The sequence below is a fragment of the Salvelinus alpinus genome, chromosome 28, assembly GCF_045679555.1.
Source record: "Salvelinus alpinus chromosome 28, SLU_Salpinus.1, whole genome shotgun sequence".
Taxonomy (NCBI): domain Eukaryota; kingdom Metazoa; phylum Chordata; class Actinopteri; order Salmoniformes; family Salmonidae; genus Salvelinus; species Salvelinus alpinus.
The window spans coordinates 27,083,820-27,371,280 of NC_092113.1; the positions used below are offsets into that span (position 1 = coordinate 27,083,820).

Genomic DNA, 287,461 nt, shown 5'->3' on the forward strand with positions numbered 1-287,461 from the left:
CGACGAATATGAAGCGAGGGCCAGCCAACGAGAGCATACAGGTCGCAGTGGTGGGTAGTATATGGGGCTTTGGTGACAAAACTGATGGCACTGTGATAGACTACATCCAATTTGCTGAGTAGAGTGTTGGAGGCTATTTTGTAAATGCCGAAGTCAAGGATCGGTAGGATAGTCAGTTTTACGAGGGTATGTTTAACAGCATAAGTGAAGGAGGCTTTGTTGCGAAATAGGAAGCTGATTCTAGTTTTCATTTTGGATTGGAGATGCTTAATGTGAGTCTGGAAGGAGAGTCTAACCAGACACCTAGGTATTTGTAGTTGTCCACATATTCTAAGTCAGAACCGTCCAGAGTAGTGATGCTAGGCGGGTGGGTGCGGGCAGCGATCGGTTGAAGAGCATGCATTTAGTTTTTCTTGCATTTAAGAGCAGTTGGAGGCCACGGAAGGAGTGTTTATGGCATTGAAGCTCGTCTGGAGGTTTGTTAACAGTGTCCAAAGAAGGGCCAGAAGTATACAGAATGGTGTCGTCTGCGTAGAGGTGGATCAGAGAATCCCCAGCAGCAAGAGCGACATCCATTGATATATACAGAGAAAAGAGTCGGCCCGAGAATTTAACCCTGTGGCACCCCCATAGAGACTGCCAGAGGTCCAGACAACAACAAAAAAGCAGGTAGCCTTGTGGTCAAGAGCGTTGAAACAGTAACCGAAAGGTTGCTGGTTCAAGTCCCCGAGCCAACTAGGTGAAAAATATGCTGATGTGCACTTGAGCAAGTCACTTCATCCTACTTGCTCCTGTAAGTCGCTCTGGATAAGAGTGTCTGCTAAATGACTATAATGTGAAAATGCTTAACACCTAATAAAGATTTTGTACTTTAAAAAAAATACCTGTTACCTCATATCCCAGCAATAATGCCTTGCATTATGCCTGGGAAGAAAACACTTCAATTTGCTCAACTTGCTATTAACTCAACTTACCCCAAGGCAAATATTTTGACTATTAGCCCACCCACACAGCTACAATGATGCATTTTCATGCTAGGTTAAGGACCTTATGTTGAAGCTTATAGAGACCCCAACTGATGTATAGAACAATCTTAGAAGTATCTAATTTGGTTTAGATACACCCATCATGAAACCTCTAACACAATACATTTATTTACTTTTTTGGACTTAACTTGCTTACCACTTTTTCTGTGTAGTTTCTTCCTTAGACTCCATGAAATTATGACCTTTTCCTAAATATTTGGTCAAATTATGAATTTTGTGTATGGTTTGCTTGAATTAAGAGTGACTCAACTTAACCCTTTGGCTCAACTTACCCCACTCTCCCCTTGGCCTAACTAATAAAGAAACATATCAAATAGTTACCTATTCATTATATAATAACCACACCACATTGCACAATGTCAAATCGGTTTATTGAAATATCTATAGCATCATTTCCAATATTTTCAACATTCTCAGTATTTAAGTGAAATGATATGGCTAACCTTCAATTAGAGATACCGAATAAGAGAAAACTGAGACCTTACATTGAGAGGAGGAAGTAAACAATTTGTTTTCGATTCCAAACATTCACTCAATATATTAAAACTACTGAATTAAACTACTGCTATTAAAAAAATTAAATTACGTTTGGCCACAGGACATAGGAGCAAAGAGTTTCCTGCTGACAAGAGTGCATAATAATTTCATATAAATCTGCACTGATGTGGGTATATTACCACAAGCATTATGCACTGAGCTTTTAAACATTTCATAACTTAATAAATCCTAGACTTTCAATGACCAAATTTGATACAGTACCAGTCAAAAGTTTGGACAAACCTACTCATTTCAGGGTTTTCTTTATATTCTACATTATAGAATAATAGTGAAGACATCAACACTATGAAATAACACATGGAATCATGTAGTAACCAAAAAAGTGTTAAACAAATCAAAATATATTTTATATTTGATATTCTTCAAAGTAGCTACCCTTTGCCTTGATGACAGCTTTTCACATTCTTGGCATTCTCTCAACCAGCTTCATGAGGTAGTCACCTGGAATGCATTATAATTAACAGGAGTAAAAATAAAGAAAAACCATTGAATGAGTAGGTGTGTCCAAAACTTTGACTGGTACTGTATACATTTAAATTATCCTACAAAAATGTAATAACAATAAGGAAAATGCAGTTAAAATAATCTTGTTGAATAAACATTTAACTCAAACTTTTCAAGCGGATACCAATATCTTAGACTGTGCAACCCAGCAGTCTTTGTCCCCTTGATAACGCATAAGGTGAATTTGGCAAAAATGATGGCAAAGGGACATAAAACCCACTAAAAGCTCTTAACTTGTTGTCCAGAGTCATATATCAGGCTATCATACAGCTGTAGTTGGCAATGTTTTCATAATACCGTCTTGTATTGAGGCAGAACAAACAAAATAATGTGTTGAACTTTCTTAAAATGTTGGTCAACCTATTTCTCTAAAATATGCATATACCAACTGGTTTCACAAAGCAAGCTGCTTCAGTCATTTCACAAATGTAAAATAATAAGCAAGTGCATATAGACCATGTTACTGCGTGTGTAGCCAGGGAGCAGGCTACTACTTTGAGCTGAAGAAGCTGGACCGGCTCTGGGGACCCATCAGCATATTGGCCTGGTTCTTGTGTGTGATGTGAATCTGAAGGGGGAATATGAGTGAAAGGTTGTGTTACTCAAATGACCATGTTATTACCATGTCTACGTACTTGTTACCAACATGTTACCATGTTATATTAACAACATGTTATTAGCATCAATCTCCATGGTGTCTAGCAATAGAACTTGCTTTAAAAACTCTTACAACGCTCTGTTACACTGAACTCAATCTGGGTTCCTAGCACTCACCGTACAGGGTGGCTGCATCCAGGGCTCTCCGTCTATCTGCATCGGTAAAGGTTTCTTAGTCCTGAGAGATGGACAGAGACATAAGGGAGATAATTCTGTGTTCACAACATCTCAGAATTTTGTAAATGCCAGAATACAACTGGGAAAAATACACTTGAACGCCCCTCCAACTGGTAATTACTAGTGGGAAACTCATCTATCATCCCCATGCTCCGAGTTTCCCACTTGCACCTCTCTGACGTCATTTGTCAACAAAAAAAGACAGCAAGCATGGTGGCACCTTCAGCAGTTGTACAAATGATTGATACTAAATTGATTCTGTTTATCTTCCTTCTGATTTAAAAAGTGAAAGCAGCTCTGGATATAGGGCAGGCAGACTAGTGGTGGCAGGTAGCCTAGTGGTTAGAGTGTTGGGCCAGTAACTGAAAGGTTGCTGGATCGAATCCCAGAGCTGATAAGGTAAAAATCTGTCATTCTGCCTCTGAACAAGGCAGTTAGCCCACTGTAGGCTGTCATTGTAAATAAGAATTTGTTCTTAACTGACTTGCCTAGTTAAATAAAGGGTAAAACATAAAAAATTAAAAAAGATATATATATATACTACTGTTCAAAAGTTTGGGGTCACTTAGAAATTTCCTTGTTTTTGAAAGAAAAACAACTTTTTTGTCCATTTAAAATAACATCAAATTGATCAGAAATACAGTGTAGACATTGTGAATGTTGTAAATGACTAGCTGGAAACGGCTGATTTCTTTTAATGGAATATCTACATAAGCGTACAGAGGCCGATTATCAGCAACCATCATTCCTGTGTTCCAATGGCACGTTGTGTTAGCTAATCCAAGTTTATAATTTTAAAAGGCTAATTGATCATTAGATAACCCTTTTGCAATTATGTTAGCACCGCTGACAACTGTGGTTCTGATTAAAGAAGCAATAAAAGTGGCCTTCTTTAGACTAGTTGAGTATCTGGAGCATCAGCGTTTGTGGGTTCGATTACAGGCTCAAAATGGCCAGAAACAAAATACTTTCTTCTGAAACTCGTCAGTCTATTTTTGCTCTGAGAAATGAAGGCTATTCCATGCAAGAAATTGCCAAGAAACTGAAGATCTCATACAACGCTGTGTACTACTCCCTTCACAGAACAGCGCAAACAGGCTCTAACCAGAATAGAAAGAGGAGAGGGAGGCCCCGGTGCACAACTGAGCAAGAGGACAAGTACATTAGAGCGTCTAGTTTGAGAAACCGACGCCTCACAAGTCCTCAACTGGCAGCTTCATTAAATAGTACCCGCAAAACACCAGTCTCAACATCAACAGTGAAGAGGCGACTCCAGGATGCTGGCGTTGTAGGCAGAGTTGCAAAGAAAAAGCCATCTCTCAGACTGGCCAATAAAAAGAAAAGATTAAGATGGGCAAAAGAACACAGACACTGGACAGAGGAAGTCTGCCTAGAAGGCCAGCATCCCAGAGTCGCTTCTTCACTGTTGACGTTGAGACTGGTGTTTTGCGGGTACTATTTAATGAAGCTGCCAGTTGAGGACTTGTGAGGCGTCTGTTTCTCTGACGAGTTTCAGAAGAAAGTAATTTGTTTCTGGCCATTTTGAGCCTGTAATCGAACCCACAAATGCTGATGCTCCAGATACTCAACTAGTCTAAAGGCGGCCACTTTTATTGCTTCTTTAATGAGAACCACAGTTTTCAGCTGTGCTAACATAATTGTAAACGGGTTTTCTAATGATCAATTAGCCTTTTAAAATGATAAACTTGGATTAGCTAACAATGTGCCATTGGAACACAGGAGTGATGGTTGCTGATAATGGGCCTCTGTACCCTTATGTAGATATTCCATTAAAAAAACTGCCATTTCCAGCTACAATAGTAATTTACAACATTAACAATGTCTACACAGTATTTCTGATCAATTTGATGTTATTCTAAATGGACAAAAAATTAGCTTTTCTTTCAAAAACAAGGACATTTCTAAGTGACCCCAAACTGTTGAACAGTAGTATACAGTGGGGAGAACAAGTATTTGATACACTGCCGATTTTGAAGGTTTTCCTACTTACAAAGCATGTAGAGGTCTGTAATTTTTATCATAGGTACACTTCAACTGTGAGAGACGGAATCTAAAACAAAAATCCAAAAAATCACATTGTATGATTTTTAAGTAATTAATTTGCATTTTATTGCATGACATAAGTATTTGATCACCTACCAACCAGTAAGAATTCCGGCTCTCACAGACCTGTTAGTTTTTCTTTAAGAAGCCCTCCTGTTCTCCACTCATTACCTGTATTAACTGCACCTGTTTGAACTTGTTACCTGTATAAAAGACACCTGTACACACACTCAATCAAACAGACTCCAATCTCTCCACAATGGCCAAGACCAGAGAGCTGTGTAAGGACATCAGGGATAAAATTGTAGACCTGCACAAGGCTGGGATGGGCTACAGGACAATAGGCAAGCAGCTTGGTGAGAAGGCAACAACTGTTGGCGCAATTATTAGAAAATGGAAGAAGTTGAAGATGACGGTCAACCACCCTCGGTCTGGGGCTCCATGCAAGATCTCACCTCGTGGGGCATCAATGATCATGAGAAAGGTGAGGGATCAGCCCATAACTACACGGCAGGACCTGGTCAATGACCTGAAGAGAGCTGGGACCACAGTCTCAAAGAAAACCATTAGTAACACACTACACCGTCATGGATTGAAATCCTGCAGCGCATGCAAGGTCCCCCTGCTCAAGCCAGCGCATTTCCAGGCCCGTCTGAAGTTTGCCAATGACCATCTGGATGATCCAGAGGAGGAATGGGAGAAGGTCATGTGGTCTGATGAGACAAAAATAGAGCTTTTTGGTCTAAACTCCACTCGCCGTGTTTGGAGGAAGAAGAAGGTTGAGTACAACCCCAAGAACACCCTCCCAACCGTGAAGCATGGAGGTGGAAACATCATTCTTTGGGGATGCTTTTCTGCAAAGGGGACAGGACGACTGCACCATATTGAGGGGAGGATGGATGGGGCCATGTATCGCGAGATCTTGGCCAAAAACCTCCTTCCCTCAGTAAGAGCATTGAAGATGGGTCGTGGCTGGATCTTCCAGCATGACAACGACCCGAAACACACAGCCAGGGCAACTAAGGAGTGGCTCCGTAAGAAGCATCTCAAGGTCCTGGAGTGGCCTAGCCAGTCTCCAGACCTGAACCCAATAGAAAATCTTTGGAGGGAGCTGAAAGTCCGTATTGCCCAGCGACAGCCCCGAAACCTGAAGGATCTGGAGAAGGTCTGTATGGAGGAGTGGGCCAAAATCCCTGCTGCAGTGTGTGCAAACCTGGTCAATAACTACAGGAAACGTATGATCTTTGTAATTGCAAACAAAGGTTTCTGTACCAAATATTAAGTTCTGCTTTTCTGATGTATCAAATACTTATGTCATGCAATAAAATGCAAATTAATTACTTAAAAATCATACAATGTGATTTTCTGGATTTTTGTTTTAGATTCCGTCTCTCACAGTTGAAGTGTACCTATGATAAAAATTACAGACCTCTACATGCTTTGTAAGTTGGAAAACCTGCAAAATCGGCAGTGTATCAAATACTTGTTCTCCCCACTGTATATATATATATATATCTACTTCTTATGGGCAAAAAAAGAGCAAAATAATCAAAACCTTCTCTTGACCTACACATGATGGAATTTCTCAGTTTAAAACGTGAATACCCCCATCTTGTATTTAAGACTTTACAATGGGTAAGTACCACCTTCCCACTTGGTTTTGAAGACAGCATTAGTAGTGAGGATGGAATAATTTTTTTAAAGGTGCAAGGTGTAAAAATAATCATCCCACATCATACTGTGATATCTCAGCTAGTCTGTACATGTCTCAACATGTCACAAACACTCACCTGATTGTAATCTGTGAGGTTTTTGCTAGTCTTATAGCACTCTTAAGTCCAGTATATATCTGCCCCATCTCCATGGCCCCTTCTAGACCAACCACTTCCAAACGCCGGTCACTGAGGTCTGTCATGGAAGATGGAAACACTGAACATGCAATTCACACAGAGACAGTACAGTTTTTAGTCTGAGACTAGCTGTTCAAACCTACTTCACAACCCATCCAGGGTCAAGTGCATCTTCCAATAAAAATAACAAACTTTCTCTTTTAACAGCTGTGACATGAGAACAGACCTCTTGAAATGGATACTCTAAAACATCTCACATGATATTCTAACAATATTCTATACCAGACATGGGCACAACTTTTAACATTTTGAAACCTTGAGCCCTTGGATCAAGCCAAGGGATTTCACTGTACCTTGTCCACTGACTTTCAGGATTTCAGGGTCGACAATAACCTCAGGCATTTCCTGAGGATTCATCAAGCACTTGGATTCACTCTTCTTGGCTTCTCCCCACAGGTTGGATCCACCGTGCATGCTGGGAATGTTGAGGACTGCGATCCCCTCCATAGAAAGGCCACTCAGGTCCAATGGGGTGCCGCAGCACTGAGGGACATACAACATCAGGCAGACAGTGCAACTTAATGCGATGCCATAATGAGCTAAACATACCACATAACTATCAGGTCAGCTGTGTTAACCACAATCCTTGTGTAATAAAATAATATATGCTTGCTTGCTGACTATCGACGCACTAGTGGAGTGGAACTCACCTTTCATGGAGTAGCATTATTTTCCATTGATAGGTTTGGATTTCTGAACTTTAAATGTTATTCATCATTAGTTGTAATAGATACCTGAGGGGTGCCATAGGCGAGGGGCTACACCAGAGGTTAATGGCTATCTGTAGGAGGAAAGTATATAGTGGGTGCAATTAAGCTTGAAATGTACTGAGTGTAGGGAATGCAATCACATGTGGCAGGCATTGATAAGTGGAGACAGCCATGGATTAGTGATGAAGGGGGTCGAGGTCAGGTCACGTTAAGGGAGAAAGAAAAGTTTATGGCCCCTATCATTTAGTTTCCTGCCTAGCAATAAAGATACAATGTTTGTTCAGGTGTGTAGGAGGAGACTCAGCATAGGAGAAAGGTTTAAATATCAGTGCTTGTGTGAATATGTCCTTGTCTAGTGCAGCTGTATTGACCCTCTATGTAGAATAAAATTGGTTTGAGCTTTCATATTGTCTGTTGAGTTTTTACTCTGAAAATTAGAACCTAACAGTTGGCGTCACGAAAGGGATTCACAACGATTTGCAGTTGAACTAGAGATTTCCAAATCAGAGAAACAGGAGCCGGCACCAGAAATAAGGTAGGCACAGTTCCTACACCTGTTATCACTAATTATGACACCTTGGGGAGATGAGAATCGTAGGCTGAACAATTATAGGATACGGACCTAGAAAACCTGGGTTTATTCAGTAGGTCCATTGTGTAATGACCGGTCGTAAATATCTGGTGTAGGCTAGGTTCCATTAGGATAGGTCCCGAGTGGAGGTTTTCCTCTGCGAGATCCAGGTAAAAATAAGGTGTAGGGAAGGTTCCATTAGGATAGGTCCCGAGTGGAAGTTTTCCTCTGCGAGATCCATGAGGGACAATACAGTGTAGGGTAGGTTCCATATAGGATAGGTCCCTAATGGGGATATTCCCCTGTGAGATCTGTCAAAGGGATGAAAGTCCCAGCTGCAGTGACAGTGAATGTGGATAATGATAAGGTTGCCTATAAATTCTGAAGGTAAGCCACATGCATGGTTAAAAGAAAAGCAATAAGATATTCAAACACTGTTTGAGTTACGTGTATTAGCAGTAGCAATAAGGAGAGAGGTTGGTTTATGCCCTATGGGGAGGGGGAACCATGAAAGATTACGTGGAAATAGGAAAACAAGTCTGAATAGTTTTGGTAATGTGTGTTATCAACAACAGTGATATGAGGCGCAACACTGGAATAAGACATTAGGTCATCCGTATTCTCCAGTCATACATTTGCAGACGCTATAGTATAGGTTCTAATACAAGGTATTAAGTGCTGCGACCAATTAATAGGCACAAATACCATAACTATTATCTGGGGAAGTGGGTAGCTCTACCTTGGAAAATAGTTAATAGAAGGTGTGTATTATAGACGGGAGTGAAGAAATCTAAACAGCCTGCACACTGTCGGGAGAGGTTTCGGAATAATAACTATTGATATGGCAACAGACGGCCCTGATTTTCCCGGTAAAGCGGAGCTAGAGGATTTTAATAAAGCCATGGAGGCACTAAAAGAAGCGCACAAGCAGTCTACCAATTCTGCTCGAATATGGGAAAAAGTTAGCAAACTGGATATGATTGGTAAGCATTTCCCGGCTGATGAAAAATTCCAATCTGATAGAAAATTCAGGGAGGCAACTATGACTTGGCACAATGACAAAACCATAATCAAAGCTCAATATACCAGCGTTTTGATGTCAGCATTATCTCAACAAAAAATACCAACCGATAAACCCGGAATTAGTAGATGTACTCAGCTACAGAAAGACTGGGTAAGGGAGTACATTGATAGAATTTGTACTTTGGCTTTGATATCAGGTTTGAAACCTGTGTTCAAAACAGCAATTGCGGGGGTTGTGGATGAAATAGAGCAAGATGCTTTGAGAGTGGAATTTAACTCCGCTCACTTCGCAGACGTGCGAGGAGTTAATACAGCCACAGGGAAAGTCACTAACTATAGTTTCAATGGCCAAGGTAAGACAAAGAAACGTAGCGGAAAAACATCAAAGCGTAGGGAGAAAGAGTTCTGTTTTAGATGTGGGGCTGTTGGTCATTGGAAAAAGGAGTGTGAAGTGGGAATGGAGCCTGCTGCAATCGGAGGAAATGCTGCCATTTGCATCTTTTTTAAAAGAGCAACAACAAATCCTCCGAAAAGTAGCAGGGTGGGAACTTTCACATAGCGGTGTATGGCATCGGTACGATCGATAGTAGTTCATAGAGATTACAGTTCTATGTGAAGGAAGACATATGAGATCACGTCTTACACAACTATTTAATAGATGCCAGGGAACAAATATCGCTGATTCCTTATGATGAGAAATTGGCTAAATTTGCCACAAGAAAAAGTATTTTGGGTTGAAGAATCTAGGTGAAATGCCAGGGGGATGGATTCTAAAGAGGTAACAAATTAAAATGATCTGGCCAAACACTCGCTTTTTATCTTATGAGACATTTTATGTCGTCTTGTTCTGAAATAGATTTCTAGAATGGACGAAAGGGTGGAGGGGTCACGAGGAATTAGCATAGGAGTTACCAAACCTAAAATTAACTTAATATTTTTTTTGTTCATGAACATTGTGGTGCGGTGGTTATGGAGAATCATGGGGAAAAGAGACCTGTGAATTGTTGGACTCGGTGGCGAGATAAAGTCGCTGTGTCTAAGGGTAGTACATGCTAAATAAAAGATACATAAACGTTGAGGTGGATTAAAACAAATGTTTAATGATTGGAGTAAGGATAGAGGATTTACCATTATCATGTTTGATTTAGAATTAATACTTTTGGATTGCTGATGAAGATGTAGCATAGTGAATGCTAAGGAAATGTACACTTTCTTTTCCAGAAGAGGGGGTATCATTATCTCTCGTTGGAATGTTCCCGGAGACTGTGGTCTTGGGGAGAGCAGTTTTATATTCGGCAGTTTTAAGTATAAAAGTATCTGGAGTAGGCCATAAACGGAGTTCCCAGATAAGTAAGGCCTGTTATTTAGTGGGGTCCTTTCAATTAGGTTTTAAATTGGGTATGCAGAATGGTGGAAAGGTTTAAAATGTTTTTAAATGGTTTCGGAAGGACAGGGAAAGAAAAGGGAGAGGAAATATTTAATGGTGTTGAATGCCCTGTATCCTGACTTTCTGGTGAGGCCTGATCAATCTCACTAGAAATTATTGAAACAGGTGGGATTTAATTATAAAATGAATGAGAAACACCAGTCTCTATTCTATTTTACCATTACTTTATGGGATAATGGTTGACAGTTACTCCAAATGGATTGTGATATGTGTATGGCTGATTTCATTTTTGTCTTTGTTTCGATACACATTTATTGCCGTTTTGAATTGTATTTATCAGACATTTTTCATTGTTTATATGGACATTTCATAAGAACACTTGGAAATATAATTTAGGCCTATGGATCTTCGTTTATTGTCATAATATGTAGGCCTATAAATTTCTCCTCTTTCACGCATTTCTGGAACTTTGGCTACCAGCTCTGTGCCTTTGTGCACAATCTCCAGATGCTATTTCAGGTTTGATGTGTTGTTTCTAGACAAATATATTAATGCTTGCTGCCTGTGCATAGTTTGCATTTGACGAAAATGTTTTTCTCTTTCTCTTTGATTAACACAAAAAAGGGAGTATTTCCACAAGGAAAAGGTTAAGCAGGGGACAACACAGCTGCCATCTTTCTTTGATTTTCAGTTTCACGATAGCCTAGGAAACGAATTAGCCTAGCTACTGATGAATTCCAGGAAACAAGGCTTAAAAAATATACAACACGCCGAGAGATTCTGAAAGTAATGGAAAAAATAATAATATAAAACAATTTTGAAGACAGTAACTTGTTATGTTACTCCGTTACTCATAAAAGTAACAGTACTGTAATGTGTTACTTTTACTCGCAACACTGGTTGGGTATATGTTTTTTTATAAAGTTACTATATGGTTCTATGTGTTGATGCAAAGCTGTGTGTTTGCTATCCTCACCTCAATTGTAAGACATTCATTCAGTTTCTTGCATGAAGCAGAGATGGTCTCAGAGGTGGCAAACTCAAAATACCACAACTTGTTCTTCATTCTAGAATATTGAACAACATTCTTACATTAACGTAGGGTCATTTACACCATGCACAAAGTGATTACACCTAAAAGGCTAGTCCCCTCTGAATAACCAGACTCCAGCCTGGTTATTCAAGTTTTCTTACCTGCTATTAAATTTCTGGGGGTGTTTCTCTCTCAGTGTATGAAACCGGTGGGCAATAGAGGCATCCTGTCAACACAGAACAAGTTATAAAAAAGTTGACAAAGCATTCTGGTGTGTGCCATAAGGAAGTAGCCTGGACACATCGGTTTTTGCTGTCCTGCCAACTCCTATGGTCATTGCCATGTTGGCGTGACAATGACCATAGGAGTTGGCAAGACAGCACAAACAGATCTGGGACCATGATAGAAGTTAGATCCTAACTACTTTCCATTCACTCACCACTCCGATGGAGAAGTAGTTGTTGATGATCTCATAAGGCACAGGGTCACCCATCTCCTGGGGGTCCTCTAGGATCACCTCTACATTCCAGCGGTCCATCAGCACCGGGGTGCTGCCCTCAATCTCCTTCAGGATCCGACACAGATCCGTCCCATCATAACCTATAGGGGAGAGTGGCTCAACTATATTCAGCATCACTCCGTCAAGGGAAATATAGTATTCTTTCTCACAAAGATATCTACATATATTTCAGGATGTTCTGTATCCCTGGAAATAATCAGAATTCATATTAACATGATAGTTTTGAAAATATACTTGTAAAAAAAAAAGAAAAGTGGTCTCTTTGCACAACTTACCCCAGGTTTGGGATAAGTTAAGCCGTCTACAAATTTCTGTACTGAATGAAATATTACCAGAGACCTAAAAAACATGCCTTACAAAAACGTTGTACTTTTTAAAACACTTTTAACACAGGCCAAGCCCTATTGTTACCTCATTTCCAGCGATAATGCGTTGCATTACACCTGGGAAGAAAACACTTCAATTTGCTCAACTTAACAAACATTTTGACTATATTAGCCCACACAGCTACAGTTGAAGTCGGAAGTTTACATACACCTTAGCCAAATACATATAAACTTAGTTTTTCACAATTCCTGACATTTATTCCTAGTAAAAGTTAGGATCACCACTTTTTTTTAAGAATGTGAAATGTCAGAATAATAGTAGAGAGAATTATTTATTTCAGCTTTTATTTTTCTTTCATCACATTCCCAGTGGGTCAGAAGTTTACATACACTCAATTAGTATTTGGTATCATTGCCTTTAAATTGTTTAACTTGGGTCAAACGTTTCAGGCAGCCTTCCACAAGCTTCCCACAATAAGTTCTGAATTTTGGCCCATTCCTCCTGACAGAGCTGGTGTAACTGAGTCAGCTTTGTAGGCCTCCTTGCACGCACCCGCTTTTTCAGTTCCGCCCACAGATTTTCTATAGGATTGAGGTCAGGGTTTTGTGATGGCCACTCCAATCCCTTGACTTCGTTGTCCTTAAGCCATTTTGCCACAACTTTGGAAGTATGCTTGGGGTCATTGTCCATTTGGAAGACCCATTTGCGACCAAGCTTTAACTTCCTGACTGATGTCTTGAGATGTTGCTTCAATATATCCACATAATTTCCCATACTCATGATGCCATCTATTTTGTGAAGTGAACCAGGCCCTCCTGCAGCAAAGCACCCCCACAACATGATGCTGCCACTCCCGTGCTTCACGGTTGGGGTGGTCTTCTTCGGCTTGCAAGCCTCCTCCTTTTCCCTCCAAACATCAAGATGGTCATTATGGCCAAACAGTTCTATTTTTGTTTCATCAGACCAGAGGACATTTCTCCAAAAAGTACGATATTTTTCCCCATGTGCAGTTGCAAATCATAGTCTGGCTTATGTTGATATAGGACTAGTTTTACTAGGGATATAGATACTTTTGTACCATTTCCTCCAGCATCTTCACAAGGTCCTTTGCTGTTGTTATGGGATTAATTTGCACTTTTTGCACCAAAGTACATTCATCTCTAGGAGACAGAACGCATCTTCTTCCTGAGCGGTATATGACTGTGCGTGGTCCCATGGTGTTAATACTTGCGTACTATTGTTTGTACAGATGAACGTGGTACCTTCAGGCGTTTGGAAATTGCTCCCAAGGATGAACCAGACTTGTGGAGGTCTACACATTTTTTTCCTGAGGTCTTGGCTGATTTCTTTTGATTTTCCCATAATGTCAAGCAAAGAGGCACTGAGTTTGAAGGTAGGCCTTGAAATACATCCACAGGTACACCTACAATTGACTCAAATTATGTCTATTAGCCTATCAGATGCTTCTAAAGCCATGACATAATTTTCTGGAATTTTCCAAGCTGTTTAAAGGCACAGTCAACTTAGTGTATGTAAACTTCTGACCCACTGGAATTGTGATAGTGAATTATAAGTGAAATAATCCATCTGTAAACAATTGTTGGAAAATATTACTTGTGTCATGCACAAAGTAGATGTCCTAACCTACTTGCCAAAACTATAGTTTGTTAACAAGAAATTTGTGGAGTGGTTGAAAAACTAGTTTTAATGACTCCAACCTAAATGTATGAAACTTCTGACTTCAACCTTACATGGATGCACTTTCATGCTAGGTTTAGGACCTCATATTGAAGCTTATATAGACCCAAACTGATGTATAGAACAATCTTAAAATAATCTTCTTTGGTTTAGATACGAGCATCATGAAACCTCTTACAATAAATGTAAAACTTTTTGTTTCACCTAACTTGCGTACCACTTTTTCCATGTGGTTTCTTCCTTCACAATGATGACCGCTTCCTAAATGTTTAGTGAAATTATACATTTTGTGTATGGATTCCTATAAACAAGGGTGGCTCAACTTACCCCTTTGGCTAAACTTACCCCGTGATACAGGAAATATGATACGTGAACACACAACAGAATGAAAAAAGACCAAAGACAACCCTTCTCACCTCCTCCCCATCTAAGACAACGTGCAAGGTCATTTCCTGTGCCCAGGGGTAACACAGCCACAGGTGGCCGCACTTGAAGATGGGCTTTTTCTGATTGCACCAGAAGGGGAGAAAGAGAGATCGTCAGCATTACTCATGTCTAGGTTACTACATGGAATCCATTTCTGGAACATGTTTGGTAAGAAAATTCATAGTTTTTACTCATACACTAAAGTTGACTTGTCTATTGGCATGTACACTCAGTGGCTAGTTTATGGTACACCCATCTAGTCCTGGGTCGGATCCAACTTTGCTTCCAGAACAGCCTGATTTCTTCGGGGCATGACCACTTTCCCCACACCGTTACACTACTGCCAACAGTCTGTATTGTTGACACCAGGCAGGATGGGGCCATGGACTCGTGCTGCTTACACTAAATCCTGACTGCCATCAGCATGACGAAACAGGAACTGGATTCGTCGGACCAGGCAATGTTTTTCCACTACTCAATTGTCCAGTGTTGGTGAGATACTAGAACCGGCACGCCTGGCATCAACAATCATACCACGTTCAAAGTCACTTAGGTCACTCGTTTTGTCCATTCTAATGTTCAATCGAACAGTAACTGTATGCCTCGAGGCCTGTCTGCCTGCTTTATTTTGCAAGCCACGGCCACATGACTTACTGTAGGAGCGAACCATTTTCCTGAACGGGGTGTTGTACCTAATAAACTGTCCACTGAGTGTATAGTACATGGTCTACCAATATTGTGTACTGGACCCCACCTATGGCATCAAGTATCCAGCCCACAGTTCCGTCCCCTCCGCAAACCAAGATCCTGTAATCCTTCAGATTCCTGAAGAAGCACAGCCTGAAACACAGATTTTGTATTATGTTGGGGGTGCAGTACAAGATCTAACAGTGACGTTCACTGATGGTTATGACATCTCAGAGAGAAATAAGCCGTTCAAATTTACTTGAAGTATGAGTGCACAAAGTGGTCAGTCAACAGTGTAAAAAAAAAAGAAGGCGTTATATATATTTTTTATTTCTAAACATAATTTTTAAACCAAAATATAGATTTTCCTATCAGATATAAAAATGCTGAACAAAGTCTTCCAAACATGGAGATCAACTATGATTAACATCAAGGTTGTGATAAGTTTATAACAAAAAAGTTCAACATAAAAAGATTAGTGAAGAGGGAATCTGAAAAACCATGATCAGTCAATGGGAAATATCACTAACTCTTGGGGAAAGTATTTATTTTTAGGCCAATATCGGTATAAATTTTATAATTTTACAACTGCGACCTGGCCAAGATAAAGCAAAGCAGTGCGACAAAAACAACAACACAGAGTTACACATAAACATACAGTCAATAACACAATAGAAAAATATATGTACAGTGTGTGCAAATGTAGAAGAGTAGGGAGGTAAAGGCAATAAATAGGCCATAGAGGCGAAATAATTACAATTTAGCATTAACACTGGAGTGATAGATGTGCAGATGATGATGTGCAAGTAGAGATACTGGGGTGCAAAAGAGCAAGAGGATAAATAACAATATGGGGATGAGGTAGTTGGGTGTGCTATTTACAGATTGGCTGTGTATAGGTACAGTGATCGGTAAGCTGCTCTGACAGCTGATGCTTAGAGAGGGAGATATAAGACTCCAGCTTCAGTGATTTTTGCAATTTGTTCCAGTCATTGGGAGCAGAGAACTGGAAGGAAAGGCGGCCAAAGTAAGTGTTGGCTTTGGGGATGACCAGTGAAATATACCTGCTGGAGCACATGCTACAGGTGGGTGTTGCTATGGTGACCAGTGAGCTGAGATAAGGCGGGGCTTTACCTAGCAAAGACTTATAGATGACCTGGAGCCAGTGGGTTTGGCGATGAATATGTAGTGATGGCCAGCTAACGAGAGCATACAGGTCGCAGTGGTGGGTAGTATATGGGGCTTTGGTGACAAAACTGATGGCATTGTGATAGACTACATCTAGTTTGCTGAGTAGAGTGTTGGAGGCTATTTTGTAAATGACATCGCCGAAGTCAAGGATCGGTAGGATAGTCAGTTTTACGAGGGTATGTTTGGCATCATGCATGAAGGAGGCTTTGTTGCGAAATAGGAAGCCGATTCTAGATTTAATATTGGTTGGAGATGCTTAATATGAGTAACAGTCAAGGCCATGTCAGTCAAGGCCATGCCTTGATTTTCAGGAGACTGACATAGTTTCACTTCTGTTGGGAAGGAGGGAGACCAGCATTTCTCATCTCCACAGTTGTGGCTATTCTCTCCTGGACACATCATCATATTCTGACTGTGTTCAACCTGCCGCTGCATCATGTCATTAACAGTCAAGGCCATGTCACTGACTGCACTGAGCAGGCTGGAGCTGTTGGGCAGCCCTTGGCACATTGACTGTAGTGTTGTCAGCTTCCCATAAGGTGGGAGTGGATGATGATACTTTGTGTGTTCTTTGTGTGAGGTGGGTTTCTGATAGGGGTCATTTTCCAAAAATGAGGGCAAACGTTGCACTAATGCCGGGGCCCAACGGTGGTGAAACTGATGCAGCGTCAGGTAGTGTCAGTGGGACTGGAGTCACCACATCAGGAGTAACCGAAGACCCTCCAAGAGATGGAGGAGATGAAGTGATACAATTAATGCAATGCAAAATCCCATATCTAATGTAATAAAACTTAAAGTCATGTTTTTAACACAACTCACCCTCAGATTTCACAACAGGGACTGATGTTTCTGTCACAAAGGGGCATTCCTCTTGCCTGACAACTCACCCTGAAATGAATTCTGCTGCTCTATCGTTACATACATTCAGTCTAAAACTGCCATTCTAGAAGTCCTTTGACTTCAAAATGAGGGGCATTGTACAAAACATATTCATCAGCGATTGGATCGTAAAATTTAACCAGAGTATCAAAGTTGATAATGCCATCATGTAGGCCGGCTCTGGCCTAACCCATCGTTTTTTTGGACCAATCAGAACGGTCAGAATGTGTTTGCATTCTAGAAATCGTCAGGTAGCGAGGCAAATCCAGACTCATCACGGAGAAGAAACGTCAGTTGGCTGGAGCGGTGTGGATGGGTAGCCAGGCAACCATTCCTCTTCTGTCTTCACAATGATTGGCTGTTGCTGCTCAGCCTCAATCTGTGATTCTCTGTGTAATGTCAAAAATTTGCTGCCTTACTTTCACCACTCCCTGTATTTACCATGTGCAACATATTTTTGTGGCGCATGACCTCCCTGTTCATCACTTTCCCTTTCGCTGAAATTATTTTTCTGTCTGTGTTTGTCTGCTTTCTTTTGAACACACAGAGCTGCATTGCCTCGCATTTTTGACAGCCTGCGACTGAGCGTAATTTGACCAGAATCCATCAAATTTATTGGGGAATTTATTTGTGAAACTTTAACGCGAGATACTGTAGTAAAACTCTTACAACTATTAACTTTTTTCACTAACTGCCACCAGTTTGGCGGAAAAACATAAACATTAACATAGTAAAATGTTTTACAGCTTCGTCACTCTATTTTAAAATTTAAAATCATCTTATTTGATTATTTTATATATATTACATGTGATAAGGCCACAGACGGCCAGAGGTAATTACAGATACCTGTGATAATCTAATGTACCAAAACAAAAACACTAGATGTCATCTGATAAAATCCCCATTAAAAAAGTCAACGTTTTCTGGTAGTTTACTGGTAAACTTTGAACGTTTCCAGTAATATACCCTCCCTTTGTGTCACGCCCTGACCTTAGAGATCCTTATTATTCTCTATGTTTGGTTAGGTCAGGGTGTGACTCAGGTGGGAAAATCTACAAACGAGTCCACAAACTCCTCCCATGTCCACAAACGAGAGCCGTAACAGAAGATCCCACCAAAAACGGACCAAGCAGCGTGGCCAGGATGAGTGGACATGGGAGGAGATCATGAATGGAGAAGGACCCTGGACGCGGGTAGGAGAGTATCGCCGTTCAAGGGAGCAGATGGAGGCAGCGAAAGCAGAACGGCGACGATACGAGGAATTAGAGCAACGGAGCAAGCACGAGTGGCAGCCCCCCCCAAAAGTTTTTGGGGGCACACGGGGAGATTGGCGGAGTCAGGTTTTAGACCTGAGCCAACTCCCCGTGCTTACCGTGGGGAGAGTGTGACTGGTCAGGCACTGTGTTATGCGGTGATGCGCACTGTGTCTCCAGTGCGCATTCATAGCCTGGTGCGCTCTTTGCCAGCTCCTCGCAGTTGCCGTGCTAGAGTGGGCATCCAGCCAGGACGGATTGTGCCGGCTCAGTGGTCCTGGTCTCCAGTGCGTCTCCTCGGTCCAGGATATCCTGCGCCAGCTCTACGCACGGTATCCCCAGTCCGCCAGCGCCACCCAGTGCGGCCTGTGCCAACTCCCCGCACTTGCCGTGCTACAGGGGGTATTCAGCCAGGACGCGTTGTGCCAGCTCTGCGCTCCAGACCTCCGGTGCGCCTCCACGGTCCAGTGTGTCTTGCGCCGGCTCAACGCACTATGCCTCCAGTGCACCTTCATAGCCCAGTGCGTCCTGTGCCAGCTCTCCACACTCACCGAGCTAAAGATGGATGCGTTGTGGTAGCTCCACTCACTAGGCTGCCAGTACGTCTCCTCAGTCCGGTGAGACCTGTTCCGGCTCCACGTACGAAGCCTCCTGTGATGATCCATGGCCCGAAGCCTCCAGTGATAATCCATGGCCCGAAGCCTCCAGTGATAATCCATGGCCCGAAGCCTCCAGTAACGATCCAGGGAAAGGAGCCTGCAGTGACGATCCAGGGAAAGGAGCCTCCAGCGACGGTCCCCAGTCCGGAGCCTCCGGCGACGGTCCCCAGTCCGGAGCCTCCGGCGACGGTCCCCAGTCCGGAGCCTCCGGCGACGGTCCCCAGTCCGGAGCCTCCGGCGACGGTCCCCAGTCCGGAGCCTCCGGCGACGGTCCCCAGTCCGGAGGTCCCGGCGACGATCTACGGTCCGGAGGTCCCGGCGACGATTCCTGTACCAGAGGCGTCACCGAAGTGGGGGGAGCCTCAAGCAGAGCGGGGTCGGCGTCCCGCACCGGAGCCTCCACCGAGAGTAGATGCCCACCCGGACCCTCCCCTAGTCAGGTTTGCGGCCGGGGTCCGCACCTTTTGGGGGGGGGGGGGGGGGGGTACTGTCACGCCCTGACATTAGAGATCCTTATTATTCTCTATGTTTGGTTAGGTCAGGGTGTGACTCGGGTGGGAAAATCTATGTTTTCTATTTATTTGTGTTTTTGGCTGAGTATGGTTCCCAATCAGAGGCAGCGGTCTATCGTTGTCTCTGATTGGGGATCATATATAAGTTGTCATTTTCCTTTTTGGTTTTGTGGGATCTTGTTTTCTGTTTAGTGTTTTTTTTGCCTGACAGAACTGTTTGCTTTCATTTTTTGACTTTCGTTATTTTGTTTGAGTGTTTTTGAATAAAAAAATCATGAACACTTTCCACGCTGCGTCTTGGTCCACTCTTCCTACCACAAACGAGAGCCGTAACACTTTGCAACCATTTTATTGGCTTTGATGTTCCAACTATCCCAATACCATTGCATATTCAAGCAGTAAATAAGAGAACTGGTAATGAATTTATATTAAATCCCAGATACACACACAATAACAAATCTCAGACTCCTCAAAATGTAAAATGTCTTAAATGTAATTTTCGAGATTTAAAGCTGCTAAATACACCCCAGTTGTCCAATTAGTGATGCAGGTAAAACAGAGTGTAGTTTATAATTTTATACTAATAGTGGTCTATACTTAGATACATCATATGCAGTTATCCATATGGGAAACCTTACCCTGGTCCGGGTCCACCATTGGATAGGTTATACACCTGCCGTGGATTCAGCAAATACTGAAATTTACGCAGAACTCTGAAATGAATAAAATAGGACTTAAAATTGTAAAATAGAAACATTGACATTGTTTATTATTCAACCATAAATGCCCATTTGTGTAGGAGTGTTCACTTGTAGCATCACCTTTCTCCCTGCTTGCCTCCACTTTTAGGGTTCACAAACACTAAAAGAGGATGAGTGTCTGGGACCGGATCAATCTGTTCAGAGATAAATAGTTCAAAGATTACAGCAGTTTCACAAATGGATACAATGATGTCTATATTGTCAGTATATTCAGATGACATATATTCTGAATGGAATATGGCTGTGAGGCACTTCCTAGTGACAGTTCTCTAGACTCTAAACAAGGTAAAATAGACACTGTTGCTTATTTACTCACACCAATTACTATCCAGCAGTTCTGTAATAGGGAAAGGCCTAGACAGGGTACTAGTATGTACCTGAAGCACCTTTCCGTCAGGAGTGGTGTTGTGGTCACTGTCGCCGGCTGAGCTCGAGGAGCCGTTCTTCATGCTGTTTGGCTTCTCCTGATGGGGTCAAGAGAGAGATGAACAGTCAACTTAGCAAATCCAGAGATAATATAAAACAACAAGCAATAACCGTATAATAGTCAAATACAGATGTATTGTTTCTCAAACTAGACATTTTAGCTATCCTACTATTACCATTGCATGTGAGTGAATGTTGTTTTTAAGAGAATAAAAAAGGTTTTCACTAAGTTGAGGTTCCTTAAAATATATCTTTATGTGAGCTTTACAGTATTAGACACCTGTCATAGGGCAGTAGGTTATCCTGTACCTTCATAACAGGGTAGATGGCCCAAGGGGGGAGGATATGGTCTCTGAGAGTTCCACAGTTACAGTCGGAGGGCTCCTGGGAGGCACAGTCATCATGGCGCTGGAACACAGTAACAGCCAGTGATATCTATTATCAAATGATTCATTTATAAAGCTAATCACATTTAATTTATAAACAATTTTTATATCAAAGTAGTCACAAAGTACTGTATTGTTCACAGACATACAGTACCAGTAAAAAACGTTTGGACACACCTACTCATTCAAGGGTTTTTCTTTATATCGACTATTTTCTACATTGTAGAATAATAATGAATCAAATCAAATTTTATTAGTCACATGCGTCGAATACAACAGTGAAATGCTTACTTACGAGCCCCTAACCGACAGTGCAGTTTAAACAAATACGGATAAGAATAAGAGATAAAAGAAACAAGTAATTAAAGAGGAGCAGTAAAAAATAACAATATATACAGGGGGGTGCCGGTACAGAGTCAATGTGCGGAGGCACCGGTTAGTTGAGGTAGTATGTACAGTTGAAGTCGGAAGTTTACATACACCTTAGCCAAATACATTTAAACTCAGTTTTTCGTAATTCCTGACATTTAATCCTAGTAAAAATTCCCTGTCTTAGGTCAGTTAGGATCACCACTTTATTTTAAGAATGTAAAATGTCAGAATAATAGTAGAGAGAATGATTTATTGATTCATCACATTCCTAGTGTGTCAGAAGTTTAGTTTACATACACTCAATTCGTTTTTGGTAGCATTGCCTTAAAGTGTTTATCTTGGGTCAAACGTTTCGGGTAGCCTTCCACAAGCTGTGGTGAATATTGTGAATTTTGGCCCATTCCTCCTGACAGAGCTGGTGTAACTGAGTCAGGTTTGTAGGCCTCCTTGCACACACACGCTTTTTCAGTTCTGCCCACAAATTTTCTATAGGATTGAGGTCAGGGCTTTGTGATGGCCACTAATACCTTTACTTTGTTGCCCTTAAGCCATTTTGCCACAACTTTAGAAGTATGCTTGGGGTCATTGTCCATTTGGAAGCCCCATTTGCGACCAAGCTTTAACTTCCTGACTGATGTCTTGAGATGTTGCTTCAATATATCCACATAATTTCCCTCCTGCAGCAAAGCACCCCCACAACATGATGCTGCCACCCCCGTGCTTCACGGTTGGTGTAGTGTTCTTCGGCTTGCAAGCCTACCCCTTTGTCCTCCAAACATAACGATGGTCATTATGGCCAAACAGTTCTATTTTTGTTTCATCAGACCAGAGGACATTTATCCAAAAAATGCAGTTGCAAACCGTAGTCTGGCTTTTTTATGGCGGTTTTGAGCAGTGGCTTTTGCCTTGCTGAGCGGCCTGTCAGGTTATGTCGATATAGGACTCGTTCTACTGTGTATATAGATACTTTTGTACCTGTTTCCTCCAGCATCTTCACAAGGTTCTTTGCTGTTGTTCTGGGATTGATTTGGACTTTTTGCACCAAAGTACATTCATCTCTAGGAGACAGAACGGGTCTTCTTCCTGACAGCTGCACGGTCCCATGGTGTTTATACTTGTATACTATTGTTTGTACAGATGAACGTGTTACCTTCAGGCGTTTGGAAACATGCAGAGATCATCCGTTCACCTTCTCTGCGTCTCACAAAGACACAGCGGTTGGAACCAAAAATCTCCAATTTGGACTCATCAGACCAAAGGACAGATTTCCACCAGTCTAATGTCCATTGCTCGTGTTTCTTGGCCCAAGCAAGTCTCTTCTTCTTATTGGTGTCCTTTAGTAGTGGTTTCTTTGCAGCAATTCAACCATGAAGGCCTGATTCACGCAGTTTCCTCTGAACAGTTGATGTTGAGATGTGTCTGTTACTTGAACTCTGTGAAGAATTTATTTGGGCTGCAATTTCTGCGGCTGGTAACTCTAATGAACTTATCCTCTGCATCAGACGTAACTCTGGGTCTTCCTTTCCTGTGGCGGTCCTCATGAGAGCCAGTTTCATCATAGCGCTTGATGGTTTTTGCGAGAGCACTTGAAGAAACTTTCAAAGTTCTTGAAATTTTCCAGATAGACTGACCTTCATGTCTTAAAATAATGATGGACGTTTCTCTTTGCTTCTTTGAGCTGTTCTTGCCATAATATGGACTTATGGTATTTTACAAAATAGGGCTATCTTGTGTATACCAACCCTACCTTTTCACAACACTGATTAGCTCAAATGCATTAAGGAAAGAAATTCCACAAATTAACTTTTAACAAGGCACACCTGTTAATTGAAATGCATTCCAGGTGACTACCTCATGAAGCTGGTTGAGAGAATGCCAAGAGTGTGCAAAGCTGTCATCAAGGAAAAGGGTGGCTACTTTGAAGAATCTCTAATATAAAATATATTTAGATTTGTTTAACACTTTTTTGGTTACTACATGATTCCACATATCCAATGTTATTTTATAGTTTTGATGTCTTCACTATTATTCTACAATGTAGAAAACAGTAAAAATAAAGAGAACCCTTGAATGAGTAGGTGTGTCCAAACTTTTGTCTGGTACTGTAGATCCAGACGTAGTTCCAGACATAGCTCTTGCAAGACCACTCCATGAACAGATTGAACAACAGATTGTAATATATAAATATTCTGCGTGGAAGAAAAGACTGGCCTAATAACTTAAACGGGCCTAACTCTCCCCACCACAGGGCTACTCAGGAGCCCTCCCTCATCACCATGGAGTGGCACCAGACACAGTGTTTGCCCGTCAGCCCGTGATAACTCTTGATCTTCTTCTGACACTTGTCACACTTCCCAGAGTCACAGTTCCCACTGACCCAGTCATGGGTTGGAACCTGAGGCAGGAGACACAGGCAGAGTCAGATGCAAGACTGACATACATACACCGGGACAAGAGAATGGCTTAGAAATTCACATTACAACATACACTAAGAATGAAGAGGCATTGGGAATATTAATATAACTGCAAATGCCATTGTAAAATGTTGTTTGAAAAAAAACTCATACTCTCGTGTCTTTCTTAGACTTGACATAGGTCCTGGTACAGGGAGCTGGGTTTCTGTTGGCACAGCGTCCATGGACCGTGTATTTACAACCTTGAAAACAAAGACAAGTAAACAATGCGTTACGTGTCTCCATTGTGTTTTCAACTATTATTGTTATTCTCTCGTTTAATGAATCATGTTAATCAAGACAAGATATACAAGGCTGACAATTAAGTAAACAATAAACAACACCACTACAGTTTTTCCTATGGAAATATGTGGGGATGTCATAGGTCATTATGGTTATCTAATTGTACATGTTGACATCATCTGATTATGAGAATGAGATTCCACTAACTTGCTTATAATTGTAAGTTCAGGATAGGTGTCTTCCTGGTAATTTTTTGTTGTTGCTTTGAGTGGATTGAGGAAGTTAAGTTGTATTTCCCTCTAGTGGTGAGACCAGACAATGACACTCACAGGTGCAGCAAAGCCCCTGTTTCCTCAGTCCTAGGAGCATGCTCTGACACACGTTGCAGTAGACAGGCTTGTTGTAATTTTTCATCCTCCATAGGTGCTGCCCATCCTTCTGAGTCATCTGGGGGTAGATGGTGGGGGAGAAAATACATATTATGGTATAATAAACAAAATATAAAAACGTTGTGCTTTTTTATCTTTTATGTCAAAAACTATTTTGACAATTTTTGCACACTCCTAAAACAAACACTGAATCTAAGGGTAAATGTCGGATCTCATATTTGGAAAACATTATGTAAGCAATGTAACATTGATACACATTTCATTCTAATATTGTCTCATGGTTGGAGATTGGGGCTCTTAGTGATGCTGTTAGCAACAAACATAAACCGCCTCTGAGATGACTCTCCTGGAATGACAGTTCAGTGTTGGCTTTTACAGTTGGCTTTTGAATGGCCTTTGCATGCCATGATTCCATCTATCAAAATATCAGAATTATGCTGAAAGGAAACTATGCTGTATAATTAAATGAGGAATGGAATGTACATTTCTACCATATTTCCATGGAATCTCCTTGGGTAAATATAAGCCCTTTCTATGCAATTGTAACAGTTTAACTTTAGGGCGTCCCCTCGCGAACCAGGGACCCTCTGCACACATCAACAACAGTCACCCACGAAGCATCGTTACCCATCGCGCCACAAAGGCCGCGGCCCTTGCAGAGCAAGGGGAACCCCTACTTCAAGGTTTCAGAGCAAGTGACGTAACCGATTGAAAGGCTATTAGCGCGCACCACCGCTAACTAGCTAGCCATTTCATATCCGTTACACAATACTACATCAGCAACACCAATGCTTGTGGCACAAGATTATACAGTAACAAGGTCACAGATTGTCTATAATCTGGAAAAGAGCATATACACAAATACACAGTAAAAAAGTATTTTACAAATATTGGTTTAAATGACTCATGGTGCCTCAGCTCAGAGCCAGACTTTCAGTCAGTGTATGTGTATGAAGCATAGCCCCTAAAATCAGCACACAGCAATGTGAGAGTGCTGGATGAAGGCCTCCATGGTATTCTCATTGGTGGCCAGAAATAGCCTGAGGGGAAGTACCTGGCATTGGTGTAGGGGCACGAGAAAGACCAGTTTACAGCTCAGATCTTTTTAAGGCAGTCAGATAACAGACCCAAAAGTAAACTACATGTTTAATAAGTAAGCATACCCCCTGTACCAAGATATTTTCTCAGATGCTAGTATTTCCAGATCTCAGCACTTTGGAGACTAGTGACAGTGGTCCCATGTGGCTCAGTTGATAGAGTATGGCACTTGCAACGTCAGGACTGTGGGTTCGATTCCCACGGGGGACCAGTACAAATTAAAACAGATCCACTCACTACTGTAAGTCGCTCTGGATAAGCACGTCTGCTAAATGACTCAAAAGCAAATGGCACCCCCACTTAGTTTCATTGTTCTAAAAATAATAACTTTCTCTTTATGCTGTAACAATGAATGTTGATGTACTTCCTTTCCATTGCAGTTGCTACTAATTGATGCAGTGGATGAGAATAATAGATAGAGGAAGTGGGAAAAAGCCTCTCTCACTCTGGTGGTGCAGAGATAGATGTGTATGTGAAACAGGTGACATTAGCACACCTGCAGCACTGAGTCAACAGAAGGGTGGTGCACAGAGGTAAGAGCAGAAGGAGAGCAACATACAGAGTGACAGAAAGAGAGAGAGCATGTACTGTATGTGTGTGAGGAAGACAAAAGGAGGAACTGCAGACACCTGCTGAGCATATTTCTAAAGGTACAGTAGTACATTATCATTACAAAGACACATTAGGAAATGTACTGCATGATCAAAACATTAAGAACTCCCCCCTCAATATCTTTGGGGCATGGAGTCTACAAGGTGTCGAAAGCGTTCCACAGGGATGCTGGCCCATGTTGACCTTCATGGATGTCCTTGGGGTGGTGGACCAATCTTGATACACACAGGAAACTGTTGAGCGTGAAACACCCAGCAGCATTGCAGTTCTTGACACAAACCGGTGCACCTGGTACCTACAACCATACCCCGTTCAAAGACACTTAAATGTTTTGTCTTGCCCATTAACCCTCTGAATGGTACACATACACAATCCATGTCTCAACTGTCTCGAGGCTTAAAACTCCTTCTTTAACTCATCTCCTCCCCTTCATCTACACTGATTGAAGTGGATTTAATAAGTGACATCAATAAAGGATCAGAGCTTTCACCTGGATTCACCTGGTCAGTCTATACCATAAAAAGAGCAGGTGTCCTTAATGTTTTGTACACTCAGCGTATAACACAAAGAGGATGCATCATGTGTACTCCTCCCGGCCTGCACAGGAAACCTTTGTTGACGCAATAAAAAGGGGAAGGAATGATGTATGGTCCCTTTTCCACCTTCAGCCACAGTGACATTAGGGTCTTATTCATTTGGGGCGAAATGTATCAAACCATTTTTGCAACAGCAACCAGCATTTCTTATTGGAAATCCAAGTAGTCCCTCCCTGTTTCTTCCATTTTGTCCCTAATGAACACAACCCAGAAGGGGAACATGGTTCACCCACCTTCAGCCCAAGTAATACCAGCAGAGGGACGTTGTTCATTCCGCCTTCCACCCACTCATCCAGAGAGACCGTGTTACTGCTGTCTGCGTCGATGGCTGTCATCATGTCTTTCAGCACCTGAACAAACCAAAGTGCATTCTAGCTTAGCATCTAAATTAGTATTCTTGGGAGGTTTTGTTCAGCAGATATTTGCAGAAGGCTTCAATAAAATATGTATTTTCTCCTCTGATAATCAATAATTGTAAGGGACATTTGGCCACACTTACTGGTCTCAGCTCAGACACATCCCAGTCCAGGTAATCTGCAGCGTGCATCATCTGAGCAATGATCCGGTCCACCTCCTATAGGAAGAAGAGTATCAGTTATTCTTATCAGAAGACCTGATATACATTACCAGTCAAAAGATTGGACACAGCTACTCATTCAAGGGTTTTTCTTTATTTGTACTATTTTCTACATTGTAGAATAATAGTGAATACATCAAAACTATGAAATAGCACACATGGAATCATGTAGTAACCAAAAAAGTGTTAAACAAATCAAAATATATTTTAGATTTGAGATTCTTCAAAGTAGCCACCTTTTGCCTTGATGACAGCTTTGCACACTCTTGGCACTCTCAACCAGCTTCATGAGGTAGTCACCTGGAATGCATTTCAATTAACAGGTGTGCCTCGTTAAAAGTTAATTTGTGGAATTTCTTTCCTTCTTAATGCATTTGAGACAATCAGTTGTGTTGTAGGGGTGGTATACAGAAGATAGCCCTATTTGGTAAAATACCAAGTCCATATTATGGCAAGAACAGCTCAAATAAGCAAAGAGAAACGACAGTCCATCATTACTTTAAGACATGAAGGTCAGTCAATCTGGAAAGTTTCAAGAACTTTGAAAGTTTCTTCAAGTGCTCTCGCAAAAACCATCAAGCGCTATGATGAAACTGGCTCTCATGAGGACCGCCACAGGAAAGGAAGACCCAGAGTTACGTCTGATGCAGAGGATAAGTTCATTAGAGTTACCAGCCTCAGAAATTGCAGCCCAAATAAATTCTTCACAGAGTTCAAGTAACAGACACATCTCAACATCAACTGTTCAGAGGAAACTGCGTGAATCAGGCCTTCATGGTCGAATTGCTGCAAAGAAACCACTACTAAAGGACACCAATAATAAGAAGAGACTTGCTTTTGCCAAGAAACACGAGCAATGGACATTAGACCATTGGAAATCTGTCCTTGAGGCCAAATTTGAGATTTTTCGTTCCAACCACTGTGTCTTTGTGAGACGCAGAGTAGGTGAACGGATGATTTCCGCATGTATGGTTCCCACCGTGAAGCATGGAGGAGGAGGTGTGATGGTGTGTGGGTGCTTTGCTGGTGACACTGTCTGTGATTTATTTAGAATTCAAGGCACACTTAACCAGCATGGCTACCACAGCATTCTGCAGCGATATGCCATCCCATCTGGTTTGCGCTTAGTGGGACTATAATTTATTTTTCAACAAGACAATGACCCAACACACCTCCAGGCTGTGTAAGGGCTATTTGACCAAGAAGGAGAGTGATGGAGTGCTGCATCAGATGACCTGGCCTCTACAATCACCCAACCTCAACCCAATTGAGATGGTTTGGGATGAGTTGGACCGCAAAGTGAAGGAAAAGCAGCCAACAAGTGCTCAGCATATATGGGAACTCCTTCAAGACTGTTGGAAAAGAGTTCCAGGTGAAGCTGGTTGAGAGAATGCCAAGCATGTGCAAAGCTGTCATTAAGGGAAAAGGTGGCTACTTTGAAGAATCTCAAATATATTTTGTTTTTCTGTTACTACATGATTCCATATGTGTTATTTCATAGCTTTGATGTCGTCACTATTATTCTACAATGTAGAAAATAGTAAAAGTACATAAAAAACCCTTGAATGAGTAGGTGTGTCAACTTTTGACTGGTACTGTAAAAATGAAAGGGTATAAGGTGATGTCTCCTGCAACAACAGCCAGTCATTACATGTTATTACATTGTTATTATATTGAAATGGGTAATGGGGAAACTGGGATATTACCTAGGGGGGTGTAGTTTATTCTTTGTAGATCATAAAAAAATATAACAAATTGACTTACAGAGCTGTCAAGGACTCCATTGCCATCTCTGTCATACAGTTTGAAAGCAACTGAGGGAAAAATTTGCATATAAAAATCTTGAAAAGGCACTCAAACAAATATCTATAAAAATAGACTGCAACAAGAAGCTGCTACGCAGTGGAGAATATATGATAAAGACTCACACTCCAGCTTGTCTCTGGGCTGGCCATCCTCCAACAGAGAGAAGTAACACGAAACATCCTTCAGAAAGACCTCTTCTAAAGGAGAGGAGGAGGACAAGGAGGGGGAGGAGGATGGTGAAGTGGATACACACAGTATAGCTACATATTCAGGTTCAGTCTGTGGACTTTGATTTTTTTTTAAACACATAGCAATAGTGAAACTGATGACTAAACTATAGACAACAAAATAAGCCAACACATGGTATTCCAGAGGTATTCTACACATGGGCAAATAAACATACTGGCGTTGTCCTGCCCGTCCAGTACGGTTCCGCTCTGGAAGGATCGGAACAGGCGCTGGCAGAGATCCTTAGGGAAGTCCTCAACCTCCAAATAGGTCTTCAGGAAGAGACGGAAGCCTTCCTCATTGATACACTGGAACAGAAGATGGGATATCAATCAATCAGTAAATTGATGGGAGATGGATGGGAGATGGATGGTTTCTAAAATAGTCATCAAAACAGTCTGATTCAGAGCAGAGTGATTTAGGTGAGAAGACTAATTCCTAGAGCAGGGATCATCAACTACATATTTTCTTGAGCGGATGGTCAGTGGGCCCGGAACATAATTACAAATACAGTGCATTCGGAAAGTATTCAGACCCCTTGACTTTTTCCACATTTTGTTACTTTACAGCCTTATTCTAAAACTGATTAAATAAATGTTTTCCATCAATCTACACACAATAGCCCACAATGACAAGGCAAAAACAGGTTTAGACATTTTTGCACATTTATTACAAATAAAAAACAGAAATACCTTATTTACATAAGTATTCAGACCCTTTGCTATGAGACTTGAAAGCTCAGGTGCATCATGTTTCCATTGATCTTCCTTGAGATGTTTCTACAACTTGATTGTAGTCCACCTGTGGTAAATTCAGTTGATTGGACATTCATTTTATAAGGCAGACACCTGTCTATATAAGGTCCCACAGTTGACAGCGCAAGTCAGAGCAAAAACCAAGCCATGAGGTTGAAGGAATTGTCCGTAGAGCTCCGAGACAGGATTGTGTCGAGGCACAGATCTGGGGAAGGGTCCAAAAAAATTCTGCAGCATTGAAGGTCCCCAAGAACACAGTGGCCTCAATCATTCTTAAATGGAAGAAGTTTGGAACCACCAATACTCTTCCTAGAGCTGGCCGCCCGGCCAAACTGAACAATCGAGGGAGAAGGGCCTTGGTCAGGGAGGTGACCAAGAACCTGATGGTCACGCTTACATAGCTCCAGAGTCCCTCTTCCTCTGTGGAGATGGGAGAACCTTCCAGAAGGTTAACCATCTCTGCAGCATTCCACCAAATCAGGCCTTCATGGTAGAGTGGCCAGACGGAAGCCATTCCTCAGTAAAAGGCACATGACAGCCCGCTTGGAGTTTGCCAAAAGGCACCTAAAGGACTCAGACCATGAGAAACAAGATTATCTGGTCTGATTAAACCAAGATCGAACTCTTTGGACTGAATGCCAAGCGTCACGTCTGAAGGAAACCTGGCACCATCCCTACGGTGAAGCATGGTGGTGGCAGCATCATGCTGTGGGGATGTCTTTCAGCAGCAGGGACTGGGAGACTGGTCAGGATCGAGGGAAAGATGAACAGAGCAAAGTACAGAGAGATCCTTGATGAAAACCTGCTCCAGAGCGATCAGGACCTCAGACTGGGGCGAAGGTTCACCTTCCAACAGGACAACAACCCTAAGCACACAGCCAAGACAACACAGGAGTGGCTTCGGGACAAGTTTCTGAATGTCCATGAGTGGCCCAGCCAGAGCGCGGACCAGATCGAACATCTCTGGAGAGACCTGAAAATAGCTGTGCAGCGATGCTCCCCATCCAACCTGACAGAGCTTGAGAGGGTCTGCAGAGAAGAATGGGATAAACTCCCCAAATACAGGCGTGCCAAGCTTGTAGCGTCATACTCAAGAAGAGTCAAGGCTGTAATCGCTGCCAAAGCTGCTTCAAAGTACTGAGTAAAGGGTCTTAATACGTATGTAAAAGTGATATTTTTAAAATATTTTTTATACATTTGCGAAAATGTCTACAAACCGGTTTTTGCTTCGTCATTATGGGGTATTGTGTGTAGATGAATGATAATACATGTTCAAACATTTTTTTGGGGGAAAAAGGCTGTAACGTAACAAAATGTGGAAAAAGGGGTCTGAATACTTTCCAAAGGCACTGTAATTTGTAGACTGCTAATGCATCGCAAGATGCCCAAACAGATATAATATTTGACAAAAACAATAATTTAATTGCTTAAAAATTTGTACTCGATCACATATACAGTGCCTTCAGAAAGTATTCACACCCCTTGACTTTTTCAAAATGTTGCTGTGTTACAGCCTGAATTTAAAATGAATATAATTGAGATTGTGTCACTGGCCTACACACACACACACACACACACACACACACAATACCCCATAATGTCAAAGTGTAATTATGTTTTTAGAAATGTTTACAAATTAATAAAAAATGAAAAGCTGAAATGTCTTGAGTCAATAAGTATTCAACCCCTTTGTTATGGCAAGCCTAAATAAGTTCAGGGGTAAAAATGTGCTTAACAAGTCACATAATAAGTTGCATGGACTCACTCTGTGTGCAATAATAGTGTTTAACATGATTTTTGATTTACTACCTCCTCTCTGTACCCCACACGTACAATTTTCTGTAAGGTCCCTCAGTCAAGCAGTGAATTTCAAACACAGATTCAACCACAAAGACCAGAGAGAAGAATGGCACTTATTGGTAGATGGGTAAAAATAAAAATCACATCACTGAGTAGAGCCAAGCAGACACAATCCTAGAGGAAAACCTGGTTCAGTCTGCTTTCCAAAAGACACTGGGAAATTCTCCTTTCAGCAGGACAATAACCTAAAAGACAAGGCCAAATATACTGTACACTGGAGTTGCTTACCAAGACGACATTGAATGTTCTTGAGTGGCAGTTTTTACTTAAATCGGATTGAAAATCTATGGCAAGACTTGAAAATGGATGTCTAGCAATGATCAACAACCAACTTAACAGAGCTTGAAGAATTTAAAAAATAATAATGTGCAAATATTGTACAATCCAGGTGTGCAAAGCTCTTAGAGACTTCCCCAGAAAGACTCACAGCTGTAATCGCTGCCAAAGGTGATTCTAAAATATATTGACTCAGGGGTGTGAATACTTATGTAAATAAGATATTTCTGTATTTCATTTTCAATATATTTGCAAAAAATATATGTTTTTACTTTTTCATTATGGGGTATGGTGTGTAGATGGTTAAGAACAAAATCAATTTAATCAATTTGAATTCAGGCCGTAAAAACTAAATGTGGCCTAAGTCAAGTGGTATGAATACTTTCTGAAGGCACTGTATCTCTATTATACGTGGGAATACTTTGGAACAGATTACCTAAATTAAAATCACTTGGAGTTAATTTGCTGGTGGTTTTACAGTCTTTCATATCCAACCATAAGAAATACACTGCTCAAAAAAATAAAGGGAACACTTAAACAACACAATGTAACTCCAAGTCAATCACACTTCTGTGAAATCAAACTGTCCACTTAGGAAGCAACACTGATTGACAATAAATTTCACATGCTGTTGTGCAAATGGAATAGACAAAAGGTGGAAATTATAGGCAATTAGCAAGACACCCCCAATAAAGGAGTGGTTCTGCAGGTGGTGACCACAGACCACTTCTCAGTTCCTATGCTTCCTGGCTGATGTTTTGGTCACTTTTGAATGCTGGCGGTGCTTTCACTCTAGTGGTAGCATGAGACGGAGTCTACAACCCACACAAGTGGCTCAGGTAGTGCAGCTCATCCAGGATGGCACATCAATGTGAGCTGTGGCAAGAAGGTTTGCTGTGTCTGTCAGCGTAGTGTCCAGAGGATGGAGGCGCTACCAGGAGACAGGCCAGTACATCAGGAGACGTGGAGGAGGCCGTAGGAGGGCAACAACCCAGCAGCAGGACCGCTACCTCCGCCTTTGTGCAAGGAGGAGCACTGCCAGAGCCCTGCAAAATGACCTCCTGCAGGCCACAAATGTGCATGTGTCAGCATATGGTCTCACAAGGGGTCTGATGATCTCATCTCGGTACCTAATGGCAGTCAGGCTACCTCTGGCGAGCACATGGAGGGCTGTGCGGCCCCACAAAGAAATGCCACCCCACACCATGACTGACCCACCGCCAAACCGGTCATGCTGGAGGATGTTGCAGGCAGCAGAACGTTCTCCACGGCGTCTCCAGACTCTGTCACGTCTGTCACGTGCTCATGTGCTCAGTGTGAACCTGCTTTCATCTGTGAAGAGCACAGGGCGCCAGTGGCGAATTTGCCAATCTTGGTGTTCTCTGGCAAATGCCAAACGTCCTGCACGGTGTTGGGCTGTAAGCACAACCCCCACCTGTGGACGTCGGGCCCTCATACCACCCTCATGGAGTCTGTTTCTGACCGTTTGAGCAGACACATGCACATTTGTGGCCTGCTGGAGGTCATTTTGCAGGGCTCTGGCAGTGCTCCTCCTTGCACAAAGGCGGAGGTAGCGGTCCTGCTGCTGGGTTGTTGCCCTCCTACGGCCTCCTCCACATCTCCTGATGTACTGGCCTGTCTCCTGGTAGCGCCTCCATGCTCTGGACACTACGCTGACAGACACAGCAAACCTTCTTGCCACAGCTCGCATTGATGTGCCATCCTGGATGAGCTGCACTACCTGAGCCACTTGTGTGGGTTGTAGACTCCGTCTCATGCTACCACTAGAGTGAAAGCACCGCCAGCATTCAAAAGTGACCAAAACATCAGCCAGGAAGCATAGGAACTGAGAAGTGGTCTGTGGTCACCACCTGCAGAACCACTCCTTTATTGGGGGTGTCTTGCTAATTGCCTATAATTTCCACCTTTTGTCTATTCCATTTGCACAACAGCATGTGAAATTTATTGTCAATCAGTGTTGCTTCCTAAGTGGACAGTTTGATTTCACAAAGTGTGATTGACTTGGAGTTACATTGTGTTGTTTAAGTGTTCCCTTTATTTTTTTGAGCAGTGTATATACAGTGCCTTCAGAAAGTATTCATACCCCTTGACTTATTCCACATTTTTGTTGTGTTACAACCTGAATTCTAAATTGATTAAATTAATTGTTCCCCCTGACCCATCTACACACAATACCCCATAATGACAAAGTGAAAACATGTTTTGAACATTTTTGGAAAAGTATTCACACCCCTGAGTCAATACATGTTGTTACAGGTTTTGGTTTTTCCATTTATGTTTTGAGGTTGGACTTTTAGCACGTATAGCATTATAGCACATAGGGCGCACAGATTGGTGTCACCTCGTCAGTGTGTGACACCTGTGCTGGTTTCCATATCGTTAGTGGGAAGGTGTTTCACCTGTGTTGGCCCAGGTGCTATTTAGGAGTGGCTGGCCCAGTGCTCTAGTTGAGCTTGAGAGATGTTGGGAGAGCTAAACTTGACGGCAGCTGATGTGTGAGGCCAAGCTCAACCTATATAAGTTTGAAAGAAGCCTATTTTTGGTTTCCCCTGTTTGTTTTGCTCCATATTCTTTTTACTTCCCGTCCTAAGTTTTTGTGGGTTTTCCTTTGTCTTTTTGGATGCAAACCTAGTGGGAATCCATGGTGGGTGTCTTTCAGAACCCCTTATGAGTGGCTTTGGCAACTTTCAGTGGGCACCCACATGTGTGTTTCATAACCCCTTTTTGTTTGGTTGTCAGTGATTTTCTTTGTTCCCTTTGAGTGACATTTTGAGTTTGTCATGTTCCCACAAGACAGTGATAGAATCCCCTTTGGCAGTGACTACGGCTGATGATTTCTGGGTAAGTTTAAGAGTTTTGCACACCTGGATTGTACAACATTTGTCAATTTTCAAAATTCTTCAAGCTCTGTCAAATTGGATGATCATAAGTCGTGTCATAGATTTTCATAGATTTTCAAACAGATTTAAGTCAAAACTAACACTGCCACTCAGGAACATTCACTTTCTTCTTGGTATGCAACTCGTGTAGATGTAGCCTTGTGTTTTAGGCTATTGTCCTGCTGAAAGGTTAATCTCCCAGTGTCTGGTGGAAAGCAAACTGAACCAGGTTTTCCTCTAGGATTTTGCCTGTGTTTAGCAAAAAAAATGTATCCAGGAAAAACTCCCCAGTCCTTGATTATAAGCATACCCATAACATGATGCAGCCACCACTATGCTTGAAAAAATGTTGAGGTACACTGTAATGTTATGTTTGGGGCAAATCAATACTTTGTATTCAGGACATAAAGTTAATTGCTTTGCCCCTTTATTTTGCAATATTACTTAGTGCTGTGTTGCAAACAGGATGCATGTTTTGGAATATTTTTATTCTATAGCCTTGTTCTCACTGTCAATAGGTTAGTATTGTGGAGTAACTACAATGTTGATCCATCTTCAGTTTTCTATCACAGCCATTAAACTCTGTTTTAAAGTCCCCATTGGCCTCATGCTGAAATCCCTGAGCGGTGTCCTTTCCCTCCAGTATTGATTTAGGAAGGACGCCTGTATCTTTGTAGCTACTGGGTGTATTAATGCACCATCCAGTGTAAATGGCGTTCATTTTTTTTTTTACCCATCTACCAATAGGTGCCCTTTGCGAGGCATTGGAAAACCTTCCTGGTCTTTGTTGTTGAACCCGTTTGAAAGTCACTGCTCGATTGAGGGACCTTACAGATAATGTGAGGGGTACAGATAAGGTAGTCATTGTAAAATCATGTTGAACACTTGTTGCACACTGAGTCCAGTCTACATGTGACTTGTTAATCTACATTTTACTCCTGAACTTATTCAGGTTTGCCATGAAAGGGGGTGAATAGTTATTGACTCAAGACATTTCAAATTTTTAAAAATGAATTTGTAAAAATGAATTGTTTTTCAACCACTGACATTATGGGGTATTGTGTGTAGGCCGGTGACAAAAAAAGTTGGATCCATTTTTTAAATTAAGGCTGTAACAATGTGGAAAATTCGAGGGGTGTGAATAGTTTCTGAAGGCACTGTATAAGTATTTATAATGTGGTGACAAATAAAATATAGCCAAAGGCTGCCAGTTGGCAAACCCTGTTCTAGATTGTACAATAAGGGGTTTGGTGCATAACTTCCTGAAGTTGTTAGAATACAACAAGTTAGCAGATACCCATAAAGACCCCATTTCAATAATTTCTGCCACCTGATTTATTTATTTATTTTTCTGGAAAAATGAAGGGGGAGTAATTTGCTTCAGGGCTTCAAATCAGAATTCCCTCTGGAATACTGAACCACAAACCCATTTCTGGTTGCAGTTGCTTTTCCCTGGGTGATACACTACATAACTGCCACAGTAATAAAGTATGACACCACTATTCAGCCCAACCTCAATGTTAAGGAGACTGGTGTAGAGAAAACAAGGGGAATAGATAACCGCACCAAAAATGTTCTGTGCCGTTTGTCAGATTTTCCACTTCCTTGATAATTACAGTACTTTGAGAGGGTGTGGCTTTGTCATTATCCTTGTTGCAAAATGTCTTTCTTTCTGAAACCCATGGTTGCCCTTAAATTACTGCTAGTCTACCACTGTTTGTATTCCTCTTAGAAGACGGCAATTACCCTAATCCAACTGCCGATATTAGAAAAACTGTCCAGTTAAAATCCCCTAATGGCTTACTCTGCATGAGGCCAGCACATCACTCACAGACCATACAGAATTGGCACAACTGAAAAGGTAATTTCTTTTAGCAACTTCAGCTGCTTGTAAATTCATCAATCCCTGAAGACATGTCTCTCCTAATTGATTGGATTTATATAGTTCTCTCGTAGTGTTGTCACATTTAACACGATAAATGTTTTAATTAGAGTGGATTTACTATTAGTAAACCAATTATTTGTTTTTGAGGGGGTATCACATGAGCACAAACTGTAATATGTACCCCAAACATTTCTCAAGATGGACTGAAGCGGACATGAGTTGTGATGGGTTTAGTATCAACCTGGCCATTGTTTCCTCTCACCTCTCCATGTCTGTGCTGGGCCAGCCTGCCATCTGCATCAAATTCCCTCAGCACATCTTTAACCCTCAGCCTGCAGTCTGGGAGAAGAAACACACTACAAACATCACACTGTCGAAGTAATGATTAACAGAATGCATAATCACAAATCAAACTACAGATGGAAAACTGCATATATTCTACATAGCAACATTCATACATGGCCGGTGTACTACGGCATTGAAATTCCATTCTTTAAATGTTCCTTAACATTGATGTTCACAAAATGTCTAAATCCAGAGATCTACCAAGAAAGATAATGTGGGCGCAATGGTGTAACGTTTTGCAGTTACTTAGAAATATACAGATATGACAGCGTGTGGGTGTAAATGGAAAGGGGTGCAAGGAAACTGCCTGCCTGTTTGTACTCACAGTCAATGTACTGCTGTAGCTGGATGAAGTCAACTGGGTTCAGCTCCTTCAACTCTGTGACTGTGGGGGTGGACATGCTGCCTGCTTCTGCACAAACCGCCGGAGGGCGAGAGGAGGAGGAACACAAGTTATCAGTCTTCTGTGTGAATGTGAAATGGAGGCGGCTCAGACATCAACCAGAATTGTAAGCTGAACAGTCCTAGGTAGTAACTCGCGAGGCTTTGTTAGAAATAAAGTCACAAGACGCTTCAGATCATAACCCCATGCAAACCAGTTAGAAACAGCCTGTTTATACCCACAAGATTTACATCTGCAAATTGGCATGAACCACAGTTCAACGCCAGATCAGGTTTGCAAATACCCCTCAATGCCCTTTAGTCATCTCCAGTCATGATGTTAATAGGGTTGTGAGAAAATGTTTGTCAGAATCCCCTCTTCCCATTCCATAATTACAACAATGAGCAAAACGATGTAGCCTCGTAACAACGTCTATGCATAAACGGCTTCAAGCAACACTTCACACCTCTGACCACTGTACTTCAAAGCAAGCTCTAAATAAGCAGTATCAGGCCACAGACACACCAGAGACATTATACAACTCAAGAGTGTCTCCCCAAAGCTTTGTTCTTTGTGTTCTTTAAATGTCTGACCCAGTTTTCCAAATTATACAATTATTTTATTAACCATAATCTCCATTTAAAAATGGGTTACTGTTCCAGTCCCTAATACCACCACAGGAGTATAGGTCAACCAGAGTCAGTATATATCTACAGCAGTCAGAAGGCAACAGTCACTCATGGAGTAGTACTGAAACATAATTAAACTCCTAAACGCCCACTCCTTTACATGTGACGCGGAACCACTGTCTCTCTCTGTCCCAACTCAATTCTCCTCAAAAGGTTAGCAGCGTTGCCTAGCAATTTTGTTCAGGCAGCCAATCAGCTGAGGGAGTAGAGACTTGACAGGAAAGTGCCACTTGTTGAGCAGGTTATTGTTTTTTGTCATGAATCTGGGAGGAAGCTCTGCATAGGTCACTAGCTAGCACAGCCACAAAGTCATAAAATCAGATTTGAAACCTAACCCTAAACACACTGCTAACCCTAATCTTAAATTAAGACCAAAAAGCACATTTGTTTTCATTACATTTTTACAATATAGACAATTTTGACTTTGCAGCTGGCCTATCTAAGGGGAAATCACTCAGTTCTGTCTCCAGGACAAAACTCATGACAAATGTCAACCTGCACTTGTTGATGGAAAAAGTGGAATATGGCAGGCAAGTGCCTTTAAATAAGAATCTTGATAACTACCAACTCCAATGACTAGTTTTATACTGCACATAATGCAACATTTTGGGATTGCTGTTAGAGCCTTAACCATACAGTTCAAATAAGTAATCAAATCTGCTCATTTCTGCTAACGTGAACATAAAAAAATACATCTCTAAGAGCATCATAAAGAAGTGCTTCTAAACATGTAAAATCTAGTTTTAGGCTACTTCTAGATGTGTTCCCTTGCCTGTAGCAATATGGCAGATGGCTATTCTTCATGCCCTTCAAAGCAACACGCTGACATATGCATGTCTCCATTCCCTCATGTCGGACAGACGGTATACCATCCTTGTCTGCCATGATTTAAGACGGAGCAACCTGTGTAAAATCTGATTCTCGACTTCCTGATCAGATATGATATTTGCATGCAGGATTTTTACATGCAGACTGGAAATCACTACCAGACAGAACAATGTGTACTATATATAAAAAAGCACGTGAAGTCGAAAAAGGGCACCAAACTGGCCCCCCTCATGACCCCCCCCACCCACCCACCCACCCATATCCCCCATCCCAACCTCACACACACACACGTACGTCAGGATTATGCCGATTGTGATAAACCGGTGAGTATATTGGTAGAGCTGAAAGGGGGAGATCCAGGCAACGATCCATCCAGGCATATCAGAAACCTCAGCAGGTTCTTATCTGCCTGTGGAATGCCTCTGTGTTCTTAATACTCCCTTGTATACTGGGTGGCAGGTAGCCTAGCGACCATTGGGCCAGAAACTGAAAGGAAGCTAGTTTGAATCCCAGAGCTGAGGTGGTGAAAAAAATCTGCGGACGTGCCCTTGATCAAGACACTTAACCCTAATTGCTCCAGCGTCGCTGTTGATATTGGCAGACCCTGGCCGTGACCATGTGTGACCCCACTCTCCGAGGGTGTCTCGGGAGTTGGGATATGCAAAAAAAACATTTCCAATTCACACATGGTTATGATACACACTTGTGCATGTGTTAAATAGGACAAATATAAGCACCCACCTAAATTACATCAGGTAGGTTAGCAGACAGAAGGAAGGACATGCTTGGTTGCTATAGAAAGTGTTTCCCTACATCAGCTATGCTCCATCAGAGCCTTGCCACGAGTGACTAACGGGAGGGAGGGCAGGGGGAGCCCTCAGCCAAGCCAGCCAGCCGCTATGAGTGTTCCCCCGGCGCTACCACCATCTCTCCTCCCACGCCACTGTGACTCATCCTGTGAACGGGGGAATACTCCTAAATCAGGGGTGTTAAACATACGGGGTCTAATCAGGCCCACAGGTGGTTTAAGAAAAAAAAATGACTAAAGGGGCAAAATGACTAAAACCAAATAAATTGTAGAAATGATAATGGACCTACAAACATACTGTGTCCAGCTGGGTAATAATCACTCTAATGAAGGCTAGACAGGGAGCATTGAACATCCCAAAATCTATGGTTAGAGGACTATTTTTTTGCACATTTTGGCGGCGAGGAAATATAACCAATTTTCAGTGCGGCCCTCCAGACCTCATTGAAGACCGAATGCGCCCCCTGGGGCTAAATGAGTTCGATATCCTTGCTCTAAAATGGACCCTTTGCTCAGAAGGTCACTTCTCAGGGTTCATCCAAAATAAAACAAAGCCTATGACATGAGTTTTGCGAAATCTTTTTTTTTTTTTTACTGAGTGTTGACCACAGAGCTGGAGTGCAACTCCTTGATAACAGTTTGGATCACTGGAAGTTCACCCATTACTTGGTTAATGACATTTGAGACGTAAACAACAAATGCCAGATGTCAGGCAGGGTTTGTCTGAGTGGAAAGACTTTGGCTCCTATGCATGAATCACACATTTCTGGCAAATGTGGGCGAGGCACAGCTTGTTGCCTTTAAAAACAATGAGTGTATGACGACAGAAAAATACACTGCTCAAAAAAATAAAGGGAACACTAAAATAACACATCCTAGATCTGAATGAATGAAATATTCTTATTAAATACTTTTTTCTTTACATAGTTGAATGTGCTGACAACAAAATCACACAAAAATTATCAATGGAAATCAAATTTATCAACCCATGGAGGTCTGGATTTGGAGTCACACTCAAAATTAAAGTGGAAAACCACACTACAGGCTGATCCAACTTTGATGTAATGTCCTTAAAACAAGTCAAAATGAGGCTCAGTAGTGTGTGTGGCCTCCACGTGCCTGTATGACCTCCCTACAACGCCTGGGCATGCTCCTGATGAGGTGGCGGATGGTCTCCTGAGGGATCTCCTCCCAGACCTGGACTAAAGCATCCGCCAACTCCTGGACAGTCTGTGGTGCAACGTGGCGTTGGTGGATGGAGCGAGACATGATGTCCCAGATGTGCTCAATTGGATTAAGGTCTGGGGAACGGGCGGGCCAGTCCATAGCATCAATGCCTTCCTCTTGCAGGAACTGCTGACACACTCCAGCCACGTGAGGTCTAGCATTGTCTTGCATTAGGAGGAACCCAGGGCCAACCGCACCAGCATATGGTCTCACAAGGGGTCTGAGGATCTCATCTCGGTACCTAATGGCAGTCAGGCTACCTCTGGCGAGCACATGGAGGGCTGTGCGGCCCCCAAAGAAATGCCACCCAACACCATGACTGACCTACCGCCAAATCGGTCATGCTGGAGGATGTTGCAGGCAGCAGAACGTTCTCCACGGCGTCTCCAGACTCTGTCACGTCTGTCACGTGCTCAGTGTGAACCTGCTTTCATCTGTGAAGAGCACAGGGCGCCAGTGGCGAATTTGCCAATCTTGGTGTTCTCTGGCAAATGCCAAACGTCCTGCACGGTGTTGGGCTGTAAGCACAACCCCCACCTGTGGACGTCGGGCCCTCATACCACCCTCATGGAGTCTGTTTCTGACCGTTTGAGCAGACACATGCACATTTGTGGCCTGCTGGAGGTCATTTTGCAGGGCTCTGGCAGTGCTCCTCCTTGCACAAAGGCGGAGGTAGCGGTCCTGCTGCTGGGTTGTTGCCCTCCTACGGCCTCCTCCACATCTCCTGATGTACTGGCCTGTCTCCTGGTAGCGCCTCCATGCTCTGGACACTACGCTGACAGACACAGCAAACTTTCTTGCCACAGCTCGCATTGATGTGCCATCCTGGATGAGCTGCACTACCTGAGCCACTTGTGTAGGTTGTAGACTCCGTCTCATGCTACCACTAGAGTGAAAGCACCGCCAGCATTCAAAAGTGACCAAAACATCAGCCAGGAAGCATAGGAACTGAGAAGTGGTCTGTGGTCACCACCTGCAGAACCACTCCTTTATTGGGGGTGTCTTGCTAATTGCCTATAATTTCCACCTTTTGTCTATTCCATTTGCACAACAGCATGTGAAATTTATTGTCAATCAGTGTTGCTTCCTAAGTGGACAGTTTGATTTCACAGAAGTGTGATTGACTTGGAGTTACATTGTGTTGTTTAAGTGTTCCCTTTATTTTTTTGAGCAGTGTAGTATTCAGCAGTCCCGTGGAACACTGTGGTGCGTACAATACAGAAAAAAACACAAACCCGCCTGGACTTGTGAGGGTGCACCCTTCCCTCCAGTAACCACGCCACTTTCACACTGAGCGTTGGCACATGTTTGGAGGAACTGGAAAGTGTCAAGTGTACTCTTACTGTACTGCCATTATAAAACCATTGAAATGTACAATCTGTGTATAGGGCAAAGAGAGTAAATTATCAAATGTTTAGATTGTGTGATTGCATGATCGTAAACACACACATAATCCCTCTCTGGCAGCTCTATAGATCCCTATTAGATTAATTTAATTGCATTTAATTTCTCTGCAGCAACAGTGTGACCCGCTTCCTGATCCGTCTGTAGAGAGAGTCTGTTTCCTTACCAACAGGTTGACCTGACCAGGAATGCCTCTCTCTGTGTTTCCCTGTGATTACTTAGCTGTGCAGGTTAAGGACTTTTTCATTAAGAGACGGTCTTTCCCAGAACGAGGATAACGTTTCTGTTTTTTGGCAACCAATTTTCCAGTGGGGAGGGAAACCAGGAAATGGTATAGACTTAAAAAGGAACTGATGACCTCACCTGACTTGAATGGAAATGCAAAAACTACACTAGCAAGGAAAAATTACCATGTCGTTTCAAATTTTTATTTGATTTATTTCACCTTTATTTAAATCCCTAAAATGTTCTGGGTAATCTGTTGTTCAAATAATAGACCTATTCATGGAATAGTTATTTGCAGGGCCATCAAGGCACCCTTTAGGCCACATCATGCTGGCAATATGTCCAGCCAGAAATACACACTCAAAAGACAAAATAAAAAGTTTCAGAACCATCCCTGTGACTGTTTGTGGTTTCATGACCCAGAAAAATGTAAAATGTTAAAGGAAACCTGATGAAAGCCCAAAATGTAGTTCAACTCTATGACTGCTACTTGCCAACATGTTCTAAATGCATGGCCAGAAGACCTAGTTTACCCATAGGTAACTTAATTAAGGAGACACATACCAAGGGAAATAAGCACACAGTGAAGTAAATATATCAGAAGGGACAAACATCATGTCTTAAATGGTGCAACTATGGTTATTGTGTGTTGAGCAATGTGTTGCTTTGTCAGTTGTTTTAATCATTTAGATGGCAAGTAACTGTATTATTAGAAGTCAAAAGTTATTTGCAAGGATGTCACATTGCTAATGAAAATCATATAAACCAAAATTGCCATTTCCATCCAGACAGAGCTCCTTGCAACAAGAGTCCACCATAGTTCCAACATTGTCTGCAGGCAGTTATAAAACTTGTCTCCAACCTGTCTGGTCTACAATATTGAGCCATAAGGGTGACAGTTTAACACTGTGTAAACCTTAAACAGTATATTCAACTTATATTCTTAGTAGCTTATCTATCCTACTAGGCTATAAAACATGCCCTATGTTAACTAAAGTCTAAAGAGGAGCATGTCTAAAGGTTAGGCTATAGGTTCAATGGGGAGAAACATGGGAACAGAAGCTGCAGATGTATCCAATGTATGTATCAGTAGGCTACCACTCAAAAGTGGCCTGTTTTGCCCAACCAGGGAACCAACTGAGATCAGTTGGGCGAGGCGAGGGATACCGTCTCTCCCATTAAATATGTATCTTACCCAAACTTGGCAGCGGCGCAACGAAATTCACAGGCAATATCTGTATGCAAAGTTGTAAACAGGAATACACGATTCATTGAACTTCAGCCAGTAGTACTAAATGAGGCTGTTTTGAGCATCAATTAGCCTACCTATATTTCGCGATGATGAGCGTTGTCTGTCTGTCGTCCTTAAGCGGATTGTCGTGCCGTTCGTCCGGTAAGATAATTCCTCGGCGAGGATCGAGGCACAATTCAACGTTTTTACACCCAGCAAATCGACGGAAATTGTCTGTGGACGTTACAAGAAAGGTAGTCTAGCTGTCAGCTTTCATTTACCCAGAGATAATAAGAAAGATTGGCTGACTGCCACGCCCGACTCAGCGATTTCCCCCTCCCTAGCTATTAAAAAAAAGAAGCAACGCACCGCCTCGAACTGTCATCTGCGGGCACTTTGACTAAGGCGGGGATGTAGTCTACATTGGGCTTGCCCCATTTATCCCAGTCTACTCTAGTATATGGATGTGCGTTCTTCTCTTATCATTTATGTGCCCTAGGCTATAATAGAGCAGCGATGAACACATCCAGTTGCAATCGATAGGACATTTTTCCTACATTTGATTTTCAATGCACTGTGAGCCTATAGCGAACTACATCTTCCGCCAAGAAGTCTGGACCAGTTTCGCCTCGTTCACACGGATAGGATTATTGCATTTTGGTACACCAGATGTACATTCATTTTCAATGGAACGCTGCGTTTGCCTTACAGCATTGAGTTGCAGAGGCAGTTGCAGTGCGCTCTATGAAGTGCAAACGTTGGATTTATCAAACTGTATGCGCAGACATATCACACCTACAGTGTCACGCGCAAAATGGTACGCAGCATCATCTGGATAGTGTGCAACAAAAGTTCAACATTCACCTTCTGCTACCATTTCTGTCAAGCCATCTACGCATACAGTGTAACGAATAACGCCTCGATCACACAGACAACTTCATTGCATTTTGGTGCACCAAAAGTACATTAATTTCCAATGGAACACTGCATTTCCTTGCAACATTGCTTGCAGAGGCAGTTGCAGTGTGTTCTGTGTGGTACTTACATTTGATTTATCGAAAGTATGCATCAAACTGTTTCCATAGACCGCTTGACAGAAATGGTAGTAGAAGGGGAATGTTGAACTTTTGTTGCACACTTATCCAGGTGCTGCTGCTTACCATTTTGCTCAATAACACTGTCGGTGTGATCAAGGCGTAAGTTTGAGAAATCCAATGTATGGATCACACAGAACGCACTGTAACAGCCGCTGCAATCAAACGTAGCTGGTGTAATAAAATGCAATGACACTGTCAGTGTGCTTTGTTACATTAGTAGCCTATATCATGGAACATCTATAGATAATCGAATGTGACAGCAGTCCCATAACAGGGTGTGTTGAGGCAATGATGGATTGACAGTAGCCTAATTATTGATTCTGACCCTTTGATGGTGTGAATTTCTGTGGTTGAAGCACTGAACAAACAGTTGTGCATTGTAAAATCCAGTCCAACAGTACAATTATTGCCATACAAGTAAAAAGGTGTCTCAATCCATTAGATCATTTAATACCAGATGATGAACCAGAGGATTTTCAGGCACAATAACAAAAGCATGCCCTTTGGCAAATCACATGATATTCCAACCATTCACAACAAAGGGAAAGATTTAAAAGGAAAGTCCTCAATAGAGTATGGGCTGCTGGCAAGAGCTCACTAGACACTGCTGCTGTAGACAAGCACAATGTCTGACCATGTGGGTGTTTGTGTGGGTGGACGGAGAGAGCATTGCCAGTTAGGCTGCTGCTTAGAGTGCTAATCATCAGAAATCATGATGTATAGAGGCCCTGCATGTAGGAATGACTCAATGGCATAAGAAAAAAGCCATGCAGTACTGTACCATGATGACAATCAAGATCACAATAAAAAATGTTCCTTCATCTTTACCCCACAGCACAAAAGATAAAAGGACACAAAATGACAAAAAAAACTAAATCCAAATTGATCTCATTATGGTGACACTAACGAAGTAGCATTGAAGTTAGATTTCCACATGGTTGTTTTCGACTGCATGTCTTTAGATCAAGTCCCTTGTCGTTTGTCACTATCATTCAGTAATTCAAAGCTTTTAGATAAAATAGTTTGGTAAAAATAAGAAATTGTCAATTAATATCAACACAAACAATCATCAACCATTTATAAAATAAAACGGGTAAAGCTACACAATGTTACATTCCAATGGTTTAACGTCAATTGGACCCAACTTCATGTTCACTAACTACAACAGAAGCAAAGAACAATGAGCTTCAATTTTCTAAAATGACAAATGTATTTTCATAACACAAAAAACATCTTCAAGCATACTGCGTCTGGCGTGGAGATCCCGCCCCAGCACGTCTTCAAAATCTATAAATAAAATGCATGGCACAACAAAAAAGTAATAAACGAGAAGCAAAACATCATGGCGTACAACTGTCATGACATGATTAGCAAAAAACAATGCTGAAGTGAGCAAAATGTCCAGAGCAGCATCCTGAAACACATGGATGCCAACTGACAAAATTCACATAGTCTAATTACTGTATAACAAGAATAGCTAGAGAATGTGTATTTTTTTCAATATAATATTTGTATTTACATTATTTTTTTATATGAATTCATTTACATAGTACAAGGTGTAGGATGGGGGGAACCAGAGAAGCCTAGGAGATCAGGCATAGCTTTTTATTATGCGACTCAAACATTCCATCTTAGAATATCCTGGGTATTATCAGTTAAGTTCTTTTTCCAGGTGTATTTTTGGAAATGTCCTTTTAAGGCAAAGATATTAAATAAGCTCATATGTAAGTAATACTCTTCTGTTCATTTTAGGAGCCATTGAGATCTTTTCATTTCCCCTACACCCACTTATCTTTAGAGACAAAAACTGACATATCTACTGTCATTAAGAAATAGACCCATAATTACCATTCAATTGAGAAGGGGAGTATTTTTTTTATATTTTTTTTTAGAGAGGAGTAACTAACTCGCGAATCAAAATGTCTGGTTTGCCCTCCTCTCTGCCATGCTAGACCCCCCTGCTCCTAGTGTTTGTTTATTATAAGATCTACTTATAAGATCTCCTCCACTCCATGGGCAAAGATCATGACCAGGCCAGGCTCTAGGATCATGTCCTCTCCCATGTGTTGGTTCTCACAGGCCATCACCACCACCGCCTGTTTCCCAGGGATCCGCTTGGCCACGTAGTTTTCATAGTAGCGCCGGTTCATCTGCCGCGTCTCCAGCGTGGCCAGGCCCTGCGGCCAGTTCCTTTCGTGGGCATTCTCAATCAGGTCGTTAATGATGGACAGAGGACAGCCGCTGTCGATGAGTGAACGCTTGATGACCGCCTGGAGAACTGCGTCTGGCGTGGAGATCATCCCTCCCCAGCGCGTCACCCGCACAGGTTGGAGGGAGTTGACCCATCTGTTGGGCAGGTCAGGAACAGGTGAGATGTGGAATAGGATCTTTAGCTCTAAAGCACTGTGACAACACTGCTGATGTAAAAAGGGCTTATTAAATTTGATTTTTAAAGTGAGTTTGAATGATTGTAGCAGTCAAACAATATCCAACATAATAGACTTGAGGCTGAAATCAAGTGCTGAAACTCCTGAAAATATTCTAGAGGAGAGGGCCAAGGGGACAGGAGAGTAAACTCACTCCAGGATCTCGTTGTATTCAATGCTCTCCTCCAGGTTCTGCATGTTAGGGTTTGCACTGCGTATTGCTCTCATGTTTGCTTTTAGCAGCTGGATGTCCCGTTTCTGACAGTGGAAGAAACAGACACACACCAGATCCCTGACCATTGAGGAACAGAGCACTAATGGATTTGCATACAGGTATATCACAGGAGGTTGGTGGAGCCTTAATTGGGGAGGACGGGTTCGTGATAATGGTTGGAGCGGAATGGTATCAAACGCATGGTTTCCATGTGTTTGATGCCAATCCATTCGTGCCGTTCCAGCCATTTATGAGCCGTTCTCCCCTCCGCAGCCTCCACTGAGGTATATGTATGCAACGTGAGTGTGTGCTTACTTGTTCCCCCAGCTGGTGTTTGTGCTCTGCAGCATTCTTCTCTAGTTCAGAGATCTTGGTCTGCTGATGCTGTACCACGCCACGTAAGTGCTTGATGCAGTTGTGGTTGCACATCTCATCTTTCGGCATCTCCAGCCTGTGGCGAAATTGTGACATTATGAAATTAAAGCCACTAGGTCACTCTAGAGACCACTACAATACTAAATAATAAATACAAGACTAGGTAATATCACATTCTGCAGTGGTGGTGCAGCATGCCCAGCAACTCAAAAGTCACAGCCATGTTTTCCCATTCTGTCTGGTCTACTCTGCTGTGTAATGTGCTCTAATGTCACTTACCCACATCCCTCCTCACAGTTGACAGGTCTTTTTGGGTTGTGCTCGCAGTCCTTCAGGTGAGACTGCAGTTGATCTAGCCGCAGTGTGGCTGTGCAGCCGAAGCCAGCGTTGTCACAAGCGATTTGGAGTTTGGAGAGCATGTTGCGCATGATGCGGGGCACGGGCCGGAGGTGAGCCAGTGTCACCACGCTGCGGTCCACAGGACAGATCTGCTGCTGGTTGAACCACTGGGTGATGCAGGCGTTGCAGAAGGCATGCTCACAGTGTGGGGCCTAGACATAGGAGAAAAAGGAGCGGAGATGGGAAGATGGGAAAATAAGTATATTGTTTGAAATCGGTGAAAGGTCTATATTAAGAACTCAGTGATAACTTGTCTAAATAAATAAAATAAGTCCTTGTAATAGATCTGGTCCAGAGGTATAGTAGGGCATTAACCTGCACTGGCTCCTCCAGTACCATGCTGCAGATGGGACACAGCAGGTCTTCATCCACCTCCCCATGGAACCTGGTGACGTCGTACCCCATGGCACATCACTGATACACACCAATTTCTGCAGAATACAAGGCTAGGTGAGTCAATGCCTGGAGAAAATCCATCTCACCAATGCAAACCTGTCCAGGAGTGTTTATGGGATATCTGCAGAAGCAATGCAGCAAAATGAACATACCCACTTTATCCTGTGCAATTAACATAACTTCAAGGTCAAGCCTTGTTACCATATTAAACAACTTCAGCTATATCATCATACTAAACCATTTGGAGTGGCTCAAGCCAGTAGCTTGAGAGAATTAGTGAGTGAACAAAAGAAAAGCAGTAGTGGTACCTCACTCACAAATGGTCCTCATTTCTCCTATTCAGCAGGACTGTTAAAGGTCACATGGAGTGGTTTGGATGGCACACTGTATGGAGAGACACTCAATCAGACACATAGCTAAGTCTAACTGGGAAGCACATTTCCAGGCATTTACTAGAAATAGTACTGGACCTTACTTACTGACTTTATTGTCCCCATGGGGAAATTTTGTTGCAGTGTCATGTACACGTTTAAATACAAAACAAAATTGGCAATACAACTTTCATAAGTTACAGTACATACCAATAAAACATTTTATTTTAAAGACTAGCCTGCTGGCCTTACTGAGTTGATAGGAACATTAGCCCGAGCTATTTAGGAGGGATATCACACCTGGCACAAATGATTGTCTAGTTCTGTTTTTCCTGCTGAGGGGTGCCCTATACCTGCGCCCAGAGGGGAGTAGTTCAAAGTCCGGGTACAGGGGGTGGCTTGGGTCTTATGACAATTACACAGTAATTAGGCCTACACAATATCCTTGGGATTAATCACGACATGCATCTTCATCTTCGCAACAATGCCTCCTTCACCCACGCCACCAAACTTACCCTAGTAAAACTGACTATCCTACCGATCCTCGACTTCGGCGATGTCATCTACAAAATAGCTTCCAATACTCTACTCAGCAAACTGGATGCAGTCTAACAGTGCCATCCGTTTTGTTACCAAAGCCCCTTATACTACCCACCACTGCGACCTGTATGCGCTAGTCGGCTGGCCCTCGCTACATATTCGTCGCCAGACCCACTGGCTCCAGGTCATCTATAAGTCTATGCTAGGTAAAGCTCCGCCTTATCTCAGCTCCCTGGTAACGATAACAACACCCACCCGTAGCATGCGCTCCAACAGGTATATCTCACTGGTCATCCCCAAAGCCAACACCTCCTTTGGCCGCCTTTCCTTCCAGTTCTCTGCTGCCAGTGACTGGAACGAATTGCAAAAATCGCTGAAGCTGGAGACTTATATTTCCCTCACTAACTTTAAACATCAGATATCTGAGCAGCTAACCGATCGCTGCAGCTGTACATAGTCCATCTGTAAATAGCCCACCTAATCTACCTACCTCATCCCCATATTGTTTTTATTTACTTTTCTGCTCTTTTGCACACCCGTATCTCTACTTGCACACCATCTGCTCATTTATCACTCCAGTGTTAATCTGCTAAATTGTAATTATTTCGCTACTATGACCTATTTATTGCCTACCTCACGCCATTTGCACACACTGTTCTTTTTTTCTATTGTGTTATTGACTGTACGCTTGTTTATTCCATGTGTAACTCTGTGTTGTTTGTGTCGCACAGCTTTGCTTTATCTTCGCCAGGTCGCAGTTGTAAAAGAGAACTTGTTCTCAACTAGCTTACCTGGTTAAATAAAGGTAAAAAATAATAATATTATGCTTCTCAGCCCAGGCACAGTGCAAGTACACACATCTGTAATAATGTCACCTGGGCCTCCCGGGTGGCGCAGTGGTCTAGAGCACTGCATCGCAGTGCTATGCTGCGCCACCAGAGTCTGGGTTCGCGCCCAGGCTCTGTCGCAGCCGGCCGCGACCGGGAGGTCCGTGGGGCGACGCACAATTGGCTTAGCGTCGTCCGGGTTAGGGAGGGTTTGGCCGGTAGGGATATCCTTGTCTCATCGCGCTCCAGCGACTCCTGTGGCGGGCCGGGCGCAGTGCGCGCTAACTGAGGGGGGCGGGTGCACGGTGTTTCCTCCGACACATTGGTGCGGCTGGCTTCCGGGTTGGAGGCGCGCTGTGTTAAGAAGCAGTGCGGCTTGGTTGGGTTGTGCTTCGGAGGACGCATGACTTTCGACCTTCGTCTCTCCCGAGCCCGTACGGGAGTTGTAGCGATGAGACAAGATAGTAATTACTAGCGATTGGATACCACGAAAAAAAATTGGGGAGAAAAGGGGATAAAATAAAAAATAAAAAAAATAATAATAATAATAATAATGTCACCTGAAGTGCATGACAATGAAAAAAATGATTGGTAGATCAGCTATAAAATAACTGCGGCACCGCGATAACATCTAGCTAGTATCTAAATTTATGGTCTTTCTGGCATACTGAAGATGATGAAACAGGGCATCAGCGTAGTTTGATCTGACTATGGTTTATTTTCTCAAGTGGTGGTTGAGAGTTAAAAGTATGTGGACACCCCTTCAAATTTGTGGATTCGGCTATTTTAGCCACACCTGTTCCTGACAGGTGTATAAAATCGAGCACACAGCCATGCAATCTCAATAGACAAACATTGGCAGTAGAATAGTATTACTGAAGAGCTCAGTGACTTTCAACGTGGCACCGTTATAGGATGCCACCTTTACAACAAGTCAGTTCGCCAAATTTCTGCCCTGCTAGAGCTGCCCCGGTCAACTGTAAGTGTTGTTATTGTGAAGTGGAAACGTCTAGGAGCAACAACGGCTCAGCCTTGAAGTGGTAGGCCACACAAGCTCACAGAACGGGGCCGAGTGCTGAAGTGCGTAAAAATTGTCTGTCCTCAGTTGCAACACTCATTACCGAGTTCCAAACTGCCTCTGGAAGTAACATAAGCACAATAACTGTTCGTCGGGACCTTCATGAAATGGGTTTCTATGGCCGAACAGCCGTACACAAGCCTAAGATCACCATGCCAAGCATCGCAATGCCAAGCATCAGCTGGAGTGGTGTAAAGCTCACCGCCAATGGATTTTGGAGCAGTGGAAACCTGTTCTCTGGTTTGATGAATCATGCTTCACCATCTGGTAGTCTGACAGACAAATCTTGCCCAAATGCATAGCGCCAACTGTAAAGTTTTGTGGAGGAGGAATAATGGTCTGGGGCTGTTTTATGGTTTGGGCTAGGCCCCTTACTTCCAGTGAAGGGAAATCTTAACGCTACTGCGTTATTTTCAGTAATGTTATGTACAATGACATCCTAGACAATTCTTTACTTCCAACTTTGTGGCAACAGTTTAGGGAAGGCCCTTTCCTGTTTCAGCATGACAATGCCCCCGTGCACAAAGCGAGGTCCATACAGAAATGGTTTGTCGATCTGTGTGGAAGAACTTGACTGGCCTGCACAGAGCCCTGACCGTAACCCCATTGAATACTTTTGTGATGAATTGGTACGCTGACTGCGAGCCAGGCCTAATCGCCCAACATCAGTGCCCAACCTCACTAATGCTCTTGTGGCTGAATGGAAGCAAGTCCCCACAGCAATGTTCTAACATCTAGTGGAAATCCTTCCCAGAAGAGTGGAGGCTGTTACAGCAGCAAAGGGGGGGACCAACTCTATATTAATGACCATGATTTTGGAATGAGATGTTCAACGAACATACTTTTGGTAATGTAGTGTAGCTACTATAGATGATAGACTGTAGTTTAAACTATAATATTGGATTGAAAAACAATTTCCTAATGGTAGAATAAAAGGACAATATTTCTGAAATTGAGAATCTGTTTTACACCTTTGTCTAATCTTTATGCCAACTGTCTAGCCTCCTATTATATGAGTGGAAGCTCGTGTTAAAGCTGACCAGTGACCTATTTTCAGTAACGTTATGGCCGGGGGGTGTGGTTGAGGAATGGTTAAATAAGAGATCCTTTTCGCATATCTGATATTACAAGGCATTTTACAGACTGATAGCCAGCTCAATCTAGCTAGCTAATGTTAGTTGGTTAGCAATCTAACGTTAGCCACTACTAGATATACAGCTACTAGCTACGAATGCACTGCAGCTTAAATATATTTCTGTTTTACTAGCTAGCTGCTAGTTAGTTAGCAAGTTGCCACCGAAGAGTCAACATTCGTTTTTTTGTTTAGAATATAGCTAAACCCAACTAGCTAGTTAATGCTGGCTACCTAGCTAGCACTGCAGCTGACTAGCTAACATTAGCTAGCCAACTGTTGTTGACTTGCTATCTATATCAAGACTGTAACCATGTTTCAAAAAAATTATAATAATCTGTCATCGGAATGAAAACTTACGTGTTTGAGGCACAAGCAAAATTGCTGCGACAATTTCAGACCTCTGCTAACTAGGTATAGTAGCTGGTTTAGCAAGCAAGCCACTCCTACACCTCCTCGCGGTGCTATGCAACCAGAGCTTGGGGGTGTCTGAAATTATTGAAATCAAATGATATTAAAACATTTAGGATAAAATTATTTTCTTTCGTTTTTCTGTTGACATACTTGGGGGGGGAAAATCACAATCTAATTTGTAATTCAGCTTTGGATACGGGCTCTCAAGTTTGGGGCCATTCGGGGGGGCTCCATTTTCCTGTGCAAGTGGCAGACTCCTAGAGTCCTCTGGGAGATTACACACAGGGGGACCACTCACTGTCCTATTTTCTTCAGGGTGTCACTGCCTGTTGTGGGGTCAAGACAACCATCATCTTTTGGCTCTCAAAGGCCATAGATGAACCAGCCAGGAGAGGGTGTCTTCTCGAATGAGGTTTAACGGAGGTTGGCATCCAATAAATGTTGCATTACCGCCACCTACTAGACTGGAGTAAAACTCAATTATACTTTGCTTGAAAAAAAAACAAAAAAAAACAAATACCCTACCATCGAACACTACATTACTAAAAAATAAATACACATAAAAATAAAAGAAATGTATGCCATACTCCACTATTTAAATCGATTTAGTCCTACTTCAGGCCAACAACCTGAAAGGATGGGACACCACCACTTAAAACACCCTGTAACTCTTCTGACATCAAATCTCGCACACCTCAATACCTCTCTGCAGCTGCCACCAAAACGTTCCATCCCTGCAGTACAGTTGATAACCATTGCTATAAATGCCAAAAATCCAATCTTACTGAAACATATATTACTTGTTGTTTATTCCTCTGTACTCGTTCATATCTACTACTCACACCACTCCTCTCAGGATCCATCCCCCTTTACCCATCTTCCTCTACTTTCTTCACTGCCTCAGCATGTGACAACTTCTGCACTACTCTAACCCTGGAAACCTCAACCTGCCTCTCTCGCACAGGACATTTTTGATCACCAGCCCCATGGGCACTCCTACAATTAACACATACCACTAATTTCCGCAATGCTACACATTCCTTTGTCCTTCTGCACACTTCTCACACCTAGGAACCTCCCTTCTACAGACTGCCGCCACATGCCCATGAGCTTGACACCTGTAACAACGTAATGTATTCGGCACAAAAGAGTGTACAGGATAACATATTTCCTAACATCACTCTTTCGGGCAAAGACTCAACATCAAAATGCAAAAGAACAGACAATGAATGTTCTGTTTCACCAGTCACGCCACCCTGTCTGCGTCACATCAAATGACGAGCATCACAAACACAGAGAATCTTCCCCTTCACTTGGTCAGCTTTCAGTTGGTACCCCTCTCTCTCTTAGACCTCCTCTGCCTCTTTTTCCTTCCATTCCTCCTACGAATTCCAAGTATTAGTCTCCTTATGATAATACTGCACTTCCCCCGACGTACATATTGTTCTTACCTTCTCAAGGGACGCCACGGCTGTCACAATCTCTGTACAATCAGCACAAACCCCTCGGAATGTAGCACTCAACAGTGCATCCCACTTATAAAGCCCAGGAGAGGGTGTGGTGGCTCTGGGGTTCAAGAGTTCTCCTCTTTGAACTTCTGACTGTTAAAAGCAGACTCATAATCTATTGTCCCATTAGGCCTACTCATCCCTCTCTTTCATGAATGATTGTGAGATATTACTACTTACCTGTAATGTATTCTTCAACATTTAAAGGGGCAATCTGTGGTTGAAACAATAAGAAAAGGGCCACCCCACCTCTGTTTTGGTAAAAAGCTGAGGGGCGGGCCTAGAGACATGTAACCACTCTCAAATTCATAGACGGAGCAATGGATGCAAGGACTGCCCAGCCAATAAATCAAGGTTATAGTTCCAAGTATGTTTTAAGCCTGTGCAGTGTTTGTTTGCATGTACAATGTTTACAAACATTGGAGTAACAAGTGTAGCAACTGCAGCTTGCCCCTTTAAAGTGATAACAATTTGCATAGGGTAGGCCTATCACAAAGGTTGAGAATTCAGCTAATTATTATTTTTTGTGGATATTCAATTCAACCCTTGTTAGATCCTCCACCTATTATTATACTGTAGGCCTATCACAAAGGTTGAGAATTCAGCTAATTATTATTTTTTGTGGATATTCAATTCAACCCTTGTTAGATCCTCCACCTATTATTATACTGGTTGAAGATGTTGCAGTAGCCCAGTTATTGCAACAACTCTGTTCCAGGACATGGATATTAAGAACACTTCTCACGTGCCTTGAGCAGGGCAAACCATCCTGCTGTATGGGAAACGGTAGGTCAATTGCCGTGAGCAATGCTTTGCGGCCTCCCTTATCTGTTTCATGACTCAGTTAACGAGTCGTTATAATATTAACACAGAAAAACAAAAGACAATAACCCCAGGCTCTTCAACCCTCAGATCAGCAGGGCAAGAGAAGATGTATTTCAGGACTGGGAAAAACAACCCGTGTGAGTAGCCTATAGGCATAATAAAATCTGTACGACTTTGTTGGTTCGCGGACTATAAATTCTGGCCATTTTGTAGCGTTTCGCTGCTTGTTACAATTTGCCAGACTAAATGATAAACAAACTGGAAGCATTAAGAAGTTATTGAGACTGTTCACGGTACGTGACTTGTGAATAAACTTGCCTCCATATTGCTTTCTGCAGTTAATTTCTAGGATGTCACCTCTACTGACGCTCGCAGTATTTGTCTGTCTGCCTCTGCTGGAGTTCGGGACAAGGGCTCGACCATCTCTCAGTGGCACAGTGGAAACGCCATCGAATACGACAGACAGGATATCAAATGGAAGCCGACAAGAGGTATCAACAGCCGAACATTTAGACGAGGCTTTTGAGGAGCAGGTGAGAATATTGTGGAAGACCTTCTATGCCATTACATTTTCTAACTTGATCATTCAGAATATTTCGAGAGTGCTCTTCTCGACGATTTGATGGCCTGATAAATCCTACCCCCTCTAACCTATGAACTTTCCTCCACATCTAAATGTGATGAGTTTACGGCATATTTCAGAGACAAGATAACCAACATTAGGCTTAGTATCAGACTTGATTATAAGTTTGATTTGTGCCCTAGCCTGCCAGGTAAAGGCACTATGGATTTATTTTTCCTGGTTGACACAGACATGCTCAGGAAAATGATTTCACAATTTCACTCTTATACTTGCCTTCTCGATCCAAGCCCCCCCTTTTTCAAAACAGTTTTTAATTGCATATCTGAAGAAGTGAAAGCTATTGTTAATCACTCCCTGTTCACAGGCACTTTCCCCACTGCACAAAACTTATATGGTGAAATGCCTTCTGAAGAAAAGTATTCTAGATTCTTCAGCTTTTAGAAATTTTCAGCCAATCTCCAACCTTCCATTCGTCAGCAAAATTCGTGATACATTGATTTTCAAACAGTTAAGTGATTTATTATTTTTTAAATGCCAACTATTAAAAAAAATCCAATCTGGTTTTCGTGCCCACCACAGCACAGAAACAGTGGTAAATGATCTTAGAGCCAACACAGATGCCAAACAGCTCTCTGTCCTTGTACTCTTGGATTTAAATGCTGCCTTCAACACTGTTGAACATGATGCCCTTCTGGAGAGGTGGGTTAGCCAATTTCTAATTTGGTTTAGGACCTATTTAACTGGTCGAGAGTTTGTCACCCTTCGTGAACATAACTCAGAGAAAATACATATCACGTTCCACAATGTTCGATTTTTGGTCCGGTGCTGTTCAGTTTATATGTTACCCCTTGACAGCGTTATTAGAAAGCACAACATAGATTTTCACTGCTACGCAGATGATACACAACTTTACATTTCTGCATCACCAGAGGATTTTAGCTCAATAATTTAGACTGTGTTAGTGATTTAAATACTTGGATGGCTCACCATTTCCTCCAGCTAAATCAAGACAAGACAGAGGTACTTACTGTTGGAGCCAAAGCACAGAGAGATAATCTGGCCTCACATTTTAATTCAAGGCGATAAAGATAAAACACCAAGTAAAAAAACCTAGGTGTTGTTTTAGATTCTGAACTAAACTTCGAATCACACATTAGGAATGTGACCAAAATAGCTTTTTACCATCTGAGGAACATTGTCAAGTGGCGGCTGTTTCTTTCTCAGGCTGTTACAGAGACTCAATGCTATTATTACAAGCAGGCTTGACTACTGTAATGCTCTCTTGTCTGGTCTACCCAAGAAAGTCATTGGTCAACTGCAAAACATACAGAATGCTGCAGCACGGGTACTGACCAAGACCAGACAGAGAGCACACATTACACCGGTTTTAAGGTCTCTGCACTGGCTGCCTGTGAGTTTTTGAGATGATTCTATTGGTTTTAAATCAATCCACGTTTGTGCACCCCAATACATGTCAGACATGCTTTTAAGTTATGTACCCAGTAGGTCCCTCAGGTCCTCTGGCACTGGCCTTTTAACTATCCCAAAGCCTAGGACCAAGAGGCATGGAGAGGCAGCCTTTAGTTATTACGCCCCCAGCCTCTGGAATAGCTTGCCAGGGAACCTGAGGGGGGCCGAAACTGTGGACATATTTGAGAGTGGGTGCTTTTTAGTCGTTCAGGTTGTCACTTTTGTTTTTTTATCTTATGTTTGTTGTTTAGTAAATATTTTAGCTTTTATTTTAGCTTTTATTTTCATAACTTTTTTCCTGTGAAGCACATGGCATTCCATGTCAAATGTGCTGTATAAATAAAGCTTGATTTTTATATTCTCCAGGCATCTCAAATATATCTGAATTTGGCCTCAATATATCAGTGATACAACTTAATTTCACAGCGACATTATGGAAGTCATAGTTGATAAGGTTACAACTTAAACTTTCAGGAGAGACACTGATGTCAACAAGACACTAAACCTAAATTGCATCGGTAAAAAGGGGTTCCACTAAATTGCATCAGATGAAAATTAGCCGGCTGGCTAAAACTGTCACTTTTACAGTAATATTCATTCATGTGCGCTATCCCTGTAAAACAAAATTGAATAAAGTAAAAATATAAAGTTGCCTAGCTATTATAAGTCTCATAATGGCAGTGTTTTAACACTAATGATTATCCTTCTTGCTGACAATTTCAGCTGACAATTTACTCTTGTCAATACCTTTTTTCCAGGTCTACTACTTGCACCGTCTGTTCCATCAGTATGGAGACAACGGGACCTTGTCCTATAAGGGCCTTCAGATGTTACTGGGCAGCCTGGGACTAGGGCAGGTCAGTGTGTTGGAGATCAGCCACCAAGGGTTGAGGCACAACCATAACACTCTGACACCCCCTCACCCACAATCTCATGACCATGAAGATCAGGAAACGGACACCCCCAGTCCTAGTAGGCCTATTCAACCACCCCCCTCTGTAAAAGCATCCAGGTGAGATACAGATATTGAAACTGATTTGATTCCATGATTGTTAGAGATGTGCGATATACAGTGCCTTCAGAAAGTATTCACACCCCTTGACTTTTTCCACATTTAAAATTGATTACATTTGATAATTTTTTTTGTCAATGGCCTACATACTGTACAATACCCCATAATGTCAAAGTGGATTTTTTTTAATATTTTTTTTTACTAATTAATAAAAAATGAAAGCTGAAATGTCTTGAGTCAATAAGTATTCAACCCCTGTGTTGTGGCAAGCCTAAATAAGTTCAGGAGTAAAACATTTGCTGAACGAGACACTTAAGTTGCATGGACTCGGTTGTGCAAAAATATTATTTCACATGATTTTTGTACCCCACACACACAATTATCTGTAAGGTCCCTCAGTCGAGCAGTGAAATGAGAACTTGTTCTCAACTAGCCTACCTGGTGAAATAAACATTTCAACACAGATTCAAACACAAAGACCAGGGTGGTTTTCCAATGCCTCACAAAGAAGGGCACCTATTGCTAGATGGGTAAAAAAACTGACTTTGAATATCCCTTTGAGCATGGTTAAGTTATTAATTACACTTCGGATGGTGTGACAATACACCCAGTCTCTATAAGATACAGGTGTCCTTCCTAACTCAGTTTCCGGAGAGGAAGGAAATCGCTCAGGGATTTCACCATATGGTGACTTTAAAACGGTTACAGAGTTTAATCCATCCTCAGGAGAAAACTGAGGATGGATCAAGGGGTGTGAATACTTTCTGAAGGCACTGTATGTAGCCACTTTAAGTACTGAGGTTTTGGCATTCTAGTGTTCATTAAGCTATGAATAGTTACACAATGACACCTGAATAAACTGTACAGCCTCTTCCCAACCCCCTCTGAAAGAACCCCACAGCCTGGGATATCAGGGCCTGCTGGATCTGGGTCTGAAGAGGGCAGCGCATTATCCTCTGATCATGTGATTAAGGAAGAAATTCTTCTATGGTCATCCCCTATAGCACACTCTATTCCTGTCCAAGGAATGTTTGACTCCCTTGTGTCAAATCACCCCACTACGAGACATCTTCATGGGAACGTGAGTAGTCAATAAAAAAAACGTTGATCTGGCTAATGTTTTGTGCCAAATGCACAAAGTTAACTGAATTCTGCTTACTGTTCTTGGCTAAATGTCATCCTCTCAGGTGATGTTTTTTATTCAAAATTGTTAAGATAAGGAGGAAGTTAAAGGAAAAGGGTGTTCTGTTGTACATGCCTGGCCAATGAATGTTTTGGGTCCCTTTTGTCAAAAGAAACCCCTCTTAGAGTTAATGAGAAAATCCACTATCAAAACATTCTCCATACATAAACAGTTTCTGTGGACAGTGATGCCTTTTAACCCTTTCCTTTTCACAGTGTCTGAACGTTACTCAGCTGTTGTGGAATTTCGGTCTGGAAAAGGCATCCCACATCACTCCTGCCCACTTCACCCTCCTGTGCCCAGCTCTGCTGTACCAGATTGAGAGTGGCGTGTGTCTACGCCACCCAGAAACTCATGGTGCGGAGTCAGAAAGGAGTGTGACTTTCCTCAAAGGTGCATTTAATGAAACTACCAGCTGTGACAGGAAATGATTGATCGATATAGTATGTTTTAAAACTCAATGCATCCCTTTAAGTTGGAGCAAAGGGGCATAACTTTACATTAATGACACACCTAGACTTAACATAACACTGGAAACTACAATACCCTATTGACCAAGCAGAATGAATACAACATCTAAATTAATACAATACAATATATTGTTTGTTTTGCAGCTCTGGGATGGAGCTCCTTGGCACTGGTTGTGATCAGCCTGCCGTCTCTGCTGGCTCTGAGCCTGGTACCCCTCCTGCCACCCGCCCGCCTCCATTCCTTCCTCTGCCCAATGACAGCCCTGGCTGTGGGTACGCTGTGTGGAGATGCCTTGCTGCATCTCCTGCCTCACGTAAGTACCCATCCAAACTGTCAAACACTAAATAAATACCAGTGCTGCTGTCTCTGTTTAGTCATGGAGGGTGAAGTTGTAAAATCTATTGGTAAATGTTGTAAGGTAAAAACCTGTTGTTGATAGTGAAAACTGTGTCTTGTTGTATCTGTGTCCTGCAGGCCAAGACTGGGCCACACTCAAACCACTCTGAAGAACAGGACTCTATTCTGAAGGGCCTTTGCGTGCTGGGAGGTTGCTACGTCCTTTTCATCTTTGAGAGCCTTCTAGGACTGAGGACCCATTACAAGGTTAGCTGGATTAAGATGATAAAGGGGCGAGTTTAATGCTGTTGTCACTGTTTTATAATACACTGTGCAAAAATATAAATGCAACAATTTGAAAGATTTTGCTGAGTTAGTCAATTGAAATAAATTCATTAGGCCCTAATCTATGGATGGGTGGGCCTGGGAGGGCGTAGGACCACCCACTTTGGAGCCAGGCTGACCCACTGAGGAGCTAGGCCCAGCTGGTGCCTAGCCAAACTCGGCTAAGTGAACCGAACGAATGTGCTCGCATATCCCCTTTAAAAGACATTAGCTAGAAAAACGAGAAAAGCGGCAATAGTATTGTTTGTCCATCTTGAGATGCCGTAGCCAGTATACACTTCCTCATAAATCAGAATTAATCTAAGATGAGAAATCTGTCATTCATTTTTACGTTTTTGCAGAGATCTTAGTTGCGCAATTTTTTTATCTAGCCAAGATGTGTTGTGCAGTATTTTTGCAGTGTTTTTGCACTGTTGTGCAGTAAAAAAAACTTGCATTAAAACTTGCCGTCTGTTGTTGAACGACAACAAACACTTAAATGAAGAATCCCTACTGTTGACCAATCACTGACGAAGGGGTGTAGACTTCGGCTTCTGAACTTCGGCTTGCCTCAAAGAATGTTTTTGTGAGCCCCCAAAAAACCTGCCGAAGACCAAAACAAACAAACACGTCACAAAATGTCATAATATATTCCCAAATGTTTCGGATGGGAAGCATGAGGACGCCTTTAGGGCCTATTCTCACTATGAGATATGAAGACATCTGAGGAGCAGGGGTGGCAAAAGAGAATTCTACTTTTTAATTCACATGACATCCTTGCCTAACATTTTGTTGTAGCTGGCCATATTACATCCTTGCCTAACATTTTGTTGTAGCTGGCCACATGACATTCTTGTCTAACATTTTGTTGTAGCTGGCCATATTACATCCTTGCCTAACATTTTATTGTAGCTGGCCACATGACATCCTTGCCTAACATTTTGTTGTAGCTGGCCACATGACATCCTTGCCTAACATTGTTGTAGCTGGCCATATTACATCCTTGCCTAACATTTTGTTGTAGCTGGCCACATGACATTCTTGGTCCGCAGCTCAAATTGACCTTAAATATTACAGTAGCCAGTAAGCACAAACTATTCAACAATGATAGAAACGTTTCTTCTAAAACACAATACATTATTGAATAATGCAACCAAACCATATTATACTCTTGAATAATGCAACAATTTACAAGCATGTATCTGCAGACAATTTGTGTTTATTTTCTCGTCTGTAGGCTTCACTCATTAAATGTTACCTTCAAGACAAAAGCACAGAGTTGCTATAACAGCACGTTTCATTAAGTGACATTAGCCTATCGGGGGAAAAAAATTAACGATTAAACCTCTAATACAAATATAAAGGTACATTAGGCCTACCTTACAACAAAGCAGGCTTCATCATGCAAATCATTACATGTGGTAAAAGCAAATTGCGACAAAGTGGGTATAAGTGAATTCACTGCGAGGAGCTGTTTTATATGGAAGCCCATAAACGCCATAAAATAAAATGCCTCGTGATTTGTCAACGTGCACAATTAGTCTGATCAGCAGTAGCCTACTGATAACAACCACAGCTTCAGGTAGCCTAGAGAAGCCTATGCGATCTGATCCCATTTGGGCTTGGCCAGGAGAAAAATAATCATGTTTTTTATAGCCTTAGCTATGTATTTATAGCCTAAAATAGGTCAATTTTATTTGTATTCTGAGAAAATGTGAATTTGATCAAATTTGGGTTATGTTCACACTTCGGGTGGCTAGGCTACTTAAGCCTTTTTAATAAAAAATTACTGACTGGAATTAATCAATCAACACAATAGTGATGACATACTTTGAGTATCTTTTTCATTACAGATGCAACCAGCCATACAGCGAGCTCGGCACTGTTCTTTTTTTTGTCCAATCGTAGTTGTCTCTGTGTAAAGGGTTTTAAAGTTTTCATTCTCCCTAGGGCCAGAAGTTATATTTTTTTAAACCATATGACGTGATTAGAAAATGATCTGGTCCCATTTATAGCCCATGTGAAACTGCTTTTTTTACAGCTGATTTATTACCATGTCATACACTACAACTAGGGTCCAGAGTCGGTTAGGTTAGCCTACTACCAGATCAGGAAAAACTCTGGGCCCCAGGAAAACAATCCCCCCCACCCACTCTAGGACCTGTGGTGCTTACTTGTTTTTGATCCCCATTAGCTTTTGCAGAAGCAGCAGCTACTCTTCCTGGGGTCCACACAACATGACAAGTAACAAAACACTGATACACTGAGAGAAGGAAAGTCACACAAACTAAACATTCAATAAAATACAACAAAGTGTCTGTGTGCGCCACCTCTGAAATCAGCACACGATGCTACAAATGAAAAAACATATCCTATTTGTACGATCTACATTTCTGATCTTCCATAGTTTTATGTAGCTCAGTGCAACCAGCAGCTACTGCAAACATTTCAGAATATAACAGGCTGTTACTGCAATTTCAGGTAAAAATCAATAAAAAGTCTCAAATATTAGGAAAATGTCTACATTTCAGCTGTTTCAAAAACATTGCTCTGCTGTTTACATTTATACTGTATGAGTGTTGGTTCAACGAGACAATTGTTTACACTTCCCTGCTTCAAGGGGGCAACTGTCAGGCGAGTGTTGTGCACTACGTCGACACGTAGCAAGTTCACATTTTAATGTGTAGCCGACGGTATTTTTACAAAAAGTGTTGTAAGTGTGAAGAGGTTCTATATTGTCTTTGTTAGGAAAGCAGGGTGGATTGTTTGGTCTGGTAGTTTAGTTTATTAATTCGACCATTTAAAAAAACAAGCACACAAAACTTAAAAGCCATACATGCACATTAATAAAATCATTGATAACACACAAAGTCTGGGACTTATTTCCATTGTGGTCCTCTTGAGACGAGATCCAACACAGTATGGCAGTGAAATAATAAAACAAAAACATAGAAGAACATCTCATCGCAGTTACATCATAGGGGTTATTCATATGGGCACAGAAGACATCAAACATATTTTTACTTTATTTTTAAAGCTGCCCAGAGAGGATGTTGTTTTTATGGGCAGAGGCAACTCATTCCATTCTGAGGCTCCAGTATACAAGAAAGTACCTTTCCCAGCATTACTCCTGAACCTGTATAAGCACACATCAGCAACACCTGATCTGGTGCTGTGATTGTGTGCATCCCTAACACGAGGAAAGTAATCACTTCAATATCTGGGCGCAGGACCATAAATACTCCTGTAAACCAAACCTAGTCTAATCTGGGATACCCTAGCCTCAACAGGCAGCCAGTTTCTGAAAGCAGCTCCTCCCTATGTGAGTACGTGGACTCACCTTTAATACTACCCTGATCAGCTTATTCTGGGCAATCTGGAGCTTCCCCTTCATAAATTTAGATAAGCCCCCAAACCAGGAAGTACTAGCGTAGTCAAAATGGCATTGAATGAGGGCAGTAGCTAGCACTTTCATGGAGTCCTTATCAAGCAGCTTGGACTTTCTAGCCAAAAACTTAGTCCTGGCATTAACCTTCCCTAGCACTTTATTGGCCATGCTCACACCTCCCAAGCTTCCATCAAGGATACATCCCAAGTAGCTAACAGAGGTTTTAGTAGTCAGCACCTCACCCCCTAACTCCACTCTGATTTCAGACGACCTGCACAATTTAGGTCTGGATTCAAAAAGAATTGCTTCTGTTTTCCCTAAGTGCAGAGATGTCTTATCTCCAAGCCATTTGCTAATGTTAGTAAGCTCTGTGCTAAGCATAATCCAACGTAGTTTTACTTTTGTGAGACACCAGAAGTGTAGAGTCATCCGCATAAAGAAAAAGACGGCAAGAACAAGCATCTTTCATATCATTAATATACAATAAAAACAGCAGAGGCCCAAGCATGCTCCCCTGCAGAACGCCACAAATCATTGGTTTTGCCTGAGACAGTGAACCATTAACCTATACTACTTGCTCCCTTCCTGATAAATATGACTTTATCCAGCCTAGAGGGATACTGCTTAACCCCAGTGCCTCCAGTTTGGAGATTAGGAAGCAGTGGTTAACTGTATCAAAGGCCTTCTGTAGGTCAAGCAGTACCATTCCACACAGATTTCCCTCATCAGTCTCTTTCCTGATGAAGTCAGTCAAGTAAAGTAGACATGAATCAGTGGAGTATATTTTTCAAAAACCCGACTGAAAATCATACATTAGACCCATTTTAGTATTCAGTTGTGAATGTTTCACTCATATGGATTTTTTTTTTTAAAAAGCTCTTTCTTTTGTCATCAGAAGGCTAAGAGGAAGGAGCAGAACACCAGTATAGAGCTGTATCCAGAGAGGGAGCTTACTGCTCTGCAGAGTGAGACACAATCCTCTGAGCACGGTCATGGTCACGGCCATTCACATGGCCCATCTTCCAAGGAGGAAGCTGGGATAGGAAGCTTGGTGTGGATGGTGGTTATGGGAGACGGGATCCACAACCTTACTGACGGTCTGGCAATTGGTGCAGCTTTTTCTCAGAGTCTGGCTGGAGGTCTCAGCACCACGATAGCGGTGTTCTGTCATGAACTTCCTCACGAACTAGGTATACAAGAGAACCTTCCCTTTCAACTGAGTGTACAAAACATTAAAAACAGCTTCTCTCTCCATGACAGACTGACCTGGTGAATCCAGGTTAAAGATATGATCACGTTAAATCCACTTCAATCAGTGTAGATGAAGGGGAGGAGACATGTTAAAGAAGGATTTTTAAGCCTTGAGACAATTGAGACATAGATTGTGTTTGTGTGCCATTTGAGGGTGAATGGGCAAGACAAAAGATTGAAATGCCTTTGAACAAGTTATGGTAGTAGGTGCCAGGCGGACCAGTTTGCGTGTGTCAAGAACTGCAACACTGCTGGGTTTTTCACTCAACAGTTTCCCGTGTGTATCAAGAATGTTCCACCACCCAAAGGACATCTAGTCAACTTGACCACTGTGGGAAGCATTGGAGTCAACATGGGCCAGAATCCCTGTGGAACGCTTTTGACAGATAACCTTGTAGATTCCATGCGCCGCTGATCTGGCTGTTCTGAGGATGAAAAGAGGAAGATGCAACTCAATATTAGGTTTGGTGTTCTTAATGTTTTGTACACTCAGTGTATGTACTGTAGGCTACAGACAAAGGTACAACGCATCATAAAATCCATGTTAAAATGTTCAGGTATACCTCTGCTCTAATGTTCCATGGAGTATACGGTTCATTCAATGTGTTGACTGTCTGTGTAGGTGACCTGGCAGTGCTGCTAGGAGCAGGGTGGCCTGTTCGCAGACTAGTTCTCTTCAGTGCTGTTTCAGCCTTGCTGGGCTTCGTGGGACTGCTGACTGGCTCTGTCCTGGGCCACCAGTCTGCTCAGATCTCCCCCTGGATCCTCACCCTCACCGCTGGGGTCTTCCTCTACGTGGCCCTTGCTGACATGGTGAGCCACGAGAGTGGATCGATTTCCACACGTACATTTTCACACTAAATACTTTGACAACTGCTGATGTAAATAGGGCTTTATAAGTACCATTAATTTAATGATACTGCCAACCATAACCATATTGTGCTGGCTGATATCATCTTTTCACATTACACATCCACCATGCTGGAAAGGACAAACAGGCCAGGGCCTGGTTTCCTTATAGTGATGAAACTTAGGCTTATGAGTGTTTTAACAATGCATCTTTCCTACAATGGCCGACGATGTAACATATTTCCTAAAACGCCACGCAGAGAGAACGTTCGCTAAATGCGGCATTTTGTTGATCGAAAGAAAGGCAGTGCTGCTCTCGGATCAGCTTTCTCCATTCAAATCTTACCTTAATTAGAATTATTCCACAATACTATCAATGTATCAACTCCTACAGCGATATTATCACCTATGGCTTCAAATATTGAGGCGGCTTATTCTAATGCTTACCCGACAACAGGGGTGTCAAATTCATTCCATGGAGTCCTAGTGTATGCTGGTTTTTCCTTTCAATTAAGAGCTAGACAACCAGGTGAGGGGAGTTTCTTACTAATTAGTGACCTTAATTCATCAATCAAGTACAAGGGAGGAGCGAGAACCCGCAGACACTCGGCCCTCTTTGAAATGAGTTTGACACGTGCCCTATAATAATGCACAAAATCAAGATTTGGCATTTTTTTTTGACAGTAGCCAAATGGCAAAATAGAACTACATTGAATGAACATGTATTTAAATAAATGTCAGTATATAGGCCATTTCCTTTATTTATCAGTTTTCACTTGAAACACATTTTTATCCTTTGTTGAATTTATCAGCGGTTAGAGACCGAGAATTAAGATGTTTATATGTTTAGTGGAGATCTGTGTATGTGACAGTTGGGAAAAAACACACCTGTTCTATGAGTGGTCAGTAAATAACAAGAGTTTAAGTGCAACTTTAGTAACAATGGTTTTGGTTAACAGCTTGGAGATTTAACCTCCTATGAAAGGTTCTAATGATGAACTTAGCCTTAAGATGCTTTTGGGGAACCGGGCCCAGCTCAGTACAACTCAGCTGTGCTCCGTGGTGTGAAAATGTCACATTCTCTCATCAATAGTTACCTGAGATGCTTCATGGTGATCCTGGCCCGATGGGACCCTGGACTCGCTTCCTGCTACAGAACCTGGGCCTGTTGGCAGGGGGAGCCATCATGTTGTGTATCGCTTTGTTTGAGGACCATATCGCCTTCAACCTGGGTGACGTCTGACTCAATGGGAAAGATATGAGTGGATCAAATTCTAAACCACCTGAGGTTCAGATGGTGATTCTAACCCACTGGATTGGCTACTCTTAATTCAAGTTCAAAACGGCCAATATCAAGACCTCAAAGTAGACTTACTTTACTACTAAAGGCCTGAAAAACGTGATTTGAGATGACCTCAATTAAGGACCAGCTTCACTTTTAGAGCACTCTGAGGCACGAGATTCCATATTTACATTTTTAGTAATTTAGCAGACATTCTTATCCAGAGCGATTTACAGGAGCAAGTGCCTTGCTCGATGGATCAAAAACATTATTATTTTTTCTCATCTAGTTGGCTTGAGGATTCGAACCATCACCCTTTCGGTTACTGGCCCAACCGCTAGGCTACCTGCTGCCCTACTTACACAATTTGATGGTTAATGTAAACAACCCGTGAGTCACTCGTCCTGCTGGGCATCACATGGCCAAGAGAATGGCACTGTACTGCACACAATTTTGCTTTCTTATTACCATGTTCTATGAAACTACATTCTCTTTTAATGTAGTGTGCAACTTGTTTTTTCCTATATCATGAATGTAAAAAATCGAGTCAATTATTTCAGAATTGTTTGCATGGGTTGAACCACGCTGGCAGGAAGTGCAAAACATATGTAGACTTTCAATATCCAACATGTCCTTTGTTTAAAAAAATTAAATCTTGAATACTGAATAACCATGTCAAATTCACAAATAAAGGTGTCCCTTTTATATCTGACCATGACTCCAGAGCACTTCTCACTAGTTGTACATCTAGGAATCAAATCATAACACATGATGCAGTGAATATTTATCAATAGCACTTTATTTAAAACACAACCAACCCTAAGCCACAATAATGAATGACAAGACCAATTGGCTGCAGCAAACATTGTACAAAATAGATTTAGATTCAATGTTTAAATCATTTTAACGTCAAAGATTGATGCGCAGATTAGTCCGAAATTGTGAATGAATGATCTTACACATATCCGTAACATTTTGAAACAAATTACATAGTTCACACAATGGAAAAACAAGGCAAAGTGCTTTTGGGATCAATTGCATTGTTGTCAAATAAAGAAATGGCTTGAGGTTTTGGAGGGACAGTGGATGGGGAGTGAGGGGGTGTTCCTCTCCTTGTGTGGGAATGAGGGGCAGGGTGAGTGTCTGACAGAAACCAGACCTCACACCCTGTCCTCTATTGCCATGGAATTAAAGCTAGAATCTTTAGTTCCTACATTCATTTTTGTACTTAAATTAATGTTATATGGCCATTTTCTTACACTGTATAGCCTCAACATGGTTAACTATGTTTTATATCATGGGTGGTCAGTCCTTGCATCCATAGCTCTGTCCATGAATTTGAGTGGTTACATTTCTCCAGGCCCAGCCGTCAGCTTTTTACCAAAACAGAGGTGGGGTATCCGCTTTTGTTTCAATTAAGGATTCTAGCTTTAAAGCTGATGCACAATGACAGTGGGAAGGCAAACACCTAGCAAGTTGCGTGGATTAGTGTTTCTGAAGGCATACGGCTTGAGGGGAACAAAATTCAACCTCGTACAGAATATAATAATGCATATAACCGGTCTCCACTGTTAAAAATATGATAGTACCAAAACCAGCTGTACGTACATATGCAATAACTAACCCAACCAAAATTCACATTCCAGGAAGCTGTAAACTTTAAGAGACTAGAGCATAACATGAAAGCAGAAATGAGGTTTTAAAAAGACATCAATCAGCATCAGTCTGGCATCACATCCCAGTGGTATTTTGTTGTAGAAATGCGGATCATAAATCTCATGAACACACACAATTATACATACAATCAAGCACACTTAAAGTTGAATTATTATTCATGGTAAAGTTCCCATAGGCTAATGTGTATATATTTGTTTGTCAAAACAGGTGCAGATTAACTCAAGCTGCAATTTATGGGAGGTAGGAAAAATGCTACTATTGAAAAAGACAAATGCAAACAAGTTTATTTACATGGATAATACCATTATATGCATCAGCCTTATAGAATTTGAAGAAAGTGAGAGGCGTTGACTATTCATGTTTTAACTCACTAATGTTGAAATCGCGCTACGTCATTGGTCCTGTTGCCATTGTCATCACAGGTCTAGAGCACATGCTGGTGATGGCATTTTCTACTCACAGAATAGTATTTGCAGGTTTGTAAATGAGGTAAGAGTTAAATAGGGAATCTTTCCTTTCTCTGACACACCGCATGTAGACTAGGCCCTATGCCAGATGTCAAAGTTACTACTATTCAACAGCAAAGCAGTTTAGACTGTTCTGTTACCCAACAGCAAAGCAGTTTAGACTGTTCTGTTACCCAACAGCAAAGCAGTTTAGACTGTTCTGTTACCCAAAAGCAAAGCTTGGAAAACTTTTGGAATGTTTAGCTGACAAACCAAATTATTTTTAAAAGGTACATTGAAAAACCATTTCATTGTAACTATTCATGTGCCCTGATTTAGACTCCTCCTTTCCTGGTATGGGGTCCATAGTATTTACAATACATAAGCCACGGAGTGAAACGGGCAACTAACCCATAGTCGGTCTTCATCAGTTCACGTGCTGCAGAATAAACTAAGAAATCCGCAAAGGGACCTACAAGTCACAGGATATGCCAATGAATGCATCCATATTGCTCAGGGAGCACATTACCAGTGTACCTCCAACAGATGGTATCAAAATGACTGCGATGTGAATCACCATTGTGGTCCCTTACGGAGTCCAATGATAATATCTGGCCCAGACTTGATGCGTGGTCACCCACAATGGAGGCAATTCCCAATAGGAGGCTAATAATTGGCATTGATCCTGTGCTTATTCTAAGAGTACGTCTGTGCTTTTACAGCAAATTACTGCCAATAATGGCAAACAATGTTTTTGAACATTTCCTTCCCCTGCTGGTTAAGGGGAATGTTATTCTACAACTAATATCACAGGGCTTCCAACAATGGCCATTTTGACATGTACTCCAACATGTCAAAAGGGTGTACAGTAGGTATACACATTATGCCCTAAGCACTGAGCTGTTCTCATGCTACACCTTTCATTTCCATTGTCATCGATATGTCTGATTTAGACAGGCTTGGTTACTTGCCCAAAGTAACAAAAACATACATGTGCAACACTATAAAAGTGTTTCTTTTAAGTAGTTGCTTGTAATGTGTAATAATTCTTACAGTTTTCTTAATGTAATCCATGGGTCACCATTTCAACACGCCTCCATTATTGATACTAATAAAACATACATGAACAGTGAAGATCAGAACAGCTTCAGAAAGCTTAACTTCGATGCACACCTTAAGTTTAGTGAGGGGGAATGAATGGGAGGTCTCCCTTAATGTTTCTTCTGAAAACAAGGCATTTCATAATTCCTTTAGATACGGAGGAAGATGCATACATACACACCTAGACATGCAATCAAAATATTCCATCCAAAAATGCCTCTAACACAATACACACAGTTAATGTATCAGTCAAATGATCTTGTGCATGGTCTGGTCCCCCTTATGAGAAAGCAGCTTTGATACTTTGATATCAATCACAGTTCCAAGAATGCTGTTCTTCACATCCTAGTGCCACTTCTCTTGATGCGAAGCAGCAAGGAGAGGTTACAATCCCACTGCATTAACCAGCTACAGAAAGTTTTTTTACATGAGGAAGCAAATGATAAATAAGAAGTTTATTGCACTCGTCTTTTTCATCCACTTCAAAAGGGAGGTCAGCTTAAAAAGCGAGGATGATTCATCACACCCTAATGCTACTAGAATATGACGCATGTTATATTAGACCACTTCAACAGAATGATCACATGCTTAACACTGCACACCGCTACTGAGGAACCACTACTTTTAATAATGCAAAAACACCACACGGTTACGACCAAAACATTATCCTTATTACTTTTATGTACCCTAATATGACTTCAACCTGAACTATTCTGTACAGTTAGCACATCTAAGTATAAATACATCTAAATTGATATGCTCAGACTACAGTTACTGGTAATGACTATCCAATCCATTGCTTTCCTTCTCTTTGTGACCCCCTCGTTCTAACTCTTCTTGGCTCTAACCGCCACAGCATTGCGAGACACATCTTTGCTTGGAGGTATCGTCAAAGAATATGGTTCCATGTTTGGATTTGTGCTTTAAAAAAAATACTCCAATATTGGTGTTCAACATTAGGTATGATAGTACACTCGGATTCACCATATGATGGGACTCACGCGCAGAGATCCATAGCATGCACATGGAATAGGCCAAGAACATAAACAAGAGTTGCTTATTTTAGCAAACATCACAAAGGTTAAGAATGTTCTTTTCAGAGAGATGTGCTCTTATTTTACATGGAATTCATAAGGCTTCCGGAAGGTATAAATGGAAGACCATGCCGTAGCTACAACATTCATTTAGAAACACATGAAAAGGCACCATGCCACCTCTGTGCTGGTTATCACACAGGTCCAACTGATGGAGAACAAAATACCAAGCAAGGATGAAGGAAAAAAATGAGACCACAAGCAGGGGGAAAGCTAGAAAAATCCTCCCATATTCACTAACCCACATTCACCAACTTGAGGGGGTAAATAATTACTGCATAGTACCCCCCCCCCCCAAAATATAGATTGTATTTTCACACAACTTTTCCTCATGATCTTCATTGAATTACACATTTCTGCCCTTCGCGTACCAGAACTTAAATCTTTAGAATCAAATTGACAACTGTTTGCATTTATAACAAGGTAGACTTCTATTTTTGTCCTTTCTCTTCTCTCCAACTGGTACTGAGGTACTTAAATTAATAGCGTTATTTGGTTTTGGAGATTACAGTCAAACTGAACTAGACCGGTTTTTCACTCAATGTAGCAAATATGGCAAAATCCCAAAACAATCTCAGGGAAACCTTGAGTTGTTTGCCATCAACATTGGGTGTGTGCATCCAAAATGGCACCCTATTCTCTAAATAGTGCACTGCTTTTGACCAAGGACCATAGGGCTTTGGTCAAAAGTTGTACACCATGTAGAGAATACGGTACCATTTGGGATGCACACCATAATAGCAAAATCAGCAGAGATTTGATCAGTTCCACTGAGAAATGTAACTCCAGAGGGGTCACGTGTTATAACTTAGGTACTGCAAGATACTGGTTCCTTTGCTTTAAAGGTAAGGCTTGGCTGTGAATGAAAATTTTACATTTGCCTTCTATGAAAGATACTTCAAGTAAGAATAGGGGCATCCATCGAGGTAAATCTATTCCCTGTTAACCACACATCTGCCAACATTAAAAACTGTTCCTATTATAATTACAAAACCAGCTCTTACAAAGAAATAAACATACATTTTGATCATTGCCGACTTATTACATTATATTTGTCTTTACAAAGTCTGTCCAATTATAAATAGTTAAACAAATCTTGCATCCATTATTTTTTCCCAGACTACCATGTCTGTTCTGATTGCTTTCCTCTTCCTAGTTTCCACCCTACGATCAGTACTAAGTAGTGATGCAAACCATTAGTCACCACTGACATAAGGACCTGTATCTTTGACAGCAATGCTTCAAATCAGAGCTTAATACTATTTTTATTTTACTTTCTAACCATGGCTATCTGGGTAAATGAGTCCCAACAAAGAAATTAGTTACTGACCAAATATGACTTATGCTTGAAGGCAAATAAAGGTTTCTATGGCACTAAATGGATGTAGCTGGGTGTATTTTCCTTTTTAAAAAACAGGCTATCAATTAATGCAAAAAAATTAAAGCAACTACAGCGTAGTCTAATTTCCTGTTCAAAATATATTGTAAGGCTATCTCAATGATATTAACAGAGATGAATGTTCAAACCCTCCAACCTGCTGTTTACATTGTCAATGCATGACAAACACATAGGGACCTATAGGTATAGCTCGATCACATTCAAGAGACAAGACCCATAACAGGAAGACTAAACTTACATGACAACTATTTCATGCTGCTACTTGTATAATTTCATGAATGCCAGAGCAGCAGTTCAAAAGGTCAGGAGAAAATAATTGTTCCAATTTGACCCCATATTCACATTTGCCAGTGAAGTCATGGCTCATATATTTGGAGTCAGTGTGTACATTCCATGTTCTCAGAATTAGATTTTTTATACAATGTACTTTGCCAAATAAGGCCTTAACTGTGACCTAAGATTTGCACAATAAGTCATGCAAATCGCATGTCAATTGTAAGTCGCTCTGGATAAGAGCATCTGATAAATTACTAAAATGCTTTGTTGGATTAGCTTAAATACAGCAGAAGGCAGTGCAATATTTGTGCTGCACACATCGTTCACACGCTCTTTATTGCTACAAATAAATGTCCCACTTAATTGTTTCTTTAAAGTCAGAAGTATGATCTCAAGCTCCTTTATAATGAGTTCTCTGTCTAGCAATGGAACACACATGGATAGAGGTCCAGATGGGATATATGCTGGAGAACTGGTGCCATCTGCTGGACAAGGGCATTGCAAGAAGAAAACCATTTCTGATCTGCTAGCCAGACACACTTGCTGTTGGATTATTGATGTAATCAGTGTCTGTTATACAACATACAGATGTTGATCAATGTGGAGTCATGGGAGGAGGATGCAAGCATGGTGAAAGCAAGCCTAACTAAATCACTGGACTAACCAGATGGACTAGTAACATACCCTGGACTGGCATCGATCAAACCACATTGTGATAGCTGGATTTTGGACCATGTTGTGTGGACTGACCATTTTAGACCCTGAGAGTTTTTAAGTTAAATCTCTGTCAATGAAGCAACAGTATACATACCTTGCAATCTTTGCCATGGCCTGTTTTGCACCTCTTCTCTCCCACAAAGCAGACTTCATGTAGCTACAACACATATGCATGTAAATATACATACGTATGCACGTATTCAGAGTGACAATGCACACAAAGACACTGAACGTGTTAAAGTGCATAACTACCTCAATAAGTGCCTTGGATCAGGGTTGAATGAATAACTATAGAACTGTATGCATACCACATAAAATGTCAATATGACTTGCATGTTCTCAATCCATGTGATTGGCTCCACACAGCCTGAGACTATTAACCGTTTACACATGACACCAAAGACTATACACTCCCTTTGTTCCTCCTCTACCCCAGACAACACAGAGAACACCGACTGTTGGGCACCACATGACTTGTTAGTCCATTATATTAGGTCCTCATCTTTATCATCCAGAAAGAACTAAGGCATGTCATTTAGCCATCATCAAGAGATGTTATGGTGAAGCATTAAATAAATGTAAATTAGTCCGGAAACTGAAATGTAGCTGTCCACTGATGATGCAATCGAAATGGTAGTGTAAAAAATATTTAAATTAAGTTGAGCTCCAGTGGTCTGATACAATCTACAATGTAGTACCACCAGACAAGATACACGCGTAACAAAAAGCAAAAAGGAATTACACTTTTTGGCTTTACTAAAACACAAGTACTACTACTGCCCATATGAGTGTAACATTAGTTTTTTCAGTTCATTCCTACAGTAACCCTGCCTACCTACCGGGCTTTCAATCATCTCTAGTAAGTCATGACTTCTGTCCGGAGACATGAACAATCAAGCCCAACCAAGGAATCCTCTTCTTACCAGATTTACAGGTCTGACTAAGTGGGTGAGATCCTAGGGTTCGTCTTATTTTGCCATCCTGCATTCATACTACCAAGATGTCATATGGTTCTAAATGAGATACCATGGTGGCAATCAATTGAAATGTTTTCTTGGCACAGAAAAATGCCTTGACACAGCGACTACAGCCTTTAGTCTAGAACAGATCATGTCCATGTAGCTAGGCCTAGTGTCAGAACTCAAATAAAGTGAACATCAAACAAGATTACCAAGGAAACAAAAGCCCTTGAGGCTATGATTGTCTTTTCAATAACGTTCAAATGCCAGAAAGTAAATATTGCTTATATTATACAAAAACAAAAGAGCATTTCAATCTCATACCAGGACTGACCATTGTACTAGTCAAGATACAAGCGTTGAGAGGAACAGTGGTATTGCTCCATCTCTTAATTTCTGAAGAACACTGAACAAAAATATTAACGCAACATGTAAAGTGTTGGTCCCATGTTTCATGAGCAGAAAAATGAGATCCCCAAAATGTTCCAATCGCACAAAAAAGTATTCCTCAAATTTTGGGCACAAATTCGTTTACATCCCTGTTTGTGAGCATTTATCATTTGCCAACATAATGCATCCAACTGACCGGTGTGGCATATCAAGAAGCTGATTAAACAGCATGATCATTACACATGTGCACCTTGTGCTGGGGACAATAAAAGGCCATGAAAATGTGCAGTTGTGTCACACAACAATGCCACAGATGTTTTTTCAGGGACTGTGCAATTGGCATGCTGACTGCAGGAATGTCCAGCCAGAGCTGTTGCCAGAGAATTTAATGTTAACTTCTCTACCATAAGCCACCAACATCGTTTTAGAGAATTTGGCAATATGTCCAACCGGCCTCACAACTACGGACCACGTGTAACCATCTCAGCCCAGCACCTCCACATTTGGGTTCTTTACCTGTGGTATCGTCTGAGACCACACGTTGATGTCAACGTTGTGAACAGAGTGCCCCATGGCGGCGGTGGGGTTATGGTATGGCAGGCATAAGCTACGGACAACGAACACGATTGCATTTTATCGATGGCAATTTGAATACACAGAGACACTGTGACGAGATCCTGAGGCCCATTGGGGTGCCATATCTTAAGAATCTGTACACAATTCCTGGAAGCTGCAAATGTCCCAGTTCTTCCATGACCTGCATACTCACCAGACATGTCTCCCATTGAACATGTTTGGGATGCTCTGGATCGACGTGTACGACAGCGTGTTCCAGTTCCCGCCAATATCCAGCCACTGAAGTGGAGTGGGACAACATTCCACAGGCAACAATGAACACCCTGTCCAATTCTATGTGAAGGAGATGTCGCACTGCATGAGGGAAATGGTGGTCACACCAGATACTGACTGGTTTTCTGATCCACGCCCCTACGTTTTTGAAAAAAGTTGTGTGACAAACAGATGCATATCTGTATTCCCAGTCATGAAATCCACAGATCAGGGCCTAATGAATTGATTTCCTTATATGAACTCAGCTATCTTTGAAATTGTTGCATTTATATTTTTGTTCAGTATAAATTCAATTTCAGATTGACCAAGGCCAAATTTGGGGAAATAATCCCATTCAATGTACCAAAGTCTTTTGAGAATTATAAGATTTTTTTTGAGAAATCAATTGAAATGGTTTAAGATTGACTGAGCAGAATCTCAGAATACAAGAGAAAGTGCTCACAATACAAGAGGCTTCACTGAGGTGCAATGGGGCGAGCCCGCTCCCAAAGGCAAACTAAATAACCAAGGCCTCATTGCTACTACTCTCCCTGTCTAATCGTTCAGCAGCTGCAAAATTATTTATCGAGGTATCTCAAGATCGATCTATCGTCTTTCTCTATACAGTACATCTCAAATAAATATTTTTGTTTTGCCATAGTAGTGATGATCACCTTTGGTCATAACTGATATGCTTTGAACCACATTCTAGCTTAGTAAACACAAAACTGTGTTGTAGACAATACTTCAGCATTGAGAATAAATTGATGCTAAAATCCCAACCTGAGCACTGTACTCCTTTGCAAGGAGACATGCTTACATATACATTTTTCAAACTTTAGCAGCTCTATGAAATTCTCCTCTATGAAAATGACAAACTATTTTAGGCTAAAAGTTTAAATATAGGCTACTACACAAGGTACATATTATAATCATTTAAAAAAAAGTCAGAATAGTTATATTTTAGCATTGCACTCTTGGGCAGGACTTTCTTCTGTATGGTTCCTTCATCAAGTCCTCTACCCTACTTTAACCCGTTTGAATATTCTCCTTTGGGGAAGGCTGTGCATTCCTATTCAAGGCCACCACTACTAGTCCTAGTTTCTGATATATTAAATACTGAATGATAATGAGAAGTGACTAAACAAGAGACTACAAACAAACACAAAAAGGAGAATAAACAGTACTTTAAGCTGTCAGTCATTTTTCTGTGCTGACAAGTACCTATTTGCGGGACATTTTTTTAAAGGGATTGATTATTTAGATTATTTTTGTGGTTGGTTATTAGCAACCATTTTAGGGACAAACAGCAGTATTCCAGTGACATTACAGAAAGAGAGATCAGTCTCTCTGTGTTAAGCACTAACTACTACAGAGCTGAGATAGATGCTGTGGGCTCTATTTGCATATAGGTTTGACTGCCCTTCAGGTGAAGACCACACATACGCGCACACATTCGCACAGGCGTGTAGGTGGGTGTACTCAAGGGAGTCACCCTGTGGTGGTGGTAGTTGTGGTGTCGGATTGTAGGTGTAGGATGACCTTACTCAGAAAGGCACCCGTCCAGGCCGATGGCGGCGCCATGGTGGTCTTTGACTTAGCCGTGGTGATGGTGAAGGCCTCCGTTGGGCAGGGGTGTGCAGGCTGCGGTGATTCCGCAGTGCTTCAGTAGGTTGAGACCAGGGGAGATGGAGGAGACAGAGATGGAGGAGACAGAGATGGAGGTGCAGGGGCAGGAGGAAGAGGAGCAGGAGCATGAGGAAGGGTCCAGAGGTGGGAAAGGTTTCATGGTAGAGAGGATCAGAGCCAGGCAGTCAGCCACGTCCTTGTTGGGGGCGCAGGCCAGGGCTGGAGTGTGGCCTGGTCAACAACAAAAACACCATCAGACCAGATAGACAACAGCTTTCTAGTGTATGGCCTATGCTCGAGGAGGAGAAAAAGGCCTAAGTAATTAACAATCAGAAATCAATTAGAAAGCCCATAGCATTAGGCTACATGGTGTAGGACTAAGATGTTAAAATGAAGACGACGTTTTGAGAAAGGTGGAATAGTGTCTCTCCTTACCCTCCTCATCCACTGCCAGCACTGTGGCTCCTCGACTCAGCAGTGCCTGGACCACGGTGGCCATACCGTTGCGTGCTGCTAGATGCAGGGGCATTTGCAGTGCAGCGTTGGTTGCATTGACGAGGGTAGCGTTATGGATCTCCCCCAGAATCAGCAGGGCACACATCTCATGAGCCTGCAAGACAAATACAGAAACATGCTTACATCAACCATTATCAATACATGCACTTCATTAATCTCCGTTCATCAGAGAGGTGCTGAAAGCTTGAATGCTATGTTATTATGCTCCATTTCTTTCTGAGCTCTGATGATATTGTGAGGGCTGCTTACCTTGCTGCAGGCCAGATGCAGGGCAGTGTTTCCACTGTCGTCCAGCAGTGTCAGGTCAGCCTTGGCCCGTTGCAGGAGGATGGCTGGGAACACCAGGGGAGAATCAAGACATAAATGACACAGGATTCCTCTTTACAGATCTACCCAACACATAATGAATTCACTCCAATCAAGTGGTAGTTCATTCTTCTTCAGAGACTGATGAAAGAGAATCTGCTAAACTCTATCCTTTTGCAAAACATCAACGAAAACGTGTTCCGTAGACTTACCCACGGTGCCACTCTGTCCGTTGTCAGCAGCAACCATGAGAGCAGAGCGTCCGGTGTGGTCCACGGCGTTGATCTCAGCTCCGTGGCGTAGGACCAGCTGAAGCCCCGACACGTCCTCGGCACACGCTGCGGCATGAAGCGGGGTCCTACAGGCAAAGAGAGGCAGCCCGACCTTGGTGAGCTCAGTCTCGCATGACAATGAAACAGGAGATAAAATCTGGAGTCCACACTGAGTGCAGAGGTACAGCTCAGAAGACATACCAATGAAACAGGAGATACCCAAGTAAACATCTAGTAAGGTAATGACACCTTGCCCTCAACTGACTTACCTTCCTTTAGTATCCCTGGTGTTAACCATCTGTAGACCAGCAGATTCCAACAGCATCTCTGCAGCTCCACTACGGCCATTCATTCTGCAGCATCACACATCAAAAGATCACCACAGACAGGTTGGCTGATAACTTCACAAAAAAGATGCGCGCGTCGATGTGGCCGGAAGGCATGCTGTTATGATTCTGAAAGGTCAGATAGCTAGCAACAATGACAAGAAGCTGCCATGTGGGGAATCATTGGTGGCTCGTTTCATCATTATTGATACCATGTCTTGTTTTGAGGTGTTTTGACTGATGTTTATGCTAATATGGCTAAAATTAGCTAGCTAGCTAACAATTGTAACGATGAATGAGACAAGTGCTCATTGTGCAAATGTATTTATGTTTTCAATAAACATTTGGAGACTAAATATAGTTCACGTTGTCAACAGTCTAAGCCAACCCTGTAGTTGAGCAACCGTCAGTTTTGTTGCTAAACAACCAACCTGTTTATAGAACCCATTATTACTGATCCTTTCCCAAACACATTGTCCTAATAATGTATGCTCATGTTTAAAACATTGATTAGAGAATACTCACAGAGCACAGTGCAATGGGGTAAAGCGGTTTCCCTCCTGGCTACTACATGTTTTGTGTTCAAGTAAAACCTCCAAACAGCCTTCATGCCCTGATAAGAGGAGGAAGAAATGTGTTCATTTGAATTACAAAGACACTACAAAACAAACTGTCCCCCCCCCACATTTCATTTATACATGTAATATACACCCTTCTTGAAAGAGGGTGTTTTGGGATGTAACCAATAACCACGCAGACCTTGGTAGGCGGCCCAGTGTGACGGCGTGTACTCTTCGTGGTCCAATAGGGAGTCCAGAGGATCGGAGCGCATGGCGGCACGCAGCAGACTGGCCAGGATGTCAGTGTAGCGGTGGGAGGCAGCGTAGTGCAGGGGGGTACGACCCTGGCCGTCCCGACACAGGGCAGATGCCTCGTGATCCAGCAGGGCTGTCACACAGTCCTCACGGCCCACCACCGCCTATGGGACAGGTTCCAAAGAGTTACACAGATATATTTCTAACTTTTACAGTGCTAATTAATAATTATTTCAAACTAATGTTGCAGCGTTCCTCTGTACCACACAACAACCAGACAGGCTAGGTGTAGCTGAAAAAGATGACCTTTTTCTCAGTTGAGTAGTGTGAAAAGCCTATAGGCGTGTAGCTCACCCCTCTGTGCAAGGCAGTGCTGCCCCCCTTGTCCTTGGCGTCAGGCCAGGCCCCCTTCTCCAACAGCAGGTGGACACAGTCTGTATGGCCACCTAGCACGGCCAGCATCAGAGGAGTCCTGAGGAGGAAGACAGGGAAGACCACACACACACAGTCATTTATATTACAACGTCAACAACAATGCTTTCTAGCAGACAGGATGTGTGATTCTGTAAATCTTCAGTGAACAGCCTAAACTGTACTGCTATCTATATGGAGTTACTAAAAGTAAATAACACAATACATTTACATTACAAAAACAAAGTTTCCTGCCAGGTAGCAAGAAAGAGAGACCACTCACTGTCCCTGTGTGTCTGTGACGTTGGTAAGGTCTGCCTCCTCCCCGCTTTCCACCAGCATGTGCAAACATTCCGTGTGGCCGTTGGCAGCTGATATGAAACAAACATTTAATCACACATTCAACCCTGACTGCTTTGTTTCTAAGCTATTCCATACTTGCTAATATCGAACAATATACAGGGAGACATGCTTGCATGTATTCATTACACATGGCAAATAAACTTTAACTAATTTCAACCCACATCTAGTTCTGAGGGGGGGACCGTACCTGCGACGTGTAGAGGGGTCCACATGTGTCTGTTCTCGTTGAGGAGGCAGGAGGCCCCCTGGGCTAGCAGGACCTCTACACAGCGGGCGTAACCTCTCTGGGAAGCCAAGTAGAGCACAGAGCGGCCCGAGGCATCTTGCACATCTACGTAGGCAGCAGTCTCTGTCAGCACACTCAGCGCCTGCCAGTGGCCATTATCAGCCTGAGGGGGAGAGGAGATGGGATACGACAGGAAGCTGTCATGTTTTTGGCTGCTCTATATGAACATGGCATCTTCTCCATACGAAACACACACTCAGTCTCAAGCTACAAAGTAACATAGAGGATTTTAGGAATGAAAAGCACACTTACAGCTAAATGCAATGGACTCACTGGAATACTGCTCTCAATGTCTCCCAGGGCATTAAAGGACATTTCCAGGAGCTAAAGGGACAAGAGTCATGATGTATTACTATCCACAGATACAGCAAAGTCATGATGAAAAACAATTGACCTAAATGGCTGGAGCTATGCAAGTTACTGAACACAAACAGAAAGACTTACCAGTTCCAGGTTCTGCTTGTTGCCGTGGGAAGCAGCATAATGAACAGCACTGTAACCTTTAGAGTTGACCAGGGATGGGTCTGCACCGTTGTCCAACAGATGCTCCAAGCAACTAGTAACAAAAACAGACAAAAGCCAGTCAAGTAGGGGTCATGAAATAAACAACATATTTTGAGTTCTTTAAGCGGATCTTTAAATCAGTATAATTTTTTTATTTAAAAAAATAGATACAAAATAATGGCTGCAGACAGTAAACTAACAAATAGGACTCCTTATCTCCATCTTCCTCGCTCTGAAGAGTCCCGGGGAAATGTCGGTCCATTCTGGAAGTGCAGAATGAACACATTTATTCACAAATTCAACACAGCTATGTTTCCTGAACGCGTCTTGGTGTATTTGTCGATGGAGTGCGAGTTCCTACCTGCAGAAGGCCTGGGAGGCAGCAGAGTAGTGCAGGGGAGTGCAGCCTGTACGGTCTGGCTCATTAACCTCAGCGCCAGCACTCACTAGGGTCACAGTGCATTGGTACCTCCCATTAGCAGCTGCATAGTGCAACGGAGTCCTGAGAGACCAAGAGAAGGCCCAACTAATAATCAGTGCATCAATCAAATGTATTCATAAAGCACTTTTTACATTAGCTGGTCACAAAGAGCTTTTACAGTACCCATCTCAAATTAATGACTATTCCATATAACATTACAATCTCGTACTCACACACCAGCATGAGTACAAACACAGACAAAGAAAATAATCAGTGGCAAAAACTCACCTTCCCGATCGGTCCCTCTGATTCAAGTCAGTACCACTGCTTAAGAGCAAGTTGAGACATTCAACGTTTCTGTCAGCAGCGGAGAAGTGAGTAATAACATGATGAGAATGACAGACTCATTTGGGTATATTATCCAATAGTTCAGAATAGGTCCAGTTTTGGAGTGTGATTCTGTGTCTTACCCTCCAGAAGCAGCAGCGTGTAGACAGGTCCTTCCAAAGTTGTCTGGAGTGTTTATGTCAAACCCGGCTGATAGAACGTGCTCCTTACTCATAGATGAAACAATACTGTACAGCTGACCTGAGGGGAGAGGAAGAGGCTACCAGGAGTGATCAATCAAATACAGATATAATGTACACTACCAATCAAAAGTTTGGGGTCACTTAGAAATGTCCTTGTTTTTGAAAGAAAAACACATTTTTTGCCCATTTAAAATAACATCAAATTGATCAGAAATACAGTGTAGACATTGTTCATGTTGTAAACGACTATTGTAGCTGGAAACGGCAGTTTTTTTTTATGGAATATCGACATAAGGGTACAGAGGCCCATTATCAGCAACCATCACTCCTGTGTTCCAATGGCACGTTGTGTTAGCTAATCCAAGTTTATCATTTTAAAAGGCTAATTGATCATTAGAAAACCCTTTTGCAATTGTTAGCACAGCTGAAAAATTTTGTTCTGAATAAAGAAGCAATAAAACTGGCATTCCTTAGACTAGTTGAGTATCTGGAGCATCAGCATTTGTGGGTTCGATTACAGGCTCAAAATGGCCAGAAACAAAGACTTTCTTCTGAAACTCGTTAGTCTATTCTTGTTCTGAGAAATGAAGGCTATTCCATGCGAATAGCCAGAATCCCGGAGTCGCCTCTTCACTGTTGATGTGGAGACTGGTGTTTCGCGGTACTATTAATGAACTTGCCGACTTGTTTCTGTTTGTCAAACTAGACACTAATGTACTTGTCCTCTTTTTCAGTTGTTCACAGCGGCCTCCCACTCCTCTTTCTATTCTGGTTAGAGCCAGTTTGCGCTGTTCTGTGAAGGGAGTAGTACAAAGCGTTGTATGAGATCTTCAGTTTCTTGCATGGAATAGCCTTCATTTCTCAGAACAAGAATAGACTGACGAGTTTCAGAAGAAAGGTCTTTGTTTCTGCCCATTTTGAGCCTGCAATCGAACCCACAAATGCTGATGCTCCAGATACTCAACTAGTCTAAAGGCCAGTTTTATTGATTCTTTGATCAGACAACATTTTTCAGCTGTGCTAACAATTGCAAAAGGGTTTTCAAATGATCAATTAACCCTTTAAAATGATAAACTTGGATTAGCTAACACAACGTGCCATTGGAACACAGGAGTGATGGTTGCTGAAAATTGGTCTCTGTACGCCTATGTAGATATTCTTAAATCAGCCGTTACCAGCTACAATAGTCATTTACAACATTAACAATGTCTACACTGTATTTCTGATCAATTTGATGTTATTTTAAATGGACAAAAAAATGTGTTTTTCTTTCAAAAACAAGGACATTTCTCAGTGACCCCAAACTTTTGAACGGTAGTGTATGTATGTAAGTACCAACCTGAGGAGAGTAGCTTGCGACAACAGTCTGAAAAACCATAGAGCACAGCCAGGTGCAGCGGGAACATCCCATGAATCCCTTGTCTGGCTGTATCTGCACCGTTGGTCATCAGAGTACTGATCAGTAGTTCATGGCCGTACTTAGCAGCAACATGGAGGGGGGTATTGCCATATTTATCCACACTGTCAATCTCTCCACCTAACAACAAACAAGAAACAGAATCAGAGAACCAGTGGGACAGGACTTGTATAAAGCATCCTAACAGTCAGAGGGGTTGTCATGGTTACCGTTTTGGATGAGGATCTGAGAGCGTGTGAAGCGTCCATGAATGGCTGCCATGTGCAGGGGGCTCTTCCCTGCATTACTCTAGAGAAGGGAGAAGAGAAATATGGCAAACTAGTCTGGCAGAGAACAGATAAATCCTCCCATTGCCACCCATTAAACAACATCTAAGGCTACTGATTGCATTAGTCTCAGAGTAGAGCTGCTGATACAGTGGGGAGAACAAGTATTTGATACACTGCCGATTTTGCAGGTTTTCCTACTTACAAAGCATGTAGAGGTCTGTAATTTTTATCATAGGTACACTTCAACTATGAGAGACGGAATCTAAAACAAAAATCCAGAAAATCACATTGTATGATTTTTAAGTAATTAATTTGCATTTTATTGCATGACATAAGTATTTGATACATCAGAAAAGCAGAACTTAATATTTGGTACAGAAACCTTTGTTTGCAATTACAGAGATCATACGTTTCCTGTAGTTCTTGACTAGGTTTGCACACACTGCAGCAGGGATTTTGGCCCACTCCTCCCTACAGATCTTCTCCAGATCCTTCAGGTTTCGGGGCTGTCGCTGGGCAATACGGAGTTTCAGCTCCCTCCAAAGATTTTCTATTGGGTTCAGGTCTGGAGACTGGCTAGGCCACTCCAGGACCTTGAGATGCTTCTTACGGAGCCACTCCTTAGTTGCCATGGCTGTGTGCTTCGTGTCGTTGTCATGCTGGAAGACCCAGCCACGACCCATCTTCAATGCTCTTACTGAGGGAAGGAGGTTGTTGGCCAAGATCTCGCGATACATGGCCCCATCCATCCTCCCCTCAATACGGTGCAGTCGTCCTGTCCCCTTTGCAGAAAAGCATCCCCAAAGAATGATGTTTCCACCTCCATGCTTCACGGTTGGGATGGTGTTCTTGGGGTTGTACTCATACTTCTTCTTCCTCCAAACACGGCGAGTGGAGTTAGACCAAAAAGCTATATTTTTGTCTCATCAGACCACATGACCTTCTCCCATTCCTCCTCTGGATCATCCAGATGGTCATTGGCAAACTTCAGACGGGCCTGGACATGCACTGGCTTCAGCAGGGGGACCTTGCGTGCGCTGCAGGATTTTAATCCATGACGGCGTAGTGTGTTACTAATGGTTTTCTTTGAGACTGTGGTCCCAGCTCTCTTCAGGTCATTGACCAGGTCCTGCCGTGTAGTTCTGGGCTGATCCCTCACCTTCCTCATGATTATTGATGCCCCACGAGGTGAAATCTTGCATGGAGCCCCAGACCGAGGGTGATTGACCGTCATCTTGAACTTCTTCCATTTTCTAATAATTGCGCCAACAGTTGTTTCCTTCTCACCAAGCTGCTTGCCTATTGTCCTGTAGCCCATCCCAGCCTTGTGCAGGTCTACAATTTTATCCCTGATGTCCTTACACAGCTCTCTGGTCTTGGCCATTGTGGAGAGGTTGGAATCTGTTTTATTGAGTGTGTGGACAGGTGTCTTTTATACAGGTAACGAGTTCAAACAGGTGCAGTTAATACAGGTAATGAGTGGAGAACAGGAGGGCTTCTTAAAGAAAAACTAACAGGTCTGTGAGAGCCGGAATTCTTACTGGTTGGTAGGTGATCAAATACTTATGTCATGCAATAAAATGCAAATTAATTATTTAAAAATCATACAATGTGATTTTCTGGATTTTTGTTTTAGATTCCGTCTCTCACAGTTGAAGTGTACCTATGATAAAAATTACAGACCTCTACATGCTTTGTAAGTAGGAAAACCTGCAAAATCGGCAGTGTATCAAATACTTGTTCTCCCCACTGTATAGGATCAGTTTTGCATTTTAGATCATAATGAATAAGATTACATGGACAGGCGGGGACATAATCCGAGATCAGTATTCCTACTCATTGACGCTTTATGAATACGGGCCCAGACCTGCTGGTTGACGTCAGCCCCATTGTTGACCAGCAGCTCCAGGCAGAGGGCCCCGTTGGTGGACACAGCGGCCAGGTGCAGTGGGGTATAGCCACTTCTGTTGGGCTGGTTGACGTTAGCTCCTTGGTTCACCAGCTCATTGGCCACAGCCTCTTGGCCTGTGTAGCAGGCCACATGCAGAGCAGTGTTCCCAAAGGCATTGGGCTCATCCAGCTGAAAGAGTACAGGATCACACAAGACATGAGGAGCTAGCTAAGCAACAAACAAACACACACACGCGAAGGCGGAAGTTTACATACACTTAGGTTGGAGTCATTAAAACCCGTTTTTTAACCACTCCACAAATGCCTTGTTAACAAACTATAGTTTTGACAAGTCGGTTAGGACATCTACTTTGTGCATGACACAAGTAATTTTTCCAACAATTGTTTAGACAGATTATTTCACTTATTATTATTATTTCACTGTATCACAATTCCAGTGGGTCAGAAGTTGACTGTACCTTTAAATAGCTTGGAAAATTCCAGAAAATTATGTCATGTCGTTCATCATTTGAGTCAATTGGAGGTGTACCCGTGGATGTATTTCAAGGCCTACCTTCAAACTCAGTTGCTCTTTGCTTGACGTCATGGGAAAATCAAAAGAAATCAGCCAAGACCTCAGGAAAAAAAATGTAGACCTTCACAAGTCTGGTTCATCCTTGGGAGCAATTTCCAAATGCCTGAAGGTACCACGTTCATTTATACAAACAATAGTACGCAATTATAAACACCATGGCAGGACGTAGCCGCCATACCGTTCAGGAAGGAGACGCATTCTGTCTTCTAGAGATTAAAGTACTTTGATGCAAAAAGTGCAAATCAATCCCAGAACAGCAGCAAAGGACCTTGTGAAGATGCTGGAGGAAACAGGTACAAAAGTATCTATATCCACAGTAAAACGATTCCTATATCGACATAACCTGAAAGGCCGCTCAACAAGGAAGAAGCCACTGCCATAAAAAAGCCAGACTACGGTTTGCAACTGCACATGGGGACAAATATTGTACTTTTTGGAGAAATGTCCTCTGGTCTGATGAAACAAAAATAGAACTGTTTGGCCATAAAGACCCTCGTTATGTTTGGAGGAAAAAGGGGGAGGCTTGCATGCCGAAGAACACCATCCCAACTGTGAAGCACGGGGGTGGCAGCATCATGTTGTGGGGGTGCTTTGCTGCAGGAGGGACTGGTGCACTTCACAAAATAGATGGCATCATGAGGCAGGAAAATTATGTGGATATATTGAACGCAACATCAAGACATCAGTCAGGAAGTTAAAGCTTGGTCGCAAATGGGTCTTCCAAATGGACAATGACCCCCAAGCATACTTCCAAAGTTGCGGCAAAATGGCTTAAGGACAACAAAGTCAAGGTACTGGAGTGGCCATCACAAAGCCCTGACCTCAATCCTTTTGAAAATTTGTGGGCAGAACTGAAAAAGTGTGTGCGAGCAAGGGGGCCTACAAACCTGACTCAGTTACACCAGCTATGTCAGGAGGAATGGGCCAAAATTCACCCAACTTATTGTGGGAAGCTTGTGGAAGGCTACCCGAAACGTTTGACCCACGTTAAACAATTTAAAGGCAATGCTACCAAATTCAAATTGAGTGCATGTAAACTTCTGACCCACTGAGAGAAATAAAAGCTGAAATAAATAATTTGCTCTACTATTATTCTGACATTTCACATTCTTAAAATAAAGTGGTGACCCTAACTGACCTAAGACAGTTAATTTTTACTAGGATTAAATGTCAGGAATTGTGAAAATCTGAGTTAATGTATTTGGCTAAGGTATGTAAACTTCCAACTTCAACTGTGTGTGTGTGTATATATATATATATATATATATATATATATATATATATAGAGAGAGAGAAAACAAAATTGAATTGTAATCAAAGATAATCCTCTGTCTCTTCTGGTAATGGTCAAACTAAAACTCAATTAATATTACTTCCTATAGCTATCTTGAGCATCCATTTACCCATAAGGCCATATTGAGACAGCTCCCATTTTACCTATGTACGTGCATTGTCCAGCTGACTAATGACAAATATCGCCTACGCTCACAGATCTGTATCTCGTTGACAGTGCCTAAGGCCCGTACAGAGCTAGGTAAAAAAGCATTCCAGTACCCTGCCTCCTCTACTTGGAATGAGCTACAAAAGGACTTGAAACTACAGGAGCCCATCTCCTTGAATAATTTTAAAGCCAGGGTAAAATCTTTGGTGGAAAATGAATTGGGCGGCAGTCAATGGTTTGACCCCTAGTTGAACCGCTCCTCCCAAAACCAATGTGCCTATTCAAATGTGTCAGATGTTTTTTTTTATGTAGTGCTTTGTGTTGTAAATGTTTGAAACTTTGTGTACTGCTATATTAGCCAGGTTTCTCTTGCAAAAAATATGTTTAATCTCAATGAGACTAACCTGGTAAAATAAATACAATTTAACCTCAACACTCACCTCAGCCCCGAGCCTCAGTAGGTACTTGACTATGTCAATGTGTCCGCTGGCAGCGGCAGCATGGAGAGGGGTGTAGCCCTGCTTGTCCTTGCAGCCCTTGTCTGCACTTCGAGACACTAGCAGCTTCAACACCTCCAGATGCCCTATAAGTCACATAGGAGAGGCAGGAGAGGCAGTGTGAGTACTGTTTTAATGTCACCCTCTAGTGAGGAGTACATCCATAATGTTCACCCAACTTAAAATTGGGAAACACTGAATATTTATCACCTGCCATTCACGTCAGTTTTATGAAATTCAGATTTTTCGGTACTCTAAGAAAATCAAGTTAAGAGTTTTCCCAGTGCAGAGCCCAACTTACCTAAGTACGCTGCCCAGTGGATAGGCAGTCTCTCTCTCTTATCATTGGTACTCAAGTTGGCCCCTTTATTCAGCAGCAACTTCACCATCTGAGGACAGACAAGAGGAAAATTACATATAAAAATTGTTTCATTATTCACTAAAGCATCTCAGAGTAGGCATGCTGATCTATAACCAGTTTTTCCTTAAAAATGATAATGAACAAGATGGGAGAACTGATCCTAGAGTTGGATGGTGGTTGGAAGAGCACGCTTACTTGAAATGGAAAAGCGTTGCGGTAGCTTTTGACAAAGAATAACATGAAGATGAAGCAGCTGCTTTATAAGTGGAATGCAGTGTTGAGCGCTACATTCCGAGGGGTTCGTGCTGATTGTACACAACCTAGTCAGTTGTACAACTGAATGCCTTCAACTGAAACGTGTCTTCTGCATTTAACCCAACCCCTCTGAAGTAGTGGTATGTGTTAATTGTAGGGGTGCCCATGGGGCTGGGGATCAGAAATGTCCTGTGTGAGAGAGAGGCAGGTTGATGTTTCCAGGGTTAGAGTAGCGCAGAAGTTGTCATATGCTGAGCCAGTGAAGAAAGTAGAGGAAGATGGGTAAAGGGGGAGGGATCCTGAGAGGAGTGGTGTGAGTAGTGGGGCGGCAGGTAGCCTAGTGGTTAGAGCGTTGGGCCAGTAACCGTAAGGTTGCTAGATCGAATCTCTGAGCTGACAAGGTAAAGATCTGTCGTTCTGCCCCTGAACAAGACAGTTAACCCACTGTTCCTAGGCCATCATTGTAAATAAGAATTTGTTCTTAACTGACTTGCCTAATAAAGGTTTATAATAATATAAATAATTGTAGATATGAACCAGTACAGAAGGATAAAACATATGATGTTTCAGTAAGATTGGATTTTTGCCATTTATAGCAATGTTATCAACTGTACTGTAAGTCGCAGAAAATAGAGGTTTTGGTGGCAGCTGCAGAGAGGTATTTGGGTGTGCAAGACTTGACACCAGAAGAGTTACAGGGTGTAAATTTTTTCAAGCAAAGTATAAGGGAGTTTTACTCCAGTCTAATAGGTGGCGGTAATGCAACATATTGGATGCCAACTGCCTTTAAACCTCATCAAAGAACTGATCTTAGATCAACAGTTCCACTCTGAAATGGTTTGTAAAAACAGCCCTGTTCCAAGTGCACACAGTATTTCCAGCCCTCACCTCCATGTATCCGCTCTGAACAGCGTGGTGCAAGGCGGTTCTGCCAGTGCGGTCTGCCATATTCAGATTGCTCAGCTGGGGGAGCAGGGCCTCTGCACAGCGCGTGGCTCTATTGGCAGCTGCAACATGCAGTGGAGTCTGCCAGAACTTATCTCGTGCATTGGCCTCTGCTCCCTGCCGCAGAAGTAGCCCCACTGCCCTCTGGAGAGAAGGAATCAAACTGGGCTTGAGAAAACACTTCTTGTCAACACCCAAACAGTACCAAACATTGATACAGTGCTTTATAATCTTCACATTAGAGAGATGATCAACACTGCTTACTTCATTCCGGGAGGCAGCAGCTCTGTGCAATGGAGTTAGCCACACATGGTCCTTAGCATTTACATTTGCACCTATGAGAGAGCACAAAACAAGGAGCAATATTAGCGGGCCATGACAAGTACAGTTGAGTCATTTCTTTCAAGTTTCAGTCAGACTAATGAACAGACACTACACACTGTTACTACAACTGTGCATAGACCAAAACCAACTTTTCATTCCAAATATAGCAGGTCAGACGTGGGCAGTTCTGTTTAGTTAACATAGCTACTAGTGGTTGGTCAATTTTGGTCACAATCACCTGCATTGATGAGGAGGTCCATTATATGAACATCCCCCAAACAGGCAGCAGCATGTAGTGCTGTACGGCGCTCTTGGTCCTGTGGGAAAAGTTAAGACAAATTAACCATATATATTAAGATACAAAATCCATCTCCCTCTTACACTGGCAGCCACAAATAAGTATATTGATGAGATACTGGGGCGGCAGGTAGCCTAGTGGTTAGAGCGTTAGACTAGTAACCTAAAGGTTGCCAGATCGAATCCCCGAGCTGACTCTGTCGTTCTGCCTGAAAGGTAGTAGGCCGTCATTGAAAATAATAATTTGTTCTTAACTGGCTTGCCTAAAAAAATAAAAATAAACATTTAGGCCTTCTGTTGACATTCTACTGTTTGTAGATATATAAATGAGGTTTTAGGGAAATAGAAAGTAATAACCTAATCACTTGAATTGGGAAAAGGATCCTCCTGGCACCCCTCTACTTGCAATAAATGGAGAAATGTTGAAATACAGTAGCTAGCTAACGTTACAATATCAACACGTAATAAACCAGAGCCAGTGCTGTGGCACCACAAACATACCAGTGCATTGACGTCCTCTTTCTGCAATAGCAGTTGAATTTCATCGGCATTTCGATTAAAAACTGCTTGGACCAGTGGAAGCTGGAGATAAGCACAGGAGAACGTCAGACTGTGTGGTTAGCAAGGAATCGCAGCTAGTTAACGTTAGCTAAGTAAAGTGAACCGTTGGCAGACAGCACCAATCAGCATCAGGCCGCGCCGAGGTTTAGCTAACAATCATACGACACAATGCTTGCAGATACTTGCATCAGTAACGTTATGGAACTGGTCAACTTTCAGGAAAATGGAATCAAAACATTTGATTAGCTAACTAGCCAGCCAAATAGCCAGGCTTTTCATCTAACGTTAGCTAGTTAGCATGCTAACTACTTGCTAGCTCACCTGGTCTGTAATATTGTGTACTCCCATCTCCCAAAGTCAGCCAGGACGGAGCTCCTTCATTAGAGTGGAACTACAAGGTATATTAAACGATAGTTAACCCATGTAGATAGTTAGCTATTAATAAGAAAGTTCGTGATCTGTGTTTGCTGTCCGTCTCTGCTTGATGTTTGTTTGTTAGTTAGTTCTGCTATCACGCACATGCGCAGTTCCACGTCCCCCGTTTTGCCCTCCCAGACAATGTGAAAGCCTCGCAATGTTTGAGGGGAATTACAATTATATACTAAATGCATTTCAAAATAATCTCACCTTTTTAAAATGGTACTCGTTTATTATATAAGAAATCATTGCTTACTCCCAGTAATGTTATTTGGGAGCAAGCCGGCTGGGATTGTAATACCTCCGACACAGTTGGTGGCAGCAATGCACTGATAGGACAGTTGCTCTGTTTTAGAACAGTGTGTCCCTGGCCATGAGCCTGACCGATACCGGTGTTTACTTTACTAAACAGATACGGTCGAGATAAAGAGTTGTCGCCGTATGGGGAAAAACGTGAACGCGCATTTTATGCACCTTCAGCGTCCCAGGACATCGAGCTTGGAATAAATAAACGACTTATATAAACGCGGCCTTTTTGGTTGCGTCTACTTGGATAAGTGAACTGAAGCTTATCTACACGGTGTCTGGCGTTGATGGATGCGGTGAAATAGGACTGGGAAAGGCTTCAAATAGCCAATCCGAAGTTGGCTAAAGTAGGTGTTTAACAGAAACCTACAGATCCGGTTTCCGTGAACCGTTATTCTACTTGAGGTTCTGATAAAGTAACCCAAAATACAATGGCAGCAACTGCCCGGCGAATGCCGATGGGTGTGCGGACATTCAGTGAGTTTTTGGAGATTGCTGTAGGCTCTGGGCGCTCACCATGCCACACAGCGGGGTCAAGAGAACATATGAGACAGACTATCAGGTGAGATTAATAAATTGATAACTTCATGTGACACAATTAACCAATCAGTACTGTGCATGCGCATTGTGCATATCTTTGAATCTCCTTTGGTGCAGGTTTTTGTTCCATGCAAGCACTTACACATCTGGTTCAAATAGGTCCACACTGAAGAATATAAACAATTAGTAACTGTTGTGTTCTTCCTATTAATCATCAAATTTGCATTAAGGCTTAAAAAGTTCCCTTTTCAATCCTATCAATGTCACCGTTGTTGTATATGCATATTGTGGCTTTCTTCATATTGGTTTCACTTTGTCAGTAGTGCTCTCTGTAGTTTTGTCTGACTGTAATTAAACTTTTTATGACTGTCACACAGTTATTTGTAGTGAGCACATTTAGACCCCAATAGCAAAACATGCCAGCTCTGCAAGCCACCTGACTGAGTGGGTCGCATTACATATAGTTCCATTCATGTGTTTACTCAGAATATAGTAGCTTGTCCTAGACATTGAAGGTTAGGACACTACTGGCAACCTTTTCCCCCTGCTGGCAATATATTATTTCTACCCTGACTCTAAAGGCAGGAAGCCCGTCTGGAAAAGTATGTTTGTTAGAGATGTTACTCTCCAGTATTTTTAACATGATCCTTTCTCTCCCTTCCCCATCAGACACTTGTCATCATGTGGTATTGTAATGACTAGGACTCCCAGAGTGCTTTGCCACCAGCAGAATTGGGACACAATGACATCAGTTCCCCACAGCAGAACCTTCATGGGGTTCACAAATAAGAGAAAGGAGTACTCCGAGCGGAGGATACTGGGGTAAGATGCTACCATACATGAAATAGAATATATTGTAGGACTTGCTATTTCTGTATGTAGTTACAAGCATGAACGAGAGCTTGAATGCATAGATAGATTTCATATTAAAGGAAAAAATAGGGCTTAGCCTATTTGAAACACGAAGTGGAAGGGATGTAATGTTGTTGTTTTCAAACTCCTTTTGCTATGCTGCTTCAGGTACTCTATGCTGGAGATGTATGATGTGGTAGCCAACGTGGATGACTACAAACTCTTTGTCCCCTGGTGTAAGAAGTCCCAGACCATCATGAAGAGGGCAGGCCACTCCAAAGCTCAGCTAGAGGTGGGATTCCCACCCATCGTAGAGCGATACACATCCATGATAAGCGTGGTGCGACCCCACATGGTCAAAGTAAGTCTCTCCTGTTTAATTAGGGTTTAAAAATTCCAGTAACTTCCAGATTTCCTGCTTATTCCCTTCTGGTTTCAGGAGTCTTCCAACCAGGAATTCTGGAAAACCTGGGATTCTTGAGAAAGTTACCAGATTTTTGCAATCCCATTTAGTCCCGCTTAATTGAGGATCCATGAATTATGATGAGATATGTGATGAACATTGTTGGTTTGGTGATAGATTACTCTAAGTAAACCTTTCTTATTGGATTACATTTTTTAGGCGGTATGCACAGATGGAACACTTTTTAACCACCTGGAGACGATATGGCGCTTCAGTCCTGGAATCCCTGGTTATCCCCGCACCTGCACTGTGGACGTTTCGGTGAATATGACAGCCCCAGCTTGCAGCCCTTTTATTTCTCATGCTGCCAACCTCTCAGTTTCTTCTAATCTTGCTCTCTATTTGTGCGTAGACCTTGTGCATGTGAATAGTCTGACTAAGTTATATCCTTTAACAGCGCTTATCCTTTGCTTATCCTCTTTCTCTTTTGTATGTCTTCTCTGACTGACATTCTGCCCTCTCCTTCCTTCCTGCCACACAGATCTCGTTTGAGTTCCGCTCCTTGCTCCACTCCCAGTTAGCAACTGTGTTTTTTGACGAGGTGGTAAAGAAAAATGTGTCTGCCTTCGAGCGCCGGGCCGGCACGCTCTACGGCCCACAGACTCGCGTCCCACGGGAGTTAATGTTCCATGAGGTACACCAAACGTGAGGTCCATCTGCCATTGTGTGCCCTTGTCCCAAACCAGCCTGCACCTTCACCCTGGCTATCACCTAGCTGGACCTGCATGTCACTACACCACCCAGCCTCCACCAACCACCTCCATTGCCACCCAGGTGCCATTAGCCTGGTACCAGAACTGTTTGTGCTGTCTTGCCAACTCCTATGGTCACACTGGCGTGAGAGACAGCACTTCTGAGATCTTGGACCATCTGGGACCGGGCTAAGATGCCACTTAGTGCATCCTCACATCATAGAGTAAGGACCAAGCAATCAGTGTGGGCATCAGCCCGGCTAAACACCCTTCACAACTACAACTAGTTGAAAGTCCCATATCTTAGCCTGGATCATGTCTTGTAAAAATCTGCCGTCTACCTCCTCACAAGGGTTACTCTTCAGCGCAGGCCCCTTGTTGCATTGGTGCTTGTGCACAATTTAAATAGAAGAATCCTTCTTCCAAATCTAGTTGTAAAACAAAAAAGCCACTACACATATTGGAATAGATTTAATATATTGCTCTGTAATCGTGAGTGAACAGGACACAATATTGAGTCAACCAATGACATGGGCCATTTTGAGTCTGTCATACTGTCTGTCATGTCTGTCTGTTGATGCTTCAGATTGTTGAGGAATGGATGCAGGTGCACTCCACTTACCTGCCACATTAATGTCGTCCATTCATGTCAAATTAATTTATCTTAGAAATATATTTTAAATGTACAGTATTGCTTATACCAAGAAGTGCTTCTTTTAAAATGTATTTGTTTTGAAGTTATTGATTATAAATATACACTGAGTATACAAAACATTAAGAACACCTACTCTTTCCATGAGAAAGACTGACCAGGTGAATCCAGGTGAAAACTATGATCCCTTATTGATGGAACCTGTTAAATTCACTTCAATCAGTGTAGATGAAGGGGAGGAGACAGGTTAAAGAAGGATTTTTATGCCTTGAGACATGGATTGTGTATGTGTGTCATTCAGAGGGTGAATGGGCAAGACAAAAAAGTGAAGTGCCTTTGAACGGGGTATGGTAGTAGGTACACCAGTTGGTGTCAAGAACTGCAACACTGCTGGGTTTTTCACACTCAAGTTTCCCGTGTGTATCAGGAATGGTCCACCACCCCAAGGACATCCAGCCAACTTGACACAACTGTGGGAAGCATCGGAGTCAACATTGGCCAGCATCCCTGTGGAACGCTTTTGACATCTTGTGGAGTCCATGCCCTGACAAATTGAGGCTGTTCTGAGGGCAAAGGGGGGGTTGGGAGGGTGCAACTCAATATTAGGAAGGTGTTCCTAATATTTGATATACTTGTGTGTGTACAGTCGTGGCCAAAAGTTTTAAGAATGACACAAATATTAATTTTCAAAGTCTGCTGCCTCAGTTTGTATGATGGCAATTTGCATATACTCCAGAATGTTATGAAGAGTGATCAGATGAATTGCAAATGAACTGAAACCCCCAAAAAACATTTCCTCTGCATTTCAGCCCTACCACAAAAGGACCAGCTGACATCATGTCAGTGATTCTCTCGTTAACACAGGTGTGAGTGTTGACGAGGACAAGGCTGGAGATCACTCTGTCATGCTGATTGAGTTCGAATAACAGACTGGAAGCTTCAAAAGGAGGGTGGTGCTTGGAATCATTGTTCTTCCTCTGTCAACCATGGTTACCTGCAAGGAAACACGTGCCGTCATCATTGCTTTGCAAAAAAAGGGCTTCACAGGCAAGGATATTGCTGCCAGTAAGATTGCACCCTAATCAACCATTTATCAGATCATCAAGAACTTCAAGGAGAGCGGTTCAATTGTTGTGAAGAAGGCTTCAGGGCGCCCAATAAAGTCCAGCAAGCGCCATGACCGTCTCCTATAGTTGATTCAGCTGCGGGATCGTGGCACCACCACGAGTAGAGCTTGCTCAGGAACGGCAGCAGGCAGGTGTGAGTGCATCTGCACGCACAGTGAGGCGAAGACTTTTGGAGGATGGCCTGGTGTCAAGAAGGGCAGCAAAGAAGCCACTTCTCTACAGGGAAAACATCAGGGACAGACTGATATTCTGCAAAAGGTACAGAGATTGGACTGCTGAGGACTGGATTAAAGTCATTTTCGCTGATGAATCCCCTTTCCGATTGTTTGGGGCATCCGGGAAAAAAGCAAGGCCGGAGAAAGCAAGGTGAGCGCTACCATCAGTCCTGTGTCATGTCAACAGTAAAGCATCCTGAGACCATTCATGTGTGGGGTTGCTTCTCAGCCAAGGGAGTGGGCTCACTCACAATTTTGCCTAAGAACACAGCCATGAATAAAGAATGGTACCAACACATCCTCCGAGAGCAACTTCTCCCAACCATCCAGGAACAGTTTGGTGATGAACAATGCCTTTTCCAGCATGATGGAGCACCTTGCCATAAGGCAAAAGTGATTACTAAGTGGCTCAGGGAACAAAACATCGATATTTTGGGTCCATGGCCAGGAAACTCCCCAGACCTTAATCCCATTGACAACTTGTGGTCAATCCTCAAGAGGCGGGTGGACAAACAAACCCCCACAAATTCTGACAAACTCCCAGCATTGATTATGCAAGAATGGGCTGCCATCAGTCAGGATGTGGCCCAGAAGTTAATTGACAGCATGCCAGGGCGGATTGCAGAGGTCTTGAAAAAGAAGGGTCAACACTGCAAATATTGACTCTTTGCATCAACTTCATGTAATTATCAATAAAAGCCTTTGACACTTATGAAATGCTTGTAAGTATAATTCAGTATTCCATAGTAACATCTGACAAAAATATCTAAAGACACTGAAGCAGCAAACTTTGTGGAAATTAATATTTGTGTCATTCTCAAAACTTTTGGCCACGACTGTATGTGGTCACATAGAAATGTCCTTGCTTTTAAAAGAAAAGCTTTCCTTCACTTTTGTGTGTGTGCAGAGAGAATGTTGTTCAAGTGCTTTATTTTTCTTGGAGGAAAGGTTTTTAAATGTAGTCTGCGCCTTTGTCTGTTAAATGTTGTGCTTGTATGTAAATATGGAGAAAAGGAGCTTTGTCGATATGCTGTGAAAATTCTATAAAGTGTGTCAAGATGGCTGTGTGTGTCAAGACAGGCTGCTTAGCGCGTTCATAAATTAAACAAGACAAAGTTATTTTATAGTATTTATGCATGAAAGATATGGCTACTTGTGTAGGATGTTTTCTTTTGAATTGTATTTCTGTTGGGTTTGCCTACGTTTTAATGGGAAGACATGCACATATTTTAGTTATTAATGTGTAATAAAGGACTCAGCAATGTCAAACAAATGTGTAATATACTGGTATGTATTTGCCATTTTGCTATGATGGTGGAATTTACTCTAGGAGGTCATGAAAGGTTAACATAGGAAGCTATTTTAAGTGTGTCTTTTAGATTCAAGACTATTCATTTGTTCTTAAGCAAGACTTCCAAGACTCATAACCACTGTCTCAATACTTCAAAGCAACTTCCTTTTTGTATTTTTTTAATGTTCAAAAGCAACCAATAAGTTGCTAGTGGTCATCCAGTTTGATGTAACAGTATTGCACCTCTAGCCTTCCTAAGAACCGCTGTATTCATTGCTTTTCATTTTCCCTGTCGGGTGTTGATATAGGGCAATTGTATTTGTGTGCATGATGTGTGTATTGTAAATAAAGATGGAGGTGGAATTGTGAATCATGTTACTGTATTCCTAATTAGGCCTACCTTTTACTTATTCTGCCAATTAGATCTAAGTGAGAAATAATGCACAGACGGGTGTTGAGACCCAGTGTATGAGCATATGTTTGAGTTTGGCGTGCTGATCAAATTGGTTTTACTTAAGTTGTTAAGTTGTTTTTAGTGTGTTCATTTACACTTCTGTAACCATGGTATCAGTTGGAGAACAAACACTATATTTGTGCTCTACTTTTTTTTTTCAATTAGAATTTCAGCAAAATGTCACATTCTGGTTTTGACCATGAGCAGCTGGTCACTGCTCACTACAAAATCACACTTATCAATGCAATGGAATATTGGGAATGTGCATCCATACAATGTAGTCTAAATACATATTGCCATAACTCCTTATCGAGTTGTTTCCTTCGCAGTGTCAAGCACAGAAGCTGAAGAGGAAAAAAATCAAATCACATTTTGTCACATGCGCCGAATGCAACAGGTGAAGAAGTGTGAATCAGTGTGTGAGTGGTGGTGGTGGTGGGGTTCCGCTATGTGTGGATGGGATGCTGCCTTTTCAAAGGGAAACCAGAGCAGGGTGGTGGTATCTGGGCCAGTTATTAATAACAGCACAGAGAGATGGTTCCTTTAACCATCTGCCAATTATTATTACACATATCTTCCATACACCACCATACCTATACAAATTAAATCAACGGAAGATAGACTACCATGTTGGGTAATACCGTACTTAAACAGAACATAAATTGATTGTAGGACATTAACTAAAGTTCACTAAACAAAACCCCACTTCCTTGTGATTCAGCTGTCTAGCCCTGTATACAGAAACAGACATGGCCTGGTACAGAGACTTATGAATGCAGTGGGGGCTCATGCAACAGCGGCTGAGTGGTTGTTTCAGTGTGTAACATTATCCTCGGACTGGTCTTATGACTGCAGTTCTCCAGAGCCAGAAAAAAAAGAGAGCCAGAGGTGAGACATGGACTGCTGGGCATATTTGACATAAGGTAAGCTGGCTGGTTGTGTATTATTTTTGTACATGCACAAGGGTATTCTCATTCCTTAATGCCAGTCCAAATCTGATTATGTACAGTTCATCCAGGACATTGAGACAGGAGGACAATCTGCCAGGACTAGATTACCAGCGACTTTGCAATTATCCATTTGTTATTGAAATAACCTTGTCAGTTTTCAACCTCTTCACACCATGAGTAAAGATGAACATGACACCAAGTGTTAATAAAAACATTTATTGGTTTTCCATTTGTTCTAAGCGCCTTTCACCTATTTGACCCATCCCGTTATAGCTTTCTCCAACTGAATCCCACCTAAATAGATCTTCCCCTGGTTCCACACGGTCTTTAGACCCTATGATCAGAAATAACCACACTCCACAAGACAAACCAAGAAGAATGAACACAGAAAAACATGAAGCCAAGAGAGAATAGCAAGGCATAGAAATCTGAGGGGGCTGACGTCAGTGAAGTCTGACAGACATTGAATGAGTTGTTCCAGAAAGCAGTGTGAGAAGTGCTACAGCTGCTATATAGTATGTTGTGTTGATAAACATAAGCACAGGTAAAGCTGCTATGTGCCTGCAACTAATATCTGCTGCCTGAGAGCAAGCTTGAAAACAGTCAAAGCAAACACCCCCTAAACAGCAGAAAAAGCCCATATAAAACGGGCAATATATTTATTTACAAGAGTAACTTTCAAAACGACACGTAAAACAGAAAGACGTAATGAGCGAGGTTGGAATCACACAGCTGTATGACTGAGCAATACTTTTTGAAAATAGCTCATTCATTCAAGCTATACATAACTATATACAAAGTATAAATAAAACCACAAATTATTATCTTTATACATTAGCGGTTTATCATTCAACACCCAAAAAAGGACAAATCTAACAGGGGTTTTAATATTGCTAAGAATTAAGGATTCTAAACCAACAAGTGCTCATTTTGAAGTAGCAGCTCGATCACTGAAGCGCTTTTCTGGGGCATTAGTAACATACCCTCTCAGGCCTTATTGCTTAAGTATAGTGTATGCTATATGACCACTATACTAGAGCTAAGGGCTGTTCTTAGGCGCAACACAATGCCTATACAACAAACCCCCAAGGTGCCTTATTACTATTAAAACTGGATACCAACGTAATAATAGCAGTAAAAACAAATGTTTTGTCATACGCGTGATATACCACGGCTGTCAGCCGATCAGCATTCAGAGCTCGAACCACCCAGTTTATAAACAAAATTAAGACAGGACCTCAACAGACAAATAGCCCCCGACTGCACACTTATGTCCAAGCTTGCATTCATGTACATACTAAAATCAGAAGACCTTGTCCTCCCAATCCTTCAAAGATGACAAGTCTATGCTATTATTAAATCAGGCCTTTGGGTACTCCAGGCTTCAATTCAGAGCTCTATCATATACATCCTACCCACACAAATCCCACATTACAAAAGATGCCCAGACAGAAATTGAAAGGAAAGAATGTAAGACACGATTGAATGACAAAAAACAAAAGGTTATTTTGATCATTGAGGTGTGGTCAAGGTTAAATCCATTGAAGTCAGGGAATCAAGCCAGATGAGAATATATATATATTAATTTTTAAAAAGGGGGCAGTACCCTTTTTTTCCTGATTTGCATCCTCCTTCGGCAAAATTGAACATCTTCTGTGGAAGTTAGATACTTTTACAGAGAAGGACCTTTTTCTTTACTGGAGTGTTCTTGGGAGTGAAATCAGAATGGTTAGAGTGACATTGGGGGAAATGTATAGATAAATGGGGTGAGGGTTTCCGGCAAAAGAAATGATATGTTTCTCTGTTTTAGATTAGGCCAGGCTTTCCAGACAATCAAAGCTTCAGCAACTAATACCAGCAGAATGTGACCGAAATTAAAAGTAACTTGCTTCCTTATTAATTTTGCTTGCTTTTTAAAGGGGTTAATCTTGATGTCAAACTACCACAATTTAAATCTCAATTGATGACCATTTGGCATTCGTCTGTAACTCCCCACATAATTCTATGTTTATGTAGCCTGGAAACCAAACGGATATGCTCCAATTGAAACAATAGTAAAACAGAGTATACGAGTTTGGATTTCATGCTACTTTTTATGCCCCTTCACATCTTCAATCTGTTGGTGGCCCAGTCCTCCCAGGCACATGGGGAAAGCTGATAAGATGCTACAAGACCACATTAGCCTACTGTGCTGTAATTGTCTTGAGTCAGGAACAGAGGTAGGTGGGAGCTCTGTAGTAATGAGGTGGAGTGACAGACTGGGCAACCCAGGCCTGGCCACCATACGAGAGGCATGGGGTTAGCAAACACTGAACATAAATTAAACTAGCTGTAATCTCTAGGCAGGTGAATTGTATATACACTGAGTGTACAAAACATTAAGGACACATGCTCTTTCCATGACAGACTGACCAGGTGAAAGCTATTATCCCTTATTGATGTCACTTGTTGAATTCGCTTCAATCAAATCAATGTAGATGAAGGAGATGAGACAAGTTAAAGGATTTTTAAGCCTTGAGACAATTGATACATGGATTGTGAATGCGTGCCAATCATAGGGTGCATGGCCAAGACAAAAGATTTAAGTGCCTTTGAATGGGGTATGGTAGTAGGTACCGCGTGCACTGGTTTGAGTGTGTCAAGAACTGCAACACTGCCGGATTTTTCTCACTCAACAGTTTCCTGTGTGTATCAAGAATGGTCCACAACCCAAAGGACATCTAGCCAACTTAACACAACTGTGGGAAGCATTGGAGTCAACATGGGCCAGCATCCCTGTGGCACGCTTTCGACACCTTGTAGAGTCCATGCCCTGACAAATTGAGGCTGTTCTGAGGGCAACTTAATATTAGGAAGGAGTTCATGTTTTTTTACACTCAGTGTATGAGTACGTGTTTTGCATCTTCTCTCTTTATCTTCCAAATGTGGAGGCATAGCGGGGATATATAATATAGGATATCTATGAATACCTAACAGTCTCACACCAAACAATGTAAATATCAAACGCCCTTTTTGGGGATTTTTGATTAATAATAATAATAAATTTAAAAAAGTGTACTGTCTCTTTGAATCTCTTTCATGGGGATGGGGGCGAGGTCAGCTTTTATTTGTTATTTCCTCCCTTCTCTCCCTCTTCAGCCTGACTTGTTGGCCCCCACCAGGGTCATGAGTCCGTCCGTGCTCATGGACTTAGGGCGTTCCAGGGGGAAGCCCAGGGCTCGGCTCCAGATCAGCTGGGCCAGCACTCCCAGGGCTCGGGATACGCCGAACAACACAGTGTAGTAGTTCATCTCTGTCATCCCATAATACTGTAGTGGAGAGAGGTCAGGGGGAAGGCCAGGGAGAGGTCAAATATGTTTTGTTACAGAGGGTCAACAAAAATGGAATGATTAAAAGACTAAACTAAAACACACAGGTGCTGTGTTTTGTGATGCTTATAATTGAAGTACATCTGGATTGTAATTCTGACTGGTCAAAATACATTTAGAATTCACTTTCAAATTGCATCGAAGTTTCAGAATGGATCTGCATTACATTGCAATACGTAACATTACAATAGGACATTGTTGAGCAGAATGCCCGAATAAAGAATATTGCTTACCTGCAGCAGCACTCCACTGTGGGCATCTACGTTGGGCCAGGGGTTCTTGGCCTTACCCTGCTCTAGCAGCACTGGGGGCACGATCTTGTAGAGCTGGTGCACCAGCTTGAACATGGGGTCATTGGGCAGGTGCTTAAAGGCAAACTCCTGCTGGCATTGGTACCTGGGGTCAGTCTTCCTCAGAACAGCATGCCCGTAGCCTGGCACCACCTACGGCAGAGAGAGAGGGTGTGAGGATTAGGGTTGCAAACTTCCCCCCAAATGTCCTGTGTTCTTCAGAATCCCGTTGGAGGATTCACTCCTTCCTTCCTGATTCCCAGAATCCTGGAGAACTAGGACATTTTTGGTAAGATGCGTCGTAATAGTGAAGCCAGATGCGCTCTTACCCTGCCAGACTTGAGTGTGTTCCAGATGTAATCCCTCATCTTCTCATCAGACACCTCCCCTCCCATCTCCTTCTGCAGGGCCGTCAGCCACACCAGTACCTCCTGCAGGGCACACAGAAACACACTGTTATAACCTCAGCAAGTCTAAAACAGAAACACTCTATAAAAGCACTGTTGTGCTGATGTTAAGGAAAAGCCAGTTACGCCAACATGACTATCGTTCTGTCCATCCATCTATCCATCCATGTGACTGTGCAGAGCAAAGGACAGGATTGACACAGACCTGGTTGGCCAGCCCATGCAGAGGTCCAGCCAGCCCGTTCAGAGCAGCACTGAAGGAGAGGTAAGGGTCCGACAGAGCACTGCCCACCAGGTGACTTGTGTGGGCGCTGACGTTGCCTCCCTCATGGTCACTGAAACCCCAAAGGGTCACATTCATTTTAATGTATAGTAATTCATTACAAAATTGTACTTCACATTATTGATTATTACTAACTAAAACATTTATACAGAACTATATTCAAATACAGACTTATCCCCCCCAAAACTGTAGAATAATTCTAATGCAACATATAAACACTAGGGGGCAGAGAATTTTTATATTTGAGGGTTTCACAATTCTCTATCATGCAATGCCAGAATTTTGTGGCAAAGGAAGGGGAAGGAGCTACAGCCAGAACATAGACAAAATGGCAACCCCCCCAAAAGTAAAATAAATCAATGACTTATAATGGTTAATAATATGAATACCTGGGTTTTATAGAGTGCTTTTCAATGACCCAAAGGCGCTTAAACTGTAATTATGCTTAAAATATACATCCTTCAGGGCTGGTTTCAATGGAGATTCTTCAGTGGAGATTCTTAACCTGAAACTGGCCCATAGTAAAATACCTGTGGATGGTGAGGTAGAGCCTCATAAGTTCAGTGAACTCAGCAGAGTTGCTGTAGCCCAGCATGTTGGCGAAGTTAGCGGACCAGTCCTGGTTGGAGTCAATAGCTCCAATGCTGCTGCCCTCACGGTAAAGGTTACGGTAGATCTTAGCAGCAACACATGGCAACTTGGCAATTAAGTCCATGGAGTCCTCATAGATGAACTGGAATAGAGTAGATTAACTGAATAGATGAACAGGAATAGAGTAGATCCACAGGAATAGAGTAGATCCACAGGAATAGAGTAGACGAACTGAATAGAGAAGGGTAGGTGGTTTAATCAACAGTCAGTAGACTGTCTCCCACAGGATCTCACTGAAAGACATGATAAATCCCACACACGATTACCTCGGTAGGTGATTTCCTGTTGGTGTTTTGGTCTGTGAGCTTTTTCAAGTCTGCCTATCGAACTCTGTGGCTGTAATTCCCTGCTCTACACAATAAACAGTGTGGTTGTGTTTCTATTTACCTAAATTTAGCCTAATCTTTAACCAGGAAGTCGAGGAAGAGATGAATATGCTCTTGTTCAAGGGAGACCTGGTGTGCGTGTTAAAATTCACATTTAAAAGAACAGACACTTGAAAGGTACTTTAAAATCAATCAAGGTTTAGTGAAGACGACTCATTGATCTGGCATCACACACTGGTTTAATGCCTTTAGCCACACCTCTGCCTGTACTGCATTGTAGTGTAGTGTGAGGAATGCAGACCTGGGTTAAAATTATATTTAAAATCTTTCAAATACTTTGAGCGTTGGCTTTAGCCTGCCTGAAGCGCCAGATGTACAAGGTTTACACCTTATAGCTTTTCTGTTTGTTCCATTTCACCAGGCACGTTCAATCAAACACAGACAACGTATTTAAAAAATGTCAAATACCATTTGAACCCAGGTCTGTGAAGAATACATGCTGAGATCTGTGTGCGTGTGACTTACCTCCCAGTACTTGGCCTTGTTGACGCCCTCGGAGTAGGCCCGGGCAAAGCTGCTCTCGCTGTTCAGAGCTGTGATTGCGGCGCTGAACTGGGACATTGGGTGAAGGTTGGTAGGGAAGTTATCTAGCATGGTGACGACGTGGGAGGGGAGTGCTGCCCGCTTAGCCCATTCTTTGGACAACCAGCTCACCTGGAGAGATGAGATGCAAACATGATCGGTGAGTACAAGTAGGGCCAATAAAAAAATTGAGACAGGAAATGTTCTTCAATCCCAAACATTATAAATCCCCATCACTTTGCTATGGTTGTAGAACTTCAATGCCTTCCTCCTAAACCATAAAGTAACTTGCTTCTAGTATGTAATATAGGAATTTCCTCCAGCTGAGCCATATTAGGGTGGAATTAGACCTCATCTTGTGGTGGCTTCAAGAAAGAGCTGCAGCAAACACCAAATGCCAAGGATGTGTGTTGGAGTTGGGTTGTTGCTGGGTGCAGTAATACCCACAATTTGTGGCCCAAAAACGAGAAGCTAGCTTTGTAGTGGAACCGGTTTGTCCAGTTGAAGCGAGCGGATTGGATGAAGGGAACCACGGGCACGTCTACTGTATGCAGTGCTCATTTAACCATGGAGGACTTGATAGCTATAACCAGTGGAAGGCAGGATTCGGAATGAGTGACTGAAACCAGGTGCTGTGCCGAGCGTGAATGTTAAGCCAGCAACCTCTGTTCCCTACCGACCTACCGGTACATCACGAGAGTCAGCAGTAATGAGATAAACCTGGTAAATTCAATGTGGATTTACCTCCCTATATCGCTATTGGATTAGCTGACTCCCTCAGGCTGGTGAAAAGGCCTCTTCCTCTGCTCTTCTTTGGTCGTTAACTCAGTTGTCATTTTATTGAAACCAGTACATTTACATTTAAGTCATTTAGCAGACGCTCTTATCCAGAGCGACTTACAAGTTGGAGTTATGAAGGTGCAAACGATTTGGTTTAATTTGAAGTTATACATTAACTTATTTCTGTTGGAGTTTACATTATAGGGAATAGGCTGACTGGCCGGGTTCTCCATATAAAACGCCACAACCCGCAAAAAATATTTTACGGCATGACTTCGGCATTCTGATCGGTTTTATGTAATAACTTGAAAAATAAAAGTGAGGTCTAACATTGCATTAGAACTTTTCGTGCGTATACTAATGCAAAGCCATGTTACATGTGGTGCGTATACTAATGCAAAACCATGTTACATGTGGTGCGTATACTAATGCAAAACCATGTTACATGTGGTGCGTATACTAATGCAAAGCCATGTTACATGTGGTGCGTATACTAATGCAAAGCCATGTTACATGTGGTGCGTATACTAATGCAAATCCATGTTACATGTGGTTATGTTTATGCTACCCTTTAACCTCCTTTCCACTTGACCAGACTAAATCTTCACATTCAGTTTAAATTAGCCCTAGCCCCATCTCACCTGTTCCTCTGTTGGGACCTGTCCTGTGACCAGCAGCCAAAAGAGGCCCTCAGGCAGCGGCTCCTGACCTCCTGGAGCCTTGGGCAACAGCTGCTGACACTCTGGAATGCTGTAGCCACGGAAGCGGATGCCCTAAAGACAAATTTGACACAATTTAGATAGTGCCTTCAGAAAGTACTTACACCCCTTGACTTTTTCCACATTTTGTTGTCTTACAGCCTGAATTTAAAATGGATTAAATGTAGTTGTTTTGTCACTGGCCTGCCTACACACACACACAATACCCTAATATCAAATTGGAAATATGTTTTTCGAAATTTACACAAAATAATTTAATAAAAGAAAAACCAAATTGTTATAAGTATTCAACCCGTTTGTTATGGCAAGCCTAAATAAGTTATGGAGTAAAAACAATGTGCTTAACAAGTCACATAATAAGTTGCATGGACTCACTGTGTGCAATAATAGTGTTTAACATGATTTTTGAATGACTACCTCATCTCTGTACCCCACACGTACAATTATCTGTAAGGCCCCTCAGTCAAGCATTGAATTACAAGCACAGATTCAACCACAAAGACCAGGGAGGTTGTTCAATACCTTGCAAAGAAAGGCACCTATTGGTAGATGGGTAAAAAAAGTATGGTTAATTTATTAATTACACTTTGGATGGTAACTCAGTTGCCGGAGAGGATGGAAACTGCTCATGGATATCACCCTGAGGCCAATGGCTGTGATAGGAGAAAACTGAGGATGGACCAACAAAATTGTAGTTACTCAACAATACTAACCTAATTGACAGGGTGAAAAGAAGGAAGCTGTACAGAATAAAAAGATTCCAAAACATGCATCCTGTTTGCAACAAGGCATTAAAGTAATACTAAAAAGAAATCTGTCAAAGCAATTCACTTTTTGTCCCGAATACAAAGTTATGTTTGGGGCAAACCCAATACAACTAATTACTGAGTACCACTCTCTATATTTTAGAGCATAGTTGTGGCTGCATCAATTTATGGGTGTGCTTGTAATTGTTTATTTTTTATCCTGAAAAACTCCAGTCCTTAACGGAATGGAGCTAAGCTCAGGCAAAATCCTAAAGGATCCCAGTGTCTGCTTTCCAACAGACACTGGGAGATTAATTCACCTTTTAGCAGGACAATGACCTAACAGACAAGGCCAAATCTACACTGGAGTTGCTTACCAAGAAGACAGTGAATGTTCCTGAGTGGTCGAGTTACAGTTTTGACTTAAATATACATGAAAATCTATAGCAAGACCTGAAAGTGGTTGTCTAGTAATGATCAACAACCAATTTGACAGAGCTTGAAGAATTTTTTCAATAATAAAAATGGGCAAATAGTGTACAATCCAGGTGTGGAAAGCTCTTAGAGACTTAGCCAGAAAGACTGTAATCACTGCCAAAGGTGCTTCTACAAAGTATTGACTCGAGTGTGAATACTTATTTCTGTATTTCATTTTCAATAAAATGTGCAAAAATGTCTTAAAACATGTTTTCAGGGGTCATCAAAAAGAAAGGAGGACCAAGGCACTCTTCATATAATTAATTAAAATGCCTTTATTAGTATGGCAAGTTCAATAGAAACTTTCGGCTGCATGTTTTCAGGGGTATTGTGTGTAGATGGGTGAGAATAATTGTTTTCATCAATTTTGAATTCAGGCTATAACACAAAATGTGGAATAAGTCAAGGAGTCTGAATACTTTCTGAAGGCACTGTAAGTGCCAATATGGCTTATCTACGAGGGACAAGAGTGCTCAGCTTGACACATCAATTATTCTGTGGGTGTTACTGTTTAGTGGATTATTTGTGTTGGGATGGCAGGAAACACACCTCATCAGGATCCAGCACTGAGGTCTCGTACACCAGACCCTTCATGCCCCTCATCCCACCATAGACCTGTGAAACAACAGAAATTACATTCTGTACAGAAAGCGCAATATAGGCTAGACTAATTCTCTCTGATCAAAGTCCAGAAATAAGTGTCTCAAATCAAAATGTGTAAAGATGACCCTGAGCTTAATTCATCTACATTCTTCAGTCATAAAAAAGGTGAAGATGTCATGTGAATGATAAACGTATGGATGACGTTCACTGTAAGAGCTGAGGTGTGTGTAACCCTGGGGTGAGTCTGCTGTGATTTCTGGTGTGGGAGGCAAGAGCTGTGACTCAGCTTTATATTTTAGTTTTTTTTTTTTCATTAGTCCGCTGTTGGTACAGTCTCAATGTTTTGAATGTCAGCAATCAAGTTTTCAAGAAGCAAAGTGTCATCGGCCACATCATCATGAGGCTGTGCTCAGCTGGCAGGAAACAAGCTGAGTAGTGGTACATTACATGACCGCTAGTATGCTAAAAGGGGGATAGCTGAGGGGCAACATCAGACCCAATCACGTAGCAGCCGGTTTATAATACAGTAATATGAATCCATTTCTACATATTAATAAACTAAAGACCCTCACCACACATCATTTTGTTAATGGAATTTTGAAAATGATTTTACCATTGCTTTTCTGATCTTTGTGGTGTGGTGGTTAATTTCTTTACTATCAAATGAGGAGACAACCTTATCACACAAGTCAGAGTTATACTTAAACTAAATCTTTAAATCACTTAATAATGGAGCAGGTCAATACAACAAACATATAAAGTGAATTGATTGAGTCCTCTACGATAATGATGGCTGGTCGACTCGTTGAGAGCCCCGAGACAAAAGTACAAAGGTCTTTTATAGCCAAGATACACCCCTTTCAACCTACATGACGAACAGATGTATAGAATGGGTCACAAGGTTAAGATTTATATGAAAGATACTGTCTGCTGTGAATTATAAGTATCTGCTGTAAAAACAGTTTCATTGTGTAGAGACCAGTGTCTGGCCCCCTAACTCCATACTGGAGCCATGTCTCACTGGTACCGTATAGAACAGAAACATTAACTCATGCTCTGGAATGCGGTATCCCCAAAGACATAAATCTCCTGTCAGTGTTATCTCCCAGAGGCCCATCCTCAGTAGAACACACACAGACAAGCATTCTAACAACCCCTTATTCTATTGCATAAAACAACCATTTGATGCAATAAAAGTATTATAACATAATCTTGCAATTTTCCTCTCAAAGTGGTTTATTTCTACATTAAAAGCCTTTGATTCTCTTGTATGGTTTTACCAACATTATGTTCTGAGATAATGAATACGGCTCAATTACTTACCATATCAACAGTGATCGATCCAATGTTGGTTTTGCCATACTGCTGTTTGAAGCTCTTGATCCTACTTTGTTCTTTTGGGATGAGGTCTGATAGAACATCCTTTAAATTCTGCAAAAACACAGACATGTCTCTGAAAGCTCAGGCAAAATAAAATTTGTTGAAAACCAGCCTATATAAAAAAAAAATCAACTACAGAGAACCTAGTGAAAACTGTGTGATAACACTGCCAAGTCTGTGTTAGTTAAACAACCATTATATCCAAAACATAGGTTGAAAAACACAGGCTTATAAAGTTGTCAGCATGATCCATAATGGCAAAGAGAACAAAGAAGGAAATCATCTCTTCTTGTCAATCCCTATTAATATCATGCTTCACCAACAATGACGTTAATAATGGGCAAACTGTCAATGAGTGGCCTTGAAGAGGTGGTCTGAGAGTACTTACTGTTGATGAGCTGGCATGTCTGGATGCCACAATGACACATGAGGCATTCTGCAGAGAGGAAAATACAAGCATCAGAAAACATGAGCCTGAGGGAGGGTCTGTGGTTAAAACAAAGACTTGGTTAGCACTGAGTATAAAGGAGGCATTAGAGAAGCTTCAAATTAGCTGCGTAGCACAACTGCACTCTGATTTCCAATACCTGCAGCTAGACTACTAGAAGTAGGCCTAATTTAATCATTGAGCTGATAGTACCATGAAATCCTGATTTCTCGCCACTTCTCAATTAGCCTAAATATCCAACCCCATAGACTCACAACATCCACGACAGAGTGGGAAGATTGGGTAATTGGTTCAGTATAGATAACTGATATCCGGTCCAGCAATCCGCAATGTCTGCCTTGACTGCAGATAATAGTGGAGACCATTATACTGTTGTCAGAGGTAAATGGGAGCAGCTGGTATAATGATGAATGAAAATGAACCTAGAGGGTTTATAGCGAAAAACTAGCAATATTTCTCAATTTCAATTAACCATAATGTATTTGTTACTCCAGCTATCCAGCTGCATTTGTCTAAGGCTACCACCCATCAATGGCAGATGACCCTAAGGACTCGGTCACTAGAACTAGGAGATTGAGTGGGATTAACAGGAATGTTCTTGAGTAAATAAATAAAAATACAAAATAAGCCCAGGCAGGATAAAAAAGTTCTTGACTGGCTGCCAGTAATCTTGTAGCTTAGCAGGTGATTACTACCAGTAGTCTGAAACCAGACCAGAGAGGAAGAGGCGAAGTGAGAGGTTTCACTCTCGCAAAAATATGTCCAAAATAAGGCCAAAGCGTTTATATGTTTTTTATTTTATTTAAGCTTGTCATCTGCCTTCGGGACAAGGGCTCCCATTGTTAGGGCAAAGACATGAACATCTCGTCATTATATACAGATCTCTGACCAGACTCATCAGTCAGATTGTCAAAGTCAATGGAAGGGGGATGGAGCCAGGGGGTCAACGCAAGGGACATCTGGCTACAAGACTCCCCAAAAACACGCCACTTCGATACAGCCACAACCGGAAGTGACTTTTTCATAGTAGGTTAGGAGAATTAATGTGGCAGGTTAGGAAAATGAGGTTACGGTTAGCAAAAAGGGTTAGGAAAAAAGTGTTAGGTTTAGCAAAAACCTGGGACGAAAAGTCACTTCCGGACGTAGCTGTATGGAAGTGGCATGTTTTTAGGGAGTCCCATCTGGCTACTTTCCCAACGTCATCAATGCTTCAACTGAGAATCAAAGAGGGATTTGGTGAACGAGAGGTACATCTGTCTGAGGCTTGAAAGTGAACAGTCCTTCAAATAAGATGTCACAAGTTAACGTGATTTGTCAGCTATCTGGGCCATAGAAATAGAATGATCTGAGCAGGAGGGTAATTGGGTGAAGGCAGTGCTGTAGGTTACAATCTAGTTACAGCCGGTGTGCCAAGGACACTCAGACAGTCTTTAAGTCTTACTCCTGACCAGGGAGGTAGTTGCTTGGAAACCCAATGGGCAGAAATGAGCATTTGAATCAGGAAAGTTTCCTCTCACAACATCCACAAGCCAGAATGTCAAATAAAATTATATTTTAACGTACTTTACCAGTTGTCCTTGCGGTTGGTCCTTTTGGCGGTAGGAGACAATATATCCACAGGAAAGTATAATTACATCAATGAGCCTCATGTCTACTGCCAAGCTCCTGCACATGTTTACCGTACATGGTTCTGTGCATGCTTCAGGTGATAAAAATCTGAACACACTACCAGAGCTTTGAAAAGTTAATGTAATTAAACTTTCTTGTGGATATTGCTTCACATTCCTACCGCCAAAAGGACCAACTGCACAGACAACCGGTAAAGTATGTTAAAATATAATTGTATTCAACATTCTAACTTGTAGAGGTCGTGAAAGGAAACTTTCCTGATTCAAAACACTCATTTCTGCCCGACATAGAATTCAATGCAATTTAACGTTGGGTTTCCAGGCAAGAGGTAGCAGTGGCACGCAGGAATTAATACAGACCTCTGTGGAATGCATGAAATCAAGATAGACAAGACAGAATTTAAATCAATGTGTGTTATTGAAACTTCAGTGTTGCACATGCATAGACCTATTACATAATTGGATAGTTAACTGGCTAGGTATACTGAATAAAGATCAACACAATATGCAACAACTTCAAATATTTTACTGAATTACAGTTCATAAGAAATCAGTCCAATAAAAATAAATTAGGCTCTGATCTATGGATTTCACATGACCGGGAATACAGATTCTGTTGGTCACAGATACCTTTAAAAACTGAGGTAGGGGCGTGAATCAGAAAAACAGTCAGTATCTGGTGTGAACACCATTTGCCTCATGCAACACGACATCTCCTTCGCATAGAGTTGACCAGGCTGTTTGTTGATTATGGCCTGTGGAATGTTGTCCCACTCCTCTTCAATGGCTGTGCTAAGTTGCTGGATATTGGCGGGAACTGGAACACGCTGTCGTACACATCGATTAAGAGCATCCCAAACATGTTCAATGGGTGAGTATGCAGGCCATGGAAAAACTGGGACATTTTCAGCTTCCAGGAATTGAGTACAGATCCTTGCGACATGGGCCCGTGCATTATCATGCTGAAATATGAGTTGATGGTGGCGGATGAATGGCATGACAATAGGCCTCAGTATCTCGTCACAGCATCTGTGGTTTCAAATGGCCATAGATAAAAATGCAATTGTGTTCATTGGCAGTAGCTTATGCCTGCCCATACCTTAACCACACCGCCACCATGGGGCACTCTGTTCACAACGTTGACGTCAGCAAACTGCTTGCCCACATAACAACATACACATTGTCTGCGGTTGAGGCCAGTTGGACATATTGCCAAATACTTTAAAACAACATTGAGGCAGCTTATGGTAGAGAAATGAACATTAAATTAACCGGTAACAGCTCTGGTGGACATTCCTGCAGTCAGCATGCCAATTGAACACTCCCTCAAAACTTAGCATTGTGTTGTGTGACAAAAACACCTTTTAAAGTGGGCTTTTATTGCCCCCAACACAAGATGCACCTGTGTAATGATCCTGCTGTTTAATCAATTTATTGATATGCCACACCTGTCAGGTGGATGGATTATCTTGGCAAAGGAGAAATGCTCACTAACAGGGATGTAAAAAAAAAAAAAGTGTCCACAAAATGAGAGAAAAGCTTTGTGCATATGGAACATTTCTGGGATCATTTATTTAAACTCATGAAACACAGGACCAACACTATACAAGTTGCGTTTATATATATTTTTCAGTGTAGATTGCGACATAAATGGAGTTGGCAACAATACAGCACCCGAAAATGAACAAACCTAGATAGTTGCTGTTGTATTGGCTAACGTTAATAGTTAGGACATTTACTTATGAATGGAAATGTTATCACTGAAGGTCAAATGAGGGGAAGTGGAGGAGCAGGTTAGCTAGCCAGCCAATTAACTTGCCACTGCTGACAGTAGGTAGCTAACATAAGACTATGCATTATTTTGGATTATCTAAATCCGTCCCCTCGCCCCGACCCGGGGACCCTCTGCACACATCAACAACAGTCACCCACGAAGCATCGTTACCCATCGCTCCACAAAAGCCGCGGCCCTTGCAGAGCAAGGGGAACCACTACTTCAAGGTCTCAGAGCAAGTGATGTCACCGATTGAAAGGCTATTAGCCATTTCACATCGGTTACATAAACAAGCAGTTTAAATTACTTCCATGTGAGAGGGATAGCTAACTAACTGTCAAACGTCAACCTCCTGCACAATCAATCTCCTGTTAGTTAACGTTATCCGTCACTGTCAACTGGCTAGCTCGCAGCTAACCTAAAAAAAACGACGAGAAACAGTAGTGCCAACACATTTAAAAGAAAGAGAACCATCTTTGGCAAGCTTCAAAACAGTCTGGTGATGTGTAGCCACTAGCATACATGAATGCGCTTGACAACAACCGACATTTATCCTGGAGAACGAGCAAGCCGGCTAACTAGTTGTTGAAGTTTACTTGTTAGTTTCTAGCAAATTAGCTGACACTGACGCCCACTCTACTTCGAAGAGGCTCCTTGCCTCGGCTTACCTTTGACTGAAGGAGTCTTGGCGCTAGCCTGCAGATACTGGTAGCCAGAAAGGACATGATGTCTGTGGGGAAATATATTTATTCTGAAAGACAGTGCTAGTTGAAGGTGCCCCTACAGAAAAAGCACTACTGAAGGTTGAAGAGGGATTCGGGCCTGTAAGTAGGCGTATCGTTGATTGGATGGTGGTTGCAGCGAAATGTAACCTGATTGGCCAGTTGAGCCTCGTGTGTCTCTATCAATCGAAACGATTGGCTAAGGCAAACGGAAGACTGGGATGGAACTCATTTCCGTTTCATTCTGTCACACAATGTAAATGAATTGAGTGAGAGAGTAAAACTATCATTGTTTCTGGACATGACCATATAAATTACAGGTGTACAGGTGAAATAATTTGATAAATATCAGCAATATTTTACTTTTGATACTTAGTATATTTTAGCGATTACATTTAGTTTTGATCCTTAACTATGTTTAAATCCCAAATACTTTTAGACTTTTACTCAAGTAGTATTTTACTGGCTGACTTGGTTGGCCCTGTCCGGGGGTATCGTCAGACGGGGCCACAGTGTCTCCCGACCCCTCCTGTCTCAGCCTCCAGTATTTATGCTGCAATAGTTCATGTGTCGGGGGGCTAGGGTCAGTCTGTTATATCTGGAGTATTTCTCCTGTCTTATCCGGTGTCCTGTGTGAATTTAAGTATGCTCCCTCTAATTCTCTCTCCCTCTCGAAGGACCTGAGCCCTGGGACCATGCCTCAGGACAACCTGGCCTGATGATTCCTTGCTGTCCCCAGTCTACCTAGTTGTGCTGCTGCTCCAGTTTCAACTGTTATGCCCGCGGCGATGGAACCCTGACCTGTTCACCGGACGTGTTACCTTGTCCCGGACCTGCTGTTTTTCGACTCTCTACCGCACCTGCTGTCTCTAACTCTGAATTTAAATGTATTTTATTTTATTTAACTAGGCAAGTCAGTTAAGAACAAATTCTTATTTTCAATGACGGCCTAGGAACAGTGGGTTAACTGCCTTGTTCAGGGGCAGAATTACATTTTTACCTTGAATGCTTGGCTATGAAAAGCCAACTGACATTTACTCCTGAGGTGCTGACCTGTTGCACCCTCTACAACCACTGTGATTATTATTATTTGACCCTGCTGGTCATCTATGAACTTTTGAACATCTTGGCCATGTACTGTTATAATCTCCACCCGGCACAGCCAGAAGAGGACTGGCCACCCCTCAGAGCCTGGTTCCTCTCTAGGTTTCTTCCTAGGTTCTTGCCTTTCTAGGGAGTTTTTCCTAGCTACCGTGCTTATACATCTGCATTGCTTTCTGTTTTGGGTATTAGGCTGGGTTTCTGCATAGAACTTTGTGACATTGGCTGATGTAAAAAGGACTTTATTTGATTGATTGATTGACTTTCACTTTAGTAACTTTCTATTAAGGTATCTATACTTTTACTCAAGTATGAGAATTGGGTACTTTTTCCACCACTGGACATATTGCACTTATCCAATTCTTGCCAAATCTATTGGGTCTGACTGTTGGGGTCTAGGTTAAAAACACCTGGTACCAACGAGACTGGTTCAAGAAATTATACTTGACACAACAGACAGTTATTCAGTCACTATTTCAATGCTGATACTTTGGCCGAGGCTCCACTTGTCCTCTCCAAAGCAGCCAGTGATGGAACACACACAACAATATTTCTGTAAAACAAGGAATTGATTCTTTATCGTAAAGGATTTAGTAAAACAAAAAAAAGGAAAAATGTAAAGTTGGCTATTCAATTGCAAACAGACTACAAGCAGTGCACCATAGATGTTCCACAACTTTGATTGGGGGTCCACATTGCTGGGGGAGATGTATACTTTTCAGTGAGGTGTTAAACTTTTGCAGTACACATGAACAAAGTATGCGTAACTATCAAAGGAAATTCATTCAAGAAAACAAACAAAAACATAACTACTGAAATATACTTCTAACAAATGTGCTTCATATTATATTTTGTTGGGTTTGTTCATTCTTATTATATCCATCCAAAGTTACCAAATACAACATGGAACTGTTGAAAATAATCATGCAAGAGGCATGGGAAAATACAGTCTATAACTTCTGCAAGTCTGGATACGTTTCTGAATTGGCATGGTGAATACACTTGTAAACATACCATGTATTTGGCACATTAAAAGGGACACTAAGTCCATACCATATATGTGTTACATAACAGCATAGCAGGCTGATTTTAGCTGTAATAAGTTAAGCAAAGTTAAGATATGCAGGATAACGAAACATAGAAGAATGCATTGTAAACCACTCTGCTTCATGCAGCCTTTACGACATGCATGTTCAGGCTATTTTGTAAACTTTAAGAAGAATCAACATTTGGCCTGGCCATGGTCACTTCTTGGATAATGGATCTACACAGTGTAAAGAATCAGGGACAACAATTCAAACAGTACAAACAATGTTGGGAAGAAATTGTATATTTCGAAAGTTGCTGTGAACTGATAACAGTAGGCTGTGATCTGATATTCTTGGTCCACACTCCCGTGCTCTTGTGTCTAGTCAGTGGCTGTGGGAAGAGACTAGTGTTTAGTAGTAGTCTGACTTTGAGTAGACGTCACTTCTCAGTATGTTTCTCCAGTACCAGAGGTGGGAGTACTCAGTCGTCCTCCTCATCCTCATCTGGCTCTTCTATGGAGGCCAGGAGGGGGTTGTGTCTCAGGCAGGTCTGGAGGTAGTGCACCAAGGTCCGTTGGGAATGCTGGATGCTGCGCCGCTCCTTCAGGATGTGGCCCTCGTCTGGGTACAGCTGCAGGGAGTAGTTGGCCTCCACCTTCACCAAGCGGCTCAGGAGCTCTGCACTGTGCTGGAAGTGGACCCGTGCTGCGTAACCCAAAGCCAAAAAACACACACATAAGATAATAAACAAACACATACAAGTTATTATTAATAAGTTCAGCAGTTGAATTGCATATTGATTAAAAAAAAGTGGACAAATGTAGCTGTTAAAATCATAGCCAAATCTCACCGTCTGCAGTCCCATGCAGTAAGAGGAAATTCTCGTCTTTAAGCTTGTGAACATCTTCCAATACAGATGCCGTCTGAGGAGACAAAACAGAGACAGAGAGCCCTTACAATAACCTATTGCCTTATACTTCCTACTATGCATGTTTACACAAGGTATGAGGATCCTCACCAGGTAAGTGTGCTCCTCCTTTGCTGGGAGACCTAGATACCTCTCTGAGAAGGCAGCACCTATACATGAAAGCAAAATAGATTACTGTTATTGGTTTCCTTTTCAACATAGGCTCTTGTGTGTTTTTTCACTATTGTATAGTCTTCACTTACTGTAGAGTTTGAAATCTGTTATGGGAGCCACAGCGGCTGCACATTTAAACAGCTGATCAGTCGCAGCTAGCATCTTGAGGGATAAATAACCACCAAATGCCTGTAGGGAAAGACACAAGTGCCGTTAAACAGAGAGACTTTATAATATATGCTTTTGCAACATTATACTTTTGAAACTCATGTGATCACGTGGTCATGGCCAGAATATAGGTTAATTGTTGCTGCCATAGTTAACATAATAGTAACCTTGCCATACAGGGCAATCCGCCGATCATCAATGTAAGGCAATTGCATCAACCACCTGTGGAGAAAAAAACAAATAGGTCATACATTTATTTATGGATAATTTCTACAATATGTCAACAAAATGTCATGGCCAATAATAACACTGTATAAAACTAACTCTACGACTCCTAGTTGATCTTTGACTCTGAGGGAGCTGAGCTTGCGGGGATCCACACTGCTAATCTTCTGCCCCCGGCCGACCCCACTCCTTCCATCCACCCAGGCTAACGCCATGTCATGTGTGCTGGCGAGCACCTCAGGCCATCCCATAGTAAACTCCTCCGTCACCGACTGACTGCCTGGAACTCCGTCCCTGCATGACAACATGAGGAGCAGGGTCAGCTGGTTTTGACTAAAATTTCAACTGGAGGGACTGAGCAAAGGTTAAACAACTAAGCTGTGGTTTAGCCTGCTGGTAAACTATGGGGAAATCAATGTCTGTTAAAAGTTATGTAACAGGCCGTAAAACTGTAAAAGTGAATCCTTGATATAGGCTCACATTAAGAGGCTTCATACAATGGCATAATCATGTTATAACACCATTGATCAGCTGTGTTTATAACTTACACAATGATGAGTAGAGGGAGAAGGTGGGCCTCATAACCCTGGGGCAGAGACAGCTTCAGGTGTAGATCTAAAGGAAAACGAACAGAGGGCCCACACTCAGTCTCAGATAAGATATACAGAGATATACACTGAACCAGAGCTCATCAGTATTCTCCCCCTGAAACACCTGTGGGCGCCAAACTAAAGGACCAGTAAATGAGCTCCCCTGAGTCCTATGCATGTCACTTAAACAATGAGTTAACGGTAGCTCATTGAGAATGTGTAGGCCTACAGTTGACACCCACACACACACACAAAGCACACATACACGTGCGCACGCACACACTTTGTTCTCCTCCCAAAGGGAGAGTATGAATCATGCTCTCGCTACCATGGAGACCTAATCGCTAAATGAAACAATTACTTTCTTGATGGGTATGCTGCTGTATTTGGCTTGTTATTTACATGCCTGGCCAAGCGGAACCAGTCTGTTCTGTGACTTTTTAAACCTAAAGCAGTCTCTGTTCTGTGACTGTTTGAACCTAAAGCAGTCTCTGTTCTGTGACTGTTTGAACCTAAAGCAGCCTCTGTTCTGTGACTGTTTGAACCTAAAGCAGCCTCTGTTCTGTGACTGTTTGAACCTAAAGCAGTCTCTGTTCTGTGACTGTTTGAACCTAAAGCAGCCTCTGTTCGGTGACTGTTTGAACCTAAAGCAGCCTCTGTTCGGTGACTGTTTGAACCTAAAGCAGTCTCTGTTTTGTGACTGTTTGAACCTAAAGCAGTCTCTGTTTTGTGACTGAAGCGAATGGAAAATTATGTCAGTGAATGTTAATTATAATTTTAGACTGCTCTGTGTGTGTGGGCCCAGGGTGGTTTCACACACTTACCATGGTTGTCAGCTGCGAGGGTCTTGAAGACCGTCTCTGGGAGTCTCTTCCCTTCTAGGGTCTCAGAGAGAGGTGTGTTGTCCTCCAGAACTATGTATCCTAAAGGAGATCAAACAAAATACATTTACATTTACACAGTCTATTCACGGTCATGCAGCTATCTGCCTCCTTTCTGAATTCCAATAACTGTCTGAAACTGCTCAAAATTCTTCTCTACATTATATGTTCGTTTGCTCATGTTGCCCTCTACTGGCCATTGTTGAAAGTGTCTGATGGTAAAAAGTGGAGAAGGTTCGAGATTAAGATTCAGAGTGTTTAATAGATTAGTCAGACAAACCAGACTCACTGGAGGGGTCCTTCGTGTTGTGTACTGTCACCTTGGGGACTCCGGGGCCTAGGGAAACATGGGCCAAAGAGATAGAAAAATTATACATGTTTGATTATTGTTAAAATGCTGTTTTAATTCAAGCAGTAGGGTGTGTGCGTGTGGTGTGTGAGCGTGCCTGCGTTTGAGTGCGTGTGTACAGAGCTCCTACCTAGGCAATAAAGTGTGAAATATGTCTGATTGGGGCTGAACACTGCTTTGAAAAAGCTACAGTCATCTAGAAGGTTGCAGGTCAGACACTGGCGTTGGAAGATCCCTTCAAAGTCCGCACTGAAAGAGAGGAAGACAACAGAGTGACCAAACACACCTTAAAGAATAGTGTATGAGGAAGGTTTGGGTCTGAAACTATTTGGCTGTCCCAATCAATACATTAAGGTTGTAAATTACACCTTAATTAAACAAATAATACAATGATAGCTATGCTAAAATACATTACTGAGTTGACTCCTCAAACACAAATAGGACTGACTTCTCAACACAAATAGGACACTTCAAGGGTGAAAAAAAGGCAACAATTTAAATAAAACCACTATCTCCGACCTCTCAGTAAGTATCTCTCCCCAAGGGAGGTACCAAAAAAGAATGCACAGAAAATCACCTTTAAACCAGACGCCAATCTCTCCCTCTACTCTATCATCTGGTGAGGCCAAAAGCAGACTAATAAAAAACACAATATAAAACATATAAGGCGAATGACTGGTGGGCTGAGCACATTAATCACAGGTCGTGGATCAGTTTTTATGTATGTATACTGTATGTATACTGTAGGGCAATATAGGGAATAAGGTGTCATTTGGGACGCTGTCGTTACGTCCCAGTGACTCATCCTGTAGCACAGCACCATCCCATCCACTGCGTTGGCTTGGTCCCCTCTGATTAACATGTTAGGTGGTCTGCCTGGAGCGCCCTTCGAGAGGAACGGCTTCGGCTGCTGCACAATTTAACCCTTCAGCTCACGCCTCACTTCTCTGACCATCTACCTTCTCATGAAACCAGAAAATTGTTGAGCCACCATTCCTTTGACTTGAATTTGAAGTAGATAGTTTTGTTTCATTGGCTGATAAACTAATATTTTCATCTTAAAAATCGGGAATTACATTCAGTAAAAAAAAGGTATGTTTCAGTAACTAAAATGTTTTGATTTGGGAGCTGAAAAATAAAATTTAACTTCATCAGTCAAAGTCAGCACGCCTACGAAGGATGAAATTCTGGATAAAGTAGTTTTGACAGTATGGCCTCACCTGTACAGGTGTCTGCTCTGTCTGGATTCTTCTGTGCTGAGGAAGTAGCTGCAAACAGAGAGGACATAGTGATGCAGTCAATAGAAGACATTCAATCAACTCCCACCTTCCCAGGACCGCTGAATGTGGAGATACACTACATGACCAAAAGTATGTGGACACCTGCTTGTCAAACATCTCATTCCAAAACCATGGTCATTAATATGGAGTTGGTCCCCCCTTTGCTGTAATAACAGCCTCCACTCTTCTGGGAAGGCTTTCCACCAGATGGTGGAACATTGCTGATGGGACTTGCTTCCATTCAGCTACAAGAGCATTAGTGAGGTCGGACACTGATGTTGGGCGATTAGGCCTGGCTCGCAGACGGCATCCCAATTCATACCTAAGGTGTTCGTTGGGGTTGAGGTCAGGGCTCAGTCAAGTTATTCCACACCGATCTCAACAAACCATTTCTATATGGACCTTGCTTTGTGCATCGGGGCATTGTCATGCTGAAACAGGAAAGGGCCTTCCCCAAACTGTTGCCACAAAGTTGGAAGCACAGAATCGTCTAGAATGCCATTGTATGCTGTAGCGTTGAGATGTATCTTCACTGGAACTAAGGGGCCTAGACAGAACCATGAAAAACATCCTCAGACAATTATTTCTCCTCCACCAAACTTTAACGTTGGCGCCATGCATTCGGGCAGGTAGCATTCTCCTGGCATCCGCCAAACCCAGATTCGTCTGTCGGACTGTCAGATGATGAAGCGTGATTAATCACTCCAGAGAACGCGTTTCCACTGTTCCAGAGTCCAGTGGTGGCAAGCTTTACACCACTCTAGCCGATGCTTGGAATTCGGCATGGTGATCTTAGGTTTGTGTGCGGCTGCTCGGCCATGGAAACCCATTTCATGAAGCTCTCGACGAACAGTTATTGTGTTGATGTTGCTTCCAGAGGCAGTTTGAAACTTGGTAGTGAGTGTTGCAACCGAGGACAGACAATTTTTACACACTACGCGCTTCAGCACTTGGCAGTCCCGTTCTGTGAGCTTGTGTGGCTCACACAGCTTCACAATAACAGCCGATACAGTTGACCGGGGCAGCTCTAGCAGGGCAGAAATTTGTCAAACTGACTTGTTGGAAAGGTAGCATCCTATGATGGTGCCACATTGAAAGTCACTGAGCTCTGCAGTAAGGCCATTCTACTGTTAATGTTTGTCTATGGAGATTGCATGGCTGTGTGCTAGAGTTTATACACCTGTCAACAACGGGTGGGGCTGAAAGAACTGAATCCACTAATTTGAAAGGGTGTCCACATGCTTTTGTATAAATAGTATATGTTAGTTAGTCCATATGGACACTATGATATCTATGATTTATTTACACACTTCACTCAACACATTCATGGCATTAGTTGATTCTAAGACAATGTCGATAAGGCTGAATTACAGAACCTTTCCAGTGATTTGAGTTTGACTCCATTGTCTATACAGCAAAATTAGTATGAAAGCTGTGCTATATGAGTGTCTTGCTTGGAGGCAGACAGCCGTGCCAGCCACCACATGGGCAATTGGGACTGTCTGCATCCATCCGGTTCCCGTCATGCTCTGTGATGATGATGATGATGCTGCCACACACACACACACACACACACCGCACATGCACAACTCAATTTGTCTAAGCATGAAGGACTTGTGACTCTGGCCTGCTCAGTCTATGACCATCTAATCATGTCTTGTTCAGTTTCAGCTGACTTGCCCTGAGCAAAGTCAGATATTTTTTAAGTGAATACTACATTGCCTCTAAGTTAAGGATCAAGGGCTAGCTATTTTAAAAGGCAATAATACCTTTATGTGTTTTTGTGTCCAAAACATCGTTCTACAACAGTAGCCTACTTGTAATTTCTGCTAATCATATCAACACACACAGTTGCTCTCCACATAGCATCACACGCAGAGGCTTTCTATATAGCATCACACCCAGAGGCTCTCTATATAGCATCACACGCAGAGGCTTTCTATATAGCATCACACCCAGAGGCTCTCTATATAGCATCACACCCAGAGGCTCTCTATATAGCATCACACGCAGAGGCTTTCTATATAGCATCACACCCAGAGGCTCTCTATATAGCATCACACGCAGAGGCTTTCTATATAGCATCACACCCAGAGGCTCTCTATATAGCATCACACACAGAGAATCTCTATATAGCATCACACACAGACGCTCTCTATATAGCATCACACTCAGAGACTCTCTATATAGCATCACATGCAGAGGCTCTCTATATAGCATCACATGCAGAGGCTCTCACATACATTTTCCTATTGTCCTCATCCAGGGCACACAGCACAGTGACATCCCAGTTCCCGGACGTCAGAAAGCGAGGAGGGACAGAGGGGATGGCAGGCTGTGTCACATAGAATGAGAGAGAAAAAGAGGGGGATGAATACAGAAACAGACAGACTGCCAGTGGAATGCAGAGTCATCTAGAGAAAGATGTAATAAGATGTGAAGGGCCTCCCGAGTGGTGCAGAGGTCTAAGGTACTGCATCGCAGTGCTAGCTGTGCCCCTAGAGATCCTGGTTAGAGTCCAGGCTCTGTCGCAGTCGGCCGTGACCGGGAGACCCATGGGGCGGCGCACAATTGGCTCAGCGTCATCCGGGTTAGGGAAGGGTTTGGCTGGCAGGGATGTCCTTGTCCCATCGCGTTCTAGCGACTCCTGTAGCGGGCCGGGTGCAATGCACGCTGACAGGGTCGCCAGGTGCACTGTGTTTCCTCCGACACATTGGTGTGGCTGGCTTCCGGGTTAATTAAGTGGGCATTGTGTCAAGAAGCAGTGCAGCCTGGCGGGTCGTGTTTCGGAGGATGCATGGCTCTCAACCTTCGCCTCTCCCGAGTCCGTACGGGAGTTGCAGCGATGAGACAAGACTGCAACTACCAGTTGGATACCATGAAAAAGGGGTAAAAGCAACAACAACAAAAAGATGTGAAGAGAGTAACCGACAGATAGGGAGATGCAGATAAGAACACTGTCAGCGAAACAGAGCTATTCAGAAACAGTCACAGATACCTAAAATAATCACTGCCAAGACTTCAGCTCTCTGATATTAAGATCTGTATAATAACATATTGTTTTATGCCTGATGACTCAAACTGAATTCTTCCACTGCTCTATGTTCGCTAGACTACCATCGCTGAAGTCATTTGTGGTGACGTCAAAATGACGTCACCACAAACTAATCAGAGTACCAAACCTAATGACGAATTTTCAAAACGCCCACGTGTGTTCTAGCTCTGGCCCAACCCATCGGTTCCTGTGACCAATCAGAAAGGTTAGAATATCTTCCGAGTGACACAGCAGTCTAAGGCACTGCATCACAGTGCTAGTGGCGTCACTACAGATCCGGGTTTGATCCCAGGCTGTGTCGCATGCGGCCATGACTGAGAGACTCATGAGGCGGAGCACAATTGGCCCAGCGTTGTCCAGGTTAGGGGAGGGTTTGGCCGGCTGGCATGTCCTTGTCCCATCGCGCTCTAGCGACTCCTGTGGCGGGCCGGGCGGATGCATGCTGACACAGTCGCCAGTTGGACAGTGTTTTCTCCGTCCCATTGGTGTGGCTGGCTTCCGGGTTAAGCAAGCGGTGTGTCTAGAAGTTGTGCGGCTTGGCAGGGTTGTGTTTCGGAGGACACGTGGCTCTCGACCTTCACCTCTCCCGAGTTGCAGCGATGGGACTAGACTGTAACTACCAATTGGATATCACAAAATTGGGGAAATAATGGGGTAAAAAGTAAAAATATAATATGTTTGTGTTCTAGAAATTGTTAGGGAGGTACTTAGATCCACACTCATTGTAGAGAAGAAACAAACGTCAGTGGGCGTGGCAGAGCAAGGAGTTTGGGTAGCCAGGCAAACCCTGACCCTATTGAAGACTTAACAAGCAGTCTGGCATTAAACCCTTGGAGGATGACACAGGGGTATAAAAGTTTGAGTGCCCTCACACTGACCTGGGCTGGCAGACTGGCAATGTGGCGGAACTCCCCCCGGGCACCCTGCTTGGCTGGCAACGTCAAATAAAACCAAGAGCCATCAGATGAAAACAATGGCACCTCCTGTTGGACAAATGAGACAGGCATGGTCAACAATACCAATCCAGGAAATATCACAGGCCAATAAGTCTGGATCAGTATTCCAGTTTCAATTAGTAGCAGCTTTTGTGAAATGAGAAATGCCTACCTGTCGTTGGTTTTGCATTAAGTCCATGACCATTGTGTGTTTCTGTGGATTTGATATGGAGATACGAAATAAAGAAAACGTTTCAGCATATTTAAACAGCCAAAGTTAATATTGTAATGAATCCATAAGGACTGGCTGGAGAGAGGTGGCAAACAAATGCTGCAGCGGATCATTGGAAATGTTTCACAAGCAGTATAATTGACCTTATTTAAGCTGGAAGAATATGACATCTTAAAGGAAAAGGGTTGGTATTTGTTTCATTAGTCCATTGTTGATTTAGTCCCAAAATGTTCTCCTTGTCAGCAATCTAGTGTTCAAGATATGCAAGTTTCAAAATACAGAAAGCAATTTGCATCATATGATGCTGCGTTTTAGCATAATTCGGGGATGATTTCTGTATTTTTTTAAGTGACATATGTTGAAAACTTGAGTGCTGACAAGCAAAACATTTTGGGACTATGTCAACAATTGACTAATTAAACAAATACCAAAAAATAGTTTTTGGGTGGAGTTTTCCTTTAAGGAAATCAATCCAAACACCCCAGTGGATAGCTTGTGGGATGGAAATGCTATAAAAGTAATGAATGGCAGAGAGAAGAGTCAGGACACCCATTGGATTACTGTGGAGTAACCTTTGACCTCTCACCTTTGAGCATGCCCCAGTGGTGGCCTCACACACACAGAGCTCTGATTGGTTCTGGGCCCGGTTCAACCAACGTACCGCCAACTGAGTGCTGCTGATCCATGTCACCATGGAGATGTAGCGGTCTCTAGGGAGACATTTAGGGAAACAGACAGAAAGAGAACGTCTCTTGGATGGCACAACACAGATGTAAAGGGGATTTTCTAGGTGAAACAAATAGGAGAGCAGTCGTTGGTAAAGGCAATCAAAAATGAATCTGGTTTAATACAATTTGCAACAGGGAGACAACCTCCAGCATGGGAGCATAGAAACATAACGAGCCGTCTCTGAGCAGGCCCTTATATCCTAATCACATATGTTCTGTAAACACATAACAAAAGACATAACACAAGGTACTGAACCACACAGTCTCACACAATACAATAATAACCAGTGTATCCTCTGAACTGGCTCCTTTAAAGCCAATGTATGCTTGATCCAAAAATGTGGTCGGAGGCTCTGTGTGGAGGGTGTGACGCAATTGTGGAGCATCCGGGGGCATGCAGATGCCAAATCCAGCTCTGTACCGCATCGCTGTGCGCCTCCCAAATTTTGTAACAATGCGGAGGGCTCTATATAGCTTCGTGTAGCTCTGCATTAACATAATTGGTTGACGGTAGGTGGGGGCAGGAGGTCCTGTATAAACACAAACTCCCTTCCTTGACAACTTCCTTCACAACAGCGCTGCTCTGCTACACGAAGCATGAATGCCCTGACTTTTGCAGAGGCAGTATCACCATAAATGCTGCAGAGCCTTTTAGACTGGCGCCAATATCATCAGCAGATAGGAGTCTATAAGATTCAAATCTAGAATTCAAGCCTAGTGACCATCAACCTTGCACAAACAGAATCATGTGTATTACAGAAAGGAAAAGTATAATAGATTGTTTTAATCACTTAACTGAATATTAACTTTATTCATCTTAAATTTCCCATTAGAACAGATAATAACATTAATGACGATGTCAGTTGGTTAAATTTTGGACGTAGTACCTGGCCCTGACAGAGTCTGGAGGGATCATCTCTAGAGTGTGAGCTGGACCATAGAGATTCACCACAAACAGACTGACAGTGGGGATGGTGGAGCCAGCCTGTACACACACACATATAGGATCAGAGTATTAGATTCGTTAGATAACATGACAGGCTGAGAGCTGAGAGAACATAATCAGAGCATTCATACATTTTATCATATGAGATCAGTGTTGTTTACCTTGGGGTAAGGAAAGAACACATTGGAGGGATAGACCCCACCCAAGAAGTGAGGTATCTCCATTAGCGGTGTGGCAGAGTTGTTGATGGTGAGGTATGCCAAGCGAGCTCCATCTTTCGACCACCAGTTGGCAGGGTAAGTCAAGAGCACTTCCTCTATAAACAATTTTACAGATGAACAAAGCAATCATGTGTCAAAACTATTTCAAATACACATTTGTTACTCATGGAAGTCCAATTGTTACACATTTGTCACGTTCTGACCTTAGTTCCTTTTTTATGTCTTTATTTTAGTTTGGTCAGGGCGTGAGTTGGGGTGGGCATTCTATGTTGTTTTTTCTATGTTTTGTTCTGTTGTTAGATTTCTATGTGTTTGGCCTAGTATGGTTCTCAATCAGAGGCAGGTGTCAGTCGTTGTCTCTGATTGGGAGCCATATTTAGGTAGCCTGTTTTTCATTGTGTGTGGTGGGTGATTATTTTCTGTTCTGTGTTTTGCTTCACCGTACAGGACTGTTCGTTTGTCGTTTTATTGTTTTTGTTCAGTATTCTTATTAAAGCAATATAGACACTTACCACGCTGCGCATTGGTCCTCCTCTTCTTCCACCCACGACGAGCGTTACAACATTGCAAATAGTGCAAAACATTTCTCAAAGCCATATACTATCTGCAATGTCATTAATCTCAGGGAACAGTTTTCAATATGGAACATTTTGCAAACAGTTTTTAACCAACCAATCAATGGCTATGTCATCGTGATAGAGGAAGGGTTAGAGTATCTCTTACCCTCGTAAATCCAGTCACTCAGCCCGTTGACCACCAGCCCCTCTCTGCCTGTAGCTGTGAGGCGGAGAGGTTTACTGGTCACTTCTGTCTGGTAGTAGATATCGCCTTCAAACACAAAGGCCTGGCAGCAACAGAAACAGTACTAATCCATTATCAAAGCAAGGCACAGAGTGCTCAGTGTTGGCTGGCCCAATCAAATGTCTGATTGGCTCCAAGTGGGAATGCATCAGCCAGCCAAGTCACAAGCCAATACATCTCAACTTGCCACTGAAAGAGTTGCATTGTCAGTTGAACACAAACATTGCACTGAAAAACACTTTACATTCAAAACACATAATCCAATATTAATCTAAAACAAACACTGTGAAATAAATCACAGAAAAAATCATAACTCAAATATTACCACCGCTGAATAAAGGCGTTATAGATTTGTTGTGGTCTCAAATGCATTTCTAGACCACCAGATATTGAGGTGGAATGCAGGATGAGTGAGTAAAGGTGTGTTTTGTCTCTATGAGTGAATGAGAGCAGCTGCCTTACCAGCTGGTTCCCCTGCAGTCCCCAGGCTGCATACTGTATCAATGCCTTCTCCCCCGCTGGAGGGTTAAGCTCCAACAGAACCCTGGGACACACACAGACACACACAGACACACACACAGACACAGTCCCTCCATTAGGATTCGACTGGCCTCTAAAGCCACTTGTGGATAAAAAAAAATGTAGAGAAAAGATCCGTCCATGCTTGTTCGTAAGCACTTGCGAGATGTCGTGAAAAAGACACGATGCAAATGCTAAAACCAAACAGACTGAGGTCGGTCATGCAATGGAATAAGACCTCTTTCAATGCATTGAAACAACACTCTTATCCTCCTAAAAACAGGCAGACATATTGTGGCAACACATTCCCAGGCATTTCATATTTTGTTGGAGAGCAGGTCATTCTGAATCCCTTTAATTGGCAATAGTGCTCCTCATACTGTAGACCCAAGGCCAAAGCTTCCATCGACAGACACACCTTCCTCACTGGTGGGCCAGCAGATAGGAATCTCTGATAGTAAACCTAGAGTTGATGTTGACCAGCCAGAGAGGACAATTACTGTATAAGAGTAATGGATGTCTGACATAACAGATGAAGTTTATTCAGATGAAAGAAATACACATTTGGTGGTGCTTGGCCAGTCGAGGCCAGGGCCCACTTGCGTCAGCAATGCACATGCCCAGTGCAGCCCATGCATTAGCCTTCATGGTTCTACTGTACCTACCCTTTAGCCACATTGTAGATGGCATAAGAGGCTGTGAAGGACTGAGAGAAAATCTGGAAGAAGTAAAGGAGATGATGGGCACATTGGTCCCAGAGTTACACAAACACTCAATCTCAAACACGCACGCACGCGCACACACACACACACAAACACAGCCCTGAAAAAACAGAATTAAATGTATAGTTAGACCATAAGACAATCTAAATATGCAAATGAACAACAATTGGAAGTCAGTGGCCAGTCCATGAAACCAGGTCAGCAATTCCATCAATCACATTGCATCATCACAAACTTCAGTTCTGATTATCCAATCGAACAGCACAGACATTGATTACCCAGTCTATCCTAACAGAGAACAGGAGACATTACAGGCATGATGTCATGTGAGGATGAGAGAGAAAAGGGGGACAGAGAAAGACCTCCTCACTAAGTAACATCATTACAGCCAATATCCCTCCAATTGAGAAAGATTGAGAGTGGCAACTCAGCTTGACCAGTGGTCAGCTAGGCATGTCGAAAAGTGGACCCTAATCAATGAGTGTGTCCTGAAAGTATTTTTTTGAAACTGCACTATCGGTTAGGGGCTCGTAAGTAAACACTTCACTGTAAGGTCTACACCTCCTGTATTCGGCGCATGTGACTAATAACATTGGATTTGAAGTGTAAACTAACTCTGTGTGTGTGTGTGTGTGTGTGTGTGTGTGTGTGTGTGTGTGTGTGTGTGTGTGTGTGTGTGTGTGTGTGTGTGTGACATTCTATAGAGGACATTAGATAATTTTTGACTTAATCTGTCTAGTACTGTCTTTTTGCTAGCTAGGGCTATCTACTTTAAGTGCTGCCTGTTTTCCCAGTAGACTACTTGGTGTGTGACCAGCTGACTGCTCATAACTTGCTGATGATTGTTGACAAATCAACCGGGATGAAGGGGCAGTGGCTGTATTGAAAGGGTAGTAGTTTCACCTATTTTCTGAGTGTATATAACCAGCTTCTCAGGCTCTATCTCAGTGTGCTTCATTCTATAACTAGAGGACTCCTGATATCTCCAGGAGTGATAAGTATCATTTTTGTCTATCTGTTGTGGTGTAGTACTGTCTTTTTGCTAGCTAGGGCCGTCTACTTTAAGTGCCGCCTGTTTTCCCAGTAGACTACTTGGTGTGTGAACTGCTGACTGCTCATAACTTGCAGATAGTTGTGTTTTCTGACTATGTTTTCTCTCATAGTCCTAGAGCATCTGTTCGTCGCACCGGTGGCACAGGGCTACTCATTTCTCCTAAGTGGAGATTCTCTTTTATCCCTCTCTCACCAGTCCATTTCCTCATTTCAATTCCATGCTTTCACTGTCACTTGTCCACTCAAGCTTAACACTGTTGTCATCTATCGCCCACCAGGTGCCCTTAGAGAGCTCCTCAATGAGCTGGACACCTTGATAAGCTCATTTCCTGATGATGGCTCACCACTCTTCCTTCTTGGAGACTTCAACCTCCCTAGCCACTCAGGCTCTACCCAGATGGTCATGCACCTTCACAATCTTCGCTCTCTCTCTCCCACTACTCTCTTCTCTTCTATCCCATCAGCTCTCCCTTCTGCTAAATCCTTCTCCCTTCTCCCTCCTGATTCTGCCTCTTCGACCCTACTCTCCTCCCTTTCCGCATACTATGACTCGCACTGTCCATTTTCCTCCTGTCTGGGTCATCCCTACCCTCCTTCTCCGTAGCTGAGTGACTCATTGCAAGCTTACAGAACAGGGCTGTGGCCAGCTGAGCGAAAAGGGAGGAAAACTAAACTTCTGGAAGACCTATTATCCTTTCACTCCCACCTCTCTACGTTCTCTTCCTCTGTATCCGCTGCTAAAGCCGCTTTCTATCACTCTAAATTTCAAGCTTCTGCTCTAACCCTAGGAAGCTCTTTTCCACCTTCTCATCCCTCCTTAATCCTCCACCCCCCCTCCTCCCTTTCTGCGGACAACTTTGTCACAACTTTGAAAAGAAGGTTGAAGACATCCGCTCCTCATTCACTCAGTCTATTGGGTCCACTGGTCACACTCACACAGAACTCCCCTACGCCTTGACCTCTTTTTCCCTTCTCTCCAGATGAAATCCTGCAACTACTGCGGTCCGGCCGCCCGACAACCTCCTCCATTTTCCCTCATCAACTCATCCCTGAACACTGGCTCTATCCCCTCTGACTTCAAAATGGCCCAAGTCTCTCCCCTCAAGATATCAATACTCGGGGGCCTCCCGAGTGGCGCAGTGGTCTAAAGCACTGCATCGCAGTGCTTGAGGCGTCACTACAGACCTGGGTTCGATCCCAAGCTGTGTGACAACCGGCCGTGACCGGGAGTCCCATAGGGCAATGCACAATTGGCCCAGCGTTGTCCGGGTTTGGGAGTGTTTGGCCGGGGGGGCTTTACTTGGCTCATCGCTCTCTAGCGACTCCTTGTGAGCGGTGTTTCCTCCGTCACATTGGTGCAGCTGGCTTCCGGGTTAAGCAGGCGGCTGTTAAGAAGCACTGTTTGGTGGGTCATGTTTCGGAGGACGCATGACTTGACCTTCGCCTCTCCCAAGCCTGTTGGGGAGTTGTAGCGATGAGATTGGATCGCAATTGGATATCACGAAATCAGGGAGAAAAAGGGGGTAAAATACACTACCGTTCAAAAGTTTGGGGTCACTTAGAAATGTCCTTGTTTTATAGAGAATATCTACAGAGGCCCATTATCAGCAACCATCACTCCTGTGTTCCAATGGCACGTTGTCTTAGCTAATCCAAGTTTATCATTTTAAAAGGCTAATTGATCATTAGAAAACCCGTTTGCAATTTTGTTAGCACAGCTGAAAACTGTTGTTCTAATTAAAGAAGCAATAAAACTGGCCTTCTTTAGACTAGTTGAGTATCTGGAGCATCAGCATTTGTGGGTTGAATTACAGGCTCAAAATGGCCAGAAACAAAGGACTTTCTTCTGAAACTCGTCAGTCTATTCTTGTTCTGAGAAATGAAGGCTATTCCATGCGAGAAATTGCCAAGAAACTCTAACCAGAATAGAAAGAGGAGTGGGAGGCCCCGGTGTACAACTGACCAAGAGGACAAGTACATTAGAGTGTCTAGTTTGAGAAACAGACTCCTCACAAGTCTTCAACTGGCAGCTTCATTAAATAGTACACGCAAAACACCAGTCTCAACTTCAACAGTGAAGAGGCGACTCCGGGATGCTGGCCTTCTAGGCAGAGTTCCTCTGTCCAGTGTGTGTTCTTTGCTGATCTTAATCTTTTCTTTTTATTGGCCAGTCTGAGATATGGCTTTTTCTTTGCAACTCTGCCTAGAGAGAGAGGGAATTAATTCTAATGTGGAGTAATAAATCCTTCCCCATTGTTCCACCAGATTTCTTTGCTTGTCTCCCCCCCCCCATTACTATATCCCCAGCTCCAAATGGAGGAGCCACACTGTAAACAGACCAGAGTGTGTGTGCTCACGTGGAACATGGCGACAATTGGACAGTAATGAGATACAACAGTACTTGTATGAGGTGAGATATTGATAGGTATTGTTGCGCTGCAGTACACACCATAAATAAGGTTAATAGAGTTCTTCCCCCAGCCCATTTCTTTGTGCAAAACATATGTTTCTATCTGGTAGTGCCTCAACATGCAGTACAGTCATGGCCAAAAGTTGAGAATGACACAAATATTAATTTTCAAAGTCTGCTGCCTCAGTGTCTTTAGATATTTTTGTCAGATGTTACTATGAAATACTGAAGTATAATTACAAGCATTTCATTAGTGTAACGATCGTCTTCCGAAGAAAGAGAGGAGGACCAAAGCGCAGCGTGGTAAATGTTCATGATGATGTTTTTTAATTAAACTCAGAACACTAAACAAAACAATAAACGATGTGAACAAACGAAACAGTTCCGTGTGGCGACAAACACTAACAAGGAAGACAAACACCCACAAACCAAAAGACAAAACAGGCTACCTAAATATGGTTCCCAATCAGGGACAACGATTGACAGCTGCCTCTGATTGAGAACCATATCAGGCCAAACACAGAAAACCAACACAGAAATAGAAAACATAGATTACCCACCCAACTCACGCCTTGACCAACTAAAACAAAAGACAAAACAAAGGAACTAAGGTCAGAACGTGACAATAAGTGTCAAAGGCTTTAATTGACAATTACATGAAGTTGATGCAAAGAGTCAATATTTGCAGTGTTGACCCTTCTTATTCAAGACCTCTGCAATCCGCCCTGGCATGCTGTCAATGAACTTCTGGGCCACATCCTGACTGATGGCAGCCCATTCTTGCATAATCAATGCTTGGAGTTTGTCAGAATTTGTGGGGGTTTGTTTGTCCACCCGCCTCTTGAGGATTGACCACAAGTTCTCAATGGGATTAAGGTCTGGGGAGTTTCCTGGCCATGGACCCAAAATATCGATGTTTTGTTCCCCGAGCCACTTAGTTATCACTTTTGCCTTATGGCAAGGTGCTCCATCATGCTGGAAAAGGCATTGTTCGTCACCAAACTGTTCCTGGATGGTTGGGAGAAGTTGCTATCGGAGGATGTGTTGGTACCATTCTTTATTCATGGCTGTGTTCTTAGGCAAAATTGTGAGTGAGCCCACTCCCTTGGCTGAGAAGCAACCCCACACATGAATGGTCTCAGGATGCTTTACTGTTGGCATGACACAGGACTGATGGAAGCGCTCACCTTGTCTTCTCCGGACAAGCTTTTTTCCGGATGCCCCAAACAATCGGAAAGGGGATTCATCAGAGAAAATGACTTTACCCCAGTCCTCAGCAGGCCAATCCCTGTACCTTTTGCAGAATATCAGTCTGTCCCTGATGTTTTTCCTGGAGAGAAGTGGCTTCTTTGCTGCCCTTCTTGACACCAGGCCATCCTCCAAGTCTTTGCCTCACTGTGCATGCAGATGCACTCACACCTGCATGCTGCCATTCCTGAGCAAGCTCTGTACTGGTGGTGCCCCGATCCCGCAGCTGAATCAACTTTAGGAGACGGTCCTGGCGCTTGCTTGACTTTCTTGGGCGCCCTGAAGCCTTCTTCACAACAATTAAACTGCTCTCCTTGAAGTTCTTGATGATCCGATAAACGGTTAATTTAGGTGCAATCTTACTGGCAGCAATATCCTTGCCTGTGAAGCCCTTTTTGTGCAAAGCAATGATGACGGCACGTGTTTCCTTGCAGGTAACCATGTTTGACAGTGGAAGAACAATGATTCCAAGCACCACCCTCCTTTTGAAGCTTCCAGTCTGTTATTCGAACTCAATCAGCATGACAGAGTGATCTCCAGTCTTGTCCTCGTCAACACTCACACCTGTGTTAACGAGAGAATCACTGACATGATGTCAGCTGGTCCTTTTGTGGCAGGGCTGAAATGCAGTGGAAATATTTTGGGGGGATTCAGTTCATTTGCATGGCAAAGAGGGACTTTGCAATGAATTGCAATTCATCTGATCACTCTTCATAACATTCTGGAGTATATGCAAATTGACATCATACAAACTGAGGCAGCAGACTTTGTTAAAATTAATATTTGTGTCATTCTCAAAACTTTTGGCCACGGCTGTATGTTATACCAGCACCTAGTTGTCTGTAACTGCAGAGCAGACTCAACTCTCCATTTTCTTTTCCCTTCTCTCTAAATTAAACAGTCTTACATTACATTACATTTTAGTCATTTAGCAGACACTCTTATCCAGAGCAACTTACAATTAGTGCATTCATCTTAAGATAGCTAGGTGAGACAACCACATCACATTTTCTCTTTTGGCAGTTTCCACCTGTCTAATTCCTGCTGCATTTCCTCATCGCCATCCATCCTCTCCTTCCCCTCTTTTTGGGTAAAACAAAGGGAATAACTCTCATAAGCACTGACGCACACATACATATGCACACGCCTAATTAGTCTGACTACAGATGTAGGATCTTCATTTGATCATCCTGTTCGGAATTTTAAAACTTGTAGTGTATTTGAGGTTTAAAACGTCTTCTGAAGTTTCCAAATTCACATTTCCTGTTTTTATTTTCCTGCTGTAGCATACTGGATCAAATTAAGAACCTACATCTGTAGTCACACACAAAAACAATTTGTCTGACTATTGAGGATTTTAAGGAGCGATTTAACCCCTCTGCTACATAGGAACTTTGTTCTCTCCCATATGCAGCCCCCACCATCCCTACTCCTAACTATATCCCCCCTTTCAAAATAAATGTATTTCCACCCACTAGGCACAAATCTCCCCCAAAGCCCCACCAGCTACATCTAGCTAATATGAAATCCAGGGGAGAAGCCGTTCAACTTAACAAACAGCCCACTAATCCATTTCCCACCACTGCAGCCCTCTCCTCTAAGCATCCATACTCCTGATTCTTTTCCACCCCTTCTGATTGACTTCCATTGGACAGGATGATCTAAGGGCAACTGGTGCATATCACATGTTTTTCTCCCCTATCTCTACTGCGTCTATCTCTCTATTCTCTCTGTCCCTCTCTCTATCTCACTTTGCCATTCTCAGCGGCATACAGATCCTCTCCCCAATAAGAAAGCCGGTGCTTGCTGCATACTGCTTCAGTCAGCAGAAAACCCCCAGAGATAGAGAGAAAAAAGTGAGTTATAGAAAGACTGAGGGAGTGAGAGAGAAGCAAAGCAGAAAGAGAGCAAAATATAGAGAAAGACTGAAGATATATCCCCCCACATCCACCACAGACACCACTGTTCACATACATAAAATTGCACATGTGGCCAGGTGACATACAAGTGTGCATACATCTACTCACTCAAACTCTGTGCATATAGATGGGGATAGAACATCCTGCTGATGCAACAGTAAAAATGCAAACAGAGAATTGTAGACAAACCAACACACAGGTACTGTAGAGCTATAACCTATTGATTCATATATCTGAAGCATGTAATGATGCATGTACTGAAGCTCATCAGTTACTAGATCGTTCAATCAGACTGAATGAGCTCTGCTATCTATATCTCTTGAGTGGTGCAGCGGTCTTAGGCACTGCTTCTCAGTGCTAAAGCCGTCACTACAGACCCTTGTTCGATTCCAGGCTGTATCACAACCGGACATGATTGGGAGTCCCATAGGGCAGCGCACAATTGGCCCAGCGTAGTCCGGGTTTGACCAGGGTAGGCCGTCATTGTAAATAAGAATTTGTTCTTAACTGACTTGCCTAGTTAAATAAAGGTAAAATATATATACATACACACCATCTAAAAAGCAGTATTAACGTGCAAAAAATTATACTTGTGTTTTTGCTTCCCCATTTTACAACAGTGCTAATCTGATCATCAACTACTAAATAAGGAGAACAGCCGGGCTGTTCTGACAGGGCTTTGTAATAAGGCAAAAATTGGGCTGTGGGCTTATTTTTTTCTTAATAATTTTTTCCCTCCTCTCCCATTACCTGTATATTACACCTTTTGCTCACTCCTTTGGGGAAACAGGAAACTATTTATTAAGCGAGCGGTTATTTACAGAAGGAGTAGGTCGGGGGGGAGACAGAGAATGCTGTCATAAGGCAAAGAGAGAAACGGGAAAACGCATGTGTTGTTAGAGTTGCTTGTTATGCTGGGGTTTGCCTCAAACCACCTGCAAGTGTGCATTAGACATTAGACTCTCATATAAGCTTCTCCTTTACATTCCCCGCCGGGCGATTTCATTACCGCATGCAGCTCCAACTTTACCACGCTATCTCTCCCTCCCCCTGCCCTGCTATCTACATCAAACTCTCTCTCAGCCATTCATACCCTCCATCCTTCTGCACCCCTTCCCCCATCATTACCCAGTCTGAAGATTGCCAGTGATTTCACTAGTGGCTGTTGTTTGAATAGCATGTAGAGCAACAGACTGCTGCAGTCACTAGTTTCCCTTTCTCTTTCCCTCTCCCTCCATCTTTCTCTCTCCCTCTCCCTCTCTCTCTCTCTAACTGTTTCATAAGGGGATTTACTGTAAAGGCTGGATTAGAATGCATGGCATCATTGTACTACAGTCACAATGCAGTTGGGAAATAGACCTGTCATTAGTCGCAAACGGAAACAGATTTGACTCAATTGATTTTCTCTGATGGTCTGGAATCAGTTTGTGGCGTTGCTGTGTAAACCTGTGTTCAATGAAAGCGAGTGGGAAACCCTTGTTGCAATCAAATCATCTTTGGTGTCTTTGGAGAATTGCTTTGACAGTGAGTATGATTATTGATGAAGATTGACACTGTAAAATAGATGGTTCTTCTGAACATTTTATTTTGGTCATAACCAGAGTCACTCACCGGTTGAATGTTGTATGTCAACAAGACAAACCTCTTGTCTGCAGACACATGGAACTTTGTGTAAGTCAAATCCTGAAGAAAACATGGTAAGATAAACATGTCAACAACATGCCTAGATCTAATATGAGACTTAACCTTCAAGAACAACATCCCTGGAGCTAAGTAGTCATAGATAATGTCAGAGATAGGACTGCACTTGGGAAGCCATGGCCATAGTTACAGTAGGTCTGCCTATATCATGAGCAGAATGCTAATTACTGTTGTAGGCTTACAGCTACGGTGTGGGATTAACATAGTAACAGAGATGATACACCAAGTGAGAATCTGGCGAGAGCCGGAGAGGAGATGACATCTCCCCATCTTGACAACAGAACCCTGCTTAGCTCCTAGGCAATGACCCACATAAGTCTGTCAGTGTCGCACAGAGCCAGGCGGTGTTGTTCAAAGTGAGGCTCTTGCTTGAAAAATCTCTTTGAAGCCGTATGTTGAAGGCTTCAATTGAACAGTGAGGGAACCAAATAGACCCAAAAGAGCTTAAACTGTCACTGCCTCTGCATATCTATATAACTGTATAGTTACTACTGCTCTCGACTGTTACAACAGTCGTTCTATAGTTCTTTCTCCATCTGGGAGGACCACTCAGTCTCTATTGAATTTGCCCGGCTGACTCCGTATATGAGCCGATCAATAGTGGAATACAGCTCCTCTCCTGCGGGGCCGTTACGGGCCGTTACTCACTAAAGAGCTGTTGTCCAGCAGGGTAGCTGTGATGTTGGAGTGGAGGCTGTAGGACAGGACATGACCCTCTCTGGTTCTGAGAGCAACCTCATTCTCTGGAAGGGACAACACAGGCCGAAGGGAAATGGTTACCTTTCGGTTGGTTCACTTAATATAACATGAATGGGAGCTTGCCCTGGCTTCCCTATACATGTTCTATCTCGTTCCCCCGCTTTAGGGTATCAAGGCTCTTACCATCCAACCAGGTCACACAGGGGTCGTGAACTGTATACTTCTCACTTTCCAGATCCTCCATGGTGAGACGGGATCGCAGAAACAGGTGAGACTCATCTTCCAGAGAAAGAGAGAAAGCGAGAGAAATTAGAAAGTGGGAGAAAACAAATGGGCAAAAACACTCCACACCATTTCCACCCGGAATGAACAAGAAGCTTCCTCTATTCACACAGAGCCAAGGCACAGCTGGTGCTGCGGCTCAGCTTGTTCTTAGCATAACACTGGAGTCTCATCTTTTGTCTGAGTCTCTTTTCAATGCAGGGGAATTTTGTATTTGTCAGTGTTGATTTGTTTTGTGAAATTGTGAACGTCATTGTTGATATGTTTATCTGATGGAGAGTCTCTGTTCTCACTCCTCCTCCCACTGCATCCTCTCTCCTTCTCTCCATCCCTCTCTCTCTCTGTTCTTCAAGCCTCCTTCTCACTCACCCCCTTCACCCCTCCTTGCCTTTATTCTCTTTCTCTCACCCTCCTGCATTCTTTTTCTCTATTTGTTTCTCTACATCTTTCTTTTCCTCCCCATTCCTTCTCTTCCCTCCCCCATTCCTTCTCTTCTTTTCCCTCCCCCATTCCTTCTCTTCCCTCCCCCATTCCTTCTCTTCCCTCCCCCATTCCTTCTCTTCCCTCCCCCATTCCTTCTCTTCCCTCCCCCATTGTGTGTTTCATCTTACCAGGTGTGAGCATGATGACTGAAAGGATGACCAGTGATAGAACACCAACGATCACCATCATGGCGATTGCAATGCCCTTCCAGTTCCGAGGTGGACCGGCTGAAGCATGCATGTCCTAACAAGAGAAGCACACACACACACACACACACACACACACACACACACACACACACACACACACACAGTGATGAGTGTAATGTCCACACACACAGCTGAGGGAGAGAACATTAGTGCCGCTTCATTTCCACAGCCTCACAGTAGGGGTTTCTCTCTCAGACACGCAGATCTGCGGTGTAGGCAACAGGGAGTCTCTGGGGGAATAAGAGTTTCGTACAGCCTCTCACTATGACAGAAAAATGTGTAATTTAGAGTTCTTCTCCTTTGCCAGGGAAAAATGTTTAATTGATTGCAGACTATAATTTCTGTCATGGTTTAATTTCTCGAATCTGTTGCCTCATTTCACCTGTAACAGCTTTAATGGGGTACATGGTAGGGGTTGGGAGCGGGAAGGGTGCACGTTCCATGAAAGGTGAGTTAGCTACCTGGAAGACCAACATGATGAGGTGTGATGATGAGAATTAATTTAACAAAAAGTTCAAGAACACAAGGTGAAACATAAATAAGATGGAACAGTACAAGAAACAGCTGCTGTAGGAATATTAAGTCTGTATATTCTCCTCCAATGCTCCTCAGAGCTCTACTGGAATAAGGGAGCCACAGTATCAGTCACGATTAAATACAACTGCAGACGATTCCAGAGTCCTCATATATAGTGTGTGGCTGTCTGAGACAAGACACCGGGGCATTATATTCATTGGAGTGTGAGAGCGCAATCACAATGCAGCCATAAACCTCATGGCCTGGCCCTGTCCTCAAAGCAACAGAGCCATGGCTGGCTGCTGTTTTCCATCACCCTCACCTTCCCGCAGGCCTTGATGGAGGATGGGAACAGCCATGGGGATTGCTGGTTGACAGATTGCTGATCCTCCATCCAGCCATGTGTTATACCAGCTGTCTCCGAACCACCACTATACAGCCACTGTTGCACTCACACAGACACACACACACATCTCCACTTATGCAATGTACAATCCCCATCCTCACATGCTCTCCACCTATCTACATACTGAAAAAACTTAAACCACAATCACACAAAGACACAATCATAAAAGTCAAATCAAACAGTTGACATAACAACAAGAAAAGGGCCATGGAGCATATTATTGATACCAGTAGAACCAGAAAGGGAATGATATCTGTACATAGTTCCACACTTCATAGGCTAATTTTAAGAGAGAATACTCAACACATGTACAGTATATCATGTTTCATGTTTTGTGTGTAGCCCAGGAAGAGTAGCTACTGCTTTTGCAACAGCTAATGGGGATCCTAATAAAATACCAAATACTACACCAGCTCTGATACTCTTCAGATGTGGCAGGACTTGCAAACTATTACGGATTACAAAGGGAAACCCAGCTGAGAGCTGCCCAGTGACGCAAGCCTACCGAACGAGCTAAATTACTTATATGCTCGCTTTGAGGCAAGCAACACTGAACCATGCATGAGAGCACCAGCTGCTCTGGATGACTGTGTGACCACGATCTCCATTGTCGATGTGAGTAAGACTTTTAAACAGGCCGCAGGCTCAGCGCATGCTCTGACCAGCTGACAAGTGTCTTCACTGACATTTACAACCTCTCCCTGACCCAGTCTGTAATACCTACATGTTTCAAGCAGACCACCATAGTCCTTGTGCCCAAGAACAAGGTAACCTATCTAAATGACTACCGCCCTGTAGCACTCACATCTGTAGCCATGAAATGCTTTAAAAGACTGGGCATGGCTCACATTAACACCCTCATCCCAGAAACCCTGGACCCACTCCAATTTGCATACCGCATGAACAGATCCACAGATGACGCTCTCTCTATTGCACTCCACACTTCCCTTTCCCACCTGGACAAAAGGAACACCTACGTGAAAATGCTGTTCATGGACCACAGCTCAGAGTTCAACAGCATAGTACCCACAAAGCTCATCACTAAGCTAAGGTCCCTGGGACTGAACACCTCCCTCTTCAACTGGATCTTAGACTTCTTGATGGGCCACCCCCAGGTGGTGAGGATAGGCAACAGCACAACCACCATGCTGACCCTCAACATGGGGGCCCCTCAGGGGTGCGTGCTTAGTCCCCTCCTGTACTCAAATCAAATCAAATTTTATTTGTCACATACACATGGTTAGCAGATGTTAATGCGAGTGTAGCGAAATGCTTGTGCTTCTAGTTCCGACAATGCAGTAATAACCAACAAGTAATCTAACCTAACAATTCCACAACTACTACCTTATACACACAAGTGTAAAGGGATAAAGAATATGTACATAAAGATATATGAATGAGTGATGGTACGGAACGGCATAGGCAAGATGCAGTAGATGGTATAGTGTACAGTCTATACATATGAGATGAGTAATGTAGGGTATGTAAACATAAAGTGGCATAGTTTAAAGTGGCTAGTGATACATGTGTTACATAAAGATGGCAAGATGCAGTGGATGATATACAGTACAGTATATACATATACATATGAGATGAGTAATGTAGGGTATGTAAACATTATATTAAGTGGCATTGTTTAAAGTGGCTAGTGACAAATTTTTACATAATTTCCATCAATTCCCATTATTAAAGTGGCTGGAGTTGAGTCAGTATGTTGGCAGCGGCCACTAAATGTTAGTGGTGGCTGTTTAACAGTCTGATGGCCTTGAGATAGAAGCTGTTTTTCAGTCTCTCGGTCCCTGCTTTGATGCCCCTGTACTGACCTCGCCTTCTGGATGATAGCGGGGTGAACAGGCAGTGGCTCGGGTGGTTGTTGTCCTTGATGATGGCCTTCCTTTATGGCCTTCCTGTGACATTGGGTGGTGTAGGTGTCCTGGAGGGCAGGTAGTTTGCCCCCGGTGATGCGTTGTGCAGACCTCACTACCCTCTGGAGAGCCTTACGGTTGTGGGAGGAGCAGTTGCCGTACCAGGCGGTGATACAGCCCGACAGGATGCTCTCGATTGTGCATCTGTAGAAGTCTGTGAGTGGTTTTGGTGACAAGCCGAATTTCTTCAGCCTCCTGAGGTTGAAGAGGCGCTGCTGCGCCTTCTTCACAACGCTGTCTGTGTGGGTGGACCAATTCAGTTTGTCCGTGATGTATACACGAGGAACTTAAAACTTTCCACCTTCTCCACTACTGTCCCGTCGATGTGGATAGGGGGGTGCTCCCTCTGCTGTTTCCTGAAGTCCACAATCATCTCCTTTGTTTTGTTGACGTTGAGTGTGAGATTATTTTCCTGACACCACACTCCGAGGGCCCTCACCTCCTCCCTGTAGGCCATCTCGTCGTTGTTGGTAATCAAGCCTATCACTGTAGTGTCGTCCGCAAACTTGATGATTGAGTTGGAGGCGTGCATGGCCACGCAGTCGTGGGTGAACAGGGAGTACAGGAGAGGGCTCAGAACGCACCCTTGTGGGGCCCCAGTGTTGAGGATCAGCGGGGTGGAGATGTTGTTACCTACCCTCACCACCTGGGGGCGGCCCGTCAGGAAGTCCAGGACCCAGTTTCACAGGGCGGGGTCGAGACCCAGGGTCTCGAGCTTGATGACGAGTTTGGAGGGTACTATGGTGTTAAATGCTGAGCTGTAGTCGATGAACAGCATTCTCACATAGGTATTCCTCTTGTCCAGATGGGTTAGGGCAGTGTGCAGTGTGGTTGCGATTGCGTCGTCTGTGGACCTATTGGGTCGGTAAGCAAATTGGAGTGGGTCTAGGGTGTCAGGTAGGGTGGAGGTGATATGGTCCTTGACTAGTCTCTCAAAGCACTTCATGATGACGGAAGTGAGTGCTACGGGGCGGTAGTCGTTTAGCTCAGTTACCTTAGCTTTCTTGGGAACAGGAACAATGGTGGCCCTCTTGAAGCATGTGGGAACAGCAGACTGGGATAAGGATTGATTGAATATGTCCGTAAACACATCAGCCAGCTGGTCTGCGCATGCTCTGAGGACGCGGCTGGGAATGCCGTCTGGGCCTGCAGCCTTGCGAGGGTTAACACGTTTAAATGTTTTACTCACCTCGGCTGCAGTGAAGGAGAGCCCGCAGGTTTTGGTAGCGGGCCGTGTCAGTGGCGCTGTATTGTCCTCAAAGCGAGCAAAAAAGTTATTAAGTCTGTCTGGGAGCAAGACATCCTGGTCCGCGACGGGGCTGGTTTTCTTTTTGTAATCCGTGATTGACTGTAGACCCTGCCACATACCTCTTGTGTCTGAGCTGTTGAATTGCGACTCTACTTTGTCTCTATACTGGGACTTAGCTTGTTTGATTGCCTTGCGGAGGGAATAGCTACACTGTTTGTATTCGGTCATGTTTCCGGTTACCTTGCCCTGGTTAAAAGCAGTGGTTCGCGCTTTCAGTTTCACGCGAATGCTGCCATCAATCCACGGTTTCTGGTTTGGGAATGTTTTAATCGTTGCTGTGGGTACGACATCGTCAATGCACTTTCTAATGAACTCGCTCACCGAATCAGCGTATTCGTCAATGTTGTTGTTGGACGCAATGCGGAACATATCCCAATCCACGTGATCGAAGCAGTCTTGAAGCGTGGAATCAGATTGGTCGGACCAGCGTTGAACAGATCTGAGCGCGGGAGCTTGCTGTTTTAGTTTCTGTTTGTAGGCTGGAAGCAACAAAATGGAGTCGTGGTCAGCTTTTCCGAAAGGAGGGCGGGGAAGGGCCTTATATGCCTCACGGAAGTTAGTATAACAATGATCCAAGGTTTTACCAGCCCTGGTAGCACAATCGATACGCTGATAGAATTTAGGGAGTTTTGTTTTCAGATTAGCCTTGTTAAAATCCCCAGCTACGATGAATGCAGCCTCAGGGTGTGTGGTTTCCAGTTTACAAAGAGTCAGATAAAGTTCGTTCAGGGCCATCGATGTGTCTGCTTGGGGGGGATATATACGGCTGTGATTATAATCGAAGAGAATTCCCTTGGTAGATAATGCGGTCGACATTTGATTGTGAGGAATTCTAAATCTGGTGAACAGAATGACTTGAGTTCCTGTATGTTGTTATGATCACACCACGTCTCGTTGATCATAAGGCATACACCCCCGCCCCTCTTCTTACCAGAAAGATGTTTGTTTCTGTCGGCGCGATGCGTGAAGAAACCAGCTGGCTGCACCGACTCCGTTAGCGTCTCTTGAGTGAGCCATGTTTCCGTGAAGCAAAGAACGTTACAATCCCTGATGTCTCTCTGGAATGTTACCCTTGCTCGGATTTCATCAACCTTATTGTCAAGAGACTGGACATTGGCGAGTAGTATGCTAGGGAGTGGAGCGCGATGTGCCCGTCTCCGAAGCCTGACCAGGAGACCGCTTCGTTTGCCCCTTTTTCGGCGTCGTTGTTTAGGGTCACCGGCTGGGATCAGATCCATTGTATTGGGTGGAAGGCAAAACACAGGATCCTCTTCGGGAGAGTCATATTCCTGGTTGTAACGATGGTGAGTTGACGTTGCTCTTATATTCAGTAGTTCCTCCCGACTGTATGTAATGAAACCTAAGATTACCTGGGGTACCAATGTAAGGAATAACACATAAAAAAACAAAATACTGCATAGTTCCCTAGGAACGCGAAGCGAGGCGGCCATCTCGGTCGGCGCCGGAAGTAGTACTCCCTGTTCACCCACGACTGTGTGGCCACACACGACTCCAACACCATCATCAAGATTGCAGATGAAACAACGGTGGTGGGCCTGATCACCAACAACGATGAGACAGCCTATAGCGAGTTCAGAGACCTGGCAGTGTGGTGCCAGGACAATAACCTCTCCCTCAACGTCGGCAAGACACAGGAGCTTGTCGTGGACTACAGGAAACAGATGGCCGAACACGCCCTCATTCATATTGACGGGCTGTAGTGGAGCGGGTAGAGATCTTCAAGTTCCTTTCAAGTTCCTCTGTGTCCAAATCGCTAAGGATGTATCATGGTCCAAAGACACCAACACAGTCAAGAAAAGGGCCCAACAACACCTCAGGGGGCTGAAAAGATTTGCCATGGGCCCTAAAAAAGTTATACAGCTGCAACATTGAGAGCATCTTGACTGGCTGCATCACCGCTTGGTATGGCAACTGCTCGGCATCTGACCACAAGACACTACAGAGGGTTGTGCGTACGGACCAATACATCACTGGCGACGAACTCTCTGCCATCCAGGACCTCTACACCAGGTGATGTCAAGTCATAGACTGTTGTTTCTGTTCTCTCTGCTACCGCACGGCAAGTGGTACCAGAGCGCTAAGTCTGGGACCAAAAGGCTCCTGAACAACTTCTAACCCCAAGCTATAAGAATGCTAAATAGTTAACAAAATAGCTACCTGGACTATCTGCATTGACCCTTTCTGCACTAACTATTTTTTGACTCTATGCACACCCACTGGACTCTACCCACACACTCACACCTACTCACAGGCACACTGTCGCCACACACACACTTACTACTCCTCACATACGCTGCTACTACTGTCTGTTATCTCTCCTGCTGCCTAATCCTGAGAAACCTAGCTAAAAAAATGTCATTCCAAGGCTGTGTGAGCCAAATATCAGCCTGAAAAGTTGTTTGAAAATGATGTGACAACGGGGAGACAGCTCCCATATCTTGACTGGTTGCCAGTGTGGGACTCCAGCCAAGATCTCATCTTTGATAAATCTCCCTGGCTCCGGTTTCATAACGCGTTCAAATTAAAACCACTACCTGTTTCATAACACGTTCAAATTAAAACCACTACCTGTTTCATAACACATTCAAATTAAAACCACAGGGACAACAACCACAAAAGTGATGTTTCTACGCTGAGTGCTCTACAGAGAGATATCAAACCAACTGATGTGAAAGCAAGGTTCTCACCACTAAAGTTACTGTTCTTGTCTTGCTTCTTTCTTTGATTGTCTGACTATATTCTATTTTTTATGATCTCTCTGCCTCACAGCACAATCATACAGGTCCAGAGCTCCAGACCAATAAGTCCTCCCCTGATGTGCTCCTTTCTTTGATTGTAGCTGCTATTCTCTATCTCTGTAATTCTCTCTGTATAGAATAACTATCTTCAAAGTAATGACTCGAGACGTCGGGTTTGATATGAAAGCTTCTTTTAGTAATAATTCTTGATCACGTTACATTTAACAACTTTAGATTCTACAAAGCAATGCTAAGATGCTAGCGCAAAGGAGCCAAACGTAATCACCTGTTAATTGCACTTAACTAGCGCGTTCACTCTCTACTTCCTGTCGCAAGGCATTCTGGAACTTGCAGTCAAAAGCGTAATTCAATACTAACCAATACAATTACATATGTAAATAACAGTAAAGAAATATCTTTAGATACAGCTCAATTAATTAACTTAAACATTAACTCTGTAACACATTAAAGTTACAACATCCTCCCCCCCCGATGAACAACTGTGTTCATCTAGATCTCTAGGCAGTATATCAACTGAATAGGTCTCCTCAACAAAGTCCCTGAAACAGTACGAACTGAACATGATCTAACTAGGCCATCTCGGCCTGGAAACAGTTCCTCAATCTTTCCTAGTTTCCAGGTTTGTCTGGGTGTGTTATCTTCTCCAATGAGTACAACGTCACCCGCTTTCAGTGGGGTGGGCTGTGGTGTATCACAGCGGTGTGCTGACTTTAGATCCAGCAAGTAGTCTCTTCGCCAACTGTTCCAGAAACTGGTCACAAGTCTCTGCCTGTACTTCCATCTGCGTGTCATGTCCTCCTTGTTTAGCGTTGGGTGCTGAGTGTCAGCTGGAAATGGCTTTGGAGGCAAAGAGGTTAGTCGTTTACCCACCAGGAAGTGTGCTGGGGTCAGGGGTTGTGGTTCATCCACTTCATTGTGCACGAAGGTCAGAGGCCTAGAATTTAGAATAGCTTCAACCTCTGTCAGGACTGTGCACATCTCTTCAAAGTTGAGTGAAGCTCTCCCAAGAACCTTTCGCAGGCATGTTTTCACTGACCTGACAAGTCTTTCCCAGAATCCGCCCCACCAGGCTGCTCGCTCGGCGATGAACCTCCAGGTGATGCCCCTTTCTGAGAAGAAAGCCAAGAGTTGGGGCTCTTCGATTGCCTTCCACAGCTCTTTCAAGTCCTGATCAGCTCTCTTGAACGTTTTTGCATTGTCTGAGTAGATTACCTTGCATAATCCTCTCCTTGAGATTAATCTTTTTAGAGCTAAAAGGAATTTCTCTGTTGACTGATCTGAGACCAGTTCCAAATGCACTGCTCTGGTTACAGCACAAGTGAACAGTGCAATGTATGACTTCTTCACAGACCCATTTTCTTTCACATAGAGCGGTCCTGCAAAATCCACACCTGTGACTTCAAATGGTGGCGATTCCGTTATTCTGTCTTTTGGTAAAGGCGCAGTGACCTGCTGTCCGGCCCTTGCCTTGAATCTTTTACACACTATACATCTTGCCACTGTACTCTTGACTAGCTGCCTAGCACGCAAGATCCAGTATCGCTCCCTGATTTGTACTAGAGTGTCTCTTGCTCCAGAATGCATCACCTGCTCATGGTGGTACTGTATCAGCATTTCTGAGTATCTGTACTTGTTGGGCAGAACCCATGGGTGCTGCTCTCTGAATGTGAAGCTGGACTGTTGCAGTCTTCCTCCTACACTGAGTAGTTCGTGTTCGTCCAGGAACGGTTTCAGTTCTCTGATTTTACAGTCATTGTTTAGGCTTTTTCCTGCCTTCAGTATTTTGATCTCCTGTCCAAAACTCTGTTGTTGTGTTACCTTAATCCAGTACTTTTCTGCATCGAACAGTTCGTCAGCAGTCAGTTCACCTTGTATCTTTATGGTTGTACGAGCATTGGCTATGAATCTCTTTATCCAGGCGGTGACTCTGAACACTCTTTTCAGTTTGCTGTACCTTTCAAGCTCCAACACAGGTTCAGGGATGTCTGTGCTGTTTGCTGCGAGTTGTACAGAAACCTGGCAGCTGGACTTGAGTTCTATATTCACCTCTTCCGGAACCTTGTTATCATCAGTCTCTTCGGACTGATTGGGTGATATCAGAATTCTGGGTCCATTCCACCATAGCTCGCTCTGTATCAAGTTTCGAACAGTTTGTCCTCTTGTAGGGAGGTCAGCTGGATTAGTTTTCCCTTCAATATGTGACCATGACTCTGGATTGGTCAAGGACTGGATCTCCGTCACTCTGTTCGCAACAAACTGTTTCCATTTCTGAGCTGAGCTGCAAATCCAATGCAGCACGATCATCGAGTCTGTCCACATTTTGATCTGTTTTTCTTCCATTTTCAGTGTGGTCATCAAGTTGTTTGCTAGTCTCGCTCCAATCACAGCTCCCATGAGCTCCAGGCGTGGCAGCGTCATTTTCTTGAGTGGGGCTACCCTGGACTTGGATGCGACTAGACTTGTTGTTTCCCTGTCTTGTGATTCACCTTGCAAGTAAGCTACTGCACTGTAAGCCCTTTCACTTGCATCACAGAACACGTGTAGTTTCAGGGTGTGGCTATTATGTGGCCGCATGTCTGTTCTGTACCACCTTGGTATGGTGAGCTGGTGTAACTGGGGTAGTTCTGAACACCACTGTTGCCATTCTCGTGTCAGATCAGGTGGTAATTCTTCGTCCCAGCTGAGTCCCCTCTCCCACATTTCCTGGAACATGCACTTGATCCTGATGGTGAAGGGTGTCAGGAAACCAAGAGGGTCGAAGATACGTGCAGACGACTGCAGAACACTTCTCTTTGTGTTTTCCTTTTGCTTTAGAATGCTCAGTAGCGGCCTGAGGTCAAACACAAAGTCATCTGTTTCCGGTCTCCATACTAAACCTAAAACCTTCAGCACTAATCCTTGTGTTTCTAGCGTCAACGGGTGGTCAGTTGTCGTACTCTCCTCCCATTTCGTTTTCAATTCAGGAGAATTGGTCATCCATTTGCAGAGGTCCATGCCTGCAATCGACAACATTCGCTTTGCAGTTGTCACAAGGTAAGCCTCTTCAACATTGCGTGAACTTGCAATGAAATCATCTACATAGAGTGACTCTCTCAGTATCTCTACAACTTCTGGTTGTTCTGTTTCATATTGTTTCAGTTGCTTCCTGATTGTAGCTGCCAGCAAAAATGGACTTGGGGAAGCTCCAAATACCACTCTTTTCATCCTCAGCACACGCAGCTCCTCTTCATTTTCTCCCCTTGGTGGGCCTGTGAGCCATAGAAATCTCACGGCGTCTCTGTCTCTCTCTGCTAGGGATATCTGCAGGAAAGCTTTCTTGATGTCTGCCATGAATGCGATCTCATGTAGTCTGAACTTTATCAGAACGCTAAGCAGATCCGGATTCAGGTTCGGTCCTGTGAGTAGACAGTCATTGAGGGATGGACAGCCATCTTCATGGGACGAGGCATCAAACACCACTCTCAGTTTTGTTGTCACCTTATCTTCTCGGAGTACTGCATGGTGAGGTAAGTAGTATTTTACGTTGTCTGCACTTGATGCGTTGTCCTTGGGCACGTCCTCTGCCATATCCTGTTGTAAGTAGTCCTCTACCACTTCATTGTATCTGCTGTACAACGTCACATCCTTCTTCAGTCTTTTCTTCAGACCTTCAAACCGTTTCTTGGCGATTCTATAGTTGTCTTTGAGTTCTGGCATTTCTCGTTTCCATGGCAACTCCACGTGGTATCGCCCATCTTTGAAGGTGGTTGTTTCCTCGAACCTCTGTAGAGCCTCGGTTTCCTCTGGGTTCTGTGTTTTCTCGCTTATAATACCCAGACTCAAGCTCCCAGAATGCATGCAGTTGTTTGGAGACTAGTGTGTCTTCATCAAGTGGGATGAACATGCAAGTTGCCTCGGCGACACTTGACATGAACACGGGTCCCTGCACCGACCATCCAAAGGTGCTCTCTAAAGCAACCAGCGTCTCCGTCAGTCGCTCCACTCTGCCTGATACTATCTGCAAGTAGTAGTCTGCTCCTATCAGGACAGAGAGTTCAGGATCATTGTCATCTCCTGGAAAGTCTGCGAGCTGCAGTCCCTTTCTATTGAGCTCATGTCGAATCTGTTCACCAGGAACCTTCATCACAGCTGTGCACACTTGTGGGGTTTCAATTGCCTCTATCTCTATTCTCTGCTGTTTGTCCCAGACATTCTCCAAGATGACTTTCACTGTGTTGCGTTGGGACGTTGCTGGGGCAGAGGAGCCAAACGTGTGAAGAGTGAGTGCCTCTTGTCTGATTACTGGTAGCTTCAAGCCCTTCACAAGGTTTTCATGTATGAAGCTTCTCTGACTGCCTCCATCTAGTAAGCAACGAGCTATCTTCCTGCCCGATGGGCCTTCTACCCATGCCTTTGCCGTTTGTAGCAACACAGTGTTCTGTCCATCTGGTTTCATCTTCACTGAATGGGGAATAACTGAGGAAACAACAGCATCTACAGAAACAGTAGGGGGTTGCACCTCACTCCTCTTACCGGTACACACAGCAATGTGATGTCTGCTTCCACATGTTGCACATGACACATCTTTGACTTTACAGAATTTTGCTATGTGTTTCTGTCCTAAACATACAAAGCATCTTCCCATTTTCTTCAGTTTCTCTTTGCGTGTAGCAATATTGTGGTCAGGGCAGTTTTCTGATTTGTGGTCTGCACTGTCACAGAATAGACAGTTTTGTTCCTTCTGGCTGGCTGTATGCAGTGCTGCAGCAGAGGGCATGTTGGGTCTTTTTGTTTTCATTTCATTGGAGAAGCATGACTTGTTCCATGGTTTGCTCTCTTTCTGTTGGTTGCATGATCTTGTCATTTGTAGCGATCTCTCCCTGCTCTGAACCTCCTTCTGTAGGAAACTGACAATCTCAGACACTTTCCATTCATCATCTACTCCCCTCTGACGACTATAGTCAAGAGCTATGTCCTCTGGAATCATCTGCAGTAAGATTGGGCATAGTAGGCTTCCATAGGTTTCTGACACTACACCCAGTGATTCCAGGCTCCTAATCTGAATTTCACATTCATCATATAGCTGCCTCAATGCATTTAGATCAGAGGATTTCTTCACAGGAGTGAGATTCAGCAGCTTTGACATATGAGCACTAATCACAAGATCTTTCCTTCCAAATCTGCTCTTGAGTAGAGCGATTGCATCATCATAGTTACTGTCTGTTAACATCAGTCCTGCTACTGCCTTTGCAGCTGGTCCAGTGAGATATGTTTTCAGATAGGTAAACTTCTCTTTATTACACAGTGAATCATTGTTGTGAATAGCAGTCTCATACTGACTCCAAAACTCCTGCCACATACTGACATCTCCATAGAATTTCTCAATAATCAACTTTGGTAGCCTTACTGATTGTCTCTGTGATCTGTTTGAGTTAGCGTCACTCACCCGTGCTGGTAGTGGATTGAGATCCTGGTTTTTCTTTATCACTCGTTGTGCACGGCTCTTAAGCATGATAACGCGCTCTTTGTAATCCTCCGTGCATGCAATCTCTGCCTCCAATCCGTCCAATGGGGTTAACTGTTCAATTCCACCATCAAGTTCAAACAAACTGTTCTCCTTAGCTAACAGCAATTCCAACAATGTACTCAAGTGATCGGTATCCGGATTTGACTGGGATATTTCCACGTCAATCTGATTCAAAATCCGTGTTGTGGCACTTCGAATGGTACCCCGCTTTCGTCTCATTCTTTCGGTTTCATTCCGACGTTCTTCCTCAGCCATTTCAGCCGCTTCTTCGTCGCAGCTCATATCCCGGGTTTCGGCACCAAAATATAGAATAACTATCTTCAAAGTAATGACTCGAGACGTCGGGTTTGATATGAAAGCTTCTTTTAGTAATAATTCTTGATCACGTTACATTTAACAACTTTAGATTCTACAAAGCAATGCTAAGATGCTAGCGCAAAGGAGCCAAACGTAATCACCTGTTAATTGCACTTAACTAGCGCGTTCACTCTCTACTTCCTGTCGCAAGGCATTCTGGAACTTGCAGTCAAAAGCGTAATTCAATACTAACCAATACAATTACATATGTAAATAACAGTAAAGAAATATCTTTAGATACAGCTCAATTAATTAACTTAAACATTAACTCTGTAACACATTAAAGTTACAACACTCTGTTCTCTCAGCACAGTGCACAGTACTGTGCTGTACAATAGTGGACCCGATCAACATCATTCCCTCTGATTGGGTGTTATGTAAGATATGGAAGAAAAGAGACTCTAGCAGGCAGACACACACACACACACACGTGCACACACACGTGCACACACACACACACACACACACACACACACACACACACACACACACACACACACACACACACACACACACACACAGAAGAGAGGAGACCCTAACAGAGAGACACGGTTAATGTAATTTCCCTTCGCTCTTCTGATTCGACCACAATTAGTGTTTTGATTTCAAAATCCTTCCCTAATTACTACTGTATGCAACACTCTGCTGAAACATCCCCTCTAATGGGATGCACCACCATGGGAAGCACATCAGATAGAGCGGGAGAACCCTGTGCATGCTGGCTGGGGGAAGAGGGAGTTATGTCAAAGTTGCAAATGAGACACAGATACAGGAGACGGGAAGATAATCCCAAGGGTGGATACACACAGCCACCATATTCTGGGTGTGTTTCAATGATGGTGACGCTACATCTGAGGAATCGAGGATTCAGCACAGCACTGATTGCCAGAAGAGGTGGACAGATGAGGGGTTTTATTGACATGTGAATATCACCAGTGCACGCTTTTTGGTGACCCGAAAAAGAGAATCATGACAATAAAACAATTATAATGTATAATACCACTGCTCTGTGAGCCATCCATCCGAGAGAGAGTCGAGAGGAGCCTATGATAAAGCTTTGATGAAGCTGTCAGTCAAACCAACCCACAGGCAGTCTATACTCTAGTCTATAGACTAAATGGAGCCTTGTATTGTATGTGCAACCAACCATGTATCTCTTGGGGAGAGACCTCTGCAAACATTTGCAGTGCTGACTACGTTTGTAGCGTCAGTGAGAGATAACAGAGTTCCCCTAACACCATGGCCAACAGACAGAGCAGACCAAGGGAATTCCCCTCAACCAAATGAGAACAGGATCATACAGTGTGCAGCTGAACAAGGTCCAGCGGGAAACAATTCATAGAAAGAGAGCAGCCGGTAAAAGGGACTTTAGATGGGACACTAGAAAGCTTCTCTCCCCACAAAATATGACACATCCTTGTGTAATCCCTGGACCGATAACCTGACCCCTTCTTCATTGAGCAACTCAACTAACAGTTACAGATAAAACACATGCTGAAACACATACTGTATGTAGACTGTAATCAAAACACCTTAATTGTATGTTTGGCTACAGACTCAAAAATGGAAACCACACAAAATAGAATTGCTCAATTTGCTCCCAATGCACCAGAGGTAGTTCATAAATTAGACTCTGGGGATCTCCTTGTCTGTCTGTCTTTGGAACAGGCGGTGAAAATAACACAATAAATCATCGGGAGCAGAATCACAGCTAATGAAGCTATTGTTGAGACATACTGACTCTCATCTACATATCCAAATCCCACCAGCTACATAATTCTGCAGCAACCAATCACTATTAAATCCAAGATGGCGTAGCAGTAGGACGTGTCTTTGTCTTGTCTTGTCCCGTGTAAATAGTCTTCGTATTTTTCGTATACATTTCGTATATATTTTAATTTCACTTTCCATCTAGGAACTGAATATACATTCCTACATTCCGCCTCACCCAATGTGGTACGGACCTGCTATTTTTTTATACTTTAGAACCGTAACCCCATTCAGAAGCTAGCCAGATAACTAGCTACTAGCTAGTAGTCAGTTAGCCACTGCTGCGGTCTTCACCCTCAACTCGGACACAGCCAGCTTCAATACCGGGCCAATACCTGCCAGTCTGCAAGCGCGATATCAACCCAGAGCATATAGGACTGCTTTTTCTCTACCACATCACCGGATTCCTGACGCAAGCTCTGGACAATTACACCGTATCATCACAGCTAGCTAGCTGCAACCGAGTGGCTACTACTGGCTAACACCTCTGTCCCGAAGCAAGCACCAGTTAGCCTTGAGCTAGCCTCGAGCTAGGCCCATTTGCCGGCTAGCCGAAGAGGTCTACCAGCGAATTCTTGGGCTACAATACCTCTTTTGCCAATTGTACTGGACCTTTTTTTTGCCGACACAGAGCCCTGCCAATCCATCACAACTGGTCTAAATCAGCTACAAGCTAATTTAGCCATTTTTTTGCCGCTGCTAGTAGCTTTTACCTTCTGCACAGACACCAGCCCTGTTATTAGCCTGGATATTACTCACCAATTTACCAGCATCGGACTGTCTCTCGACAACAACGCCGGATTCCTGCCGTAATCCCTGAGCCACTACTTCTGATCCTCACAGCTAGCTTGCAGCTAGCGCAGCTAGCGCCACTGCCACGAAGCTAGCACCAGTTAGCAAACACAATTCTACAATTCACAACCTCTCTTTCGCCATCCGGCTTGGATTCTCTGTCGACACGACCACGTCTGAGCAGACCCCCTCCGTCTGAGCAGACCACCCCCCGGGCTACTAACTTTAAACGCCGCGTGCTAGCTTAATGGAGGCCTCCCTGCTCCATCTACGGCTGCCCCCTGGACACTATGATCACTTGGCTACATAGCTGATGCATGCTTGACTGTCCATTAACTCACGGTACTCCATTCTGTTTATTTGTGTTTTATCTGTCGGCTCTGTGCTTTAACTCAGGATCTGTGTGTAGTTAATCCGACCCTCTCTGCCTAGTCGTCGCCATTTTTACCTGTTGTTGCTGTGTTAGACTAGCACCCTGTTATTGCTGCTGTTATCTTACCTGTTGTTTTAGCTAGCTCTCCCAATCAAGACCTGCAATCACTTTATGCCTTATTGTATGTCTCTCTCAAATATCAATATGCCTTGCATACTGTTGTTCAGGCTAGTTATCATTATCATTGTTTTGGTTTGCAATGGACCCTGTAGTTCCACTCTCCGTACCTCTGATACCTCCTTTGTCCCACCCCCCACACATGCGGTGACCTCACCCATTGAGACCAGCATGTCCAGAGATACAACCTCTCTTATCATCACCCAGTGCCTGGGCTTGCCTCCGCTGTACCCGCGCCCCACCATACCCCTGTCTGCACATTATGCCCAGAATCTATTCTACCACGCCCATAAATCTGCTCCTTTTATTCTTTGTCCCCAACGCTCTAGGCGACCAGTTTTGATAGCCTTTAGCCGCACCCTCATCCTACTACTCCTCTGTTCCTCAGGTGATGTGGAGGTAAACCCAGGCCCTGCATGTCCCCAGTCACCCTCATTTGTTGACTTCTGTGATCGAAAAAGCCTTGGCCTCATGCATGTCAACATCAGAAGCCTCCTCCCTAAGTTTGCCTTACTCACCGCTTTAGCACACTCTGCCAACCCTGATGTCCTTGCCGTGTCCGAATCCTGGCTTAGGAAGGCCACCAAAAATTCTGAGATTTCCATACCCAACTATAACACTTTCCGTCAAGATAGAACTGCCAAAGGGGGAGGAGTTGCAATCTACTGCAGAGATAGCCTGCAAAGTTCTGTCATACTTTCCAGGTCTATGCCCAAACAGTTCGAACTTCTAATTTTAAAAATTAATCTCTCCAGAAATAAGTCTCTCACTGTTGCCGCCTGCTACCGACCCCCCTCAGCTCCCAGCTGTGCCCTGGACACCATCTGTGAATTGATCGCTCCCCATCTAGCTTCAGAGTTTGTTCTGTTAGGTGACCTAAACTGGGATATGCTTAACACCCCGGCAGTCCTACAATCCAAGCTTGATGCCCTCAATCTCACACAAATCATCAAGGAACACACCAGGTACAACCCTAAATCCGTAAACATGGGCACCCTAATAGACATTATCCTGACCAACCTGCCCTCCAAATACACCTCTGCTGTCTTCAATCAAGATCTCAGCGATCACTGCCTCATTGCCTGTATCCGCCACGGGTCTGCGGTCAAACGACCACCCCTCATCACTGTCAAACGCTCCCTAAAACACTTCTGCGAGCAGGCCTTTCTAATCGACCTGGCCCGGGTACCCTGGAAGGATATTGACCTCATCCCGTCAGTTGAGGATGCCTGGTCATTCTTTAAATGTTACTTCCTCACCATATTAGACAAGCATGCTCCGTTCAAAAAATGCAGAACCAAGAACAGATATAGCCCTTGGTTCACTCCAGACCTGACTGCCCTCGACCAGCACAAAAACATCCTGTGGCGAACTGCAATAGCATCGAAGAGCCCCCGCGATATGCAACTGTTCAGGGAAGTCAGGAACCAATACACGCAGTCAGTCAGGAAAGCAAAGGCCAGCTTTTTCAAGCAGAAATTTGCATCCTGTAGCTCTAACTCCAAAAAGTTCTGGGATACTGTAAAGTCCATGGAGAACAAGAGCACCTCCTCCCAGCTGCCCACTGCACTGAGGCTAGGTAACACGGTCACCACCGATAAATCCGTGATAATCGAAGACTTCAACAAGCATTTCTCAATGGCTGGCCATGCCTTCCTCCTGGCGACTCCAACCTTGGCCAACAGCCCCGCCCCCCCCGCTGCTACTCGCCCAAGCCTCCCCAGCTTCTCCTTTACCCAAATCCAGATAGCAGATGTTCTGAAAGAGCTGGAAAACCTGGACCCATACAAATCAGCTGGGCTTGACAATCTGGACCCCCTATTTCTGAAACTGTCCGCCGCCATTGTCGCACCCCCTATCACCAGCCTGTTCAACCTCTCCTTCGTATCATCTGAGATCCCCAAGGATTGGAAAGCTGCCGCGGTCATCCCCCTCTTCAAAGGGGGAGACACCCTGGACCCAAACTGTTACAGACCTATATCCATCCTGCCCTGCCTATCTAAGGTCTTCGAAAGCCAAGTCAACAAACAGATCACTGACCATCTCGAATCCCACCGTACCTTCTCCGCTGTGCAATCCGGTTTCCGAGCCGGTCATGGGTGCACCTCAGCCACGCTCAAGGTACTAAACGATATCATAACCGCCATCGATAAAAGACATTACTGTGCAGCCGTCTTCATCGACCTGGCCAAGGCTTTCGACTCTGTCAATCACCATATTCTTATCGGCAGACTCAGTAGCCTCGGTTTTTCTAATGACTGCCTTGCCTGGTTCACCAACTACTTTGCAGACAGAGTTCAGTGTGTCAAATCGGAGGGCATGTTGTCCGGTCCTCTGGCAGTCTCTATGGGGGTACCACAGGGTTCAATTCTCGGGCCGACTCTTTTCTCTGTATACATCAATGATGTTGCTCTTGCTGCGGGCGATTCCCTGATCCACCTCTACGCAGACGACACCATTCTATATACTTCCGGCCCTTCCTTGGACACTGTGCTATCTAACCTCCAAACGAGCTTCAATGCCATACAACACTCCTTCCGCGGCCTCCAACTGCTCTTAAACGCTAGTAAAACCAAATGCATGCTTTTCAACCGTTCGCTGCCTGCACCCGCACGCCCGACTAGCATCACCACCCTGGACGGTTCCGACCTAGAATATGTGGACATCTATAAGTACCTAGGTGTCTGGCTAGACTGCAAACTCTCCTTCCAGACTCATATCAAACATCTCCAATCCAAAATCAAATCAAGAATCGGCTTTCTATTCCGCAACAAAGCCTCCTTCACTCACGCCGCCAAACTTACCCTAGTAAAACTGACTATCCTACCGATCCTCGACTTCGGCGATGTCATCTACAAAATAGCTTCCAATACTCTACTCAGCAAACTGGATGCAGTTTATCACAGTGCCATTCGTTTTGTTACTAAAGCACCTTATACGACCCACCACTGCGACCTGTATGCCCTAGTCGGCTGGCCCTCGCTACATGTTCGTCGTCAGACCCACTGGCTCCAGGTCATCTACAAGGCTATGCTAGGTAAAGTGCCGCCTTATCTCAGTTCACTGGTCACGATGGCTACACCCACCCGCAACACGCGCTCCAGCAGGTGTATCTCACTGATCATCCCTAAAGCCAAAACCTCATTTGGACGCCTTTCCTTCCAGTTCTCTGCTGCCTGCGACTGGAACGAATTGCAAAAATCTCTGAAGTTGGAGACTTTTATCTCCCTCAACAACTTTAAAAATCTGCTATCCGAGCAGCTAACCGATCGCTGCAGCTGTACATAGTCCATCTGTAAACTACCCACCCAATTTACCTACCTCACCCCCCATACTGCTTTTATTTATTTACTTTTCTGCTCTTTTGCACACCAGTATCTCTTCTTGCACATGATCATCTGACGATTTATCACTCCAGTGTTAATCTGCTAAATTGTAATTATTCGATTTATTGCCTACCTCATGCCTTTTGCACACATTGTATATAGATTCTCTTTTTTTTCTACCATGTTATTGACTTGTTTATTGTTTACTCCATGTGTAACTCTGTGTTGTCTGTTCACACTGCTATGCTTTATCTTGGCCAGGTCGCAGTTGCAAATGAGAACTTGTTCTCAACTAGCCTACCTGGTTAAATAAAGGTGAAATAAAATAAAACAAATAAAAAATTAACCATAAAGAAAAACAAGATGTACCAAGACATGATATTTGACATGACATTTGAAGATCAAGCAAGCCAGTCAACCATTACATTTTAAGAGACAAAATTGTAATAGCAAATATTTTTTGGAAGATACAATAAGCCTACCAGCATCTTGTTTTAATGATTCACTGTAATTGATCTCACGGGACAAAAGCAGATGAACCATTAACACATAACTTTTATTTGAATGCATTGCCACGTCAATATCTCTTTGGTACCTCAGTTCAATAGTAGCCATTATGAAGCAGTTTCCCACTTTCTGACTGGTTTAAATGGATATAACTGGGGTGACGTGTAAGGACCTCAACAGCACTGCCAGTGCTCCGCTATAAACTTCAAAGGATTTGATAGCTGTATCGCCATGCCATGATTGAAGTGACCTTTTGGATAATCAAATTTCAATAAATACAGTGCTCTATACCTCCATTTATTTGGCAGAATTACAACAATTAGCCTTTTCTCACTTGCCTCTCACATCCTAAAAGGTTATAGGTGGTAGGCTTTGGATTTGGGTTGAGGAGGCTGACACTTTTGCCCTAAGGACTAATACCATATACGCAGCAGCACCTGCCACAGTTGCATGGAAAAATCCACTGCTTTAAGCCTCCTCTGCTGTGAGCCCTGCAGCCCTTTTCTCTATTCCCTTTCATGCACCCCACCAAGCAATAGCAAATGACTGTACAAAAAGGCTCTCAGTACACTATATGGCTGCTGAACCTATCCTGAACCTATCCCACTCCTCTACATAGCTGTGTCCGCCCTGGGGAGAAGGGAGTGTGATACTGCTGTAAACTATGAGGGAGAGGAAAAGTACATAAAAGGGACGGCAGGTAGTCTTGCGGTTAAGTGCGTTGGGCCAGTAACTGAAAGGTCACTGGTTTGAATCCCTGAGCTGACTAGGTGAAAAATCTGTTGGTGTGCCCTTGAACAAGGCACTTAACACTAATTACTCTGGATAAGAGCGTCTGCTAAATAATTGATATGAGAGAGAGGTAAATGTTCTGATACGGGACTGATACAGTTGAAGTTGGAAGTTTACATACACTTAGGTTGGAGTCAATAAAACTTGTTTTTCAACCACTAACAAATTTCTTGTTAAACTATAGTTTTGGCAAGTCGGTTAGGACATCCACTTTGTGCATGACACAAGTAATTTTTCCAACAATTGCTTACAGAAAGATTATTTCACTTATAATTCACTGTATCACAATTCCAGTGGGTCAGAAGTTTACATACACTGAGTTGACTGTTCCATTAAACAGCTTTGAAAATTCCAGAAAATGATGTCATGGCTTTAAAAGCTTCTGATAGGCTAATTGCCATCATTTGAGTCAATTGGAGGCGCACCTGTGGATGTATTTCATGGCCTACCTTCAAACTCAGCGCCTCTTTGCTTGACATCATGGGAAAATCAAAAGAAATCAGCCAAGACATCAGAAAACAAATTGTAGACCTCCACAAGTCTGGTTCATCCTTGGGAGCAATTTCCAAACACCTGAAGGTACCATGTTCATCTGTACAAACAAAAGTATGCAAGTATAAACACCATGGGACCACGCAGCCATCATACAGCTCAGGAAGGAGACGCGTTCTGTCTCCTAGAGATGAACGTACTTTAGTGCGAAAAGTGCAGATCAATCCCAGAACAACAGCAAAGGACCTTGTGAAGATGCTGGAGGAAACAGGTACAAAAGTATCTATATCCACAGTAAAACAAGTCCTATATCAACAAAACCTGAAAGGCCGCTCATCAAGGAAGAAGCCACTGCTCCAAGACCGCCATAAATAAGCCAGACTACGGTTTGCAACTGCACATGGGGACAAATATTGTACTTTTTGGAGAAATGTCCTCTGGTCTGATGAAACTAAAATAGAACTGTTTGGGCATAATGAGCATCGTTATGTTTGGAGGACAAAGGGGGATGCTTGCAAGCCGAAGAACACCATCCCAACCGTGACGCACGGGGGTGGCATCAACATGTTGTGGGGGTGCTTTGCTGCAGGAGGGACTGATGCACCTCATAAAATAGATGGCATCATGAGGCAGGAAAGTATGTAAATATATTGAAGCATCATCTCAAGACATCAGTCAGGAAGTTAAAGCTTGGATGAAAATGGGTCTTCCAAATGGACAATGACCCCAAGCATACTTCCAAAGTTGTGGCAAAATGGCTTAAGGACAACAAATTCAAGGTATTGGAGTGGCCATCACAAAGCCCTGACCTCAATCCTGTAGAAAATTTGTGGGCAGAACTGAAAAAGCGTGTGCGAGCAAGGAGGCCTACAAACCTGACTCAGTTACACCAGCTCTGTCAGCAGGAATGGGCCAAAATTCACCCAACTTATTGTGGGAAGCTTGTGGAAGGTTACCTGAAATGTTTGACCCAAGTTAAACAATTTAAAGGCAATGCTACCAAATACTAATTGAGTGTATGTAAACTTCTGACCCACTGGGAATGTGATGAAAGAAATAAAAGCTGAAATAAATCATTCTCTCTACTATTATTCTGACATTTCACATTCGTAAAATAAAGTTGTGATCCAAACTGACCTAAGACAGGGAATTTTTACTTGGATTAAATGTCAGGAATTGTGAAAAACTGAGTTTAAATGTATTTGGCTAAGGTGTATGTAAACTTCCGACATCAACTGTATGTGCATCCCCTAACAGGGATAGGGCTAAGGTGTATGTAAACTTCCGACTTCAACTGTAAATGCATCCTTTTAAAGTACACTCTTCTTGTTCAACCACCCCATCACAGATCAAATCTGTGGAAACAGAACCAAGCACGGAGGTGCAGTATATGAATTGCTTGGCTGTGTAAAATAAAAGGACTGTGCCATAATAATACAGAGAAACATTTGCCTGGGAAAGATACACTAACTAGTGTTTAGTGGATTCCTTGTTTAACCTACAAAATGTAATGAATCAATTCTAAATTGTTGGGAGGCATAAAACATTCCCCACTGGCCACTTCAGACAGGAAAGATATTTATAATCTATTTTCAATTATTCACAATGTTGCACAGTATAAAAAATACCAATGCAACCTAACACAGCACTGCTTAAAAACAATGTTGTTGACAGTCTGACACATGATTTGTAAACCAAATGAATAGTGCAGCTCTGAACTGAAAATGCCGTCACGGCTGAATTGTTGCTGTCGCTGAGAAGGTGATGGGTATTCTTAATTAGACTTGGCAAGGCTATAAAGTACTGCTGTACTGGAGATGGAAAGCATATCGCAACACTAACTAATATCCAGGAGCAATGTAATTCTCAGAGAATTAATTAAAAACAGCATGTATGCAGCTATCAGCAACTGTCCACCAAGAAGCAACCAACTAGTCACATTTTGTTACTTTTACATTTCTGGACATTTCTGGAGCATCAGCAATTCTGCAACCTATTGACAGCCTGCAAGTAGAGCTAGCTACATGCAAAAACTGTTGCAACTTCTCTGTTTGAATAGGCTCACAGAGCTGCTGAATGACCATGCAGTGGACATAATTCAAGGGGGAAATTAATATGGCATTAAAAACAGTGGCAAAAAGTGTGAAATGAAAATGCTGGTAAAATAAGGTCTGGTGTAAATAAGTCAACTTTGCTATTCAGATTTTAAATCAACTTAATTGAGCCTATACACTTTATATAATTACAGAATACATTTGATTGTCCATCACCTGCTGCAAGTTGTGTGCCTCATTCACACTTCGATTGCAGATCTCTTTATCCACATGCTGTAGGCTATAAATCAATTAATAAAGTAGGCCTATATTCCCTTTGGCATGGGTAAGCCATGACTACAGCATTTTAATTGCTATAACCGCAACCGACACGCATTATGATGTGTTTTAAAATATAGCCTACATAATTTAACTGAATCAGTTTACCAACAAAAAAAATCACTACATCAAAGCAGTTTGCGATAGAAGAGGGGAATACCGGTATTGGGGTTACCACTGCGAACACTGCAGTGCACACAGAAGCTTGTTCAAGAGATGCCTGTATATATTAAGTACGAATAAAAGAGCACAACGGAAGGCTAAATACTAATTGATAATCACATCATGTTGATTTAAATGTAAAAACTATTTGACTGGTCACAACAGAGATATAAAAAACAAAACAGGCGCATTTAGAATATCCTTCAAGCGCATACGCTCACATGTAGACACACGCACACACAGACCTCTGCGACTGTAATGTTATAGCCATGCTCATCAGAGAGCTTTATGCAATGAGATTAACGCAGATCCTGCTCTATGATAAAATAAAAAAACAATATTGGGAACATCTAAAAAAAATACCAAACAGTATTGAGTATAGCCATTTACCAGGTCCGTGCCCATGTTCTGTTGAGTGGTGGCAATCATCTTTGCTGTCTTCAACAAGCTTCTTCCTAGAATTAAATCGAGCTCCTTTCAGCACTTGATCTGGATGAATGCACTTGCGATGTTCACAAGTTGTCCAAGTAAAAATGCTCGCTCGCTCTCTCTCTATCGCTCTCCGTCTCTTCTACAGTATCTCCGCGGGAGGGAGAGTTTGTGTGTATGTGTGTGTGTTGTTCTGTTTATGGCCATTTGCTTGCTTCCTCACTGATTTCCAACCCATACCATTGATTAGAAGGGTTGGGGAGTAACATTTAATCTGATTACCAATTGTTTTTAACTAATCAGTTATGTTACCAGCAAAAACGATGTAATCAGATTACAGATACTAGAGTATTACTTAATTGATTACTTTTAAATTCAGAAAGGATGTTTGTGAAAAATATATATTATGACACCTTTCTGTTTTCTCAATGGCATTCAATTCAGAATCAGCATTGAACAAAAGGGCTAGATTAAGTTTGTTCCACCTGAGCCGAGTCTGACCACAAGTCAGAGACCACTATGATGACATGACACACCAAATGTTGTCTTCTTCTGATTCCTCTAAATGGGATAGTAATCCAAAAGTAACAAAGTAGTGTAACGACCCTGGGTTTATAACCGCGGAAATCGACTCTGCCACTTGTGCATGCTTTTGCGGCACAGTCGATAGCGCGCGGGCTTCGGGCTAAAAGGTCGATGGTTCGAGACCTGCTCCCTGCCTGTTTCATTACAGTAATCAGTTTACGTTACTGAGTTTGGCTAATCCAAAAGTTACGTTATTGATTACAATTTTGGACAGGTAACTGTGACGGGTTACAGTTAGAAAGTAACCTACCCAACCCAGTTGTTAAACTCTGAAATTAATCAACACACAGTCGTAACCTCTGGCTCATCAACATTCTATGGCTGTAAGTAGTCATATTGGTGCAACACATATGCCATGTAAATCACAGTTCTGACTAGATGGAGTACAGCTACGACCGGAAGTGACTTTTCGTAGCAGGTTAGGAGAGCATTTTAACCAACCTTTATCCTAAACTTAACCTAATTCTCCTAACCTGCTACGAAAAAGTAACTTCTAGTCAAAACCATAAATCACAGCTACTGAGTTCAAATAGCCTAATAATGATAGAAATATCATCAATGTGTTAATATGATATCAATCAATATGATATAACAAGAATAAGAATTCGTGTTAATTAATACTAATGCTCAATAATTATTGTCATCATAATATTCACCAGTATAATGTAATATGGATTAGATTTTCCCAGATGTTCATAAATATTTCACCCATTTTATTCACTCTTGTATGCTGCATTTGGAGCTGATTTGAGTTTTGTGTTTTCCCATGAGAGAGATTGACTACTAATTGACTACTAATTGACTACTCTGTGGGGAGGAAAGACTGGACTGGCGGATACTGGATCAGCGCTAACAACAGTCGTTTAATGGGGCAGTCGTCGCTAGTTATCACAACCACAAGGCATAAACGCCACCTATTTAAAAATGTATCTTCATAAAATCTGATTTTGAACCCAATCACACTGTTGACCTTATGCCTAACCCTAACCTTAAATTAAGACCAATCTTTTTTTACAATATAGCCAATTTTGACATTGTGGCTGTGGTAACCGCCATGTGCGCGTTGATTTACAGCTAGGTGAAGAACGTCAGTTGATATTCATTGGCTAGTGGGTAAATTTGAAATGCAACGCGCCTGCCTTGCTTCTTGTACACACTTCCAGGAGTTTAGCGTGAGATAACCCAAACAAAAGAATAACAAACTTGATCATCCAGTGCAAAAACAGAGGTCAAAACATTTGGCTGTGCAAAGATGTTTCTGTTTTGTCTGCCTTTTTTCATTAGTGTGGTGGACTCAAACGGTATGTAGTGGCAGCTAACGTTAGCATGCTAGTAGCTAACTGTTAGCTGTACAGTAGTTTTTTAAATTACACATCACCAGCAATGTTGGCTAGCTACTGTAGCCAACTAACGTTAGCGTCTGAGTTAAATCTACTGTTGCTTTCCTTCCATCTAAATTGTATGTTGAATGTGCAAGTTTTAGCTAATTTGGGTGACTTTTATGTGGCAAATTTGGTACGCTAATGTTGGGAAATTGCTTCTTTAAAAAAAATTCTGTGCTATTTTTTGGATTAGGAAAAGACAGTTGATCTGTTCATCATAGTTGGCTATGATGAATGATCAGCCAGGGTTCACCACCACCAGACACTTTCGCCCATCCGCAATTAGCCTGGGGACGAGGTTATTCACCTATTGACATTTAGCAAACTTATTTTCAGAGGTTTCTATGTGCCCTTATTTTTCTCAGAAGATGGACGCTCCTGTGTTAAACCTACACAGCTTGTTTGACAATCTGCGGTGTCATGTTGACATACTCAATGAGAGCATTGAACCCCGTAAGTAATTGTATTTAATTTGATTAGACATGGATATTAATAATGTAGACAATGCTGGACAATATATATTCAAAGCTACCACACCTTTATTGTGCATCTTCTCGTATCAGAGTTCATCCAGATGGCCCTCAACTTTGAGGACTGTCGTGTAGATGGCTTAGGTTTGAACAGGACCTGGGGTCCTGCAAGGAAGTGCTTGCCAAAGCAGAAACTGAGAGGGGAGCCCTGGAAGTCAAACTCAAGCATGCTCGCAATCAAGTCGACGTGGAGTTCCGCAGGCACCAGAAGGCAGAGGCTGACTGTGAGAAGTTGGTGTGTATTCACAGCAAGTCTAATTCATATTTGATTTTATTCTCTTTACTGGTACCCTCCGACTGGTTCACTCTTCTCTGAAGAAACTGTTGAATGGCTTTATACAACTCCTCTCACCTTCCTTCTCCCTGCGTTTTGTTGTGTTACAGGACCGTCAGATCCAGCTGATTCGGGAGCTTCTGATCACTGAGGGCTCCAGCAACAGCTTCCAGCTGAATGAAGAGCAGCGTTCTGCTCTGGCTTTCCTCAACGCTCGATCTCAGGCAGCACGAGCCAACCTTAACACCAGCAGAAGTTAAGGATCCCCTGCTAGTGTCTTGCTCCTCTTCCAGAGTTTGAAAGCTTATCAAAGCCTTTTCTGTAATATATCAACACCTGAAGTGTTACAGTATTTCATTTTGTTTTCCATAGATTGCAGACCATAGATGAGTCTGCCCCCATTTTATCAGACATCAGCTATGATAAAACAGATGACTCTCTGGTAAGCTTGTATCTTTGTCTTGTCTAAATTCTTGAGCCTCTGAATCATCAATTATGTTACTCATAGCCAAACCATTAGCAGGGAGAAGGGCTAAGACAACCAATACATTATGTAATTGAGACGATAATGTGCTATATACACTACATGACCAAAACCATGTGGACACCTGCTCATCGATTTCAAAAAGGCTTTACAGCGAAAGCACCACAAACAATTATGTTAGGTCACCGCCAAATCACAGAAAAACACAGCCATTTTTCCAGGCAAAGACAGGAATCACAAAAAGCAGAAATAGAGATCAAATTAATCACTAACCTTTGACGATCTTCATCAGATGACACTCATAGGACTTCATGTTACACAATACATGTATGTTTTGTTCGGTAAAGTTCATATTTATATTTAAAAAATCTCAGTATACATTGGCGAGTTATGTTCAGTAGTTCCAAAAAGATCTGGTGATTTTGCAGAGAGCCACATCAATTTCCAGAAATACTCATAATAAACGTTGATCAAAGATCAAGTGTTATACATTGAATTTTAGATCCACTTCTCCTTAATGCAACCGCTGTGTCAGATTTCAAAAGATCTTTACGGAAAAAGCAAACCATGCAATAATCTGAGGTCGGCGCTCAGAGCCCAATCAAGACAAAAATATATCCGCCATATTGTGCAGTCAACAGAAGTCAGAAATAACATTATAAATATTCACTTACCTTTGATGATCTTCATCAGAATGGACTCCCAGGAATCCCAGTTCCACAATAAATGTTTGATTTGTTCGGTAATGTCCATTTATGTCCAAATAGCTACTTTTGTTAGCGCGTTTGGTAAACAAATCCAATGTCACGAAGTGCGTTCATTAAAAGCAGACGAAATGTCAAAAAGTTCCGAATCAGTCAGTAGAAACATATCAAACGATGTATTGAATCAATCTTTAGGATGTTTTTAACATAAATCTTCATTAATGTTCCAACCGGAGAATTCCTTTGTCTTCAGAAATGCGATAGAACAGAGCTCGCTCTCACATGAACGTGCATGGTCAGTGCATGTTCAGGTCATGGTAGACCTTACTCAATCCCCTCTCATTCGGCCCCACTTCACAGTAGAAGCATCAGACAAGGTTCTAAAGACTGTTGACATCTAGTGGAAGTATTAGGAAGTGCAAAATGACCCATATCCCACTGTGTATTCGATAGGGGCTGAGTTGAAAATCGACCAACCTGATTTCCCACTTCCTGGTTGGATTTTTTAAATCAGGTTTTTGCCTGCCATATGAGTTATGTTATACTCACAGACATCATTCAAACAGTTTTAGAAACTTCAGAGTGTTTTCTATCCAAATATACTAATAATATGCATTTATTAGCAACTGGGACTGAGGAGCAGGCAGTTTACTCTGGGCACCTTTTCATCCAAGCTACTCAGTACTGCCACGCAGCCATAGGAAGTTAAGACTCTATAAATGAGCACAGTTTCACCATGCTCTTTCTTTTCACTCCCAGACACTCCCCTATCGGCTGTCTGGTTCTGACCGCACAGTGAAGGAACTGAAGGATAAGTTCTTGCGAGGGAAGACTGTCCCGCTGCTCAGCAAGGTGGAAGATATCCACTGCATCACTGGCCTCCTCAAGGACTTCCTCAGGAACCTCAAAGAACCCCTCCTTACTTTCCGCCTCAACCGCACCTTCATGGAGGCTGCAGGTAGGTGTTGGCTCTATAGCGATAAAACAACATTTTTGAGGATAACAGCATTGCCCTGATGTACCAGACCATCAGTGACCTGCCACAGGCCAACAGAGACACCCTGGCCTTCATGGCCATTCATCTCCAGAGGTGAGCATCTGCTGTGCATTTAAGAGCTCTGCTTACTCACTTAATTGTATATGAACAACCAAGCCTTTCTTGACATGTCTTGTAGAAAGAGGCCATGCTTGTTGCATTCTGTGACACGGGTGTTTTTCCATACATGGGCTCCTTATTGACCACCATCAACTCTTTCAGGGTCGCCCAAAGCCTGGACACTAAGATGGACATCACCAATCTGGCACGGGTGTTTGGGCCTACTATCGTTGGCCATGCAGTGCCTGACCCAGAGCCCATAACAATCATACAGGACACCAAACGCCAGCCCAAGGTAAGACACATTACAACAACACAGCTCTTGTTTTAAGTGGCAGTATTTCTTCACAAAAACACATGGGCTGCAAAAATGACATGATTGCTATTTTTATATAAAAACAATATGTCTTTGTCTTGCAAGTTGTTTGATCTGTTTTGCCTGCTTGGAAGAGGACGACGCAATAGGCTGTAATTCGTTTCAATTCAATACAACTGTATTTTCCCCCTCATGAGTAATTTATAGTAGTTCATGTTTTCCTATTGTTACCCAGGTTATTGAGCGTCTGCTGGGCCTGCCGGTGGAGTACTGGAGCCAGTTCATGATGGTGGACCTTGACCAGCCACATCCTGATCACATGATCATCAAGAACGCTAACTATTATACCCCTGACCAGAAAGGTGAGCGAGTGCATGAGTCTAGCAAAACGTAATCTCGGTAACCCAAAACCAAATCTCTAGTGATGTACCGGCATGACATTTTTGGCCGATACCGATATCCGATATTTTCCTTGCCAAAAAACCTGATACCGATATTTTAAATTTTTGTGGCATTTTAAACATTTTAGTACAGTTAAATAGTTAGACCACTGCATCCATGTGAGTGTGTTAAGGCACTGCATCTCAGTGCAAGAGGTGTCACAACAGTCCCTGGTTCGAATCCAGGCTGTATCACATTCGGCCATGATTGGGAGTCCCATAGGGCGGCACACAATTGGCCCAGCGGTAGGCCGTCATTGTAAATAAGAATTTGTTCTTAACTGACTTGCCTAGTTAAATAAAGGTTACACACACACACCACACTGACCAAAAAGTTATATTGTTTTCATTTACATATGTCCCCATTACCAGTAAAACGTAATCAAAACCTATTTCTTTCACTTACTTGCTGTTTCGTTGTTCATTTGTTTCATTCTCAACCAGGATTTGTATGGAATGCCGTTTGGGTCTTCGCGTGTCAAAAAAGATGCATGTCAAATAACATTTTGACGTGTCAAATAACCTTGTTGACCAATCAGGACCTGAATATGACTGCACGTCACAATAATTTAACGCGTTCATTAATTTTTAAGTAGTGTAATCAATGTGTAATAACTATCACTCATATTTCATATGTCACAACGATTCATCGATGTGTATTTTATGATGCTGTTAAAGTTGTCTCGCGCACCTACAGTGCTGGTCAGAAAGAAAAGCTAGCTAGTTCATGGATGCAAACAATGTTCTTCCCCAAAAACATAGCAAAACGACATCTGTTTTAGTAGCTATAGTTGAAGTCGGAAGTTTACATACTTAGGTTGGAGTTTTTCAACCACTTCACAAATTTCTTGTTAACAAACTATAGTTTTGGCAAGTCGGTTAGGACATCCACTTTGTGCATGACACAAGTCATTTTTCTAACAATTGTTTACAGACAGATTATTTCACTTATAATTCACTATCACAATTCCAGTGGGTCAGAAGTTTACATACACTAAGTTGGTTGTGCCTTGAAACATCTTGGAAAATTCCAGAAAATTATGTCATGGCTTTAGAAGCATCTGATAGGCTAATTGACATTATTTGAGTCAATTGGAGGTGTACCTGTGGATGTATTTCAAGGCCTACCTTCAAACTCAGTGCCTCTTTGCTTGACATCATGGGAAGATCAAAAGAAATCAGCCAAGACCTCAGAAAACAAATTGTAGACCTCCACAAGTCTGGTTCATCCTTGAGAGCAATTTCCAAACACCTGAAGGTACCACGTTCATCTGTACAAACAATAGTACGCAAGTATAAACACCATGGGACCACACAGCCGTCATACCGCTCAGGAAAGAGATGCTGTCTCCTAGAGATGAACGTACTTTGGTGCGAAAAGTGCAGATCAAGCCCAGAACAACAGCAAAGGACCTTGTGAAGATGCTGGAGGAAACGGGTACAAAAGCATCTATATCAAAGTAAAACGGGTCCTACATCGACATACCCTGAAAGGCCGCTCTGCAAGGAAGAAGCCACAACTCCAAAACCGCCATAAAAAAGCCAGACTACAGTTTACAACTGCACATGGGGACAAAGATTGTACTCTTTGGAGAAATGTCCTCTGGTCTTATGAAACAAAAATACAACTGTTTGGCCATATGTTATTAGGAAAAAGGGGGAGGCTTGCAAGCCAAAGAACACCATCCCAACCGTGAAGCACGAGGGTGGCAGCATCATGTTGTGGGGGTGCTTTGCTGCAGGAGGGACTGGTGCACTTCACAAAATAGATGGCATCATGAGGCAGGAAAATTGTGTATATATTCAAGCAACATCTCAAAACATCAGTCAGGAAGTTAAAGCTTGGTTGCAAATGGGTCTTCTAAATGGACAATGACCCCAAGCATACTTCCAAAGTTGTGGCAAAATGGCTTAAGGACAACAAAGTCAAGGTATTGGAGTGGCCATCACAAAGCCCGGACCTCAATCCCATAGAACATTTCTGGGCAGACATTATAAGCAGCCAGCTAACATTATAAGCTGGCTGCTTATAATGTTAGCTTTGGGTAGCTGGCTAGCTATGTATTTTCATGAACTGAAGTTCAATTTCAATAGGTCGAACAACAAGTGGCTACCTAGCTAATACTTACTCACAAGGATTCCTAAGAATAATGAAAATGACTGCAGTTTCTACTGGTCATTGTTTTCAGGCTGGTTGTATTGGTGCTAGCTAGGTACCCCAGAAGTTGCAGTCAAACAAATAATGCTTTATTACCAAAGCGTTATTGTAAACACATCGTTCGTGGCCGGTGTTTGCTTGTTTGCAGGCTTTTTTTGTACAGCTTTGACAGTGCTACTAATAGTAGTGGTGGCGCTTGGCCTGCACGTGCAAATTCAGAACACACAACATTCTATAATAGAACTGTGTTATTTGACGTGTCAAATTAAAAGGTTATTTAACGTGTCAAATAGTGTTATTTGACATGTATCTTTTTCAACACGCAAAGACCCAAATGGCGTTCCATAGTAGGTCGTGAAGCTAATAGCAGTGACGCTATTACTGTGTAACTCTGGTAGGGAAACATCTGAAAAATAGCACACTTGGTAGTGTGTACTGGTGCTCGACCAGTCGCAAAAGCCAACATCACCCATGACAGAGAACGGTTGATTGTCAAGGGCAATGAATGCCATTATCTTGGCTTTAATGGATTTTGCCTTTGAGTTGTCTCGCTGAAATGTTGTTACTCTTTCAAATGACTGCTCAATCCACACAGCAGACATTGTGGGCTAGGTTAGAAATGCTGTGTAGTGTCATTACGTCATGTACCTACGTTTTACATAGGTATGCACGTCAGCTTTGACATCGGTTTTGCACATCACCGTTAAACTAGACATCAGGGCAATACCAATGTTGGCATTTTTAGCTAATTCCGACCGATTCCAATATGTTCACCGATATAGCATGCATCCCTACAAATCTCTTAGGTTCTTGTGTTATTATATTGAAGATTGAAGAATTTTTATTTATAAGAACTAATGAAAATATACAGCTTGGTAACGAACTGTGGTAATGTGACTAATGTTGACTGTGTTTAATATTGTTCCAGTGAGCATGCTGGGTCCCCTCACAACTCCAGAGCACCACCAGATGAACAAAACCCCGTCCTCCAGCTCCCTGGGTCAACATATGAGTTCCACCCTGAGCAAGACCACGCCCAAGTAAGCACTCTGTGCTGTCATGCATTTAACTTATTCAGCATTTTGTGTTGTAGTAGGTCACTGCAATGTGTATAAAGATCCTGTCTGAAGGACTTGAGTTGTCACTAGTCTCGAATCAAACACCATTGGTCTATAAACCTGACAGTCTAGAGTACATTTTCACCTAATTATCAGATTGTTAAGGTGAATGACATGAGTAAATTTTTCACCCAAGTCTTAATTCACTTCCTTATAACTTTGGTTTCTGTTGATTAATATGTGTGTGGTGTTGTAACTTTCAGATTTGGGAGTAAGGCTGCTGTGGTAGTGGGATTCCCCAGTCGCCCAGGAAACTTCTTTGCATCTCCGCACCTCAAGTAATCCAAAGCAGCCGCCGGGCAGCTCTGTTCACCTAATGGGAAATAAATGCAATACCTAGCAATAGATTGATAAACTTTTTTTATTTTATACAATTTTACACAAGACTGAGACTAATGCTTCCACAGACGCTGTAAACACTTATTTTGTGTTTTTATATTTCAAAATGCTAAGGTTTTAGTGTGTAACAGGATCTTTTGGAGCGCTGATTTAAAAAATAAAAAAAGGCAATGAAACCTACTAGGTTTGTAGATACAATGAGGTTTTCAGTATCTTTCCGTGATTTATTTACAAAGAATGTTGAACATTGGTTGAGAACATTGTTTTTTTCTACCATGTTATTGACCTGTTTATTGTTTACTCCATGTGTAACTCTGTGTTGTTGTCTGTTCACACTGCTATGCTTTATCTTGGCCAGGTCGCAGTTGCAAATGAGAACTTGTTCTCAACTAGCCTACCTGGTTAAATAAAGGTGAAATAAAATAAAAAAGAATGGGCATGTCTGAAATTAGGCAGGTGTTTGTCTAATATCTAACACACAATTTAACTTGCACATTACCAGTTCGAAAACATTGCATAGAGCTTTTTATGCTGAACTTGAATGGAGTTATTATTGCATGTGGCATATATATATTTTTTTCCTGTTTATTTATATAATCACCTTTTGTAATGTCTACATGCTTAAGCAGTTTGATTGTACATGTTTAACTCAATTTGTCTTTTACATACTCAAGACTAGCCACAGTATAGTAATATTAATTTGGCACATTTGATAAATGTCTGCAGCATTCTTTAGCGATAATCAACTGACTAAGGTAACCATGCAGCTGTGTGCTTGGTGACTTGAGCACATTTTGCAACTTGAGGATACATTTGAAAGAAATTCACCTTCCCTTGTTTCCTAAAAATATAACTTACAGTATTGGCCAATATGACTATCTTTGTTTGCACAATGGGAGGTTGGTTCTGACTAATGTTCTGCACCTCTAACCGCATTGAACACTTGAATGCTGCATCAGAGAACCAGAGTGTAGAAATGGTGGCATTTCAACAAGAATGTCAAATTTGTTTTGATCAAAGCTTTTTGTGGACCAGTTATTTTGTATGATCAATATTTAAAATTGTCTTTGTTTCATTATTGCATTTTCTGGTATTGCTGAAAACTTCAACAAAAGCACATGATGGTATACAGATCATTTTGAAGGCAGCAGGTCAGGTCTCTGCTCTACAATGTGTTCTGTTACGCCAATCTTGACACTAGCTCCCAGGAAGGGAAAATGTCATCCTACGGTGTTAGGAATGAATTGGTCCTAGATGATATGCACAGTAACACTGTACAAGTAGGTCTACTGCATGAACTGCCTTTTTACATGCCTGGAAAGGTAGCGTTGAGAAATTTTAAAGAGCAAATGAATTTGCCTATGAACATAACAGTAAGCTATTGCACAGCAATTGCATGAAAAGGAGTTTATATCAAAGCATTTGTTCCACATTTAGAATGTCTGTCAGACTGGGTGTTCTCTGAAATGTTTCAAAAAATGGCGTTTCGGTGTGTGTGATTCGAATGAGAGACTGCTGGAGAGAACCAGCACACTGGGTGCTTGATGATTACAGTGGTCCTGTTCAGAAAGTTTCCCCTTGAGCCAGAACATCCTATTAGAAAGTGTGTAACATCAGAACTTGGGAATTGGCCAGAGGAGTGTTCTGGAAGGCAGAGTCTGAACCCCGCATCTCCAGGATGGGAATGCCACTAGCGTGACACAGCAGGAACCAGACAAACAGAGGAGATGGCATACTGGGGACCCTTCATCGCAGAGCCAGAGTCCAGACCACTGCAGTATCTCCCCGAGGTAGTAAGGGTGCTGTCCCACAGCCCGCTCTGGATTAACTTTCCCTGGGGAGAATGGAAAGCCTGATTTGAGGCTATTCCTTGGATAAATTAATATACTATAAAACAAACATACAAATACAGGAAGTTTATTCAATGTTTTGAGAGTGGTCGTGACTCATGTTTACAGCACTTTGTAGTGAGAATACTTTCCAACTACCCCACTGCATCCATGAGGATTATAAAAAAGGTCAACCTCCCCTAAGGAAGCCCACCAAGCTGACTCACAGCATTATCTGGGTTCCCTTTGACGAGCCACTTCGGCTAGTCAGTGATGGCCTCTGTGACAAAGCCAAGGCTCCATATCCCCCAGCCCAGGTAGTCCCTCAGGCCCAAGGGCTCATCTCGCTGCTCACTGTTCAGCATGAGGGTGGGCAAGAGCGTCAAACACCCAGACAACTGAAAGGTAGAGGAATAAATAATTGACTGAACCATTGGTAGAATAGATCAAAGGTGTCTAAATAATATTTGCACACGTCAAGATTATGCCCCTACTCAACAAGACATTCACCTGGGACCAAAATAGAAGAAAACATTTGCAAAAGAGTACTGTATACTGTCAGTGTGCACTGGTAACACTAATTTATGTTCTCTCCCATTTGGGCACAATGCACACAACCCTGATATCAGTGGCTATCCTAATCTCAAATTTATAAGGAGCAAATAAGACTGAGCAGTGAGTTTAAGTGGATTCCCTAATGGGCTACAGAGGGTTGCTTAAGGACGATGGAAATCACTGCTGTGGTGGCTGAGTGAGAAAAAGAAAAGCCGGTGACCATAATGATTCAAAGTACCTTGAACATTACAGTACACAAAGAATGTCCCTGGGCTGTCTCTGACATTGTTAAACCTGTGATCCTTGCCGTCCTTCACGATCCGCATGAAAAAGAATGTTCCAAGCCTGCAGAGGTTAGAACATGAGTACCGTTGTCACATTATCCCCAGCATTATTCATTAACCCAACCATAATGACTCACAACCATAAAGGGTTCTGCAACACTGTGCTGGGCCAAGCCTTAGCCTTGGCTAAGACTGCTGAACTGATACACAACTTTGTTGAATGAAAAGCAAATGAGCAGAGAACACTAAAGCTCTGCAGGTGTTTATAACTTTTTTGTTCTTCTCCACTGATGGGATTGGATATTAGATCACAGGAGGCTGCTGAGGGGAGGACGGCTCATAATAATGGCTGTAATAGAGTGAATGGAATGGTATCAAACACATGGAAACCATGTGTTTGAAAGTGTTTGATATCATTCCATTAATTCTGTTCCAGCCATTATTATGAGCCTCTCCTCCCCTATTAAGGTGCCACTGGCCACCTGTGCACTAGATTGGAAACCCTTTCACCCTGACTCTGTCAAGCTTACCTTACTCCCCATGCTGTCACCAATCCAGTCTGCACATTTTTGCCTCAAATGACGAGAGTCCCTCCCCAATAGCAACTCAGGTGGGCAAGTAATATAAATGTGCCAGACCCTAAAAAATAGAAGTTTCACAGTAAGGCGTGTTCAATTAATGTGTTACCCAGTAGCCTACAGACAGTGACAATTAGCTCCAAAGTTCAAGGGTAAAACTTTCGATGAGCACATACAGAGCAGTGGAGCAGCACAAGAAGACAGGTTAAAGAAGCTTGTCAAGAAATGCAATTAATTTGTTGCATTGACAAGGAATGCCCATTCAGTGTCTACAGGTAAGTTGCAGTGTTTTACATAACGGTAAAGTAAATTGTTCATTCTGAATGGCACATACTGTCCTAACAGTTTTAACTTGCATTTTGACAGTTCATATGTAGACAAATCTGTTGGAACATATTATACTATAATAAGGCAAAAGCCAACAATTGTCACATTCAATGTTTTTTGGTTTAAGGCAATTCCATGGCAACAGAGTGATACAGTACGTTACAATATTGCTACGCCATTTTTGTCGATCAAACATCTGCTATGGTAATGGCCAATTCCACGATAAGAGTGATGCTGATACACCCCGATTTTTCACTTTAAAATGTATACCAAACAAAAAACAATGATTGCAAAGTTAAACAACTATGCACAAGGATTACTTTTAACAATTTCAACTGAACCTCTTGCAAAAACACATTTACTTGAAGAACAGTGCATATTTAAAGTTTGGTAACAGAATGACAGTTTGTGCGGTTTGTGTAATCATTGGGTTACCAAACTTTGCATCAAAACAAAAAAAATTATGACACATGCGATAATAACTCAGTTCAAGCCTATCATAAAAAGTTAATGACAGAATGATGGCACAAACTCATTATTACCAAACTTTGCATTTGTAAATGTGTTTTTGTAAATTTTTCCGTGGAAATTGTTAAAAGTAGTAATTGTGCATAATTGTTTAACTTTGCAATCATTTTTTTTTGTTTGGTATACATTTTAAAGTAAACAAATCTGAGTTTCAGCATCAGTCTTATCGTGGAATTTCCCTTTACCATAGCAAATGTTTGATGATCGGCAAAGGGCGTAACAATATTGCATTGGTAAAATTGATCTACTGTACAAATTTAAGTCGTGCGAGCTACAGAGTAACCTTTTATGGTAAACATATCACGATACAAGTTGACCAATCTCGCGCTACAATGTGACAATTTGTGGCAAATCATCTTGGAGTTTGGATCATTTTGGATGATTGCTTTAGCATTCTTATTTATAGAGGCTTGCAAGGGTGACTAAATCAGTTGGTGGTAATGTTGAAGTTTAAATAACAGTGGTTTTGTAACATTGATATTCATCAGCTACAAAATGTTATACTTTCATTAACGTAAAAAAAGCCTAATTCCATTTCATACATTTTGTTTGACCGCATTATTGTTTATTTAGAATAGGCCTATGCCCAAACCTAATAGATTCGATTACTTATTCAACCAATGGTTGAAATCGTAGCGATTCCCTGCAAACACGCCTCGGCGTGAATTGGTATGCTTTAAATCAACATGTTATATACCTGCTAAATCATAGAACTTCTCGGTTTTGAGAGCTCCTGATATGGCCCATCCAGTCCACTGGATTCTCAGGTCTGTAGCTGCACATTTTGCTATCGTACTCCCTTTATCAGGTCCAGTAAATTCTATAACATCGGACCAGCCCCACTATTTTAAAACAGTCCTGTGTAAAGTTCACTTCCATAGTATGTAGGCGTGGCCAATGACAATTTGATAAGACATAGGCGGCGGCGTCTTCTTCTTCTTTGGTGAGGTTTAACAGCGGTTGGCATCCAGTATGTTGCATTACGCTCCCAACTGAACTATAGTATAGCTCAATTACACTTTGTGATACAAAATCTCATTACAACCCATCACCTTTACTTTAACCCTATCTTATCCTACCCCAGGCCAACGGCCTGAGAGGATTGGACATTACCAGTCAACACATGCTGTACCTCTTCTGAGAGGATGGGACACTACCACTCAACACATGCTGTAACTCTTCTGAGAGGATGGGACACTACCACTCAACACATGCTGTAACTCTTCTGAGAGGATGGGACACTACCACTCAACACATGCTGTAACTCTTCTGAGAGGATGGGACACTACCACTCAACACATGCTGTAACTCTTCTGAGAGGATTGGACATTACCAGTCAACACATGCTGTAACTCTTCTGAGAGGATGGGACACTACCACTCAACACATGCTGTAACTCTTCTGAGAGGATGGGACACTACCACTCAACACATGCTGTAACTCTTTTGAAGTAAAATCTCGTACTCCCAAATATTTTTCTGCAGCTGCCACCACAACATATATTTTCTATGATTTATGTTCAATTTCTGCAGTACAGTTGATAACCATTGCTATGAACGCTAAGAAGCCAACCTAACTGAAGCATACTGTATATCTCTCATTGGTCTATCCCTCTGTGCTAGCACAGATATCCTCTCAGAATCCCTCACCCTTGACCCATCCTCTTCTACTTTCTTCACTGCCTCAGCATAAGACACGTTCGGCACTAAACTTCCGATCCACAGCAACATGTGCACCCCTACAGTTGACACACAACTTTATCCACCAAAACGACACAATCCTCTATCCCATGCCCTCCTGCACACTTCCCACATCCTGGAATTTCCCTCATACACACTGCTGTGACATGACCATAAACGTTGCACCTGAAACAGTGCAGTGGATTCGCCACAAAAGCTTTAACAGGATAACTGATATATCCTAACATGACCTTGTCGGGTAAAGACTCTGACTCAAAACTCAAAAGGACTGACAGTGACTCCTCTGTTTCACCACGCTCACCACCGGGTCTGCGTCGCACCAAACGGGGGGCGTCACAAACACCAGGAATCTTCAACTTCACCTCCACACTAAACACTACACCAGAAATAGCTAATTTTAATGGTGCCCTGTTCCTAAGAGCAAAGCAAGAAACAGATCTTGACCCAAGTTGTGTGACACGGAGCGCCCGCTAGTTCTGGTCAGAAGAAACACAAACAAATATAACAAGTCCACTACAGTTTACCTTCACTGAAACCACAAATGGATCCACCAAAAGGCAAGGATCCACTTTATCCAAAAATGGCACTCCTACTGGACCAAATGTATCTTTATCATAACCATGTGCATCAATGCAAGGCTCGGGCTCCGAGCTCCTCACACCTTCTACCCCTTCCATTTCACCTCCAGAACTCAAACTGCCGTCCAGCTCAACCTGTTTGAACTTGACACCAATCTTCCTTGACAACCTCTCACTTGTTATTTCTAGCTTCAACAGATTCAAACCCATCCTCTGCCTCCCTCGATCTCCTCTCCAATCCTCTGCCCTTAACCAATTATCCGACCCTTCTGAAAATATTCAACTTTTCCAAGCCAAAATCTATTTTTAGCCTCGAGAGAGAGACATGCTAAGCCCTGTACTCCCTCCACTTCAAACTCAAGCCATCACCAGTTCACCTTCCTTCCTCCCGGGCTAATAATGCAATACATTCATCAGACATAGGTGTGCTAAGAACACTGGGAACACAGGGGGAATCCCGAGTGGCGCTGCGGTCCAAGGCACTGCATCTCAGTGCTAGAGCCGTCACTACAGACCCTGGTTCAATTCCAGGCTGTATCACAACCAGCCATGATTGGGAGTCCCATAGGGCGGCACACAATTGGCCCAGCGTCGTTAGGGTTTGGCTGGGGTAGGCTGTCATTGTAAATAAGAATTTGTTCTTAACTGACGTGTCTAGTTAAATAAAAAAATGTAGTCATTAAAACTGCCATAGACTTTAGACATGTTTGATGCACTTTTGATCTTGAGCTTAATAGGCATCTATCCCGATCCCGACTAATGTCTTAACTTGTCTTTCCTCAACCTCTACATTTCCAGGGATAAAAAGCTCAACACCGGGGAAAAGGAGAAATTATGGCAGAGGGCAATGGTCCAAAAGGAGGCACTGGGATCTTTGCTAAAAGATTCCAAAGGCAGCTGAGCAGGGGCAAAGAGAAGGTATACAGTACTTTAACTTTCTCAATATAATGCACAATATTATTATCAAGTTGTTTGTGGTTTGACATGTATAGTATTCCCTACTTTTTAGGTCTTGCAGAAGTTTGGAAAGACAGTGGAGACCAAAGATGAAATATTTGAACAATGCCTCCTAAATCTGAATGACCAACAGGTAGTCACCATGACAGTACAGTACTACACAGAGATCAGACCATACCATGTGTATGAACCTGTAACGATAACCTTAAACGGATATGTGATTTATATTCTATAGAAAAGGCCTGTAAATGTGCCCCAGTAAATCCCATAGATGTATGTATAGCCTACAGACAAGATGAGTCACTCTATAATCTCTGTTTGCAGATTGATGGGAACCGGTTATACAAGGACCTGAAGATTTACCTTAGTTCTGTCAAAGGTAAACATTTGTTCAGTCTGTCTATGTTGTAAATTAAACGTGATCTGTATGATGTTGTCCATAAATTGCATGGTTTTCTATAGCTTTAGCACCATCAGTAGTGCCCCAGTCTGATAACATGTGATCCATGCTGTCGACTTTCCACAGGAATGCGGGAAGCTTCAAAACGTCTTTCCCAGTCTCTGTATGGTGTCTATGAGCCGGACTGGGATGGAGAAGAGGACCTGGGGACCATTGTAGAGGTCAATCATAGCACTGCTGTATTATTAAGAATGGCATGCATGACTGTTGATTATTATTATGCACATTTCTGTATAAAAAAAACATACATTTTCTCCATATGCCAACAGGGTGAAGACCTCCTGTGGAATGATTATGAGGCGAAGCTGATAGATAAGGCACTTTGCACCATGGAGTCTTACATAAGCCAGTTCCCAGATGTCAGGGTAAGGATGGAAACACACACACACTCCCTAAATATTTGATCTCACATGGGCATTATTCCTTTCCTCCAACCCCCCAGGAGAGGGTGGCCAAACGAGGCAGGAAGTTAGTCGACTACGATTCCTCCCGTCACCACTTGGAGGCGATGCAGAATGCTAAAAAGAAAGATGATGTCAAAATAGCCAAGGTCAGACAGACAAGATACCCCTGTCTACTTAATTTGCACAGCAATGATCATTTAAACAAAACTACAAACTCTCCTCGTCATGGTGCTTCTCTCGGGTACAGGCAGCTGAGGAGGTAAACAGAACCCAGATTGTCTTTGAGGACATCAACAGAGAGCTGAGGGATGAGCTCCCTACTCTCTACGACAGGTAAGGAGTCGGTAGTCCGCACATAGCCACATAGCAGAATGACAAATACATCATCAGGTCAAGTGTGTCAATGAAGAAAAAGTAGCGGACAATTTATATGAATAATGTTTTTTCTTCTCTTCAATTTGTTCCTGAAGTCGAATTGGATGCTATGTGTCAGTCTTCACAGCCATCTCAAATTTACGGGACACCTTCTTCAAGGAAATGACTACGGTATGTGCAGGTCATATTCTTCTCAATAACTGGGGTGGGAACACAGTAAAAAAAGTAGTTATGTGGGGCTTTGCTTTGGTTTATAAAAAACTGAACTGTTTTGTCAGCATTTAGGTAACAAAAGTCCTAGCTCTTTCAGTTTATATCTATTCTTAAACTGGTGTAATATCCTCTCTTTCAGTTCAACAGTGATTTGCAGAATGTGATGAAGGACCTGAAGGATCAGCATCCAGACAAGGATTTTGTCGTCAAAGGGTTGAATCAGTAAGTTGGCTAGGATTTTACATCTCTCACCAGCCCTGTTTTTTAAAATTAACTTTCCTCCCATTTTGAGTCTATCGATGAGCTGTGGTCTGGGATGAACGAAATAGTGCGTGTTACATAAAGCATAACGGTAATTAAAGCAAAGTAAGCGTATCAACATGTAGTCATCCTATCCCTCCTCTCACATATCTTTCAGGACTGGCTCTCTGAAGAGGCGATCTTTCATGTCCCCCAGGTCGTGGAGCGCTAGCTTCTCTGACTTCCATCAGAGTTATAGTCCGGGCAAGTCCGGCACCCTCACTAGAGACAGGTCCAGCTTCAGATCCCTTAGTAGTCCTCACTATGATGAGTCACTCACCAGCACCCCTGCAGTCTCCCCACGGTCCCCACCTACTAAAGAGCCCTCTTCAGGGGCCCAAGACCTGGTTGCAGATTCCACCCGCAGTGAAGGCCCCACTGCAGAGAAGAAACCGGAATCTGAAAGCAGGGATAACACCACCACAAAAGGGGCCTCTGGCAGCGGCCAGAAGTCAGAAGAGAAACTGACGGAGGAAGAGAAGGATGTGAAAGAGGGAGAGCCTCCTTCAGACCAGCACTCCACCACCTCAGATAAGAAAGGAGAAGAAGAAGAAAGCTCTTCTGCGTTGACAGCGAGTACTTCCGATGTGACCAACTCCAATAACTCAGAGAACGTTGAGCTCCAGTTCTCGGCCATAGACACCCCCCAGCTGACCATAGAGAGCCCTGTGGCCCCTGAGGACTCTGGGGCCCACAGTGTGCAGAACGGAGCGGCTTCTGATGGCTCCGATGCTGACACAGAGACCACCGTGCTTGTCCAAAAGGTGAGACACACGTAACCTTTAATGACCTCTCGTCTGTAGTACATTTGATTTACATGCCGGTCTACTCTAATCAAGACAGGCAGTATAATAATGGGATTCCATCGACTGCTGCTAGGCCGTTTGGATCTACTGGTATAACTTTTATTTTCTTTTACTTTTAGGCAGCAAAATTACATATCCAGGAGCAAGAGGGTGCGAAAAATACTGTGGTTTAATGAAGGATCTCTGAGGAAAAGATGGTTACTGTCTAAAGTAACTGTAATTGAGTTATTATATTGAGTTTCTTATTTCCTGAGTTAACTGTCAAAATGTTTTTTATTTGTTCACAGAACGAGTTATAGTAATAAGGGAGAGTGGATGAATACTGCACAAGGGAAAATAGGATCAATATGAAAGGCCTTCTCAATATTACTGGAGTGCTATAAGAATATCTCCTGTTTCCACCTGCTGTCTAAGACCTGGAAGCTCTTGCTTGTGGACAATATACTTTCAACACAAACGTTTTGTTTTTTAATTAATATAATCAATGGTATGCCAATTTGTGCTTTGTTTAGGGTTGTGCCAGTATACACCCAATAACTGTTAATTGTATTTTAATTTAATTGTAGAGAAACAGCAAGTTCACTAAATTGTACTTGACTCAATTTGACATTCAGCTTTGCAAAACTGTGTCTCATTTCATAGAGCCCCACAGTGGAGGTGTCATAAACATAAAACCTAGCGGTCAAACAGGGAAATGGTTCCAATCATTTCCCCACCATACATAATTTTAGAAACACTTAAAATAAGGGCTGTGTTTCGTGTAGGCTTACCCTGGTGTGACGTTTTGATAAGGTCACCTTGTCCTAGAGAGATTTACACTGTTATCAAAATGTCATGCCAGGGTAAGCCTACACGAAACACAGCCCTTATTTTAATTGTTTCTGAAATCCCCTATGGGAAAAATGAATGGTGGAAAAACTATTGGAACCATTTCCCTGTTTGACCACTAGGCTTTATGGGTATTATGACTCATACTGTGTTACTCTATATAAGTTTGCTAAATTGTACATGAAAAACTTGATTATTGATTAAACAGATAGCTTTTTATAATGTCTTGTTTAGTGACACAGCTGTTAATTGAAAAACTAAAATCAAATGACTAAATCAAACAGTGGTGTAAAGTACTTAAGTAAAAATACTTTAAAGTACTACTTAAGTAGTTTTTTGGGTATCTGTACTTTACTATTTATATTTTTGACAACTTTTACTTTCACTTTATCACATTCCTAAAGAAAATCATGTATTTTTTACTCCATACTCCATGACACCCAAAAGGTACTTGTTACATTTTGAATGCTTAGCAGGATAGGAAAATGGTCCAATTCACACACTTCAAGAGAACATCCCTGGTCATCTCTACTGCCTCTGATCTGGCAAACTCACTAAACACAAATGCATCACTTGTAAATTATGTCTGAGTGTAGGAGTGTGCCCCTGGCTATCCATAAATAAATAAATAAAAACACAAATTGTGCCATCTGGTTTGTTTAATATTTGAAATGATTTATACTTTTAGTTTTGATACTTCAGTATACATTTGCTTTTGATACTTTTAAGTATATTTAAAACCAAATACTTTTAGACTTTACTCAAGTAGTATTTTACTGGGTGACTTTCACTTGAGTCATTTTCTATTAAGGTATCTTTACTTTTACTTTAGTATGACAATTGGGTACATCACTGAAATCAAAAGGTGTCTTTTGATTAATTTTGTTTTTATATAAAATGTCTCAAACATCTTTGTCCCGATACAGAGTCTTTATTTGTGAGCCTATAACTAGGTTTCCGTCCATTTGGCACGGAAAACAGATTTTCATGCGAATATTCTCAACAACAAAAAATATATATACTCATTTTCCCATGTTGACTTAATTTTTGTTTCGTTTTTTATATTATTTTTCCCCCTTTTTTCTTAACAAATCAATACAAAAAGTACATGGGGGAACACAAGTTTATATATAGAATATACAAAGGACAATTGGGCTAGGGGGTACAATATCACATTACACAAGAACCTTAAGGGACATACACACACAGCTATAATTCTAACAGCTTTTTTGTTGGTAGAATAAAATATAGTTACATTTCTTTTTGCAAGGTAAGAAAGTGTGGTGTTTGGTTTGTAAATTTCATGAAATGAATTACATAAACATTTTCTATTTATTTATATGACCCTATGATCACTCGGCTACAGAGAAGATGCCTGCTGGACTGTTCATTAACACGGTACTTCATTTAGTTTATCTGTCGGCCCCAGGCTCGAACTCAGGCCCTGTGTGTAGCCCATTTATCGCCATTTACCCATTGTTGTTGTCTTAGCTGTTTACCCGTTTTGTCTCACCTGTTGTCTTAGCTCTCCCAATCAACACCTGTGATTGCTTTATGCCTCTCTCTAATGTCAATATGCCTTGTATACTGTTGTTTAGGGCAGCTCTCATTGTTCTATTTTACTGCGGAGCCCCTAGTCCTGCTCAACATGCCTCAGATAGCCCCCTTGTCCCACCCCCCACACATGCGGAGACCGCACCTAGCTTAACTGGCGCCTCCAGAGATGCAACCTCTTTCATCGTCACTCAATGCCTAGGCTTACCCCCACTGTACTCGCACCCTACCATACCCTTGTCTGTACACTATGCCCTGAATCTATCCTACCATGCCCAGAAATCTGCTCCTTTAATTCTCTGTTCCCAAAGCACTAGACGACTAGTTCTGTTAGCATTTAGCCGTACCCTCATCCTACGCCTCCTCTGGTGATGTAGAGGTTAATCCAGGCCCTGTGTGTCCCCAGGCGCTCTCATTTGTTGACTTCTGCAACCATAAAAGCCTTGGGTTCATACATGTTAACATCAGAAGCCTCCTCCCTAAGTTTGCTGTATTCACTGCTTTAGCACACTCTGCCAACCCTGATGTCCTAGCTGTGTCTGAATCCTGGCTTAGGAAGGCCACCAACAATTCTGAAATTTCCATCCCCAATTACAACATTTTCCATCAAGACAGAACTGCTAAAGGGGGTGGAATTGCAAACTACTGTAGAGATAGCCTGCAGAGTTCTGTCATACTATCCAGGTCTATGCCCAAACAGTTCGAGCTTCTACTTTTAAAGATCCATCTCTCCAGAAATAAGTCCCTCGCTGTTGCCGCTTGTTATAGACCCCCCTCAGCTCCCAGCTGTGCCCTGGACACCATATGTGAATTGATTGCCCCCCATCTATCATCAGAGTTCATACTGCTAGGTGACCTAAATTGGGATTTGCTTAACACCCCGGCCGTCCCACAATCTAAGCTAGATGCAATCAATCTCACACAAATTATCAAAGAACCTACCAGGTACAACCCCAAATCCGTAAACATGGGCACCCTCATAGATATCATCCTGACCAACTTGCCCTCTAAATACACCTCTGCTGTTTTCAACCAGGATCTCAGCGATCACTGCCTCATTGTCTTTGTCCTTTATGAGTCTGCGGTCAAACAACCACCCCTCATCACTGTCAAATGCTCCCTAAAACACTTCTGCGAGTAGGCCTTTCTAATTGACCTGGCCCGGGTATCCTGGAAGGATATTGACCTCATCCCGTCAGTAGAGGATGCCTGGTTGTTCTTTAAAAGTGCTTTCCTCATCATCTCAAATAGGCATGCTGTAACGGCTCTCATGGGCTGAAGGAAGAGTGGACCAAGGTGCAGCGTTTAAAGTGTTCATGATTTAATCCGAAAAAAAACAAATCGAACAAAAACAACAAACAGGAGAACGAAAGCGAAACAGTTCTGTCTGGTGCAGACACAAAACAGAAAACAACTACCCACAAAACATAGGTGGGAAAAGCCTGTGCGGGACGTGGACCCCGGTCCACCTTAAGCTTGGCCCACTTATGTGGCGCCTCTGGAGCGGGGACCCTCGCCGCCGACCCCGGACTGGAGACCCTTGCAGCGGGCCCCGGACAGGAGGGCGACTCTGGCAGCTCCGGACAGGAGGGAGACTCTGGCAGCTCCGGACAGGAGGGAGACTTTGGCAGCTCCGGACAGGAGGGAGACTTTGGCAGCTCCGGACAGGAGGGAGACTCTGGCAGCTCCGGACAGGGGATCGTCGCTGGAGGCTCTGGACTGAAGGGCGTCACTGGAGTGGAGAGACACACAGGAGGCTTCGTGCCATGGATCAAAACTGGAGGCTTCGTGTTATGGATCATCACTCAAGGCTTCGTGCCATGGATCATCACTCGAGGCTTCGTGCCATGGATCATCACTGGAGGCTTCGTGCCATGGATCATCACTGGAGGCTTCGTGCCATGGATCATCACTGGAGGCTTCGTGCCATGGATCATCACTAGAGGCTTTGCGCCATGGATCATCACTGGAGGCTTTGCGCCATGGATCATCACTGGAGGCTTCTTGCCATGGATCATCACTGGAGGCTTCGTGCCATGGATCATCACTGGAGGCTTCGTGCCATGGATCATCACTGGAGGCTTCGTGCCATGGATCATCACAGGAGTGGAGAGACACACAGGAGGTCTGGCTCTGAGAGCAGGCACAGGACTCACCAGGCTGGGGAGACATGCAGGAGGGTTAGGGCTTAGCACAGGCACAGGACTCACCAGGCTGGGGAGACATGCAGGAGGCCTCTTCCTTAGCCAAGGCACCGGATACACTGGGCCGTGGAGGCGCACTGGCGGTCTCGAGCGCAGAGCTAGCACAACTCGTCCTGGCTGGATACCCCCTGTAGCCCGGCAAGTGCGGGGAGCTGGAACAGGCCGCACTGGGCTGTGCTGGCGAACCGGGGACAACGTGCGTAGGGCTGGCGCAGGATAACCCGGGCCGAGGAGATGCACTGTAGGTCTGGAGAGCAGGGCTGGCACACTCCGTCCTGGCTCGATGCCCACTCTAGCCCGGCCGATGCGAGGAGCTGCGATGTAGCGCACCGTGCTATGAGTGCACACTGGGGACACCATGCGCTTCACCGCATAACACGGTGCCTGCCCGGTCACTCTCTCCCCACGGCAAACACGAGGAGTTGGCTCAGGTCTATGACCTGACTCCGCCAATCTCCCCGTGAGCCCCCCCCCCCCCCCCCCCCCCCCAAAAATTCTGGGGCTGCCTCTCGTGCACACCTCCTCGAGCCAACTCCTCGTAGCGTCGCCGCTCCGCCTTAGCTGCCTCCAGCTCCTCTTTAGGACGGCGATACTCTCCCGTCTGTGCCCAGGGTCCCTTGCCGTCCAGGATTTCCTCCCATGTCCAACTCTCCAACAAATGCTGCTCCTTCCTACCAGGCTGCTTGGTCCTTTGGTGGTGGGCAGTTCTGTAACGGCACTCGTGGGCTGAAGGAAGAGTGGACCAAGGTGCAGCGTTTAAAGTGTTCATGATTTAATTTTTTTTAAACAAATCGAACAAAAACAACAAACAGGAAAGCGAAACAGTTCTGTCTGGTTCAGACACAAAACAGAAAACAACTACCCACAAAACACAGGTGGGAAAAGGCTACCTAAGTATGGTTCTCAATCAGAGACAACGTTAGACAGCTGCCTCTGATTGAGAACCACACCCGGCCAAACACATAGAAATAGACAACATAGAACAAAAAACATAGAATGCCCACCCCAACTCACGTCCTGACCAACCAAAATAGAGACATAAAAAGGATCTCTAAGGTCAGGGCGTGACACATGCCCCTTTCAAAAAATGTAGAACTAAGAACAGATATAGCCCTTGGTTCACTCCAGACCTGACTGCCCTTGACCAGCACAAAAACACCCTGTGGCGTACTGCACGAGCATCAAATAGTCCCCGCGATATGCAACTTTTCAGGGAAGTCAGGAACCAAAACACACAGTCAGTTAGGAAAGCAAAGGCTAGTTTTTTCAAACAGAAATTTGATTCCTGCAGCACTAATTCCAAAAAGTTTTGGGACAATGTAAAGTCCACGGAGAATAAGAGTACCTCCTCCCAGCTGCCCACTGCACTGAGACTAGGAAACACTGTCACCACTGATAAATCCACGATAATCGAGAATTTCAATAAGCATTTCTCTACGGCTGGCTATGCTTTCTACCTGGCTACCCCAACCCCGGCCAACAGCTCTGCACCCCCCACAGCAACTGGTCCAAGCCGCCCCCTGCTTCTCCTTCACCCAAATCCAGACAGCTGATGTTCTGAAAGAGCTGCAAAATCTGGATCCCTACAAATCAGCTGGGCTAGACAATCTGGACCCTCTCTTCCTAAAATTATCCGCCGCCATTGTTGCAACCCCTATTACTAGTCTGTTCAACCTCTCTTTCATATTGTTTGAGATTCATAAAGATTGGAAAGCGGCCGCGGTCATCCCCCTCTTCAAAGGGGGAGACACTCTAGACCCAAACTGTTACAGACCTATATCCATCCTGCCCTACCTTTCTAAAGTCTTCGAAAGCCAAGTGAACAAACAGATCACTGACCATTTCAAATCCCACTGTACCTTCTCCGCTATTCAATCTGGTTTCCGAGCTGGTCATGGGTGCACCTCAGCCATGCTCAAGGTCCTAAACGATATCATAACCGCCATCGATAAAAGACAGTACTGTGCAGCCGTCTTCATCGACCTGGCCAAGGCTTTCAACTCTGTCAATCACCATATTCTTATCGGCAGTCTCATCAGGCTTGGTTTCTCTAATGACTACCTCGCCTGGTTCACCAACTACTTCTCAGATAGAGTTCAGTGTGTCAAATCGGAGGGCCTGTTGTCCGGACCTCTGGCAGTCTCTATGGTGGTGCCACAGGGTTCAATTCTCGGGCCGACTCTTTTCTCTGTATATGTCAATGATGTCGCTCTTGCTGCGGGTGATTCTTTGATCCACCTCTACGCAGACGACACCATTCTGTATACATCTGGCCCTTCATTGGACACTGTGTTAACAAACCTCCAAACGAGCTTCAACGCCATACAACGCTCCTTCCGTGGCCTCTAACTGCTCTTAATTGCTAGTAAAATGAAATGCATGCTCTTCAACCGATCGCTGCGTCACTACACTGGACGGTTCTGACTTAGAATATGTGGACAGCTATAAATACCTAGGTGTCTGGTTAGACTGTAAACTCTCCTTCCAGACTCATATTAAGCATCTCCAATCCAAAGCTAAATCTAGAAATGGCTTCCTATTTCCCAACAAAGCATCCTTCACTCATGCTGCCAAACTTACTCTCGTAAAACTGACCAACCTACCGATCCTTGACTTCGGCGATGTCATTTACAAATTAGCCTCCAACACTCTACTCAGCAAATTGGATGCAGTCTATCACAGTGCCATCCGTTTTGTCACCAAAGCCCCATATACTACCCACCACTGCGACCTGTATGCTCTCGTTGGCTGGTCCTCGCTACATATTCGTTGCCAAACCCACTGGCTCCAGGTCATCTATAAGTCTATGCTAGGTATAGCTCCGCCTTAGCTCACTGGTCAACATAGCAACACCCACCCGTAGCACGAGCTCCAGCAGGTATATTTCACTGGTCACCCCCAAAGCCAACACCTGCTTTGGCCGCCTTTCCTTCCAGTTCTCTGCTGCCAATGACTGGAACGAATTTTAAAAAATCACTGAAGTTGGAGACTTATATCTCCCTCACTAACTTTAAGCGTCAGCTGTCAGAGCAGTTTACTGATTGCTGCAGCTGTACACAGACCATCTGTAAATAGCCCATCCAACCAACTACCTACCTCATCCCCATATTTGTTTTTCTGCTCTTTTGCACACCCTTATTTCTACTTGCACATCCTCATCTCTACATATATCACTCCAGTGTAAATTGCTAAATTGTAATTACTTCGCCATGATTGGCCTATTTATTTCCTTATCTCCTTCCTTCATTTGCACACACTGTACACAGATTTTTCTATTGTGTTATTGACTGTACGTTTGTTTATCCCATGTGTAACTCTGTGTTGTTGTTTTTGTCGCACTGCTTTGCTTTATCTCGTCCAGGTCGCAGTTGTAAATGAGAACTTGTTCTCAACTGGCCTACCTGGTTAAATAAAGGTGAAATAAAATAAAATAAAACATATCTTAGGTAAAGAATCCAAGCAGTACATCTCTCCACAATAGTGTAAAATATTCATAAATGTGTTCAATTATAAATCTACTGATGTCTTACCACAGATTCCTTCAATTTTTAGAGGGGAGAGACACACAACTGCATTTTTCAGCATGTTTTTAACAAAAAGATAGATTTGGAGTTAGATAAACTTGGATTTTTTCGGCAGGGACATATACAGGATGCTACCCTCCACAGTATAACCTTCACTCCAGATCAAAACTCCAAACCTACAACCTGATTTTGGACAAAATTACCTGGAAGGATTCGTACTACCAAGGATTCCTTTTTCCAAGCTATACAGCAGGAGCTCAGGCAAACAAACATCCGAGACCTGAGGACACCATCCAACCTGGAACTGAGTGAGTAATGTTTGGTCTGATGCTATTTTGAAAGCCAAGTAAAAAAATAAAAAATAAAGTACATTACAATTATATATTTTACTTGGGGACTGAATGCTAGGCTGCCAAGCTTGCTAGGACAGAACAGATACAACTTCAATTAGCACTGAGGTGTGAAGTGAGAGGTGTCAAAGCCTTTGAGCCCAACAATGGCAGGAGTCTCACAGCCTACCAACCAAATCCAGAGGACTTTGAAGCCCCTTATCACTGTTCAGAGACCATCCACTGGCATTTTCTACAAGAAATGTGCCTCCAGAAAAAAGATTCTCCCAAGTGGGTGTGACACCTACTCCCGTTGCCTGCTGCACTGCTGCTTTTATTCCACCTGGCAATCTGTTCACCATCTGCCCTGGCCTGTCTCCCCTGACTCTGAACTTACAATGGCTAGCCCAAAGTCGTTACATATTTTTCTTGTGCTTTATGCTATTTTCCTCATGACTCCTGCATGCTTTGTTGACTATGAACTTTCTTGTTTACCCAACTGTGGGACATACTATGTTTGTTCCCAGACTCGGGACTCTGACTCTCTATTGGCTACATGGACTCTTGGCCTCCCATCCTTTTCTAAACCACCTCTCGCCGGCTTTATATTCATGTTACCTGATGTAATTGCTGTACAATATGATCTTGTTGCCATCTAATGCACATTCAAATGTCATAAATCAACACCGCAAAGCTCTCCCTGTCCTCTGCCGTGCACCTGATTGTATTACTGCTGATGATATCTGGAAATGTATATGTACACCCTGGCCCATCTGCTGTTCCTAGCCCCAACTGATATCTGCTTCACTGATTTCTGCTCTCGTAAAAACCTGGGGTTTCTGCACATTAACACAAGAAGTTAATTACCAAAAATTGATAAATTGAAAGTGTGGGTTCACAGCTCCAATGCAGATGTGTTGGTCATTACTGAGACGTGGTTAAGGAAGTGTGTTTTCAATACTGATGTTAAGCTTTCTGGTTATAATCTTTTTCTGAAAGACAGATCTTCCAAAGGTGGTGGAGTGGCAATCTTTACCAAGGATCACCTTCGGTGCTCGGTTGTCTCCACCAAGTCTGTCCCCAAACAATTTGATTTGCTGGTTTTAAGCATTAAACTTTCAAATAGCTCTTCGTTGACTGTTGCTGGGTGTTATCGTCCTCCATCAGCACCGGTCTGTACCCTACCTGCCCTAAGCTCTCACCTGGCCTCTTACACCAAGTCTGAATTTGTCCTGCTAGGTGACCTAAACTGGGACATGCTTAAACCACCAAAAGCAATGGGACTCCCTAAATCATTCTCAGATTAGTACCAATCCCACAAGGTAACACCCAGAAAAGGCTACCATAGTGATCACTGTTTTACAGCCTTTGTTCGTAGTGGCTGCTCAGTGAAACGACCTGTCCTGATTTGTCATAGACGCTTGATAAAAAACTTTAATGAGCAATGGTCTCTGTAAATTGGTATAAAATCAGCTTGGTCCCCTCTGTCGAAGACGCTTGGACCTTCTTTTTTATATTTTCAGTGGTATTGTTAACAAACACGGCCCCATAAAGAAAATGAGAATTCAAAACAGGTTCAGCCCCTGGTTCGACCGTGATCTTGCAGTTACTCCACCTCAAGAATTCCATTTGGCGAAAGGCTCTGCACACGCATACTCAGGCTGACTGGCTCTCATTCAAGCAATGAGAAATAAGTGCACTCAGGCTATCCGGAAGGCCAAAGTTAGTTACTTTACGGAGCAGTTCTCTCTCTGTGGGTCTAACCCCAAGTTCTGGAAAATGGTTAAAGACCTGGAGAATAAACCCTCCTCCTCACAGCTGCCCATGTCCCTTAATGTTGATGATGTGGTTGATACTGACAAGGAGCACATGGCTGAGCTCTTTAATCACCACTTCATTAAGTCAGGATTCCCTTTTGACTCAGCCATGCCTCCTTGCCCGTCCAACATTTCCTCATCTCCCACCCCTTCTAATGCGACTGCCCCCGATGCTCATCCCTCTTTTCCCCCTGCCCCGCTACAAGGTTTCTCCCTGCAGACGGTCACTGAGTACGAGGTGCTAAAGGAGCTCTTTAAACTTGACCCCCAAAAACCATCTGGGTCAGATGGTTTAGACCCTTTCTTATTTTCTTCTCCAAGCCTGTTGCTCCTCTCTGTAGAGGTTCCCATTGCTTGGAAGGCAGGCTCGGTGCGTCCTTTATTTAAAGGGGGAGATCAAGCTTATCCTAACTGTTATAGGCCAATTTCTATTTTGCCCTGTTTATCAAAAGTGTTGGAAAAACTGACTGGCTTTCCTGATGTCTATAGTATTTTCTCGGGTATGCAATCTGGATTCCGCTCAGGTTATGGATGTGTCACTGCAACCTTAAAGGTCCTCAATGATGTCACCATTGCCCTTGACTCTAAGCAACGTTGTGCTGCTATTTTTATTGACTTGGCCAAAGCTTTTGATAGTAGACCATTCCATTCTTGTGGGCCAGCTAAGGAGAATTGGTGTCTCTGACGGGTCTTTGGCCTGGTTTGATAACTACCTCTCTCAAATAGTGCAATGTATAAAGTCAGAACATCTGCTGTCTTAGCCACTGTCTGTCACCAAGGGAGTACCCCAAGGCTCAATCCTAGGCCCCACGCGCTTCTCAATTTACATCAACAACTTAGCTCAGGCAGTAGGAAGCTCTCTCATCCATTTATACGCAGATGATACAGTCTTACACTCAGCTGGCCCCTCCCCAGATTTTGTGTTAAACACTCTACAACAAAGCTTTACTAGTGTCCAACAAGTTTTCTATGCCCTTAACCTTGTTCTGAACATCTCCAAAACAAAGGTCATGTGGTTTGGTAAGAAGAATGCCCATCTCCCCACAGGTGTGATTATTACCTCTGAGGGTTTAGAGTTTGAGGTACTGTAGTCACCTCATACAAGTATTTGGGAGTATGGCTAGACGGTACACTGTCCTTCTCTCAGCACATATCAAAGCTGAAGGCTAAAGTTAAATCTAGACTTGGTTTCCTCTATCGTAATCGTGCCTCTTTCACCCCAGCTGCCAAATTAACCCGGATTCAGATGACCATCCTACCCATGCTAGATTACGGAGAGGTAATTTATAGATTGGCAGGTAAGGGTGCTCTTGAGCGGCTAAATGTTCTTTACCATTCGGCCATCACATTCTGTTAAAGGTCCCCAAAGCACACACATCCCTGGGTCGCTCCTCTTTTCAATTCACTGCAGCTAGTGACTGGAACGAGCTGCAACAAACACTCAAACTGGACAGTTTCATCTAAATTCAAAGACTCAATCATGAACACTCTTACTGACAGTTGTGGCTGCTTTGCGTGATGTATTGTTGTCTCTACCTTCTTTACCTTTGTGCTGTTGTCTGTGCCCAATAATGTTTGTACCATGTTTTGTGCTGCTACCATGTGCTGCTGCCATGTTGTGTTGCTACCATGTTGTTGTCATGTTGTGTTGCTACCATGCTACCATGCTATGATGTCTTAGGTCTCCCTTTATGTAGTGTTGTCTCTCTTATCATGATTTGTGTTTTGTCCTAAATTGTATCTTTTATTTTTTTAAATCCCAGCCTCCGTCCCCGCAGGAAGCATTTTGCCAGGTCGTCATTGTAAATAAGAATTTGTTCTTAACTGACTTGCCTAGTTATATAAAAGGTGAAATAAAATAAAAAATATATTAAATAAATTAATACAATGCCAAAAAACACAGCTTCACTACAAAAGGTACAATTCAAATGTATGTTCCTAAACTTCTTCATATCGTGGTTGGCAGGATAATATTTATGAACAATTTTAAAAGAAACTTCCGTAATTTTGCTAATAAGTAGGTATGTGTGGTAGAGGTCGACCGATTGAATCGGAATGGCCGATTAATTAGGGACGATTTCAAGTTTTCATAACAATCGGAAATCGGTAATTTTGGATATTATTTTCAATTTTTTACACCTTTATTTAACTAGGCAAGTCAATTAAGAACACATTCTTATTTTCAATGACGGCCTAGGAACAGTGCCTTGTTCAGGGGCAGAATGACAGATTTTTACCTTGTCAGCTCAGGGATTCAATCTTGTAACCTTATGGTTAACTAGTCTAACAATCTAACCACCTGCCTCACGAGGAGCCCGCCTGTTACGCGAATGCAGTAAGAAGCCAAGGTAAGTTGATAGCTAGCATTAAACTTATTTTATAAAAAACAATCAATCAATCAATCATAATCACTAGTTATAACTACACATGGTTGATGATATTACTAGTTTATCTAGCGTGTCCTGCGTTGCATATAATCGATGCAGTGCGCATTCGCGAAAAAGGACTGTCGTTGCTTCAACGTGTACCTAACCATAAACATCAATGCCTTTCTTAAAATCAATACACAGAAGTATATATTTTTAAACCTGCATATTTAGCTAAAAGAAATCCAGGTTAGCAGGCAATATTAACCAGGTGAAATTGTTTCACTTCTCTTGCGTTCATTGCACGCAGAGTCAGGGTATATGCAACAGTTTGGGCCGCCTGGCTCATTGCGAACTAATTTGCCAGAATTTTACGTAATTATGACATAACATTGAAGGTTGTGCAATGTAACAGGAATATTTAGACTGATGGATGCCACCCGTTAGATAAAATACGGAACGGTTCCGTATTTCACTGAAAAAATAAATGTTTTGTTTTCGAGATGATTCGTTTCCAGATTCGACCATATTAATGACCTAAGGCTCGTATTTCTGTGTGTTATTATGTTATAATTAAGTCTATGATTTGATAGAGCAGTCTGACTGAGCGATGGTGGGCACCAGCAGGCTCGTAAGCATTCATTCAAACAGCACTTTCCTGCGTTTTGCCAGCAGCTCTGCTGTTTATGAATTCAAGCCTATCAACTCCCGAGATTAGGCTGGCGTAACCGATGTGAAATGGCTAGTTAGTTAGCCAGGTGCGCGCTAATAGTGTTTCAAATGTCACTCGCTCAGGGACTTGGAGTAGTTGTGCCCCTTGCTCTGCATGGGTAACGCTGCTTCGAGGGTGGCTGTTGTCGATGTGTTCCTGGTTCGAGCCCAGGTAGCGGCGAGGAGAGGGATGGAAGCTATACTGTTACACTGGCAATACTAAAGTGCCTATAAGAACATCCAATAGTCAAAGGTATATGAAATACAAATGGTATAGAGAGAAATAGTCCTATAATTCCTATAATAACTACAACCTAAAACTTCTTACCTGGGAATATTGAAGACTCATGTTAAAAGGAACCACCAGCTTTCATATGATCTCATGTTCTGAGCAAGGAACTTAAACGTTAGCTTTCTTACATGGCACATATTGCACTTTTACCTTCTTCTCCAACACTTTGTTTTTGCATTATTTAAACCAAATTGAACATGTTTTATTATTTATTTGAGGCTAAATTGATTTTATTGATGTATTATTTTAAGTTAAAATAAGTGTTAATTCAGTATTGTTGTAATTGTCATTATTACAAATTATTTTATTTTAATCGGACGATTAATCGGTATCGGCTTTTTTTGGTCCTCCAATAACGGTATCGGCGTTGAAAAATCATAATCGGTCGACCTCTAATGTGTGGCAACATGCAAACTTTTTTCCAACAGATATTATCAATAAAACTGTTTCAATAAGGCATGACATAAGGTATAGATACAACATCCTGCTGAAACAAGGCTCGAATAGCTCTATTGTTGTTGAATTGACCAAAAGAAAAACTAATATTTCATACTGATGAGGCAACAGGGTTAATCATAGATATCTTCTGAGGATCTGGGGCCTGTTGCACAAAACTAGGATAAGGGATTAAGCCAGGATATCTTGGTGATCCTGGCTCAATTGATCCGTAATCCGGTTGCACTAAAGATGGATAGGGGGCAGGAGGATATGTTATGGTATAAATTACCATGGAGATTTATTCTGTGGAGCTAGCCTGCTCCAGACCAGGCTAAATTCCAGGATCTATTTAATCTCATCCCTAATGTCAGTCAGCAGTCACCACAAATGGAAACCAATAGTTATTTCACTGCTCACTATACATTGTTATCACATATAACTAGACCCACTGTTATTATTTAAACGTTTGTGATCATTAATTTCAATGATTTTGGATAAAAAATGATTTTTAGATGATGTTGCTATCATTAGATAATTTACAGTTTCCCATAGACTATAAGGCTATATATAAAATGATAGAATATTAGGGCCACAGAGGGGAAAAAAACACAAGTCATAATATTGTAACCAGTTGTTTTAAAGGAGGACAGTTGTTAAAATGACAGATGTGGGGCATTTCGTGAAATTGTACTTCAGTATGGTTTCATAAACAAAGACATGCTGATGTGCCAGAATATTAAGTATCACATTGTCATAAGTATCAAAACTGTAAAAACAATATGTAGCTTTTCTGCAGAAAGAACCAGCCTCATAAATTTATGACTTTATCCTTTTTCTTCAGTGTGGCCCTAGTACTCTGTCATATAAACAAATACACATTCCATATGAATATAAAAACACAATGTGTAACATTATGTTCCTTTATTGAATAAGGACAAAACAAAGCAGGTAAACCATCAGCTCCTTTCAAAACTGAAGTCACAGTGACTCTACAAGATGGAAAGCACAGAATCCAAGCATATTATACAAAATGATACATACACATTCAAAGGTCTGTATATAACACACCCTGCATGTCTGCACACTAAAATAAATGCAGGACAAATCCATACACATCAACTGAACAGACAAATGAATGGATGCAGTAGCCTCCCTGCAGCCTTGTATTACACACAGTATACCGCACAAACATCATAAGAGGCCAAATTCGTCAAAAAACGAACCCAAAAAAACCCAAATTCCTCTGCCACCGCAGGACATATTTAACCAAAATTGAAAGCACACATACTAACTAAAATAATTGAACACATATTGGTCCCTCAGCAGCCGACCACTGTCGTCATCAGGGAAGATTGCCGGATTGTCCCAGTCCATGGCTGGTGGCACTCTGGGGGCCCTCTCCTTCCTCAGGCAGGCCACATTGTGGAGGACAGCACAAGCCACAGTAATATCACATGCCCTAACAGGGCTGACCCTTAATTTGTGAAGGCAGTGAAAGCGTGCCTTCAGGAGGCCAAAGGTCATTTCAACTCTGGCCCTGGTCCTGGCATGGGCATGGTTGTAGGCCTGCTGTGCTTCCTGGGGGTCTGTGAAAGGTGTCAGGAGAAAAGGCTGTCAGCCATACCCCCTGTCTCCCAGCAACACACCAGAGAATTCACCTGTCAACACAAAATCTCATCATTACTACCTCATAAACACAGTGATATTCTTGACACAGCCATGATGGTTATAAATAGGGGTTGTGTGGCTTACCTTGTGATAGGCACTGATAGATTTCAGAGGCCCGAAAGATTCTGGAGTCATGGACTGAGCCAGGCCATTTTGCCACAACATTGCTGATCACACAGTCAGCATTGCAGACCATCTGAAATCATAAGATGAGGAATATTACACCAATCAATGCACATCACTGGCAATGCAGAGTGTTCGTCAATGGACAATATCAAAAAGTTATGTTCACCTGAACATTAATGCTGTGAAAGGATTTCCTATTCACAAAATCGGCCTCATGGGCACCTGAGGGGGCTTTTATCCTTATGTGTGTGCAGTCCACTGCACCAATGACATTGGGGAAACCTGTCACACAAAGTAATGAGTATCCTACTATGTGTTAACAGTTGTCCTGTAATTTGTAGATCCTCTTACCTGCAATCCTATAGAACTCCTCTTTGATGTCACAGAGTCTTCTGTGGCCAGGGAAGGAGATGAAGACATCTGCTAATGCTTTGATAGCCAGACACACACTCCTTATTGTGCGGCAAATTGTGGCCTTGTTCAGCTGTTCTGCATCCCCCACTGAGTACAGGAAGGCTCCACTAGCAAAAAAGCGCAAGGCCACACAAACCATTTGCTCCACACTCAGTGCATGGCTCCGTGCAGTGCGGTGCTTAATCCTGGGACCCAGTAGTCTGCATAGATACCTGATGCCATCTGCAGAAAACCTGTATCTTTCATATAGATGGTCATCAGGGAAGGCCAGTGGGTCCAACCGGTCCCTGAAGACCCTTTCTCGCCTGAAGGCTCTCCTCAGCACAAGTGCTTCTTCATCCACCACATCTCGCACGAATGGGCATGCCATTGTCAGAGCAGAAAGGAACACACAATTTTGGGCCTTCATATAGGCTAGTGGCCACACCTGGTGCTGGGGGGGTGGGCAAAAGAGGGCGATGCCTTATAACGATGACTTGGTTGTACTGATTGCTGGGAAAATAAAAAAAACCTTAGAAAGATGCCACCGTCCTGTGTGCTCACAATAAGAGCTCATATGTCATGGCTCACTTGACTTTACGAGAATATACCTAATTTTTATTTTGAGCTGTGTCATCTTCTTGGAGCTGGGGGAGGAAAGAAAAATAATGATTAATACATTTGTGTTACAGTTAGCATACAGTGTACATTGAAGGCATATCTCACCTCCCTCTCAAGTTTTTTTATTTCAAGGTCCAGTTTCCTAATTGTCCTCTTTTTTATTTCGGACTCCAGTGCAAGATTTTCCATCTTTTTCTTCTTGTACTGAATGTCTATGTCTGCCAGTTCTATTTGGCGCCGGAGGTGGTTGCCATACAACTTTCTGATAGCTTGTGAGCTCTGTGAACACAATACAATTAGCGCAGCTGGAATTTGGCAGGATGTGGTGTCCTTTTATTAATACGCACTATGTTGCCAGGCTGGTTTTCCCACTGTATAGCATCTGGGTCCTGTAAAAGAAATTAGATTTTTTGATTTTGATGAGGACTCCTCACCATTGTAGAGTAAATAGTACTTTCACAGTCTTAACATGATACCTCATGCCTTCTGGAATCCAGAGAGATGGTCTCCTCCTCATCATCGTCTCCATCATGTGCTGTTGCTGCTGCACTGGGGCCTTCACCCTATCACATTTAATCGGATTCATATTGAAGCTAGTAGACAAGACATGCCAGGCCTACAGTATGCCTTTGATGGAGTACTCACTGGATCAGCATCGTCTGGTGCTTGTGCTGGTGGCTCTAACAGGAACACAGTGCTGCCAGACACTGCAAGGCAATAGGTAAACCAAAGTCAGACAGTCCAAATTGATTCAATATGAATGTGGTTGTATCCCATGTAGAGATGGAAGGACATACCTTGAATGAAGCGGGTGGCATCTTGGGAGGAACCTATGCTCGTCTCTTTCCCCCCAGGGATCCCCTCTAAGACGGGCCTGCCTTTATTTAGCTCCAAGGCCATGTCCTCTGCTGGGGTAAGGTCAGCCTTTGGTGACCCACCACCCGTGCCTTGTCTGTGGGTATTCTTTTTCACTGCTAAAACAGTACAGACAATGTGTGAGCAGGCACCTTCTGGGTACAATATATGCTTGTGCTTTGTTAAATATTAGTCAGGGACCATACCATTCTGCAGAATGTTCTTGTATTTGATTTTGACCTGCTGCCATGTCCGTTTTGGCCCGTTCATGTTTAATCTACACACACACACACACACACATTTAATGGAGTCACACTGCAAAAAATTACTTGGTATTTTTGTCTTGTTTTCAGTAAAAATATCAAAAAATTTATCATAGCTTTATACAGTGTGATGGAGTTACTTTACACAATTTCACTCATATCTGCAGTGCATTTCAATTAAAAATTTAACCGTTTCATAATTACAGTACAACTGCATTTTTGGAGATGTGAATTAAATATTTGAATTGTAATTGTGATGTTTCAGCGGAGCGGTGAGTGTGTAATTGTGCACTACTTACGCATTCAGGCGGTCTGCAATACTTTGCCACGCTTTTTCTCTTTGCTTTATCACTGTGGCGGTGTTGCCTTTCTTCTTAATTATATCTTTTACCTCCTCGTATGCCTCCATGAGGATTTGTGCTTCCGACGGGGAAAAGTACGCGGCTCTAGTTGCCATGGTAAATCAGTTAATCTGTGATCTGTGGCGGGGTCTATTTGAGTGAGCCGTGAGCGCGCACCTATCCAGGATTGGTTTCACCTGGCTTAATGAATCCGTGTCTGCTCATCCTGGCTTGGTCTTTGTGCAACCAATTAAGCCTGGACGCACATGTTTTGGCTTCATTGAGCTCAGCTGAGTCATTTATCCCGGATGTCTTAATTCTACTTTTGTGCAACAGGCCCCTGGTCTTGACACATTCCTGAATAATAAAGCAACACCTGGGAGAATGGCATCTAAAACAATTAGAAAATCTTTAGGTGTTGCAGGGATTTTGTAAAGTGATAAGAATTCCTTATAATTAAGTAAAAGACCCTCTACATTTACATGTTGACTCATTTACACTGTTGATTATTATCAAATTGATTTGTTGCAGATACAAGGCTGTGCGTGATGACGTAGTGCACATAAACATACCTTTTGCGGTAAAAATTACAAGTACCGAATAAAAAGTACAAGTTAAATGAATTTCCATCGCATTTTCAACTCTGATGCTTTTCTGACAACAAAAAATGTTGCGTTGTAGAGCGAGTGACTCTGGTATTGGCACGTGAGGTCTCGCCAGCGCACATATAGCCTACATCAGGGGTTTCCAATTCAAACCTGTTCCTGGAGAGCTACACTGCTGTAGGTTTACGCTCCAACCCCAGTTGTAACTAACCTGGTTCAGTTTATCAACCAGCTAATTATTAGAATAAAGTGTGCTAGATTAGGGTTATGTTAAAACCTAGAGGGCCGTAACTCTCCGGGAACAGGGTTAGAGTCCTGGCCTACATTATGCGACTATTATAATGGACCAAAAAGTGAGATTATTTGTATTTCTCAAACGGCAGCCAAACACCGATTATCAACTTGCACTTTCACCACCCTGTGAAATTAATCATAATGTACTTAATTTGTAGCCTAATAAACTACATGCTTTCCCGACGAGTCGTAGTGGGAGGACTGCAAAACATGTCACGTGATTCCAAATTTACTTCGATAAATGGTTATTATATCAATATTTGTGCATTAAAGCATTTCCACCGACATTTTTCGCATACTACATTTTAACGACACAAAAAGGTTCCACCTTGTCTAGCGTATTTTGTTTAGTTTACATTTGGACAGTTTGTTTCCATCACAGCTCTCGTGAATTTGTTTTTATACCGTATGGCGTCAGAAAAAAAATCGCGATGGGAACCTGGTTTGTGTTGCAATTTCACGGGGGCGAGCACACATGAGTCTCACGAACGCGCAAGGGATTACAGGAAAGTTTGAGCTGTGAGCTGTGAGGATACACGTCTGTTTTTTTTTGTTCGTTGTTGGTTTACTAAAGCTAGTTTGCTTTATCGACTGTATTTTTGTACCTGTTGTTATTTTTGTAAGGACAAAAGTGGTGTGCCTGAAGGTGACCAGCAAGCAAATATTTCTCTCAGCAGATCCAGCTAGCTAAACTACTTCCTCAGGTAAAATTTGCGTAGACAACTGTGTGATGAACAACGGCAGCATTAAACGTGTGATGTAGCCAGTAAACAGGCTATGCATCAGTGCTTGATATGTGGAAATGATGAGAATATTCTAGCCTTTACTGCTTTTTATTACCCGGATAGGGCGGTAACTAAGTCAAATGACCCTAGAGACTATTTAGCATAGATACAAGGGAAACCGGTTAGACCATTACTGGGCGTTACAGGAAAGCCCCATACATATGGGAGCATTTAGCTACCAAAACTCAATTGGAAATGCAAATGGTAATTATACATGTTATATAATGTTTGCAATTCCTTTTCCTTAAATGGGTATGTATTTGTAAAAAAAAAAATGGAATTGCAAAAAAAGATTGCATATAATTTTCATGATAACTGCATATTTGAAAAATAGAGTGTGTTTGATTATTCATTTCCATGGTACTTTCCAGTACAACACTTGACACATCCAAAAATCTAAGTTAAATGATAAATACTTTTCTTGTTGTGATAGCATGAATTGTGACAAAGTATTTTTTTCAATTGACAATGCTTTTCCATACTCTGTGGTTTAAGACTGTCATAATTCAAATGATCAATCAAATTCGATAAATCAATCGCAATGCTTAATTTTGCTATTTCGTTTCCTCATTTGCATTATCGTTTTATCGACTTGTGTTGATTGTCAGTCAAACACTGGGTGGGGTTTCGCTAACGTGAAGCGGAAGAGGTTGCCTGTGCTTGCTGGCGATGGTCTTTCCGGTTGTAGCTGTATCGATTGTGGTGTGTTTTTAGGCTATCCCGGCAACAACAACCAGTGTGAAACCCCACAGAAGAACAGTGTGTTTGGAGTTTGCAGGAGGGGACAGTGAGCTACTAGTAGCTAGCTAATTGGCTATTATATGTAGCTAGCTACCGGTAGGTTAGATACATGTGAAGTGATGTGAAGCAACTTGTGGACACCCCTTCAAATCAAATTCAAATCAAGTTTATTTATATAGCCCTTCTTACATCAGCTGATATCTCAAAGTGCTGTACAGAAACCCAGCCTAAAACCCCAAACAGCAAACAATGCAGGTGTAGAAGCACGGTGGCTAGGAAAAACTCCCTAGAAAGGCCAAAACCTAGGAAGAAACCTAGAGAGGAACCAGGCTATGAGGGGTGGCCAGTCCTCTTCTGGCTGTGCCGGGTGGAGATTATAACAGAACATGGCCAAATTAGTGGATTCTGCAATTTCAGCCACACCCGTTGCTCACAGGTGTATAAAATCGTGCACACAGCCATGCAATCTCCTTAGACCAACATTAAGTAGTACAGTGGCCTTACTGAATAGCTCAGTGACTTTCAACGTGGCACCGTTATAGGATGCCACCTTTCCAACAAGTCAGTTAGTCAAATTTCTGCCCTGCCAGAGCTGCCCCGGTCAACTGTAAGTGCTGTTATTGTGAAGTGGAAACGTCTAGGAGCAACAACGGCTCAGCCATGAAGTGATAGGCCACACAAGCTCACAGAACGGTACCGCTGAAGCGCATACCGCGTAAAAATCATCTGTCCTCAGTTGTAACACTTACTACTGAGTTTGAAACTGCCTATGGAAGTAACGTCAGTACAATACCTGTTCATTGGGAGCATCCTTAAATGGGTTTCCATGGCCAAGCAGCCGCACACAAGCCTAAGATCACAATGCGCAATGCCAAGCTGGAGTGGTGTAAAGCTCGCCGCCATTGGACTCTGGAGCAGTGTAAACGTGTTCCCTGGAGTGATGAATCACGCTTCATCTGGCAGTCCGACAGACAAATCTGGGTTTGGCGTATGACAGGAGAACGCTACCTGCCCGACTGCAGAGTGCCAACTGTAAAGTTTGGTGGAGGAGGAATAATGGTCTGGGACTGTTTTTCATGGTTCAGGCTAGGCCCATCAGTTCCAGTGAAGGGGAATCTTAATGCTACAGAATACAATGACATTCTAGACAATTCTGTGGTTCCATCTTTGTGGAAACAGTTTAGGGACGACCCTTTCCTGTTTCAGCATGACAATGCCCCCGTGCACAAAGTGAGGTCCATACAGAAATGGTTTGTCGAGATCGTTGTGGAAGAACTTGACTGGTCTGCACAGAGCCCTGACCTCAACCCCATCAAACACCTTTGGGATGAATTAGAACTCCAACTGTGAGCCAGGCCTAATCGCCCAACATCAGTGCCCGACTTCGCTAATGCTCTTGTGGCTGAATGGAAGCAAGTCCCCACAGCAATGTTCCAACATCTAGTGCAAAGCCTTTCCAGAAGAGTGGAGACTGTTATAGCAGCAAAGGGGACCAACTCCATATTGATGCTCATTAGAGGTCGGCCGATTAATCGGCATGGCCGATTTTAATTAGGGCCAATTTCAAGTTTTCATAACAATCGGTAATCTGCATTTTTGGATGCCCATTATGGCCGATTACATTGCAATCCATGAGGAGACTGCATGGCAGGCTGACCACCTGTTATGCGACTGCAGCAAGGAGCCAAGGTAAGTTGCTAGCTAGCAATAAACTTATCTTTTATAAAAAACAATGAATCTTAACATAATCACTAGTTAACTACACATGGTTGATATTACTAGTTTAACTATCTTGTCCTGCGTTGCATATAATCAATGCCTGTTAATTTATCATCGAATCACAGCCTACTTTGCCCAACGGGTGATGATTTGACAAGCGCATTCGTGAAAAAAGCACTGTCGTTGCACCAATGTACCTAACCATAAACATCAATGCCTTTCTTAAAATCAATACACAAGTATATATTTTTTAACCTGCGTATTTAGTTAAAAGAAATGCATGTTAGTAGGCAATATTAACTAGGGAAATTGTGTCACTTCTCTTGCGTTCTGTGCAAGCAGAGTCAGGGTATATGCAGCAGTTTGGGCCGCCTGGCTCGTTGCGAACTGCGTGAAGACCATTTCTTCCTAACAAAGACCGTAATTATTTTGCCAGAATTATACATAATTATGACATTCAAGGTTGTGCAATGTAACAGCAATATTTAGACTTGGGGTTGCCACCCGTTTAAATAAAATACGGAACGGTTCCGTATTTCACTGAGAGTAAACGTTTTGTTTTTGAAATGATAGTTTCCAGATTTGACCATATTGATGACCTAAGGCTTGTATTTCTGTGTGTTTATTATATTATAATTAAGTCTATGATTTGATAGAGCAGTTTGACTGAGCGGTGGTAGGCATCAGCAGGCTCATAAGCATTCATTCAAACAGCACTTTCCTGCATTTGCCAGCAGCTCTTCGCAATGCTTGAAGCACAGCGCTGTTTATGACTTCAAGCCTATCAACTCCCGAGATTAGGCTGGCAATACTATAGTGCCTATAAGAGCATCCAATAGTCAAAGGTTAATGAAATACAAATGGTATAGAGAGAAATAGTCCTATAATTCCTATAATAACTACAACCTAAAACTTCTTACCTGGGAATATTGAAGACTCATGTTAAAAGGAACCACCAGCTTTCATATGTTCTGAGCAAGGAACTTAATCGTTAGCTTTTTTACATGGCACATATTGCACTTTTACTTTTTTCTCCAACACTGCTTTTGCATTATTTAAACCAAATTGAACATGTTTCATTATTTATTTGAGACTAAATATATTATTTATGTATTATATTAAGTTAAAATAAGTGTTCATTCAGTATTGTTGTAATGGTCATTTTACAAATATGTGTATGTATGTGTGTATATATAGAAATTGGCCAATTTATTCGGTATCGGCTTTTTTTGGTCCTCCAATAATCGGTATCGGCGTTGAAAAATCATAATCGGTCGACCTCTAATGCTCATCATTTTGGAATAAGATGTTTGACTTTTGTTCCTGTAGTGTAGCTAGCTGGCTATGATGCACTACTGGCTAACGTTACTGGCTTGTGTTAGCTAGCTAGCCCACTGGCTAGTCTAGCGAGCTAGCTACTACCTTCACAACAAGACATCGTGGAACACTTTTAGGTAAGTGGCTTTTTTTGTATTGTCATTTCAGAGGAAGGTGCATTGAGGGCTACAGCGATATTACAATGAGGGGATTTGATTAAGCTGGCCGGGTTGGTGGAAATTGCACAGGATGAATAGTCATTGTTTTGAAAACCGGCTGCCTCTCGGGTGTGAGCCGGGATCGCCGTTCAAAGCTCACTGCGAAGTCTGCTCAAACAAAAGTGTAGTATGTCAAGAACGTTGAAAATCAAATGTTTTTTTGTCACATGCGTCAAATACAAGTGTAGACCTTACTGTGAAATGCTTACTTACAAGCCCTGTTCACATGCAAAGTGTTTTATCTTGGTTAAAACTAATATGTTATTTATCTGCCTTCACAAGTAAACTTAGTTTGAAAATGTTAACATGTACTTTGATGGAAAATGTATGTGTCTGAACGATGAACCATGCTGTCTTGTTGACAATATGACCTGGTGGTGCAGATTACTTTTCAATTTCAGCACGGCGCTCCTCCCTCACCACTTTTGCCCATTCACGTCACGGGCCATAGCCCGGCGCACCCCGGTCCAGCTTAATTAAACTCCCTCAATTTAAGAGCAATACAGATTCTATTAATATTGTAGTCCTATGATCCTCCCCCACTGAGTTTGTCATTTTGTTTATTGCAAGTAAAGCTTTTGTTTGAATGCCAGTAAATAATGTCAACGTTGCAGTATTTCATTATTATAGCCCACATGGGACAGTACCAGAGATTCTAAGTGGGCAGATGATCTGATATGGACTGGAATCAGTGATTCTTAAGAGTTCCTGTTGTCTGATTTTAAAATAAAGCCTTTTCTATATTAGCTCATTTGCCCCAGACATGACAGTGTGCCTTTCAACTAATATATTTTGTGTTCCAACCCTAAGGAAACTGATGTCATTGCTGTGTACGGGACACCCCAGCAGGTTCTCCAGCAGACGCTGCCCCTCCTGTCTTCCAGATGCTGCTGCCCACCATCAGACAGGTTAGAAAGCAAGGGCTGCAGGGGCACCAAAATGGCTGAAAGATGCCCCACACCACCCGTGCTATTATACCTCATTGAACTGTAAATTGAGTGAATGATTGGTTATGACATGCACTAAACCAGAGAATACAGTTGTTGTACTATAAAAAAACAGTAGGATATGTGAATTTAATTGTGACTAGTGCACTTATCATGAGTTGTACATTGATCATCTGTGTTTTAGATTTCCATCCATTCTAATCTTTTAGCATAATTTGCGCTCCTTTTTTCACAGGCAGTTCTGGCTGAGGACCTATCTCCATAGCTGATAGAAACTAAGAAGGAATACCAATATTTCTAACTTTACTGATGAGGAAGAGGGCAGACTTATGTTGTCGCTGAACTGCTTGAAGTGTTCAGTTAAAATTACAGTGCCACTTTGTTACCACTAGTGACATGTTCAGTAAGATGTTTAAAAAAAAATAACAATACAGAAATGTTCTTGCTCTTCAATGAGGTTCTGCCAATCATATGTTGGAAACCTACAGTATTAACTTTTTTGTTGAACACCAGTGATTCTAAGAATAACTGTTACTTGTAAGACAATGTCTCCATCACAGGTCACCAAGGGTACAGTACGGTGTATATCCTTCATAAAACAATTTGTGATGGTTAATTTTGCATGCCTCATTTTCCAGTCGACATGGAACAAATCAATATGCAATATAGTTTTACCTACAGTATGACTCGCATAACCAACTCAGTGCCCCTGTGGTTAGTGTCCTCGCTGAGATTTAAAGGTTGGACAGCTCTATCCCTGGCCTAGTCATACTAAAGACTGTAAAAATGAGACCTGATGCATCTCTGCTTGGCACTATAGATAGATAGATAGATAGATAAATAGATTGGGGATAAGGCCATGCGAAAGACTAGCATCTTGTCCAGGGGATGTACCCCTAGTCGTAGACTGTTCTCTATGCTACCGCAAGGCAAGCGGTACCGGAGTGCCAAGTCTAGGTCCAAGAGGCTTCTAAACAGCTTCTACCCCCAAGCCATAAGACTACTGAACATCTAATCAAATGGCTACCCAGACTACTTGCATTGCCCCCCCTCCCTCCTATTTTACGCTGCTGTTACTCTGTTATTATCGGTGCATAAGTTACTTTAATAACTCTACCCTCATGTATATATTATTTCAACTAACCGGTGCACCCACTCATTGACTCTGTACCAGTACCCCCTGTATATAGCCTCGCTAATGTTATTTTACTGCTGCTCTTTAATTATTTGTTACTTTATTTCTTATTTTTGTAGGTATTTTTCTTAACTGCATTGTTGGTTAAGGGCTTGTAAGTAAGCATTTCTATGTAAGGTCTACTACACCTGTTGTATTCGGTGCATGTGACAAATAAAATTTGATTTGATGGTGCCATGACATATGACAACCGCAGTTTTTGTAAATACTGTCCCACCAAGGACTAACGTTAATGGCCAAAGGGGCCGTTCTCCCTCGCTCTCTGTCACTGTCAAATATATGTATTTTATTTGTTTAGACCAGAATAATTTTTAGTAGGTTATGTCTCTGTTCATCTCTTAAATGTGTTGACTTGCCTCACCATGGCTAGCTAGCGTATCTAACCTAGCTAGTAGCTAACAGTGGACGCTCCTGAGGGGAGGACGGCTCATAATGTCTGGAACGGAGCAAATGGAATGGCATCAAACCATGTGTTTTATTTATTTGATACCATTTCACTTTTGCTGGTCCAGCCATTACCACAAGCCTGTCCTCCCCAATTAAGGTGCCACCTGTGGTAACTACATATACTAGCCATCATATTGCTTGCAGCAAGCACCATGCCTGAGCGTTCTCCTCATGAATTTCTTGCTCACTGGCTGTCCTAGCCAGCATAGCAAAGATTATCTACACTGAGTGTACAAACTATTTGGAACACCTTCCTAATATTGAGTTGCACCCCCGTTTGCTTTCAGAACAGCCTCAAATCATCAGGGCATGGATGACAAGGTGTCGAAAGTGTACTACAGGGATGCTGGCCCATGTTGACTCCAATGCTTCCAACAGTTGTCAAGTTGGCTGGATATCTTTTGGGTGGTGGACCATTCTTGATACACAAGGGAAACTGTTGAGTGTGAAAAACCCTGGCAGCTTTGCAGTTCTTGACACGCTCAAACCGGTGGGCCTGGCACCTACTACCATACCCCGTTCAAAGGCACTTAAATATTTTGTCTTGCCCATTCACCCTCTGAATGGCACACATACACAATCTATGTCTCAAGTCTTAAAAATCCTTCTTTAACCTGTCTCCTCCCCTTCATCTACACTGATTGAAGTGGATTTAAACAGGTGACATCAATAAGGGATGATAGCTTTCACCTGGATTCACCTGGTCTGTATGCCATGGAAAGAGGTGTTCCTAATGTTTTGTACACTCAGTGCGTGTGTGTGTGTGTGTGTATATATACGGAGTTATTCAGTATATAGTACAGCTTCGCCTCTTCCTCTCTGATCTAGAAATACTTGAAGAAATTAAGAGTATTTCTGTCTGAGCATAGCTAGCAAGCCCAGGCAACCACTTCCACCTCACATTACCAAAGCACCGCCCACCGTGTTTGACAGGTCTAACACACATCGAAAACGCAAAGGAGCAATGAGGAAACTAAATAGCAAAATTAAGCATTGATTGATTTATAGAATTTTATTGATCATTTGAATTTTGCCACAATTCATGCAGTCACAAGGAAATTACATGAGAAATGATTGGTAATTTAAGCTTTTACATTTAATTTTTAAACGTGTCAGTGTTGTACTGGATAGTACTGTGGAAATTAAATATGAAACACTTTGCTATTTATTTTTCAAATCAGCAGGCATTATGCATACTCAATCATGAAAACGATAACGCTTAGAATTTTGTCATAAATGCATACCCATTTAGGAAAAGGAATTAGAAACAGATTTATAATTTGCCCATTTATATTTTTTTATATTGAATAAAGCCACTAATAAACTTCCATACACACTAACTGCCGCCATAGATTTTTCAACGAACCTGTTCTTGGCGGTACTTTCATAGTTCTCGATTCAGTGGAAAAAAAAATATTAGAAATGTCAACAAAAAAAAGTATATTAAATCCATGTTTTGTACCCTGCCATCTTAGCTGCCGCACATCTAGCATTTCCCAGCAGCTTTGCAGGAACTACTAGTTTTTATGCGGCACGGCCAGGTGTAGCATTAGATGACAGTTCGTCACACAGTGCAACCAAAACAAAGATCTACACACATGCAAGAGGCATATCTCACTCGATACAAAACATGGATTTAATAGCTTTCTGAATTTTCTATGGTTTTTGTAGAACCACCTGCAAATGGAAACTGACATTTCTAAGATACTTTTTTCACCGACTCGAGTTTGAAGATTAGTTGAAAAATCTGTGAGGGTTTGTATAGGGCTTTCCTGCAAAGCCCAGTAATGCACACGAAAAATATTTGGCTGTACGCCAGATAATGTGATATATGTATCTACAGAATTTAGTACTGTGTTGGTTAGGAATACAGTGCCTTTTATGTCTTGAGTTTGTGTGTTGTGTAAACAATGACTGTACTAAGTACTGTACTTTTCATTTGTTCCATAGCTTGTGAATCTGACATCAATCACCATGACTTCTATTCCCATGACGGGTAAGTGGGACGTCCTTTTTTTTTTTGTGTTAGAGAAATGCCATTTTATATGGCACTTATTTCACAAAGAAGACAAAATACATTTATTTGAATTTTGAAGTCCGTGTGTCAATGAAATACTGTAACCATATTTTCCTCTATAGAGTTGATGACACCCAACCCTTTTTCATGACGGCTCTGTCTTCTGATTAAGGCACTGCGTTATGTCAAATAGATTTCAAAAATTAAACATGGGCTGGACCTGAGTTTAGCCGTTTTGTAAGCAGATTACTGTGTAATAAAATACAGTTCAGATTTCCCTGTATTGAGAAAATGATGCAGTTTCTCATGTTTATACTAGCACAGCCTACAGTATGAAACGGATTGTTTGTCATGTTTTATGTCTTCAGCAACAGAGATGAGACCTACATCGCTTCCCAGTCATACGGACTCCTCTGTCATTGGAAGTAGGCCTGATTTTATTTTAACTTTTCTTTTCACTTCAGTATGATAAAAACAAAAATGTGCAAAACCCTGTTTTAAAAGTAGACTCCACAAAATGATGTTGCCACGAGTAGCACCGCAGATATTGAGATAATAGAGATGCAGGACTTCACTCTCACAGAGTATATGGGCATGTGCGGTTTACATTCTGCATCTACGTCATATCACTGAGTCTACCTTTAAAGCGTATGCATCTATCCTTAGCTGAACTTCTGTCCCTATTCTAAAAGCATTTGACTCTCTCTCCAGTTGTCATCGTACTTGTTCTACTGACGCTAGCTGGCCTGGGTTTCCTTCTGTACCGGTACTTGTGCCATAACAAGGGTGCCTACAGAACCACAGGAGAACCCGCCCCGGGGGAGGACTGTGATCTGGCTCACGGTGACATTGTAACTGATGAAAAGAAGGAGTACTTCATTTGAACTTGATGACAAGGAGGAATGTGACGAGAACTGTGGGTGGGTGTTTAACAAAATGTTCTCTGCCAAACTGACAGGAAATAGGAAAATGATCTACCAAATCTACCATATGTCTGCGGAATTGAAGACCTACATAGATTTTACCCAAGAGAACACACTATCACGTATAAGCACATAAGCTGGGCAAGCGATGAGATTAATTAGTAAAAGTGTGCACACGGATGGTTTCACAATTTAACAGTTGTGTGCAAGGTAAGAGAACTGTTTAACACTGGTGGATGGAGGACTTCATGAGATTCTTGTGGGGGAATGTCTAAGATGGCATCATAAATATGCTTTCTTCTTTGTCATATAATTGTTATCAATCTGCTCCCCATGTGTCAACTCTGAAGGGTTTTCATTTTCTGGTTGTATTGGTAAAAAAAAATATTGTCCTGGGGGCTAAATGGGAAATTGTATTTGTTGGATCAGTAGAAGGCACTGATTTTTTTTTCTTCTCTTATGCCATTATACATAATTTACCAGTTCAAAACTGGGCAGCTAAATGGGAAATGTTGTTTTGTATCTGTTACTATTACCAAATACGCCATCTTGTGTTTGTATGATCTTACTGAAGTATCTGCCAAAGGCAGTAAGTGGCATGACAGACCTCAATTTGAGACTGCAGGTCTGACATGGCAATAAAGCTTGTTCGTTTTTAAATCACTGTGTTCAATGTCCTTAATCCAGCTAGCTATAAGCCATAGGAGGTGTTTATGCACTAAACATTTCTTCCTCTTACAATTCATACAGGGCTGCTTGAGTCCTAATGCATGACACATCTGATTTTATAAATGATGGAAAAGCACTCGGAACAGGTAGCATTTCAAATTTCCAAAATATCCTTTATTCTAAATTTTTCACCTTAAATGTTATGTTTAGTATAAAAAGTTAACTGCACCAGAGTTTTCCTCCAGACGCATGTCTCAAACCAAAGTGACACTTAGTAATCTTAAAAGAAAGTACTGTAGTCCATCAAATCACTTTTAATACATATCCATATTATAAAAATGTTAGAGAATCCCTGAACTATAAATGTCCATAAATCCTTCAACAGGAACTTTTATTCCACACTGGCTGTGGTTGGCATGGCATCTACTGGTAAGCATTACGGTACATCATATTGCTAGGTCTAAGCTGCGTTACAAACATGAGTCAGGTCTGGGACAGAAAGAAACTAAACAAAATTGTATGAGCCTTTTGCTTACATTTTGAAAGCTGTGACCCCTTTATAAACCGTATGATGCATCAGTGTGTGTTTGGGAATGGGATACACATTTACAGCTGTGCAAAATGAGTGACATGACAACCATGTTTGGAATGGTAGCTAGTCATGTGATCAGTGTAACCAAGAGCAGATGCAGTCTGATGATACATAATGTGCAAACAGGTTGCATGCTAGGCTAGCAGGTTTCCAGACAGCTGATCAACTGACCAAAGTAACCTGGAATTCACATTTCAGTGAGGACTACTTGTTTTAATGAGGGCCACAACTATCAAATCTAGGCTATTAAGTCGGATACCCAGTGACACATGAATTTTGATCATAACATACAAGACATGAGTTGCATTACATAAGGAAAAATAAAGAAATTGCACTGAATGTTAATGTTTAAACCAAAATATCAAATTCTTGAATCTAGGCGTTTTCACAAACTGGATCAAACCTAGTGTTAGATATGACTTAAAAAGGTTCTACGGTAGTTCAATTAGCAGCGCACGTAAGTGTATTGGAAAAGAAACAGTTGTGTAAGCTCGACTGATACAATGCATATTTATTAATAAGAAAATGTATTCATAAATAATGGTGTGGCTTAACACTACAATTAACAAGTCGGGCAAGGGGAACCATATGCAAGTGATTTGCTGCAGTCCTAAAACATTTAGGAACCTCACCCTTTTGGAGTGAAGACAGTTCAATGAAATTCCTTCAATAAGTTGTACAGGAAAGAGCAGCCTTTGCCTAGAGCTGTATTTGCAGGTTATTAGCATTTGTACTAAAAACAAGTAGCAAAATCTATCATTTCCAAAGTGTACATAAATTAAATTGTGGCATTTCTATAAAAATTAGCAATGATACATCTTCACAAAATTCAAAGTTGTACAGAGCAAAAGTGCAAAAAGGCATGCAGAACCACCTAGTCGCAATTACATTAAACAACATTTAATCACCCCATTACAAAATACAGCAACAAATGCCAGATCGAAGGTCTTAAGTACCTTCAAACCCATCATCACTGTTTGATATGTTTCCTTTTAAAATGTGCCATATTTGAATTATTATAATTAAGTCACAACCAAACATTTTGTAGTGCAATCTAGACCATATCTTTGGTACAACCATCTCCGTGGTTATACTTACAAAGTAAGTAACTAGTAATTGATTCAAACAAATCACTTGAAGATGAGACAGAAAATAAACAAACTGGTTATATTTTAATTGAACCCGCAAAGGCTTCATAACACTGCAGCCCTTATAACCTACTGATCTTAGTAGGTTATTCTACCTTACTTGACAGTACTTTTTTGTGTTTTAAGAACAGGTCGTGGGTGCCATTATTTTACTTAACGAAACACTGGGATGATGTTCAACTCTGGGTATCCGACTTAGGGGGAAAAAATAACAGCAAAAATGTAAAGCCAACCAACCCATTCGATGATCCAAATCTCAATTTGGAAAATCACACTGAATTTCATTCTTAAGTATTTTAAGTTAACTCGCTTTTATTTAAGTCACGGTGCTGTTTGGCTCCCGATTATGTTCATCTACAGTTGCCCAAGAAGGTACAGTAAACCACCATGGCATGTAATAGTCTGGTTAGAATTTTGTAATCCATTCTTGTTTGTTTTGGTTCTTGTTTAACATACCAGTATACTATTATACTACAATCCGGTGGCCGGAGAAACTGATTTTTAGATAGGCCTACTGGGCATATTCAACATGCCATGCAACAGCAAAAAAAAAAAATCAAGTATATGTGATGCACTGCTTGGATCATTAGCACTCTTTGTGAGGAAGACATGAGGCCGAGTCCAAAAACATGAAAAACTGAAATAATAAAGTACAAAAATGGTGACAGTTAAGAGTTTAGAGCAATGTCATTCACTCAAATAGAAAATATAGCCAGTAACATATGAAATGTGTTTTGACTGAAGACAGCAGCACTATCCTTGTAAGGTCAGGGAACCGGTTCAGAAGCCCAAATTATGAATAAGTAATTAAGACTTGACTCTGGATCGAAAGTGGAGTACTGTACCTTTTATCAGGGCTCTAAAGTATTACATTCCGTTAAGTGATATCAGTATTGTGGCATGGCCAAGCAGCCCGAAAGGGGTTGGCGGATGGGACAGGAAAGGGAATCATCATTTTGAATGAGGGAGAGGAGTATGGGGAGAAGTTGTGGCAAATGCTGGCTGTTACCAGATGGTGTACCCACCATTGGAACCACCCATGAAGAAGTTGTTCTTGCGCTGTGTCATCATGACGTTGGCACCCTGCATGGCGGCCAGCTGAGCTGCATTAGGCATGTGGCCAGGAGGTGGGGGCTGTGATGTGTTTAGGTGAGGGAGAAAGAAAGTCATATGCATGAGTAACTTTACCAATATCTGTTACTCAACAACACAGGCAATATACTTGGCTCCTCCCTTGTACTTATGGTAATCGATGACTTTCCCTCACGTGGTTGTCTAAGTCTTAAGTAGACACAAATTGAAAGGAAACAACAAAAAACAGCAAACACACCACCCACCAGGAATTGAGCTTGACACCCCTGATATAGCCTAGGTGTTTTGCAGATACTCACAGGGATGGAAGCACTGTTGCTTTGACCAAATCGAGCACCAGCATCATATCCTCCCTCCACTAGCACAGCGGAGCCAGGGGGATACATGGCTCCCATGGGGTAGTATGCCATGGGGACGTTGTGGCCCATTGGTCCAACAGCCATGGACTGGGGCAGTTGCATGTACATCTGAGTGCCAGGGTACTGGGCCATTTGCTGTAGCTGGCCAGCCTGAGATGGGTGCACATACCTGGGCTGATAAATCTTTGGAGTAATGGAAAGAGGATGAAAGGGGGAGTGTTAGAGACAGTCTGTCAGTGTGTTTGTATTGATATGATTGTGAATACTTCACAAAAGTAGATAACACATTTATTCCAAGTACAAATGGTTACCTCAGAGTATGCAGGTGGTGCATCTGTATAAGGGGGTGCCTGAGGAGACACTTGCATTGCAGGGGGGTAGATGGGTGCACTGCTCTGCTGTGGGTACACAGCTTGCTGGGGATAGGAACCTGTGATACACAAAATAATATTATGCTATTATCACTACCAACACTTTGTTTTACTCAAACGTCACACAATTGCAAAACATTATTGAATGCTAGATTGTTAATCAATGACCACTCTTCGTGGGGTCGGAATAAAGCTGATTTTTCCAGTTCAGGGATACAATATGGGCATCACTAGTTAACACAGCCACAGTCATAAACACCGTTTATTTCTACAATTTATCTTCTTTAAAATCAGATTTAAAACCTAACCCATACACCTAACCTTAAATAAAAAAAATCTATGAAATTGTAAGATGGACAATTTTGACTTTGTGGCTGTGTTGTCTAATGGGAACAATACAGTATTTTCAATCAAACTTCCGTTCCCACTGAAACGGATGTGGGAACTCCGCTCAGGCGTCTTTTTACGCCTGCTACATTAGGTTAATATACTACAGACCGTTCTAACAAAAGAAATGTACCTATGACTGGCTAACAGATCAGAAAAATACTTAATCAATATGATGATTACAGTTGGCTAGTCAGAACAATACAGTTAGTCAATTTACATAAGTGACTATGACAGGTCCTACTGTTAACTCGCTAACACGTTAGCTGAATAGTGTTGTATTCATGGTTGAGGTCAGTGTACGCGGCTAAGCGCTAATTAGCCTGTAACTAACGCTAGCTAACGTTACGTATTTGGCAACACATATATAAGCTAGCTGGCTACTTACCGGTCGACTCTTACAATTTAAACAACTGTAACTATTTATCTAATTCATAATGAAAACACTAACGACGTCGGCCAAGTAGACCGCGCAGTCTAGCGTTTAGCTAACTAACGTTAGCCGCTGTTAGCTAGCTTATACAACAATGATTTTGGACGTTAGCTAAATTACCTTTGTTGTTCATTGTCCTGAATTGGTGTGTGGTTTTCTGAGTCGAAGACGATGATTCTGAAGTTGTATGTATTTTTCTATCAGGACCGTTTTAATACTAAAAACGGCGATAACAGTTCAGAGTTACGTGACCGTTCACTTCCTTGTTTTTCTCTGGATTTTCTGATTGTTGTGATGTGGATGCAGTTAGCTACGTAATGTAGGTTCCCTTCAATGGGGGGGATTCGATTATCTGTCCCGGATTACCCAGTTTGGAGGTGTTTGCGTTGGATGAACGTAATTGTATTCGTGTTGGGGCCGGGATGACTCCCGCGCGTGAGCGGTGAGCCAGGTGTGCCCCGTTCAAAGCCCACGGTGAAATCGGCTCAAAACAAAAGTGACATAGCCTAGGTTAGATTAAGCACGTGGAGTAATGAGTAGGATTCCTTGTTTTCACATGAAAAAGTGATTGCTTCTGATAAAAACTGCTTTCCCAATGATGAACTAGTTTAAAAATTCCGACATATATTTTATGGAAAAGAGATGTATGTTTCTGGACGATGCACCATGCCGCCTTGTTGACAACATGACCGAGCCACGCACATTGCTGTTCGAATTTTGCCCGTTTACGTCACGGGCCATAGACCGGTACACCCCGGCTCAGGTCAATAGAACTCCCTCAATGGCTCCGCTACTCCCATTCAATTGGTGAAAGTGTGTGAGCTGATGTAAATTGTTTTACATTATTTAACTGGTTCAATTTTGTTGGTAGTGTAATATATTTACTGCATGTTCCATGGTATGAGAAACATGGGCACCTTTACTAGACCTAGATACAAACTGTTCGATAACATTAATGAGAATGAAAAACAAATATTTGCAATAGTCAGCAAGGAGCTAATCGTGAAGATGCCTTCTCACACACACCAACACATGAATGAAGATGCCTTATTCACGTCTGTGTTGATGTGAGTGGACCATGATAGTTCATTAGTGATGTGGACCAGAGGAACTTGAAGCTCTCGATCCGCTCCACAACCACGTCGATGTGGTTGGGGCGTGCTCGGCCTTTTGTTTCCTGAAGTCCACGATGTCGTGTCTTGCTGAATCATAGTGGAAACAGTAAGAAAACATTAACGACGTTGCGTTGGTCAAGTAGACCTCACAGTTTAGCCAGCTAACTGACGCCAGCAGCTGTTAGCTAGCTAGAGAGCTCTTTTGTATTGCTCCTAATAATGACAACGCCTCTTCCCCCTCAGGAGATTATAAATATTCGGCGTGGGCCCTCTTATCCTTAATTCATTTATTAATTTAACCTTTATTTAACTAGGCAAGTCAGTTAATAAGAAAAATATATTATTTATAATGATGGCCTACACCTGCCAAACCCGGACGACGCTGGGCCAATTGTGCGCGCCCTGTGGGACTCCCAATCACGGCCGGTTGTGATACAGCCTGGAATCGAACTAGGGTGTCTGTAGTGACGCCTCAAGCACTGATATGCAGTGCGCCCCCTCCCACACAAAAAAAGTTATACAGCTGCACCATAGAGAGCGTCATGACTCTACCTCACTGCTTGGTATGGCAACTGATTGGCATCCAACCGCAAAAGCCGATGCTACTGTTTATAATCAATCCTGTCACGTTATCCCTAAAAACCCATTTGAAATGGATAATTTATCTGTAACGGCAGATTTCCTCCTCTTCGTCTGAGGAGGAGGTGTAGCAGGGATCGGACCAAAGCGCAGCGTGGTTAGTGTTCATCATGTTTAATAACGACAAAAAAACGTGAACACTACAAAATAGAAAACAACAAATGTGGAAAACCGAAACAGTCCTATCTGGTGCATAGACACAAAGACAGAAGACAACCACCCACAAAACCCAACACAAAACAGGCTACCTAAATATGGTTCCCAATCAGAGACAATGACTAACACCTGCCTCTGATTGAGAACCATCAGGCCAAACATAGAAACGGAAAAACTAGACACACAACATAGAATGCCCACTCAGCTCACGTCCTGACCAACACTAAAACAACGAAAACACAAAAGAACTATGGTCAGAACGTGATATTATCAACATGATTTATCAATTGGCAATATCTCACCACATCAACACTAATGGGTGATGATATGGATAACATAGCATATTTATTGAAAATATTTTTTATACATTATTCTGATCATTAGGTGACCGGTAGTCAATTCTTGGCAGGATTATTTTAGCTTTAATGATAGAGGACATTGTGATTGAACAGACAATAGAGAGCACTGGCTACAGGTTCAGTGGACCCACTTATTGTATGTGATGCCTTTAAATGTGCCGTTAAAGGCTTTTCAATTACATTTTCATTCCAAAAAATGGTCTCGTCAACGGAGAATAGAACATCTAACATTAGACATCAATGGTGTAGATAGGCTAAATGTATACAGAAGCACTGAATAATCTAGACGCAAAACAAAAATAGTTTGAGGAGCTTATTCAGGAAAGATCTGGTTTCATTTATCTGAAAAACAGACTAAATTGGATGGGGAATGGCGAAAATTCACCAAGTTTTTCCCTAAACCTTCAATATAGAAACGCGACCAAAAAGAACCTACAAAAAATATTAACAAACGATGGAAAAATCCTTCTCACCAACAGCGATTTTGTTCTCCTGTCAAGTTCATACAACCTCACTTGACGAGGAGTTTTGTGACATCCTTCTCCCCACAACAACAAAAAATCTTCTGCAGGCCTAACTAATTGCACATGACAAACTATTGTTAGCAATGGATTCATTTCAGACGGGGAAAACCCCTGGTCTCGACGGCATTCAAATAGAGATATATCAAACTTTGTATGAACTACTGAAATATCCATTACTATTATGTTTTAATTACTCATAAATGGCAAACTGTCAGACATCCAAAAGGAGGGACTGATTTATCTCCTACTAAAGCAGGAGCCAGGGGAGCAATACAACGACCCAGTCTCTAAAAAAATGTGGAGGCTCCTCACCTTTCAATGTTGTGAGGCAAATAAATATTGGCAAAATCTATTGCTCATAGAATAAAAAACATCTTACTGGACATTATTCGTCATGATCAGACGGGATTCTTAAAGGAAGATATATTGGAGACATTAGAAAACTACTTGAAATAATGGAAAACTATTTTAATGAGAATGCAGGGAAGCCAGGTATAATCTTTATAGCATATTTTGAGAAAGCTTTTTATACAGTATGTCTAGGATCTGTTTATACAGTGTCACGACCCTCTCCTTGTTCGGGCAGCTTTCGATGTCACAGGTTTTCTAGCCGCCACCGATCCACTTTTCATTTTCCATTTGTTTTGTCTTCATTGTACACACCTGGTTTCCATTCCCATAATGATATGTTCCTTATTTAACCCTCTGGTTCCCCCTTGGTTTTGTGCTTGTTTGTTCGTTTTAGGTTGGTCTGTATTTGTGAGCTTGATTATTTTCATCTTGGAATATTTGTTGTTTTGAGTAAAGTTAGGTGAATTACTCATCTCTGACTCCGCCTTACCTGCTACACCTAGACACCTTACAGAAACATGCACCTGAAAATGGAGTCAGCAGGTGCACAAAGCCCTCCTTTGTTAGTAGAGGAGAGCGTCCAGCAGCACGCGACCATGTTGCATAGTCTCGGCACAGTCATGGAACGCGTGCTGCAAACAATGGAGCGATGGGAGAGAGGAGGTTGTCCAGCACCCCCATCATCATCACAACAACCTACACCGCTGTCCACCCCTCCTTCACCTGGTCTCAGTGGGATTTGGCTTGCGCTCCCGAGGGAATATGATGGGACGGGTGCCAGGGATTCCTTCTCCAGCTGGAGCTCTACCTGGCGACCATACACCCGGCTCCTTCGGGACGCGAGAGAGTGTCCTCCCTCGTCTCCTGTCTATCCGGGAAGGCTCTGGAGTGGGCCAACGCCGTATGGGGAGAGGGCGACGTGGACCACTATGAGGATTTCACCCGCCGCTTCTGGGTGGTTTTCGACCATCCGCCTGAGGGTAGAGTGGCGGGGGAACGCTTGTTTCACCTAAGGCAGGGGACGAGGAGAGCACAGGACTTTGCTTTGGACTTCTGAACCCTGGCTGCCGGCACGGGATGGAAGGACAGGGCCCTGATCGACCATTACCGGTGCAGTCTGCGCGAGGACATCCGTCGGGAGCTGGCCTGCATGGACACCACCCTTACATTCAACCAGCTGGTGGACCTGTCCATCCGGCTGGATAACCTGCTGGCCACCCGCGGACGTCCAGATCGGGGTCCGTCAGTTCCATCCCCCAGCACCTCCGCTCCGACACCCATGGAGCTAGGAGGTGCTGCTCTTAGGGTGACCGGAGGGGGGGCCAATTCCCTGCACCATCTGTAACCGCAGAGGGCACACTGCTGGTTGGTGCTGGGGGGTTCCTCAGGGAGTCGAGGAAGCAGGCAGGGAACTGTCGTGTCACCCCAGGTGAGTAGGCACCAGACTCACCCAGAGCCACCTGTTGCTCACATGTTTGTGTTTATAGAATTTCCTGAGTTTTCCCCGCATTCCCAGCATAAGGCGCTAGTAGATTCAGGCGCAGCTGGGAACTTTATTGACCGTTCATTTGCCCATAGTTTAGGGATCCCCATTGTTCCTGTTGATATGCCCTTCCCTGTACAGGGCCCCATACACCATGACAGCGCAATACACAAGGGGTGGAACATTGGCAAAGGTACCCACAGGACAAACAGAATAATATTAGTCTGAGGAGAGATTAAATAACATTAATACAACAAAAATTATTCAAAACACACCTTTAGTTTACACCAAAGTTAAACAGATGTATTTTTTCTTCATAATAAGCAGGAGTAATATTCTTAGATCAGAATGACAGCAGCCTGTACTTCTATCCATGTCACTAAAGACTAACAGAAACAAAAGACAAAATTAACTAGAATGGCTTATCTTTTCTTCCCAACCCACCAAGAGGTAACATGTAGATATACACATTTACTTTCAAAGCATACACACGAAACACACCATAGTAGCAATAAAAACAAAAAATAAACTGAGATAGTCGACCATTAGGGTCAGGGCTGATTAGGGAGGCTATCGCTCCACTATGCATGGTTACGCAGGAGGGTCATGAGGAGAGAATCAGTCTCTTCCTTATTGATTCTCCTGCGTTTCCCGTGGTGCTGGGCCTACCCTGGTTGGCCTATCATGACCCCACTATTTCGTGGTAACAGAGGGCTCTCAAGGGATGGTCACGAAAGTGCTCGGGGAGGTGTGTAGGTGTTTCCATCGGTGCGACTACGGTGGAGAGTCCAGACCAGGTCTCCACCATGCACATCCCCTCAGAATATGCAGATTTGGCTCTCGCCTTCTGTAAGAAGAAGGCGACTCAACTACCACCCCATCGACGGGGGATTGTGTGATAATTCTCCTGGTAGATGCAGCACTTCCCAGGAGTCACGTGTATCCTCTGTCACAGGAGGAGACGGCAGCTATGGAAACATATGTCACCGAATCTCTGGGGCAGGGATACATTCAGCCTTCCACTTCACCTGCCTCCTCAAGTTAATTTTTTGTGAAGAAGGATGGAGGTCTGCGCCCGTGTATTGACTATCGAGGTATCAATCAGATCACTGTGAGGTACAGCTACCCGCTGCCTCTCATAGCCAGTGCGATCGAGTCAATGCACGGGGCGCGCTTCTTCACAAAATTGGATCTCAGGAGCGCTTACAATCTGGTGCGTATCCGGGAGGGGGACGACTGCATTTAGTACCACCTCTGGGCACTATGAGTACCCCCTTTTGGAGCATGACCTGTACGTCAAGGCGGAGAAATGTCTATTCTTCCAACAGTCCGTCTCCTTCCTAGGGTACCGCATTTCCACATCGGGTGGAGATGGAAAGTGACCGCATTTCAGCCGTGCGTAATTGGCCGACTCCCACCACGGTAAAGGCTCCCGTGCTGGCTCATCCGGATCCCTTCTTGGCATTCATAGTGGAGGTGGACGTGTCCGAGGCTGGGATAGGAGCTGTGCTGTCTCAGCGCTCGGGTACGCCACCAAAGCTCCGCCCCTGTGCATTCTTTTCGAAGAAGCTCAGCTCGGCAGAGCGAAACTATGATGTGGGGGACCGGGAGCTGTTGGCTGTCGTAAAGGCTCTGAAGGCGTGGAGGCATTGGCTAAACACCCTTTTCTCATCTGGACTGACCACCGCAATCTGGAGTACATCCGGGCGGCGACGAGACTGAACCCTCACCAGGCAAGGTGGGCCATGTTTTTCACCCGTTTTGTTTTCACCCTATTCTACAGACCAGGTTCCCAAAATGCTAAGGGAGACGCACTGTCCCGGATGTATGACACAGAGGAGCGGCCCATGGATCCCACTGCCATACTTCCGGCTTCTTGCCTGGTGGCACCGGTGGTGAGGGGGCTGGACGCGGACATCGAGCGGGCGTTACGTACAGAGCCCACTCCCACCCAGTGTCCAGCTGGGCGTATGTACATTCCGTCTGCTGTCTGCGACCGTTTGATCTATTGGGCCCACACGTCACCCTCCTCTGGTCATCCTGGCATCGGTCGGACAGTGCGCTGTCTTAGTGGGAAGTACTGGTGGTCATCCTTGGCTAAGGATGTAAGGGTTTATGTTTCCTCCTGCTCGGTGTGCGCCCAGTGCAAGGCTCCTAGACACCTGCCCAGAGGGAAATTACATCCCCTACCCGTTCCACAACGGCCGTGGTCACACCTGTCGGTGGATTTCTTGACGGATCTTCCTCCGTCACAGGGAAACACCACGATCCTGGTCGTTGTGGATTGGTTTTCTAAGTCCTGCCGTCTCCTTCCTCTGCCCGGTCTCCCTACGGCCCTACAGACTGCGGAGGACCTGTTCACCCACGTCTTCCGGCACTACGGGGTGCCTGAGGACATAGTTTCTGATCGGGGTCGCCAGTTCACGTCCAGGGTCTGGAGGGCGTTCATGGAATGTCTGTGGGTCTTGGTCAGCCCCACCTCAGGTTTTCACCCCGAGAGTAACGGGCAGGTGGAAAGAGTTAACCAGGATGTGGGTAGTTTTCTGCGGTCCTATTGCCAGGACCGGCCGGGGGAGTGGGCGGCTTTCATCCTCTGGGCAGAGATGGCCCAAACTCACTCCGCCACTAACCTATCTCCCTTCCAGTGCATACTAGGTTATCAGCCGGTTCTGGCACCGTGGCATCAGAGCCAGATCGAGGCACCTGCGGTGGATGAATGGTTTAGGCGCTCGGAGGAGACCTGGTACGCCGCCCATGTGCACCTGCAACGGGCCATAAGGCGGCAGAAGGCGAGCGCCGACTGCCACCGCAGTGAGGCCCCGGTGTTTGCACCGGGGGACCGGGTCTGGCTCTCGACCCGAAACCTGCCCTTCCGCCTGCCCTGCCGGAAGCTGGGTCCGCGGTTTGTGGGGCCATTTAAAGTTCTGAGGAGACTGAACGAGGTTTGTTACAGGTTACAGCTCCCCCTGATTACCGTATTAACCCCTCGTTCCATGTGTCTCTCCTCAGGCCGGTGGTGGCTGGTCCACTCCAGGAATCTGATGGGCGGGAGGTTCCTCCGCCCCCTCTGGACATCGAGGGGGCCCCGGCGTATGCTGTTCGAGCCATCATGGACTCAAGGCGTCGGGCGAGAGGCCTTCAGTACCTCGTGGAGTGGGAGGGGTACGTCCGGAGGACAGATGCTGGCTGCTGGTGGAGGACATCCTGGACCCTTCATTGCTGCGGGAGTTTCACCGTCTCCACCCGGATCGCCCTGCGCCTCGTCCTCCGGGTGGTCCCCGAGGCCGGTGACGGCGTGCTGCTGGAGCCACGCGTCAAGGGGGGGGGGGGGGGGGGGGTACGGTCACGACTTCCGCCGTCACAGGTTTTCTAGCCGCCACCGAGATCCACTTTTCATTTTCCATTTGTTTTGTCTTCATTGTACACACCTGGTTTCCATTCCCATAATTATATGTTCCTTATTTAACCCTCTGGTCGCCTCATGGTTTTGTGCATGTTTGTTCGTTGTAAGTTGGTCTGTATTTGTGAGCTTGATTATTTTTCTTCTTGGAATATTTGTTGTTTTGTTAGGTGAAGTTAGGTGAATTACTCATCTCTGTGTCCTGCGCCCTGATTCCGCCTTACCTGCTACACCTAGACACCTTACAATACAGTGCATTCGTAAAGTATTCAGACCTCTTAACTAGAGCCTTATTCTAAAATGTATTAAATAGTTTTTCCCCCTCATCAATCTACATACAAGACCCCATAATGACAAAGCAAAAACAGTTTTTTAGAAATGTTTGCAAATGTATTCAAAATAAAAAACTGCTTTCACATTTACATACAGTTGAAGTCAGAAGTTTACATACACCTTAGCCAAATACATTTAAACTCAAATTTTCACAATTCCTGACATTTAATCCTAAAAATTCCATGTATTAGGTCAGTTAGGATCACCACTTTATTTTAAGAATTTTAAATGTCAGAATAATAGTAGAGAGAATGATTTATTTCAGCTTTTATTTCTTTCATCACCTTCTCAGTGGGTCAGAAGTTTACATACACTCAATTAGTATTTGGTAGTAGAAAGAGGAGGAAGGGAAGCGCTACTAAGGTACACTATAGTATATTTTGGTAGATAGAAGGTGCTCTTTGGTAAAAGGTGTAAATTGATCATCAAAAAGAAAGGAGGACCAAGGCACTCTTCATATAATTAATTAAAATGCCTTTATTAGTATGGCATGTTCAATAGAAACAAAGTTGTTTAAAAACCGACGCGTTTCGGCTGCATGGCCTTCGTCAGGGAGTACAGAAAAAGGAGAATACAATGTCCTCTTTTGAAAGGCTTTTCCAATTAGCCCTAATTAGAAGAGGGAGTGGTTACCAAATTGGACACACCTAGTAAGCAATAATATACACATGAAAAGGTGAAATACTGTAGCTATGTTATCATGAGCATACAACTCCAAGCTAGAAGCATCAGAACACCCAGAGAGGCAGTTCCAACCCTAACCATGACTGGGAGAAGTGTCCAGAACAAGAAAGCAATATATTCCACAGTACTCCAGACCACAGCAAAACATGAACAACAGTCCAAACATAGCTAGAGGGCAATTGAGCAAAATGTCCACTAGATGACAGCAAATGGATCCATCACGACCCTACAGGAAGGGTGAGAAATCCATATCTTCATTTAAACCAGGGTACTTAGTGGCCTGTAGTTTGTAAATCCAAAAACTTTCCCTTTGGTTTAACTTGGTAGCATTGCCTTTAAATTGATTAACTTGGGTCAAACGTTTCGGGTAACCTTCCACAAGCTTCCCACAATAAGTTGGGTGAATTTTGGCCCATTCCTCCTGACAGAGCCGGTGTCACTGAGTCAGGTTTGTAGGCCTCCTTGCTTGCACACACCTTTTCAGTTCTGCAACATGATGCTGCCACCCCCGTGCTTCATAGTTGGGATGGTGTTCTTCGGTTTGCAAGCCTCCCCCTTTTTACTCCAAACATAACAATGGTCATTATGGCCAAACAGTTCTATTTTTGTTTCATCAGACCAGAGGACATTTCTCCAAAAAGTACAATCTTTATCCCCATGTGCAGTTGCAAACTGTAGTCTGACTTTTTTATGGTGGTTTTGGAGCAGTGGCTTCTCCCTTTTGAGCGGCCTTTCAGGTTATGTTGATATAGGACTTGTTTTACTGTGGATTTTGATACTTTTGTACCTGTTTCCTCCAGCATCTTTACAAAGTCCTTTGCTGTTGTTCTGGGATTGATTTGCACTTTTCGCACCAAAGTACGTTCATCTCTAGGAGAGAGAACGCGTCTCCTTCCTGAGCGGTATGACGGCTGTGTGGTCTCGTGGTGTTTATACTTGCGTACTATTGTTTGTACAGATGAACGTGGTACCTTCAGGCGTTTGGCAATTGCTCCCAAGGATGAACCAGACTTGTGGAGGTCTACAATTTCTTCTTCTGAGGTCTTGGCTGATTTATTTTGATTTTCAAAATACATCCACAGGTACACCTCCAATTGACTCAAATGGTGTCAATTAGCCTATCAGAAGCTTCTAAAGCCATGACATCATTTCTGGAATTTTCCAAGCTGTTTAAAGGCATAGTCAACTTAAATCTGAATTTTTACCTAATTTGAGCATATTTTTTTCAAATGTTAAACCAACAGTACCTTATACATCCAGTTGTTTCTCCGTTTGTAACTCACCCACCAAAAATCTGCTGTTTTACATTTGTTATTTGTGTTGGTCTAATTCCTAAAATGGAAAAGCTCTGTGCTCTATAGTGATAATAGTTCACATGCTGCTCTTCGATATCCCAGGTTTGTGGCATCGATAAACAAATAATTTAATATTTTCTTCAAAGTCAGATGTTTATATGTTATGTATAAAAGGCATCTGTATGCAATGTTCACTATTCATTTTTCTTTGAATTGTTGGGGTTCAGGTATTTGACATAATAGATTTTTTTGTAATTTTTTTTTAACCCCTTTTCTCCCCAATTTCATTATATCCAATTGGTAGTTATAGTCTTGTCCCATCTCTGCAACTCCCACACGGACTCGGGAGAGGAAAAAGGTAGAGGCATGCAGCCTCCGAAGCACGACCCCGTCAAGCCGCCCTGCTTCTTGACACACTGCTCGCTTAACCCGGAAGCCAGCCTCATCAAGGTGTTGGAGGAAACACCGTACAGCTGGTGACCAAAGTCAGCGTGCATGAGCCTGGCTGCCACAAGGAGTCGCTAGAGCCAGCCAAACCCTCCACTAACCCGGACGATGCTGGGCCAATTGTGCGCCGCCTCATGGGCCTCACGGTCGCGACCGGCTTCTACACAGCCCGGGATCGAGCACGGATCTGTAGTGACGCCTATAGATTGCTGAGCCACTCGGGAGGCTTGACGTGATTGATGGGTGACTAGGTGCATTGTTGTCAAGTAAATATGCTTATTTATTCATGATTATGGATACATTCTGCAACGAGTTAGCTGGTTTTGAATCTGCAACAGAACATGTCAACAAGTTAGTTCTGAATTGCTTTAATACAGCAGTGCATTCGGACACCATTAATTTAAAAAGATTTCACCTCGTTCATATACTGCATATAATTTTATAGATGCACTGTCCCTTTAAGGCAGCCATGGCTCCTCTCGAGTCGAGGCCGACGTTTTTCAATGCAAGATTTTTCCTTGCATAAATTATGTTCATGACGTAGTGCTAAAGGCCACATTTTTAGTAATTTTGGTGGACTTTACAGCAGAAGTCGCTTTCAGGAGGCATATGGAGGAATATGTGGGTAATCTGAATTGCAGTACCAAAGGACCGTCATTAAATATTGAGAAAGAAAGGATCCTCACGTTGCCAACCCTCCTTATCAATGCAAATATATCTTTTGTGTGCAGCCATAGCGCCTGACTGGTGCTGTGAGATGCATTTTTAATTATGTGTGACTAAAACAAACTGTGGCAAAGCTTTTTAAAAGGGGAGAACCACAGAAATAATTTTTTTTTACGGTAAGTTGTTTGCTAAAATAGCATGCGTAAGATTACCATTGGCTATATGGCGCGACGAAATGGCGAGAGGAAATTAGTTTTTTTCGTTAATATGCAATGCTCTTAATTAGCATAATTTATATATTTATGATAAATAGAGGGAAATACATAAAATGCAGTCCCCAAGCATGGAATTGCGGGTCATTTTTTTCTTGCGCATATTTTATGGGTAACATCGTGTCCTCAAATAGGTTACACGGCGAGATTTATTGGGGCTAGATTAGGGGTGGCCAGAGTACGGGGATCAACACCTGCGGAAGTTTTGACAGATCTATAATTTCTGTGTTGTGGTGTGCTTCGCGCTTCTGATCTTTTTGATATTACGTCAAAATATAAACAATTCGAATAGGCGTTTGTCAGCTATAATCATTCTAGAAGGCTAGATTTGTTGGGGACGTAGGCGGGCCTGTATCTTCTAGGCCGCTTATGATCAAGAAGCTGCCAATTCTTGGTGCATTATATGTTTATTTTGTCATGAAGACATAAATAAAGTAATACAGTCAATTATTATCACTGTGTGTAGCCCCCAGTATACAAGTACACTGGACTAAATATCCTAGGTGTGACTTCTATTTATATTTCTGTCACTTGTGTGGCATCATATGATTTGTTGGTTTTATACCCCTTAACTACAGCTAGAAACCAAATTGTCACAGTATTAGATAAGACACTAATGCCCATAAGACACTGTGGGAGTGCTATTTAAACGGTTTGCTATTGAACAGTCATTCTTTACATAGCTATAATAATAATAATAGTTTCATCTGGAGTAGCACAAATGTCTCCAACCATTAGGCCTACTTCATAGATTTAATAGAAAAAGTATCAGCACACCACATAGATGGGGAAAAAACTATTCACATAGGCAAGCCTAATACCTGGTAGTTTTGATGTTACAGTATTATCTTTCCTTACTTAGAATGTCAAGACAATGACTGCTTGGTGGTGAGAGCACTAAACCATGGACCCTCAGGATCTCCCTGCTACTGATGCACCAATCACTGTCAATGAACAGGTACCACTAACTGCTTTGTAAACACAACATGATTTCACGTTAGTTATACACCCCTGCCCAAATGTCCTAACTCTCTGTTGCCTCTGCTTCATAGTCCTGTGTCATAAGCTATTGCCACATCCATGTCACCATGTATTTGGAATGATTAACCCCACACAGTAATCTTGAGGTTGATATAGTAGCTATCCAAATGTCATCAATTAATACCGATTCGGTAACACTCCTAAGGTTTCTGCTATACTCTGTCATGCTTATTGATTAATTGTGTATGTCTACTCCATCTGTGTCCTTTACACTCATAGTCAGCTAACTAAAGCAATGTCTTTTTTGAATTACGAGCGGGGCTCTCAGAAAGCATTGTTTGAGCTGCTTGTTCGCTGATTTTTGTTGTAGTCATGTTTTTTTTCTCCCATTTGTGTGCGTTTATTTTTGTTCATTGTGCCCTAACGTGTGTGCTTGGCCTCTCTGTTCTCCTTAGCCATTCACTGTCTGACTGCAGAAATATTTTTTCAGCCATTAGGTTCCTGCACTTTGAAATACCCTGCCAAAGACAACCAGGTATGCATCCCTTCTTTCCTGCATTGCACTCTCTCTGTCTACACCTTTCTCTCCAGCTCAGGTTTTCTCCCTGCCTCTCCTTCACATCTTTTATGGCTGGATCCACTCATACATCATGTGCTTGCTTTGTTATATTTACTAATAATATACAAATTGGATAATTAGGATAGGATACAGATAGGGACAAGCTGTCTACCACTGTTGACAAGAACTATGACAGGTAATACTCCTATGGCATGGTTTGCTCATGTGTAAACTCATGTTCTGTTCCACATGTAACCAATACACATGGTCCTCTACCTGAGTTGTCTCAATAGGTTGAGACTGAACGGTACTAAATATAACTCAATACATCAGTGGAACGATACTGAGCCTAGTTAGATATTTATACCATATCATTGTATTATTACTACATGATTACCTCTCGGCCCTCCTCCTCATCATGACTCGGAACAAAAACATCCACGCTGCTGAGAATAGATGATGATGAGTCATTTATTGTGTATAGTTGCGTGACTTCTATTCATAAAGCGTCTCAGGAGTGCAGATCTAGAATCAGGTCCCTTCTGTCCATCTTATCCGTTATGATCTGAGACCCTATGAATATGGACCCTGGTCTTGTGTTGTGCTCTCCAATGCTGTGTAGGTGATAGTGATGTCTGGTCATGAGACGATCCGAGTCCTGGAAGTGGAGGTAGATCAAGCCTCTCTTCCATCCTCAGTGCCTGATGGGAGGACTGATTCGGGGGGTGAAGATGGGGGTAATCAGGCCACGGAGCAACCTGAGGCAGGCATGCAGGACAGCCCGAGACCACCCCACAACACTGGGGGAGTAGGTGAGCCTTTTGTAGGATACCGATATGGTAGGTTAGACTCCATGCAATACAGATTATACTACATTTTGTTTACCGTTTCAGTGTAAAAATATTTCAGTTTTAAAAACAGAATTTAAGAGTGAGGTGTGGTGTGTGCTGATGGTAGAATAGCAGTGTTCTCTCTCTGTGCTGTCAGTGCTGGAGGACCAGGTGGTGTCTGTGGAGTCTGCAGACTCTGGTGTCCAGACTCTAGCACAGACTGCAGTTCCCATCAGCGTCTCCCTGTCACAGTCACAGACCACCATGCCCATCACTGTGCAGAGCTTACAGGGCTTGCAGGGCTGTCAACAGGTGAGAACAATTAAACAAAAATAACTTTTCAACTACTTTTAGTGTAGTCATCGGTCATCCTGTTTATTTTTTTCCCCCACCCTCTTCTCCTTTTCCTCTCCCATGCATCACACATTATCTGTCTGGATCTCATCTCTTCCTCCCTCATAACCCTCTTCCTCCTCCTCCTACCATCTACTACCACCTCCTTCTACCCCTCATCCTCCTCATACCCCTCTTTCCACCTCATACCCATCCTCCTCCCCCTGCTCCCACTCCTCCTCCTCCTCCCCCTCCTCTTGATCCTCCCTCCTCTTGTAGGTTCTGACCCAGGAGGGTCTGGCCACTCTGATGACGGGGATGATGGCCCAGACAGGCTCCCTGGCCCAGCCCCTGCTCATCCCCATCAGCATGGCAGGGTCCATGGGGGGCCAAGGACTGGCTGTCCTCACCTTCCCCACCAGCAACGTAGCCACACTCCCTGGCATTTCAGGTGCCAGCCAGGCCGGAAGCCTCCTCAAACTACCCTTTGCTGGCTTGCAAGGCTTACAAGGATTGCAAAGCTTACAAGGGCTGCAAAGTAAGACATGGCAGAGATACACACCTCAGAATGCAAAGCATTAATCAACATTGAATCAACAGTCAAGATTTATTTGGCTACCACATGGAGCTTTACCTGTATGTTTGTTCTCTTCTTTCCCAGCAGCCACTGTGCTAAACTCTGTCCAGCCCCAGCAGACATTCTTCCAGCCTCAGACTGCATCACTACAGCAAGTCCAGGCAGCTATGCAGCAGGCTCAGCAGAACTCACAGGTGACTGCAGCCCAACTAGGCCAGGCCATGCCAGCCGTCTCTCAGCCCAGCGTGTCTGTGGCAACACTCCAGTCTGCAGGCCTCTCCATCAACCCTGCCATTGTAAGAATGTGTTTCTCTATTGTTATTGTGATGTGTGTGCATTTGTTTTTCTGTGCTAGACATGTGTGTTTGGATTGATAGTCAGCAAGCCATGTTTTTTACTTCAATGTTTGGACATGTCTGTGAATAACTTGAGCAAAGAACCTAATCCACATGAATATACGTTGTATTCAAAATGATCACATTATCGACAGTAGAATAATCTGGATGCCTCCGTTTCTTTCCCCAGATCAGTGCTGCGTCTTTAGGGGCTCAGCCTCAGTTCATCAGCGCCCTTACTTCCACTCCCATCTTCACCAGTGCCATGTCCGGAATCACCAGCCAGATCATCACCAACGCACAGGGACAGGTGTGCAAACATGCAAATATTTAACAAGCTCACTATTTAGCAAGCACCAAATTAAGAATCACACTATTTTAACCAAGCGGTTTTAACTGTCTATTACAGTTGTATAAACTGTCTATAAAAACTGTTAATTAAGTTTATAAAGAACTTATAAACCCTCTTTAAACCCTTATATCCTATAACTTGTTGTACAGTGTTACTGACAAATACATACCCTAATTCTCTTCAATGTGGCCTCCAGGTGATTGGAACCATCCCCCTGATGCTGAACCCTGCATCACTGACTGGAGGGGCTGCTACTCAGACTCTGAATCTCCAGGGCCTCCAGGGTCTGCAAGGCCTGCAGGTGCAGACAGTCCAACCACAGCTGGTTCTGAACACCCAGGGCCAGATCATTGCCACCATAGGGAATGGACCTGCTACAGTCCCCACATCTGCAGCTGTAATGCCTAAGCCTACTGCTCCTGTGACATTCTCCAAGCCCAGCACTCAGGTACTATAGGCCTTCCCCCTCCATTCATTTGTCCCTATGAGTGGTTATTTGAGTGGTTATTTGAGTGGTTATTTGAGTGGTTATATTTTGTGTGAACATTCGGTTAAACTGGAAATGGTTGGTCTTTGTTGGATGTAACCATTAACCCATTGCTGACATTGACATTTCCCCTCAGGCTCAGGTAACAACAGTTACGCAGTCACCTGTGGTCATCGCCCCACAACCGTCTGCAATGAAGACAGTCACTCCAATCTCCTCCTTAGTCCCTATAACCTGTGGAGACACACCCACTGTCAGCCAGCTCGTCAGCAGTGCGTGGTTTCACTTTGTTTTTGTTTTTTTAATTTTCCATTTATTTAACAAAGGAAATTCACATTGAGATTGAACATCTTTTTCAAGCGAGCCCTGGCCAAGAAAAAGCACATGTTCTCTCCAAACATTGATCTTGTTTTACAAGTAGTTTGATATTTATTCTGGTTTGTCTCTTCCCATCTTAAGAGCCACAGCAAGGGGGCACAGATGAGGAGGGCATTAATCTGGAAGAGATTCGAGAGTTTGCCAAGAACTTCAAGATCCGCCGGCTATCCCTGGGGCTGACGCAGACACAAGTGGGACAGGCCCTCACGGCTACAGAGGGTCCGGCCTACAGTCAGTCTGCCATCTGCAGGTAAACTCCTCTGACCTACTGGGTGGTGGCATCCCAGCACAGTAGATAGAATGGATTTCAGAAACCTATCAAATATGATAAATAGTGAATGTTGGTATGCTATGGACAATGTAGTTCAAAGGCTACATTTTGAAAGTCTTCTTACTCGTAGGAAAAGCACAGGACGGTGACAAAAAATACTTAGAGACCAGTGCCCAGATTCACAAAACCTTAAGAAGAAATTTCTTCTTAACTGACATTTTTTCCTTAACTATAGACTTAAGAAGCAAGTTAATCAAAGTTGCTATTCCTCAAAAAGGTTCTTGCAAATGTTCTTGGCCTATTTCTTATGTTTCTCCTTAAGCAAAAAGTTAAGAAGAAATTAGATTCTTGAAAATAGTTAGAGACCAGATGAAATGGGGTTAGGTGTTATTTTGAAGAGTAGATGTCGGGTACAATCTAGTTGATCAGCGGCTACTGTGTAATTCGTTTAAAAGTTGTTGCTCCTCTGTTGCCTCTTGCAGGTTTGAGAAGCTGGACATTACACCTAAGAGTGCTCAGAAGCTGAAGCCTGTGCTGGAGCGATGGCTTGCCGAAGCTGAGTTGTGGAACCAGAAGGGTCAGCAGAATCTAATGGAGTTTGTGGGTGGTGAGCCGTCCAAGAAACGCAAGCGTCGCACCAGCTTCACCCCGCAGGCTATTGAAGTGCTCAACATCTACTTTGAGAAGAATGCCCTGCCCACGGGCCAGGAGATTACGGAAATCGCTAAGGAGCTCAACTATGACCGTGAGGTTGTCCGCGTATGGTTCTGCAACAGGCGGCAGACACTGAAGAACACCAGCAAGATCAATGCGTTTCAGGTTCAGCTGTAAGCCTGTGCAGTAAGTAGGCGTGGACTAGTGGGGAAGTTGGCAGAACAGGATAATCAGCTAAAGAAGAACGTTTTGTAAAGACAGTAAAACAGTAAACCCTAGTAAGTTTCAAATTATATGGACTTTGGGAAGAAAATGAAAGACTGAATAACTCTTGAACTGAGTCTTACTGTATGGGACATAGAATAATCACTTATCTCCATATTTTTTGTGTGTGTGGGAGAGAGAAAAAAAGACATTGCATGTGAAACGTGATGGGGTTTAATGTTCACAAATCCTCTTATCAGTTTGACAACCTCTTGTTTCATTTATTGTTATACCATGTTATTATGTAAAACAATGGATGAAATTTGATAAGTGGTTTTATACACTTACAAGAACGTTTTTGTGAATTGTGTGGCAAATGCCTCAACAAATATTTGGTTACATTACATTGTTACAGTTGTACAATGTCAAATTACTCCATTCAGATATTATGCTGGTGCCACCAAAATAGTTTTGGAATTTGTATCTCTTTATTAAGTTTGTGTGATTCTGTGTGTGTAATGTGTGAATGTAGTCCTAATACTTTAAGAAAGTATTCTGAGTCGGAAAAAGTTTACCATGGTAAAGGTTGTCATTTAGATGAGTTAATCTGTAAAAGCCACTTACAAATCTATTGTTTTAAATAGTTAACAGATGACTGTGCTGTGTGGTCTATGAGCAGACAATACATAGTGAAAAGAGTTGAAAACATTCCCTGTCTCAAATAAGTCAGGCGTCAGTGCTGTTTAATAATGTGTACTGTGTATTGAAAATACTTACATAACATAAACAAATCATCAAATTAATCAAATTGATTGAATAAGACAACTTGTCTATGTGAATTAATTGATTCATATATTGTAGTTTTGATTCATAGAAAATACGGTTTCTCCACTGAAAGGAATGTTCAATTAGGGACAAACAAAATTGAAGGACTTAAGGCTTGCCATCCCTTTTCTATAACCTTGTAATTCTTTGCACTTTAGTGACTTTAAAGTTATCTGTAGCAAATACCAACTGGTTACCCATCATATTTAAGTGGTCGATAAGTAAATGTTTTGCATGGCATACAGATTTCTGAAATGTTTTAACGATCAAACTTCTGTGCGCCACTAGCATTAGTTTTGTAAGGTGATATTTACTTTAGGCAGTGGTATTTCAAAGAAAGAGAATAAACTACAATACTTTATTCTGGCCCAACTGCATATAATTTGTCTATGTCTGTGATATGCCATGCTGAGCAGTGTAACAATTCATTTGTTCCTCATACTTGCCTTTTATGATTGACAATATGTTTTCAGAGAGAAAGGAATTAACTTATATGAATCCTGTGTTATGTTATACATACACAACTGCCATTTCAGAGGTAGCTATAACCTACAACTTTTTTAAATTTTCACCAGTGAATTGTCTGTCTGAATGATTTTGAGATGACAGAATGCAAATGCAAATCGTAGGTGAACACATTTTAATAGTGTAGTTCTAAGAATTAAACTAATTCTACTAATCATTTTGTTCATGTTGGGCATATGAAAATGTGTGCAGTATAAAACCAGCGATACATCTGAATTACTGAATACAGCTGAATTACTGCACTGTTGGAGCTAGAAACACAAGCATTTCACTGCACCTGTGATAACATCTGCAAAATATGTGTACGCGACCAATTACATTTCATTTTTATTTCAATTGAATCTGTGTGAGATCATTAAAGTGATTAAACTGTTGGATCATTTTGGATCATGGCATTCTCTGCCAAATATTAATAAATGCTTACTGAAAACCTCCCATGTGTTATTGTATTGTGTACCACTATGACTCTTGACTTAATTATGTCTTTGTTCTTATGTGATTTATACCAATCACTTGTCGCTTCTCTACACCAAATGCCTTTGCATAAGCATTATGGTTCTAGCCAGGCTTCCAAAGATCTAAAATCCTGGATATATGGAGCTTCTGCCTTATTTCACATCTATCCCGTCTCTTCAGATCTACAAACACGGGTAGTTCCGGACGAGGCAACCGTAAATTATTTTCCACTCAAATGCAGTAGGTGGCGATCGTGTACTTGTGCCACATAAACTAGTCTGGTTAGAACACCATAGAATCCAGTAAATATTTTAAGTGAACATGTAAGAACACATTACTATGCTTTCTTGAATATATTCACTGATTAATCTAAGGACCATAAAATAGGGAGGACAGGTGCAGCTTTTTAGAGTTCCTAAGTTTAAGGTGGCAGTGACAAATTGAATTGAGTTGCTGGCCATAGTCTTGGCTGCAGAATGGATGGAGGAGGTGATGAGCTTGATGAGCACTGATGAGCTTAAATTAATTTGTGTCACAGAGCAGACACGATGTATTGTATGAGATTTTGCAGTGCCTGTTTAGGGTGAGATAGATGGGGGTATTTGCGAGGTTCCTCTGGGTACCAGCTCATGTGGGAGTAGAGGGGAATGAGATGGATGTTCTCGCCCGGCAGGCACTCAAACATCCTAATTTTGACATGGACACGCCAATTAGTAAAGCAGAAGCCAAGGGGCTAATAAGAACGGTGGTTAAAAACAATTGGCAAGAGTTGTGGAACAGGGAGGGGAAGGGAAGACAAGTATAAGATCCAGGAAAAGGTGGGGGCTGAGAAATCTCAACTAGTAAGAGCTAAACAACCAACATGTGTGTTCATGAGAGTCTCTCCTTTCCATAGTGTGTAGCCTAAACCGTTCAGACGCTACAGCCGTTTTCGCTAGAAGACCGATTTTCAGCATGTCTCATGGTCTGACAAACACTGCTGTAGCCCTGCCACCTTTCACCGCAGATGCGGAACTCCAACATAGGCAGATTTTATGGACTGAGACGCAGCCCATGCAAAACGTTATCTCTAGTTTAAACAGACGGATTTGTATGGGGATTTTTTTATTGTGCTAATTGGATTTCCACGGGGCACAGACATCGACTCTAGGGGGTTTAATGGGTAGGGTTTAGAATAGACCTTCCCTGTCTCTTTTCCACACTACAGTCCAGTTGACGGCGGTAATGCACCTTTAAAGTTGGTTGCCAACCACCATTTAAAATCTAAAGAACAAGAAGAAGAAACTGTGACAGAAGACACCTCCATTCCGCCAGCAAGAATAAGCAAGACCTAGCAAGAATAAGGAAGTGACCTCGGTGATTTCCATTCAAAATAAAGGACCCGCATTGAAAATGTCAAAAAAAAAAAAAATGGTTGAAAAGTAAAAAAATGTATGAGGAAATGTTAGCAGTCCTAGAATTTTGTTTAACAATATGAAAAAAGAAAAAGGTGAATCGCCTTTATAGCACAAATAATATAGGATTGACATTATTGTTAGCGGCATTAAAAGTAATGATTACTAGGTAGTTATCATGGTAATGTAACAGGGTTGGTTATGTTTCCACTTGCCTCTAAAGAAATGTGTATTTAATGTTCAAGCATTCTTATTGGTTAGTTGAACTCTGATGACAATAAGGTGTGTTGTGATTGGCCCCGCTTGCAGATAGGGGGAGATCGTGAACGTCAGGTCTTCCCAGTAGGAAAATGTAATGCAAGTGGTAGGTCACGTTCTGAATAGTGTTTTCTATTTTCTATTTTACAATGTGTACAAGTTTGCTGTACGTTACTGATTTATACATGTGTGGGTATATGGTACCTGTTAGGGATTGAGGGGCTTTCTGGGATGTGCTTTGGCATATGATTGCTGTAAATAAGTGTTAGCTAGCATACACGATGTCATGGTCACATAAGCCACTGTTAACACAGTCGTCTTCATGCTACAGATTTTGCCATCGACAGCCATCAATACTGTTAAGCCCTGCACAACTAACGTGCTGTTTCCCATTTAACAACAGGTATTTACACATGTTATATTTTGTATTGTATTTTTGTATTTTGTTCGCCCAGTAGGAAAATGTGATGCAAGGGAAATAAATGATGCTCAACTGGGACCACTGGTCGAAGTGATTTATTTTGAGAAAACACAACGCATGGAGAGTACATTATACATCTGTTACAGTAACAACAGTAATAAAATAACAAATAATGCTGCTATTAATAATAGTATTATAATTATAATAACAAATATTAGAAAACACTTTTAAATCCCATTGTTAATTAGCCCATTCGTATTGCACAATGTTAAATACGTTTTTCATTTTGGACACAATGTTTGACTTGGGCAGGAGCTCACCGAAGCTGAGTACCAGCACCTCAAATGTTTTACTGCTTGAACTCCTGTTTCTCTTGTAGAATATTAGCTCAAAAGTATTGTGGTGCTCCTGCACCTAAGTATACACAGGTCCGGCACCCAAAATGAGTAATGGCACCTATTTCAGTCCAAGTCAACTACTGATTGGACTTACATATTGCACCATATTCAATTTCCTGTACATTGTATCACAGTAAAAGGGGGGTCCATTCTAGTCAGGAGCAGCTCTAGTTTCTAAATCCACAAAGTTTACAACCCAAGGAGCATTGCTGCTCATTCTGCAGCTCTTAAAGAGTGGCCTATCAGCTTAAATCCAATCCTTTTTTCTTTTTTTTTATATTAGACACACATATTACATCGAACACAATTTTCTGTATGTTGAGTTGCAGTAAAACAGGGTCCATTCTACTCAGAATCACTTCTACTTCCCAAATCCAAAGAGTTTACCCCAAATCCACAGTTTACAGCCCTCGTGCTTACACACAGAGGAGCATCACTGCTGATTTTGCTGCCCTTGAAGAGCGGCCAATCAGCTTATATCCAAACTTCTTTTCATATTGGACATACATATTGCAACGTACACAATTTTCTTTATGTTGTGTCGGAGTAAAAGGGAGATCCATTCCTGTGGCGATTTTAGCAGCATGCCAGCAAAGCCACTACACCACACAACAATACACAATACATTAATTGCACTATAACAGTGACAAACGGTGCCCACAAACTGCTAGTGCCTACATAAAGCTGTCCCGACAGCAGAGCTTTCTTGCCAGCACAATGGAGTGAATCCTTACCACTGCTACACCTGGCTATCAGCAGAGCCTTGTCTGGCAGCGAAACAATTCATTCAGCCTCATGTACTGCCTTCTTAAAAACATATATTTTTTTATAATAATAAAAACATTTACAAAAATATGGCTGACCATATCTCCCTGGCATATTACATAATTTATGCAGCAGCATATAAGACATTTTTGGACTCACCTTGTTGTGCGCGGCGGTCCTACGTGGGCAAATCTTGTCATCAAAGAAAAAAATGTACAATTTCGAGTTGAATGACCGTTCAAAACGTATGTTCCCAGTCTGACTTCCCAGTTGCAATGCTTGCGGTTAGCCACTGTCACTGATTCCTTCCAAACAACTCATTGTTGAATTTACAATTTCCAACTTGTTGTGTAATGTTTATGTCCAATGGCCGATGAGCACTGATACGTTTTATCTATAATTTATCTTCCTTATTTCTCTTCATATGACAAGGAATAAAAAGGATTTGCCAGTAGATTGTCTACTTGATTTCTGATGATTGATGACTGTTAGCTAAGATTTTGAAAATAAGATGTTGACATGATCAGTCCAATCAAAGCTACTGTAGATTGTAAAGGGTTGCGTCAATCAAATCTGGTATCAGGATAACATGTGATTCAGAGTCACCGAATATACTTTTAAGTATTTTTATTTAACACAAGCGATAAATGGTAAATGCAATTTTCGTATATACGGGTTCACTGTATCACCACGCAGGGTAAAGCAGAGAACTGACTGAAATAGTACAGACATCTTCTTTTATACTGTGACAGAGGCTTAGCGTGGTTTAAACTTGCTAGCCTATCGGTGGTGCCCAGGCTGGTCCCAGCCTCACAGCACACAGGATCCAGATATCCGGAAGTGTTTGTTGTGAAGATTGAGCTGAGTTGTCGGTGTCCACACATTCCTCAGTTCCTGTTTTCTTGTTATTCAGCATTTTTCCATCTTGTCTCAACCTTCTGGTTTGCACAGTCGACACCCTAGATTAGAAACAGCTTTACTGCATTCCTGCTATGTTTGTGCAACACTATAATAGCTGGGTTAGCAACACACTATGTTTTGTGATTAACATGTCCTATTTCTATAAGGCATATATTTTTGTTAAAAAGAGAACAAAACCATCCTTCACAAGATATAACGTGATTTGACGTCCTTTTATCTGTGGCCAATGACCTTGAGCCTTCTTGGAAGGGCTCACATTCTTGATGTGTACCCTTACTAAAGGCGGGTGACGTAGTATCCCCATGAGTGACAGAACACTGAGCCAATCACAGTGCAATGCTGAGCCAATCATGATGCAATGCTCCTATTTGCTGCTGGCCTGCCACGCCCCCACAGAAAGCACTGAGCTAGGATGAAACGCCTGCATTTTGGAGCTGCCTGTTTGTATGCGGCTTTATTAATTCAATGATATATATTTTTTACATTGTTTGCAAACTGATATGTGACACGTATTAATGCCAAAATAACATGCAAAAGAGGCAAGCCTCCACCCCACCTTCCCTGAATGACTGGTCGCCAATGATCCATTCTAATCAGGAGCACATCTAATTTCCAAATCCACAGAGTATCAACTCAGAGGAGCGTCGCTGCTCATTTTGCGGCCCTTAAAGTGTATGGTGCAATATGTATGTTCAATATGCGGCCCTTACAATTCTTAAAAGTCTAAGAAGGAGGGGGTACCCCTCTAGGTATAAAAAATGTATTTGATAAAATATTACATTTGGCCTTTACTACTATAGCCCATGGAAACGCATTGAATAACACATTCACAAAAGGCAAAAAAGACAGTCAAAAATGTAATCATAACGAATAAGGTTTTGAAGTGTCTATCCTATATCTAGGAGATACAGTTGAAGTCGGAAGTTTACATACACTTAGGTTGGAGTCATTAAAACTCGTTTTTCAACCACTCCATAAATGTCTTGTTCGCAAACTATAGTTTTGGCAAGTCGGTTAGGACATCTACTTTGTGCATGACACAAGTAATTTTTCCAACAATTGTTTACAGACAGATTATTTCACTTATAATTCACTGTATCACAGTTCCAGTGGGTCAGAAATTCACAAACACTAAGTTGACTGCCTTTAAACAGCTTGGAAAATTCCAGAAAATTATGTCATGGCTTTAGAAGTTTCTGATAGGCTAATTGACATATTTGAGTCAATTGGAGGTGTATCTGTGGATGTATTTCAAGGCCTACCTTCAAACTCAGTGCCTCTTTGCTTGACATCATGGGAAAATCAAAAGAAATCAGCCAAGACATCAGAAAACAAATTGTAAACCACAAGTCTGGTTCACCCTTGGGAGCAATTTCCAAATGTCTGAAGGTACCACTTTCATCTGTACAAACAATAGTACGCAAGTATAAACACCATGGGACCACGCAGCCGTCATACCGCTCAGGAAGGAGACGCGTTCTGTCTCCTAGAGATGAACGTACTTTGGTGTGAAAAGTGCAAATCAATCCCAGAACAACAGCAAAGGACCTTGTGAAGATGCTGGAGGAAACAGGTACAAAGTATCTATATCCACAGTAAAACGAGTCCTATATCAACATAACCTGAAAGGCCGCTCAGCAAGAAAGAAGCCACTGCTCCAAAACCGCCATAAAAAATCCAGACCACGGTTTGCAACTGCACATGGGGACAAATATTGTACTTTTTGGAGAAATGTCCTCTGGTCTGATGAAACTAAAATATAACTGTTTGGCTATAATGACATCGTTATATTTGGAGGAAAAAGGGGGAGGCTTGCAAGCCGAAGAACACCATCCCAACTGTGAAGCATGGGGGTGGCAACATCATGTTGTGGGGGTACTTTGCTGCAGGAGGGACTGGTGCACTTCACAAAATGGATGGCATCAGGAGGCAGGAAAATTATGTGGATATATTGAAGAAACATCTCACGAAATTAGTCAGGAAGTTAAAGCTTGGTCACAAATGGGTCTTCCAAATGGACAATGACCCCAAGCATACTTCCAAAGTTGTGGCAAAATGGCTTAAGGACAACAAATTCAAGGTATTGGAGTGGGCATCACAAAGCCCTGACCTCAATCCTATAGAAAATGTGTGGACAGAACTGAAAAAACGTCTGCAAGCAAAGAGGTCTACAAACCTGACTCAGTTACACCAGCTCTGTCAGGAGGAATGAGCCAAAATTCACCCAACTTGTTGTGGGAAGCTTATGGAAGGCTACCTGAAACGTTTGTCCCAAGTTAAACCATTGAAAGGCAATGCTACCAAATACTAATTGAGTGCATGTAAACTTCTGACCCACTGGGAATGTGATGAAAGAAATAAAAGCTGAAATAAATCATTCTCTCTACTATTATTCTGACATTTCACATTTTTAAATAAAGTAGTGATCCTAACTGACCTAAGACAGGGAATTTTTCTCTGATTAAATGTCAGGAATTGTGAAAAACTGAGTTTAAATGTATTTGGCTAAGGTGTATGTAACCTTCTGACTTCAACTGTATATACTGTATCAGTCAAAAGTTTGGACACACCTACTCATTCCAAAGTTTTTCTTTATTTTTACTATTTTCTACATGAAATAACATATATGGAATCATGTATTAACCAAAAAAGTGTTAAACAAATCAAAATGTATTTTACATTTGAGAATCTTCAAAGTAGCCACCCTTTGCCTTGATGACAGCTTTGCACACACTTGGCATTCTCTCAACCAGCCTCATGAGGTTGTCACCTGGAATGCATTTAAATTAACAGGTGTACCTTGTTAAAAATGTATTTGTGGAATTTCTTTCCTTTTTAATGCGTTTGAGCCAATCAGTTGTGTTGTGACATGGTAGGGGTGGTATACAGAAGATGGCCCTATTTGGTAGAAGACCAAGTCCATATTATGGCAAGAACAGCTCAAATAAGCAAAGAGAAATGACAGTCCATCATCACTTTAAGACATGAAGGTCAGTCAATGCGGAGAATTTCAAGAACTTTGAAAGTTTCTTCAAGAGCAGTCGCAAAAACCATCAAGCTCTATGATGAAACTTTCTCTCATGAGGACCGCCACAGGAAAGGAAGACCCAGAGTTACCTCTGCTGCAGAGGATACATTTATTAGAGTTACCAGCCTCAGAAATAGCAGCCTAAATAAATTCTTCACAGACTTCAAGTAACAGACACATCTCAACATCAACTGTTCAGAGGAGACTGTGTGAATCAGGCCTTCATGGTCAAATTGCTGCAAAGAAACCACTACTAAAGGACACCAATAAGAAGAAGAGACTTGCTTGGGCCAAGAAACACGAGCAATGGACATTAAACAGGTGGAAATCTGTCCTTTGTTCTGATGAGTCCAAATTTGAGATTTTTGGTTACAACTGCCGTGTATTTATGAGACCCAGAGTATGTGAAAGGATGATCAATCAATCAAATTTATTTATAAATCCTTTTTTACATCAGCCGATGTCACAAAGTGCTATACAGAAACCCAGCCTAAAACCCCAAACAGCAGGCAATGCAGATGTAGAAGCACAGTGGCTTGGAAAAACTCCATAGAAAGGCAGGAACCTAGGAAGAAACCTCGAGAGGAACCAGGCTATGAGGGGTGGCCAGTCCTCTTCTGGCTGTGCCGGGTGGAGATTATAACAGTACATGGCCAAGATGTTCAAAAGTTCATAGATGACCAGCAGGGTCAAATAATAATAATCACAGTGGTTGTAGAGGGTGCCACAGGTCAGCACCTCAGGAGTAAATGTCAGTTGGCTTTTCATAGCCAATCATTCAGAGTTAGAGACAGCAGGTGCGGTAGAGAGAGTCGAAAAACAGCAGGTCCGGTACAAGGTAGCACGTCCGGTGAACAGGTCAGGGTTCCATTGCTGCAGGCATAACAGTTGAAACTGGAGCAGCAGCAGGTGGGGTGGACTGGGGACAGCAGGTGGACTGGGGACAGCAAGGAGTCATCAGGCCAGGTAGTCCTGAGGCATGGTCCTAGGGCTCAGGTCCTCCGAGTGAAGAGAGAAAAGAAAGAAAGAGAGAGAGAGTTAGAGGGAGCATACTTAAATTCACACAGGACACCAGATAAGACAGGAGAAATACTCCAGATATAACAGACTGATCCTAGCCCCCCGACACATAAACTATTGCAACATAAATACTGGAGGCTGAGACAGGAGGGATCGTGAGACACTGTGGCCCCATCTGATGATACCCCCGGACAGGGGCCAACCAGGCAGGATATAACCCCACCCACTTTGACAAAGCACAGCCCCCACACCACTAGAGGGATATCTTCAAACCACCAACTTACTACCCTGAGACAAAGCCGAGTATAGCCCACGAAGATCTCCCCCACAGCACGAACCTGAGGGGAGCGCCAACCCGGACAGGAAGATCATGTCAACCCACTCAAGTGACGCACCCCTCCTAGGGACGGCATGGAAGAGCACCAGTAAGCCAGTGACTCAGTAAGTATCCCTCTAGGCTGGGCAAAGTCCTATTTATCAGGAAGGGAGCAAGTAGTAGAGGTTAATGGTTCACTGTCTCAGGCAAAACCAATGAGATGTGGCGTTCCACAGGGGAGCATGCTTGGGCCTCTGCTGTTTTTATTGCATATTAACAATATGAAATATGCTTGTTCTTGCCGTCCTTTCTTTATGTGGATGACTCTACACTTCTGGTGTCTCACAAAAGTAAAACTACGTTGGAGAGTATGCTTAGCATAGAGCTTACTAATGTTAGCAAATGGCTTGGAGATAATAAGCTATCTCTGCACTTAGGGAAAACGGAGGCAATTATTTTTGGATCCAGACCTAAATTGAGTAGGTCATCTGAAATCAGAGTGGAGTTAGGGGTTGAGGTGCTGACTACTAAACCTCTGTTAGCTACCTGGGATGTATCCTTGATGGAAGCTTGGGAAGTGTGAGCATGGCCAATAAAGTGCTAGGGAAGGTTAATGCCAGGACTAAGTTTTTGTCTGGAAAGTCCAAGCTGCTTGATAAGGACTCCATGAAAGTGCTAGCTACTGCCCTCATTCAATGCCATTTTGACTACGCTAGTACTTCCTGGTTTGGGGGCTTATCTAAACTTATGAAGGGGAAGCTCCAGATTGCCCAGAATAAGCTGATCAGGGTAGTATTGAAGGTGAGTCCACCTACTCACATAAGCAGGAGCTGCTTTCAGGAACTAAACTGGCTGCCTGTTGAGGCTAGGGTGTCCCAGATTAGACTAGGTTTGGTTTACAGGAGTATTTATGATCCTGCCCCCAGATATTTAAGTGATTACTTTCCTCGTGTTAGGGATGCACACAAACACAGCACCAGATCAGGTGTTGCTGATGTGTGCTTATACATGTTCAGGAGTAATGCTGGGAAAGTTACTTTCTTGTATACTGGGGCCTCAGAATGGAATGAGTTGCCTCTGCCCATAAAAACAACATCCTCTCTTGGCAGCTTTAAAAATAAAGTAAAAATATGTTTGATGTCTTCTGTGCCCATATGAATAACCCCTATGATGTAACTGCAATGAGATAGATGTTCTTCTTCTCTGCTTTTGTTTTATTATTTCACTGCCATACTGTGTTTAACTGGGTTCGATCATGTCTAGCCATCTTGTCTCAAGAGGACCACAATGGAAATCAGTCCCAGACTTTATTTTGTGTTATCCTCGATGATTTTACTCATGTGCATGTATGGCTTTTTCAAGTTTTATGTGTGCTTGTTTTTTTTAAATGGTCGAATTAATAAACTAAACAGCCCCCGTAATAGGGTTAGAGGCAGAAAATCCCAATGGAGAGAGGGGAACTGGCCAGGCAGAGACAGCAAGGGTGGTTTGTCGCTCCAGTGCCTTTCCGTTCACCTTCACACCCCTGGGCCAGACTACACTCAATCATAGGACCTACTGAAGAGATGAGTCTTCAATAAAGTCTTAAAGGTCGAGACCGAGTCTGCGTCTCTCGCATGGATAGGCAGACCATTCCATAAAAATTGAGCTATAGCTGAGAAAGCCCGGCCTCCAGCTGTTTGCTTAGAAATTCAAAGGACAATATTGAGGCCTGCGTCTTGTGACCGTAGCATGTAGGTATGTACGGGCGGACCAAATCGGAAAGATAGGTAGGAGCAAGCCCATGTAATGGTTTGCAGGTTAACAGTAAAACCTTGAAATCAATCCTAGCCATAACAGGAAGCCAGTGTAGAGAGGCTAGCAATGGAGTAATACGATCACATTTTTTGGTTCTAGTCAAGATTCTAGCAGCCGTGTTAAGCACGAACTGAAGTTTATTTAGTGCTTTATCCGAGTAGCCGGAAAGTTGAGCATTGCAGTAATCTAATCTAGAAGTGACAAAAGCATGGATCCATTTTTCTGCATCATTTTTGGACAGAAGGTTTCTGATTTTTGCAATGTTATGTAGATGGAAAAAAGCTGTCCTTGATATGTTCGTCAAAAGAGAGATCAGGGTCCAGAGTAACGTGGAGGTCCGTCACAATTTAATTTGAGACAACTGTACAACCATCAAGATTAATTGTCAGATCCAAAAGAAGATCTCTTTGTTTCTTGGGACCTAGAACTAGCATTTCTGTTTTGTTCGTGTTTAAAAGTTTTTAAAAATGCCACCATCCACTTCCTTATGTCTGAAACACAGGCTTCCAGGGAGGGCAATTTTAGGGCTTCACCATGTTTCATCGAAATGTACAGCTGTGTATCATCCGCATAGCAGTGAAAGTTAACATTAAGTTTCCGAATGACATCACCAAGAGGTCAAATATATAGTGAAAACAATAGTGGTCCTAAAACGGAACCTTGAGGAACACCAAAATTTACAGTTGATTTGTCAGAGGATAAACCATCCACAGAGACAAACTGATATATTTCCGACAGATAAGATCTGAACCAGGCTAGAACTTGTCCGTGTAGAGGGGTGTCAAACTCATTTCGCATCGTGGGCCACATACGGCCTAGGGAGATGTCAAGTGGGCCGGACCATTAAAATTATACCATACTCTGCTATAAATAACCAAAATATCATGTCTTTCCTTTGTTTTGGTGTAAAGAAGCACAAGAACATTAGGAAAATATTGAAATTTAATGAACTATCCTTTTACAAAACATTTCATGAAACACCTCATATTTCCTTAGACAAATGTGCAATTTACTTTTATCATTCACAAATATGCATTGCAACTGATCCCACTGATTGTACAAAGGCACAAAACTTTAATTGGTACTGAAAAATATAGTAATGCACTTTAAGATTAAATGAGACTTTTAAAGAAAGGAATTTTTAAACCACTTACACATACGCATATAAAATCTAAATGTAATCCCTGCGTACACCTTACAAACTAAGGAGAGTGATTTTAAATGTGTAATGAAGAAAGTGTTCGCCTGTCCTGTAAATCTGTAAACTTCATACATGAAACATACATACACATACAATACATACTGAAAATTTATGGAGTTGTATGAACAGTAGAATTCCATCACACAACTTTTGTTTTGAAGCTGCTGACTAACATTAAAGTGCACATTTTTTAAATCACCACAGTAAGGATTCATCTTCACAGAGCTGTATTCTTTCAATGCAAACAGTATCTAAGGCAGCATTTTAAAGGTACCGAAATACCGAAACTTGTTGCAAACACACCAAGCACGAAGGTTTTCCGTGCATCTCTGTAAATAAATAGGACGTGGTCCATTTTTCTTTGAAAATTCTACACTCCTTATCTACTTTTCTCCGTTTGGATAACGACATTTTGGCTAATGAGGGTGTAGCGGAGAGGTAGAGACCAAGGTATTAACAACGTCGTAACAAGCAGCAGATGGCGCATTGATACCGTCTGCTGTTTTCAGTCTGTCTCAGTGATGCGGCTTGTCTTCTACTCTGATGAAAAGAGTGCTCCCCTTAGCGGATAATCCATGAATTGCAGCGAATTAAAAATATTAATTCCATGTCTTTTATGCATTTTTTCCACTTTCAAATTATCCTGCGGGCCTGATCGAACCTCCTTGGGGGCCGGTTCCGGCCCGCGGGCCGTATGTTTGACACCCCTGTGTCAGACTCTACACTGTAGACCAATTTGGGTTTCCAATCTCTCCAAAAGAATGTGGTGATTGATGGTATCAAAAGCAGCACTAAGGTCTAGGAGCACGAGGACAGATGCAAAGCCTTGGACTGACACCATTAAAAGGTAATTTACCACCTTCACGAGTGCAGTCTCAGTGCTATGATGGGGTCTAAAACCAGACTGAAGAATTTCGTATACATTGTTTGTCTTCAGAAAGGCAGTGAGTTTCTGCGTAACAGCTTTTTCTAAAAATATTTAGAGGAATGGGAGATTCGATATAGGCCGATGTTTTTTAAATATTTTCTGGGTCAAGGTTTGGCTTTTTCAAGAGAGTCCTTATTACTGCCACTTTTAGTGAGTTTGGTACACATCCGGTGGATAGGGAGGTGTTCATTATGTTCAAAATAGGAGGGCCAAGCACAGGAAGCAGCTCTTTCAGTAGTTTAGTTGGAATAGGGTCCAGTATGCAGCTTGAAGGTTTAAAGGCCATGACTATTTTCATCAATGTGTCAAGATATAGTATTAAAAAACTTGAATGTCTTCCTTGATCACAGGTCCTGGCAGTGTTGTGCACACTCAGGACAACTGAGCTTTGGAGAAATACGCAGATTTAAAGAGAAGTCCGTAATTTGCTTTTTAATGATCATGATCTTTTCGTCAAAAGAAGTTCATGGATTTATCACTGCTGAAGTGAAAGCCATCCTCTCTTGGGGAGTGCTGCTTTTTAGTTAGCTTTGTGACAGTATAAAAAATACATTTTGGATTGTTCTTATTCTCCTCAATTAAGTGTGGAAAAATAGGATGATCGAGCAGCAGTGAGGACTCTTCGATACTGCACGGTACTGTCTTTCCAAGCTAATAGGAAGACTTCCAGTTTGGTGTAGCGCCATTTCCGTTCCAATTTTCTGGAAGCTTGATTCAGGGCTCGGGTATTTTCTGTATACCAGGGAGCTAGTTTCTTATGACACCTGTTTTTTGTTTTTAGGGATGCGACTGCATCTAGGGTATTACGTAAGGTTAAATTTAGTTCTTCAGTTAGGTGGTTAACCGATTTTTGTACTCTGACGTCCTTGGGTAGGTGGTGGTAGTCTGGAAGTGCATCTAGGAATCTTTGGGTTGTCTGAGAATTTATAGCATGGCTTTTGATGATCCTTGGTTGGGGTCTGAGCAGATTATTTGTTGCGATTGCAAATTGTAATAAAATGGTGGTCCGATAGTCCAGGATTTTGAGGAAAAACATTTAGATCGACAATATTTATTCCACGGGACAAAACTATGTTCAGAGTATGACTGTGGCAGTGAGTAAGTTTGAAGACATGTTGGACAAAACCCACTGAGTCAATGATGGCTCCAAAAGCCTTTTGGAGTGGGTCTGTGGACTTTTCCATGTGAATATTAAAGTCACCAAAAATGCGAATATTATCTGCCATGACTACAAGGTCCGATAGGAATTCAGGGAACTCAGTTAGGAACGCTGTATATGGCCCCTGAGGCCTGTAAACAGTATCTATAAAAAGTGATTAAGTAGGCTGCATAGATTTCATGACTAGAAGCTCAAAAGACAAAAATGCAGTCTTTAAAAAATTTTTTTTATTGAAATTTGTTATCGGAAATGTTAGCAACACCTCCGCCTTTGCGGGAAGCGTGGGGGATGGTCACTAGTGTAACCAGGAGGAGAGGCCTCATTTAACACAGTAAATTCATCAGGCTTAAGCCATGTTTCAGTCAGGCCAATCACATCAAGATTATGATCAGTGATTAGTTAATTGACTATAACTGCCTTGGAAGTGAGGGATCTAACATTAAGTAGACCTATTTTGAGATGTGAGATATCACAATCTCTTTCAATAATGACATGAATGAAGGAGGTCTTTATTCTAGTGAGATTGCTAGAGCGAACAGTTTTGCCCAACCTAGATCGAGGCACAGACATGGTCTCAATGGGGATAGCTAAGCTGACTACACTGACTGTGCTAGTGGCAGACTCCACTAAGCTGGCAGGCTAGCTAACAGCCTGCTGCCTGGCCTGCACCCTATCTCATTGTTGAGCTAGAGGAGTTAGAGCCCTGTCAATGTTCATAGATAAGATGAGAGCACCCCTCCAGCTAGGATGGAGTCCGTCACTCCTCAGTAGGCCAGTCTTGGTCCTGTTTGTGGGTGAGTCCCAGAAAGAGGGCCAATTATCTACAAATTCTATCTTTTGGGAGGGGCAGAAAACAGTTTTCAACCAGCGATTGAATTGTGAGACTCTGCTGTAGAGCTCATCACTCCCCCTAACCGATAGGGGGCCAGAGACAATTACTCAATGCTGACACATCTTTCTAGCTGATTTACACGTTGAAGCTATGTTGCACTTGGTGACCTCTGAGTGTTTCATTCTAACATTGTTGGTGCCGACGTGGATAACAATATCCCTATACTCTCTACACTCGCCAGTTTTAGCCTTAGCCAGCACCATCTTCAGACTAGCCTTAACGTCGGTAAACAGTGTATGATCGCTGGATGATTCTTTTTAAGTCTAATACTGTGGGTAATGGAGTCGCCAATGACTAGGGTTTTCAATTTGTCAGAGCTAATGGTGGGAGGCTTCGATGTCTCAGACCCGTAACGGGTGGAGGAGAGACCAGAGAAGGCTCCGTCTCTGACTCCGACTCGTTGCTTAATGGGGAAAACCGGTTTAAAGCTTCTGTCGGCTGAATGAGCGAGACCGGTTGAGCTTCCTTCCAGAAGCCATGAGAAAATTGTCCGGCTGCGGGGACTGTGCAAGGGGATTTATACTACTATCTGTACTTATTGGTGGCACAGATGCTGTTTCATCCTTTCCTACACTTAAATTACCCTGGCCTAACGATTGCGTCTGAAGCTGGGCTTGCAGCACAGCTATCCTCACCAGAAGGCGATCGTTCTCCTGTATATTATGAGTACAGCGACTGCAATTAGAAGGCATAATGTTAATGTTACTACTTAGCTTCGGCTGGTGGAGATCGTGTAGAACCATGTCCAGATAAAGCATCTGGGGTGAAAAAGTTGAGTGAGGGATTATTTTTTTTAACGGTAATTAAAAAGTAAAAACTGTAAAGTTGGCAGGTATCAAAGTAACGTTAGCAACAAACCGCACAGCAGCACGTAAACAAGTCCACAAGTTGATCTCCGCATGTGTGGTTCCCACCGTGAAGCATGGAGGAGGTGGTGTAATGGTGTGGGGGTGCATTGCTGGTGACACTCAGTGATTTATTTAGAATTCAAGGCACACTTAACCAGCATGGCTACCACAGCATTCTGCAGCGATACCCCATCCCATCTGGTTTGTGCTTAGTGGTACTATCATTTGTTTTTCAACAGGACAATGACCCAACACACCTCCAGGATGTGAAGGGGACTATTTGACCAAGAAGGAGAGTAATGGAGTGCTGCATCAGATGACCTGGCCTCCACAATCACCCGACCTCAACCCAATTGAGATGGTTTGGGATGAGTTGGACTGCAGAAGAAAAAGCAGCCAACAAGTGCTCATCATATGTGGGAACTCCTTCAAGACTGTTGGAAAAGCATTCCAGGTGAAGCTGGTTGAGAGAATGCCAAGAGTGTGCAAGACTGTCATCAAGGCAAAGGGTGGCTACTTTGAAGAATCTCAAATCTATTTTGATTTGTTTTACACTTTTTAGCTTACTACATGATTCCATGTGTTATTTAATAGTTTTGATGTATTCACTATTATTCTACAATGTAGAAAATAGTAAAAATAAAGAAAGACTCTTGAAAATTGTAGGTGTGTTGACTGGTATTGTAAATATATTTATTATTGTTATTATAGTATTTTTTTTCTTCTTCACATATTTAACCCCAAAACACAAAACTACCTCTATACTTCCATTCATTTGTATTGGTTAACTTTAGACGAATCCTGTGACACGTGGGGTCACAGAGTAAAACTGAGAACACCATCCATGTTTGTGAGTCTCCCCTTTCTACATAGTGGTCATATTAGTTAGTAGTTTTATATAAACAAATACATCACATAATATCTTATATAAATACTTTTGATAATTTTTGTACGAGAATTAGCATAAAATGTATCGATAGTTGTGCACATTTCCATAATTTCTCCCCTAATTATTCATTTACAAAGTATACAGGACGGGACTCTTATTCTGAAGGATTCCAAAAATCCGTGACCCGGAAGTTCTCAGTTATTCTTGACTGCTTTGCAGCTATGATATGGTTTGCGAAAATTGCTATTTGTCTAGCTAGCTAGATAAAGAAGCATTTTTTTTTCGTGACTTGTGTTTGTATAACGATACATTTTTATGTAGATTTAATTAACTACCATATACGACTTAATTAGTGCTCGTTATATTCAAATAATCGGTGTCCACAGGGCTGTTTTCCCGAAGAGTAGTTAGCTAGCTGGTTAGGTAGCAATCGTATGTTGTTTATAGTGCGAGAACGAGGGAACAACTGAGACATGGAATGCAACGGTCGCAGAGTTAGCTACAGTAGCTAGCCAATTTACTTGGTTTCCAAGGTAAGTTCGATGGCTAACGTAATCTAATTACTAGAAGTGCTATCATAATCGAACTTCATATTTAACACAAACCTATTGTGATGTGTTGACCTGTTTAGTAGTTAACGGTTAGCTAGCTAACATTCATTCACAGTCAAGTTCCACAATAGCGGACTAAACGCCACTGTGGGGTGGAGTTTAGTCCGATAGGTCCTCAGCTGCTGAGCTAGCCAGCTTGTATGCCCCATTTTCATTGCTAGCAATGTTACATTCACGGTTACACACACCATATACGTTATCAGTCATTCTATCTTCAATATCTTCAATGTGGGACTGTCAGGGATAGTTAAGTACCTGTCTGCTGTGATTACTTTTTGTTGTCCACACAATCTGGCATCGCTAACTATCTATGATCTGTCAGTTAATTTGCTAGGCCTATATTAAAACAAATAGTCTTTACACTCTCCTTGCTAAACTGACATATAATGGTACCAAACGGTGTATCTATCATGGCTTTTCTCTTCCAGCTTGGTAGCAGCAGACATCTGCCAGGCTTTAAGAAATTAGCAGATTGGAATTTTGAGGCCAGGGACTAAAATTTGAGACAAGTTCGACTGGAATCAGATTCACGTATCGTCGCCATGGCTTGGGCTCTGAAGTTGCCGCTCACTGATGAGGTGATTGAGTCAGGTCTGGTCCAGGACTTTGATGCCAGTCTCTCTGGCATTGGACAGGAGCTTGGAGCTGGGGCATACAGTATGAGGTATGAATCATCATTGGAAGTCTATTGAAAATGCACTGATATGTTAGAATTGAAATAAATATGTTTTGTAACTAACCCAAGATAGACCAGAGCCTTTCGTTTCCAATGGGAGCAAATGAATCATAGTGGACAGAACAAGCAAGGAGGTAGGCAGGGCCACGCACCATCTAGTGAGAGCCTATTGGTGCATTGTAGCATTTATTTGCATATTTCAGTTAGGGAACGCCTACTGTGTGAAGTGCACGTGTGCAATAACTACATTTTCCCTTGCACTCCTAAACAACAGTTTTTTATTTTGTCAAAGGGTAAAGTCTACAAAACACAGTCCACTCTGTTTGTTACATATTCTAGTTTTGCAAACAGAAAACTGTATGGAGATCAAATGTTTCATCGATGAAAAAATTAGCATAATGTCTGCCAAAAGTATGCACTGATCATGCATAGGCCTAAACTTCCATCAGTTCTCTCTTGAGGGTTGTTCTTATGCCAGAAAAGAGGAGGCCTTATGCACCTGTACATAGCCCATCTATAATTTAGCCCAAACAACTACCGCTTCCCCTACTGTATTTATTTATTTATTTAGCTCCTTTGCACCCCATTATTTCTATTTCTACTTTGCACATTCTTCCACTGCAAATCTACCATTCCAGTGTTTTACTTGCTATATTGTATTTACTTCGCCACCATGGCCTTTTTTAGCCTTTACCTCCCTTATCTCACCTCATTTGCTCACATTGTATATAGACTTATTTTTCTACTGCATTATTGACTGTATGTTTGTTTTACTCCATGTGTAACTCTGTGTTGTTGTATGTGTCGAACTGCTTTGCTTTATCTTGGCCAGGTCGCAATTGTAAATGAGAACTTGTTCTCAACTTGCCTTCCTGGTTAAATAAAGGTGAAAAAAAGTATTTAAAAAAACTTGGGATTTTGCAGAGTCAGGAACAGTTTGAAAGAGAGAGCCGTATCCCTTACACAGACTGCTCTTTTGTTAGTTTTGTAAGTGTTCTGTTACATGATACTGAAGTGCCTGGAAAGTGCCTTATTGTCAGTGAAATTCTTATGTTGAGAGAGGGGATGAGATACCCAGGCTGGATACCAAGGTAGTTTTTTTTTTCCCACAAGTTTTTACCATCATAACTAATTAACTGTAAAGAAAGAAAATGTTATATATCACTTCTCCTTTTTCCAGTGTCTCCTAGTGATACATTTATCTATGCCTACATTTATTGTATGGGTAACAGAATTTACAAAGGAGGTTATTTTAAGAAATTAGTCTCCTCCCTCAGTCTCATACTGGGGAGATTCAAGGCCTGTTGAGTTGTTTCAGACATGTTGATACTATGCCAATATCATGTGCTTGTAAAAGACTTTGGCTTGCCAGTTCATTCACCATGTTGTCTTGCATCTCTTTCTCCAGCGATGTGCTGGCCCTACCCATCTTTAAGCAGGAGGAGTCCAACCTGCCGCCTGACAGTGAGAACAAGATTCTTCCTTTCCAGTATGTTCTGTGTGCAGCGACCTCGCCTGCCATCAAACTGCACGATGAAACACTTACCTACCTCAACCAAGGTTAGCATCTGTCTGTGTTCCATTTTCATGATTGTGCTTTTCTTGTGAATTTGTTGCTAATTTAAAGAAATAGCAAGACAATGATGTGGTATGTTTATGAACTTATGTCTTTTGATTTCAGGACAGTCTTATGAAATTCGAATGCTTGACAATCGGAAAATGGGTGAACTCCCAGAAATCACTGGCAAAATGGTGAAGGTAAGATGAACAAGAACACAATGAGTCATGACCATAGGCATGAGAGTGAGCGTTTGTTTGTCTGGGCCTATTCCAATTCTGTAATTTCCTATGTCTTCTACCAGTAGTGCAGGTACTTCCTGGTTCCTCAGTGATGTTTCTGTGTGTCCTCAGAGCATCATCCGAGTGGTCTTCCATGACCGGCGTCTTCAGTACACAGAGCACCAGCAGCTGGAGGGCTGGCGCTGGAACAGGCCTGGAGACCGCATCCTCGACCTGGGTGAGCTCTCTGCCTCTGTCTGGGAAGGGTATTGGACTACCGTGGGTGAAGAAGGACTGAAAGGGCTGTTTTTAAGACTGTGGAACTGGAATTGCTTTAAATAACACAGAGCTGTATCTTCACTGAATGAAATGATGATTGACAACAGGCTGCATAACATGTAGTTAGTTTGCTCACACAATCCTTCTGATAACTTGTCTCGTGTTGCTCCATTGCAGATATCCCCATGTCAGTTGGCATGGTCGACCCCAGGGCTAACCCTACTCAGCTTAACACGGTGGAGTTCCTGTGGGACCCATCAAAAAGAACCTCTGTTTTTATCCAGGTAGCATGATAAACACACCCACATAGTTGTTTTCATTAGGTTGGTCGTAGCTTATCGTCTAACATCAGTCCAAGGCTGTCTGAATGGAATGGAAACAAATGGTTTTCAAAAAAATAGAGCTCTCTCTTTTATTGAATAAAACAACATCCACCAGTTTTCAAATAGTCATGACAATCCTTGTTTTAGGTTCACTGCATCAGCACAGAGTTCACCATGCGGAAGCATGGGGGAGAAAAGGGCGTGCCTTTTCGCATTCAGATCGACACTTTCAAAGAGAATGATGGCGAAGAGTATACAGAGCACCAGCATTCTGCCAGCTGTCAGGTCAAAGTCTTCAAGGTGAGAAGAAAGTCTGAGCAAAAACAATGAAAATTGGTTAACTTTTGTCATGCAAAGGTACATTAGATGTTAGCTTCATTTGATCCCTGTCATGGTGCTATCCATAATAAACATAACTTTACCTCACCTGTGGCAGCCTAAAGGTGCAGACAGGAAGCAGAAGACGGACAGAGAGAAGATGGAGAAGAGGGCGCCTCAGGAGAAGGAGAAATACCAGCCATCCTATGAAACCACCATCCTAACAGAGGTTGGAGTCAGTGTGTTGAGTGAATGGGAAAAGGGGTGGAGGGATTTGGAGAGGAAGGGGTGTGGTAGTAGTCAGTATGTCTAAGAGATAAAGAAACATGAACGAAATTATGCATTTAATTTTTGTATCAATAATTTAATCATAATGTATAGAAATGATGTACAACACAGGATTTCTTTGAAGAACTAACATCTGGAGAGCTGGATTAAGTAAAGAGCCTAGGTCCCTCTCTACTAGAATAACAGAAATGTTCTCTTGCAGTGCTCTCCCTGGCCAGAGGTCCCCTATGTCAATAACTCCCCATCGCCTGGCTTCAACAGCACACACAACAGTTTTCCAGTGGCAGAGGGGTAGGGATCAGGACATAAACATGCAGCCTATTCTGAACCACACTGCCAATTTATATAATATTATGGGGGTGCAATGTCTAATACAACAGTTTTTTTTGTTTGATTTAGGAATTTCTGTTTGTTTTCCATCTACTCCCATTAAGTCCCTCCCAACATTTTCAAGTAATTTTTCTCTGTCCTTCCCAGAAATGGATCCCCCGGTCACCAGCCAGAGCCAGTTGTTCAGGTGGCAGATGTAAGTACGTCCCATTGTGTGTCCTAAACCCACCCAAGGCTCATCATCTCCTGCTCCATCCCTTCAAACTAACCCCATATCTACATGTTTAAAGTCCAGCTTCTTTCACATAACTGAAGTTGACACATTGTGGTCATGCTTTTGCTTTTGCTGTTGGCAGCAGGACTAGTGAAATACTGTAGAAAAGTGTCTGTAGTGGGAGATTAAACTAAACTGAAAGAATGAGGACTGAGGCTGAGAATGACTTTGCAATCATTACATGTTGTTTTAATTTCAAAGCAGCACACACTTTAACATGACATCATTATGTTTTCGCATGAGAGAGCTGTCCATTTGTGTACCCATTTTCCATTGATCACATTTGCATGTAGTCCAACATATTTAACAAAATAATGAATATATATGGCAATACTGTTTTGGTTTTCTGTCTGAAATTCTTTTTGAAAAGGAAAGGTGATGCATGGATAAGTCTCGTCAGATTTGGGTTAGAATACCAGACTACTTTATAAGAACCTGCAGAATGAGAAGTGTCATAAAAGTTGGATAGGTCTATTTGCTTTGAACAGTTCTATTTTTTTTGACTAGTGCAAGAATTGTGATTTCCCCCCCCCCCATTCATGAGTTCCTAGATTCCAGTTACTAATACATGGATGAAACATGCCCTTTTTGTTTTTCGGTCCATCAAAGCAACCATTTAACTAATGCAGTAGACTGTCGTCCTCCATAAAGAATCTATTGTATGACGCACATCCCAAATTATTAATACGGTTGATAGATGGAAACAGACCTTGAAATAAGCCTATACATCCATGTCTATGCACCTATCAGTTCAGTTTTATAAAGGGTATGTACACCTTTTCTCCCTTCTTTCTCCCGCATTATTATCCAATATAGATTGAAAGCTGTCTGACTGATACGATTGTAAGTTTCCAACATTTTCTAAATGTCTGACTTTGATTAAAGATGCAGACTTCATGGTTTAGACAGACTCAAACAGAATGTGGGAGTGTGCAATATTCACTGATGTATAATATATAATCTTTAAATTATTGATTGCACTTATTAACCCTATTGCTTGCTGTCTGATAATGCTGATAAGTACAGTACCAGTCAAAAGTTTAGACACCTACTCATTCAAGGGATTTTCTTTATTTGTACTATTTTCTACCAAAAAAGTGTTAAACAAATCAGAACATATTTGAGATTCCTCGAAGTAGCCACCCTTTGCCTTGATGACAGCTTTGCACACTCTTGGCATTCTCTCAACCAGCTTTACCTGGAATGCTTTTCCAACAGTCTTGAAGGAGTTCCCACATATGCTGAGCAATTGTTGGCTGCTTTTCCTTCACTCTGCGGTCCAACTCATCCCAAACCATCTCAATTGGGTTGAGGTCGGGTGATTGTGGAGGCCAGGTCATCTGATTCAGCACTCCATTACTCTCCTTCTTGGTCAAATAGCCCTTACGCAGCCTGGGGGTGTGTTGGGTCATTGTATTGTTGAAAATTAAATGATAGTACCACTGAGCGCAAACCAGATGGGATGGCGTGTCGCTGCAGAATGCTGTGGTAGCCATGCTGGTTAAGTGTGCCTTGAATTCTAAATAAATCAGACCGTGCACTTGAAGAAACTTTAAAGTTCATGAAATGTTCCGCATTGACTGATCTTCATGTCTTAAAGTGATGATGGAATGTCATTTTCTCTTTGCTTATTTGAGCTGTTCTTGCCATAATATGGACTTGGTATTTTACCAAATAGGGCTATCTTCTGTATACCACCCCTACCATGTCACAACACAACTGATTGGCTCAAACGCATTAGAAGGAAAGAAATTCCACAAATTAACTTTTAACAAGGCACACCTGTTAATTGAAATGCATTCCAGGTGACTACCTCATGAAGCTGGTTGAGAGAATGCCAAGAGTGTGCAAAGCTGTCATCAAGGCAAAGGGTGGCTACTTTGAAGAATCTCAAATATAAAATACATTTTGATTTGTTTAACACTTTTTTGGTTACTACATGATTCCATATGTGTTATTTCATAGTTGTGATGTCTTCACTAGTATTAGGCAGCAACATCTACCTTAACTCTCCCTAAGGCCCACTTTAATTTTTGACATAAGTGGCGTTTGTGTCAAAGAAGACTGATTTTAGCCTGAGTGCCAATCTGTTTGTGCTATCATGCAAACTCCTTGTCACTCATTGTCATGCCAAACATTGGCAATTGAGTTGGCAAGAGCTAAAATAGTTCTGGGACCAGGCTACTTTAATACTCAGAGTACTTGTACCAGTATTTATAACAACACCTCTCCATGATGTATGTAATAGTCATACATGTAAACTAGTTTTGAAATAAATGCAGTGTTGATAGTGATAAGATATATTTTGACAATAGCCTCGCTGATTGCACTGTCAAAATATCACCCCTTGTGTTTTACCCCCATTTTAGACAGAAATACATAAGCAAGGTTTTTGGGGGCTTGGGGGGGGGGGGTTTGATACATGATGATAAAATACAATTTAAAAATTGAGACATTCTGCCTTACAGTTGTCGACCCATCTGCTTACAAGAGACATTGAAAGTGTCCATCAGGTATATATTAATTTATTTAATGATTTTTCTAGTTTGAATGTTGAATCGTTTTGCCTTTTTAAAGCAAAGGTGGGATATGTATTGCACACACTTCTTCTCTGACCAGGCTCCGAGCAGATCTGTTTACGTGTAGAACAATTGAACAAGATGACAAACAATTTTTATTTGATTCATTCTTTGTGTGTTTCTGTGCAGAAGTGGATAACTGCTACAGTGATATTCTATCTACTCTGACATTGTAATGGGGCTTTATTCCTCCTTTTAGCATGTTGTGGGATGGGTTAGCTCAGAGAAACTACTCATACCTGGCTGTATATATCTGACCTTACAGTGGAATTGATTGTACACTTTTAAAACCAATCCACAGTTTAACAACATAATTTGATGGCTTTTGCCCTGCCTGTCTGTGTCTCTTTTGGAACAAATAGAACCTGTTACCTGCGGCAACACCACAGGATGCTCAGCAGTGGCTACATAGAAACCGCTTTTCACCGTTCTGTCGGCTCTTCACTAATTTCTCAGGTAAGAAGGTCAATATATAATTTCTTGCGGTGAATTTATATTCTCAACTTTGTTGTCATGTTGTGGAAGTCAGTCTGAAATAATATCTATATTCTTTGAGTATTAGACTGATTGTTCTATGTTCCAGGGGCAGATCTGTTGAAGCTGACCAGGGAAGATGTCATTCAGATCTGTGGGCCAGCAGATGGTATTAGGCTCTTCAACGCACTGAAAGGCCGGTAGGTGTACTTCCTTACCACTCTACTTCCATATTGCACCATTCATACTGCAATATGGAAATGCCTATTGAATTTAATCAATTATTGAGTGTGAGAAGTTTCTCGTGTCAGCTCATTTCTGTGTGTGCGCGCAGAGTGGTACGTCCCAGGCTGACGGTGTATGTGTGCCAGGAGTCCCAGCAGGCTCGGGAACAGCAGCAGAAACATGAGAACGGAGACACAGCTAGCAGCACTTTCTTCGGTGTGTGTGTGTGTTCTATATATAAAGCATTCATAACACATGCTTGCTTACTTACTTGCTGATGGCGGCGCAATGCGCCAAATGATAGCATAAGGATAGCTCTGATGTTACGGCATAATACACTGTTAGATACATAGGGTGTTATGAAAATGATTGACAATATATATCCTTGTACACTTCTGTTTTCTTTTGCAGTGTACCATGCCATCTACCTGGAGGACTTGACAGCAGTTGAGCTGACAGAGAAGATCGCTCAGCTATTCAACATCTCACCCAGACAGATCAGTCAGATCTTTAAACAGGGACCCACTGGTATACATGTCCTGGTCAGTGACGAGGTATGGCTCGTCTCAGAAGTGGTGCACTACTGAATAGGGTCTGATTTTTAGACAGCCTTTTGTTTCTGGATCAGTCTGCCTTAAGTCTGAGTCCTAATGTGTACACTGTTCCTGGCCTCTAAGATGGAATCTCTCATTTCTCACAGATGATTCAAAACTTCCAGGATGAAGTATGTTTTGTTTTGGACACAATGAAAGGTATGAGAGTCATTCAATCTATTTTCTTTTGCCACAAATATTGGGGAGTGGAGAAATGTTTTCGGTATCACCCTTCATGACTTTGGCTCCATTTCTTTATCAACAGCCGAGACGAATGACGGCTACCACATCATCCTGAAATGAAGACTGTCTGGGGGATTGCCTAACCCCTGCTCTGTCCTTTAGACTCAACCCTGCAAGCCCTTCTACAGACTCTGCCCCTGATATTCCTGGACTGCTGAAGATGACCTGTTCGATTCTCTAGAGGCCCCTGCTATGGGGAATGTTTGACTGAAGTAGCTTGCCCATCCTTGATACCTTGTCTTATTTTAAAGCAGTGACTGACTATTTGAGCTGCCATATTGAAGCAACACGCTTCAGTTTCCTCCCTTGCTAGAAACCCTTTTAAAATGGTTGCATTTTCCTTCTTCGCTGCTCATGTGTTTGTAAAAGAGAATGGAATGAAGATACCCTGCCACTAATAGTGCATCATGATGAGCAGCTGGTTTGCCAAAGTTCTATGCTTCAAAATCAAGGAGTTTGCTGTCACATGAAACGGGATCCACAACAAGAGAGATACAGAGTTCTTATACACTGGTCTCCATCTCCTACTGCTAGGCTGCCTGGCTTGACACCAAGGAACCAGTTTGTGAGTACCGTGGCCATGGTTATGTAGCTACGACACGGGAAAGAGAACCTTAACAGGAATTGGTGTCATAATAGGTCATGAAAGTGACACCAGCAGCCTATGTCCTTTTCTCGTTTGGGCGAAAGTCTGTCCTCTGTTCTCTCCTCTGACCTGGAAACTGATAAGTGATCGAGGACTGTGTAAAATCTGTAGTAGGCAAACGGAAGATAATCCTCCCCTCAGTAGCCTCCTTTTGGCGAGGAAGCACAAGTGTATTCTACCACAAAAGAGTTTTGATATTTGCCACACCCCCTTTGAAAAACGTGTTTTGTGTTGTCAGAGGAGAAAATCATGCACACATTTAAGAGATATGCTACTTATCCTTTTTTCTATAAAATGTTTTGCACAACATTTATTTTGGGATCCACCCCTGTAAACGTAATTTGCCTGATGACGCGCGAGTGGAGAAGGAGCTTCTTATTTCAAACAAGTATTTTCATCCACGTTCAATCTCCTTGCCACCTCTCCTCGATTCCCTTTTTCAAAAGGAGGCAAGAGAGGATGCAGGAGTTGAGCAAATCTAATTGAGAAAAGGCCCATGAGAACCCCTCTCGGTCCTCTTCCAGTGAGTGCTGTGCTCCTGTGAAAGCCCACAGTCCTGTGTCCTCCTCTATTACTTGTGAGAGAACATCTGTGCAGCTTTTGAACACTGTCAAGACCGTGTCAGGATACTGGTCTTTTCGTCATGATATGGCCCACACATCCCTGAGCCGACTAGGTAAAAAATGCTAAATGACTCAAATGTATACATTAATCTGATTGACACAGTCTTTCTTTGTTAGTGACACCACACAGTGGCAACACCAGCAACTTACCAGTCTCTGTCTTGCCTGCTATCCCTACTTACATCATACTGTATTTATCACTTTACAGTCTCATTACAAAGGTTTTGGACAATTCTCAAACCTTTATTTTAAGTAGACAATTGTTTAAAATATTTGAATCATGTCTTACTTTTAGCTGTTTTATAACCTTTCTAACAGATGTGTTCCTTCCTTGTTTAGAGAACCACTCTTTGCATTGTTTTTGGATATTGCCACTAATACATAGCAGTGGGTTGTATAGGGCTTGATAAACCTGCACGTGTAAAGCTAGAGTTGGTTCCCATTCAATCAAGTTCAACTGAACGCTTCCAGAATATCGATTGCGTGACATTTAGATGTCCAGCTTTGCCCCTCGCTCAAGTCATCAGAATGATTAAACTAGTTACCCATTCATTGCCTGTTTGTATTTTTTTTGTAATGCCTTTTTTGTAATGTTTTTTTAATTGTAATATTCCTATATTCCTCAAGCTTTTGAGTTCTGTATAAGCAGGTATTTTAAGCCTGAAAAGAATTCCAGAGTTAACTTTATATGTTTGGCCAATATTAGGACAATCAATGTAGATTTTTTTAATATATTGAATGTGTTTGGTCTGTCCTTGGACTCCTTGTTCGGCACAATAGCTGGATAAGTCTAACCCCATGCCAGAAATACTCCTATTCATACGTTGTTTTATGTACATTTGGTAACCATGTTGGTTGCTATGGTCTTTTTGGTACGAGGGAATACCTAGAGAGGAATGTGTGAAATATAAGGCGTATGTTTCTAACTCCAAAACGATGATTTAAAATATAACCGAGTCATTCGTGTAATCTAAAAGTGTTTTATTGTTTATCATTATTACTAGAATAATTATTTGAAACCTTGTTATGCAACGCATGATCGCAAAGAATGGACAAAGGGATCATTAGGACTACACTTCCCAGGATACGTGGTGCATGGTATGTTTGTGATGTCACAATGAGTATATATGGCTACACGCTGGCGTTCTTTATTCTATTGTTACATTGTAACAAACCGGGGCAGAGGCGAGGAAAAGGAGGACGTCAATCGGCTAAAATTCTGTGACATTTCTGTACCAAATAAGGCGAGGGGGGATAACGGCCATTATACTTGAAGAAAAACGACGTTGGGCCGATTGAAACCGCCCTTGAAAAGAAAGAATACAGATGTCAGCGGATGCTCTTCCAATGCAAGCATTTAAAGGTTCAAACCTGGAAGATAAGGCATCCGGCAGTTGTCTCCCATTTTTTACAACTTAGCAGAAAAGAATGCCAATAGCCTAATAAATGTTAATTAAACTTGACGTCCTTCTTTCCCACCGTCTGCCCCGGCTATACAGGATTGCTACGTCAAAGTTAAATGGAACATACACTCCTGGAAGCGACCATAAAATACATTTCCTTTATGTAGTCCAATATCTACTTGAAGCCGGTGTAGCCTACAAATGCAGAAATAAGCATTCATACTGAACAAATTAACAACAGTTTTACTTAAAAACAATCGTTAGCCTATCGTTACATCTCGAAAGAAAGAGCCTAAAACTGTCAGTAAAAAATATGAAAAAATCTAAATAGGGCGTTACAAGATCCATGAACAATCCTCCGTGAATAAAAGGAACGTTCAGCAGTTGATCGGGAGAAGAGAGGATCTTTTTTCTGCTTAAGGTAAGGAAGGCACTTGGGTTTAACGTTTTATGAGCCTGGGCAGTTTGCCATTGTACGTTAGTGATGGGGGTGAGATGGTATGCTGGAGAGACGGGGTCTTTAGAGGCTCCTATGTCTGACAATTAGATTTAGCTACATTATTTCCTACTGCACCCAGTCTGTCGAGCGTCAGTCCATTTACAAAATATAGATTGCTGTCGTTTTCGGCACTCCGACGTTTTTAAGGTTTATTATCAGCACGTAGTCGACTGTGCGTAGCTTTAGGACGCTCCTACAAATTATATTGCACGCAGTCAGGAATTTTGGAAACAAGGCACAGTCTCACAGTTTCTGTAGTAGTCTACCAAACAATATGCCTATAGGCTAGTCTTCTTTTACTCTTATAATTGTAGAAGATTGAGTCTAGCCTATGCCCATTATTGTCATTCCCGATACTAGAATAGTCTATGGTACTCTAATTTGGTTGAATTTGATTAGGTCATCATCATGAGATGTAACATTTAGTTTTTTCTGATAGCCATTACTGCAACCTGGTGGTTTAATGCCAGGCTAAATGATGAACAGTTGTATTGAACAGCTTTTGTTTTATTAGGCCTACAAGCTCACAGTATGAAAATCAAGGCCTGATACATTGTCCTCTGTATGTAATAGGCTAGCCATTAACTGATGTTGGCTGTCTGGCCACCCTCTTGATTGTGATTAACCTGCATGGTTGTAATTGTATCAGTCAAATATTTTTGTGATATTTAGGGGGGGGGGGGGGGGGGCATTACAACTTTTTGCAATAACCACAGCATGTTTTGTGTAGGAGATTGGTGCTGCCTCCTGTAAGGTAATTCTGTGACAGGTAATACATAACGTGTAATATGCATGTAACAATTTTCCACTGTAAAAGACAAATGGAGACACATTTACTTGCAATGCAATCTCTACAGTGGGGCAAAAAAAGTATTTAGTCAGCCACCAGTTGTGCAAGTTCTCCCAATTAAAAAGAGGAGAGAGGCCTGTAATTTTCATCATAGGTACACTTCAACTATGACAGACAAAATGAGAAAGAAAAAAATCCAGAAAATCACATTGTAGGATTTTTAATGAATTTATTTGCAAATTATGGTGGAAAATAAGTATTTGGTCACCTACAAACAAGCAAGATTTCTGGCTCTCACAGACCTGTAACTTCTTCTTTAAGAGGCTCCTCTGTCCTCCACTCGTTACCTGTATTAATGGCACCTGTTTGAACTTGTTATCAGTATAAAAGACACCTGTCCACAACCTCAAACAGTCACACTCCAAACTCCACTATGGCCAAGACCAAAGAGCTGTCAAAGGACACCAGAAACAAAATTGTAGACCTGCACCAGGCTGGGAAGACTGAATCTGCAATAGGTAAGCAGCTTGGTTTGAAGAAATCAACTGTGGGAGCAATTATTAGGAAATGGAAGACATACAAGACCACTGATAATCTCCCTCGATCTGGGGCTCCACGCAAGATCTCACCCTGTGGGGTCAAAATGATCACAAGAACGGTGAGCAAAAATCCCAGAACCACACGGGGGGACCTAGTGAATGACCTGCAGAGAGCTGGGACCAAAGTAACAAAGCCTACCATCAGTAACACACTACGCCGCCAGGGACTCAAATCCTGCAGTGCCAGACGTGTCCCCCTGCTTAAGCCAGTACATGTCCAGGCCCGTCTGAAGTTTGCTAGAGAACATTTGGATGATCCAGAAGAAGATTGGGAGAATGTCATATGGTCAGATGAAACCAAAATATAACTTTTTGGTAAAAACTCAACTCGTCGTGTTTGGAGGACAAAGAATGCTGAGTTGCATCCAAAGAACACCATACCTACTGCGAAGCATGGGGGTGGAAACATCATGCTTTGGGGCTGTTTTTCTGCAAAGGGACCAGGACGACTGATCCGTGTAAAGGAAAGAATGAATGGGGCCATGTATCGTGAGATTTTGAGTGAAAACCTCCTTCCATCATCAAGGGCATTGAAGATGAAACGTGGCTGAGTCTTTCAGCATGAAAATGATCCCAAACACACCGCCCGGGCAACGAAGGAGTGGCTTCGTAAGAAGCATTTCAAGGTCCTGGAGTGGCCTAGCCAGTCTCCAGATCTCAACCCCATAGAAAATCTTTGGAGGGAGTTGAAAGTCTGTGTTGCCCAGCAACAGCCCCAAAACATCACTGCTCTAGAGAAGATCTGCATGGAGGAATGGGCCAAAATACCAGCAACAGTGTGTGAAAACCTTGTGAAGACTTACAGAAAACATTTGACCTCTGTCATTGCCAACAAAGGGTATATAACAAAGTATTGAGATAAACTTTTGTTATTGACCAAATACTTATTTTCCACCATAATTTGCAAATAAATTCATTAAAAATCCTACAATGTGATTTTCTGGATTTTTTTCTTTCTCATTTTGTCTGTCATAGTTGAAGTGTACCTATGATGAAAATGACAGGCCTCTCTCCTCTTTTTAAGTGGGAGAACTTGCACAATTGGTGGCTGACTAAATACTTTTTTGCCCCACTGTATATGTAGTAATGAATAGGCTAGCTTCCACTGAAACTTCAACAGAGAAGCGATTCGTTGCAGTCCCATATTTTCCATAGGGCCATAAAATCAGATTTGAATTCTGACGCTTGGTTTTAATCTCATGGGATGGGATGCTATTTATATGATAGTGAAGATCATTGAAACCATGAAAGGGTCACAAAGATGTATAGAGGGAGTCTGTTCAAATGTCTCAGCATGGCCTTATTTGACCCTCTGCTGTTGCCAGAGCCGCCTCCTGTCCCTGGCATCGAAATCCTCTGCTATTGAAAGGGGCCCGCTATGTTTTATAGGAAAAGATAAAGGGACATAAGGCTGCCTATCTAGAGAACAGCTAGTTTGTCTTTCCGTTCATGTAAACCTCTAACTAGCTGCTTTCCTAGTTGCCATGGTGATTATTTTCCAGACTCAATGATTTGGAAGCAGGATTTTCATGAGAGAGAGAGTGATGGGGGTAAGAATACAGATAAAAGGAGAGTGAGACCACACCAAAAAGCTGATGTCACTCCGTTGTGGTATGAGGAATCGACCCACGGCCCAGAGACGTGCTCCGGGGATTCTTCTTGATCTACTGTAGGCTATTTAGAATGTACTTACAGATCCAGATTTGATTTAATTAACAGATGTTTATAAACATTTACAGTGAGATTTATATCATATTTTGTTATTCAGATAGCCCCATAGGATGTACAGTTGAAGTCTGAAGTTTACATACACCTTAGCCAAATACAGTTAAACTCAGATTTTCACAATTGCTGACATTTAATCCTAGTAGAAATTCCCTGTCTTAGGTCAGTTAGGATCACCACTTTATTTTAAGAATGTGAAATGTCAGAATAATAGTAGAGAGAATGATTTATTTCAGCTTTTATTTCTTTCATCACATTCCCAGTGGGTCAGAAGTTTACATACACTCAATTAGTATTTGGTAGCACTGCCTTTAAATTGTTTTTCTTGGGCCAAACATTTCAGTTAGCCTTCCACAAGCTTCCCCAATAAGTTGGGTGAATTTTGGCCCATTCCTCCTGACAGAGCTGGTGTAACTGAGTCAGGTTTGTAGGCCTCCTTGCTCGCACACGCTTTTTCAGTTCTGCCCACAAATTTTCTATAGGATTGAGGTCAAGGCTTTGTGATTGCCACTCCAATACCTTGACTTTGTTGTCCTTAAGCCATTTTGCCTCAAATTTGGAAGTATGCTTGGGGTCATTGTTCATTTGGAAGACCCATTTTCATCCAAGCTTTAACTTCCTGAATGATGTCTTGAGATGTTGCTTCAATATATCCGCATCATTTTCCTGCCTCATGATGCCATCTATTTTGTGAAGTGCACCAGTCCCTCCTGCAGCAAAGCACCCCCACAACATGATGCTGCAACCCCCGTGCTTCACGGTTGGGATGGTGTTCTTTGGCTTGCAAGCTTCCCCCTTTTTCCTCCAAACATAACGATGGTCATTATGGCCAAACAGTTCTACTTTAGTTTCATCAGACCAGAGGACATTTCTCCAAAAAGTACGATCTTTGTCCCCATATGCAGTTGTAAACTGTAGTCTGGTTTTTTTATGGTGGTTTTGGAGCAGTGGCTTCTTCTTTGCTGAGCGGCCTTTCAGGTTATGTCGATATAGGACTCGTTTTACTGTGGATATACAGTGGGGAGAACAAGTATTTGATACACTGCCGATTTTGCAGGTTTTCCTACTTACAAAGCATGTAGAGGTCTGTCATTTTTATTATAGGTACACTTCAACTGTGAGAGACAGAATCTAAAACAAAAATCCAGAAAATCACATTGTATGATTTTTAAGTAATTAATTTGCATTTCATTGCATGACATAAGTATTTGATCACCTACCAACCAGTAAGAATTCCGGCTCTCACAGACCTGTTAGTTTTTCTTTAAGAAGCCCTCCTGTTCTCCACTCATTACCTGTATTAACTGCACCTGTTTGAACTCGTTACCTGTATAAAAGACACCTGTCCACACACTCAATCAAACAGACTCCAACCTCTCCACAATGGCCAAGACCAGAGAGCTGTGTAAGGACATCAGGGATAGAATTGTAGACCTGCACAAGGCTGGGATGGGCTACAGGACAATAGGCAAGCAGCTTGGTGAGAAGGCAACAACTGTTGGCGCAATTATTAGAAAATGGAAGACGTTCAAGATGACGGTCAATCACCCTCAGTCTGGGGCTCCATGCAAGATCTCACCTCGTGGGGCATCAATGATCATGAGGAAGGTGAGGGATCAGCCCAGAACTACACTGCAGGACCTGGTCAATGACCTGACGAGAGCTGGGACCACAGTCTCAAAGAAAACCATTAGTAACACACTACGCCGTCATGGATTAAAATCCTGCAGAGCACGCAAGGTCCCCCTGCTCAAGCCAGCGCATGTCCAGGCCCGTCTGAAGTTTGCCAATGACCATCTGGATGATCCAGAGGAGGATCACTCGCTGTGTTTGGAGGAAGAAGAAGGATGAGTACAACCCCAAGATCACCATCCCAACCGTGAAGCATGGAGGTGGAAACATCATTCTTTGGGGATGCTTTTCTGCAAAGGGGACAGGACGACTGCACCGTATTGAGGGGAGGATGGATGGGGCCATGTATCGCGAGATCTTGGCCAACAACCTCCTTCCCTCAGTAAGAGCATTGAAGATGGGTCGTGGCTGGGTCTTCCAGCATGACAACGACCCGAAACACACAGCCAGGGCAACTAAGGAGTGGCTCCGTAAGAAGCATCTCAAGGTCCTGGAGTGGCCTAGCCAGTCTCCAGACCTGAACCCAATAGAAAATCTTTGGAGGGAGCTGAAAGTCCGTGTTGCCCAGAGACAGCCTCGAAACCTGAAGGATCTGGAGAAGATCTGTATGGAGGAGTGGGCCAAAATCCCTGCTGCAGTGTGTGCAAACCTGGTCAAGAACTACAGGAAACGTATGATCTCTGTAATTGCAAACAAAGGTTTCTGTACCAAATATTAAGTTCTGCTTTTCTGATGTATCAAATACTTATGTCATGCAATAAAATGCAAATGAATTACTTAAAAATCATACAATGTGATTTTCTGGATTCCGTCTCTCACAGTTGAAGTGTACCTATGATAAAAATGACAGACCTCTACATGCTTTGTAAGTAGGAAAACCTGCAAAATCGGCAGTGTATCAAATACTTCTTCTCCCCACTGTAGATACTTTCGTACCTGTTTCCTCCAGCATCTTCACAAGGTCCTTTGCTGTTGTTCTGGGATTGATTTGCACCTTTCACACCAAAGTACCTTCATTTCTAGGAGACAGAAGGCGTCTCCTTCCTGAGCAGTATGACGGCTGAGTGGTCCCATGGTGTTTATACTTGCGTACTATTGTTTGTACAGATGAACGTGGTACCTTCAGGCGTTTGGAAATTGCTCCCAAGGATGAACCAGACTTGTGGAGGTCAACAATAGTTTTTCTGAGGTCTTGGCTGATTTCTTTTGATTTTCCTATGATGTCAAGCAAAGAGCAACTGAGTTTGAAGGTAGGCCTTGAAATACATCCACAGGTACAGCTCCAATTGACTCAAATGATGTCAATTAGCCTATCAGAAGCTTCTAAAGCCATGACATCATTTTCTGGAATTTTCCAAGCTGTTTTAAGGCACAGTCAACTTAGTGTATGTAAACTTCTGCCCCACTGGAATTGTGATACAGTGAAATAATCTGTCTGTAAAAATGTTTGGAATAATTACTTGTCATGCACAAAGTGGATTTCCTAACCGACTTGCCAAAACAATAGTTTATTAACAAGAAATTTGTGGAGTGGTTGAAAAACGAGTTTTAATGACTCCAACCTAAGTATGTAAACTTTCGACTTCAACTGTATGTATTATTACTATGCCTACTGTCTAATTCTCAAATGTCTTGGCTTGATGAAAATCTTATTTGTTATATGCCTCACTGACCTTCGCTATTGTATTCATGAAGTCTTTCCAATGGTTTACCTACGCATGTGCCAGACTGATTCTCTCTCTCTCTCTCTCTCTCTCGTTATCTCTTTGGGATGACTGCCAACTGCCTGTCTCTGACCATAAGTCTGTCTGTCTCTCCACCTTCAGACGCCAAGTTTCCATGGAGGCAGTTTCATCTCTCAGCCTCAAGCGAAGATTCGAGGAGGTGGACAGTGGCTCTCCATACTCTACGCCCAAGGACTCGGACGATGACATCTCCAGCAGTGACAGCGCTGACAGCTGTGATAGCCTCAACCCCCCCTCCAGTACTGCACTCATACGTAAGGGCTAGGCTACCGTAAAACCGGCAGTACTTGTTGGCTAAGTTACTCGCCAAAGACTGATGTATGTAGGCCTACTGACTGCACTAGGCAAATAGTTAGCAAAATGAAAAGTGAATTTCAAGTCCAGCTGAAATAGGCTTGGTGTTAAAGTGTATGGTGGAATATTACTCTATAATAACCCTTATACTATCTGTGGTTATAATCTGTTTATGGAAACTGGTCATCCATCCTTACCCTTTTCTCTTCCCTGTTCTTTTCTCCTCCTCCTTCCCTACCCAGCGACCTCCATCTTAAGACGTCACAAGCCCTCTTCAGGCCGGAAGCGGGTGCGGTTTGATGTGGTGACGGTGTACTACTTCCCCAGACGGCAGGGCTTCACCAGCGTGCCCAGCCAGGGAGGCAGTTCCCTGGGCATGGCTCGCCACCACTGCTCCATCCGCAGCTACACCCTGGGAGAGTTTGCCTGCGAGCAAGAGACCAGTCACCGCCACGCCCTGCGTCAACATCTCCGCCAGCAGAAGCTCAACGCTCGCAAGATGAAGGTGAGGTCAAACATTGATATTTAGTTACATTTTAAAGGACCTCCTTGGGTTTAAATGAGAAATCCCTGTTCAGATTAGAATCATAATTGGGATGCAGGCACATTTAACTTTACAATTGCATAAATCATGTGTTGATATCAATGGAAGATTTGCACTAAAACTTGAGTTATGCGCATGCATCCCCAGTCAGAATTCCACCCTTAGTGAGCTTTGTATGTGTGATTGTTTGTTTTAATGTTCTGTATGTATTCTGTATTCACCCCATCACCTCCAGCTGACACGTAATGGTACGGTGGAGTGTGCCCAGGCTGACCTGCTGACCCTCGACAATGTATCAGACGATGACCTTGACGTGGAGGGGGTGGAGGTGGATGACTGCTTCTTCCTGCAGCCGCTGCCCACCAAGCGGCGCCGCGCTCTCCTCAGGGCTTCTGGTAACGCCCGCATAGATGCCCGGGAGAAGGCTGAGCTACGAACCATCAGGCTGTCCAGGGAGGAGTGTGGCTGTGACTGCCGCTTCTACTGTGACCCCCGCCACTGTGGCTGCAGCCAGGCTGGCATCAAGTGCCAGGTGTGTGTTTGTGCGTGAGATGTATCTGTACAGCACTCAGTACAGATTAGGATTTAATATTTTCCCAGTATTTGACAAATGTTCCATCCCGAAAATACATCACTTTTCTCCTGGGTAACCTGGTATTTTTCTGCTCAAACTGGAAGTGTAATTTTAAAGCATATAAATATGTCTGGATTTGATTAAAGCTTTGATCGGCATAAAAATTCAAGCCTGTTGCTACCTTAGCCTGAGGAGACATATATTAAAGACATTTATGAGCCCAAGCCCAAATGATTGTTCTGTTATCCAATACATAGCCTATGATATACCCTATAAGCTACCGCACATTACGCAAGAGTCAGAAAAACATAATAGCCCATAGATGTAGTGATGCTATCTTAGGTAAATAAATGAAACATGCTCCAGTAAGCTAATCTTTTTGAGTGTGGACTGTATTACTGTACTGTATTATACTGTATTATATGGACTGGAATTACACACTTCCTTCAAACCATGAAGCTGGGAGAGAACATGCCATGCTGGTGCAGGACATGTGGCCTACAAAGTTACAATTGTAGGCTAGCGAATTAGATTTTAATTTGAAAATATAATAGGACATATTTACATTTTTATAATTAATAGGGTGACGCATATATACCTGTCATAATATTTCCCCCAGTTTTGTGCGACGTGCGTGAAGGTGAGCGCAGGTGCGTATTGTGCAAGAGACAGATGCTATAAGTTAGAAGCTTATGCATAACCCATCATTCATTAGCTAAATATAAGGCTAATACGGCCAGAAAGAGGAAGGCTAGGACATTTACTATATATATACAGTGGGGAGAACAAGTATTTGATACACTGCCGATTTTTTAGGTTTTCCTACTTACAAAGCATGTAGAGGTCTGTAATTTTTATCATAGGTACACTTCAACTATGAGAGACGGAATCTAAAACAAAAATCCAGAAAATCACATTGTATGATTTTTAAGTAATTAATTTGCATTTTATTGCATGACATAAGTATTTGATACATCAGAAAAGCAGAACTTAATATTTGGTACAGAAACCTTTGTTTGCAATTACAGAGATCATACGTTTCCTGTAGTTCTTGACTAGGTTTGCACACACTGCAGCAGGGATTTTGGCCCACTCCTCCCTACAGATCTTCTCCAGATCCTTCAGGTTTCGGGGCTGTCGCTGGGCAATACGGAGTTTCAGCTCCCTCCAAAGATTTTCTATTGGGTTCAGGTCTGGAGACTGGCTAGGCCACTCCAGGACCTTGAGATGCTTCTTACGGAGCCACTCCTTAGTTGCCATGGCTGTGTACTTCGTGTCGTTGTCATGCTGGAAGACCCAGCCATGACCCATCTTCAATGCTCTTACTGAGGGAAGGAGGTTGTTGGCCAAGATCTCGTGATACATGGCCCCATCCATCCTCCCCTCAATACGGTGCAGTCGTCCTGTCCCCTTTGCAGAAAAGCATCCCCAAAGAATGATGTTTCCACCTCCATGCTTCACGGTTGGGATGGTGTTCTTGGGGTTGTACTCATACTTCTTCTTCCTCCAAACACGGCGAGTGGAGTTAGACCAAAAAGCTCTATTTTTGTCTCATCAGACCACATGACCTTCTCCCATTCCTCCTCTGGATCATCCAGATGGTCATTGGCAAACTTCAGACAGGCCTGGACATGCACTGGCTTAAGCAGGGGGACCTTGCGTGCGCTGCAGGATTTTAATCCATGACGGCGTAGTGTGTTACTAATGGTTTTCTTTGAGACTGTGGTCCCAGCTCTCTTCAGGTCATTGACCAGGTCCTGCCGTGTAGTTCTGGGCTGATCCCTCACCTTCCTCATGATCATTGATGCCCCACGAGGTGAAATCTTGCATGGAGCCCCAGACCGAGGGTGATTGACCGTCATCTTGAACTTCTTCCATTTTCTAATAATTGCGCCAACAGTTGTTTCCTTCTCACCAAGCTGCTTGCCTATTGTCCTGTAGCCCATCCCAGCCTTGTGCAGGTCTACAATTTTATCCCTGATGTCCTTACACAGCTCTCTGGTCTTGGCCATTGTGGAGAGGTTGGAATCTGTTTGATTGAGTGTGTGGACAGGTGTCTTTTATACAGGTAACGAGTTCAAACAGGTGCAGTTAATACAGGTAATGAGTGGAGAACAGGAGGGCTTCTTAAAGAAAAACTAACAGGTCTGTGAGAGCCGGAATTCTTACTGGTTGGTAGGTGATCAAATACTTATGTCATGCAATAAAATGCAAATTAATTATTTAAAAATCATACAATGTGATTTTCTGGATTTTTGTTTTAGATTCCGTCTCTCACAGTTGAAGTGTACCTATGATAAAAATTACAGACCTCTACATGCTTTGTAAGTAGGAAAACCTGCAAAATCGGCAGTGTATCAAATACTTGTTCTCCCCACTGTATATATACACATGCACTGAGTGTACAAAAGATTAAGATTACCTACCTAATATTGAGTTGCAGCCCCCCTTTTGCTCTCAGAACAGCCTCAATTCATCAGGGCATGGACTCTACAAGGTGTCCAAGTGGTCCTCAGGGATGCTGGCCCATGTTGACTCCAATGCTTCCCACTGTTGTCAAGCTGGCTGGATATCTTTTGGGTGGTGGCCAATTTTTGATACACATGGGAAACTGTTTAGCATGAAAAACCCAGCAGCGTTGCAGTTCTTGACACAAACCGGTGCGCTTGGCACCTACTACCATACCCCATTCAAAGGCACTTACATATTTTGTCTTGCCTATTCACCGTCTGAATGGCACACATACACAATCCATGTCTCAAGACTTCAACATCCTTTTTTAACCTGTCTCCTCCCCTTCATCTACACTGATTGAAGTGGATTTAACAAGTGACATTAATAGGGGATCATAGCTTTAACCTGGATTCAGCTGGTCAGTCAATGTCATGGAAAGACTAGGTGTTCTTAATTTTTTGTACAGTGCATTCGGAAAGTATTCAGACCCCTTGACTTTTACCACATTTTGTTACATTATAGCCTTATTCTAAAATTGATGAAATCGTTTTTTCCCTCATCAATAATGACAAAGCAAAAACAGGGCTCTGGCTGGGCCACTCAAGGACATTCAGAGACTTGTCCCGAAGCCCCTCCTGCAATGTCTTGGCTGTGTGCTTAGGGTTGTTGTCCTGTTTGAAGGTGAACCTTCGCCCCAGTCTGAGGTCCTGAGTGCTCTGGAGCAGGTTTTCATCAAGGATCTCTCTGTACTTTGCTCCGTTCATCTTTCCCTCGATCCTGACTAGTCTCCCAGTCTCTGCTGCTGAAAAACATCACCACCATGCTTCACTGTAGGAATGGTGCCAGGTTTCCTCCAGACGTGACACTTGGCATTCAGGCGAAAGAGTTCAATCTTGGTTTCATCATACCAGAGAATCTTATTTCTTATGGTCTGAGTCCTTTAGCTGCCTTTTGGCAAACTCCAAGTGGGCTGTCATGTGCCTTTTACTGAGGAGTGGCTATACCATAATGGCCTGATTAGTGGAGTTCTGCAGAGATAGGAGAACCTTCCAGAAGGACAACCATATATCTCCACAGAGGAACTTTGGAGCTCTGTCAGAGTGACCATCGGGTTCTTGAGCACCTCCCTGACCAAGGTCCTTCTCCCCCTATTGCTCAGTCTGTACAGGCAGCCAGCTCTAGGAAGAGTCTTGGTGGTTCCAAACTAATTCCATTTAAGAATGATGGAGGCCACTGTGTTCTTGGGGAACTTAAATGCTGCAGAAATGTTTTACCAGCCTCCCGGGTGGCGCAGTGGTCTAAGGCACTGCATCGCAGTGTTAGCTGTGCCACCAAAGATTCTGGGTTCGAGTCCAGGCTCTGTCGCAGCTGGCCGCGACCGGGAGGCCCATGGGGCGGCCCACAATTGGCCCAGCGTCGTCCAGGTTAGGGAGGGTTTGGCCGGTAGGGATATCATTGTCTCATCGCGCACTAGCGACTCCTGTGGCGGGCCGGGCGCAGTGCATGCTGACCAGGTCGCCAGGTGTACGGTGTTTCCTCCGACACATTGGTGCGGCTGGCTTCCGGGTTGGATGGGCATTGTGTCAAGAAGCAGTGCGGCTTGCTTGGGTTGTGTTTCGGAGGACGCATGGCTCTCGACCTTCACCTCTCCCGAGTCCATACGGGAGTTGCAGCGACGGGACAAGACTGTAACTACTACCAATTGGATACCACGAAATTGGGGAGAAAAAAGGGGTAAAAAAAATAATATATGTTTTACCAAATAGGGCTGTCTTCTGTATACCACCCCTACCATGTCACAACACAACTGATTGGCTCAAATGCATTAATAAGGAAAGCAATTCCACAAATTAACCTTTAACAAGGCGCACCTGTTAGTTGAAATGCATTCCATGTGACTACCTCATGAAGCTGGTTGAGAGATTGCCTTGATGAAATCTTTGCACACTCTTGGCAAAGGGTGGCTACTCTGAAGAATGTAAAACATAAAATATATTTTGATTTGTTTAACACTTTTTTGGTTACTACATGACTATACAATGTAGAAAATAGTAACATTTAAGAAAAATCCTTGAATGAGTAGGTGTGTCCAAACTTTTGACTGGTACTGTATATACATATCAATCTTGAACATGATGATCTGTTTTTGGTACAATTTGAATGGAAGTGATGGAGACAGAAGGACTGCGAAAGAGTGCTCGCAACGATATTCGTGTGATAGGCTGTTTTAAAACTCTGCAGCTGCAATTAAAAAATAATAATCTTTACATTAAAAAAATAAGGTGATCCCGAATGCTAGATGGAGATGTGCAAATTAGACACAAATTCAGTTGTTATATTTCTGTAGCATAGGCTATGCTGCAGCAAATGTAGGCCTACCTCACAATATTGTTTTTACCATGATGAGATAGATGATACATGCATTGTGAACTGCGCTCCATACTGAGATGCGCTGTCTGTCCCCACCCTGAGCGTTAATGATTGATCATGCAGATAGCAGAGAGAAGGCCGTAGAGAAGCCATATTTAGACATTGCATATAATTTAACAGTTCCATTTCACGTCATGCTGTTCATAGAAATAATGTATTATAATTGAGCAGTTTCTCACAGTTATTTATCTCGGGAAAAGGGAGTAGGTTTGGGCGGGAAATCTTGGTATGCTGGTTCCTGCTTTTCAACCCTAGTACAGATGGCAGCATTAGTATTAAGATGAACAGGAAATCAATGCCTTACAGACATATAATATTCAGTAAAATACAGTATAACGTATATTCTCTCTATTTCCACATATGTTCTCTTCCCAGGTGGACAGGATGTCTTTCCCCTGTGGCTGCTCTCGGGATGGCTGTAGGAACTCGGCGGGCCGCATCGAATTCAACCCTCTGCGCGTGCGAACACACTACCTGCACACCATCATGAAGCTGGACCTGGAGAAGAGGAGGCTGCTGGGGCAGAGGTCGGGTGTTGGGGAGCAGTATGAAGAGTCTGACCTGCTCTCCTCCCCCTCCTCCACCAGGCCTCCCTCCCCAGACCTTGACCTGTCAACAGGGGCCCATGGCCTGGAGTTAGTGGCAGAGGAGAGAGCGGTCCAGGTGGTCCTAGAGGCTCAGGACCTCCTGACTGAGCAGGCCTGCCTGGAGCGGGAGAACGAGATCGCCGTGCTCCACCTGCAAAGTGCCGAGGAGCAGGAGAGGATGAGGGAGGAAGAGGAAGAGGAGGAGGCGCAGAGGGGCAGGGGGGGAGCAGGTAGCCTGGGGGAGCAGGCTCTGTGCCTCCTGCCTGGGGCCCTGCAGGGGGAGCTGTCTGGGGAGCCTGGGGTGGGGGTTGGGGTGGAGGGGGTCCCTATCTCCCTCCTCCAGGGCCCATTCCTCACTGGGGCTACCCTGCTCTGCATCACAGAGAACCAGGAGGGAAATTGGGAGGGGGAAGGGGACAACCCCCGTGGTGGCCTCAAAGACCAGGCCTCCTCCCTGCTATACTACCAGTTAGGTCCCATGGAGAATGAGCCGTTTGAGGAGTCTCAGCCTGTGGAGAATGAGGAGGAGTGTGTAGATAAAGAACCAGAGGGAGGAGAGGAGCAAGAGAGGGCAGAGCATAGAGGTATTACCTGCGGGCAGGATGAGGGCGAGTTTTCGCCCCCGGTGGCTCTGTGCTCAGAGAATGGCGTTGGGGCTGAGGAGGCTAAGGAGGTACCATTCAGCCCCCAGCAGAGCTCCTCAGAAGGGCAGTGTCAGGAAGTGATCTGCTTGGCCACAGGAGATATGTACCCACCACTGCCCCCTGAGGTTTAGTACTAGCACCTCTGCAGATGTTTTGCACAATAGCTTTATTTTGAGCTGAATAAAGCCTACACTACATGGATAGACAGTGTAGTTATCAAAAAGGAGTATGATGTTACAGGTTAGAATTCATAATAATAACCATCATTACTACGATAATCGATTTGAAAAAAATTAGCAGTTCCATTAAAATAAAGTAAAGGAGGGAAAGTCATCCTGAAAGCACACACAGATCTTTCCCCTGCAGCAGTACTGTTGGTTCAGTTATATGTCAATGAAATGCTCTTATTTTAACGGGGTGGAGATCATGGGACCTGTCCCAAATGGCACCCTTTTCCCTTTTATAGTGCACTATTTTAGACCGGGTCCATAGGGCTCTGTTCAAAAGTAGTGCACTATGTAGGGAATATGGTGCCATTTGGCAGCCATGTTGGCCTTAACGAAAGAAATTACATGTTTGTTTGGGAGGTGTAATTGAGTCATTGAGAACTAAGTTGTGTTGTTTTTAGTTCCCGGCACCACAAAGAGACAATGTGGTGGTGTGATCATTAACATTGGCTCTGGGCCTTTTCATAAAAAATTTTTTTTTAACCTTTATTTAACTAGGCAAGTCAGTTAAGAACAAATTCTTATTTACAATGACGGCCTACCGGGGGAACAGTGGGTTATCTGCCTGGGTCAGGGGCAGACCTTGTCAACTCTGGGATTCGATCCAGCAACCTTTTGCTAGGCTACCTGCCGCCCCTCAAGGGAGCATTTCAGAATCATTCAGTGGATTCGAGTGGCTTGATTAAACAAGGGAAAGGGGGATACCTAGTCAGTTGTACAACTGAAAGGAGGTGGGGTTAAGAAGAATATGTGCCCTTTTCTATACTGTAGACCGATATAATAAACAACAGTTGTGTTAAAAAAAAGTGTGAGTATTTAGTGAGCATTGTAAACGTCACGCTAGTCTGGTACACTTCTAACAGCTGTTCAGCTGTAAGTTTTGAAGCCAAATTAGGGCCACTGGTAGTATCTATTCCCCACCTCCCCCTCTGACTGAGAATAGACCTAACAAACAATCCTGGATATACTTGTTTTTGGTGTACTGTATAAGAGTTTGCAATGGGCAAGGCAGAGCTGAAAGAGCTGCTTGTATGATCTATATGCACTTTGTGGTCAATTAGCATAGGCACAGGGTGATATGGGCCCCTTTCTGCATTGGGGCAAAATGGTAAAACATTTGTTAAAATCAGAAGGTTTGCACCGGCTTCTCTTTCTAAATAGCGTCTCTCCGGGTATACCTATCTTAGACCTCTCACGCAAGCACAGTTTATTTATTAAAAGACAGTTGACCTATAATAGTAACCATTACAATGTTATAATGATATATTACACTTCGTCTTTGTAAAATTGTGATGCTGTTGATATTGAGCGCAAGAAGTCTTTGTGATCTCTGTTTTATGCACGACTGAAAGAAACCTGTCTTTGTTTTTAGTTAGCATGTCAGATCATCGTAGAGGTGGTCAGAGTCCATATGAAGATGGGACAGAATAGACCTCATATAATGAGTCTGTAGGGGCAAAGCTCTACACTGTAAAAACAAATCGAGTTCTTTCAACTAATTATTATTATTAAGTAACTGGTTCCACAGCTGTTTTTGTGTTTACTCTACTCTTTGTTCCAAGTGTTATCTGAACACCAAAAAATGTAATATACAACAAATTGTATGTTAAAAGCACGCAGCGCTTTTATCATACAATATTTTAAATTTACATATTTGACACAAGTTGAAATACATGATTATATTGTGCATGTTCATTTATACAGTAATTAATATTCAACATGGCCTCAGCTGAGAATGAAAATTACAACCTCTTGGTGTTTTGTTACACCTTGCAATTCAAAGTAAATCTCAGTTTGAATCTAAATGTACACTCAATAAAAACATGTATTTATCATAGTGATTAAGGAGTAGCATTAAAACAGAGTAATATGCCTCACCAGCATAAGACAACTATACAGAAAAAGCTAAAATTGCTGAAATAACTAAATCAAATCAATGGTGAGAGAATAGTCAGATAAACTGATAATTGACATAGATATGGTGGTGTAGCAGGGAGATCGGATTGTCATGAACCAAGAGGTTGTGAGTTCAAATCTCAGGTGAGGACATATTGAATAATTATTTATTTATAAATGAACATGCATAATGTCAAATATGTACATTGAAAACATTGTATGTGAAAAGCACTGTGTGTGTGTAACCAGTTGCACAGACGTTTTTAGTTAACATGCCCAAATAACAATTTATAGTTGAATGAACATATGAGAGTTGAACAAACACATTTTATATTGACAGAATTTTTTGCCCAAGTTTTCTTTAAGTTTGGGCCAACATTTTTTTTTAGTTCAGGTAACACTTGGACCAAAAAAGTTGAGTAAACAAAAAAACGGCTATGGAACCAGTTACAGTTGAAGTCGGAAGTTTACATACACTTAGGTTGGAGTCATTAAAACTCGTTTTTCAACCACTCCACAAATTTCTTGTAAACAAACTATAGTTTTGGCAAGTCGGTTAGGACATCTACTTTGTGCATGACACAAGTAATTTTTACAACAATTGTTTACAGACAGATTATTTCACTTATAATTCACTGTATCACAATTCCAGTGGGTCAGAAGTTTACATACACTAAGTTGACTGTGCCTTTAAACAGCTTGGAAAATTCCAGAAAATGATGTCATGGCTTTAGAAGCTTCTGATAGGCTAATTGACATCATTTGAGTCAATTGGATGTATTTCAAGGCCTACCTTCAAACTCAGTGCCTCTTTGCTTAACATCATGGGAAAATCAAAAGAAATCAGCCAAGATCTCAAAAAAAATATTGTAGACCTCCACAAGTCTGGTTTGTCCTTGGGAGCCATTTCCAAATGCCTAAAGGTACCACGTTCATCTGTACAAACAATCGTACGCAAGTATAAACACCATGGGACCACACAGCCGTCATACCGCTCAGGAAGGATACGCGTTCTGTCTCCTAGAGATGAAGGTACTTTGGTGCGAAAGGTGCAAATCAATCCCAGAACAACAGCAAAGGACCTTGTGAAGATGCTGGAGGAAACAGGTACAAAAGTATCTATATCCACAGTAAAACGAGTCCTATATCGACATAACCTGAAAGGCCGCTCAGCAAGCAAGAAACCACTGCTCCAAAACCGCCATAAAAAAGCCAGACTACGGTTTGCAACTGCATATGGGGACAAAGATCGTACTTTTTGGAGAAATGTCCTCTCGTCTGTTGAAACTAAAGTAGAACTGTTTGGCCATAATGATCATCGTTATGTTTAAAGGAAAAAGGGGGAGGCTTGCAAGCCGAAGAACACCATCCCAACCGTGAAGCACGGGGGTGGCAGCATCATGTTGTGGGGGTGCTTTGCTGCAGGAGGGACTGGTGCACCTCACAATATAGATGGCGTCATGAGGCAGGAAAATTATGTGGATATATTGAAGCAACATCTCAAGACATCAGTCAGGAAGTTAAAGCTTGGTCGCAAATGGGTCTTCCAAATGGACAATGACCCCAAGCATACTTCCAAATTTGAGGCAAAATGGCTTAAGTACAACAAAGTCAAGGTATTGGAGTGGCCATCACAAAGCCCTGACCTCCATCCTATAGAAAACTTGTGGGCAGAACTGAAAAAGCGTGTGCGAGCAAGGAGACCTACAAACCTGACTCAGTTACACCAGCTCTGTCAGGAGGAATGTGCCAAAATTCACCCAACTTATTGGGGAAGCTTGTGGAAGGCTACCTGAAATGTTTGACCCAAGTTAAACAATTTAAAGGCAATGCAACCAAATACTAATTGAGTGTATGTAAACTTCTGACCCACTGGGAATGTGATGAAAGAAATAAAAGCTGAAATAAATCATTCTCTCTACTATTATTCTGACATTTCACATTCTTAAAATAAACTGGTGATCCTAACTGACCTAAGACAGGGAATTTGTACTAGGATTAAATGTCAGGAATTGTGAAAAACTGAGTTTAAATGTATTTGGCTAAGGTGTATGTACACTTCTTACTTCAACTGTACTTAGTAATAATTAGTTGAAACAACTAGATCATTTTTTTTACAGAGTAGGATTCTCTATGAAACACAGCTATTTTACGTCATAAGATGTCATGTAAAAAATATATTTTAGAGTCAAAAGAAAAGGAAAGCCTGAGGTGTTTGAAGTATTATTACAGAATGATGTAAAGAGGATATGACAAAACCCGAATTGTAGAAGTTTTGTTGTGTGTATGTGTGTTTGTTTGAGTGTGTTGGGGGCCTGGGAGTGGGGCATGCATATGAGTAGTCATATTATTTCTTAAAAGGTGCTGTTCTTATATGTTTACAATAATTTTAAAAATCTTGCCATTACACAAAATATTACTTTGAGGACTAAGTGTATCTTGATGGACATTGAATCATGGACGTTTCTGATTGAAAGTTTGAAATCCACAGAAAATGCATTTTAATCAACCATTTCTGTGGTGAGGGAAGCATTGCGTTAAGGCGTCTGAGAGAATTATGGAATGACATACTGTACATGTTGTCAGTATATGTAATTGCAATCCTATAACATTCTTTTTATTTTAAATGTATTTTTATGCTGTCTGTTTGTACTGACCTGTGTGTGTGTGCCGACACATTATGCACATTGTCTTCATCCTTTCCTGATGTTGTGCTCCTTTAACTGATGATCTATTTTAAAGCTTGTTGCCATCTTGCCCAGTGTATCATGTACACTCTTAGAAAAATAGGTGCTCTCTAGAACCTGAAAGGGTTCTTCAGCTGTCCCATAGGAGAACCCTTTGAATAACCATTTTTGGTTCCATGTAGGTTCCTTTCCACAGAGGGTTCTACATGGAACCAAAAAGTGTTCTCCTATGGGGACAGCTGAAGATCCCTTTGGAACCCTTTTTTTCTGTACAGTATATGGGCCTAACTAACACAGGATGAGATGCTGTGCATAAGGGGTGTGATATTGTCTTAATAATAGAATCATGCTAAAGAGTTGCACCAAAGCAGTGGTTTCAAACCGGATTCGTTGCTCTCATCATCCACCAATTTCTAGAAAATTTAATTGGAGACTTCAGCTCTGATTCATTCTGATGAGACTTGTAGTGATCTTCTCAATCAAATAGATTTATTTTCCACCATTGCTTACCGTAACACAGTTCCGGCCTTTAAGGAATTGTTGAGTGAAACGGAATAGCTGCCTATTGTTGAGTCTTCATCTTTGGCTTCCTATGAATGGATTTAGGTATGGGACCACTGCACTAAATGAACTCCAACCCACTATAATGATATGATTATTATGTTTGTATGTTTCTGTGTGTGAGAGCAGAGGTACAGTATGTATGACTGAAAAGATTGATTGAGGTTTGGTTGGACTTCATCTCAAAGCTGTGATAATTACTCTTATGCTAACTGTTGCCTAAAGTGGACAAAACATTTTATACAAAAAATGTAAATTAAAAGACACATAAAAAAAATAAAAAAATATGACTCCTGTTTTTATATTACGAGGTTCTACATTTCTCTGTGACTCTTGATCATTGTGGGGTTAATATCACTCATTGTCTCTCCCAGGTGGCTTTCACTTATGCTGTGAAAAGGACAGAAAGTCATCAACATCTTCAAAAGCCATTCAGGCGGATCATTCACCAGTGACTTCACCCTCTACCTGAATAAGATCTAGGCTGAAGACTGCAGTGGCTGGACAGCACCAAACAGGAGAGGTATGGGACACTGACCCTAATATACACTAATACTTGTAGAAAAGTGAGTTTTATGTCTTGATCTCTCCAGGGCCAAAGTGACACATGAATTTGGGTAGCGGCAAGGACGACCAATTCTATCCAACAATGTGTAGGTTCAAGCGAAGCCATTTTATCACTATACTGACAGAGAAGTTCTATACTGAATTAAAATATAAATGCAACAATTTCAAAGATTTTACTGATTTAATAAGGAAATAAGTCAATTAAAATAAATTAGTTAGGCCATAATCTATGGATTTCACATGACTGGGAATACAGGTATGCATCTGTTAGTCACAGATACCTTAAAAAAAGGGCAAGGATAAAAAAAACTGTCAGTATCAGGTGTGACCACCATTTGATTTATGCAGAGTTGATCAGTCTGTTGATTGTGGCCTGTGGACTGTTGTCCAACTCCTCTTTAATGGCGGAGTTGCTGGATATTGATGGGAACTGGAACACGCTGTCGTACACGACGATCCAGAGCATCCCAAACATGCTCAATGGGTGACATGTCAGGTGAGTATGCAAGCCATGTATGAACTGGGACATTTTCATCTTCCAGGAATTGTGTACAGATCCTTGCGACATGGGGCCATGCATTATCATGCTGAAACATGAGATGATGGCGGTGGATGAATGACACGACAATGGGCCTCAGGATCTCATCACGGTATCTCATTGCATTCAAATTGCCATGGATAAAATGCAATTGTGTTTGTCGTCCGTAGCTTATAACTGCCCATACCATAACCCCACCGCCACCATGGGGCACTCTGTTCACAACGCTGACATCAGCAAACCCCTCACTCCACGACGCCATACACGTGGTCTGCGGTAGTGAGGCCGGTTGGACTTACTGACAAATTCTCTAAAACATGTAGTAGGCGGCTTATAGTAGAGAAGTTAACATTATATTATCTGGCAACAGCTCTGGTGGACATTCATGCAGTCAGCATGCCAATTGCACGCTCCCTGAAAAAACATCTGTGGCATTGTGTTGTGTGACAAAACTGCACATTTTAGAGTGGCCTTTTATTGGCCCCGGCACAAGGTGCACCTGTGTAATTATCATGCTGTTTAATCAGCTTCTTGATATGCCACACCTGTCAGGTGCACATTTATCTTGGCAATGGAGAAATGCTCACTAACAGGGATGTAAACCAATTTGTGCACAACATTTGAGCGATATAAGCTTTTTGTACATATGGAACATTTCTGGGATCTTTTATTTCAGCTTATGAAACATGGGACCAACAGTTTACATGTTGTATTTATATATTTGTTCCGTGTAGTATCACCAGGAC

The 287,461-nt window shown here is 42.5% G+C and overlaps 13 protein-coding genes, 1 long non-coding RNA gene and 3 pseudogenes across 34 annotated transcripts; 9 read left to right on the forward strand and 8 right to left on the reverse strand.

Moving 5' to 3' along the window:
• Positions 1–1,400: 1,400 nt before the first annotated feature.
• Positions 1,401–45,064, reverse strand: LOC139557574 (diacylglycerol kinase beta-like). Of its 2 annotated transcripts, XM_071372562.1 has the most exons (24): positions 44,650–45,064; positions 38,086–38,172; positions 37,678–37,754; positions 29,915–30,047; positions 29,634–29,708; positions 29,470–29,519; positions 27,628–27,702; positions 27,362–27,478; positions 24,763–24,880; positions 24,305–24,393; positions 24,013–24,132; positions 21,289–21,387; positions 20,931–21,017; positions 20,614–20,687; positions 20,431–20,505; positions 15,366–15,451; positions 14,602–14,691; positions 12,080–12,240; positions 11,802–11,866; positions 11,584–11,674; positions 7,210–7,399; positions 6,797–6,914; positions 2,883–2,943; positions 1,401–2,676 (listed from the first exon to the last, which is right to left on the reverse strand). In XM_071372562.1, the coding sequence occupies exons 2-24, from the start codon at positions 38,159–38,161 to the stop codon at positions 2,599–2,601; spliced, it is 2,205 nt and encodes a 734-aa protein (XP_071228663.1). In that variant the 5' UTR covers positions 38,162–38,172; positions 44,650–45,064; the 3' UTR covers positions 1,401–2,598. The 2 variants fall into 2 exon arrangements, with proteins under 2 accessions (XP_071228663.1, XP_071228664.1); XM_071372563.1 differs by lacking the exons at positions 24,013–24,132; positions 24,305–24,393; positions 24,763–24,880; ... (6 more) ...; positions 38,086–38,172; positions 44,650–45,064 and adding an exon at positions 23,981–23,985.
• Positions 45,065–46,079: 1,015 nt separating this feature from the next.
• On the reverse strand, positions 46,080–54,232 carry LOC139557575 (E3 ubiquitin-protein ligase NRDP1-like). 4 transcript variants are annotated; one of them, XM_071372564.1, is made up of 8 exons: positions 54,122–54,232; positions 53,770–53,898; positions 49,770–49,845; positions 49,381–49,496; positions 48,946–49,217; positions 48,607–48,742; positions 48,232–48,335; positions 46,080–47,997 (listed from the first exon to the last, which is right to left on the reverse strand). In XM_071372564.1, the coding sequence occupies exons 4-8, from the start codon at positions 49,468–49,470 to the stop codon at positions 47,643–47,645; spliced, it is 957 nt and encodes a 318-aa protein (XP_071228665.1). In that variant the 5' UTR covers positions 49,471–49,496; positions 49,770–49,845; positions 53,770–53,898; positions 54,122–54,232; the 3' UTR covers positions 46,080–47,642. The 4 variants fall into 4 exon arrangements, with proteins under 4 accessions (XP_071228665.1, XP_071228666.1, XP_071228667.1 ...); XM_071372565.1 differs by having other exon boundaries at positions 53,974–54,142; XM_071372566.1 differs by lacking the exon at positions 54,122–54,232 and having other exon boundaries at positions 49,779–49,845; positions 53,770–54,088.
• Positions 54,233–55,950: 1,718 nt separating this feature from the next.
• Positions 55,951–69,017, forward strand: LOC139557579 (zinc transporter ZIP5-like). Its single transcript, XM_071372573.1, has 11 exons — positions 55,951–56,117; positions 56,244–56,293; positions 56,495–56,689; positions 58,968–59,221; positions 60,113–60,302; positions 60,620–60,797; positions 61,019–61,188; positions 61,350–61,478; positions 65,819–66,113; positions 66,797–66,987; positions 68,117–69,017. The coding sequence occupies exons 1-11, from the start codon at positions 56,108–56,110 to the stop codon at positions 68,264–68,266; spliced, it is 1,812 nt and encodes a 603-aa protein (XP_071228674.1). The 5' UTR covers positions 55,951–56,107; the 3' UTR covers positions 68,267–69,017.
• A 69-nt stretch (positions 69,018–69,086) lies between these two features.
• LOC139557577 (serine/threonine-protein phosphatase 6 regulatory ankyrin repeat subunit C-like) lies at positions 69,087–93,169 on the reverse strand. Of its 3 annotated transcripts, none has more exons than XM_071372568.1 (26): positions 92,745–92,970; positions 92,364–92,444; positions 91,804–91,882; positions 91,506–91,576; positions 91,185–91,385; positions 89,982–90,069; positions 89,624–89,766; positions 87,125–87,337; positions 85,198–85,276; positions 84,911–85,108; positions 83,512–83,629; positions 83,330–83,398; positions 82,982–83,146; positions 82,821–82,883; positions 82,561–82,672; positions 82,369–82,440; positions 82,018–82,219; positions 81,751–81,838; positions 81,411–81,528; positions 81,001–81,220; positions 80,767–80,854; positions 80,185–80,268; positions 79,856–80,001; positions 79,587–79,669; positions 79,257–79,431; positions 69,087–79,052 (listed from the first exon to the last, which is right to left on the reverse strand). In XM_071372568.1, the coding sequence occupies exons 1-26, from the start codon at positions 92,769–92,771 to the stop codon at positions 78,790–78,792; spliced, it is 3,246 nt and encodes a 1,081-aa protein (XP_071228669.1). In that variant the 5' UTR covers positions 92,772–92,970; the 3' UTR covers positions 69,087–78,789. The 3 variants fall into 3 exon arrangements, with proteins under 3 accessions (XP_071228669.1, XP_071228670.1, XP_071228671.1); XM_071372569.1 differs by having other exon boundaries at positions 82,982–83,122; positions 92,745–92,967; XM_071372570.1 differs by lacking the exons at positions 69,087–79,052; positions 79,257–79,431; positions 79,587–79,669; ... (10 more) ...; positions 82,982–83,146; positions 83,330–83,398 and having other exon boundaries at positions 83,601–84,364; positions 92,745–93,169.
• Positions 93,167–99,348, forward strand: LOC139557581 (coenzyme Q-binding protein COQ10 homolog A, mitochondrial-like). Its single transcript, XM_071372575.1, has 5 exons — positions 93,167–93,708; positions 94,356–94,508; positions 94,707–94,899; positions 95,161–95,262; positions 95,483–99,348. Exons 1-5 carry the CDS (start codon positions 93,578–93,580, stop codon positions 95,648–95,650), a joined length of 747 nt encoding a protein of 248 aa, XP_071228676.1. The 5' UTR covers positions 93,167–93,577; the 3' UTR covers positions 95,651–99,348.
• A 1,234-nt stretch (positions 99,349–100,582) lies between these two features.
• Positions 100,583–115,683, reverse strand: LOC139557580 (citrate synthase, mitochondrial-like). Its single transcript, XM_071372574.1, has 11 exons — positions 115,513–115,683; positions 111,383–111,430; positions 110,938–111,045; positions 109,561–109,626; positions 107,711–107,842; positions 106,233–106,421; positions 105,261–105,463; positions 104,653–104,782; positions 104,370–104,471; positions 103,984–104,193; positions 100,583–103,690 (listed from the first exon to the last, which is right to left on the reverse strand). Exons 1-11 carry the CDS (start codon positions 115,567–115,569, stop codon positions 103,517–103,519), a joined length of 1,419 nt encoding a protein of 472 aa, XP_071228675.1. The 5' UTR covers positions 115,570–115,683; the 3' UTR covers positions 100,583–103,516.
• Positions 106,314–117,632, forward strand: LOC139557582 (uncharacterized). Its single transcript, XR_011671431.1, has 2 exons — positions 106,314–106,449; positions 116,244–117,632. It is a non-coding gene; the product is annotated as an uncharacterized lncRNA (long non-coding RNA).
• On the reverse strand, positions 117,123–164,584 carry LOC139557578 (inactive dipeptidyl peptidase 10-like). The gene is made up of 25 exons (XM_071372571.1): positions 164,385–164,584; positions 140,352–140,466; positions 139,642–139,737; positions 139,408–139,502; positions 138,670–138,741; positions 130,372–130,424; positions 129,650–129,731; positions 129,110–129,230; positions 128,327–128,481; positions 128,107–128,204; positions 127,078–127,201; positions 126,432–126,473; positions 126,203–126,307; positions 124,513–124,604; positions 122,210–122,257; positions 121,120–121,238; positions 120,930–120,977; positions 120,584–120,682; positions 119,718–119,784; positions 119,269–119,463; positions 119,112–119,166; positions 118,866–118,965; positions 118,714–118,772; positions 118,546–118,618; positions 117,123–118,400 (listed from the first exon to the last, which is right to left on the reverse strand). The coding sequence occupies exons 1-25, from the start codon at positions 164,421–164,423 to the stop codon at positions 118,177–118,179; spliced, it is 2,376 nt and encodes a 791-aa protein (XP_071228672.1). The 5' UTR covers positions 164,424–164,584; the 3' UTR covers positions 117,123–118,176.
• A 1,490-nt stretch (positions 164,585–166,074) lies between these two features.
• Positions 166,075–174,300, forward strand: LOC139556867 (rac GTPase-activating protein 1-like; annotated as a pseudogene).
• A 276-nt stretch (positions 174,301–174,576) lies between these two features.
• On the reverse strand, positions 174,577–180,438 carry LOC139556868 (uncharacterized; annotated as a pseudogene).
• LOC139557583 (bridging integrator 2-like) lies at positions 177,096–185,259 on the forward strand (annotated as a pseudogene).
• A 13,432-nt stretch (positions 185,260–198,691) lies between these two features.
• Positions 198,692–202,552, reverse strand: LOC139557584 (putative nuclease HARBI1). Of its 5 annotated transcripts, XM_071372579.1 has the most exons (11): positions 202,032–202,551; positions 201,676–201,746; positions 201,412–201,588; positions 201,260–201,321; positions 201,091–201,177; positions 200,962–201,003; positions 200,720–200,893; positions 200,605–200,640; positions 199,767–200,506; positions 199,559–199,670; positions 198,692–199,464 (listed from the first exon to the last, which is right to left on the reverse strand). In XM_071372579.1, exons 1-8 carry the CDS (start codon positions 202,187–202,189, stop codon positions 200,605–200,607), a joined length of 807 nt encoding a protein of 268 aa, XP_071228680.1. In that variant the 5' UTR covers positions 202,190–202,551; the 3' UTR covers positions 198,692–199,464; positions 199,559–199,670; positions 199,767–200,506. The 5 variants fall into 5 exon arrangements, with proteins under 5 accessions (XP_071228680.1, XP_071228679.1, XP_071228678.1 ...); XM_071372578.1 differs by having other exon boundaries at positions 200,605–200,893; positions 202,032–202,552; XM_071372577.1 differs by having other exon boundaries at positions 199,952–200,893; positions 202,032–202,552.
• An 814-nt stretch (positions 202,553–203,366) lies between these two features.
• On the forward strand, positions 203,367–213,941 carry LOC139557588 (small cell adhesion glycoprotein-like). 3 transcript variants are annotated; one of them, XR_011671433.1, is made up of 6 exons: positions 203,367–203,676; positions 208,563–208,660; positions 208,935–209,988; positions 212,292–212,337; positions 212,727–212,783; positions 213,070–213,941. XR_011671433.1 is itself a non-coding variant. In XM_071372590.1 (5 exons), the coding sequence occupies exons 2-5, from the start codon at positions 208,637–208,639 to the stop codon at positions 213,240–213,242; spliced, it is 300 nt and encodes a 99-aa protein (XP_071228691.1). In that variant the 5' UTR covers positions 203,423–203,676; positions 208,563–208,636; the 3' UTR covers positions 213,243–213,941. The 3 variants fall into 3 exon arrangements, 1 of the variants encoding a protein (XP_071228691.1); XM_071372590.1 differs by lacking the exon at positions 208,935–209,988 and having other exon boundaries at positions 203,423–203,676; XR_011671432.1 differs by lacking the exons at positions 208,563–208,660; positions 208,935–209,988 and having other exon boundaries at positions 203,406–203,676.
• Positions 213,942–214,249: 308 nt separating this feature from the next.
• LOC139557587 (DAZ-associated protein 2-like) lies at positions 214,250–218,685 on the reverse strand. The gene is made up of 4 exons (XM_071372589.1): positions 218,453–218,685; positions 217,453–217,571; positions 217,082–217,324; positions 214,250–216,824 (listed from the first exon to the last, which is right to left on the reverse strand). The coding sequence occupies exons 1-4, from the start codon at positions 218,463–218,465 to the stop codon at positions 216,696–216,698; spliced, it is 504 nt and encodes a 167-aa protein (XP_071228690.1). The 5' UTR covers positions 218,466–218,685; the 3' UTR covers positions 214,250–216,695.
• Positions 218,686–228,966: 10,281 nt separating this feature from the next.
• Positions 228,967–237,801, forward strand: LOC139557586 (POU domain, class 6, transcription factor 1-like). 7 transcript variants are annotated; one of them, XM_071372584.1, is made up of 12 exons: positions 228,967–229,960; positions 230,919–231,014; positions 231,528–231,572; positions 232,219–232,435; positions 232,584–232,738; positions 233,039–233,297; positions 233,424–233,632; positions 233,862–233,981; positions 234,220–234,471; positions 234,647–234,782; positions 234,970–235,138; positions 235,642–237,801. In XM_071372584.1, exons 2-12 carry the CDS (start codon positions 230,961–230,963, stop codon positions 235,988–235,990), a joined length of 1,965 nt encoding a protein of 654 aa, XP_071228685.1. In that variant the 5' UTR covers positions 228,967–229,960; positions 230,919–230,960; the 3' UTR covers positions 235,991–237,801. The 7 variants fall into 7 exon arrangements, with proteins under 7 accessions (XP_071228685.1, XP_071228687.1, XP_071228682.1 ...); XM_071372581.1 differs by having other exon boundaries at positions 229,409–229,960; positions 233,421–233,632; XM_071372582.1 differs by having other exon boundaries at positions 229,409–229,739; positions 233,421–233,632.
• Positions 237,802–254,219: 16,418 nt separating this feature from the next.
• On the forward strand, positions 254,220–264,869 carry LOC139557591 (transcription factor CP2-like). Of its 2 annotated transcripts, XM_071372593.1 has the most exons (18): positions 254,220–254,591; positions 255,098–255,333; positions 256,754–256,905; positions 257,027–257,103; positions 257,257–257,362; positions 257,581–257,687; positions 257,874–258,026; positions 258,163–258,273; positions 258,535–258,623; positions 258,810–258,858; positions 259,753–259,779; positions 261,405–261,449; positions 261,878–261,971; positions 262,099–262,189; positions 262,324–262,430; positions 262,626–262,768; positions 262,915–262,966; positions 263,073–264,869. In XM_071372593.1, the coding sequence occupies exons 2-18, from the start codon at positions 255,212–255,214 to the stop codon at positions 263,108–263,110; spliced, it is 1,563 nt and encodes a 520-aa protein (XP_071228694.1). In that variant the 5' UTR covers positions 254,220–254,591; positions 255,098–255,211; the 3' UTR covers positions 263,111–264,869. The 2 variants fall into 2 exon arrangements, with proteins under 2 accessions (XP_071228694.1, XP_071228695.1); XM_071372594.1 differs by lacking the exon at positions 259,753–259,779.
• A 1,135-nt stretch (positions 264,870–266,004) lies between these two features.
• LOC139557589 (cysteine/serine-rich nuclear protein 2-like) lies at positions 266,005–280,496 on the forward strand. 2 transcript variants are annotated; one of them, XM_071372591.1, is made up of 5 exons: positions 266,005–266,143; positions 272,794–272,966; positions 273,249–273,511; positions 273,786–274,082; positions 279,384–280,496. In XM_071372591.1, the coding sequence occupies exons 2-5, from the start codon at positions 272,807–272,809 to the stop codon at positions 280,368–280,370; spliced, it is 1,707 nt and encodes a 568-aa protein (XP_071228692.1). In that variant the 5' UTR covers positions 266,005–266,143; positions 272,794–272,806; the 3' UTR covers positions 280,371–280,496. The 2 variants fall into 2 exon arrangements, with proteins under 2 accessions (XP_071228692.1, XP_071228693.1); XM_071372592.1 differs by lacking the exon at positions 266,005–266,143 and adding an exon at positions 272,110–272,217.
• Positions 280,497–287,461: the final 6,965 nt, after the last annotated feature.

Coding starts and splice junctions, on each gene's coding strand:
- LOC139557574 (XM_071372562.1), bottom strand. CDS start 38,161: ATGTCCACCCCCACAGTCACAGAGTTGAAGGAGCTGAACCCAGTTGAC. Junction 21,018..21,288: donor CCATCTACCCTGTTATGAAG/GTACAGGATAAC, acceptor TGACCCCATCAG/GAGAAGCCAAACAGCATGAA. Junction 11,867..12,079: donor ACTACTTCTCCATCGGAGTG/GTGAGTGAATGG, acceptor CTGTGTTGACAG/GATGCCTCTATTGCCCACCG.
- LOC139557575 (XM_071372564.1), bottom strand. CDS start 49,470: ATGGGGTACGACGTCACCAGGTTCCATGGGGAGGTGGATGAAGACCTG. Junction 48,336..48,606: donor AACACCAGCTGGGGGAACAA/GTAAGCACACAC, acceptor TTCCACTGTCAG/AAACGGGACATCCAGCTGCT. Junction 47,998..48,231: donor GAATACAACGAGATCCTGGA/GTGAGTTTACTC, acceptor CCTGCCCAACAG/ATGGGTCAACTCCCTCCAAC.
- LOC139557579 (XM_071372573.1), top strand. Junction 59,222..60,112: donor CCCTCTGTAAAAGCATCCAG/GTGAGATACAGA, acceptor CCCCTCTGAAAG/AACCCCACAGCCTGGGATAT. Junction 66,988..68,116: donor ACGTGGCCCTTGCTGACATG/GTGAGCCACGAG, acceptor TCTCATCAATAG/TTACCTGAGATGCTTCATGG.
- LOC139557577 (XM_071372568.1), bottom strand. CDS start 92,771: ATGGGAGTACACAATATTACAGACCAG. Junction 82,441..82,560: donor ACAAGCAGAACCTGGAACTG/GTAAGTCTTTCT, acceptor TTGTCCCTTTAG/CTCCTGGAAATGTCCTTTAA. Junction 82,220..82,368: donor TGAGTCCATTGCATTTAGCT/GTAAGTGTGCTT, acceptor TCTCCCCCTCAG/GCTGATAATGGCCACTGGCA.
- LOC139557581 (XM_071372575.1), top strand. CDS start 93,578: ATGGCAGCAACTGCCCGGCGAATGCCGATGGGTGTGCGGACATTCAGT. Junction 93,709..94,355: donor CATATGAGACAGACTATCAG/GTGAGATTAATA, acceptor CTTCCCCATCAG/ACACTTGTCATCATGTGGTA. Junction 95,263..95,482: donor CCTGCACTGTGGACGTTTCG/GTGAATATGACA, acceptor CCTGCCACACAG/ATCTCGTTTGAGTTCCGCTC.
- LOC139557580 (XM_071372574.1), bottom strand. CDS start 115,569: ATGTCCTTTCTGGCTACCAGTATCTGCAGGCTAGCGCCAAGACTCCTT. Junction 107,843..109,560: donor CAGTGCTGGATCCTGATGAG/GTGTGTTTCCTG, acceptor ATTTGTCTTTAG/GGCATCCGCTTCCGTGGCTA. Junction 106,422..107,710: donor AGGTCCCAACAGAGGAACAG/GTGAGATGGGGC, acceptor TCATCTCTCCAG/GTGAGCTGGTTGTCCAAAGA.
- LOC139557578 (XM_071372571.1), bottom strand. CDS start 164,423: ATGATTGCCACCACTCAACAGAACATGGGCACGGACCTG. Junction 122,258..124,512: donor GATGAGGACAATAGGAAAAT/GTATGTGAGAGC, acceptor CTCTGTTTGCAG/CTACTTCCTCAGCACAGAAG. Junction 119,785..120,583: donor CCTCGCAGCTGACAACCATG/GTAAGTGTGTGA, acceptor GTTTTCCTTTAG/ATCTACACCTGAAGCTGTCT.
- LOC139557584 (XM_071372578.1), bottom strand. CDS start 202,189: ATGGCAACTAGAGCCGCGTACTTTTCCCCGTCGGAAGCACAAATCCTC. Junction 201,589..201,675: donor CAAGAACATTCTGCAGAATG/GTATGGTCCCTG, acceptor GTACTGTTTTAG/CAGTGAAAAAGAATACCCAC. Junction 200,894..200,961: donor AAAACCAGCCTGGCAACATA/GTGCGTATTAAT, acceptor TTGTGTTCACAG/AGCTCACAAGCTATCAGAAA.
- LOC139557588 (XM_071372590.1), top strand. CDS start 208,637: ATGCTGCTGCCCACCATCAGACAG. Junction 208,661..212,291: donor TGCTGCCCACCATCAGACAG/GTTAGAAAGCAA, acceptor TTTGTTCCATAG/CTTGTGAATCTGACATCAAT. Junction 212,784..213,069: donor GGACTCCTCTGTCATTGGAA/GTAGGCCTGATT, acceptor CTCTCTCTCCAG/TTGTCATCGTACTTGTTCTA.
- LOC139557587 (XM_071372589.1), bottom strand. Junction 217,325..217,452: donor CACCACCTGCATACTCTGAG/GTAACCATTTGT, acceptor ATTACTCCAAAG/ATTTATCAGCCCAGGTATGT. Junction 216,825..217,081: donor GCAACAGTGCTTCCATCCCT/GTGAGTATCTGC, acceptor AACACATCACAG/CCCCCACCTCCTGGCCACAT.
- LOC139557586 (XM_071372581.1), top strand. CDS start 230,961: ATGGACCCTCAGGATCTCCCTGCTACTGATGCACCAATCACTGTCAAT. Junction 231,015..231,527: donor CAATCACTGTCAATGAACAG/GTACCACTAACT, acceptor ATATTTTTTCAG/CCATTAGGTTCCTGCACTTT. Junction 232,436..232,583: donor TTTTGTAGGATACCGATATG/GTAGGTTAGACT, acceptor CTGTGCTGTCAG/TGCTGGAGGACCAGGTGGTG.
- LOC139557591 (XM_071372593.1), top strand. CDS start 255,212: ATGGCTTGGGCTCTGAAGTTGCCGCTCACTGATGAGGTGATTGAGTCA. Junction 261,450..261,877: donor ACATTGAAAGTGTCCATCAG/GTATATATTAAT, acceptor TGGAACAAATAG/AACCTGTTACCTGCGGCAAC. Junction 261,972..262,098: donor GCTCTTCACTAATTTCTCAG/GTAAGAAGGTCA, acceptor TCTATGTTCCAG/GGGCAGATCTGTTGAAGCTG.
- LOC139557589 (XM_071372591.1), top strand. CDS start 272,807: ATGGAGGCAGTTTCATCTCTCAGCCTCAAGCGAAGATTCGAGGAGGTG. Junction 273,512..273,785: donor TCAACGCTCGCAAGATGAAG/GTGAGGTCAAAC, acceptor CATCACCTCCAG/CTGACACGTAATGGTACGGT. Junction 274,083..279,383: donor AGGCTGGCATCAAGTGCCAG/GTGTGTGTTTGT, acceptor TTCTCTTCCCAG/GTGGACAGGATGTCTTTCCC.